At 42.3% G+C, this 253,443-nt stretch overlaps 5 protein-coding genes across 13 annotated transcripts; 3 read left to right on the forward strand and 2 right to left on the reverse strand.

Annotated features, from left to right (window-relative positions):
• Positions 1-26,729: 26,729 nt before the first annotated feature.
• On the forward strand, positions 26,730-105,875 carry ADARB1 (adenosine deaminase RNA specific B1). 4 transcript variants are annotated; one of them, XM_067469899.1, is made up of 11 exons: positions 26,731-26,914; positions 50,497-50,533; positions 52,506-52,580; positions 63,559-64,533; positions 75,622-75,736; positions 76,912-77,080; positions 85,656-85,804; positions 87,663-87,831; positions 99,515-99,696; positions 102,432-102,610; positions 105,501-105,875. In XM_067469899.1, exons 4-11 carry the CDS (start codon positions 63,640-63,642, stop codon positions 105,675-105,677), a joined length of 2,034 nt encoding a protein of 677 aa, XP_067326000.1. In that variant the 5' UTR covers positions 26,731-26,914; positions 50,497-50,533; positions 52,506-52,580; positions 63,559-63,639; the 3' UTR covers positions 105,678-105,875. The 4 variants fall into 4 exon arrangements, with proteins under 4 accessions (XP_067325994.1, XP_067326000.1, XP_067325989.1 ...); XM_067469888.1 differs by having other exon boundaries at positions 63,605-64,533; XM_067469884.1 differs by lacking the exon at positions 26,731-26,914 and adding an exon at positions 27,492-27,533 and having other exon boundaries at positions 63,605-64,533.
• Positions 105,876-113,122: 7,247 nt separating this feature from the next.
• Positions 113,123-134,646, reverse strand: POFUT2 (protein O-fucosyltransferase 2). Of its 2 annotated transcripts, none has more exons than XM_060767052.2 (9): positions 134,456-134,646; positions 130,737-130,987; positions 129,698-129,842; positions 128,326-128,433; positions 126,911-126,977; positions 121,848-121,973; positions 119,946-120,126; positions 116,466-116,589; positions 113,123-113,946 (listed from the first exon to the last, which is right to left on the reverse strand). In XM_060767052.2, the coding sequence occupies exons 1-9, from the start codon at positions 134,611-134,613 to the stop codon at positions 113,793-113,795; spliced, it is 1,314 nt and encodes a 437-aa protein (XP_060623035.2). In that variant the 5' UTR covers positions 134,614-134,646; the 3' UTR covers positions 113,123-113,792. The 2 variants fall into 2 exon arrangements, with proteins under 2 accessions (XP_060623035.2, XP_067326003.1); XM_067469902.1 differs by lacking the exon at positions 134,456-134,646 and adding an exon at positions 132,869-132,938.
• A 5,337-nt stretch (positions 134,647-139,983) lies between these two features.
• YBEY (ybeY metalloendoribonuclease) lies at positions 139,984-149,841 on the reverse strand. 2 transcript variants are annotated; one of them, XM_060783608.2, is made up of 5 exons: positions 149,734-149,841; positions 147,106-147,345; positions 145,047-145,178; positions 141,751-141,819; positions 139,984-141,558 (listed from the first exon to the last, which is right to left on the reverse strand). In XM_060783608.2, the coding sequence occupies exons 2-5, from the start codon at positions 147,313-147,315 to the stop codon at positions 141,472-141,474; spliced, it is 498 nt and encodes a 165-aa protein (XP_060639591.2). In that variant the 5' UTR covers positions 147,316-147,345; positions 149,734-149,841; the 3' UTR covers positions 139,984-141,471. The 2 variants fall into 2 exon arrangements, with proteins under 2 accessions (XP_060639591.2, XP_060639583.2); XM_060783600.2 differs by having other exon boundaries at positions 147,106-147,420; positions 149,734-149,840.
• Positions 149,842-149,846: 5 nt separating this feature from the next.
• Positions 149,847-195,392, forward strand: MCM3AP (minichromosome maintenance complex component 3 associated protein). The gene is made up of 29 exons (XM_060783579.2): positions 149,847-149,961; positions 150,944-152,195; positions 152,719-152,942; positions 153,309-153,387; positions 154,464-154,611; positions 155,548-155,744; positions 158,053-158,192; positions 158,787-158,984; positions 162,091-162,359; positions 162,854-163,016; positions 164,552-164,712; positions 167,435-167,676; positions 168,074-168,237; positions 169,415-169,515; positions 171,567-171,698; positions 172,537-172,650; positions 176,623-176,775; positions 177,365-177,562; positions 181,087-181,155; positions 182,608-182,742; positions 183,663-183,816; positions 185,598-185,856; positions 186,232-186,329; positions 188,294-188,684; positions 189,765-190,019; positions 190,784-190,913; positions 192,149-192,352; positions 193,291-193,441; positions 194,915-195,392. Exons 2-29 carry the CDS (start codon positions 151,013-151,015, stop codon positions 195,056-195,058), a joined length of 5,856 nt encoding a protein of 1,951 aa, XP_060639562.2. The 5' UTR covers positions 149,847-149,961; positions 150,944-151,012; the 3' UTR covers positions 195,059-195,392.
• Positions 195,393-200,962: 5,570 nt separating this feature from the next.
• LSS (lanosterol synthase) lies at positions 200,963-242,091 on the forward strand. 4 transcript variants are annotated; one of them, XM_067469907.1, is made up of 23 exons: positions 200,963-201,110; positions 206,048-206,219; positions 211,411-211,549; positions 213,635-213,743; positions 214,763-214,837; positions 215,682-215,803; positions 217,172-217,268; positions 219,611-219,746; positions 220,404-220,512; positions 222,256-222,374; positions 224,643-224,740; positions 225,277-225,304; positions 226,856-226,912; positions 227,731-227,802; positions 228,430-228,480; positions 229,653-229,802; positions 231,275-231,371; positions 232,908-233,013; positions 233,340-233,405; positions 234,016-234,096; positions 235,933-236,103; positions 238,002-238,080; positions 241,290-242,091. In XM_067469907.1, the coding sequence occupies exons 1-23, from the start codon at positions 201,100-201,102 to the stop codon at positions 241,500-241,502; spliced, it is 2,358 nt and encodes a 785-aa protein (XP_067326008.1). In that variant the 5' UTR covers positions 200,963-201,099; the 3' UTR covers positions 241,503-242,091. The 4 variants fall into 4 exon arrangements, with proteins under 4 accessions (XP_067326008.1, XP_067326016.1, XP_067326006.1 ...); XM_067469905.1 differs by having other exon boundaries at positions 201,102-201,154; XM_067469915.1 differs by lacking the exon at positions 206,048-206,219.
• The last annotated feature ends 11,352 nt before the right edge of the window (positions 242,092-253,443 follow it).

Genomic DNA, 253,443 nt, shown 5'->3' on the forward strand with positions numbered 1-253,443 from the left:
TTTTTCTTCCATGAGATTGGGGTGGGGGAGCCCAACATCCCCAGAGTGGTGTCCCTTTAAGATCAGTGTCTGTGCTCTATTCCAAAGCAGCAGGATTGGAGGAGAAATCCCAGTATCCCCAAAGTATTTTCCCAAGGTTTTCTTTTCTTTTTTAATGGAGTGCATGGCAACTGCACTTTCTTGTGTGATAAATCTGAAAATGGATGAATTCAGGAGAAAAGGCAGAAAAGAATGTGTGATAAGGAATGACAAACAGAATAATGTACTTAGTAGCGCTACAGGAAATGGAAGGAAAAAGGAAAAGGGGCCGACCAAGGGCAAGATGGATGAACTGACCTTGAAGGAGATGGGCGTGGTGACAGTCGACAGGGAGCTCTGGCGTGGGCTGGTCCATGAGGTCACAAAGAGTCAGAACGACTGAACGAATGAACAACAAAGAGATACATGACTAGATGCCATGGTTATATGATGCTCCCCCCCCCCACACACACACACAAACATGAGATAATGTCCTTAGTCTTAACTACATTTCTGTGTAGTTATAATGAGTTCAGTAAACTATGAAATCCTCAGTCTAGCTCTTCCTACGCCATAAAATCAAAAGCTATTTGAAAAAAAGATAAGTCACTTTTTCTCACTCTCAGCTCTCTTGTTCATGCTGATATGCTGATACTCTGAACTACTCTACAAGAATTTTATTTCAGGACTGCTAAAGTAACCAAACCCCTGCATAGAAGATGTACAGGAAGGGTAAGGAGGACTGTTTTACCTGTGGTTAGCTGACAATCAGCATCACAGGGTTAGAGTAGATAGATTTCAAGGTCAGTTTTCAAAATGAAAAACTCAGTGGAAATAATAAAGAATGCAAGCACCCACCCAACTTTTGATGGGCAAAACATTGCATTCAACTTACTTTGTGGCTACTAATTTATTAAGTAATAAATGAAGGGTGACAAACAAAATCTGAGGAAGGCATTGAAGATAACTGATAACTTATCTGGGACAACCTCTTGCTATTTATTTTCTAAAACTGCAGGAAATGACGGTTTTTGTCCTGTTTCCCTGGGAAAATCCCCTAACGTTCCCTGTTTGTGTTTCTCTGAATGTTTCTATTTCTATCTCTATGTTGGGAAAATACAAAGGGACAAGGTTAGCAGACAGACAATGTCTGAAGTGCTCAGTGGCCTAAGAAGAACAACAACACAGATGGCATGCATAGCTGTCTCCACGGCTGAATGTCGGGTGTTGGTAAAATGGATTAGACTTTGGTAAAACAATAACATGGGGAGATACTCTGAACATCTTCTGTTTTAATAAGATGCAGCTAGCGAAGGAAGATAGATGCTTTTGAACTGTGGAGGAAAGTTCTGAGAGTGCCTTGGACTGCCAGAAGATCCAACCAGTCCATCCTCAAGGAAATAAAGCCTGACTGCTCATTGGAGGGAAAGATAGTATAGGCCAAGATGAAGTACTTTGGCCACATCATGAGGAGACAGGAAAGCTTAGAGAAGACAATGATGCTGGGAGGAAATGGAAGGAAAAAGGAAGAGGGGCCAACCAAGGGCAAGATGGATGGATGGCATCCTTGAAGTTACTGGATTGGCCTTGAAGGAGCTGCGGGTGGTGACGGTTGACAGGTCCTCTGGCGTGGACTGGTCCATGAGGTCACGAAGAGTTGGAAACGACTGAATAAATGAACAACAACAAAAGGCCAGCAGTTCTCAAACTGCCCTTGGGGCTCCGTGAGAGGTGCTCAGGGGCTCCACAGGCACCCCACCTCCTCTGGGGTTTCTGTTGTTGTTATTATTACAAAAGCTGGACATCTGTTGGGGGTGCTTTGATTGTGTGTTTCCTGCCTGGCAGACTGGGAGTCGGACTGGATGGCCCTGGGGGTGTTCCACTGAAATATTGTTACGTTTATGTTGGTTAAAAGTGTTCTTCATTTCAAATACTGTAAAAAAATTGCACTGTGTGAATTCGTTCACACACACACTCTCCATCCATCTGCCACTGGCCTGGCCCATGCCTAATATATATGCATTATATATAATATATAACACAATATATGAACATTTATTGGGGCTCCACGAAAAACTTTGGCTTCAAAAAGGGCTCCATGGCTGAAAAAGTTTGAGAACCCCTGATCTAGACTGTAGAATCAATGCAGTTTGACACGACAATGCTATGGAATCTAAAACTACGAGCCATGTGACAGGGCTTTTCTGTTCCCAATACTTTACGGAGAGGGGGGAAAGTGCCCCAACATGCAGGATACCTAAGCCGGATTCCAATGGCATATCAGTCATGACTATCCTGCTGGCTCATCATGGCTGCTGAACAATAAGACTAGTGGAAAAATTAATACAGCAAGACAATCCTACTCTGAAATTAATACCATTCATGGAGAATTCTTTCAGATGACACAGCATGTGCTCCTTAGAACAATAATCACAGAGTTTAAGGATAATAAGAAACCTAAGAATATTCCTTCAGTCTTTCCTTACAATAACGAAGGGGGTGGCTTTGTACCATCTGCCATGGTGGTGGAATGAAGCCACCCAGAGAGAAATAGATGATTTCTGCTTCCCTAAATGATATCTCAAATAAGCATACATTTGCTGAGTCTGGGCAGCCCCCAAACTGGAAGACCAAGGTTCAACAGAAGAGCAGAGTGAAGGCAAAACAATTCAGCCATCTAAGTGAATTAGAGTAGGGCTTCTTAAAACTTCTCTACTTGCAACCCCTTTCCTCCAGATAAATGTTTATGTGACCCAAGGTATAAAGGTATTTAAAATAAGTATAAAATCAAACATTTACTGATAATAAATCCGCATTTACAAGGCTTGCTAAAAATTGTTGCCATAACACACATATATTAAAAATAATCCTGCCTGTTCAAGGCCATTAAAAATTTAAAAGGATGGGCCAAGATTTGTACAAGCCCAAAAATTCTGGGGGGGGGGGGGGGATTTAATGCAATGCTATGGCAGGCAACAATAATATTAGGTCTGTGGCTGTCCATTCCAAGGCCAATTAGAGGAATGAATCTGGGTAACTGGTAGGAAGAGTAAGGCCGTATTAGACTATATGTGGGGCTGGGTTAGAGCTGGTCATTTTCAAAGGCTTGTTGAAACCACCAGGTCTTCAAGCTGTTATGAAAGGAGGGGAGGGAAGGGTGTTCCAGATACGGGGGGGGGGGGGGGCACCACTGAGAAGGCCCTCTCTCTCGTCCCCACCAACCGCGCTTAAGACGGTAGTGGGACCGAGAGGAGGGCCTCCCCAGAAGATTTTAGAGCTCGCGCCGATTCATAGAAGGAGATGTGATCGCAGAGATAGGTGGGGCCCGAAACGTTGTTACTAACAGATTTGTGCAAATGAGTGGTGTTCCAAAGCCTTTTAATGTTGCCATTTTGGTGACCCCAAGATTGAGTTAAGGAGACCCCATTTGGGGTTGGAACCTACAATTTAAGAAGCAGTGAACTAGAGGAAGGAAACTGGAGGGGGGAAATGGATGATGTAAGCAGATAATTCCATCCTCACATCTTCCATTCCACACATTTTATTGCGAGAGTCAGGTATGTTTCATGCATACTTTTGCAAATCATCTATCAGATGAAAGTAAAGTATATAAATATTTAAATAAAAACTGTAATAATGTTCAGCCGTTCTAATACTAACACTTGCTGTTTGCAAAGACATGTGACAAACCTGAAGCAAAATTGTTTTGATGGAGTCAGAAGTGTAGTAAGTCATCTAACGTTTTCTCTATTCAGACTAACATATCCTGCCTAACAGATACTTTTTCTGTTCACAGATCCACTTACAAGTGACTGGCAAATGTCAGGTCTAGTGCATAGTCACTTCATGGGTTCAGGGCTTTCCAGTCTCTTTGCATTGCCTCCATGGAATAGCAAGAGTCATTTCATATTTCCATTTATTTCTGTTCGATGAGCAAAGAGATCACAGACAGATGACAAAGGAAATGACAGATTTACTGAGCTCTGTGGTCTATCTCTTCCATTACTCATTAGCAACCATACATCTTGGAGTCCGCAGCTTGGGATGTGAATTGCCATGCGGCTAACATGTCACCAGAGTGAAAGGCACATCTTGAAATGCATCAACTGGGGAATACACCGAGTCTTTGAATGATGCTTCTTGAGCTAACACAGTATGCAACATATTATTTCAAAGCAAAGAACTGCAAAATATCTTTTATGTCGGAGGACATGAGATTATAAAAACAGTCTGCATCAACTGAGAAATCCTGGAAAATTAAACAAAAACATACAGCAACTCATTGCAAGCTGCAGACCTGCCACTATGTTGTCAACCCGGAAATAAAACATGCAAAATACTCCAAAATTGTCCACATGAGAGAGTAACGCTTTTGCCTTCTGGAAGTTCAATGTATATAAACTGCATATGTACATTGATCCAATGTTAATATGAAATATAAATTGATTTTGTGTTTACAGTTCCATTTCCAAGAGATCTTGCTATGTATAAGCAAGTATTCTAAAATCCAGGGGGAAAAATCCAAAATACAGTATACCTCTGTTTCTAAGTATTTTGGATAAGGGATGCTCAACGTGTAGATACTGATAGTATTTTTGAATGTCATTAAATTTACATTTACTAACCTACATACTTCATACTGATTATCGGGTGTTATATTTTATTTTTAGAACACATTTTATAGATTTTACATTAATATCTCCAAAATGGAATTAATAGGGAAGCCTCTTTTTTGGAACAGTTTTTTTTTTGTTGTTGTGTCAGGAGCAATTTGAGAAACTGCAAGTCGCTTCTGGTGTGAGAGAATTGGCTGTCTGCAAGGACCAGGGGATGCCCAGATGTTTTGATGTTTTGTCATCCTTGTGGGAGGCTTCTCTCATGTCCCCATATGAGGAGCTGGAGCTGATAGAAGGCGCTCTCCCCGGATTCGAACCTGCAACCTGTCGGTCTTCCGTCCTGCTGACACAGGGGTTTAACAGTGTGGTGATGGATAAAAAAAAAACCCAATGTCTTATAGAGTCTGAGTGGAGAGAGAGTGGTATCAAGTAAGAAATCATCTTCTATAATCGCTAGAAGTCTAGACTCTAGTATCTTAAGCTTTTAGTATAAATTGTTCAACCGACCATAAAGAATGAAAGCTAGCTGTTATTTTGAAAGAGGATGTAATCAGTGATTCACAGCAGACTGATGGACATGCACTCACATATCAATATACAAGAAGAGCTTGAAGATAATGCAATATTCCTGCTTCTTGGCAGGGGTTTGGACTGGAAGGCCCATGAGGTCTCTTCCAACTTTTTGATTCTATGATTCTATAACTAGATATAGCCAAGAGTATCTAAATGTATTATCTTTACATAAGAGAGATTATATTTACATAAGAGAATTCTGACCATTGGTGTCAGAATTCTGGAACAGTATTTATCTATATTACAATATCTGTTTCTAATATTTGCATCTAGCCCTATGTTGACCCAGGCGTGATATAGTGGTTTAAACATTGGACTACAACTCTGGAGAAAAGGGTTTGAAGCCCTGCTCAGCCATATATTCCATGGACAAGTAATACATTCTTGGCCTCAGAAAACCTTGTGACAGTGTTATTGAAACCAGGACCTCAAAATTATGAACCCCATAGTCCACTGCTCTATAGGGATGAATTACGGTGCCCACATGGAGCTCACTCATAGTTTTCAGAGTTATTTTCATTAAATCCCCTGGAATGTCACACATACCAGAGTTCTCAGGAGATGGCAAAGAGAAGGCTGAGAGGAGACATGATGACCATGTATAAATATGTGAGGGGCAGTCATAGGGAGGAAGGAGTAGGCTTGCTTTCTGCTGCCTTGGAGACTAGGGCACAATGGAACAAACTATAGGAAAGGAGATTTCACCCGAACATTAGAAAGAACTTCCTAAGTGTGAGAGCTGTTCAGCAGTGGAACTCTCTGCCCCGGAGTTTGATGGAGGCTTTTAAGCGAAGGCTGGATGGCCATCTGTCGGGGGTGCTTTGAATGCGATTTTCCTGCTTCTTGGCTGGGGGTTGGACTGGATAGCCCATGAGGTCTCTTCCAACTCTATGATTCTATGAGTCTAATATAATCATAGAATCATAGAGTTGGAAGAGACCTCACAATCCCCTCACAATACCCTGGGGAGACATATGGGACACACAATAGACTTACACAAGAGCCGCTGGGTCTTTTCCTCTTTTCCCCAATATGAGCTGGTTAAATGTTTCATCATTTCTGTCACCAAACCACCTGGGAATCCCACTAAAATAGCCAACACCCTGAGCACCTGTTGTGAACCTGACTGGCATCCACTGTATTAACTGGAGCTGGGATATCAAAACCCATTTCAGCCCATTATCTCCTGCACCACCGCATTCCTTCTTGCTTGTGCCCTTCTCCTGGGCAGATCGATAAATGGACACGAACTTCAAAATAATCCAATGACAGTTTATGAAAGTTTCCCACCATGGTCGAGACTAACCAGTGACGTTGTTGAATGGAGTCCCAGACCAACCAGGGAGTGGATCTTAGCTGGCCAAATTTTGAATCAATCAGAAGCCAGCACAGTAGTCTTGAATAGCTGTCAAAGACTATAAATAAATCTGTATGTTCGTGGTTGTGGTATATCAGTTCTTCTTCTTCTGTTTGGGGATTGAATGCATTATTCCCATTTGAAGATAGGTAGAAGATAGGTAAAGGTAAAGGTAAATAAGTCCAGTAATGTCTGACTCTGGGGTGTGGTGCTCATCTCCATTTCTAAGCCGAAGAGCCAGCATTGTCTGTAGACACCTCCAAGGTCATGTGGCCGGCATGACTGCATGGAGCGCCGTTACCTTCCTGCCGGAGCGGTACCTATTAATCTACTCACATTTGCATGTTTTCGAACTGCTAGGTTGGCAGAAGCTAGGGCTGACAGCGGAAGCTCACGCCGCTCCCCGGAATCGAACCTGTGACCTTTTGATCAACAAGCTCAGCAGCTCAGTGCTTTAACCCACTGCGCCACTGGGGGCTCCTAGGTAGAAGATACAGAATAGAAATTATCTTAATGAACTTGGTGCTCAACAGTTTAGCTTTCACTAGTCTTGACAATAGTGCTGGTGTCCTCTTAGCTTATTGTGCTGAGAACATCCTGCTGAGACCACTTTGAAAGGACCACTTCAGGTCTTCAGGTCCTCCTTGATAACCACAGCTATTTCTCAAGTACAATTGGCTTCATACATGCTGCTGGCCACAGCATAGATGGGGCAAATGGCATGTGAGAAGATCATAGAATCATAGAAAAATAGAATTGTAGTAGACCACTTTACTTCCTTAGGTGATTACTCGTAGTCCGAGGATGATGGTCCTCCAAGTTCAATGTTCTGGCAGTGGATCCGTAGGTGACTGTGGAGCCCTATTCTTGATCTGCATCGTCTCCCGCAGTGAGGGCGTCGGTTTCCAGGTGGAAGGTGGTCCCGGTCAGGGTTGGATTGATGCGCCTTCCTCTTGGCACATTTCTCTCTTTTACCCTCCATTCATGCCTCTTCAAATTCTACAGCACTGCTGGTCACAGCTGACCTCCAAGTGGAGCACTCAAGGGCCAGGGCTTCCCAGTTCTCAGCGTCTATGCCAGAGTTTATAAGGTTGGTTTTGAGCGCATCTTTAAATCTCTTTTCCTGCCCACCAACATTCCATTTTCCATTCTTGAGTCCAGAGTAGAGGAACTGCTTTGGGAGACTGTGGAACGGGCATCTGGACATGGCCAGTCGAGGTTGATGGCGGAGGACCATCGCTTCAATGCTGGTGGTCTTTGCTTCTTCCAGCAAGCTGACATTTGTCCGCTTGTCTTGCAGGATTTTTCGGAGGCAGCGCTGATAGAATCGTTCCAGGAGTTGCATGTGACATCTGTAGACAGTCCACGTCTCACAGGTGTATAGCAGAGTTGGAAGGACAATATCTTTATAAACAAGCACCTTAGTATCCCTATGGATGTCCCGGTTCTCAAACACTCTCTGCTTCATTTGGAAAAATGCTGCACTCGCAGAGCTCAGGCGGTATTGAATTTCAGTGTCAGTGTTGACTTTTGACTATTCCATCGAGGGGGAATAGACCACATGGGCCATCTAATCCAACGTCCTGCCAGGCAGGAAAAGCACAATCGAAGTACCACTGGCAGATGACAATCCTCCATGCCCAGATCACCAACATCTCTCACATTTTTCTATGCTGGGTGGGGTTAAGACCTCTGGTGACTCATAGCATCTGCAGGGTTGTGATTAAGATGGTCTGTTAAGGGGATGGATCACAGTGATTTCCTATGCCTTTTGCCTTGGGAGGTGTTCCTGTTGAAGTCCTGCCTGAATAGTGAAATGGCAAGGGACCTGGATATGATCACCTTTCCCACAGAGATTTATTTCATTTCATTTCATTTCATTTCATTTCATTTCTACCCTGCCCTTCTCCCCACAAAGGGGACTCAGGGTGGCCTCACATAAGCATCAATGATGCTATCAACATATACAATAAAAATTTCAATTAAAACCGTAAAACTCAATTTAAAACATTAGATTGAGATGAGTCAAGTAAACCCACACTGGGTGACTAGGAAGGTGCTAGTCATTAAACAAAAGCCCATGGGATGTTCTGCTCTATGTTAGCAGTGATCTGCTGGGTCATTCACTGGAGCTATATTAGATTGTCAAAAACCTCTTATGCTTTGCCTTATACGAAGATAACACAGACCAGTTGACTGCCTGCAGTGAAGAAACTGCATGACACTTTGAAGGCAAACTTGCTTATGTCCATTCCTGCAAAAGCTGATTAAACAATGGATCACCACGCTGCTGTTGCAGTTGACGTTGTTCTGTTTCGAAATGGACTTGTCATCTGACTTGGAGTGCTGTTGTTTGAGAAATGCATGCCAAGTGGCCTTGCGCCATCTAACTAGTTGAGGAGTTCATTGGATTCTGGCCATGTGTGGAAATAAGTCCAATTGATTTAATGTGTTTAGAATCAGAGAGCCCCCCGGGTGTATTTAAAAGTACAGTAAGGACACATAGCAACTAAACAGCATTATTTATCACCCAACAAATATACTCACACCGACAAGGAATTATTTATTTTGATGGAATCATATCCCATAGTAACTCTAGGATAAGGAGCATTAAATAAACACTTGCCATTCCACATCTACAAGCTATCTAGATATCTAGAGGAACTTCCTATCATGATCACAATCTTACCCATCATTAAATACACAGTTTTTAAACATATGGCAATCAAAGTTATTCAATTCTGGGATACTTTTGAAAACTGACTGCACAGAGATATGACTAGAAGATCATTCAACTTTAGGACTAAACTCTTATCTTTTATCAGCTGGCATATAATTAACTTGTCCGCTGCGATGCCTATATTTCAAATGTTGGAAGTACTGTTTGGATTAAAGTAAGTTAAAGTCTTGTGTTTTCAGGTCTAATACTATTTGATCAGAAACAAACCTGATTATTCGACAGAAATTGAAAATAAATCTCATTCCATTTAATATGTTTTTGAGATTTGTCGGATATTGTTTCAGAAAACAAACAGACAAAGAATTGTCTGCCATTTAGTCAATTATTCTGCCTTTGCAAAAGGGTATTGAAATGATGAAAACATCACCCTATGAATATTATGTTCTTATTAAGGCTGAACAACGTAACAAAAGATGCTTCCTCTTCTAAATTTTCCAATAATAATAATCCTCCAATAAAATCTCCTGATATTGGAATATATGTGGCAGTTTTCACCACCTCCAAACACTCTCTTCCAAACATATTCTTTCAATGAAAAACATTTGGGAGAAATGTGATTTCCCTCTCACTTGAGTCGAGTGATGGTAGTGATAGGGAGATCATTTTTCTGACTTCATGATTTTCATGTCAGTGGACTTGGAGGGGAAGGGGGGGGGCTCTTTGGCCTATTTATGGCAGTGCCACCCTCATGTCCCCTTCTTTGGAATTTGTCGAAAGCAGGTTGGCGATGTTATCAGTTCTAGGAGCTCATGGCTTGTGTGATATTTTTGATTTTTGATATTGCTGTTTTTAAATTGTTTTAAATTGTTTTTAAATTGTGTTAGATTTTAGCCATTCTTGTAAGCCACTCCGAGCCCCAGGGGAGTGGCGGCATATAAATTTGAATAATAAATAAATAAATAAATAAATAAATAAATTTCTTCTCATTTCAGTTTAAAGTACCTAGAATCACAGAGTTGGAAGAGACCACAAAAATCATCCACTTATTAAGTTATTCATGAATGAATAACTTAATAATCAAAACACCCCTGTCAAATGGCCATCCAGTCTCTGCTTAAAAACCTCCAAAGAAGTTGACTCCACCTTGCTCAGAGGAGGCAGCATATTCCACTGTTGAACAGTTGAAGGTCTTCTTAATGTTTATTTATTTACAGTATTTATATTCCACCCTTTTCATTCCGCAAGGGACTCAGGGTGGATTACAATGTACACATATATGGCAAACATTCAATGCCAAAGACACACAACACATATAGACAGACAGTCAGAGGCTGATTAACTTTTCTGGCCACCAGGGGAGCTGTTGCTTTCATCATCCATCTGCGACACTGATGGATTACTTCCACATTCCCGCATGCTTTGCTGGAGTCTTTTTTTATGGCCTCGTAAATGAGTTAAATTAGCCTCCCCACACATATGTGGTACTGAATTTTCCTACTTGACAGATGCAACTGTCTTTCGGGTTGCAAAGGTCGACAACAAGCTACATAATTGGTCGGAAGCTCACTCCGACCCGGGCTGGCTTCAAATTCATGACCTTTGGTCAGAAGTGATCTTAATGCAGCTGACAGACAGCTGCGCCACAGTCCCATGTTTTGTTGTTTATTTGCTCAGTTGCTTTCAACTCTTTGTGACCTCATGGACTAGCCCACGCCAGAGCTCCCTGTCGGCTGTGGCCACCTCCAGCTCCTTCAAGGTCAAGCCAGTCTCTTCAAGGATAGGTAGTCTGCGTTATAGAAAATCCCCTAGAACACGCAAATAGATGGATTTACAAGAGATTGAGGGCTTTGGGGAAGTGGCAGGTTTCAAAATAAATAAAAACAAAACACAAATTATCACTAAAAATATCAACACGGAAGGAAAAAAAGATTACAAGACACAATAGGAATTAAAATAGTCCCAAAGACAAAATATTTAGGAATAATAATATCATCCAACAATTCACATCTATTGAAAAACAGTTATGAAAAAAATGGTCAGAAATAAGGAAGAAATTAAAATCATGGGCATACCTGAATCTCTCCTTGCTTGGCAGGATAGCTGCAGTTAAAATGAATATCCTACCGGATATTCTCTTTTTTTCCAGACCTTGCCGATATTAAGATCTAAAACCCTCATACATAACTGGCAAAAAGACGTATTCAAATTTATCTGGCAGGGTAGAAAACATAGAATAACCTTAAAGAATCTAACAGACGATAAAAAAACAAGGGAGGCTTGGGCCTCCCAGACTTCCAGTTGTGTTACGTAGCTTCTGCTTTGTGTTGGGTAAGAGACTGGACAATACTGAGCAAAAGGAAGATATTGCCACTAGAAGGCTTCGATCTAGTGCAGGGATGGCACAACTATCTATGGAGGGGGAAAGCGGAAAGAGAGAAAAAAAATTAAGAACCACCTGACAAGAGCAGCCCTTCTACAAATTTGGAATAGATACAAAGAAAGAATATATCAAAAGACCCCATTATGGTTCTCCCCAAATGAGGCCTACCACATGAAGGAATTACCCAGAGAGAGAAGTGGTTAACATATACCCAACTTCTGGAAATTAATACACATAGGGTAACACTCAAATCTCAAGAGAAATTAAAACAGATCGACCCGTCAATCTCGTGGTTCCAATACCGACAGATAAAAGAAAACTTTAAGATAGATAACACAATAGGATTTGAGACAAGAAACACATTTTGGGACAGGATAGCAAAAACAGACAAAAAAATAAAAAATAAATTATATCAGCAACTTTTAATATGGTCTACAAAAAACCGAACAAGTTAAGGAAGATATGATAAAATGGTCGAAGGGCATGGGTAGACAATGTCAGAGTGGGAAGAAATCTGGATTAGAAAGTTAAAATACTCATACGCATCAGAGCTCAAGGAGAACTGGTACAAAATATTTTATAGGTGGTACCTGACTCCTGAGATAATATCAAAGATTAATAAAGGAAAAATAAAATATGATTGCTGGAAGTGCGGAAAACACGAAGGCAACTTTTTCCACATGTGGTGGAAGTGTAAAAAAGTAAATAATTTCTGGTACCAAATATATGAAAAGATTGATCTAATCCTTAATATCAAATTTGAACTAAAACCTGAATCAATGCTATTAGGGATCACAGACTTTGTTACAGACAAAACTCAGAAAAAATTTCTTTTATTTATAACAGCTGCAAGAATTATTCTGGCCAGAGTATGGAGGACTAGTGAAATACCCACAGTGGATATTAAAAACAATGGATATTATGAACATGGACATGCTTACACATAGAATCTCACAATACTATATAAAACCTCCTAGAACAAATTGGAAAAGTTTCTTGGAATTCATTAAGAAAGAGTACAAAGAAATTTATATTAAAAATTTCTGAATGAATTTTGAAGGACAATCACCATGAAGCCAGCGACTCAAATACTCGAAGCAAAAAAGGACAATTAGGATAACCTCCCTAACCTGGAAGATACTGGAAGTTCTGCACATATCCTTTTTTATTTGTTTGTTTGCTTGGTTGTTTGCTTTATTTTGTGTCTTTTGCTCACTTTTCTTCACCTACTTTACTATATGACATTGTTCCCACCCTTTCTATGTACCCAAGGGGGTATCTAGCATTTTCCTTTTCTTTCTTTTAGCTCCAATCTCAAGGAGCAATATATTCTAAATAAAAATAACTTTTTTTTAAAAAAAAAAAAGGATACCATCCATCCATCTTGCCCTTGGTCACCCCCTCTTCCTTCTATTTCCCCCAGCATAATTCTCTTCTCCAAAGTTTCCTGTCTTCTCATGATGTGGCCAAAGCACTTCATTTTTGCCTTTAATATCTTTCCCTCCAGTGAGCAGACAGGCTTTATTTCCTGGAGAATTGACTGGTTTGATCCCTCTCAGAATTTTCCTCCAGCACCACAGTTGAAAAGCATGTGTCTTCCTTTGCTCAGCCTTCCTTATGAATGTTTCCTACTGTTTAAGTTGATTCTTTTCACAGTTTGAATCCATTGTTTTATATGATGTTCTATACATGGTGAAATTGTTTGTCTCTATTCAGCAAAATAATGTCAGGTATATGTATGAAGAGTGATTGACAGGTGTGAGTCATCCAACTAGAGTACCTTCTCCTGCACTGGAGGGCATTGGGGGGGAGGGGGGAGCTAATAGAGAGGAGAAGAAAAGTCCTGTTGAAAATGCAGAGGGAGTGTGACTGTGATTGGGTTTGCCAATAACTATCCAAATATCTCAGGGAGTGATTTAAAGTGTGGAAGTACCACAACACTGTTGCCGCTGCCACCATCCCCCAAACCTGAGACTTAAAGGCATCAATGTAAAATTTAAAAACATAAGAATGATGGGTTGTGCCAAATATATATCTAGCATCACAGTCTGATTGCCTCTGCTGACATCTGTACAGCACTCCCCTCTGCAACAGCTTTATTTTTGAGATATTTGTTTAGGAGGTATGTTTCTGCCAAGCACGAATATGAATACGTGTCTTCTCCCACACATTGCTTCTGCCAAAAGCAAGGGTTTTGATTGTATAAATGTTGGATAGCTTTGTTTCTGGACCTGATCTGATGCCATTAATGGTAACACGATACACAGATGAAAACAAAATGTTCACCTGTTTAATTTCTCTGTGGCAAATACTGTTTAAACACACAAACAAAAAAAGTGAGCAACTTCAACCCAGTTTTTTTATTTTAAAAAACCTATATTTAGAGCTTATTTTTCAGTTTGTTTTCAGTATCCAATGAGAATAGTTTAATACACATGAATTTTCAATGTTACCAGAATACAAATTTAAGGTAAAAATGTGACAAAATTGCAAACAATAAATGTTTTATGAACTTTTGTTTAAAATTTTAAGTCAAAAGGGTGACACCTTGGAATCAAGTTCCTTCAAATTATTATTATTATTATTATTATTATTATTATTATTATTATTAACTTTATTTGTACCCCGCTAACATCTCCCGTAGGACTCTGTGCGGCTTACAAAGGCCAAGACCCTCAATAAAACAACAACATAACAAATACAACAATAAACTCATAAAGCAAACCAATAAACATTAAAGCAATAACAGAAAAACATTAAAAACAATACATCATGACACATTTAAAAACTAAGGGCCGGGCCAAATGTAATGAATAAAATTAAAAGTGCTGGACATGACAGGTGAAATGTAAGGATCTTAGGGTAGGTGCGATGTGCAGACAATCTTAAATCTCTAATAAAGTCCGTTTGGGACATGATACTTGGAGTTTCCTATTCTGGAAAGGCACACTGGAACAGCCAGGTCTTCAAGCTCTTCCTAAAGACTGCCACCGTTGGGACTTGTCTGATGTCCTTGGGGAGAGAGTTCCCAAACCGTTTAGGGTTTTGTAGGTGAGCACCTGCACCTTGAATTGGGACCGGAAAATGAACGGCAGCCAATGGAGCTCCTTAAACAGGAGGGTTGACCTCTCTCTGTAAGGAGCACCAGTTAACAACCTGGCCGCCGCCCGTTGGACCAGTTGAAATTTCCGAGCCATTTTCAAGGGCAGCCTCACGTAGAGCGCATTACAGTAGTCCAATCTAGAGGTGATCAAGGCATGGACCACCCCGGCCAGATCAGTCTTTACGAGGTACGGTCGCAGTTGGCGCACGAGTCTCAATTGTGCAAAAGCCCTCCCGGCCACCGCCGACGCCTGAGCCTCAAGTATAAGTTATGAGGACTCCCAAACTGCGGACCTGTGACTTCAGGGGGAGTGTAACCCCGTCCAACACAGGTTGCCACCCTAAATTCTCTTAATAAGGTCTATTCTGCGTGAAAACAACAAAGTCTTTCCACATTAGAGTTCTGGGTTGTGGCCTTTATAGCTGGCAACAGTTTTGAGGATAAAATTAAACACTAACATGTTTATTAATCTTTATTTATTCCAAGGAAAGAAGCAGGAAAGAAGTCCCCCAAACAGGATTTTAAAAACCCTGAAGGAAATGGCAAAAATGTGAAAAGGAAATCCTTTTGTTCTGTGACTTTTTGTCCAAGTGGAAGGCTGCAATATATTGTTTTGGAACACAGATGGACTGCAATGTGCAACCGTTCAGCAATTTCAAGATTGTTTTGAAGCTCCTGAACTATTATTGTGTGTGTGGGATTATTACATAACTAGTATCTTACCAAAATTTTATTTATTTATTTATTTCGGGTACTTTTACCCTGCCCTTCTCTACCCCCGAAGGAGGACTCAGGGCGGCTTACAGAAAAGGCACAATTTGATGCCTATACAAATTACACATAATATACAAAACCATAGTTAAAAATAGTTATCACAGTTAACACAATCAACAAGTACATAACACATCATATAAAAAACTACTCTCGTGATCAGCATTTTGTCTTTCAGAGTTCCATAGATGTAATCCATTAATCATTTCCTAATCATCATCAAAGTTCTTTCCTTATCTGCCCGCTTGTCCGAATGCCTGGTCCCAGATCCATGTCTTTAGTTTTTTCCTGAAGGAAAGGAGCGATGTTGCAGATCTAATTTCCCCAGGGAGTGAATTCCATAGGTGGGGGGCCACCACCGAGAAGGCCCTGCTCCTCGTCACCACCAATCTCACTTCTGATAGAGGCGGGGTTGAGAGCAGGGCCTCCCCAGAAGATCTTAGACCTGTGGGACGTAGAGGGAGATCCGTTCGGACAGATACACTGGGCCGGAACCGTATAGGGTTTTGTAGGTCAAAACCAGCACTTTGAATTGTGCTCGGAACTGGATCGGCAGCCAGTGGAGCTGACACAACAGGGAGGGTGGTATGCTCCCTGTATGACGCCCCGGTGAGCAGTCTGGCTGCCTCTCGCTGGACTAGTTGGAGTTTCCGAGCAGTCTTCAAAGGCAATCCCACGTAGAGTGCGTTGCAGTAGTCTAATTGGGATGTAACAAGAGCGTGGACCACCGTGGCTAGATCCGACTTCCCAAGGTACGGGCGCAGCTGGCGCACAAGTTTTAATTGTGCAAAAGCTTTCCCGGCCACCGCCGAGACCTGGGCTTCCAGGCTCAGCGATGAGTCTAGCCTCCTCTTCTCTTGCTTCATCGCTGCCAGCTCCTCAGTAAACCAAGAGGCTGGTTTAGCTCGGCTACTCGAGAGGGGGCGTTCCGGAGCGATTGTATCAATAGCCCTGGTCATCTCACTGTTCCAGTGGGAGACCAGAACATCGACAGGATCGCTAGCCAAGGAGGTGGGAGAATCCCTAAGAGCCATCAGGAAGCCATTTGGATCCATAAGTCTCCTGGGGCGGACCATTCTAATGGGTCCACCACCCCTGCGGAGGTTAGGAGGTGCCGTTAGTCTAAACCTGATCAGGTGGTGATCGGTCCATGGCAACGGCGCGATGGTCAGCTCCTCCACCCCATCCCTGAGAAAATACCAAATCCAATGTGTGCCCGGCACTATGGGTGGGACCAGATATTAGTTGGGACAGGCCCATGGTTGCCTCGGCATGGACATTGAAATCTCCCAGGACTAAAAGCCGTTGGGAGCTCAACGCCATGTCCGTCTCGGACACTCCTGCTAGCTCAGGGAGGGAGACTGTAGTGCAGCGGGGTGGTCGGTACACTAACAGAATCCCTATCCTGTCCCGGTCACCTATCCTAAAGCCGGCACATTCAAATGAAGATGACTGTGGGATGGGATGCCTGATCAGGGGGATTAAATCCTTATAGACCACTGCGACTCCGCCTCCCCGCCCTCCAAGTCTTGGTTGGTGCTGCACAGAGTAACCTGGTGGACAAAGTTGAGTGAGATTAACCCCTCCCCCTTCGTCCAGCCAGGTCTCTGTTATACAAAATAAAAGGAAAGTCATAGTCTAGTGGCTACTGAACTGGCACCCTGTTCAAAAACACATTTCACTGAAAATGCATCCTGCTGCTTGGCAAGCAGAAAGAAAAATAAACCATAATTGTGAGTTGTTGATCTGGTCAAAACAAAATTGTTGAAATGTTGGCTACTTAGGGGTGATTGTTTTTCCAAACACCAGAAGAACTTATTTCAACAGCTGTAACAAAGCACTTAGGAAAATGAAGTATGGTAGATGTATTACATGCTCTTGTGAAACACAGTTCCATTTATAACCAAGCGCATTGGAAGTTGACCATAGAATTACACTGGAGGCTTAGGCCCTACTGACACTGCCATCTAATGTAGTTTCAAACTGCATTTTATGGTCAGTATAGACTCATACAAAGCAATTTAACTACATTGAACTGCATTAAATGAGTCTACACTGGCCATATAATGATATTTCAAACTGCATACTAAAGCAATGTAGATGGGGACAGTTTCTAGGCACATTCAAAGTCCCTCCAGAATGATTCTGTGGTATGGTTCCACCGGAAGTCCAAGTTATCATTCTTTCCAGATAAGAAAAATAGGGTTTGATAATACCCAAAGGGTCTTGGAATGGATTCTTCAAGTAATACACAGGCTTTCTGCATTGTCAACATAAAAAGGCACTAATCACAGATGAAAGCATATCAGTTTGCTTCAAATAACGAGATAATAAAACATACATTATTTACTTTATTTGTATACTGCCTTTCTCAGCCTGCAGGCAACTCAAGGCAACTCAACAGGGTAAAATTCAATGCATACAATATCATAAATACAATTAAAACTTTACATATAATAAAAATTAAACAGAATCAATAAAATATAAATCCATAGTGTCTCCTTGTTAAAAATGTTGTCCGGTCTCATTGTCTAGTCGTTCTTTTGTCTTATGTCAATTACTCTGCATTTGTAAACACTTGCTCAAAAAGCCATGTCTTGACTTTTTTCAGGAATGTTAAAAGGGAGGTGGCTGATCTAATATCTATAGGGAGGGCCTTCCATAGCCGAGGGGCCACCATTGAGAAGGCCCTGTCACTCGTCTCCGCCAAACGTACCTGTGATGAAGGTGGTAACGAGAGCAGCCCCCCCTCCCCGATGATCTTAAGGTCATAAGGGGAGATGTGTTCAGATAGGTCAGTTGTACCAGAACCATTTAGGGATTTATAGGCTAAAGCCAGCACTTTGAATTGTGCCCGGTAGCAAACTGATAACTAATGAAATTGGCATAACAGAAAAGTTGTATGCTCCCTGAGTGCAGCTCCTCTTAGCAATCTGGCTGCCATTCATTGGACATTTGAAGTTTCCGGACAGTCTTCAAAGGCAACTACATGTAGAGCACATTGCAGTAGTCTATACGGGATATAACCAGAGCATGGACTACCGTGGCCAGATCAGACTTCCCAAGGTATAGGGGCAGCTGGCGCACAAGTTTTAACTGTGCAAATGGTCTCCTGCTCACCGCCAAAACCTGGGGTTCCAGGCTAAGCGATGAGTCGAGGATCACACCCAGGCTGCATAACACATGCAAATTATGGCAAGTTCTTTTTAATCACAATCTGCATGTTTCTTTTAAAAAATAAAATAAAGTTATTAGCTTTGATTGGCATTTATCCTATGATTTATTACCCAAATGTGTTGTTGTCTTAAACATGAATAAAAATACGTATGCTCACCTAGGATATAATTTTTAAAAATGCCTATAGTCTGTACTTTCAATATTCTGTGCTGTGTAACTAGTGAAGCATGGGTTAAAGGATTGGCATATGAAACAAAAAGGTGCTAGAATTATGTATTTCAGAGAATTATTGATTGTATTTATGTTTTCTTTTATGCAGCGGAGCAGTTGCAGCAATTCCTAGACGACACAGCCGGACTAGATCCCTTCCAGTCCAGCTTCCGTGTGGGGCATGGGACAGAGACTGTGCTGGTCTCCATCACGGATCACCTTCGATGCCAGCTTGACCAGGGCGGGTCAGCGCTGCTTGTGCTATTGGATCTCACAGCAGCATTTGACACAGTCGACCACAATCTCTTGACCCACCGCCTTGCTGTTGCTGGACTCAGGGGGACAGCTTTAAACTGGCTGTCCTCCTTTCTTCACAACCGTGGACAGCGAGTGGAGAGGGGAGGCGTGGTCTCTGAGAGGTCCCCTCTATCTTGTGGGGTTCCTCAGGGGGCCATTCTCTCCCCTCTGTTGTTTAACATCTATATGCGACCACTTGCTCAGCTGGTTCGAGGTTTTGGGCTTGAGTGTTACCAGTATGCCGATGACACTCAGCTGGTGCTGAAGATGGAAGGCCGACCGGACTCTGTACCCGATTGTTTCCATCAGTGCCTCGAGGCCGTGACTGGATGGCTGCGTGCCAGCAGGTTGAGGGTGAATCCAGCAAAGACGGAGATCCTATGGCTGGGTGGACCAGGCAGTGGGGACATCCATCTGCCCACCCTGGATGGCGAGGCGTTACGCCCGTCATCATTGGTAAAGAGTCTGGGAGTCCTTTTGGACCCTCTGCTGACAATGGAGGCCCAGGTCTCCGCCGTGAGCAGAACCACCTTCTTTCACCTGCGGCAGGCTAGACGGCTGGCCCCCTACCTGTCCAGGGACGACCTAGCTACGGTGATCCAGGCTACGGTCATCTCAAGACTGGACTACTGTAACGCCCTCTACATTGGCCTCCCTCTGTCGGTGATTCGGAAGCTCAAGTTGGTACAAAACGCAGCTGCTCGGCTTCTTGCGGGAATTCCGATGAGATGCCACATAACACCAATCTTACTACAGCTGCATTGGTTACCAATTGAGCACCGGATCACTTTCAAAGTGATGGTACTCACCTTTAAGGCCTTGCATGGTCTGGGGCCAATGTATCTGAGGGATCGTCTCACCCCCTACCAACCCCAGAGATCCCTCCGTTCTGAGGACCAAGATCTATTGGAGATCCCCAGTGTCAAGACCTTGTGTCTAGCAGCAACCAGACGCAGAGCCTTCACAGCAGTGGCGCCATCAGTCTGGAATGCTCTGCCACCTGAGGCTCGTGCCCTGCGGGACTTACCAGCTTTCCGCAGGGCATGTAAGACATACCTGTTCCGACAGGCTTTTAATGTTTGATATTGTTGTTTTTAAATTGTTTTAAATTGTTAAAATCTAACTTTGTTAGATTTTAGCTATTCTTGTAAGCCGCTCCAAGCCCCAGGGGAGTGGCGGCATATAAGTTTAAATAATAAATAAATAAATAAATAAATAAAATGTATAAATGTGGTGTCATAGCAGATGGGCTTTATTTCCTGGAGTATGGACTGGTTTGATCTTCTTGCGGTCCAAGGCATTTTCAGAATTTTCCTCCAGCACCTACACTACCTCATGGAATAACACTATGTAACATGATTTTTGTTCCTGGGTCCTGTCATTTCCTAATTGGTTCTATCATAAAAACATAGAAAACGTTTATTAAACTGTAAAAACTTTGTTTTTGTGGGAGATCCAGCATATTGTGCTAGTTTTTGAATGACTATCTCACAGAATCTCAACCAATCCAACATAGTTTGTTTCAGCCAGACCGCAAAGACAAGACAAGATTGTGAATGAAAGAGTTCAGGGTGCAATCATGAACACGTGAAATAAATGCTTATGTAATCATTTATTTAATTCCCATAGTTGGTACATTTTATTGGTGTTCTAAAAACCTGAAATACAACTTATTCAACATGATGTTAATTTAGCCTTTATCCTATATATTTTAATGACCGAGTTTTATCTGTGTTTTAACTGTGTTGTAGCCCACCTTGAGTCATGAGGAGAAGCAGACAACAAATAACATTGTTATTATTATTTTACTGTATAACATAATATATAACATTATATAGTATATTTGTTGTTGTTGCTGGGGTAATTTGTTTTCTCGAACACACCTGTGTAGGACTGTACTGCAAACTCATCCTAGCCATATATTCAATAATTCCAGTTGACTATTAATATTTACACAGAAATAACTGAAGATTCATCATGGAAGAGCTTCTTAAACATGATTTTCTACATTAATGGGTAAAGACAATGATCTGGATTTTGAAACTATAGTATCAGAATCATGACATTTTGATACTACCGATACCACAAATGAGGTTTTTTTTGTGGTTAAAAACATTCAGAAGTGGGTGTACCAGTGCACGGTTCCACCAAGAGTTAGCATGGTGCCAGTGCCATTGTATATGAGAGATCTGTCATCAGTGAGGTTACTCTATGAAGCTTTCAGGCTAATAAGCTACGTTGAACTGACGCTTTCCCTTAGTTTGCAAGAAGCCTAAATACCTTTCAACGTGAAAACATTATGCTCTCATCAACATGAAAGCACTGCAATGACCTTGGCCCGAGCTGGCTTCTCGTCTGCCGGCCAGAGAACCGCTGTGTTGTTGACTCTCCACTGTCTGTGGGAGCCTCAGAAAAAGACCTAGAAGCAGGCCCAGAGATCTGAGGCACAGAAAAAGAGCCAAGAATCTAAATTCCATCATCATCAGGGAACATCTCAGCCACAACAATTAGTTTGGCCCATTGAGTCTGGTTTCTCAGCAAAAGTCTGTCTGATGTGGAAGGTCTCCTCCTGCTGCTGATGCAGAATTGCTCCCATCCCCTAGTGTCTTGCCTCATAAGAACATGTCATGGTGGGGCCCTTTTTATTGTTGTTGTTGTGTGCATGCAGTCCCATCACTGCTGCAAGGTAGTATTTGTGGTGTAATAAAACCGTAAGAGGGGGGTTGTCTACTCCCTGTAGCCAGACCCAATTAGCAACATGGCTGCAGCTCTCAGGACCAGCTAAGTAAAGTTTTCATGCATTCTTCAGAAGCAGCCCCACGTAGTGCACATTATAGTAATCCAGACAGGACGTAACTATGGCATGGATCACCGTGACCAGATCTGGCTTCTCAAGGAATGGACGCAGTTGGCACACAAGTTTTAATTGTACAAAGGCCCTCCTAGGAACCGCGCATACCTGGGCCTCCAGGTTCAATGCCGAGTCCAGGATGATGCCCAAACTGCAAACTTCTATCTTCAAGGGGAGTGTAACTCCATCCGGCACAGGCTGGATCTCTAATCCCTGATCTGCCTTCTGACTGACCAGGAGCAGCTCTGTTTTGTCTGGGTTAGGTGTCAATTTGTTCCTTTTACCATATAAGCCAAGGAAAGAATTTGAAGTGTTGGCATTGTAATAAAGAAAAAGGTACTTATTCACATATGTGGTGGGAGTGTTCTGAAATAAAAAAATTCTGGCAAATGATACAAGGAAAAATTCAGGAGATATTCTAGATAAAAATTCAAATTAATAATGATTTGCTACTATGGGGAGTGTTGGATCATCTGAGTATAAAAACCAATTGCCAGGAGTTATTTAAGGTAACAGTAAGAGCAGCCCATGCTGTGATTGCTAGAGGACGGAAAGACAAATCGAAATGGATGTTAAGTAATTGAAATGATTATATGTATGATCAAGTGCTAATAGACATTACGGGAATTATGACTAAGCAAGCACCAAGAATGGACAAAGCAAAGGTCATTACAAATAGATGGAAGGTCTACTTCAACTGGGTGAAAAATGGAGGAGCAAACGATCACATCAAAGAAAAAAAATACAAAGACTCTATCAGTGGCTGGATCTGCAAGATTAGTAGAAATATACTGTGGTTGAAGAGGGAGGGGTGGGTGGGAAAAATATAATCTACACCAGTGTAAATTAGCATAATGTCTTTAATATTTGTTGAATTACTCAGGATTTATAAGTGTAACACTTGGAATTTGGCTTATTGATTTGTGTTTATAACATAATAAAATATGTTTTTTAAAGTGTCAATTTGTTTGCCCTCATCCAGCCCTTTACTGATGGCAGGCATGGGTTTAGGGTCAGGACAGCTTCCTTGACCTTAGATAGAAAGGAGTAGTAGAGTTGGATGTCATCTGCATGTAGGTTGCACCGTACTCCAAAACTCCGATCTCTCTCAACGGAGAGCATGGGAAACAAAACGGAACTCTGAGGAACTCCACAGTTTAATGGCCAGGGGTTCAAACAGGTCCATAGGTGACTGTGGAGCCCTATTCTTGACCTGCATGTTCTCCCGCAGTGAGGGCATCGGTTTCCAGGTGGCAGGCAGTCCCGATCAGGGTTGGCTTGATTCGCCTTCCTCTTGGCAACAATATCTATTAAACGAATGGGCCTGTAATTACTGGGATCCTAAGGGGCTTTGGCGGAGGGGGGAGGGAGGTGTGGAGAGTGTGTTGGCCGTTTGGCCAAGTGCGCGCACTGGGGACTTTGCGCCATTGCGCATGCTCAGTTGTTTTGTCCTTTTGTGAGTGTGTTGTTGTGTTGTTTTTTATTTTGATTCGATTTGTTTGTACCTTGTGGGTTGAGGTATGTGCATGGGAATTTTGGTTAATTTTCGTTGGGGGGTTTTTGAGTTTTGCTGTCCCGTTGGATGCCCCTTACAGATTTATATATATAGATTAATAAACATTTAACCTACTGATGCTTCAATTAATATAATTTTATTGGTATCTATTTTTATTTTGAAATTTACCAGTAGCGGCTGCATTTCCCACCTTCGGCTTATACTTGAGTCAATTAGTTTTCCCAGTTTTTTGTAGTAAAATTAGGTGCCTTGGCTTATATTTGGGTCGGCTTATACTCGAGTATATAGGGTACTTTCCCCCCAAAATTGTCAGGAACCGGTTTCCAGGCCTTCAGTTTTGGCGCTGAAAACCAGGGTCCTGACGTAGAGCACTGATAAGGACACTGCAGCTGGTGACCTCGGGGGAAGGCAGTTGGTATTTGGTGGGAGAGTTGCGCGGGATTTACATTTGGCAGGAAGAGTGTTTTCAAATGTGGGGGTGGGTACAAAGGAGATGACCAGCGGCTGCTGGTCAATCTTGGCTTTCGTTATGTCTGAGCATCCTGCAGTAAAGTTTCTAATTGATTACAGATCGGAGTCCTGTGTCGTTATTGCAGACGGCTGCTGTGAGCTGACACAAAATTACTTACATATTTACATTGCCACCACATATGTATAAATGTCCCAGACTGAGGGTCCTCCTCCCCCCTGAAGTCACAGGTCCGCAGTTTGGGGGTCCTCCTGGACACTTACGTTTGAGGGTCAGGCGTCAGTGGTGGCAGGAGGGCCTTTGCACAACTAAGACTCGTGCGCCAACTGCGACCGTACCTAGGGAAGGCGGATCTATAGCCAAGGTGGTCCACGCCTTAGTCACCTCTTGACTGGATTACTGCAATGCACTTTACATGGGGCTGCCCTTGAAAACGGCCCAGAAATTCCAGATGATCCAATGGGCGGTAGCCAGGTTGTTAACTGGGGCTCTTTACAGGGAGCGGTCATCCCTCCTGTTCAAGGAGCTCCACTGGCTGCCATTCATCTACCGGACCCAATTCAAGGTGCAGGTTCTTACCTACAAAACCCTGAACGGTTTGGGACCCACCTACCTGCGTGACCGCATCTCTGTATACGAACCCACGCAATCCCTCTGATCATCCAGGGAGGCCCTGCTCTCAATCCCACCAGCCTTGCAGGTGCGATTGGTGGGGACGAGAGAGAGGGCCTTTTCGGTGGTGGCCCTTCGACTCTGGAACTCACTCCCTAAAGACATCAGACAGGCCCCAACTCTGGCAGTCTTCAGGAGGAGCCTGAAGACGTGGCTGTTCCACTGCGCCTTCCCGGAATAATGATCTCATAGCACTTTGTCCTCCAAAGCACTTTACATTTCTTTAGGTCTGCTCGTATGCCCGTCCACAAACACCACTATCACCTTTTCGTTCATGTCCCAGCATCACTTCCAATTTTAATTTTACATTTGGCCTTCCCACTGTTTTTAATTGTGTGTTGTCTTATTGATAATGTTGTATATTTTATTGTCTATGTTTTTTTTATTTTTTTTATTTTAATTACTTGTGTTCATCACTATGATACTTCACCTTGTTGACGGGAAGCTTCCCACCGGAGTGGAAATCATCTATCGTACAGATGGCAGGCTGTTTAACCACAGCAGACTGAAAGCCAAAACCAAGGCTACAACATCTGTTATAGAACTCCAGTATGCTGATGACAATGTCGTCTGTGCGCATTCAGAAGAAGATCTACAAGCCACTCTAAACACCTTCGCAGAAGCATACGAGAAGCTCGGCCTGTCACTGAACATTGAGAAAACCAAAGTGCTGTTCCAGCAGTCACCAGCCAGCCCCTCCCCAATGCCAGAGATACAGCTTAATGATGTAACATTAGAAAATGTTGACCATTTCCGCTACCTTGGCAGCCACCTCTCCACCAAAGTCCCAAAGTCAACATCGACACCGAAATAAACATCGCCTGAGCTCTGCGAGTGCAGCATTTTTCCGAATGAAGCAGAGAGTGTTTGAGGACTGGGACATCCGTAGGGATACCAAGGTGCTTGTCTATAAAGCTATTGTCCTCCCAACCCTGCTATATGCCTGTGAGACGTGGACTGTCTACAGACGTCACATGCAACTCCTGGAACGATTCCATCAGCGCTGCCTCCGGAAAATCCTGCAAATATCTTGGGAAGACAAGCGGACAAACTTCAGTGTGCTGGAAGAAGCAAAGACCACCAGCATTGAAGCGATGGTCCTCCGCCATCAACTCCGCTGGACCGGCCACGTTGTCCGGATGCCTGACCAGCGTCTCCCAAAGCAGTTGCTCTACTCTGAACTCAAGAACGGAAAACGGAATATTGGAGGACAGGAAAAGAGATTTAAAGATGGGCTCAAAGCCAACCTTAAAAACTCTGGCATAGACACTGAGAACTGGGAAGCCCTGGCCCTTGACCGCTCCAGCTGGAGGTCAGCTGTGACCAGCAGTGCTGCAGAATTCAAGGAGGCACGAGTGGAGGGTGAAAGAGAGAAACGTGCCAGGAGGAAGGCGCATCAAGCCAACCCTGACCGGGACCGCCTTCCACCTGGAAACCAATGCCTTCACTGTGGGAGAAGATGCAGGTCAAGAATAGCCACCTACAAACCCACAAAAATAGTCATCAAGGAAGACCATCTTACTCTTCCAACAAGGGATCGCCTAAGTAAGTAAGTTGTTGTTGTTTTATTGCTTGTATTGTATTTGGGCTCGGCCTCATGTAAGCCGCACCGAGTCCCCTGGGGAAATGGTAGCGGGGTACTGTTATTATTATTATTATTATTTATCTACAGCAGGTATGGGCAAACTTGTGCCCTTGCTCCAGATGTTTTGGACTTCAACTCCCATAATTCCTAACAGCAGGCTCAGGCCCCTTCCATTTCTCTCTCGGCCGGAAAGGGCCTGAGGCTGCTGTTAGGAATGATGGGAGTTGAAGTCCAAAACACTTAGTGGGAGGAGGGCCCAAGTGTGCCCATGCCTGTTGTAGATGCAACCAGTGGAGAGTCCACGAGAGCAGAAAAACCCGAACTGGAAGAAGGGAAGAGAGGCCGCAGAGAGAGAGAAGAGAAGCCGATCCCTCCTCCGCGCATGCGCGCCGCGTGTCTCCCCTTCAGTCTCTGGCTCCTCCCCTTCCTTGGCCTCCTCCCCGCTCCCTCCCTCCCTCCCTCCTCCGCTGCCAAACCAATCAATCCGGGCAGCGAGAGCGGAGCGGCGCCACTTGGAGCTCCGGCAAGAGAGAGCGAGAGAGCCAAGGACGAGGGAGGGATTGAGGGAGGCTGGCCCGAAGCAGCAGCAGCAGGAGCCGCGGCGGCAGAGGTGCCTCGCCGGGGAAGGCGCTGCGCGAGGTAGGAGAGCCCCCTCCCTCCTTCTCTCCCTCCCCTCAGCCCCTTCCTCTCCTCTCAGGCGACAGGTGCAGGCGGAGCGGGAAGCGCAGCCCCCTCCTCTCCCCCCCTCCTCCCTCTGCTGCTGTCCAAGGTCTGCTCCTATTCCCCCCCCCCCGCAATGCCGTTGGTAGAGGCCACGTCCCTCCGCTCATGACAGCCCCGCCGAGGCTGAAGCGCTAGGGTGGAGGGTGCCTCCACTCTCGGGCGGGAGGGGGGGAGGGAGAGGGGTGCTGGATAAAGAGGCGCGAGGGCTGCGCCAAGGACCCGGATGTCCTCAGGGGTCTGTCAAGACACGGGGTGCCGGGGCCGCCTCGCAGAGCTCAGGGAGGGAGAGAGGGAGGCGCGCCTGGGCTGCAGCGCTCCCCCTCCCCCTTCTGCCGCCTGCGAGGTGGTACAGCCCACTCTGGCGCTCCGGGCTCCGGCTCTGCCAGCCAGGCCTCCTCCCGCCGGAGGAAGAAGGGACGCCCTTCCCGGGAAGGGGGGAGGCTCTCCCCGCACCCCTCGCCCCCTTCCCTCGGGCACTCTCTGGTTTGACACCGTTTCACAGACTTTCATGCCTGTGATACAGAAGGATGCCCCAGTGAGTTCATTTGAGGCTTCCTTTCAGCAGCTAGGATGGCAACCCCAAGCAAGCAGGCAGGCAGGCAAGCAAGAGAGAGAAGTGGAGTGCATGTAAATATCAATATAACAACAACAACAATTCTTGTGTAATTTATATTGTTATATTTATATCCTGCTTTTCTTGCATCACCATCATCAACATTATGATTATATTTAGACACTACTTTTCTTGCATCACCATCAATTATTATTATTATTGTAAATATCATATTTATAACCTACTTTATCATTAGGTTCTTGTGGGTTTTTTCGGGCTATAGGGCCATGTTATTATTATTATTATTATTATTTGCTTTATTTCTATACCGCATTTTTCAGCCCTTAACAGGCGACTCAGTGCGATTTACATGGTACAATTATCAAACAGTGTCAGTGCAATTAAAACAAAACAACGCAACAAACAGGATCAACAGCATCAATCCACAACAGTTAACAATCAACAAGACAGATCAACAAAACAGACAGGATGCTTGCCATAGATGCAGGTGAAACGTCAGGAGAAATGCCTCTAGAACATGGCCCTATAGCCCGAAAAAAACCCACAAGAACCTAGTGATTCCAGCCATGAAAGCCTTCGACAATACTTTATTATTATTATTCATACCCTGCTTTTCTTGCATCATCATCCCCAACATTATTATTATTATAAATATTATATTTATACCCTGCTTTTCTTGCATTACCATCAATAATAATAATTATAATTATATATATTATATTTATACCCAGCTTTTCTTGCATCACCATCAATAATAATAATAATTATAATAACTATAAATATTATATTTATATCCTACTTTTGCATCACTATCAATATTAATATTATTATTATTCATACCCTGCTTTTCTTGCATCACCATCATCAACATAATAATAATTATATTATACCTGGCTTTTCTTGCATCACCATCATCAGCATTGTTGTTGTTGTTCTTATATTTATACCTTGCTTTTTATGCATCATGATCATCAACATTATTGTTATTATTATAAATATCATATTTAAATCCTACTTTTGCATCGCTATCAACTTTGTTATTATGATAAAAATTATATTCATACCTTGCTTTTCTTGCATCACCATCATCAACATAATAATAATAATAATAATACCCTGCACTGAGTCGCCTACGGGCTGAGAGAGTGCGGTATACAAATAAAGTAAATAAATAAATAAGTAAATTTTTACATTACCATTGTCAACATTATTATTATTATTATTATTATTATTATTATTATTGTATTTATACCAGGGGTCCTCAAACTTTTTAAACAGAGGGCCAGGTCACAGTCCCTCAAGCTGCTGGAGGGCCAGATTATAATTTGAAAAAAAAGAGTAAATTCCTATGCACACTGCACATATTTTATTTGTAGTGCAAAAAACACTTAAAACAATACAATAATTAAAAAAATGAAAAATTGTAACAAATATAATTTTATTAGTATTTCAGTGAGAAGTATGGGCCTCCTTTTGGGTGATGAGATAGGGTTGTTGTTGTTTTTGTTGTTGTTGTGTGCTTTCAAGTAGTTTCAGACTTAGGTTGACCCTGAGCGAGGGCCGGGTAAATTACCTTGGAGGGCCGTATTTGCCCCCGGGCCTGATTTATACCTTGCTTTTCATTCACCACCATCATCATTATTTTTATTATTACTATTATTATTATATGTATACTCTGCTTTTCTTGCATCACCATCAATTATTATTATTATAAATATTATATTTATATTCTGCTTTTGTTGCATCACTAACACATTATTATTATTGTTGTTGTTGTTGTTGTTATTATTATTATTATTATGTGTACCCTGCTTTTCTTGCATCACCATCATCAACACTATTCTTATATTTCTAGCTTGCCTTTCTCCCTTCATGAAGATGCAGAGCAGCTCACAACATTTAAAAAAACCAATGCAATTTATAATCTACCACATATAGAAATTCAGATAAAATTAAACCTGTGAGTCATTTCAAATCGCCTAAGTATTAAACATAATTAAAACACTATACCAGAGCTTTCCAGACATTCCATGTTGGTTGCTCACCTTTTTAGACAATCATCATTTCCCCTACATGGTAATTCAGTTTTACTAGCAAACTGGAGGTTAACCCAACCCCATATGAGATATATAGATACATACATAAATTATAACAATGTCTCATGAAAAACTTCCAGTGATATATATATATGATTTATTGCTTAGCCTCAGAGAATTTTTGTTAACATTTTTGTGACACACGCACTGCATCGATATATTAACACACAGTTCAGAAAGCTTTGCTGTAGCGACTCAGAGCAGCTCACAATATTAAAAAATAGTGCAGTTTAAAACCTACGATGTATAAACATTCCAATGAAATTAAGCACATGTTACTTGAAATCACCTAAACACTTAGAAACTGTTAATTTAAATACTATACAGTACCACCCCCTTGTTCTTCCACACTTTCTCCTTTACAGCCCTACCTGCACCCCACTTCCCTCAGTGCTGGCTATTTTTCCCTCCTGAGTTGCCAACTGAGGATAGCGCTTCATGTATCACAAAAGTGTGCATCATAATGCATTTGTTAGTCTTTAAGATGTAGGTTCAACGTCCTTTGCTTTCCAATGGTTCAGTGTACACAAACATTGTTTTATGCCCCTAACAAGACACAGACACGCATGCTATGTTTATGTTTGTAACACATACATTTATTCTGTGCCTAGACTTGGGTCCCATTGCAAATGTTAAAAACCTGAAAAAAATCCAAAATCTGAAAAAAAAAATCCAAAGATCCTGCTGGTTCCAAGCCTTTTGGATCAAAGATACTCAACCTACCATAATGCTCTGCTTTTACTACAGTAGAGTAAAGCCAATCAGGAGAATGTTTTGCTCTTAAAGCCCACTGTAGGCCGAAAAGGAAATTAAGTGTGAATCATATCCCTGGGCAAACCCTGCAGTCGGAGAAAATTGTTGACAGTTTATTTTAGCGTCTTTATGTCTCTTCCAATTGCACACAGATCTCTCTTTTTACACATACAGGTTCACTTCTTCAAAAGTAATACTTAAAAACTAATTTTAAGATGGGTTTACCATTTAATGTCTTGATAGAGGCCCAATTACTTTTTATTTACTTAGCAAATAGCAGCATGTTTGCAGTATGGATTATAAAAAAGTGTAACAGTTGGTCAGATTAAACCTACTAAATCAGATACAGAAGAGATCAAAAAAAGGTTTGGATTGCTTTTATGTTGTTTTGGATTCTAAATGATTTGACTTTCATGGATTCAGACAAAAACTCATTGGTTCCTTACCAGAAGTGCCAGTTTCCGGCTCATAGAAGTGGCAGTCTTTTGCTTTAAGAGTAAGAGAATTGCATACAGAATTTGCTGCCATCCCTTTTTTTAAAACTCTCGTTGAACACATGTAAAATGAATGGCAGATCATTTTCTAGAGAGAGATCATTCACAATAGTATTATTTGAGGGTCTTATAAATGTAAACAAGACCATCTCTCACAAATCTTCCTGGAATATGAGTTTTTAAACGAATCTATCTCATATCCCTTCACTCCCAAGAACCTAGGTTGTTGAGTACATGAGATGCATATTATCTTTACATCTGCAGTCTTACTCTTTAACATTAATGGAGGCAATATAACTTATCCTCTCTTTGGCATAGTAGATTTAAGTCTCTGCTTAGATGGTTTCAATGAAGCTGAAGTTTCAAAGTAGCTGAAGATAACCATTACCTTCACTAACATATCATCCAGAATGGCACAGTGTTCAGATTTACTAAGTGGAAATCTATTTTTGCAACCTTGGCAAAAGAAAAATGTTAATGAGACTATGAGATTGAACATTTTATTCAGGCAATCTGTTTAGGTAAAAGTGGGATCTCCTTCTTTCCAATAATCTTCTTGCTTTTAGCTTGCATACAAATTTAAATACTCTTAATTTTAGTGGATAAAATTATCGATATCTTACGGATCTTATTTCTAGTGTTGTATCGCTGTATTTAATTTTCATTACATATGACAAGCCATCTCTGAGAAGCAAGTACTTGCCTGAAGTCATTTCAAATATATATTTTCTTCATTCATGCTTTACGTTGTTTTTAATTACATGATATTTTAATATTAATAGTAAAACGTTTCACAGATAATAATTCATTGGTTTGGTCCAGACTTAGGGTGCATCTCCACCATTAAATTAATGCAGTTTGACACCACTTTAACTAACATGGCTCAGTGCTATAGAATCCTGGAATCTGTAGTTTGGTGAGGCAACAGCACTCTGTGGCAGAGAAAGCTAAAGATCTTGTAAAACTACAACTTACAGGGCTCCATAGCATTGAGCCATGGCAGTTATAGTGGTGACAAGCTGCATTAATTCTACAGTGTAAGTGCATCTTAAAATTTAAGTATGGTAACCTTATTAGTTTCATTCTCTGTTCTGAGCATGAAGATCTGATTTCATGGTTTACTTCTACATTTACTGAAGCATTTACCATATTTACTGAATATTGTAAGCTGCTTTGAGCTGCACTTATGAGGAAAAGTTGGATAAAAATAAAACAAGTCAATGAATGTGGCACAAGTGGCCTATTCACATAAAAGATATGCAACAAGTACAAGAAGGGGAAGGGGGGAATGCAAATTGCAGTAAATAGTTTGCACCAACTGGCCTGGTAGATGAACAGGTTGTATTCACACAATTGTTTACATAGGTTATATAATGTATTGTTACTGTCAAACTGTGTAACATGGTCATTATTATTGTATTTATTTATATCCTGCTTTATTTCTCCTGTAGGAGACTCAAAGTGGCTTAACATAAAAGCATCAGCATAAAATTTGAAATATAAAAATATGCAAATATTAAAACAGGATTAAATATAAACAGTATTTAAAAATTCCCAGTTAAAACCATTAAAATATTTAAAATTAAAAACTGCAGCACCCTCCAAATTGCTCTTAAATGCCTTCATCTTTAAAAGCCTGTCTGAATTAAAAGGTCTTAACTTGCCACTGGAAGGACAGTAGGGTGGGGGCCATTCTGACTTCCCTTAGAAGTCAAGAGTTGAGGGGCAGCTGTCAAGAAGTCCCGCTCTCTCATTCCCACCAACTGAGCTTGAGCTCATCATCATCATCATTTTATTACTTATTAAACGCCCTCCATCCAAGATGCTCTAGGCGATTTACAAGCTAAATTGTAAATAATAAAATACATACATACAGATATCGATAAAATCTTCATGGACGTGGAACTGAGAGAAGGGCTTCTCCTGAAGATCTCAGGGCCTGAGAAGGTTCATACAAGGGGATGTTGCCTTTCTTCCAATGATGAGCTAGTCCATGGCTCTTCTCTTTCTCATTTGTCCTTGCTCTGTGAAGTAGATCAAAGTAAAGTAACTTTGATCAAGGTCATCCAGTGTGACAAAGTTGTTTGAATGTAGGACTTGAACTTGAAAAATCTAACTTCTAGTTCCCATTGAGTTGTGAAATGCAGGCCTCATTTACCCTGCAGTTAATCCAGATAAGATGGAGGTACTCCTGGTCTTGCATAAGGTTGATCTGTGAATAGGGTTGAGTTGGACGGGGTTACACTCCCCCTGAAACCCCAGGTTCACAGTTTGGGGGTGGTTGTGGATTCCGCCTTAAACATGGAAGCCCAGGTAGCGGTGGTGACTAGGACTGCCTTTGCTCAATTAAAACTTGTGTGCTAACTGCACCATACCTGGAGAAATCTGACTTGGCCACGGTGGTACATGCACTGGTTACATCCCGTTTGGACTACTGTAATGCACTCTATGTAGGACTGCCCTTGAAAAGTGTCCAGAAACTCCAATTTGTCCAGAGAACAGCAACCAGGTTATTTATCGAAGCAGATTCCAGGAAACACACCACTCCCCTGTTGAAACAGCTCCGGCTTCCGATTGGCTTCCCAGCCCAATTCAAGATGCTGGTTTTAACCTATAAAGCCCTGCACAGCCTTGGGCCAGGTTACTTGAGATACTGTGTTCTCCGTTACAGACCATTAAGGTCTAGTAAGGAGGCTCTCCTCTCCACACAGTACAGGACCAACATGTATTTAAAAGCCACCAGAGAAGGCACATTCTCAGGTAGGCTCTGAAGCTATGGAACTCACTGCCAGAGGAAATTAGATCGGCTCCCACATTGATGTCTTTTAGGAAAGGTGGGAAGACCTTCCTTTTTGAAGCAGCTTTGAACTGCATGGGACACTTTAGAGTGTTTTTAACTTTCATTGTTTTAATGTGGAATATCTGGGGTTTTTTTTGAGCCCCCAGTGGCGCAGTGCTGAGCTGCTAAGCTTGTTGACCAAAAAGTTGCAGATTCGATTCTGGGGAGCAGCGTGAGCTTCCACTGTCAGCCCTAGCTTCTGCCAACCTAGCAGTTTGAAAACATGCAAATGTGAGTAGATCAATAGGTACCGCTCCGGCGGGAAGGTAACAGCGCTCCATGCAGTCATGCTGGCCACATGACCTTGGAGGTGTCTATGGACAACGCCGGCTCTTCGGCTTAGAAATGGAGATGAGCACTACACCCCAGAGTCAGACATGACTGGACTTCACCTATCTGTTTACCTATCTGTTTTAGTTGATGATTTATGTTCTATGTATGTTTTTAAAATGATATGAGCCGCCTTTGGAGAAAGGTGGCACAGAACTCTCCGAAATAAATAAGCTATCAGAAAGTATTGTTCTGCTTTCACATTAAGGCCATTTCAATAGTAAATTACATTTCTAAAAAGAATGTTTTTATTGTTACCACTACTTTATTGACAGGACTTTCTGTGTCTAGAAGCTATCACAGATCCCGATTGCCAAGTCTCTGGGACAGACTTCTGCTATCTTGAAGGAACAGGATAGCAGTGGATAATGAAGGCTATAATAATTAAGATAACATTTTCTTAGTGCTTCTTGGTTTAAGCTTATAACATCCTTATCAAATCCTTTACCAGGCAGAATAGGACACTTTCATCATTCAACTGGGAAGAAAGAATGCTTACTCTAAATTGTAAACAGTATTGAATGTTTCTCCTGCCACTACTTACTTTTATGGAGATGTTATTGACAGAATACCAGTAAAGCATCTTTAGTCATAGTTAAATTATCAAATGAGCTTACAAAGGCAAATGAATTACATTAAATCTTGGAGCACGTTTAGTAGTGAGAAAGTTTCATTTTGTGGAAGTTACTTCTGATAAAAATGAGTGGGATTGCCAGGTAAGATTGCAGTACTGCTTACACTTTAAGAGTTAGTGTCTTTGGGCTTATTCGGATTTAATTTCTAATAACCATTGGATTTAGCTGCATGCGTTTCTGAGTTTAATAGCCTGTTTTGTTATTATGTACTGTTAATCTGTACTTTTGGTGACCCTAAGTCTTTGAAACTCAGTATCTGAAATTGGGGTTTGGTTATTGTTGTTACTGCTTGGATGACCTAGTTTATGTAATGCAGAAAATGAAAGGGCATGTGTTCGCTAAAGTGTTGGCTTTAGACGTCTTAAAGCATTACCTAGCACCTCTTTCAGAGATGCCATATTTTTCAGCGCAAATCAATAGGCAGAGAATGAATTTCCACAATTTTGGGGTAGGCAAAGCTTTACTGAAGAAGGAAATAACTGTACTAATATTTTGAGCTGTAATATTTCTCATTCCCCTTGATGGGAAATGTTGGCATTATACACTCAGCTGGGATGGTGGCATAGATATTTCTGTTGTTTATTGCATCTGGAATCCAGGGGAAGAATATTTGTGGGTATTCTGGAAAGACAACTGCTTGCAATATACTCTTGAGTCTGTACAATACCTTCACAATTCTCCCTTGTGTGCTTCAAGTGTGCCTAGTTTTTTGAAGAGAAAAAGTGCCAGTGTGTGTATATACTTGACATCACATATCTGGGTTATCAGAGATTCATGATTTATAGTGAACATGCAGATTTTGTCTATCTCCTATGATCTGCCATGGTGTGAATGTGGAATGAGGAGGAGTTGATAAGACAATGCGTTTTGACATCAGTGAGTGATTTATTTTCCTCTCTTTTTGTAGTATTGTAGTAATGCAGTATTTTATGGGATGTCCATAAGCATTGTTAATTTGGCTGCAACTGCAATTGGCATTGGTTGCAGCTGACACTTGCAGAGCTTCAACTGGCATAAAAATGGCATATAAATGAACAGAAGTTTGTACCCTAATGATCAGATCTACATCACATTATACATTATTCTGTGATGTTGACTGTAAACATAAGTATGGAGCTGAGGCAGGGTTGCAATTGTCCCAGTACAGCCCACTCTATCATCTTGCCTAAGAATGGAAGGTTAGAGAGAGGACGATAATTGGCAATGGTCATGGGATCCAAGCTAGGCTTCTTTATCAAGGGACGAACCCTTGCCTCTTTTAGGTTGTCCAGGAAGACCCCCTGTTCAAGAGAGCCATTGATTATATTACTCAACGGATCGAGTAGACCTTCCAGGCAGCTCTTAACCAGCCAAGAGGGGCATGGATCAAGGGAACAGGTGGTTGGTTTTGCAGCAGCCAGGATTCCGGCGACATCTTCCCTGTCAAGCGGAGTAAATCGGTCAAAGATAGGCCCACTAAGCAGCCACAAAGTCTCGAGCTCACTCAAGGTATCGACTGTAGGGGGCAGTTCCTGCCGAAGCATGGTGATTTTATCAGTGAAAAATTTCTGGAATGCCACTGCTGTAAGAGCCGTGGTTGCTGGGTTCTGGACTAAGGGAGCCGGACTGATCAAAGCACGAACAATTTTGAATACCGCAAATGCTTACTTTGCGTAATGGGTTGAGCCGTCCCTGCCAATAGGTTACATGTGTCTACCTTTTTTAAACAATATTTTTCTTGTTTCAACTTTACACGCTCTTGCTTACACTTAGTTTCCATAGGTCATATTTATATACATTTTATTTCCATGTAACATTGCCTTTATCTGCACCCTCTCCTTTTATACATCCTTCTCTTTAAAAAAAATTGCTGCTAGATCTCTAAAAGTACACTCATTGGGGGGGGGGGGGGGGGAGGAAGGGCATTTTCAGCTCAAAATTATTTCAAAGACTAGTATGATGCTTATTAATAGGTATGGTAGTTACTGCATTTTGTGTTCCAGGCATTTCTGAACCAATTTCAATAGGGGACCACAACAATCCAGCAGCGGAGCTCTGAAGTAATGTGCTACACGTAGCAACTTTACTTGCAATATATTGCATTTTGAGGATGATGAGGATGTAATAATGTTGTTTTTACAAAACATGGTGGTAACAAGACCCAATATTTTGATGAATTTAGCCTATTTCATTTATGACAGTGTGCCACTGACTTGCAAATGACACATTGCTAATATAAAGTATATTGATTCTGTAGGGCATTGTGTATTAATTTTAGCAGATGGATAGATTGATTTATAGTCCTGGCTCCAAACTTTCGATCAGTGCGGAAACTTGCCAGATACATTAATCAATTTTGGTTGGTAATTTAAAGTTTTCAATTTATACTATGTTGGTTTTGGATGGTCTTGAAAGTAGACCTTGAATAATTAATGGATATTTTGATAATGCACAACTAAATATAGCATTTCTCTTGCACTTTTTATTATTATTGGATAGCTCTATCAGTAAATTATTAAAAAGGAAGTTAGTCCAGAATGTTTTGAAATGTTGCATGAGGGATCTCTTAAAACAATGGTTCCTGGCCTATGGTCCTCCAAGTGTTTTGGACTTCAGCTTCCTGAATTCCTGACAGTTGGCCCTTCTGCCAGTGAGGGTTAGAGGGCTCCAGGGAGAGATGGCAGACTTTATAGGCTTATATGAAATCATTTATGTATTAAACGTTTCATGGTAACTAGCATGGGTTAGTTAAGTACCATTTTAAGATGCTTCTGGACCTACATGGAATTGTTCTTAGGCCTCTTCTACACTGCCATATAATGCATATTATCAAGGCAGATAATCCACAGTTGGAAGCAGATAAGCTGGATTTTACATGGCATTGTAGAAGGGGCCTAAGAGACCATCTACACACATGCACACACACATGCAATTGCTGGAAATGATCATCCAAAATTTTCAGATGTGTTGTTGTGCGGTTTTATCACCTCATCCATTGTTTTTCCATAAGGCGTGAAGCTCTGCCTAAACCTTCACTGCCACCAAACATGAAGACTTCCATAAATCTCATGGTACACTCCCAGGAATGAGAGCTTTCCTTTGCCCCACCTCCGCCATCAATGTAAGTATCCCCTCCTGTCCTATTGCTCTGGCTACCAACTATGAGAATTCCCTCAAAGTACTGTGTGAGCTGTTGTGCAACTTATAGCCCTACTGGGCATGACCCGTTTGTATTTACTGATTCAGACAACTTGTCTGAATCCAAGTTTCTAATGTGTAGCATTCCCAGATGCCAACATCATATACAAAAAAACAACCACAAACAAACCAGAAATTGAACATGAAAAGAGATTGATTATATTCTTTTATGTATTTAGAACACAGCTCACACACTTTTACACACTGCACTCCCAGCTAATTCAAACTCTTAAACACCACTAATAATTCCTAAACCTGACAAACACTAAAAACACTTATCTTTATTTCACTCACTCCTTTCTTCTTTCCCACTAACATTTTTGACTGACCATAGCAATTGTCACCCCAGTTGTCTGTCATCAAACTAATTCAGATCCCATTAGACATTTCACCCATCACAACTCTTCGCTTTCCATCCCTTCCCTCCTAAGAGCTCCTTATCTTATTGCCTCACATAAACAATACATATAAATCCCAATTATCATAAATTAAATAACATTTTAAATCCCAAGATATCATAGTTGGCACCAACAGACAAGTTATGTGCAGCAGTATTCATGCCCCCCCCCCTTTTATTCAGGAAATCTTAGGGATCACTTCCTCCAGCATCATTTTGCTATTCAGATCTGAGAGAAAGCAGGATTTGGGTAATTTTGTTCCTCCCTTGAAATACCATGAATCCTGACATGAATGTGTTATTTTTGGTTTCTCTTCCAGGAAAGATGTGCTGATACCACATCATTTTATATGGTGTTTCTGGCAGAGATCAGAGTTATGCGGGAACAAATGTTCTTTCCTAGATAACAAGGATAAGTACTTCAGAATATTCTTAGAATCATTCACAACTCTGATCAGAAATGTTATCGGAGCATAGTTTAGCATAGATGGTTTGTTTAAGATTTGTTCCTTAGAAGAAAAAGAAATCCTGCAATGCTCAGATCTGCAGCAAATGCTACATGCTGCTGGCTGCATCCTAGAGGCCAGACAGGCATGATGATTAGCCACTGTAGGAATAGCCGTTGGCATCCACGCATTTCTTTGAAAATTGTACTGATGGTAACAGCAATCAATTAATTGCTCTGCTGATGCCCATAACAAGCAGTGGAATTACAATTTAGAGGGGAAGGCATTCTTAAAGCTTCCTAGCAGATGTATCTGGAAAAATGAGTGTGGTTTTAGATATGTAAACATTTGGCACAGTTTGAAATAGCATGATGTGTGAGGATCTTTACTGATTTCTGGACAAGGTTAGGTTATTTAAATTTGCTGTCTCGTGGGTGATATGCATCCGTCTGTTGCTTTAATCTGAATGTTTTACTTGTGTCAGTCTTCATCCTAAAACAATTGGGAAGCATTACATATTTTTTCTTCAAAAACTTTTTATCTTCAAGATAGAAGAATCAGCTGATATAATGCTGAGGCAATGGAGTTTTGGGGTGATGTTTTCTAGAATTACTCCCTGAACACTCTTCTCATGCCTCCTTCATGTAGTAGGGGAAGGTGCTCCTGACATGATCATAGATTCATAGAATCATAGAGTTGGAAGAGACCTCATCGGCCACCCAGTCCAACCCCCTGCCAAGAAGCAGGAATATTGCATTCAAAGCACCCCTGACAGATGGCCATTTAGCCTCTGTTTAAAAGCTTCCAAAGAAGGAGCCTCCACCATACTCCGGGGCAGGGAGTTCCACTGCTGAACACCTCTCACAGTCAGGAAGTTCTTCCTAATGTTCAGATGGAATCTCTTTCTTGTACTTTGAAGCCGTTGTTCTGCATCCCAGTCTCCAGCAGAAAACAAGCTTGCTCCCTCCTCCCAAATATCACAATGTTGAACCCAGTGTGATATTTGCCTCTTCTGTATATATGATATAATAGTATATTTGCCTGTTTTCAGGCATGTTGCCATGGGCGGGGGGGCTTGAGGGGCTTTACACTCCTCCCCCCGAAATTCTCATGGTGGTCTGCGAGAAGGCCTTACTGGTACAATATTTAAACTGTTATGTTTATTCATGTTATTATCTGATCACCATGCTCAATATATCCCATATGCATGGGGGTATTGGGGTAACGATACAAAAGGTTTGGTAGGGTAGACCCTTTTTCACTCGGACTCACACTCCCCCCCCCCCCCCAAATCAAAATCCTGGCTACGGGCCTGCCTGTTTTGATTAACTTTTGCATATTTAGAATAGTTCAGAATTACTGATTTTAAGTAATTCTTTGTATGTGTAATGTAGTGTTACCATAGCATGGGATCATGGCAATAAACCTAGTGGAGCCTTGATGGTGAAATTTATCATGTTTCTACCTTATCTATATATATAAATCTAAAAGTGGCGTCGAACGGGACAGCAAAACTCAACCCCCCCCCCCCCAACGAAAATTAACCAAAATTCCCATGTACCTACCACAACCCACAAGGTACAAACAAATCGAATCAAAGTAAAAAACAACACAACAACACACAAAATGACAAAACAACTGAGCATGCGCAGTGGCACCCAGCCGCAACTTCCCTGGCACGCGCACATGGCCTACCGGCCAACGCTCCCTCCGTGCAAGCCACGCCCCCATCTTCCTGCCGCGCCGCTTCCTGCCCTGTCAAAACCATCCCTCCTCCCCCTCCTTCATCTAACTCAGCCTTCCTTCGCCTCCCACCCCTTCCCTCCCTCACTCAATCCTCCTCCTCCCACCCCCCTCCGGTAAGACACGCCCCCTTCCTTCCCCGCGGCGGGCCCAATCAAGGAAGAGGAAAAACATCGAAGGAAGGAAGGAAACAGAGAAGGAAACATGGAAGCAAAGAGTGAAGGAAAGAAGGAAAGATGTAGAGAAGGAAGAAAAGAGAGAAAGAGGAAATGAAGAGGGATGGAAAGAAATGGGTAGAGAAAGAAGGAAGGATATAAGGAAAGAAAAGGAAGGAGGAGCTAAGGAAGAAGAGAATGAAAGAGAAAGAGGGGGGAAGGAAGGACAGAAAAAAGGAAGAATGGAAACAAAAACCAAAGGAAGGAAGACAGGAAAGAGGCAGAGAAGGAAGAAACAGAAAGGGAAGGAAAAGAAAAAAGGAAGAAGGAAAGAGGAAGAGAAGGAAGGAAGGAGAGAAGGAAAGAAGAAAAGGGAATGAGGGAAAGAAGGAGAGAAAGAGGGAGGTAAGGTGGGCCACAGCAGCGCGTGGCAGGGAAAGGGGAGGTAGTAGGACTCCCAAGACCCAACATAAAGCACGAGAAGGGTTTGGTAAGCAATGGGAAGGAAGAAAGGAAGGAGGGAAGGCAGGAAAGAAAGAGGTACCGAAGGAAGGAAGAAGAGAAAGTAGAAAGGAAAGAAAAATAAAAGGAAGGAAGGGCAGGAAAGAGGTAAAGAAGGAAGGAGAAAAGGAAATAAAAAATGAAAGAAGGAAGGAAACATGGAGGGAAGAAAGGAGGCAAAGGAAGAAAGGGGGAGGGAATGAAGGAAAGAGAGAAGGATGAAACCAAGGAGCGAAAGAAGGAAAGAAAGAAAGAAAGAAAGAAAGAAAGAAAGAAAGAAAGAGGTAGAGAAGGAAGAAAGGAGAGAAAGGGGGAGAAAAAGGGGGAAGGAATAGGTAGGTACCTCTCTTTCATAATACTCCAGATATCTACCTCTACTTTGAAAAGATTTACTATAGGCCACAGCAACGCGTGGCAGGGTACCACTAGTTGTACATATGTGTTTAATTCTCTCCTCTGCCATCTCCCCTCTTGACTTTTTACCATAATATACAGATTTTTCTGTATCCAAATAATAATAATAATAATAATAATAATAATAATAATAATAAGCATTTCTTATAATCTGTTGCCTCCAGAAGGTCAGCTGCAGAATATAGATCCTGGAAGGAAGCAAGGGACTTCCTGGCAGTGGTCATCACTGCCTTTTTTCTTTGCCCTGTAAAAACAGGAAGAAAAACATCAGCCATATAATAAGCTTTTACATTCACACTTAGTAAGATATAAATATACAGTGGAAGTGTGCACGGAAAGTTGTTGATATGTGGAAACTTCATTTGGAGCTTCTAATGCAACAAGAAGAGAGGATTTTGTTTTCACAAGGGATTGCAGTTTTCATGTTGCTTTACAATTCAAACACAGAACCTTTTTTCCTACCCATTTTTTCCTAAACCATTGGTTTAAATAGGATATGAGGCTTTTGTTGTTGTGTTTAATGGCTTTGGGACAGGGCTACAGTCCTGAGCTGGGAGTAGTGAGAAAAGGCAAACTCTGCAGCACAGGCTTCTTTTTCCTGGGAGGGAGCTGTTGGAATGAGCAAATAGTATAGGATTGTGTGGTAATTTGGCATAGAAAGGAAGACTTCAGGGATATGGCATTTCATATTACACAGCTACAGTGCTATGATCCCACTGTAACCAATGTGATTCCAGCCTGGGATTTGCAGTTTGAAGCGATGGTTTAGAATTCTCAGCCAGAGAAGAGTTCTAGTGCTCCTGACAAAACTACAAACTCATAAAAGACAGCCATGGTGTTTCAAGTGGAATCATGGTGCTATAATTGTGTAGTATAAAAGAGCCCCTGGGGTGATTTATTCCATTATCGTGTAGGGCAATGGTTCCCAACCTTTTTTTGACCAGGGATCATTTGACCAGGGACCACTCTCCAACATTAGTACCATAGAATCATAGAGTTGGAAGAGACCTCATGGGCCATCCCCCTGCCAAGAAGCAAAATCAGGTTTTGGCCTACTTTAGATTCGTTTTGGTTATTTGGGGTGCTGATTCAGAAGATTGCATTGGCTAGATCACATCAGTTCTAGTTTCTGATACAGAACATATGCCATCGAGTAGTTGTCATTTGCTCGCCCACAGAAAACCATATTTAATAATCTAGAGCTGATGTAGTAGTAACAATCTTTCATGCTTAGTCAGCCTCTCCCCTCCCGACATCCCTGTTGCTTCGGCACTATAAGGGGTTTTTGCAAGACCACTTGCTCTCGTTGCTGTGTGGTTTTGCGGCAACTGTGTAATAATTGTGAGGCTGTGGACCATATTTTCATTCTTGTGGACCACTGGTGGTTCATGGACCACAGGTTGGGAACCACTGCTGTAGGGTGAATGCTATGTTTTCTTTTTGTGTGAAGAGAACAAGAACCACATGGAAGTCGCTAACTATCTTGGAAGAGGTGGTGATGGGACTTGAGGCATGTCTCTGAATCCTTCAATTGATCAGAGGGTATATGCTTTTAGATGAGAGGAAGCAAACACAACCTCTAATATCAGAAAGAGGAGGTTTCCAAGGAAGAGAAAGAAACAAAGAGCAAAGGTAGGAGAGTGGAAGAAAGTGACACAGGACAAGAAGAGGATAAGGAATCATGTTGACTCATATAAATGTGGGGTAGGAGTTTCGCTACCAACCCAAGAAGAGCAGATGCATTATCGAGATTAAGACTCCCTGTGATAGAATTAAAGACACAACATAGTACCATTTCTAGACTACCGATGGTCATCAGATCAGCTGACTACTTATGCTTAATGGTGCCAATCCACCTGGAACAAACAGTTTAGCCAGGAGAAGTACTGAGTGAATCCTTGAAGAATATGAGGCTCTCAGTAGCAGAATGATGGAAATGGCAACAGAACCTTTCACCACTGAAAGTCAAGGTACTGATTAGAAAAACAGAAATACTCAAATTGCAGTGCTGCTTAGGCAGCTGGTGACATGAGGAAATGGTTTGTGCAGGTGCAACATCACCTATGGTAACATTATGAAGGACTCTTTGCTGGTTATTAGGTATTCTGCATGAATCTCAAGAAGAATGTTTTTGGCAGGAGCCTTACAAACCTGATGAAGAGGGATTTTCAACTAATTCTTGAAAGATTACAAAAACCCAGACCTAGCCCAGACCTAGCTGTTGAACTATTTTTGTCTAAATAGCCGAAGGGTACAAGATGTTACCTGATCATGGAAGTTAAGTAGGGCTAAGTTTGATGTTACTACTCAGATAGAGAACTGGCAAGGAACTCCTGGTGCTCTTAGACATCAGAGAATAATGACAGACAAGGTCTGAATGTTCCTTACCTAAGAAAATCCTGTGAAATTCATTGGATTGCTGTAAATTGACAGGCAACTTCAAGGCACTCCTAGGGTTGAAGGGCACTCCTATTGAACCAAGTATCTTCAGCCCTCCATGCATGTGGGTTTGAATTTTGCAGATTTGATATAATAATAATAATAATAATAACAACAACAATAATACTTTATTTATGCCCTGTATTTTATTGCACAAAGGTGCAATACAATACACAAAATAAATTACAACAATATATAAAATCAATAAGATTTTATATTTAATATCTCCCTATGAATGTTCTTTCTATAAATCTCTAGGTCTTTAAGTGTGACTCGATGGCAGAAGTTGACTTTAGAGTTATGCTGAAGGATCTGAGAATCCTAAAGAGGCATTCGCTCTGGTAAAAAAAAATCTTTTTTTTTTTACTTCAACAGGGTCTTGAGCACTCAACACAAGTGAATGTGGAGGGCTGACTTTATTCTGACAAGAAAATATAACATGAAGGAGGAAGGCAGTAGTGGAACTGGATGGAGTCCAGTGATTTGTAAATAAATGCAGTGGGAAACCAGGAAGATGCAACACCTATTTGCCTGTATCAGTATACTAACACATACATAAAACTACAGTGGTATGTAGGTATGGAGAGGAGGGGAGAGTTGCAGTGTGTGTACTCGCGCATGTAGAATTTACTTCCTGGACATCTCCGAAGTGGCCATCCTCATTCTAGCGCTGTCATCAGGTCCCTCTGTTACTGAGAAAAAGCAAAAGCTGCAGATTGTTTGATGCCTATCTTAAGAAACAATCCCCGTTTTTCAGGGATTAAAATATATAATGCTATTTAGATCTAATTGGAATATATAGCACTCAGAAGAGGAAGTATTGTTTACCCCAGTGGGCTCCATGGAAGGGCAGCAGTTGAACCAAACACATCATCGGCAGATGGAGCAATATGTAAGGCCTAAAGGGTAGATACTTTGCATTATCATTCTTCTAGAACCTTCATTTGGAAAGGATTGGAGACTTGGGTGTTTTGGTTGTTACTTACTGTCACAGGCTCAGAAGCCTGTTATTTAGACAGAAGGGTGAGGTGTATATATTTAAAACAAACATAAATGCAAAACCCAGTCTCTTGTGGTGGCTTCTGTTCTTCAAAAGCTGTGTTCGTGAGTGTGTATATTAGTATTTTAAAAACCCTATACAGAATATGTTAGGCAGGTCTGTTTTTTTTACTTTTATTTGCAAGAAATGGTTTATCAATTTTTAAAATAAACATACCTGTATATAAGTAGCTTTCATTTTTGGTTCTGTTTGAATGAGAAGCCACAAGCCATGATTTATCCAAATAAACCAGGCTCAGAAACTATAGGTTGGTTAGATTTGTGCTGTTTTAGACAAAATAACCAATACCATTTAATTGAGTATTCCTTTTCATGGATTTTCCAGATAAGAAGCAGTTTTATTTCTCAAGAATAGTATTTTTTCCTGCATTCAGTGTATGTTTTTGCTCTTGTAGTTCAGCTTTTCAGGGTGCAGCTATTTGTATTCTGCTTGCTTTTTGTCTTATAAGTTATTCTAATATGTCACCTGTTTTGCCTGTACTCTTGTCTTGGAAGCTTTTGATGCGGAGTCTCAACTGCTCCAAATGCAGCCATCTCCACCCTGTTCGCTGCTCTGTGGTCTCATTTACTTTTCCTGAAGCTTTTGTTAGTTGTTTTTTTAAAATCAAACTTGCTTCCTGTAGAATCTGTTCTTTTAATAGGAGCCATTATACTGAATAATAGATGTGTTCTGTCCAAGGAAGCCTGCTCTCTAGTGAGTAAATACGCTACTGTAGGCAACAGGCAGATTTATATTGATTAGCATTCCCCATAGAGATTGACAATGGTAATGTAGGCTACAGAGATATTTAAATTGATCAGATTTTAGTACAGTAATTGTTTTTTTAAAGAACTAAAAACCTTGAAATGATTGTCACAGTTGTCTCTCTAGTGTCTACATCATGTTTCACATGTCTTGGTCTCACAGCATTGGAGCTATTATGCATGAAAGTCACTCACATATGCATCACTCTATCCATTTTCTTATTATATACAAGCTATGACTCAAAAGAGAAAAAGGAAGGATTTTTTGCATGCCAAACTGCTTAGTTGAATGGAAGTAACAGCATATTGAAGATCTGCACTCAAGGGAATTTTCTAATATCAAAATATTTCGTGTCTAAGGCTTGAGTTTTAGTGTGGGTGAGGAAGAATAAATGTTCATGCTCCATTTTAGGCAGCAAAATAAGAAGAGGTGGCCATCTTTGGTAAGGACCATCAGGTACCACCTGAAATTGCAGTGGGGGCCAGTTGTATAGTTATCAAACTGTTCTTATATTTAAACCTATCCCACCTTTTCTTCAGTTCAGGACTCAAATTGGCTTACAGTTGGCCTTCTGAATCCACAGATTCTGTATCAATGGAGCCAACTATTCATGACTTGAACATATTTTTAGCACTGTATAAGATGGGACTTGGACAACTTCAGACTTTGGTATTTACAAGGGGTGGTGGAACCAAGTTGCAGAGGGACTGTGCATCAAATTAAACATATTATTAAAAACCCACAAGATACGTACGTTAAAATGAGATCAAACAATTAAAAAGATTAAACTATATATTATTAAGCATGTACACATTTACGAGTACAACAATTAGCAAGTTACAGTACATTAATTTGGTGGGATGTGTCAATCATCAAATTGTTGTGTAAGCAGAAAGGTCTTTACATTTCTGTGAAAAGAAAGTAGCTTCTCTGGGGCTGGATCTATGCTGTCATTTTTGTTGTTGTTCATTCGTTCAGTCTCTTTGTGACCTCATGGACCAGCCCACACCAGAGCTCCCTGTCAGCCGTCACCACCCCATCTCCTTCAAGGTCAAGCCAGTCACTTCAAGGATACTATCCATCCATCTTGCCCTTGGTCGGCCCCTCTTCCTTTTTCCTTCCATTTCCCCCAGCATCATAAGCTTTCCTGTCTTCTCATGATGTGGCCAAAATACTTCATCTTTGCCTCTAATATCCTTCCCTCCAATGGGCAGTCAGGCTTTATTTCCTGAAGTATGGACTGGTTGGACCTTCTCATGGTTCAAGGCATTCTCATAACTTTCCTCCAACATCACAGTTCAAAAGCATTTTATCTTCTTTCGCTCAACCTTCCCAATGGTCCAGCTCTCACATCCATAGGTTACTACGGGGAATACCATTGCTTTAACTATGTGGATCTTTGTTGCCATTTTGATGTCTCTACTCTTCACTATTTTATTGAGCTTGGTCATTGCTCTCCTCCCAAGAAGTAAGCGTCTCCTGATTTCCTGGCTGCAGTCTGCATCTGCAGTAATTTTTGCACCTAGAAATGCAAAGTCTGTCACAGCCTCCACGTTTTCTCCCTCTGTTTGCCAGTTATCAATCAGTCTGGTTGCCATAATCTTGTTTTTTTTTTTTTAATGTTAAACTGCAACCCAGCTTTTGCACTTTCTTCTCTCACCTTCATTAGAAGGCTCCTCAGCTCCTCCTCACTTTCAGCCATCAAAGTGTCATATAATCCAGTTTCTGAATCCAGATTATCTTTGAACTCGATTATATGAGTCTACACTGCCGTGTAATCCAGTTCAAAGTAGATAATCTGAATTTAGAAACTTGATTATATGGCAGTGTCGATGGGGCTTGAGAGGGGACTCCGGATCCTGGGGGCCAGTAAGATGCTGCTCTCCTCGGTCCCTACCAAATTTGAGGTTGATGGGACAAAGAGAAGAACTTAGCACTTAATCACCTGTTCCATTTAATATTGAGGGAAAAATTGATTCAATGCAACTATTTTACTAAAGGATATATTTGAGACTGTTGATACAGACAACTTCCTGCATTTAGGGCTTGTAAATTCATAACTACAAAAATCTTTTTCAAAAACACTTTTTTGCCTAAGTTTTCTAGATAGCTTTCTGGGGGCCCTCAGGTGAAAATTTTCATCATATTTTGGTCTCACCATGGGCATGTTTAGGCCCAAGAGAGTCCTTGTTTGAAATAGGAAGCAAACAGAAAGTAACTTTTTCTCAGTTCTTGCTTGTTTTTTTTTTCTTTAAAGAATAAAGGCCTACCCTTGACCTATAATGAACCAGGAAGTCCCCAAAACATGATGAAAATGCCCTGGAGCAGGTGGTCCTCTAAGATCTCCTGCCGCTAGTGCAGCCCTCTACCCTTCTAAGTTGGCCATGCCTGCTGTAAAGAATAAAAGGAATTTCATATTTACAGCCTGTATAACTCAATAGATTGCAAGACAACAGCTCATCACACACAGAGACACAGGAGAAAAATAAATATTGGGTAGCGAGCTTTCAGTGAAAGTATTTTTGTGTGTGTATGTGCATACAGGCTCCTGCTTTTTTGCTTGTGTGGTTGATTTTATAACCTTGGCGTAACGATCTTAAAGCATTGTTTGGGTCTGAATTATGGACAAAGCCCCTTTTATGGTAAACAAATCCCTGCCACGTGTGTAGCTGGCCAAAGATCTGAATTCCCAAGGAGGCACGAGGAAGGGTCTGGCTCCTGCCCTGTCGAATGTATGTCCAACTTCACAATTTTATTCAAGAAGCTGCAGTCTGTTTAAAGCAAAAATGAGACAGAGGAAGATACGTGTGGAAACTATGGTGCTGTTGCTGTGCCAATTCAGAATTGATCTCTGCCTTGTGGTTGTAGGTGTATTAGGGAGCGCAAGCAATGACACCCAGCATGCTGTGCTTTCTTATGTAGACCTCTATATTTAGGAAGTGGGCAGAAAGTGGGTGTTTCTACTCATCACAGCTGGGAAGATGAACAAAGGCAGAACAGGGTAGGCGACCAGGGCAAGGAGAAAAAAAGACAACTAGAGATGAGATCATTCTGGGGGAAAGTAAAACAAAATGTCTCCCAAGGCTTTTTCTTCTTCTTATCTATATTAAACGACATTGCTGCCTTCTTACTATCATAATAGCTGTAGTATATGCAGTAGCCCCTCCACATACACAGATTCTGTGTCGACAGCTTGAATTAATATACATAGATAGATGTGTGTGTGAATCATAGAGTCATAGAGTTGGAAGAGACTTTGTGGGCCATCCAGTCCAACCCCATGCCAAGAAGCAGGAAAATCGCATTCAAAGCACGCCCAACAGATGGTCTTCCAACCTCCGCTTAAAAGCCTTCAAAGAAGGAGCCTCCACCACACTCTGGCGGAACAGTTCTCACATACACACTTACATATGCATACACATGCAGAGAGAAAATAAAATGCAATTCTTGATTTTGCTATTTTATATACCTTTTTATAACACCACTAGCTGTCCCCTGCCACACGTTGCTGTGGCCCAGTCTGTTGATCTGGAAAATAAAATAATGAGAAAGTGTTAGTTTCTAATATATGTAATTTCTTTATGCTTGTGGGTAAACAGTATTTCTTGCTGTTTCTTTATCAGTGTTGATGTGGAGAGTATCTGGCCCACCCTGGAACATGCAACATATCATTGTCCTTCTTTAAGGGTCCCTTTCAAATCTATGATACTATATCTCTGTGTGTGTGAATAATATCTATCTATCTATCTATATCTATCTATGGCTGGATGGCTCTTTGTCAGGTGGACTTTGATTACATTTTCTTGCCCTGATGAAGGGAGTTGGATTGGATGGCCTTAAGTATTTTCTGTTGGTCATGGGAGTTCTGTGTGGGAAGTTTGCCCCAATTCTATCATTTGTGGGGTTCAGAATGCTCTTTGATTGTAGGTGAACTGTGAATCCCAGTGACTACAACTCCCAAATGACAAAATCATAAATTTTTGAGTGATGATCACTCCTTGTGTTGTGAGACGTTTTGTTGCCAAATTTGGTGTGATTTCGTTCATTGGTTCTTTTGTATTGAAGATACTCGTTATGCACAGAGCATATATAGATAGATAGATGGATGGATGGATGGATGGATGGATGGATAGATAGATAGATAGATAGATAGAGATATAGATGGTATATAATGAGGCTTGAACATTTATTTTCCCCAGAACCAAACCCGTTGATTGCCAAGGGCCTGCTGTACTTTTCAAACTTAAATTATAGACCCAGCCTAATAGTTAAAGTGCCACTAATTCATAGATTTTTGGTATTAAGTATATTGCTTTTCATTATTCTATATGTAGTGTAGTTCAGTTCTGTTGAACTGAACAGGAAGCTATGGCAAAATAATTCTATACACTGTAAAAGAAATTAGAAAGCAGGTGAAAACATGCAATCTGGTTAATCAATCTGTGAATTTGTTCCATTTTATTTCCGGGAATTCATGAAATAAGAGTGTTCTTAGTGGGTTAGAATTAAGGTACTCATTGTAATTTCACTTATCTGTATTCCTTAATTAGTGAGATTTTTACGAGAAGAGCAGTGCCATCTTGTGGACAAAAAAGATATACTGGACCCCTGGAACAAATTAACAAATTTGATTTTGTTCTTTTGTTTGCTCATTTTTACAATATTCTTCTTGTATTCTAAAAGTATTCAATTTCTTCATAGGTTACAAGATTTGTATGGGCATTTAGACTCAGAGAAGGTAAGCAATTATTATGTGTGTTCAGTACTATTCTTCTGCAAAGGAAGCTTTAAGAAAGGAAACTCACAACAGAGTTCTCTTGTAAGAGAGGCTTTCTTTTGGCCTGAGAGAGTTCATTTTATAAGATTTGTTTGATTCAATATTAGATTTTAATTCTCCCTGGCATGAACCAGCCTTTACCTCAACATGGAAGTTAAGCAATTCGATTTTCCAACTTTAATTGTAAAACTAGGAATTGAAATAGATAAAAATATGCTTTTTTCCCCCTTTTTCTGCTCTAGTTAGGAAGATAAAACATCAGCATATATTAGCTTTCATCCCCTGTGCTTGTCTTTACCCTTTGTGCCACCTTTGTTGGACCAGGGAAAGAAAATCTGTGTACTTAATTGTTACACAAAACAGATTGGACATTTGTAGCACATAATTCACAGAGAACAAGTCCTTCAGTATAGATGCCATGCTACATTTTCTCGTGACCTTCACTTATCTGTTCTGTGCAAGCTTTTTACAAGTAGACCAGACAACAAATCATAGAAAAAATGTCCCGAATAATCAATTGGATATGTGTTGGTTTATTTTTGCAAAAATGTCTAGTAGCCAGTCCTATCAAACATATATGTGAACATATATTGTCTAACTCTGGGTATTTGTGTATTATGGAATATCCTTGATTCTGCACTCACAAATATTCTTGTGGATATGGGTTGCTCTTACACTCTGCACTATATCATTGCTCTTATTGAGGACAGAGCAATGCACTTTAGACATGAAGGACTTCTAGAAGAAAATCTCTGTGTATCTGTGGGGTAAATGTAGAAAGTTGGACAGTGGACTGGTGCTTGATGTAGTTGACTGAAATAATTAATCAAGTGGGGAAATGAAGAGCAGTCCTCCTGCCCTCTGCTTATCTTTCTGTACCAATTTTGACTGGGCAACTTAGGAGGTGAAAAATATACTTGTCGTTGTTTTATGGATGTATTTGGGGGCTCGGCCTCTTGTAAGCTGCACTGAATCCTGCGGGAGATGGTAGCGGGGTATAAATAAAGGATTATTATTATTATTATTATTATTATTATTATTATGCTGTGGTGGGAGCTTTTAAGAACAGCAGAGTGGATTAAACCATTGGGCCTGGCCCCCATGCTGGCAATTCAATCACATGGGATTGAACGACTCACTTCCCTTTTTAGTCCAGGGATTGTAAACAAGATCACTGCTTTGTGGCAATGCTGAAAGGCATTCTTTCTGGTCCCAACTTAAGGGGTTGGTTTTAACTTTTAAAATCCTAACTGGCTTGTGATATGACTTACAGAATCATAGAATAACGTATTAGAGTTGGAAGAGACCATATGGGCCATCTGGTCCAAACATGCAGGAAAAGCACAATTTTAAATTGTAAGTCGCTCGGAGCACCTTGGTGGAAAGCGACTAATTAAGAAATAAAGTGATGATGATGATGATATTATGCCCTACAGATGCTCATTCAGCCTCTGTTTAAAAGCCTCCAAGGAAGGAGCTGTTTGTCTTCAGGAAAGGCTCCCTTTCCTGAAGGGGGAAAGCCCCGAGAGAAAGGGTTTTCTCCTGTGTCATTCTTGGTCTGTAAAACGCATTCTCCTCAAATGTGTGTGTAATGTGTGAGAACAAAAACACAACTTCTTTTTTTACTTTTCATTGTATATTGTAGACTTTTTTGGAGGATGAAAAATGTATGAAATTTATTTTGTACAAAATCATTTTTATTCTGCAGAATGTTTGCAGAGAAGTTTCTAAATGTGATAAGCCTTTGAAAAATGCACAGACCACTTGTAATCTTGCTTGGAGGAGAGGGGGAAATTATTTGCATTACTGAGAATAAAATAACCTCAGACTTGCTCTCCTCTCTCTTCCTGCTCTGTTCTGTTTTAAAGAAAATGTGTGCCTAAATAATTTCTGTTCCAATATTTTTAACTATTTCACTTTATTTCACTTTCAGAAACAAACCGCTTACAGGACTCTAGACACCTGAAGAACTGTTTCACAATGGACATAGATGATGAAGAGAACATGAGTAAGATGTGTATATTATGTGGTGCTAAAAATAATTTCCATTGCTTCAGAGTATCAGTGCCTAGCCCAATAATCATTTACTTCATGCCAGAGTAAAATCATTAGTGTTTCCTTGCTTTTGTTGTTTAAAATGTGATATCTTAAAACAGTATGAAAATGTTTTAAAAGTTAAACCTGTTTTAGTACTTTACATAGGTACCTGGGTATTAATGCTTATTTCTAGATAGTCATCCATAGGATTGCAATATTTGCTTTGTTTACAGTTCTGTAATTTAATATTTATAGTTGTGATTTTACAAATTTTCTTCAACCCTGCTGCCATTGGTTTTCTTCTTGCTCTCTTATTTATCTTTTTTAATTTCAAGTAAATACTGGTTGTAGAATCTTTTAATCTGAGTCTAATTTATGATCATGAAGTGGAATTTCGTACAATATGACCCCAAGGATAGGTTCCAAGACCTTCCTATAAATCCCGGAAGCTATAGATAATAGTGAACCTTGTGTTTTGAGTGTACTTGAGCCAGAAACAAACCATAAAACTGTTCTGGAGAACGTAGAAACCCGCCACTCACTTCTAGGGGTGTGTGTTTTGGTTTTGGAACAAGAATAAGCGAAGAAATGGAGAAGGGGGCCATAATGTACTACTATTCTTTTAGTGGGATTTGGCTGGTCTCACCAAACTTTGAACTGAATAGTTGTCATTTTACCACAGTTGTTACCATTCTATTTATTTTAACTTTTATTTTGTTCATTTTAATTACTTGCAGTACCAAGGTGGTGTTTATAAACACTAACTGCATGTAAAGAAAGCGAAAGGGAACCCATTCCATTAGAATATGTGAGCTCCTAGGATGCACATATTATGTTGGGGCCATGCTGACAGTTTCTTGAAATTGTTCTTGTGCTATAATAAACATTACACCAAAGCAGGACCAAAAGGCAGATAACAGTGGCTAACACACATTTTGGTGCTTCAAACATTAGCCCTGTTTCTGGATATATTTGAGCAGCTGATTCCAAAAGAGGTGCTAGTTTCCCCTTATCAGCTTTAGTTTTTGAGAACAGAACATATGCCATAGACCAGTCTTCACCGGTTCACCCATTAAAAAAAATCTGATAACCATATCTAAGAAACTAGAGTTAATGTGGTCTGCCCAATGTAATTTTCAGAATCAGTGCCCCAAATAACTCCTGGAACAGTCCCTATAAATCAAAATACTAAGGAGACAAATCTATTCTTGTGTAAAAAGTTGCTTCACTCATGTAGGGATACCTGAAACACACATTCATATGGAAAGTTCCCTTCTAAAATCTGAAAAATCCCTGGATGTTTTATCCTTTCTGAGCCAATTTCTAGAATTTTTTAAACCCTGCCATCCCCTCGGGTGTTGGTCGCTTCAAGTCGCTCCTGACACTATAAAATAAAACAAAAACGCATTGGTGATGAATGTACACCCATTTCCTTTCTCATCTGTATCTGAGAAAATTATTTTTAAAATTCTTCCAAAGTGTGCAGATCTTGTGTTGTTGAAGGCTTTTAAAGCCAAAATCACTGGGTTGCTGTGAATTTTTTTGGGCTGTAGTGCCATGTTCCAGTAGCAGTCTCTCCTGATGTTTCTCCTACATCTATGCCAGGCATCTTAGAGGTTTGTTCAGAGGACAGAGCTGTGAACAACCCTCTGAGGATGCCTACCATAGATGCAGGTGAAACTTCAGGAAAGAATGATCTTGGAACATGACCATACAGCCCAAAAAAACCTCACAGCAACCCTGTGCTATGAGCAGCATACAGCAGTGTGGCATACTTTAGCATGCCATGCCATCTTCAATCCTCTGGAAAATAAATTGTCTGTCTGTATTCTTTGCAGCTTATTGCCTCACGTTTGCTCAGTGATATATTTGTCCAGGATCCAAAGAAACATTCAACATGCTACAATAAATCTTAAACACTCCCTTTGTAATTTAGGAAGTTTCAAAATGAGTTTGCAATAATGTATGAAATCCAGCTGTTCAGATCAAAACAACAAGAGTAGCCAAACTCTTGGATGTGTCAGAAATACTTCTTTGTATCCTGGCCATTGCATTACACATTTTAAAAAAAAATAAAGTAGTTAGTAGTTGTATGTTTGTTTTATGTGATAGAAGCTAGGTTCTCTCTCTGTGTGTGTATTTATAATACTCTCGAGATGCTGAATTAAAACATTAAAAAAACAGAAAAACAGCATCAAAATCCAAGCAAAACTTATTCTACACCACACTCCTTTAATAGATCTTTATCCCATTTGCCTGATGTCAGTAGCAGAATACCGGGGCTTATTGAAGGGAAGGCTTCAGTCCAGGCATGGGCAAACTTTAGCTTTTCAGGTGTTTTATCCTTCAACTCCCACAATTCCTAACAGCCTACTGGCTGTTAGGAATTGTGGGAGTTGAAGTCCAAAACACCTGAAGGGCCAAAGTTTACCCATTTTGGGTAGTATAAGAATATCAGTGTACACTTTTGATGACTAAGCAATACAGCTGACAGCATGATGGTACCATTTGCATTTATATGAACAACAGTATCCCAAAATACTTTTGCCAATTTATTTGTACTTCCAAGAGTTTATTTTACCATAATTAAGCTGTGAATGTCTTTGTTGATATTAGTAATGTGTATCATTTAATTGCTTGCTCTTCGTGTATGTTAATGCCAAAAATGAAACATGCTGTTTAACAATTGGCCTTTTCTTTTTCTTTTCTTTCTTTTTATTTTATTTTTATTTTTTTGGCTATGCCAATTCGTAAATTATTGGGTCAGAAAAATATTTTAACTGGGATTTAATAAAGTTCACATATCAACAAAGGTACCTGCTTTTTCTTTTTAAATAATGTGTTATTGTTATTTTTTTTAATGGAGGTTTATAATAGCGCTGCTCTTAATCACTACTTTTGGCAAAAAGTGTCACAAGAATTGCCAGTATTTCAAAAGTTCCTAAGTTTCTTCTTCCAGCCCTATTTTCATATTTCTCCTGAGCTGTGACCAGTGAAATGCAATACGTTGACAACCACTTGGCTTCTATTTAAGGCCCAAGCAATGACTCATCGTGAAAGAGGAAATATTCTTGATGGAATAGACCAAAACAAGCACCTTTGCAGAGCTTGAAAACATTACCATTTGTGTTGGCATTTCAGTGATCTAGCACTTAAAATTCAGATCACTGAACAGATGACAGGCACTACATATAAATGAAGTGATCAAGGACATAGAATTGTTTCTTTTGGAAAGATTACTCCTGACCTTAACATATAAGAAGAAATTAATAAAGGAGCCGTTCTAAACATATAATGCTTAATTTTGCATTTTTAGAGATAATGCTTATGCTTAAGCATAAAAAGTCACAACATTTACAAGACTGGATGATGGAAGTTTTATTTTTCTTAATTTCTTTCAAAGGCTTTCCTTTGCCTCTATGTTTGAGCATCTGAAAGATGTAATGGGCTGTATTCTTTGGATTTTAGTAAAGAGTTCTTATTACTCTGATTGTTTTTTGTGGCAGTGGTAACCTCCATGCAAGCATAGATCTAAAACTAAAAGTCAGCATCCAGAGTTCTCCTGGCAGAATGTCAAAACCCAGCGGATTCAGAATTGGGTGTCCCCCTCCTCTATGACACAGCTCCCCTTGCACCCCAACACTAATTCTGTGGGACTGAGAAGCACCAAGCAGTCTTGGGAATGGCACAGAAGGCTGAAGAAGGAATGGGAAGAAGCATCCAAAGCATCTCCCAGTGGACCATTATATTCAGCCTTTACATTTCTCTTCTAAATACAGTGACCCAAATCCTAGACCATTTTAGACTAAATCTATATCTTGTTGGTAGATAGCTGTTCCTCTGAAACAAGTGTTGCCAGTTCAGTGTTACATAGATTGGTCAACTTGTGTGCAAATTATCAGTTTTCAAACATTTTAACTTCTTACAAACATGCCAATGCAAAATGGCTTCCTTATACCTTGCTCTGTTAGAAGGAGCCCCCGGTGGTGCAGTGGGTTAAACCCCTGTGCCAGCAGGACTGAAGACGACAGGTTGCAGGTTCGAATCCAGGGAGAGGCGGATGAGCTCACTCTATCAGCTCCAGCTCCTCATGCGGGGACATGAGAGAAGCCTCCCACAAGGATGAAAAAACATCAAATCATCCGGGCGTCCCCTGGGCAACGTCCTTGCAGACGGCCAATTCTCTCACACCAGAAGCGACTTGCAATTTCTCAAGTCGCTCCTGACACGACAAAAAAAACCCCCAAAAAACCTTGCTCTGTTAAAGAACAATTATAGGGACAAGATCTGATTCTCCATTATACTGGGCTGTAATTAAATTAAGTGCTCAATTATATGGTTATGCCCTTTCATTTCAGATTCTTCCCAGTTATGAGGAGAAATCCTATATTCTCAGTTCAAGTGCCCTCACTGTGAATTGGCTTTGTTTTCTCAGGTTACCAGATATGACTGGTCACATATTGTTGTGGTATCACATAATTCTTGATTTGTTTGCATTGCCCAGGGAAGTAGGATACATATGAGGCAAGAGTGGTGTAAATAGAAGCAGTAGAAAAGGGAAATAACTGCTGTAAATAGCAGCGTCTATGGAAATGAATGAGAAAAAGCTTTTAATTTAATTCCAGCCAACTACTGATTTACAGTAAACTTCGCTTCAGGAAAATGTTTGTTGCCCCCCTCCCCCTTTCCTGTATTTTAATCTCTTAGTACCCAGAGTCGGACACGACTGGACTTAATGTCAGGGGAAAACCGTTGCCTTTACCTTTACTACCTTAGAAATATTTTAAGATCTTCTCATCCATGTTCATGCTAATTATAGCTTCTTATGCTCTGTCCCCTTGCCATTTGGAAGTGCTCAGGGGTTTGTGTGTTATAAGAAAAACTTGAGGATGAACCAGAGAATTATTTTTCCAACAGCTGCCATATTACCTTAGAAACATATAATTTTGTCCTGAATTCTAAAATTTAATTGGCTTCCAAATTGTAGTTTTCAGTAGAGGTTGTCCAGTCCTTGCTTTAATTCATGCTTAAACTTCACTACTATGGTTGAACTGTGTATACTTAACATCTTAGACATTTGGTAATATGTATTGCTTTTATTTTATTTTATTTGCAGCTATTGTACAAATACATATTTTCGTCATTTTAACCTGTGTGTTTCTACCCAGTCTCTTCTAATTTTCTGTTCTTTTGAGCACCGAAAGGAGTAACCTATCAAGCTTTTGCTGGAGGATGTTATAAATGAAAATTTAATTACTGTTCCATCAACTTTGTCAACTGGGTGAAGTGGTGTGTGCATGCTTCTAATTGCTGAGTTTAAGATAAATGGAAAACACACTAATCTAAAACAGGAAATTTTGAATTCCAGTCAGATCTCCTTAAATGTTTTAAATATATTCCATGCTTCTGAACAATTCTAATTTGGAAATTTTGGTTGTGCCAAATAGAACTGTATTTTTCTTTTTTTTTTCTTTTTCTTTTTGCTTCATAAGCAACAGCGTGTTTAGCATATTTAAAGACATTCTTGGTATTTGTACCAAAACGTTTAGAAGCTGTATTGCTGCATTACTGTTAAGGCTTCAGTGCTCAAACATACAGTTTTATATTGAATGTTTTGTGTTAATATGTCTTCTAAAGCCTCTAGTTTATTGGTAGATTATTTGAATCTTTTGAAGGTAAAGAAGAATTGGAAGGTTACTTGTGTGACTTTATTTGTTGAGGTAGTATATGATATGTTTAGTGCAAGATTGTGGAATAGCCTGGATCTCTAGCTTTTGTCAGGCTGGATCTCTAGCCAGCAATGAGGGCTGATGTCATCTTCAGCGGAGAGAGAGATACCTTCATCAGCCCTGATTCAGTATCCCCACATAACCAATCAAAACTGTCCTTCTGGAGCAGTTGCCTTGCTCATGCTTGGTCCTTTCTACAGGGGCAGTTGACGTTAGATGGCCCTGTGAGGTGGGAAGTGACACTTCAGGTGGACCAAGGACAGAAAGCTTGATGATGCGGCATCTTCCACCAGACCTAGTTCCTGATTTTGAAGGGTTGCTGAGCAGTCAATCTATCCTCAGAGCCTCCCTTCCAGTGCCAGCCAAGTCTCATCAGCAGTGGGGCTGCTGTGCTTAACAGTCTACTCCAGTGATTCCCAAAGTGGGCGTTACCGCCCCCTGGTGGGCACTGGAGTTATCCGGGGAGGGGGTCGTAATGGCCACAGGTACATTTGGGGGCGATGAATAACTGTAAGGGGGCGGTGAAAGCATAAAAGAAAGAAGAGAAGATTTCGAAAAATTGATTTCCAGGGGGTAGGCCAAATAAGTTTGGGAACCACTGGTCTATTCCTTATGCTCTTGGGCTTCTCTGTCCTGTGTTTTGGTGGTGAGCTGAGAAACTATTTGGTTTCTGGTAAACAGGAGTGGAAGCCTGATGACCAGAAAAAGGTAATCAGTGTTGGGGGTCGGGATGGTATTAAATATTGGGATGCCAGGCAAAGGAAGGCATTAGCTTTGGTGGGGACTGGTAGATGATGTCAGGCTTAGAAATGTCATAGTGCTAGATACTGACACATGGTTGTTTCTTCCCTCCTACCCTCTCTTCCCTATCCAGGTATGCCTAACAGGGAGTGTTCTTGTCCTCAAAAAGTACACCAAATGTTTTGATCTAGTTTGAGAGAAGAATTGAAAAGTTTCTCAGTTTTATATAGATTGAAAGTATTCAAGTGACTTAGCTAATCCACGGTTACAACTTTTTCCAGAATCCTCAGTCTTTCCACATGAAAACTGTACTTGCCCACTCCCTTAGCTCCAAGTTCTCTGTTTACTCACCATCACAAACTCCTATTTTCTTAGAGGTGCTTCTAGAAGACAGATCCAGTTAGTCAAAAGGTGCAGTTCATTCTTTCTTTCCTTCTTTATGATTTTTTTCTGGTAAGGTAAAGATGGACAAATTGCTGGCAACAAGTAGGAAGGTTCCACCTAGGTGACATGTAAGACTGCACAATTGAGGACAGCGGGATTGCCCTGTAGGAACTGTGTCTGGAAGCTACTCTTGCTTTGCACTCTTAGCGCTGCTTCTTCTCTTTAGATGGACAACCACTTTTTGTTTTTGTAGTTTTATTATATGTAAGTTTATAAACAACATTCCAACACTACAATGTTTGGAGTATATATGCATATAAGGTCATGCAGACCTCTTCCAGGAAGAAGACAGCTTAGTTGTTGCTCCTTTTCTTTCCTCATTCTGGAGTTTCTCTTCTTTGCTGTCCCAAAGGAAAGATACATGACAGGATTGAGAAGTCCACTTGAAAATGACTTCTATCCCTGCAGTCACTTGGCATCTTTACCAATCCATCTGGGGTGGGCAGGGATGTCAGTTTTGTACAGCTTTCCAATCTCAGTGTTCTGCTGCTTGACAAAGATCTCCCTTGGTATGAAGATCCTTCATGGCTCTGAATGTAGCAGAGTTCCTTTCAAGAATGTTTTCCTTGCACCAAGCCTTAAAATCCTTAAACATCTGGGAGTGCCAGCTGTTCCTCAGATATATCCCTTCACCCCATCACTTGCCTTTCACTTCCGTTCCTGGCTCTCTGTTTACATCTGTTGGCCATCTGTCTTAAATGTTGAATCCATTTATGCCATTGCGTATTAGAACCTTTCTATGTTTTTCCTTTTAAATGATTTTAGTGGTCAAATATTTCGTTTGCTAAAGTATTGACACTGTTGTCTTAATCATTTCCTAATGAAAGGAGTGTGGTGTTCTTTACCACAGTGTAATGATGCATGGATCAGCATGCATTTGTGCACTTATTTGTAAATGTTGAAAGGATTTTTCTTTTGGAAAAGCTATCTCATCATTGGAAGGACAGCTGAAAGTGAAAATGAGGCTATGTCGAAATAGATCTACTCACAGCTCAGCTGACCCAAAATGATTTTCACTAACCATTTCTTTACTATTTCCCAGCAAATAGGCTATTCTTCTTAGTGGCTTCATTCACTGTGTCCAACTCCCTATTATTTTTGTGTTTTGACATTATTAAAACAATTCTAGCCATTAGTAATATTAATAGGAACTACAATTTTGGAAATAAGTATTGGTCTGTAGGAATTCTTTTTTCTTTTTGCAGGCGGATTATCTTCTGTATCATTTATCTAGATGCTATTTTACTTCCACTATGTTGTAGCAACTCCAGTGTGTTTATCTCATTATAACATATAGAATAAAAGAACTATCCTAGAATAGTGATTCTGTTTCCATTTATGTTGTCGTGAATATATAATGAGCATTGCTACAGTTTAGTGTGTTTCATTAGTCTTACTACACCATGTGTTCTTCCCATAATACCATGCCCGATCAGAGGTGAAACAATAGAGGTACTATCTATCTGTACACATAATAAAAGTGAAAAATGTGTATGTGGCGGAGGTGTCCACTTACACAGACAGCCACCAGCCAACACAAACAGGCTATAGTTCCAAGTGCTGAGAAGCCTCCAAAGGCACTCCCTCAACTGACATTGCAGGTTATAGTGATTGCCATGAACATGTCCGCCCCAAACACTACGACCCACCACCCAAGGAATGCTTTCATTCAGGGAGAATTACATAGAAGATTTGACGTGTTTCCTCCACCACAGGCAGGCACCCCAAGGTTCCTTGTGTGGAATTTGCATGACTCTGCCCACTGCCTCTCCCTTAACCCTTTCCTACCCTTTTCTATGGCACATGGCAAACACAGGAGAATTTATCAGCAACTGAACAGACTAGAGGTGTTTGGGGGACTGATTCAACAGGATGGAAGTTGTAGTTCACCCTCCATCAAGACCCCCTTCAAAAAAGGACCTGGACTGTCTTTGGCATATGGGAGTTGTAGTTCACCTTTACCCAGAGAGCACTAAACCCAGCCCATGACAGATCTGGACCAAACTTGGCACACACACCCAACATGGCCAACTGCATACTGGCTTGGTTTGGGGAGGATTGATCCATGATTCTGGGAATTGTAGTTCACCCGCATCCTTATGCATTTTTGAATGGGAGCATTCAGAAAAAGTCAAATCAAAAACTGGCATTTTTCTAATAAATAGTGTTACTAATTAACTAAATGATATTACCTAACACCCCAAAACAAACAATGCCTTTTTCAAATAACCCGGGCACTGCCGGGTACTCAAGCTAGTAACTCTATATTTTACATATATTCTAACACACTGAAGCAATTGGGTTGCAATGAGTGGGCCAAAGGAATCAGGTCTTTGTGAACCCACAGAGCTCCAGGCCAACTGTCAGCAAAATACCATCTTTTTGCTAGGAATAGTGCCCAGTGATATGAATTACACATACATATTCAGTTTTTTCCTCTAGCAGTTTTTCAGAGAGCCTGAGACAACTCCTGGATTTTCCCGCAAAGTCTTCTCTGTTATTGGGGGAAGATGGTCTGCTACCCTGCCTTCTCTCTCAGTTTGGTATCTTCAGCATCCATAGATAGATGCTGAATGTCACAGTATAGAAAGAGATTTGTTTTAAGTCCAATAGATGACTATAGTTGAAGGACATGGGGAATTTGTTAGACTGTTTGATGTTTGGGAACATAAAAATAATATAGCAACTGAAAATTCAAAACTTTATATTTTAAAGACATAAAGACAGTCCCCAAGTTTTGAATAAAATAAGTTCTGTAGGTTTGTTCTGAAGTTGAATTTGTATGTAAGTTGGAACAGGTACTTTTAAAAGTGTAACTCCAGCCATTATTTTTTTAAAAAAGCTTTGGATAGCATAGGGAAGGGTGAGCACTCACTCCTCTGGTATTTTGTTTGATTGTTTTGTTTTTGTTTTTGGTTGTTTTTTTGACTGTCTGTGCCCCTGTTCAGAAGATTTCATCTCATTTTCTGTCTTTGTGTTAATTGGATTTTGACAAAAAAAATTGCTTGTTGTGGAAACAAGGAGAGGTGAGAAAGCTTCAATGGAGACACCTTTCCCCCATGATAACTCTTCCAGGAGTTAATTTCCCTTCCCAGGGGCAGATTTCTCTCACTTCCTGTTGTCTCACCTCCGTTCTTAACTATGAGGAACTGCCTGTATATTTAGAAAACCCTCACACATTAAATAGAGGTATATATGACTGGTCGCTGCTGCTTAATAAGAAAAAATTGGGGTGGTATTCAAATGAATGTGCCTTGCATATTCATCAAATGCATGAAAAGTCGATTTGGACTTGCTGGTTGTTTCCTCTCAACCAAATATCAGAGCACACTTTACTCCCTCCTTCACAATTAGTGTGCAGAGCAAGAATTAACCAGCGACTCCACTTGAATGGAATAGTCATTGTATACTCCTGGCACATGTCACAATCATCTGGCACTTACAAGCTAAAGCCAAGTGCCCATGTGTAGTGATTCTGATGGCAGTGGCTGGTCAACGTAGAAGGCATGCCTAGCATGCATGGTCATTCTTCCACTTATGTATAAAGTGATCATGAGTTTATTCTAGGAAATAACACTAGAATGGTTAATGCTAGTTCAAACTCCATTTTCATGATGGTTGTTGAAGTTAATGGGCAGATCTTTGAAGGAACAAATACTCCTCCTTGAATACATACGAGTATGTGCCTGGTACAGAAGTAGACCTATGAGGCTGTCATCTGGATTCAGGTGCTTGAGGGTAATCAAATATTAAATGAATAAAATGGGAGGTTGCACTGTTTTCTCATACTTTTTGGTTAATTTTCATTTCAGAATGATGGAGATAATGTAGTATATTAATTCAGCTGTTCCTGAGTGCTAAATTATAATCACATCTAAGTATCAAGTATTATCTAAATACTTCATCAATGTGTCTTTTTGGGATGTATGATCTATAATTAGTAACATATTGAATACAGATCTAAAAATGTAAGCACACATCACTTAACCAGTTGCAAAGATAGATAAAGGAATCTGTAAATTTTACATTTACAAGGTCCTGCAACGAAGGCATTGTAAGTTACTCTTTCTGGGCACCACAGGTTCAGGCAGCACTGATGTTAAAGAGAACCGCAACATGGACAACATTTCATCTAAAGATGGGAGTGTGCAAGGTATCGGGGAGGGAAATCAGCTCTCCAATGGTGGTGGCTCTGGCAGCAGGAAGCGACCTTTGGAAGAGGGGAACAATGGCCACTCCAAGTTCCGCCCAAAGAAGAGGAAGAAAACACCTGGCCCCGTCCTGCCCAAGAACGCCCTGATGCAACTGAATGAGATCAAGCCTGGATTGCAGTACAAGCTGATTTCCCAGACAGGGCCAGTTCACGCTCCTATTTTTGTGATGGCAGTCGAAGTGAACGGGCAGGCATTTGAAGGCTCTGGCCCTACAAAGAAGAAAGCGAAGCTCCATGCTGCGGAGAAGGCTCTGAGGTCCTTTGTTCAGTTCCCAAATGCCTCTGAAGCACACCTAGCAATGGGGAGAACTCTTTCCGTTAATACAGACTTCACCTCTGACCAGGCAGATTTCCCAGACACGCTCTTCAATGGCTTTGAAAACCCAGCTCACCCAGATCATTCCTTTTATTTGGATTCCAATGGAGATGGTTCCTTTAGCTCCACTTCCGATTATGGCTTATCATCTGCTGGGGTTAGTAGCCTTAGTCAGTCCTCTCTCCCTGCCCCATCACCGTACCCATCAACGAGCGGAAAGAACCCAGTCATGATACTGAATGAACTCCGGCCGGGGCTGAAGTATGACTTTCTTTCAGAAAGCGGAGAAAGCCACGCTAAGAATTTTGTGATGGCTGTGTCAGTGGATGGACACACATTTGAAGGGTCTGGAAGAAACAAAAAACTTGCCAAGGCCCGGGCAGCTCAGTCAGCGCTGGCATCCTTGTTTAACATGCAACTGGATCAAACTCCTTCTCACCAGCCTATTCCTAGTGAAGGATTGCAGTTACACCTACCACAGGTGAGAAAATAGAACCATTTATCTTTACCGTGTTATATTTTCACTGTGTGTGTGTTTTTAGTTAATCATACTATATGGATAGTTTTTGTTTTAATTGTTTTTTTTTAGCAAATTTCTGTCAAAGCTAAAGCTTTCATCTGCCATATATACTCATGCATAATTCAACCTTATGTATAAATTGATGTCAGGTTTGAGAACCTGTATAAATCAAAAGTCATTCTGCAGAGAGGGGGAAAGTTCACACAGCTTTAGGGGGCATACTGTCTCTGGCTGCCATTGTCAATATTTTTCTGCCCAGATATTCAAAAAGTCAAAGAGATGTAGGGAGTAGGTGCTTCTTTTAGATTCTTCTGGGACAGACTAAAATCTCTCCTTTGAACATTGCTCGGGAAGAGAAATCTTTCTTTCTTTCTTTCTTTCTTTCTTTCAATAGCAGTTGAGGTACATTGGTTACACTGACCCATTGGTAAATTGACCCAGGATTTTTGGGTCAATTATTTGGCATTTTTAAAAATTATACATGAGTACTCATACACTCATATAGTACTTCACATACTCCCAATTCTTTTAATTACATTAGTGATATAGAAAACCTGTTGTAAGTGCAGTTTATAACTTTGAGAAAATAGAAAATGATGTGATTGAACCAAAGTAGAGTCTGATTAGTGGGTTTCGGGAGGTAAGGGGGAAAGTTTTTTTAGAGAGGGCTGAAAGAACTGTGTCAGTGAGTTGGTTAATATGGCTATGAACAAACTTTCTATATAGAAGAATACAATTGTTTTATAATGAACATAAACCCAAGTCGTACAGATTTTCCTGGTCCATGGTATTTTGGGTTAACTTGATCCTAACTGTAATTCTTTTTGTGTATCTCTCTGGCAAACTTCCTAAGGCTGGTGAAAGCTGACACAGCTATTATGACTTAAGACTATAATTCACTTTTCAGATTAACTGCATAAATGATAAATGGTGCCAACAGGAATGACTGCCATACAATGAGCTGGAAGCATTATATAAACTTTATTGTTCACTTAATCAGTTGTATTTTAATCCTTCACCCCAAATACAGATCACCAGGTCTTAAAATAAATAATCCAACATATTGCAACCACTCATTTTGTACTGTACACATCTGTAACCATTACAATTACTTTTATCCTTTCAAGAAAATTTATATAGTATGTTCCAGACAGATCATAGGTGGTTGGCATTCAGAAAGTTGATGCTTTTCTGAGATTCCCTTTGCCTGAAAACTGAATTGTGATCATATTACAGCATCCACAGCAAGTATTACTATGCAATATGCAATAACTGATAAACTCAGGCATGGGCAAACTTCGGCCCTTCAGGTATTTTGGACTTCAACTCCCACAGTTCCAAACATCCAGTAAGCTGGCTGGAATTTCTGGGAGTTGGAGCCCAAAATACCTATAGGGCTAAAGTTTGCCCATGCCTGGCTTAAATGTTCAGGTCATTTAGTAGAAGTACCCCTTCTGAGACATGAAATTAAGCTCCAAACAATTCTTAGAAATATACATCTTTTTCAGCATTGTAGATTCCTGTAATTTTTCTACCCAACAATTTCCATTATTCAAGTGCATTTACAGAGAATGTGATTTTCCTAAAAGCCAGTATCTATCCATTAATATCTTTCAGACTGTTAAGATTATGTCACGTCTGAACTTGTGTGAACTTTTATACATGCTAAAAGAAGTGAAATTAAAGGACTTTGACTTTATATCATATATGTAATTCCAGGACATATCATATTTCATTGGCCAATAGCCACCATTGCATAACCCTTTTTGGGGGTCCTAATTTTGGCATAATAGTCACACCTCCTGTCTGTGTGCCTGCCCCTTGGGGCTACTGGGCTTCCCAGACATGAGGGGCAGACATGTGTGTGCTACTAGCTGACGGAGGCCTCGCAGCTCTCTTCAGCAGGTAGCTTAGAGAGGTCTCATAGCTCTCCCCGGCAGGTGTGTGCACTGAAAACAATTTTCCTCATGTAATAGTCGCACCCCCCAAAAAGGGGGAAAGTGTTCTTCATTCTTAGTGAAGAGCAAACATCCAAAGATAGCTCAGGAAATTACTTCCTATTAAACATCAAAATAGCCCCTGGAAAACAAATTATTTTGTACAGCACTATACACTGAATTATACTAGGATTGTATACTAGGTTGGACATCACTTATCTAATACTCTGAAATCAAAAATACTCCAATTTTTTTAAAATCCAGAAAATGAGATAGAAATATCTTTGCTTTTTGATGGTTCAGTGTCTTAAAACTTTGTTTCAAGCAGAAAATTAAAACTGTTGTATAGATCTCAACCTTTTATAGGCTAAAATATTTCATTTAGGTAGATTTTAAAGCAGAAAGCTTTAAAATGGGTCAAGGTCTGTATAAGGTTTTAATGGTTTTATTCTTTAATGGTTTTAGGTGATTTTAACTTATTTGTTTTGACAATTCTACGTTTAATTCTGTTTTAATATTTATATGTTACAAGCATTAAGTTACATTGTTTTTAATGTTGTGAAAAGCTTTGTGTCTTGTTTAAGAGAGGAAACTAGGGTGTGATGATGATGATGATTATGTATGACATGAAAATGTGTTTAGAATTGGGTCCCATTTCCAAAATTTCTCATGATGTGTATACATGCAGATAGAAGTATTTCAAAATCTGAAATCAAAACACTTCTGGTCCCAAGCATTTTGGATAAGGGAAACTCAGCCTCTACTTATGAATACTGTAGAGGTGATTGTGTTGAAACCATTCATCATGCTGCAATCTAAACATTCTTAAAAGTCATTTACAGTTGCGATTATGGAAAACACTTATCAATTTCTTCAGATGTGTACATTTTTCATAATTTTTCAAAACCCCTTACCTGGAATTCCAAAATCCAAATACTCCAAAATTGTTCAAATTGATAACTCAGAGAGTGACACCTTTGCTTTCTGATGGTTCAATACACATAAACTATTTCATACACAAAATTATTAGAGATATAGTGTATAAAATTGGCCACAGTGGGTTAAACCGCTAAGCTGCAGATCTTGCTGACCCCAAGATCAATGGTTTTAATCTGTGGGATGGGATGTGCTCCCATTGTTAGTCCCAGCTTCTGCCAACCTAGCAGTTCAAAAACATGCAAATGTGAGTAGATCAATAGGTACCACTTAGGCGGGAAGGTAATGGTGCTCCATGCAGTCATGCTGGTCACATGACCTAGGAGGCGTCTATGGACAATGCCGGCTCTTTGGCTTAGAAATAAAGATGAGCACCACCCTCCAGAGTCAGACTCGACTAGACTTAATGTCAAGGGGAAACCTTTACTTCTACTAGTCTTTTTAAAAAGAACGTAAGAGAATGTTTTTTTCCCTGAATAAGATGACAAATCCAGCAAGATCTTTCCAGGACAGACAGCAACCAGACAGAGAAAGAGGTGTTTGATATGTTGGTGATACATTAAAGATATAAGAAATCTCCCCCACCTAATCCAGCAGCTAGTAGTGATCAGAGGCCTCTAAAACCAGTTATTCCTTCATACTTTCATATCTTTAAGGTTATCCCCTACCCTCTCTAGTTTTCAGTGTCAGGGCTTCTTTAATGTTTTCCACTCATGACCTCTTTCTGCCCAATAAATTTTTATGTGACCCCGGGTATATAGGGATAAAAAAATGGAAAATGGTATTCATAACCATTTGAAGATCACATCCTTTTGGAAAAGCATGACCTTTCAGAGAAGAGCCAAAAACCCTTTTGAGTAGAAACTTCTCTTGTAGTATACAACCAGATATAATTATGCTAGGCAATTTGGCTTGAGTTGTTAAACTGATAACCCATTTTCTCTGATCTGTTAGGAAACAAGAGGTTTTGCCATTGCACAAAATAGCAAGGCTTCAGAAGTGCTTTTCAATGTCCAAAAATATATCTACACTCCCATAAAATAACTTGTTTTATATCATACACTCAAGAGACAAAATTGAAGTAGACTGGTTTACTCACAACTTCATGCGTTTAGCATACACAGGCACATAGCTTATTAATCAAGTTATAGATATGTTTGAGATAGTTTCTGTGAGCAGATGGCACAGGCGTATCTCTTACAATCAACAGCAGGCAAGTGTCAATCTGAGCAGTCCCAAAGTCTAATAGAGTCTGAAGTCTAAAATGGAGTCTGAGGTCTGAGCAGTCTCAGAAAAGATCATGTCGTCTGCAGCCCCTCCCAGAATTTCTCAAGAAACAGAGAGCAAAGGAAAGAAAGCTACATTCCAGAACAATAAGTAAGCAACAGGATTATATACAAACAAATTACTAGAGGAGGCTTGAAGAAGATTGTAATTTCAACAAAATAAGTATACAAATCAAACATTTACTGATAATAAATCTTCATTTGTAAAGCTTGCTAAGAAGGCTGATTTTCCTTTTTGAGGAGTACAACTGAAGCATCTTCTGCAGAGTCCATTGTAAACACCATATGCTGTTGCTAACAGAGTTATGTAAATGGGTGGTGTTCAGAAGTCTTTTACTCTTGCCAAATTTGGGGTGTGGACCACAGTTTAAGAAGCAGTGCTCTCCATCATTGGCCAACACTGCCGTTTATGGTAACAGAGGGGCTTTTTTTTAGATTTCCAAGAAGTGTGACAAGGTTGCACAGATCACTTCACTTCACTTTATTTCTTAATTAGTCACTCTCCGAGCAACTTACAATCTGCAAGCGACTTACAATCTAAAATAGCATTTACACAATATAAAAACATTCAACATAAAAACATTCAACAGTGACTATTTGGCAAATTAGATCTGATTACTTAAATGCACAACCAAACAGCCACGTCTTGAGTGCCTTTACAAAAGGTCGCAACTCCGACATTGCTCTAATGTATGGAGGCAATCAGTTCCATAGAATTGGAGCATAGGTCGAAAAAGCTCTACGCCTTGTAGCTTCCAGGTGTACCTCCCTAGGGCCCGGTATATATAGGAGATTTTCCTGGGTGGATCGAGATGACCATTGATGGAGAAAAGGAATGAGGCGGTCCCTAAGATATAAAGGTCCTTAGCCATTTTGAACTCTAAATGTCAGGATCAGTATCTTGTAAGAGATCCGATGTTCTATTGGTAGCCAATGCAGTTGTTGCAGAATCAGTGTAATATGGGATCTTATAGATGATCCCGCTAGCAGTCTGGCCACTGCATTTTGGACCATCCGAATCTTCTGGGTTGTTGACTTCGGAAGGCCGGCATATAAGGCGTTGCAATAGTCCAACCTCATGGTGACTGTTGCGTGGATTACCGTTGCCAATGCTTCTACCGAAAGGTAGGATGCCAATTTCCTTGCCTGGCAAAGATGAAAAAAGGCCTGCTTACTTATGGCAGTGATCTGGGCCTCCATCGTCAGCGATGAGTCCAACACAACCCCAAGGCTTTTAACAATGGAAGACGGAACCAGAGCTTCCCCATCGAAATCAGGCAGAGACTGGATTAATTCTGGCGGCTGTCCAGGCCAGAGTGTCTCAGTTTTTGCAGGATTCACTTTTAGTCTGCTTGCTCGCAGCCAACTCATCACTGCTTCCAAACACAGCCTAAAGTTCTCAGGAATCGCAGTTGTCCCAGGTTCGAGACGCAAGAGTATCTGGGTATCATCTGCATACTGGTAGCACTCTATGCCAAAGCTCCGCACCAGTCGTCCAGCTAGTGGTCGGACGTAGATGTTAAATAACAGGGGCGAGAGGATAGCACCCTGGGGAACTCCACAGCAAAGGCAGGACCTCTCAGAGCTTTGGCCTGACCACTCCACCCTCTTTCTCCGGTCCCCAGATTATGCGTACATTGTAGCAAATATGTAAAATGATGTCAAATTGCAGTCAGGCATGGTGTAGAAATACAAATTATCTCCCTTTCTACACTGTCTTTATGCCCCAGGGTCTGATCCCAGATTATCTGTTTATTCCAGTTTATATGATAGTGGAGACTCATATAATCCAGTTCAAAGGAGATAACCTGGGATCAGATCTTGGGATATAAGGCTAGTGTAGAAGGGGCCAACACAGAATTATGGAATCATTGAGTTGGAAGAGACTTCATGGACCATGCAATCAAATCCCCTGCCAAAAAGCAGGAAAATTGCATTCAAAGAACCCTGGGAGAGTTAGCCATCCAGCCTCTGTTTTAAAGCCTCCAAAGAAGGAGCCTGCATCACATGGAGTTAATTCAAGGTACAGTAGTTACCGCAGCCTTTCTTGTGATTCTTGAAATTCAGGAGCTCTTCATAATCCCCCAACCTTTCCGCACACTCCATCTTCCTCCCCCAAGTCTACAGAATGAAATGGGGCCTTTCATCTCTTTTACCTTGCAGCGAATTCAGGATTCGGATATATCCCATCTGGGCAGATAATCTGGGATCAGAAACTGGATTATGTGGCAGTGTAGAAGGGACCTTAGACTGAATATACACTGGAAGGCCATAGGTTGTGAGGGCCTGGGCTCGATGGTCCTTGTGATCTCTTTCAACTCTACGATTCTATGAAGAGCTAATCTGCTTTCTCCAAAGGAATGGCAACAGCTGCTCCTTTCCCCCAGCTGTGTAATTGCAGCTGGATGGAGCCAGAAGCCTCATGCCTTTGACGTAGGTCCTGCTAAAGAACATCATGCAGCCAATAACAGCAGAGGCCCAGCAAATGTATTCTGGGCATTTACATGTTGTCAGTAATAATGCTGGGGCTTGGATGTTGACGGCAATCTGCCATATACTTAGTTGAGAGTGAATCTCATTGAATTTAGTGAGGTTTTCCTTCTGCCTCACATCTTAAGATGTACAGAACTCTCTTCCTATTTTTGTTTGCAAAACAGCAAGTCAGCCTTATAAAACAGCTTTTTAAAACACCCAGCTCTCTAGATCCAGAGTAAAATCTGTTAACAGGCTGATGAGTATTAAGAACAGGCTTTTTAATAAGGCAAGCTGACCCCTTTGTAATTCCCTTCCCAGTGAAGTACATTGATTCTCCTCCTCATAGACTTCCCCTCACTTCCTAATAATCTTTGATTTATTGAGTGCTATTATTGAGTGCTATTATTGTAATGTAATTCTTTTATTTGGTGCTAAAATTGTATTGTATTGTCGAAGGCTTTCATGGCCGGAATCACAGGGTTGTTGTAGGGTTTTTTGGGCTATATGGCCATGTTCTAGAGGCATTCTCTCCTGACGTTTCACCTGCATCTATGGCAAGCATAGATTGCGTCTATTGGAATTTTTATTTTATTTTATTTTTAATTTATTATTACTATTATTATTATTGTTTTATTTTAATGTCATTTTGATAATGTTGTTGTTGTCTGATGTATATGCTTTGATTTTATTGCTGTATTTTGTTGTCCGGGCTTGGCCCCATGTAACCTGCTCCAAGTCCCCATTGGGGAGATGGTCGTGGGGTTAGAAATAAAGTTTATTATTATTATTATTATTATTATTATTATTATTATTATTAAGCATCCTCAGAGGTAGTGAGGTCTGTTGGAACTAGGAAAATGGGTTTATATATCTGTGGAATGACCAGGGTGGGACAAAGGACTCTTGTCTGCTGGAGCTAGGTGTGAATGTTTCAACTGACCACCTTGATTAGCATTTGATGGCCTGGCAGTGCCTGGGGCAATCTTTTGTTGAGAGGTGATTATATGTCCCAGATTGTTTCCTCTCTGTTGTTTTGCTGTTGTAATTTTAGAGTTTTTTTTAATACTGGGAGCCAGATTTTGTTCATTTTCATGGTTTCCTCCTTTCTGCTGAAATTGTCCACATACTTGTGGATTTCGATGGCTTCTCTGTGTAGTCTGACAGGGTGGTTGTGAGAGTCTTTGATTTATTGAGTGCTATTATTGAGTGCTATTATTGTAATGTAATTCTTTTATTTGGTGCTAAAATAGCATTTCTGTGTTCTCAAATAAAATGCTGCGTCCAGGTTGGTTCAAGTTGCTATGGCTGACTTCTCTGGTTGAAGTAGTCTGCAGTGCCTTGCTTTGTGGAGTCCAAAGGGCTTTGCGGAGCAGTTTGAGTTTATTATTATTATTATTATTATTATTATTATTATTATACTACATTTATACCCCGCCCTTCTCACCCCAGTGGGGGACTCAGGGTGGCTTACAATCCATGGCATACAATGCCGCATTACACATATAATAATAAACATAACATATGAATTTGAACAATTAACATATCAATTTAAACATACAATAATAAAACATGAGATAATAATTTGAATATAAATACAACAACAAGCTTAGAAGTAATTCAAACAGAAGTACAATAAAAAGCTTAAAACTAAACATACAATAATTCAAATATAAATACAAAGGAGCATAAAAGGAAACACTGAATCCCAACCAAAGTGGGCTGATGGAAAAGGTGGTTTTAACATCTGACTGAAAGGTGGTTTTAACATATCTGTCACTTATCAGCTCCCCTGTTTATTGAGATTATTTTAATTTTTTATTTTTGCTTATTTCTACTCCTCACTAGAATGGATCCATAGAAAAGGGGGGGGGGGGAAATAAACGTACTCTGACAGTTGATTCAGTAAGTCTGTCCTAGGGCACATCTACACTGACCATATAATCTGGTTTCAGGCTGGCTTCAAAATGCAGTAGTTACAAAAAGTGTGACATCAAAGCACGCTGCAACACAAAACAAGGCCAATAAAGCACATCAAGCAAAGGTGGGGGAAAGCCCAAGTTGAACCCGTTAATGCACTTCAGAGAGCAGCAGATCTAAACTAAATCACATGGAGAAAACGGCTCTGCAGAACGCAAGCACTTTATGGACACCTGCCTGCACTGAAGCACATTTTCAAGTTAAAAAGGATCAGGAGGGTAATTGATCTCTCCCCCCCCCCCCCCCCTCCGGGACATGTAATTGATTATCTCTACGGCTAACTATCACTTCCCTCCTTTTTCATGCCTCATATGCCTCCAGAGTGCTAATGTGGAAAGAGAAAAAAACCTCCACATTCTGATGCTGCAAATACTGCAGATTCTGGACCCAGTTTGAGGCCATCTTCCATGGTTAATGTATAGGAGCCCCCGGTGGCGCAGTGGGTTAAACCCCTGTGCTGGCAGGACTCAAGATCGACAGGTTGCAGGTTCGAATCCGGGGAGAGGTGGATGAGCTCCCTCTATCAGCTCCAGCTCCCTATGCGGGGACATGAGAGAAGCCTCCCACAAGGAAGATAAAACATCAAATCATCTGGGCGTTCCCTGGGCAACGTCGTTGCAGACAGCCAATTCTCTCACACCAGAAGCGACTTGCAATTTCTCAGGTCGCTCCTGACACGACAAAAAAAAAAGGTTAATGTAATCACCTTCCTATCCTCAAAACAGTCCCAGACATATCAGAGTAATCATCCCCACAGGGGAACTGATTTCTCTCAAACCAACCAAAGTGGTCAGTGTAGATAGGTGTGTGTGCAATTTGATTTTATCTACACAGTGAAGACATCTGCCCTTGCGCTATGCTACTCTGCTGCTGAGTATGCATGCCCAGTGTGGAACACATCTCACCACACTAAAACAGTAGATGTGGCTCTTAATGAGACATGCCGCATTATCACAGGGTGTCTGCGCCCCACACCACTGGAGAAATTACACTGCTTAGCCGGTATTGCACCACCTGACATCCACTGGGAAGTAGCAGCCAATAGTGAAAGGACCAAGGCAGAGACATCTCCAGCTCATCCCCTGTTTGGGTATCAGCCAGCACATCAACGACTTAAATCAAGACATAGTTTTCTTAGATCTACAGAGACACTCGCTGGAACACCCCAGCAAGCGAGAGTCCAAAAGTGGCAGGCCCAAACCCAGCCCCTCAATTCATGGGTGATACCAGATGAGAGACTCCCCCCTGGGCACTCAGAAGACTGGGAGACTTGGAAGGCGCTGAACAGACTGCACTCTGGCACCACGAGATGCAGAGCCAATCTTAAGAAATGGGGCTACAGGGTGGAATCCTCGGATGCGAGTGCGGAGAAGAACAAACCATTGACCACCTGCTGCAATGCACCCTGAGCCCTGCCACATGCACAATGGAGGACCTTCTTGCGGCAACACCAGAGGCACTCCAAGTGGCCAGATACTGGTCAAAGAACATTTAACCAACTACCAAATTTGCAAAATCTGTGTGTTTTTTTTTCTTTTTCTTTTTAATCTGTGTGTTTGTTTTGCTCTGTTAGAATTGTAATACAATGGTTGCTGATGACACGATACATAAATCTACCTAAGCATTTGCAGTTCCTCAACATTGGACATTCTCTACAACAGGGCTTTCCAAACATGTCATGTTGGTGACACATCTTTTTAGACATGCATCATTTTGTGTAACTGGAAACCGGAGATTAAACCAACCACTTATAATAAATACAACACAAATTGTAATAATGTAATTTAGGAGGACACAACATATCTCATGAAAACCCTTCATTTATATTTTTAAAATATATGATTGATTGCTTATTTCGCATAGTTTCAGAGGTTTCTCATTATGTTCGCTCAACACATCTGCACATTGCACCTGACATACTAACATTGAGTTTGGAAATCTCTGTTCATTTATCTTCATTCTGTCTCAGCCATTAATAAAAGGATCTTGGACTGACCTCTGTGGAACACTACTTTTTGCTACCCTCTAGTCCGAAATCAGTTAAATGTTTACCCTTTGATTTTGCTTTTCAGTTCAATGATGTTCGTTCTCCATAGTAATATCTTTTCATCGGATCTTTGTCATAAAGAACCTAATTAAAAATTGAATGTTATGTGAGTTGCTGACATTTCAGATAGTTGGTTCCATGCTGGGTACTAAGTTCTGCCACAAAAACAAAGGTGATATGACAGAAGCCCTAAAGCATGGGGCTTCACACTGTTTAACATTCTAAATTAGTGGAGCTTAAAGACAGTAGTATTGATTAGTTGTGGCAGGTGCATTATACTGGTTTAAAAACTCATTATCAATTTTTAAAGAGGTAGTTTCAAAGCTAAATCTTTATGCTCAATACTGAAAGGTCTGTTCAAACATTCAATGTATTTTTGTGTTTTTTGCAGGTTTTAGCCGATGCTGTTGCACGCTTGGTGGTAGATAAATTCAGCAGTTTGACGGATAACTTTACATCACCCCATGCTCGTAGAAAAGTATTAGCTGGAGTTGTCATGACAACAGGTAAAAACCAATGTTCACCCATGCTGACATGGTGTGTTGTTGCTTGTAAGTATGTGAAATATCCTTTAATGTGTAGTTTACCTTTGTTTAATATAGTCTGGATCTACACTTCCATATTATCCAGTTTCTGAATCCAGATTATCTGCTTTGAAACTGGATTATATGGCAGTGTAGTTGGGGGCATAGTGAAATACCTATATATAATTAACAACTGTATTGTCGAAAGCTCTGAGGATGTTTGCCACAGAGGCAGGCGAAACGTCAGGAGAGAATGCTTCTAGAACATGGCCATACAACCTGAAAAACCTACAACAACCCACTAATTAACAACTGTTTTCCCCCTTAGATTTATTTATTGGTTTGTTTATTTGTCACCCTGCCTTTCTTTCAATATGGGATCCAAGGCACCTTACAACATAAAATCAAAACATAAATTTAACATGTCCAAAGAATGAAAAATTCTATTAATATATTTAAAGCCTTATTGCCAAGCTCAGTTAAAAATTGAAGACCTGTTGAAATAAAAATATATTTGCCTGCCAGTGAAAAGAGATGAAAGAGAAGAGCCAATCTCGCATCCCATGAGAAGGAATGAGTAGTCTCTAAAAATCTCTCCTCTCTCCAGATCATTTGGGATCACAACCAATACTTTAAATTACATAATAATAATAATAATAATAATACTTTATTTCTACCCCGCCACCATCTCCCCGATGGGGACTCGGAGCGGCTTACATGGGGCCAAGCCCGGACAACATAATACAGCAATCATCATCATCATCATCATCATCATCATCATCATCATCATCTTTAATTACTTATTAATCACCCTTCCATCCGAGAATGCTCTAGGCCATTTACAGCTAAATTGTAAAAGATAAAATACATATATACAGAAATTAAAAATTAACAGAGATCGAATGCTCTAATAAAAAGCCAGGTCTTAAGTGCTAGAGTAAAAGGCCCTAAGTCACACAATAAAATCAAAGTATATACAACAGGCAACAACAACATTATCAAAATGACATTAATAATAATAATAATAATAATAATAATAATAATAATAAAATTATGCATAAAATGTACTGAAATCATGACATAACATTTGTATTTCAGGAAGTCAGTCCTCTGGAAAAAATCTTTATTGGCTTTTTGTCCTGAAATTTATTTTCTAGGCACTGATGTGAAAGATGCTCAGGTTATAAGTGTTTCTACAGGAACCAAATGTATAAACGGAGAATATATGAGTGATCGTGGCCTTGCGCTGAATGATTGCCATGCAGAAATTATAGCTCGGAGATGCCTACTTAAATTTCTCTACACACAACTTGAACTGCTCTTAAGGTATGCTTTCTCAAACCCAGGTGTTTTGCACAGAAGCAAGGTCCATCGACCACAGTTGTCTTTAGAATCACAGGTTAGTGACTTGACAATAGGGTGCTCTGCTGATGCAGCAAACCAAAATGTGAGTTCCATGCTACTGGCATAATTCCCTTGCCGTCGCACTTTGATTTGGCACCTGAAAGGGTAGAAAAAAGTAACTGTGTTAGAGCTTTTTCTTATCTTTTTTGAATTGAAATGTTTATTTGTAAACACATTTACATACTGCCTTTGAGCATCTCCTCCGTAAGTGCCCTCAAAGTGCTGCTTTACAGCAATAACACAAAATACAAGAAAGAAAAATGAAACCATTGAAACAAACAAAAGATAGCAGAATTAACAAACAAATTAAACCCATTGAAAAACTGGCAATATTGTCATATATATATTGTCTTCACGGCTCACAGAAGAAAAAAAAGTTGGTACTTTTACAAAGGCTGTCACTGGATTCACGTACATTGGGGTAATCTTCCATTATTTTCCTAGGGTTCATAGTATGGGACAAGTCTGTTTACCTAAAATTGAGTGGACTACTAGAAGCATATGATTGAAGTGCATGTTAGAACCAAAGCTTGAGAAAGGTGTTTTATTTTGTTTTGAGGACCCTTTCTGCCAGAATGGTACTGGTAATAAAAAGGAAACTTACCAAGTTTAATTTTAAATTCATATATAGAGACCAAAAATCTTGAGTGGAGTGGATGGAGAGCTAGATTTTGTTTAAAAAAATTGGCCAGAGGGTGGGCATCCAAAGGCCATATTATAGGAGTGGCATTTCGAACTATTAGAATGGGGAATGCCTCCATATAGAAGCTGGAAAACAGGAGGTGTGACCATTTGGAAAACCCAAAAGAGCTGGAGCCAGATCTTTGAGAGATCGGCCCCAAGTCCTGAGGTTCTCTGCTCCTTATTTAAGCCTGCATGTTTACCTAAAAATGCACTTCTATTTCCTTTCATGAGGTTCCCACATGAAACCCACCAATAGGGCAAGGGGTTCAATTCCTCTACTGGGCTGGGGGAGACATAAAAATAATAGTTTTGTTCAAACTGGAAACACTAGTTGAGACCTTCCTAAATCTTGAAGGTAAAAATATTTGCATCCTTAATAATCTTTGTGATGCCCCCAAAATAGAAGGAACAACCAGTGAAGACATGTACATGCAAGATTGAGTCATGGGATATATAAAATGGTTTTATTACTCTAGGTAGCCCAATGTGTTTTGGACAAAAGAATATTGTTTATTCATCTTTGATGGTTGCTTTAAAAAGAGAAAAGGAATGGGGACAATAAATATTAGCTACATAAATTATAGACCAAAGAAATACAAAAATGTTAATGCATTTCTGATTGTAAATAAATTGCACATAAAAGGCTATTGTTAACCAATAATACATTGAGCCAGATAGAACTTTGTAAATTTTCGACAGTGTATTTGAAAATCAACTTGTTGGAATTTTAAAAATGTCTTCCCAAAGGTTATGTTAGAGTAGGTGGCAAGGCATCATACTTTTGCTTTTTCCCCCTGTCCTGTGTGTGTTAAGGTTGACCTAATAATAAGAACATGCCCTGCTCCATATTTTCAATACAACTTACATCAGTGTAATTGACACTAAATCCCACAGTATCAATACTTCCAAATGTGTTGCCTCCACAAAATGATTTTAAAAGCCCAATGAAGCATTTAAGTTTAAAATCACCTTGTAAAAAACCTGCCTGGTTTCAGCCTTTATTCTCTGAAATCTTAGGTCACCAGGCATTGAATTCCAGTGCTCCCACTCCACTTGTAAATGGTTTTTGATCAAACAGATGCTTGTGCTAATGTTAGAGAAAGGAAGGTGATTTCCTCCTGTTCACTCTGTTGTTTTTTTTAATTTAATGGCAGTTAGTACCCACTGTGTCTTGTGAAGCAAGAAATGTAGGGCAGAACTACAGACCTAAAGTAGGTACAGCCACAAACTGAGGCATACAGGTTCATGGCAAAGGCACCATGGAAAGTTGAAAGCAGAAGTGTAAGTGTGTATGTGTTTGTGTCTTTGCTCTTCCCCCATATTATGTCATTATAGAAATAATTGGAGCCCAAACAATGTGAAAGTAATCCTTTGAAATCACTGTTGTATACTTCACAAAAGAACTACTTAGGCACCTCAGGCTGTATCCGCACTGCTGAATTATAGCAGTTTAACACCTTAACCGCTATGGCTCAATGCTATTGGATTTCCAAGGCATATAGTTTTATGATATATATACCCTTCTCTGTTAGAGAACACAATTAATTACCATGTCGCTGAAAGCTGGAAATAGTGTACAGTATGCAGTTGAAATATCTAGCCTCCACCATTCACCTACTGAAGGAGTCACTTGTATTTGTGCAACTATTGATGCTTATTTCCAGATAGCACTCCCTGTACTCCCCAGGTGCTACATCTAATGGGAAGCCTGGCGTCGCAATCCATCTCTTTTCTCTCCCCAGAGAAAGGAGCAAGTTCCATTTTCAGCAGACTGAAATACAGCCAGGCTTCAGTTGCTTATGTCTGCTGAGAAAGCAACAGATGTCTTTTTCAGTGGACAGAAATATATGCAGACTTCAATTGCTTCTGTCTGCTGTGAAAGGAGTCTGTCTCCTTCCTCTTGAAGAGAAGTAATGGACATCCAGCTGCCAAAAAAGGAGTACATCTCCTTTCGTGATGGAGAGAAGTGACTGAAGCCTGATATGACAGTAATTCCTTTCTTGCTCAATTATTTACCAAGGAAATGACCAAGTTCACAATAAGTTAATGCTTGGGCCCCAGCAGGAAGAGTCCTTCCCTCCCTTCATTTTCCATTGCTGTGGCCTCTGAGGAAGAAAAGGACAGAGAAGCAGAGATCTACCATGTCCCTTTTCCCAGCAGCTAGTGATATTCCTATTATCATGGTTCTGGCCTCTTTGGAAAAAGAGGTTTAATCCCCTCTGCCCATGGCTGTCACTTTTCCTGGATGTCCTGCGTTGTTATGATTGTAAGCTGGAGGGCAAGGAATTGCCAAATTAACCATTTATAAGCCTTTCTGAGAGTCTTTTTCAGCTGAAGGTGTATGCATACTTCAAATAAATAAATAGTTTCAAAGGCAATTAAAAACATGGAGAAAAGATGCAGCATCAATTTTATTTATTTATTTGCGACATTTATATGCCGCCCTTCTCACCCCAAAGGGGACTCAGAGTGGCTTACAAGATATATATATATATATATATATACACAACACACACACACACATACACACACATATACATATACATTCATACACACACACATATATAGACACACACACACACTATATATATATATATATATATAATTATTAGCATAGTACAATATCAGTATTATATATTACTATATTGTACTAAACCATTATATTGTAATATTGTTAGTAATATTACATGTAATATAAAATATATAATTACAATATTGTATTATTATTAGTATTATATTGTATTACATTATAATATTATATCTATGTATTATATGTATATATATTATATTATATTATTAGTAAAGCACAGGGGACAAGATGGAACTGTCTTCTGCCCCCCCCCCCCCCCCTTCATTCTGGTCAGAGCAGATGATTAAGGTGGTAACTTTTGATTTGTTTTCTAAAGAGTACACACATTGTAAGATTACCTTTTTTAAGAAAAAAAAGCGGATTTGCTTTGGGCATCAATTATTTAAATCCAATTTACTAGTAAAAATATGGATTCTCCTAACTAATGCTGGACATGTAAAACCCACATATCATGACGTACAGGCAGACTACCCCATGAGTTGCCATTCCTGGAAGTCTTTGAGGGGAACCTCCCATGATATAACACATGCAGCTAACTTGGTGTGCATCTACACATACCACTTAATCTGGGATCTTCCAGAGCAGTAATACTCTCAGCAGGCCCCCAGGGCTGGCTGCACTTCCCAAATCTGTCCTGCAGCAATGGCAGGGCAGTCTGGACCATCCAGTATTATCATAGAGCTTTGGGGGAGCTCCTGGCCATCATTGGGCACCTTTGCTGACATTGCCAAAGGCACCCACACAACCATGTAGAAGGAGAGGGGCAATCCTCCCTCTTTTTCTCTAGTTGAACAGGTATCATTGCAGATGTCAACAAAGGCGCCCAATGATGGCAACGAGATCTCAGCTCTCCAGGGCCACCTGTTACATCAATGGGAGGATGCCATGAGCCTGATCCTTCCTCTTTTCCATGCAGCTCCAAAGTGTGGGGCTGATTTGGAGTTTTACCAAAACTCTGGAGAATCCCTTGACTTCTTGTACTGTGAGATAAGACGGGGTTTACCCGGTTTTCCTTGCATTACAGACAAGAAGTCTCCAGCTTTTGTCTAGATGTCCAGGTTTGCTTTCTGGTGTAGAGAACAGGGATTAATGTAGAGAAGTCCTCACTTAGCATTAAGATTATTAATTCCTTTCAAAGACAAAATGGAACAAGTTTCTATGCTGCTATAGAAATAAATAGTATCAGTACTAATACGAGTACTAATACAGCCTAATTGTGTGACTGTCAATTTGAGTGTGTGCATGTGTGCCATTGTCTTTCTCACTCATTCTTTACAACTGCGGCTACCTTCATGTCCTGAAAATCTATTCTAAAGAATTGCAGAATCTTTCAGAATAGCTTGGACTGAGTTGCTGGGAGTGAGGTGGGGGCACTGTAGAAGGAGAGGGCTTTGAAAGAAAATAGTTTCCCTTTTTTTACATTAGCAGAGGCATCTGCTGAATCATAGTCCAGCAGCACTGGATTCTACTATTGCTTTTTAAGGTACCACACAAACATTTACAGTTTTTGCTACAGGAGATATAATAGTACCTTCCTTCTGAAAACAATCTGAAGCATGTCATCCCTTTCTCTTAGAAAGTTATTGCCCACTAAATTTGGGGCGAGTGCCCTTCATAGGAATCAGAATTCAGATCTGATCGTTCCTTGGTATTATTGCTTATAATTCTAAACTTTCTGTTTTTAAGCTATCTTACCTAAACATCTATATTATCTAAAATATCTAATGATATTGTTTTTAAGATTACTTTTAATATGATTAAACTATGTAAGATGATCTTTATTCCTGGGTTATAAATGTAATTTCCGAATTGGTTCGATCATAAAAACATGGAGAAAGTTTATTAAATTGAAAAAAAAAACCCTTTGTTTTCTCTGGACATCCTGGAGTACATTTTACTAAAGTTTTTCAATGAATATCTCAGTCTCAACCAATTCAACATAGTTTGTGGCAGCCACAAAAATGAAGTTTCTGGAGTATAACAACTATTTTCAAAGTAAGTACTGCACATTAAACAACAATAACACCTTCAAACCAAGAACAGATTTTTTAAAAAAATTGTTACATAGTGTTATCTGTTGTAAGATAAACCTGTCATATCAAGAAACAGTTCCAAGGTTTATTGAGTATCCTAGAAAATGTTTTTGTTCTGATATTGATACCTCCAGAGGATTTTGGATTATGTTTGGAAAGCCAAAGTGTTTTCTGTACCTTTCAAACAACCATGGTAGTACATTATCTGTAGTCAAAAATAGGAAGCTGATTTACCATTTAATTGATTTGTTAGGACTATACATTTCATATTGCTTCCAGATGAAAATTTAGAAAGCTATCATGTCGGCAGACAGACTTTGTATTTCTAGGCGCAAAGATTACTACAGATGCAGACTGTAGCCAGGAAATCAGAAGACACTTACTTCTTGGGAGGAGAGCAATGTCCAGTCTCGATAAAATAGTAAAGAGTAGAGACATCAGACTAGCAACAAAGATCCACCTAGTCAAAGCCATGGTATTCCCTGTAGTAACCTACGGATGTGAGAGCTGGACCTTAGGGAAGGCTGAGCGAAGGAAGATAGATGCTTTTGAGCTGTGGTGTTGGAGGAAAGTTCTGAGAGTGCCTTGGACTGCAAGAAGATCCAACCAGTCCATCCTCCAGGAAATAAAGCCCGGCTGCTCATTGGAGGAAAGGATACTAGAGACAAAGTTGAAGTACTTTGGCCACATCATGAGGAGACAGCAAAGCCTAGAGAAGACAATTATGCTGGGGAAAGTGGAAGGCAAAAGGAAGAGGGGCCGACCAAGGGCAAGATGGATGGATGGCATCCTTGAAGTGACTGGACTGACCTTGAAGGAGCTGGGGGTGGTGATGGCCGACAGGGAGCTCTGGCGTGGGCTGGTCCATGAGGTCACGAAGAGTCGGAGACGACTGAACGAATGAACAACAACAACAACATCATGTCGGAACCCAGACGCCTTTAAAGAGCCAGACACAGGGATAAACTATAAACAAAATTTATTAAGGCAACAAAAAGGACTCAGGGACACTTACTTCAGTGTTCCTGGTCAAAACTGAAAGTCTCTAGCAAATTCCAAGGTAAAAACTCAATTTAGCAAATAATCCGGATTAAACCGGCATATAATCCAGGATAAACAAAAGTTTGAGCAGAATGCTCCAAAATCACAGAGTTCAAAGAATGCAAACAAACAAGGCGTGGAAAAGCAATGCCGTCGTCCAAATGCAGTCCAAAGTCGAAGTAAGTCCAGTGGAAGATGTTAAAGTCCAAAAAGCGTCGTCGTCCAAGCAATCCAAAGTCAAGAAGAGGGGAAGTCAGCACTTACAAGATTCCAAGCCAGTTGATACACAGAGAAGGCAGCAACCTGTAGTTCCAGGACCCAACAAGAGAAACGGCAGCGACAAAGACCCAGGCTCAAATCCAACACTTTGCCTTCTGCAAAGTTTCATTACTCCAGTGCCTACATTTATCTTACAAGTCATTATCTGTTGATGAACTGTCCTCCAGTCTTTCCTCATCACTGTCAGATGCTTTAGCCTCTACAGCTGAGCGCCAACACCCATCCCGCCAACTTTTCCATGTCTTATCAAGACTTTGTTGTTGTTCGTTCATTCAGTCGTCTCCGACTCTTCGTGACCTCATGGACCAGCCCACGCCAGAGCTCCCTGTCAGCCCCCAGCTCCTTCAAGGTCAGTCCAGTCACTTCAAGGATGCCATCCATTCATCTTGCCCTTGGTTGGCCCCTCTTCCTTTTACCTTCCACTTTCCCCAGCATAATTGTCTTCTCTAGGCTTTGCTGTCTCCTCATGATGTGGCCAAAGTACTTCAACTTTGTCTCTAGTATCCTTCCCTCCAATGAGCAGTCGGGCTTTATTTCCTGGAGGATGGACTGGTTGGATCTTCTCGCAGTCCAAGGCACTCTCAGAACTTATCAAGACTTAGGTCTCCCCATGTATCACCAGATTGCCAATCCCCAGAAAACCCTTCAAAGGTATCACTGGACATAGGTTGTGTACACATATCTCTGACTTCTTGCACATGAGTCCAGTCCAACCCATCATCCTCCTCGTCACTACTCCCAGACCCATTACTTCCTGTAAAGCCCATAAAATCCTCTTCTTCAGTAGGAGCAGTAAGTATGTCATGAATCCGTTTCCTCTGATACTCCTCGTCTGACTCTTGCTCGCAAGTAGTCCTTTTTGCACCTCTACTCCCATCTCCCTCCTCCATTTCACTTTCCGAAAAACCCTCAAAAGAATATTTGTCTGTAGGTGACATGAATATTTCCCTAATTCTCTTTCTTTGTTGCTCCTCGTCCAAACTCTGGGCACCTCTCTTCCCTCCTCTACTACTCCTATTATCAGTTATAGCGTTACCAGGAGACTATACTACAACATATCATGAGTTAATAATATTGTGATAGTAGACATAGTTTGTTAGCAGTGAACAATTTCAGATAGTTCCCACATGCATCAAATTTTAAATAAGGAGCTTCATTTTCTAGTAAATAAGTAAGTAAAACTTTATTTCTATCCCGCCCTATCTCCCCATGGGGGCTCAGGGCAGTTCACGACATAAAAGACAACCATTCAATGCCTTAAAATACAAGAATAGACTAAACTATTCCAAACAAGTAAAATAGAACATTCAGCAATAAATCAAATCACAAGAGGACAATAATAACATGTTGCAGTGTTAAAACAGGGATTAAAACCATATTCAAATTCCATTCCTTAATTCATAAAGCTGGATCTTTAAACCTTCCTGACATATTCTACATTTTACTGAATCTGAAAATGTCTTTAGATTGTGTGGGTTTTTTAAAGTGAGCATTTGAGATTGTGAGATTGTACGTTCTTCTATTGAAAATGTAAATGTCATTACATTGCTGTCTTATACTATTTTGTGTATTCATTTAACTCCCGTCTCTTTTCTTTTCTTTTTTGGCTTTTTTGTGTGTGAGGGGAGTCTTCTTTGCCTGTACTGTATATAGAATTACCTTTTTTAAAAAGACTCTGCAGGGGAAAAATGCAGTTATGTGGAGGACGGAATTATCATTAAGCCTCTAAATTCAATATATCTTTTAATTTATTGTAGCAGGCATACTATTGTGGCCCAGCATCTAAATCCGCTCAAACGAATTGTTGGTTATGTGGGGTTTTATTCTTTTCAAAAGAGCTCACTCTCAAATATTTCTCTCTTTGTTCCAGTAATAAGGAAGAGCAACAAAAATCTATTTTTATCAGGTCAGAACAAGGTGGTTTTAAATTGAAAGAAAATGTCCAGTTTCATCTCTACATCAGCACCTCTCCTTGTGGCGATGCTCGGATTTTTTCACCCCACGAAGCAGCCCAAGAAGGTAAGAGCCAATGTCCTTGCCAGTAAAGATGTTTGAGATATAAAAACAACACTGGCCACTTCAGTAGTTCATACAAATCTCATTTTTCTTTTCTTAAAAAACATTTAAATTCCATCATGAGAGTTTGAGAGTTTCTCAAACTGTGCTCCTCAGATGTTATGGATGTCAGCTCCCACAATGCCTAACAGCTGTTAACGTAAAGTTTCCTCTGACATTAAATCCAGTCATGTCTGACTCTGGGGGGTGGCGCACGTCTCCATTTCTAAGCTGTAGAGCCAGTGTTGTCCGTCGATGCCTCCAAGGTCGTGGCTGGAATGACTGTATGGAACGCCATTACTTTCCCACCGGAGCAGTACCTATTGATTTACCGCTGGAACTCTCTGCCCCGGAGTGTGGTGGAGGCTCCTTCTTTGGAAGCTTTTAAACAGAGGCTGGATGGCCATCTGTCAGGGATCTCTTCCAACTCTATGATTCTACTCATATTTGTATGTTTTCAAAGTGCTAGGTTGGCAGAAGCTGGAGCTAACAGCGAGAGCTCACCCCGCTCCCCGGATTTGAACCGTTGACCTTTTGGACAGCAAGTTCAGCAGCTCAGTGGTTTAACCCACTGTGCCACCAGGGGGCAACAGCTGGTAAACTGTCTAGGATTTCTGGGAACTGAAGTCCAAAACATTCAGGTGGAGCACAGTTCGAGAAACACTGCTTTAGAAAAAGATAGATACCATTTGCGGCCATTTCATACATGATAAAAACTATGTAGAAACAAATGTATTGTGCTTATGCAGATCATAATCTGTGGCAATGTTGTGTTGTACACTAGGTACATGCAATTTCTACCTTACTGCTCCATCTTTGCTTGTAAGCTGCTTTCGAAAATTTTAAAGTGCAGAGTTGGTCCCTTACAGGAATTATGGAATGCATGAAGAAAATGTTAGTGAAGAAAGTCTTGATTGTGAATTTGCATGGATGAGATGTTTATAACATTTCTTAATGTACATCCCTACTCTTAGTATATATCCCTGATTTCTCAATGCCTCTGAACTTAGTATTGTTTCTGCTGCCTTTGTTTGCCTTAGAATAATAGAATCCTAGAGTTGGAAGAGACCTCACGGACCATCCAGTCCAACCCCCTGCCAAGAAGCAGGAATATTGCATTAAAAGCACCCCTGACAGATGGCCATCCAGCCTCTGCTTAAAAGCTTCCAAAGTAGGAGCCTCCACCACACTCCGGGGCAGAGAGTTCCACTGCTGAACTGCTCTCACAGTCAGGGAGTTCTTCCTAATGTTCAGGTGGAATTTCCTTTCTTGTAGTTTGAAGCCATTGTTCCGTGTCCTAGTCTCCAGGGAAGCAGAAAACAAGCTTGCTCCCTCCTCCCTATGACTTCCTCTCACATATTTATACATGGCTATCATATCTCCTCTCAGCCTTCTCTTCTTCAAGCTAAACATGCCCAGCTCCTTAAAGCACTCCTCATAGGGCTTGTTCTCCAGACTCTTGATCATTTTAGTCACCCTCCTCTGGGCACATTCCAGCTTGTCAAGATCTCTCTTCAATTGTGGTGCCCAGAATTGGACACAATATTCCAGGTGTGGTCTAACCAAGGTAGAATAGAGCATGGGGAGCATGGCTTCCCTGCATCTAGACACTATGCTCCTATTGATGCAGGCCAAAAATCCCATTGGCTTTTTTTGCCGCCACATGACATTGTTGGCTCATGTTTAACTTGCTGCCTTCTTTGTCTTCAGTGAGTAGCAGAAAAGAGTACTAAACTTTCTTAGAAAGCACAGTTAACCGCATTAACATGAGTAGTCACTTTCTGTTTTATGATCAGTTATGTTGGCCCCTTCTGTCACTTAGATCAGGGAGACAGACATCCAAACCGGAAGGCAAGGGGGCAGCTACGGACGAAAATTGAATCTGGGGAAGGAACCATCCCTGTCCGATCTACCACAACTATCCAGACTTGGGATGGAGTACTGCAGGGAGAGAGACTGCTCACTATGTCATGCAGCGATAAGATAGCCCGGTAAGCTTTTTCTGTTCTGCTGAACTGACAGCTTTTGCACATGGCTGGATCCTACATGATTCAGCAATACAATTCATGGTGTTTGTACTGAGTTCTGTTGAAAGTTTTATCCTGGGAAGTTGATTGACTACATGTTTGTTTATTTGGCTGTGTTTTCCCTTTTTATAAAATTTTCAATTGTACATATTTTAATTAGGAAAACTGAGGGGTTTTTTAAAAAACAAACACTGAGTATCCATTTATAGTCCTAATGTCCACAACAGGAAATACAACTAATGTGAAATCTGCATGCAAACACATTGTCCACCACTGCATCCCACTTGTTTCATCTCATGTCAAATCCAATCTCTATGCTGCTTTCTCAATTTGGAAGTGTTTACAGAGACATTCTTGGTTTTGAGGTTCACTCCCGGAAGGGAGAAACTAAAACAATGCTCCCTTTGTAAGATGTAAAATATGTTTTTAATTCCCCTCCATGTGTAGTTGAGCTATATCCTGACACTGATATGGGCTAGGTTGGCATTGTTACCATCCTTAGCACTTAGTATGCATGATATAGTTGACAAAATATTTTTATTTCAGGATGAAAGTGCAAAACAATCACCAAACTATCTATTATTTCTTGGCTGCATTAATATTCACTCCCCTGAGCAAATGTTTGATAGAAGCACCTTTGGCAGCAATTACACTACAAGTTGTGTTGGCTAAGCCTCTATCAGCTTTGCACATCTGGACCCTACCATTTTTGTCCATTTCTCTTGACAAATCTTCAAGACACTTGTCATGAATGACTTTGAAGCATAGGTTTTTTTAATTGCAATTTCCAGTGTGAGAGGGTATATCAGATTACAGAAAAACATTTAGACAAAAAATGACATTGGACATACAGACATACAGATTCTTATGCAACTACATTGGATTTACGATTACATTGGTTAACAAACAAACAAAGGGGACCTCACTACCTCTGAGGATGCTTGCCATAGATGCAGGCGGAACGTCAGGAGAAATGCCTCTAGAACATGGCCCTATAGCCCGAAAAAACCTACAAGAACCTAGTGATTCCAGCCATGAAAGCCTTCGACAAAACAAAGGGGAGTTACATTTTCACTCAACATTCACACACATGTACACACATTCATCCACATGCACCCAAATATTAACATATCCTTTTCTTCATCCTTGGAGAAGCACCTCTTAGGCCAGACCCTGCTTTCCTGCAGCCTGCCAATACACAGTTCCATAATTTCCATAATGCCATAACTTCAAAACGCTGAAATGCACAATGCCAAGGACCAGATCCCTGTTTTCCATACAGCCTGATTCCCTGCACAAAATCCAAGATTTCAAAAGCACACTTCTTCCTCTTCCCTTGAGAAAGAAGCCCCAAAGTGACCAGACTGCTCCCGTGGAAACAGGGGCGGCTCAACACATTACGCAAAGTAAGCATTTGCAGTATAGTTGATTTTGCCCAGGGGCGCTCTTGAGGCACTCTTGGGGGGAAATAGACCTTGACATAGGCAAGTTATAGTTACTGGGATGTGTAAGCTCACAGCAGCCGCTCCCAGAAATGACACAGGACGCCAATCCGTGATCAGACAGGAAACTTTTACTACTGGATGCATATACACAATGAAAGCCAGGATTGGCACACAGACGCAAGTCAACCCTTATATACCCTCCCCCACATTCGAATCCCCTCTTCCCGCCTGACAAAGATCCCGCGCAATATTCCCCGCCAAACCACCAACGGCCCCTCCCAAGGCCACCAGCTGCAATTCCTTATCAGTTCTCCATGTCAGGAATCCGGTTTTTTGCGCCAACATCCAAGGCCAGGAAACCGAGTCCTGACATAACGTCCCCCTCCACCTCTTCTTCTTCCTGGAAGGGAAGCATACGTCACCATTATGTCCCTTCTTTGTCTAGCGGGCCTTGGTATTTCTTTAGCAAACTACAATGGAATGTTGGGTGTACCTTCCCCAATGCCTTAGGGAGTTTCAAAGTATATGTCACTTCGTTTATTTTGCTAGAAATTCTGAAGGGGCCAATATATTTGGGAGACAATTTCCGAGAGGGGGTATTTAGCTTGAGGTTTTTTGTGCTCAGCCACACTAAATCCCCCTCCTCCAACCTATCACCCTCCCTCCTCTTCCGATCTGCAAATAGTTTATATTTTCGTTGGGCCTCTCGTAGTGATTTTGCCACCTCCTCCCAGTTCGCCTTCATTTTGTCCGGCCATCCCTCCTTCCTCCCCAGCTCTTCCCCCCAACTCGGCAGTTTGGATAAAGGGGTTACTTCCATGCCGTACACTATTTCAAAGGGGGACTTCCCTGTGGATGCGTGACAGGCTCCATTATACGCAATTTCTGCAAACGGGAGTAAATCGGCCCAATCGGTTTGGCATTGGTTGGTGTATGTCCTTAGGAACAGCCCCAAGGTCTGTTGCGTGCGTTCGACCCCCCCATTGGTCATGGGATGGAACGCTGAACTCAGGGTCCTTTCCACCCCCATCAACTGCATGAATTCTTCCCAGAACCGGGCCGTAAATTGCACCCCTCGGTCACTAATCACCTGGTCTGGACAACCATGTAACCGATAGATGTGTTTGATAAATAGCTCAGCCAATTTCTCTGCAGATGGTAATTTAGGCAGCGCTATGAAATGCGCTTGCTTTGAGAACAGATCCATTACCGTCCATATGTAATGTTGACCTCGGCTAATTGGGAGTTCGCCCACAAAGTCCATAGCAATTACCCTCCACGGTTGTGATGGTTCTGCCACCTTTTGCAATAACCCCGTTGGTTTTTGTGGGGTTGCCTTACTTTGTGCACACGCATTGCACCGAGATACATACATTTTGGTGTCATTCCTCATCCCTGGCCACCAACACTGACGTGCCAACATTTTCAGGGTTTTCGTTACTCCCCAGTGTCCCGCTCCCTTACTGCCGTGGCATCTGATCATCATTTTTTCCCTCAGGTTGCCTGGGATATATAACTTTCTATGTACAAATCCCAACCCATCCTTCCATTCCACCTTTTCCTTATTTCTTTCCAGCCACTCATCCTCCCTGCATGCCTGTCTTATCTCCTCCTCCCATCCTCCGTCTTTGCTCTCAACCCCCACCAGCCTCTGGCTGCGTTCCGTTTGCGCTCGTGTTTGCACTGCCATGCCCCACTGCTGTTCTGAGAATACGCTCCCCTTCGGGCTTCGCCCCCTCCCTTCATCCTCCGGCATTCTCGACAACGTGTCTGCAACCACATTTTGTTTCCCCTTTTGGAAACGCAGCTTAAAATCAAATCTACTGAAATACTGAGCCCATCTTATTTGCTTTGCTGACAATTGCCTGGGTGAGGTGAGGTATTGTAAGTTTTTATGGTCGGTCCACACTTCAAAGGGGATGCCGCTTCCCTCTAATAGGTGCCTCCACGTTTCTAGAGCCCTCACCACTGACAGAGCCTCCTTCTCCCACACCGGCCAGTTCCGTTCGGTTTCGCTGAACTTTTTTGAGATGAACCCGCAGGGTTTCAACCTCCCTTCTGGATCCCTTTGCATCAGAGCCGCCCCGTAAGCCCAATCTGATGCATCACAATGGATTATGAATGGTTTGGTCAAATCGGGGTGGATTAACACTGGTTCCTCAGTGAACCTGCGTTTCAGTTCTTCAAAAGCTTTTTGGCACTCTGCTGACCAATTTAGCTTCGCTCCCGGGGACCGCACTTTCACCGTTTCCCCCTTTCCCTTCGTTTTGAGCAGTTCAGTTAAGGGCAATGTTATCTGCGCAAAGTCCTCTATGAACCCCCGGTAGAAATTTGCAAATCCGAGGAATGATTGCAACTGTTTGCGCGTTTGGGGAGGGCTCCACCCCCTGACATCCTCCACCTTTGCCGGATCCATTGCTATCCCTCCCTTGGATATCCGGTACCCCAGGAAGTCTATCTGTTCCTTATTGAACTCACATTTTGATAGCTTTGCAAACAATTTTGCCTCCCTCAATTTCTGGAGCACCTCTCTCACCAATTTGACATGAGATCGTCTATCCCGTGTAAACACAATTACATCATCTACTAAACAAAACACCCCGCGATACAATAATGGGTGTAGCACCTCATTAATCATTTGCATAAATGCTGATCCAGAGCCTTTGAGTCCAAACGGACAAATTAAATATTCAAAATGGCCGAGCGCACAGGCAAACGCCGTTTTCCATCTGTCCTCAGGCCTTATGCGCAACTTGTGATAGGCCTCGATCAAGTCAATTTTCGTGAACACCCTTGCTTCTGATAACCTCGACAGCAAGTCCTTGGTTAGTGGCATGGGGTAGTTGTTGGTGGTGCTCACTGCATTCAGCCCCCTATAGTCCACGCACAGTCTCAATGAACCGTCCTTTTTGTGCCTAAACAGCACTGGGGCTCCCAAGGGTGACTCGGATGGCCTTATGAACCCTCGGGCCAAGTTTTTTTCAATATATTTTCTCAGTTCCTCCATCTCCTTGACCGACATGGGGTACAATTTACTCCTAGGCAACTTGGCATCCTCATTGAGTTCAATCTTTACTTCGACCCTCCTAGGAGGGGGAAGCTGGTCCGCCTCCTTTTCGTCAAACACATCCTCAAAGTCTTTGTACTCAGGGGGAATTTCCTGCACCCCACCCGCCGTGTTTTCTTCCCCCTTGCAACATTTTCCCCTTTCTTCGCTCTGGAATGTTATGCTGCCTTCCCTCCAATTGATCTGTGGGTTGGCTTCCTTTAACCATGGCATCCCCAGTATTACATTGTAAGTGGCCATAGGGGATACTACAAAGGTTATGCTGCCTTCCCAGCTCCCCACTTTACATCTCACTTCTCCTACTTCAAATCGCGCCGGGGCCCCAGCCGCCACTGACCCATCTAGCTGCGAGAATGCTATGGGGCTCTGCAAGGGGGTTTTCTCACATTTCAGTTCGTCTGCTAACTCTGGGGCCATAATGTTTCTTGAGCAGCCGCAATCCATGAGGGCTTTGCAGCTGGCCCACTTCCCCTCCCCTTCTAGCCTGATCGGGAATACTAGCATTCCTGGGCTGTGACTCACCAGATCTCCCACTGGGGCCCTAGAAGGGGGGCTTTCCTCCGCTCTCTTCCCTGCAGCCGGTTTGAACTTTGGGAAATGGGATTCTCCCCCTTTCCTTTGTCGGCATTCGGCAGCCCGATGGCCCAGGCGACCGCATACATAACAGCCGCCCCTCTGCTCCTTGGGCCCTCCGGTTGGGGCTTTCCCGACCGTGCCTCTCTCTGTCCTCCGACTCTCCTCCTTTGCTCTCGTCTGCTGCGGCGCCGCTCCTTGATGCCTCTTGACCTGGGCCAAGGTCGTCTCGATGCGGCCGGCCAGCTCAATCCATCCGCCTATCTCCTCCGGGTCGTCACGATGAAGCGCCCAGGTCAAGATTTCCTTCCGCAGGCCCTCTTTGAAGATCTGGACTTTGGTGGTGTTGGACCACTCTGGGACCTTCTCCGCCCTCAACCGGAATTCCTCCACGTACTCGGATACGGAACGATGTCCTTGGGTTATCGTCTGCAGCTTTTCCCTCGCCCGGACCCTCTCGAGCGGATCCCTGAAGCGCGCCTCCATCGCAGCCAGGAATCGCCTTGTAGATCCCAAACATGGGTCGTGCCTGGCGTGGAGCTGGACGTACCACTCCGCTGCTCCCCCTCTCAGTGCTGCGCCCACTGCTCGCACCCTGCTTGCCTCTGACCCGAAGGTAAGGGCGTTATCTTCTAGATATCCCCTCACCATAGTCAGGAAGTATGCGAGGTTCCCGGCTTCTCCTCCGAACTCGATCCTCAGCTCCTCCCTCCTAGGTTGGTATGGAAGGGGCTGCCTCTCCCGGTTCTCCGCTCGCGGTGGCCCTCCCTGGAGCCCTCTCTGCTCCGGGGGCAATTCCTGACGCCCTGTGCCGCGCCCGGCTCCGGCCGGGGGCACCAGGAACGTCTGCTGGGACGCCAGTCCCCGGGGTCGTTCCTCCTCCTCATCGCTCTCCGCCGTAGCCCTCCAACTTGTCTGCGCTTTAGGACGTGCCCCGGGTCCCCGGTCACTCCTCTCCCCCGCGCTCCACATCGATTCCCCTCGGGGTGGTGGTTCCTCTAACAGGGGGGCCAGCCTCTCCATCACTTTTGACATCATCGCGAGGGTGGTCTGCATTGATGCCATCTTTTCCTCCAGGAAATCCAACCTCTGCGGGGAGGAAAACTCTAGCCCGCTGCTTTCTCTCGTTGCTGCCCCTGCCCCCTTCACTCGCCTCTGTGTGACTCCGTTGGGCTGGGCGTACGCAGTCGACGAAGCCAAGGCATTCACTCTCTCCAGCTCCTCTTCCGCATTCTCGAAAGGGGATGCTGGCTCTCCCCCTTCCGTTGGATCTTCCTCCTGTTGCATAGGGATGCCTCACCACAGCCGTGGGATGGCACCGAGCAATCCTGGCTTAATGTAAGCTCACAGCAGCCGCTCCCAGAAATGACACAGGACGCCAATCCGTGATCAGACAGGAAACTTTTACTACTGGATGCATATACACAATGAAAGCCAGGATTGGCACACAGACGCAAGTCAACCCTTATATACCCTCCCCCACATTCGAATCCCCTCTTCCCGCCTGACAAAGATCCTGCGCAATATTCCCCGCCAAACCACCAACGGCCCCTCCCAAGGCCACCAGCTGCAATTCCTTATCAGTTCTCCATGTCAGGAATCCGGTTTTTTGCGCCAACATCCAAGGCCAGGAAACCGAGTCCTGACAGGGATGTATAGTTCACCTACAATCAAAGAGCATTCTGAACTCCACCAATGATGGAATTGAACCAAATATGGCACACAGAACTCCCACGACGAACAGAAAATATATATCAGTGATTGGTTGGGGGGGGGGGGGAGGTGCCAAAATACTGTTTGCTTACTGTTGAAAATTACCTAGGGCCGCCTCTGCGTGCAAATCTGCCACTCTCCATAGGCACGCTATCTCTTTCCTTCCCATGGAGCAGAGCATAGCGGGTGAGCCAGACTCCTCAGGTCGGTCACAATTTGAGCATTATAGGAATATAAGACTATAGGAATATTCTGCTTGTGTAGTCCAAAAGTTGTAAATTAATGATAGACATCTTCCATCCTGGATCCATCTCCGTTTCCTGACCAGGTGTTGATCTTCTTGATTGGTGTTGACCTTATGTTGACTTCCTTCTTAACATAAGGAATGTTGCAAACATTTCTGTTATCACTGTCCCAATTCTTATCAGAGTTTACTCTTCAGATCTTATTAGCAGGTTTTAATCACATGCCAGAAAGCAGCTGTTAGTCATTGCAGGTCTTAATATTATACTGGTGTTTCCAACATTTTTAACTCCAACCACACATCCTTCCATTCTTCCATTCATTCCCACACATCATATTAAATTCATATTTGTCAATTCTGCACATTGAATTTCTTGTGACGCACTCAGGATCATTCAAGACATTCAGGCATGGTTTTTAAAATCATTTGGGGTTTTCTTTAGCTGAGGGTTTAGGGTAGAGGTGTCAAACTTGTGCCCTCTAGATGGACCACAGTTTCTCCAGTGGTCAGTAATTTGGGAGTTGAAGTCTAAAATGCCTGGAGGGCCACAAGTGTGATACCACTGGTTAAGGGTCATCCTGCTGGAAAGTAAACCACCATGTCTCTTGCAGACCGAAACAGCGTCTCCTTCAGAATTGCCTTGCATTTGGCTCCATCCATCTTGCTCACAGTCCAGACCACTGTCCCAGAGACCTTCCACACAGCCATATAACCCAGAATATCAAGGCGGAAAATCCCACAATATATGCTTTGAACTGGCTTATCTGAGTCCACACTGCCATATATTCCAGTTCAAAGCAAAAAATGTGGGATTTTATTCAGCTGTGTGGAAGGGGCCCCAGTCACTGCTAAGAATAAGCATCCCCATGCTGCCACCACAGTGCTTCATTGTGGGGATGATGTTCTCAAGGCAGTGATTTCTTATGCATTTGCACCCCATGTAACATATGGTAGTAAGGTCAAATCAAGTCTTTTTGCAGTTACTGGGTATATTAAGAGACTGGTGATCAACTGAATGTTTGAAAGAATTTTTAAAAGGCAGGTAAGTATGACAATTAGTCAGAGTGGGAATTTGGCAAATTTGAGATGTTGCAAGAGTTAGTCATAGATAGACATTAGTTAGATTCAGGGTCAGAGGCCCCTTCTATACTGCCCTATATCCCAGGATCTGGTCCCAGGTTATCTGCTTTAATCTGGATTATTTGAGTCTCCAATGCTAGATAATCTGGGATATTTATTTATTTTATTTATCGTGTCAGGAGCAGATTAAACAGTTCTGTTGCATTTTTTAAACAAACAAACAAACAGACAGACAGACAGACAGACAAAACACAAAGTTTGCAAGCTTGGTAGTTGATTAAATGTCCTTTGACCAGTATCTGGCCAGTTGGAGTGCCTCTGGTGTTGCCGCAAGGAGGTCCTCCATTGTGCATGCAGCAGGGCTCAGGTTGCATTGCAGCAGGTGGTCTGTAGTTTGCTCTTCTCCACACTCACATGTTGTGGATTCCACTTTGTAGCCCCATTTCTTAAGATTGGCTCTGCATCTCGTGGTGCCAGAGCGCAGTCTGTTCAGCACCTTCCAAGTTGCCCAGTTTTCTGTGTGCCCAGGGGGGAGTCTCTCATTTGGTATCAACCATTGATTGAGGTTTTGGCTTTGAGCCTGCCACTTTTGGACTCTTGCTTGCTGAAGTGTTCCACCGAGTGTCTCTGTAGATCTTAGAAAACTATTTCTTGATTTAAGTCTTTGACGTGCTGGCTGATATCCAAACAGGGGATGAGCTGGAGATGTCACTGCCTTGGTCCTTTCACTATTGGCTGCTACTTCCTGGTGGATGTCAAGTGGTGCAATACCAGCTAAACAGTGTAATTTCTCCAGTGGTGTAGGGCGCAGACACCCCATGATAATGCGGCATGTCTCATTAAGAGCCATATCCACTGTTTTAGCGTGGTGAGATGTGTTTCACACAGGGCATGCGTACTCAGCAGCAGAGTAGCATAGCGCAAGGGCAGATGTCTTCACAGTGTCTGGTTGTGATCCCCAGGTTGTGTCAGTCAGCTTTCGTATGATATTATTTCTAGTGCCCACCTTTTGCTTGATATTCAGGCAGTGCTTCTTGTAGGTCAGAGCACAGTCCAAAGTGACTCCAAGGTATTTGGGTGTGCTGCAATGCTCCAGTGGGATTCCTTCCCAGGTAATCCTCAGAGCTCGGGATACTTGTCTGTTCTTAAGGTGAAAAGCACATGTCTGTGTTTTAGATGGGTTAGGGATCAGCTGCTTTTCCCTGTAATAGGCAGTAAGAGCACCTAGAGCTTCGGAGAGCTTCTGTTCAACCATCTCAAAGCTCCCTGCTTGAGCAGTAATGGCACGATCATCAGCATAGATGAAACTCTCTGTCCCTTCCGGCAGTGGCTGGTCATTTGTGTAAATGTTGAACATGGATGGAGCAAGCACGCTCCCCTGAGGCAGGCCGTTCTTCTGTTTCCGCCATCTGCTTCTCTGGACCTGGAACTCAACAAAAAAGCTCCTGTTTTGTAGCAGGTTTCCTATGAGGTGGGTGAGATGGTAGTCCTTTGTGATATTATACATTTTTCTCAGGAGGAGGCGGTGGTTCACAGTATCATAAGTCACTGACAGGTCTATGAAGACAGCTCCTGTGATCTGCTGCCTTTCAAAGCCATCTTCTATGTGCTGAGTCAGGTTCAACACTTGTGACGTGCAGCTTTTGCCTTTCCTGAAGCCAGCTTGCTGTGGAATCAGACATGGGTCTATTTTTTCCATAATTCTATGCAAAGTAAGTCTCTCCAGGACTTTGTAGAGGTGACACAACAGGGAGATTGGTCTATAGCTTTTTGGATCATTACGATCTTTGCCTGGCTTCAAGATGGCGATGACTCTTGCTTTCCTCCAGATTTTGGGGATCTGACAGGATGCAGTGCAGTTGTTCATCAGCTCCAGCAGCCAGTGCCTTGCTTTTGGGACAAAGTTCTTGGGATAAGAAGATAATAATAGAATCATAGAATAATAGAGTTGGAAGAGATCACTTAGGCCATTTAGTCCAACCCCCTGCCAATGCAAGAAAAGCACAATCAAAGCATCCCTGACAGATGACAATCCAGTCTCTGTTTCAAAGCTTCCAAGAAAGGAGCTTGCACCACACTCTGAGGCAAAGAGTTCCTCTGCTGAACATCTCTTACAATCAGGAAATTCATCTTAATGGAATGTCCTTTTCTGTAATTTTAACCCATTCCTCCGAGTCCTAGTTTCCAGGACAGTAGAAAACTAGCCTGCTCCCTCTTCCTTGTGACAGCCTTTCACAGATTTACCTCCTCCCAACCTTCTCTTCTGCAAGCTAAATATGCCATGCTATTCTGAACAGAACTGTTGTGACATGCAGTCCAACAACCGAAGTACTGTGCCTGTGTTAAACATGTTCACTGAATTGGAGTTGAAGGGAAGAGGCAGCCAGGGCAGCTGTTTCAGGATGGGTGTAAAATTGACTCCATCTGTCCATTGTCCATTGTTTGTGTTCAGTTAATTTATGTATTGTGTTGATGCTATGTAATTTTATTTTTATTTGCACCTTGAGTTATTTTTAAGCACCTTGAGTACTTTTGTGAACCGCCCCGAGACCCTTTGGGGAGATGGGGCGGAGTACAAATAATGTTTTATTTTTATTATTATATATTATTATTATCTGTTTCACTTTGATAACATTTCAGTCAATTTCGTTTTCCAATTATTTTAATCTGATTTAATGCATTATTTATTATACATGGATTTTAGCTCAGCTAGTTGCTTTTATGCTGCTTTGTTTTTGTTTTTGTTTTATCTTCGTCAATTGCTTCTGTGCTGCTTTTAAAAATTCTGTTTGTCTTTCATGCTGTTGTTTTAAATAGCTTTTATTGTCATGCTGATTCCTTGTAATCCGGTCTGGAAACTTGTTGAAGGGAAGGATAAAAAAAATCTCTATACCACACTCTATACCACACTATAGAAATGAATATATCAGATCTCAGATTCATCGGCCCGTCCTGGGATTCACATATTTTTGGGACTGTTATATAGTGCTGCAGATGAACCTTGATGCTTTCTGATTATATTTCCCATTATATTGTCAATTGTGCTGTCAGCCTTTCTTTAGAGATAAAGGAAGCAAATAGGGTACACTGAAATGAATTTGAAATTCTGGATTTCTTGATGATTTGATCCATGCTTTCTGAAGTCAGTTCTGACCTTCCGTCCTTGACCCCTAACAAACCAACATATTATTGTATTGTCGAAGGCTTTCACGGCCGGAATCACTGGGTTGTTGTAGGTTTTTTTGGGCTATATGGCCATGTTCTAGAGGCATTCTCTCCTGACGTTTCGCCTGCATCTGGTCACCTCACAACCTCTGAGGATGCTTGCCATAGATGCAGGCGAAACGTCAGGAGAGAATGTCTCTAGAACATGGCCATATAGCCCGAAAAAACCTACAACAACCCAACATATTATTATTAAGATTGGTTAGACAGAGATGCTCTACTCTCTTATATAATTTCATCTTTTTGCTTTTTGCTGGTAGACATTCTGTACCTAATTCCCTTGAATTTGTTTTACTTTAGGTGGAATGTACTTGGTATTCAAGGAGCATTACTTAGCCTTTTTGTGGAGCCAATTTACTTCTCTAGCATTATCTTGGGGAGCTTATACCATGGAGACCACCTATCCAGAGCAGTGTATCAGCGGATAGCAGAGATAGAAGATTTACCACCTCTCTATGTGCTTAATAGACCTTTACTCAGTGGTAAGTTTACAATGAAAGATAAACTGAATTTTTGCTGGTATGTTTTTTTACAGTACTGCAGATTGATAGGCTGACATCGGGGTAAACAGGGTAAAATAATTGTCTGAGTAGGGCACATGACATGTTTAATGTTTTAATTTGCACATTATCTAATCGTTTTTAATTGTTTATAGTTCAGGTTTTGTATTTCTTTTCACTTGCATTGTTTTAATATGTTGTTACCCACCTTGAGGAGCCCCCGGTGGTGCAGTGGGTTAAACCCCTGTGCTGGCAGGACTGAAGACCGACAGGTCATAGGTTCGAATCCGGGGTGAGGTGGATGAGCTCCCTCTATCAAGCTCCAGCTCCTCATGCGGGGACATGAGAGAAGCCTCCCACAAGGATGATAAAACATCAAAACATCCAGGCGTCCCCTGGGCAACGTCCTTGCAGACGGCCAATTCTCTCACACCAGAAGCAACTTGCAGTTTCTCAAGTCGCTCCTGACACGACAAAAAAAAAAAACAAAAAATAAACAAAACCACCTTGAGTCTCTTTCTTGCAGAAAAAAATATTTATTTATTTGAAACATATCTATTCCACCCTTCTCACCCCAAAGGGGACTCAGGGCGGAGCACAACATATAAATGGCAAGCATTCCATGCCAGGACATAAAATAACTATAAATATGCACAAACAGTTACATCTACTTTAAAATCAATTGTTTAAAACCATCTCAAAACATCATGCTGGCTCTGGTCAGCGGAGTGGGTTTCCTATTATTGCCCTATTGCACTGTCCCAAAAGCTTGGTCCCACAGCCAGGTCTTTACCATTTTTCTGAAGGACAGGAGGGAGGGGGCTGATCTAATCTTGCCAGGGAGGGAGTTCCATAACCAAAGGGCAATCACTGAGAAGGTCCTCTCTCTTGTCCCTGCCAAACACGCCTGTGACAATAGAGGGACTGAGAGCAGGGCCTCCCCAGTCTTCGCGGTGGTTTGTAAGGGGAGATGCATTCGGACAGGTAAATTGAGCCATGGCTGTTTAGGGCTTTATAGGCCAAAGCCACCAAATGCAGGTATCTATCCATCTATCTATCTATCTATCTATCTATCTATCTATCTATCTATAAATGCTCTGTGCATAATGAGTACCTTAAAAACGAAAGAACAAATGAACGAAATCACACCAAATTTGGCAACAAAATGTCTCACCATCACTCAAAAATTTATGATTTTGTCATTTGGGAGTTGTAGTTGCTGGGATTTATAGTTCACCTATAATCAAAGAGCATTCTGAACTCCACCAACGATGGAATTGAACCAAACTTGGCACACAGGATTCCCCTGGCCAACTGAAAACACTAGAAGGGTTTGGTGGGCATTGACCTTGCGTTTTGGAGTTGTAGTTCACCTACATTTAGAGAGCACTGTGAACTCAAACAATGATGGATCTGGATCTGGACCAAACTTGGAAGGAATACTCAATATGCCCAAATATAAACACAGATTGAGTTTGGGGGAAATAGACCTTAACATTTGGGAGTTGTAGTTACTGGGATTACCTACAATCAAAGAGCATTCTGAACCAATGATAGAATTGGGCCAAACTTCCCACACAGAACACTCATGACCAACAGAAAATACTGTGTTTTCTGGTGGTCTTTGGTGAGCCTTCTGACACCCCCTCACAAACCCCCCAGGGGTCCCAAACCTCAGGTTGAGAAATGCTGCCTTAAGGCCATCCAGTCCAACTCCCTTCACCCGAGCAAGAAAAAATAAAGCCCTCTTGGCAAAGAGCCATCCAGCCATAGATATAGATAAATATATATGATGCACACACACATATGTTTATGACAGATATAATACCATAGATTTGTAAGGGACCCCTAAAGAAGGACAATTATATGTTGCATGTTCCAGAGTAGGCAAACAATACAAAAATGCTTTGTTTGTTTTGAGTGACATCATAACTCAAAATCCACTGGAGGAATTGCCACTAAATTTGGCCACAAGTCACCTACTAACCCAAGGAATTGTAGTTCACCTCCATCCAGAGAACACTGTGGACTCAAACAATGATGGATCTGGACCAAACTTGACAGGAATACTCAATATGCCCAAATGTGAACACAGATGGAGTTTGGGGGAAATAGACCTTGACATTTGGGAATTGTAGTTCCTAGAATGTATCGTTCACTTACAATCAAAGAGCATTCTGAACCCCACCAACGATGTAATTGGGCCAAACATCCCACACTGAAACCCCATGACCAACAGAAAATTCTGTGTTTTCTGGTGGTCTTTGGTGACTCCTCTGACACCTCCCGGTTACCCCTTCCCCAGGGTCTTGACTTCCCAGGTTGAGAAATGCTGCCTTTAGGCCATACAGTCCATCTCCATTCACCAGGGCAAGAAAACATAATCAAACCCCTCCTGACAAAGGGCCATCCAGCCATTCACACACACACATATATGTATGTGACAGATGCAGTATCAAAGATTTGAAAGGGACCCCTGAAGAAGGACAATGATATGTTGCATGTTCCAGAGTAGGCAAACCAGACACTCTCCACATCAACACTGGCAAAGAAACAGCAATAAATACTGTTTACCCACAAGCATAAAGACATTACATATATTAGAAACCAACACTTTCTCATTACTTTATTTTCCAGATCTCCAGACTGGGCCACAGCAACGCGTGGCAGGGGACCGCTTGTCAATGAATAAAATAGTAATAATTTATTTCTTTCAGGTATCAGCAATGCTGAAGCCCGCCAACCAGGTAAAGCACCAAATTTCAGTGTGAACTGGACAGTAGGAGATGCTGGCCTTGAAGTTATTAATGCCACAACTGGCAAAGATGAGATGGGTCGTGCATCTCGTCTTTGTAAACAAGCTCTGTATAATCGCTGGATGCGCATCTATGGAAAGGTATGTCTTGAGAAGTGGATGGACTAGCACTGTAATCACCAGATATAACCACTGGGGCTTTTGGGCCTAGCGTTTGTTGGCAAACAATTTTCTCCAGAGTAAAAGGTGTAAGGATTTCAAAATTCAAGTAAAACTAGATAGAGTGATAGAATGGTACAGTGAAAAATACTGAAATTTGACACCACTTTAATTGCCATGACTCAAACTTTTTAAGCCAACTGTTGGAGGGGCAGACTATAGTTTGAAAAAACGTGAACAAATCCCTATGCACACTGCACATATTTTACTTGTAGTGCAAAAAAAAAAAAACCATGAAAGAACAATGCAATATTTAAAATGAAGAATGGTTCTAACCAACATAAACTTAGCAGTATTTCAGTGGGAGGTGTGGGCCTGCTTTTGGCTGATGTGTCAAGTTAATTAGTATTGTTGTTGTTGTTGTGTGCCTTCAAGTCGTTCCAGACTTAGGGCAACCCTAAGTCTAAAGTTTAGGGTGGAGGGTTGGATAAATGTCCTTGGAGGGGTGCATCTATCCCACGTGCCTTAGGTTGGGGTCCCCTGTGCTGGAATTTAAGAGATGCTTTGTTGGTGTTTAAGTCCAGGTAAATTCTGTATATGTTTTCATATATTTTTCCAGGCCTCAAAGCATTACACTATGTAACAAAATTTGGAAAAAAAATCTGTTCCTGATTTGAAAATATTATTTCCTGTTTAATTGTGCGGTGCGTACTTTAAAGTCACTGTTATACTCCAGAAACTTTGTTTTTGTGGCTGCCACAAACTATGTTGAATTGGTTGAGACTCTAGAAGATAGTCATCTTTTTGCGTCAGGAGCGACTTGAGAAAACTGCAAGTTGCTTCTGGTGTGATAGAATTGGCTGTCTGCAAGGACGTTGCCCAGGGGATGCCAGGATGTTTGATATTTTACCATTCTTGTGGGAGGCTTCTCTCATGTCCCCGCATGGGAAGCTGGAGCTGACAGAGGGAGCTCAATCTACTCTCCCAGGATTAAATCACTGACCTATCGGTCAGCAGTCCTGCAGCACAACGGTTTAACCCATTGCACCACTGGGGGCTCCAAGCTAGTCATTGAAAAACTATAGCAAAACATGCTGCAGGATGTCCTGCAAAAACAAAGTTTTTTGCTGTTCAATAAATCTTTTCCATGTTTTTATTATACGATGGGCATTCATTAAAGATTTCCCCAGACTCACTTCTATTTATCACAGGACGCTGAAACTGCACATGTGTAGTGATATAAGTCTCTATAGGTTACATGCCAATTTACAACTCAGAGCTGATAACGGTCTTGATTGTACAGGTGCTGAAGTGGTATGAGGTTTGATAATGGCCCCAGTGGAATAGCCCCAGTCATTAAGTTCCTTTACTTGAAAGGTTGTACATCAAAGGAGATGTTCAATGAGATGAAAAAGGTTTATGGTGATGATTCCCCATCATATGATGTAGTCAAGAACTGGTATTGTCAGTTCAATTGTGGTCGGACTTTAGTGCAAACAGCTCCAATTTGAGGGTAACCCCACTCTGCTATTGATGAACACACTATCCAGCAAGTGAAAATCACCATTTTGGAAAATCACGTAACCATTCGCCACCTAGCCCAAAATGTCAAGATTACTGTGGGGTCTGTGGAAAAAAAAATCCAAGACCATCTTCACCTGCATAAGGTACCCACTTGCTTGGTCCCTCGGCTACTCACATCTTTCCAGAAGCAAGAACGAGTCAAATGTTCTCAGGCTATTGACAATGTGCCATGGAAACCAGGAGGACTTTTTCAACAGACGGACCACACAGGATGAAAGCTAGGTCCATCACTATGATCCTGAGACTAAAGTCCAGTCAAAGCAATGGAAGCAGCATGACTCACTGCCTCTAAAGAAGGCACGGGCTTAATTCTCAGCAGGCAAGGTAATGCTCACAGTATTCTAGGACCAGCATGGAGTAGTATTGATGGATTTCAAGAAAGGATACCATGATCACTGGGGCACACTGTGCTTCACTGTTTCGGAAATTGTGGGAGGTCATCAAAACCAAGAGACATGTCATGCTCACCAAAGGTGTCAGTCTTCTGCAAGACAATGCACCAGTTCACAACTCACCTGTTGCCCAAATGGAAGCATGCTCCTGTGGCTTTGAAATTCTACCGCATCCCCCATATTCACCCGACCTCACACCATTGGATTTCCACCTCTTTCCGACAATAAAGTTAATTTTGAAGGGCAAGCGTTTTTCAGATGATGACACTCTGATTTCAGAAGTCACAATGTAGCTTTTGGAGCAACCTGTCGACTTCTAGAAGCGAGGTGCTTACAGTTGCTTTAACGGGAGAAGTGTGTGTCCCTAGTTGGCACCTAAGCAGAGAAAGACTAATAACTGTGCCAAGTTTCATTGTTTTCAGTCCACAGAAAGTGGGTCAGGGGAAATCTTTAATTACTGCCCCTTGTAAAACCAATTAGGAAATGACCCAGGAACAAAAATCGTGTTACATAGTGTTATAGTTTAATTTTAGAAACACAAATGGTAAGTGACGGAATGGGAAATGTGGGTTTGGATTGCTTTGGGCAAGTGATGAGATACAGTAAATAAGAATAAAAGAACTCCTTGTTTTTTTCTTGGCAATACTTTTATAGCTGGATAGTGTCATAAATCATCACAAGTTTGCCATAGATATTAATTGTATTTACTGTTTTGGTTTATTGCTTTTTTGTTTTTATTGATGTGTTGTTGGGCTTGGCCTCATGTAAGCCACTCCAAGTCCCTTGGGGAAATGGTGGCGGGGTATAAATAAAGTATTATTATTATTATTATTATTATTATTATTATAGATAACAAAGACTGTCTCTTTTTTCCTGCTTTCTCCCCTCCCCCCCAGCTTTCCTCCAACCTTCGTTCGAAAGTCAGCAAGCCAAACATATATCATGAGACGAAGCAAGTAGCTGCGGAATATCAAACTGCCAAAGAATGTTTGTTCAAAGCATTTTTGAAGGCGGGTCTTGGCGCCTGGGTGGAGAAGCCCATTGAACAGGATCAGTTTTCACTCACAGTCTGATCTCTGGATTGCATTTCACCTGGACCAGGGACTGTGGTGGAAACTACAATGGAAACTACATCAGCACTTCACTTGTACCATTATAACAGCAGCTTTTAAACCTTTTTTGTGGTTTGAGGACTAACTTGTGACCAAGTTTTGTTTTGTTTGTTTTACAGAAGTATTAAAATTGATGGGAATCTGATGACATAAAAATGAGTTTGGACTCAAAAATGAGTTTGGACGAGTTGATTACCTTCTCAAGAACTTTAGTCTGCAGGGAAAATCACAGTGCAACTCTCTTCAAGTAATTCATCTGAAGAGTTTACAAATTATTTTACCTATATTGTTGACGGGTGCATGATTAATGTGAATCACATAGGATGTTACACTAAAGTTTGACTATGTGGTTTGAATTTATGTTCTTTTAGAGCCTAAAAGACAGCTAATTTATGTGCTGCTTTTAGATTTTTATTTTTTAAATGGATTAAACGTATAGGAAAGATACAGAATAGAAAAATGAGACTGGAGTTTGACTAGCTAGTTTTCCCTGCTTCCCTGATCTTTCAAAACAGCTGCTGAAAACTTTGTGTCTTTGATGTATGTATTTATTAATCTGTGATCCAATTTTTAACATGCCACTTTTTATTCTATTTTAAAGTACCTGTCTTCTCTCCCCACTTGCACATATTGTGTAGTTATTTTTTACCATTGTAAACTGGAAACAAAAATATTTGTAATCGAACACATTTTAGACTTCAGTGTACAAAAACCTTTAGATATAGATGTGTTTCACAGGAACTCATTGGAGTACAACAGTAATGTTACCAGTGATGTGGCAATTTCAAACATTTGTTCGTTTGTGAGGAAATCTGCTGTCTTGCCAAAAAGCAACCTAGATCCAAACATCCCAACTGCTAAGGGTTATTCCATGGACAAAGCAGGTTTTAAAGTGAGAGCTCTTCTGAGCCTTAACATATTTTCAGCCAAACTGTCGTGTCCATCTGAAAAGCTATTGCCCGAGACACGCATTTAAAACGATATGAAGTCTTATTCTGAAGTTCAGTTTTCTTTTATCTTCTAGTAACAGGAGTCAATTACTAGAAGATCCTCATGTTGGTTTGCATTATCCTTGCTCCACAAGCATGTACAGGTCTGGATCTCTCAGGGACATCGGTTTTGGCTGAGGGAGTTAGTAACCCTAGTGAGTAGCGTTAAGCCCACATCTCTGTTGGTCATACCCCTGAGCGCCCTCTGTGTGTGTTGCACAGACCACTGCACATTAGGGCTCCCACTAATGTGCAGTGTGCATAGTCCTGTAACTAGGTAATCTACAAAGCCAGTAGTCACATGTAGCTCTCCTGTCCACTGCCAATGTTTCAGAAAGTATTATCTTCTTCTTATTGTTCTGCCTGGTATGGGGATGAGGGTGACCATGGAATCAGATGGGCAAGCTCAATACCTCAGCTTCTGTATCAAGCCCCACCGATTAGACATAAACATGAAATCCTCTTAGGAAATTACTTCCGCAGTTAATTAATCTCATTTTAAATGAAAGAGGGAATTCTTAGCAATCATGATAGAAATTTGGGCCTGATCTTCTCGATTCCATTCCACAAAGCATGCCGTGTAGGTTTAGCAAATTCTGCTCACCTGCTTGGAGCTAAATGATGCTTACATGTTTTGCTAAACCAGTGACGGGAAGTCAAGTTGTAATACTAGATGTATATCACATGTATATTGGCCTCTGCTTGATGTGATGTCCATCTCGAAGATATCACACCAGCTAAAAGTATTTAAATTATCTGTGTGGCTATGTATAGTAGATAGAAAAGGTAGCTAGCTCCTCACTTTTGAGTATTGTCCAGATACTACTGCCTACATAGTGTTGTGGTGATAGATGCACAAACTATACAAGGTTATATGCATGTCCAAGAAAGTTCTATACTGTAATTGGTTTATATCTTTGTTTTAAAGGAGAGAAAACTATGTTCGTTTTTTTTAATTGACTAAGAGGCATGATAGCAATAACTTAATACAGATGTTGATAGAATAAATCAAGAGTTTTATTATGTGAAAGCTCATCATGTATATGGCATCTTTAAATATTAATGAACAAATTCAAACTATTAAAATATATGCGAAACAAGAAACACACCCAAAGTTGGCCACTTAAATGCAGCTTATTCACTGCAGCTTATTCCAGCATAGAGGATCAATGGCAAATCATGGCCACTCTAAGATGAAATAGGTAGTTGCTAAGACTGACTATTAGAAGGAAACTCTTTGGTCCCTAAGTATGGCTTGGGCATTGGGTCCCATGGCTCATGAGCTGGAGGGTGAAATGAGGACAAAGGCCAAATGTGTTTGGTAGGTCTGAGAACAGAGCTTGATCTACTGATTCTTGTTATAAGATATATAGCTTTCAGTGGTGGGGGGACGGGCGGGATGGGATAGCTCCAGTACAAAACTAATAGGATTGTTTTGTCCTTTGCTCTGGTGTTCACAAGTGCAAAAGCAACACAAAAGAATAACTGGGCTAGTATTTTCTCCTCCTAATTATTGACAACCCTCATTTTGAACCTTCCTATGATTCTTACTGTGGTGATTTCGATAGGCAAAAGTCACTGAAGTATGACGCACAGTATATGGTAAATTCCTTGAAACATATAGCTTGAAAAGAACATGTTACATATTTTTAAGACTGCCCAGCTTAGGTAACTGGGCTGAATCATATTCTAGTGTAATGTGAAACAGCAGGACCAAGTCGTGGGCTCAATACCCTTTCTCCTGATCATGGGTCCAAGAGAGCATAGCATCTGCTTCTCTTTTGATCTAGCCAGGGACAGACCATTTGTGGCCCTCCAAATGTTGTTGGACTGTCCTGTCCCATCAGATTAGCCAACAGTGAGGGAAGATGACATTGCAATTCATTATATAGGAGCCCCCGGTGGCGTAGTGCCGGTAGGACTGAAAACTGACAGGTCGCAGGTTCGAATCCGGGGAGAGCGTGGATGAGCTCCCTCTATCAGCTCCAGCTCCCCATGCGGGGACATGAGAGAAGCCTCCCACAAAGATGATAAAACATCAAAACATCCAGGCGTCCCCTGGGCAACATCCTTGCAGTTTCTCTCACACCAGAAGCGACTTGCAGTTTCTCAAGTCACTCCTGACACGACAAAAAAAAGGTTCATGACATTTGGAGAGCCAGCTTTTGCCTTGGTTTATTATTACTATATCTCAAGTTGATTCTGGTTAAAGTTTGTTTTGTTTAAATAAGCCCCAATCAAATTGGTTTATGATCTTGGCTTGATAGGAAATCATAGTTTACACTAGCCAGTTTCTTTAGTCTAGACACAGCAATAAATCTTCAGTGTCTAGTTTCTTTTAGAAAAGACATTTTTAAAGAAGCATCTTCCCCAAAGCTATGTTTATTGACTCTCACTAACAATTTGGTGTTACAACTTAAGAGTCTCTTTCCTTTGCCCTCAAAAATATTCAGCATTTCATTCCCTTTAGTCCACTTGCCACATTTGTACCTCTCAGCCCTGCACTGTCAAAAGCAATAAAACCATGACATGGCAAATTGACACTTAATGGATGCAGAGTGCATTTGGGTTAATGTCATGGCTATGTAACAGTATACTTTCCTATGTAGATCAAAGCATGACAGTTCTTGATAGAAAAAGAAATCCACGCTAGCAACAAACATCTTTCATAATATTATTCCTGTGTTCCATGCCAATCATTAAATGATTTAGGCTCATTTTATTTTGAGACATTTTCTTGTTTTGCATGCCAATACTTCTAGCTTGGATAATGTGTGGCTGATATATGCTGCAGTACAGTTCATATGAATGGTGTGAGCAAAATATTAATTTGCTATATGGTCCATTGCCTCCAGTAGGATTGAGAATGATGTGCCTGTATTTGTATAGAGGGGAGTCAGCATGGTGTAGTACTATGAGGGTTGCACTAGGACCAGGGATCGAAACCTGGATCGACCAGGCAGTGCCCTGAATGATCTTGGGCACACCCACTCTCTCAACCACAGAGGAAGGTACTAGGAAAGCTCCTCTGGCTAAATCTCTGGCTAAATCTCCCCAAGAAAACCCCATAAGAGGTTGCCTTGAGGTTGATATAAGTCCGAGTTAACCTGAAGGCATATAAACAACAAACTCGTACTGAACTGTCCTTGCAAATAGGTTCATACCTAAGCCAAATGCCTTTGTGAGTTGGCTGAATGACTTCATAACTCTGCTTACTTTCTGTTTTAAATTCCTCTATGACTGGGAGGTAAATAAGTCACAGTATCACTGCAAGGTGCTTTTCGATCACAGACAGAAGGGCACCGAATCCTTTTGCTTCTCTGCCTCTAAAATCCCAGCTCTTTTCCTCTAACAGTGAAACTGAATGACTGGAAATACCTCGTTTATGGTGTTGCTTCAGAAGTGCAGTGGGAGTTTATTTCTAGTTTGTGTGAGAAGTCCTCTAAGCTTTGGAAAACCTGTCTTCTCTCAAAGGAAGCTCTTTTTATGTCTTTGCAGATTAAGCACAAACTTTTGTTTGTTAAAACAAAAATCTCCTGATACTGTTCTAGAAGAAAGAAAGAAATGTGGTCGAAATCCAAATGTTTCAATGAAGTGGGTCCACCAATAAAATGGACGCAACTATCCTTGGAGCCCGGGTATTGTTTTAAATGTAAAAGGTATTCTAAAAGATTTTTCAAAGCAGGTGGGGTATACAATTATGGTATTGCAGCGAGGCACTCAGTTGGAAAAGGATTTTTGTAACGTCACTTTTCCATGCATTATTTCAGCTTTTATAGTGACCAGGTGCAAAGATTACTTCAAATCCAGACTGCAACCAGGAAATCAGGAGACATCTACTTCTTGGGAGGAGAGCAATGTCCAATCTCAATAAAATAGTGAAGAGTAGAGACATCACACTGGCAACCAAGATCCGCATAGTTAAAGCAATGGTATTTGTGAGGAAGTGTAGGATTACTGCCACCACTTTGTGAACGTTTGTAAAGAAGCCACCACTTTGTGAGGGTTTATTACCTTAGCGTAGCTTTTGGCTAATAATATTGATTTGGTCTTTCTTCTGTGTAGCGTGACTTAACTTGGAAAGAAATTGTCTCAGAGGCAAGGCTTTAGGAAAAGAACAGTAACAAGTTTATTGAAATGTAGAGGAAACGTGATGGATTCAATGTTTCTCTTCTCTTAGAGGTATAGATCTTCAAAAGTTACATTTATAACTTTGATTAAACAACTCTGGAAAGGACTCTTCCTTCCACTAAACAGATTTCAATTATTTTTCTTCAAACAGGGGTTCTTTCTTTAATAGATTACTTCAGTTACAAATTAATCTTTCTTTATATTGTCTCTGTTACAATTAGAGACTCTCATTAGGTTTCTCTCACCCTTTCTCTCAACACTAACTATTAATATAAATAAGCCCACTCGACTTATTTAAACTACTCAGGCTAAAAGCCCAAACTTCCCTGATTCTTACTAAGTAGAATCAGTCTTTTCCCTGTAGTTTTTAAACTACAGATCCCTTCTGGTACTCTCTACCCAACAGAACAGCCTCTCCTACAGTTCACAGACAGTAGACAATTTCCCTGATTTCCCTCCTAGATAATCAGTCTTCTCCTGTAGCTCTCCGACTACAGACTAACCGTTTAAAATGGCTGCCCTGCCAAGTGGCAGTTGGCTCCGCCCCTGTTTCCATGGTAACCCAGCTCAACAGGCTGAGCTGGCTGCCATCTTCCTTGGTTATGCAACACTATATACTTACCATTACTAACCCTTTAAACATCTGTCTATACTTATACATAACATCTATAATTACACATAACTGCAAGTTAAAAATTTACACTTCACTACAGTATTCCCCATAGTCACCTACGGATGTGAGAGCTGGACCTTAGGGAAGGCTGAGCGAAGGAAGATCGATGCTTTTGAACTGTGGTGCTGGAGGAAAGTTCTGAGAGTGCCTTGGACTGCGAGAAGATCCAACCAGTACAGGAAATAAAGCCCGACTGCTCACTGGAGGGAAGGATAGTAGAGACAAAGTTGAAGTACTTTGGCCACATGAGGAGACAGGAAAGTTTAGATAAGACAATTATGCTGGGGAAAATGGAAGGAAAAAGGAAGAGGGCCTGACCAAGGGCAAGATAGATGGATGGCATCCTTGAAGTGACTGGCTTGACTCTGAAGGAGCTGGGGGAGGTGACGGCCGACAGGGAGCTCTGGTGTGGGCTGGTCCATGAGGTCACAAAGAGTCGGAAACGACAACAAATGAACAAGAAGTGACCAGGAGTCATCCAGCTTGGCCATCTCTAGTGAAGTGAAGCGGTAACCCCACAACTTCAGAATCACTCTGTTCCTCTCTCGTATTGCATGAACTTAAGATGTTTGCAATAATGCTGACATGGAAAATTCTTCCCTGGTATTCCCACCCTACTCCAGTCCACTGGGGGGGGGGGGGACCTAAAACAGAAAAGCCTCTTTCACCTTAGGCATAAAAGCCCTTTAGGCACTAAAACTTGCTGTCTTCTCTCATTTGAATCTTCAAACCAAATGCTCTCTTCACACAAAAAATATTTTCAACTGCTCTTCATAGGTTGCGCTACCTGACTACACCCCAACCTGATTTCTGTCATTGGCACATGATCCAATTTCTTAAGCTCTTCCTTGCTATCCAAAATTGGACAGTACTCCAGGAACAGCACCATTGAAGAACAAAGGGTATTCTGTAACACACATTCAAATGAACTGACAGGCCACTTTATGGGGAGGAGCACACCACATTTTTGTTCCTTTATTTTCTAATAAAAAACAATCACATAACAAAAAAGTACATAGGAGGTGGCTTAAGCTCGTTTTCCCATTATTTAGAAAGCCCTAATAGCTAGAGGAGAGGGACTGAGATGGTGTGTGATGGACTTATTTATCTGTGTTTCTGCCATAGTGTTTGCAGAGTTTGAGTCTCTTTCTCATTCTCTCATTCAGTTTTATATATACTAGTGTTTTCTTTTCCTTCCCTTTTTCCTTCTTCCCTTCCCCCCTTCCCTTCTTTTCTTCCTTTCCTTTCCATTTCTCCCTTCTCCAGCTCTGAAAGGGCCTCACAATGTCTCCATGGCAATATGGCACTCTTTGGGGCTCTTTCCTTCCTTCCTCCTTACATGTCACCTTTCTTTCCCAGTGACATCACAGAGGGCCACACTGTCTGGCAACAGCAGATCCAGTAACATCATAAAAGGCCATAAGATTGACACCTTGCCCAGGAACGAGAGATTCGAAACTGGGCAATAACTGGAGGGAACCGAACAATCTAAGTCTGGTTTCTTCAGCAGAGGAGAGACCACCGCCTCTTTTATGGATATATTCTTGGGAAACTACTGGCCGAGAAATAGATATAGGCTTATAAAAGTATATGTTGAACTAGGAAACTAGCAATTTAAAAAAGGGAATCATTTTATTCATAATCAACTGGTAAATCTATTTTTGGTTACAGCAGACAACTCTAGGTAACAAAAATAAACAAAGCAGATATTTAATAAGGAACGAAAAAGACGATGCAAGTAAGCAGAGTAGTACACAGCTTTCCTATACAACCATTTTGGCTAGGAAAGCTACCTATGGTGGATCTGTTACTCAAGGGATCCCTGTGTAGTCACACTCTAAATTATTATCAATGCTTATTCAGAAAAAAATAATAGAAGGCCTTTGTGAAGAACCAGAAACTTTGTAAACAAGACCTTACAAAATTAGGGTTACATCTTTAAAAAATATCCCTGTAAATATACAAAATAAACTACAATCAGAGTAAAGGCTATTTTGATCTGAAGAATATAATACAAGCTGGTATTATATTATCTGAAAACATGGTAGCTGTTGAAATTATGAACTAATCACATTCAAAGAGAGACCATTGGTATTTTCATAGAAAACCTGCCAGTAGTGCTAAATATACTGAATCAACTGTGTATGAATGAAGAAGAGATCCACTACCATTTGTTTGTGCTTAGCAGGAAAAATGAAAGACAAACCAGCACTAAAAACACTCCCATGATTGTTTAATTGCTTTGGTGAGCCCACAGATTGTAGTCCCACAGACTGAGATAGTTTAATATACAATTTTCCAATGAGTCGGCTGTTCACACGTTTTCTCTTCATCGCCACAAAATCTGTTGTAAGTTGTTTTTGGGTCAAAACCAAGAATCTCCCTTTCCTCGTGAATGCGGAAGGAAAATGTTGAGACTGAGGTGCCTATAAAATACCTGAGAATACAGAAACACGTAAGTGAAGATGGGAACAAACATCTGATAAGAAAACACTCAACGTTTCACACCAGCTCCAACTTTTTCTCAGATGGACTGTATATTGGAGGCGTCGTCACAGCATGGAGAGAGAACGGACAGGACGGCCCTTGGGTCCAGTGTGTGTTTCTGAAGCAACTAAGCAACATGGCTTACTTACGATTAGGGTAGTACTACCCTAACAGGTCATTTCGGAGTCCCAAATTGGTGGGATGGCAGAGCAGAACAACCCCAATGGGGACAGCTGGTCTCTGTTTTAAGAATCCTGAATTGTGAAATAACCCTTTTTATGGAGCTACCGAGTTCATTTAATTAAAATAAATACCTCAAACCAACAAAATGAACAGAACAAAACAAAAAACAAGCCCTCGCACAATAGTATTGCCCTGCAGTTGAGCTTCCCCATGATCTGCCCTGCTGTAAGATCCCATCACACTCTTTAGCAGCATACACCAAACCCAAGGACTATTTGGTTTGGGGTTTTTTCTGAACCATGAGGGTGTCTCTCATCCATAGCCCAGTCCAGCCCAAACTCCTCATAGCCCTTGTCACTCTCTGAGAGTGACTGTCATCTTTAAGGCAGTAAAAATAATTTAGCAAGGGTGTGAGAAATTTAGGTATCTGTCAGATATAATAATAATAATAATAATAATAATAATAATAATAATAATAATGCTTTATTTGTACCCCTCTACCATCTCCCAAAGGACTCGGTGCGGCTTGCATGAGGCCGAGCTCAAATACAACAGTAAAAACAATAACAACATCAACAAAATAACTCAAAAAACAGAGCAATAACATTAACAACACACAATGATGCAATTAAAAACAATGGCAGGGCCAAATGTAATTATTAAAATTAAAAAGTGCTAGGCGTGACCAGGAGGAGTGTTTGGAGGGGGATGGGCATGCAGATATCCTTGATCTCTGATAAAAGTGCATTGGGACATAATGCTAGGAGTTTCCTTATTCTGGGAAGGCACACTGGAACAACCATGTTTTCAAGCTCCTCCTAAAGATTGCTAGCGACGGGGCCTGCCTGATGTCCTTGGGGAGAGAGTTCCAGAGTCGAGGGGCCACCACCGAGAAAGCCCTATCCCTCGTCCCCACCAATCGCGCTTGCGATGCAGGTGGGATCGTGAGCAGGACCTCTCCAGATGAACGAAGAGATCGTGTGGGTTCGTAAACAGAGATGCGGTCACGCAGTTAGGCGGGTCCCAAACCATTTAGGGCTTTGTAGGTAAGCACCTGCACCTTGAATTGGGACTGGAAAATGAATGGCAGCCAGTGGAGCTCCTTAAACAGGAGGGTTGACCTCTCCCTGTAAGGAGCCCCCGTTAACAACCTGGCCACCACGCGTTGGACCAATTGAAATTTCCGGGCCGTTTTCAAGGGCAGCCCCACGTAGAGTGCATTACAGTAGTCCAATTTGGAGGTGACTAAGGCATGGACCACCCTGACCAGATCCGCCTTCACGAGGTACGGTCGCAGTTGGCTATTACTATACTATAGTGATTTGAAAGGCCCATCTAATGTAGGAACCAGATCTGAATCTCTCATACCTGGTTCCTGTATCTACCCTGCAGAATTATAGCAGCTTAACACTGCTTGGGATTTGTAGTAGTTCTCTGACAGGGAAGGCTGAATAACTCTCAATGCTACAAATTCCATACTTCCATAGCATTGAGCCATGGCAGTTAAAGTGGCATCTGCTAGAATTCTGCAATATAGTAAAACTCTCTTCCACAATATAGTGAAAGCCTCTCATGACATAAACATATGTACCATGTGCTCAAAGGAAGTAAGTCAAAGGAAGGTTGGAGGTCAAAAATTAGGGATGTTGATATGACCCAAGGATAAGTCTAAGGGGATGGCATCAGCACCACCTTAAGAGGCCAACTACCTCTGTTGTCATTTTCTCATTAAGGAAGGATAGAAATAGTGCCACAGTGGAGAATAGGGGGTCGGTGCTGCATTTAGGTTCTTCCAAGATGAACTAAGGTCTCATATTTTGCCACTCAGAGAAGGAGGTGGTTCCTTTTTAAATTAGTGAAGTACTTACATTCATTAACTCTTACATTGACCCACAGATAAGTCAATCCAGGTTTTTTGAGGCTGATTTTTGACCAAAGGTTCTAGTCAGGGAATAACTAGTCCCAAAAGTTAACTGTGTGTCCAGTAATCTTCTTCCCCAAATCTACAATTTGGTGATGGATCTGTGCATTGTATATTTTTACCCTGTTTCCTCTTCCGCTCCTTCGCCCATATTGTGCTTCAGTAGTTATATTTATATTCTTAATGTACCAAACATACCAAGTTTGTATGAAAATGTGACTTCTATTTTCTGTGCTGGTCAATGACCGAAATGATTTGAGACTTATACATGAGTATGTAAAATAACTTTGATCTTCAGGAGATCAACATATAGATATACCTGGAGACTGTTCTAGCATAAATCTAACAAAAAGCAGCATAGTTACCTGGCATGTGCACATATCCATTGGTCAATAACAGCAATTCCTCCATCTTTATACTGTTCTACCTCCTCCCAAGTGGGTTCAAACCTCACCATTTGTGGAAGCAATCTCTTCAGCTCTTCAGTTTCTGAAAAGGAACGCCAATTCAATGGTTTCATCAGCTAAGGGCTTGTTTGTTTATTTTTATTTATGTGTACATGCCTTCCGGTCACCTGTTGACTTATGACAACCCCATGAATTTCACAGGGTTTTGTTAGGTAAAATATAACTGACAGCACCTGGTATTCACCTGCATTCTCCCATCCAAGTACTAACCAGAGATAGACCCAGCTAGGATCTGGGGCCTTTAAGGGATGATGATGATTATTGTGTTTATTTATATCCTGCTTTTTCACTCCATAAAGGAGACTCAGAGTGGCTTACATTAAAAGCATTTCAGTAGCATTTAAAATCTACAATTATATAGAATCATAGAGTTGGAAAAGACCTCATGGGCAATCCAGTCCAACCCCCTGCCAAGAAGCAAAAATATTGCATTCAAAGCACCCCAACAGATGGCCATCTAGCCTCTGTTTAAAAACCTCCAAAGAAAGACCCTCCACCACACTCCGGAGCAGAGAGTTCCACTGCTGAACGGCTCTCACAGTCAGGAAGTTCTTCCTCATGTTCAGATGGAATCTCCTTTCTTGTAGTTTGAAGCCATTGTTCCGCGTCCTAGTCTCCAAGGAAGCAGAAAACAAGCTTGCTCCCTCCTCCCTGTGGCTTCCTCACACATATTTATACATGGCTATCAGATCTCCTCTCAGCCTTCTCTTCTGAAGGCTAAACATGCCCAGCTTCTTAAGCCGCTCCTCATAGGGCTTGTTCTCCAGACCCTTGGTCATTTTAGTCGCCCTCCTCTGGACACATTCCAGCTTGTCAACTTCTATCTTCAATTGTGGTGCCCAGAATTGGACACAATATTCCAGGTGTGATCTAACCAAGGCAGAATAGAGCATGGGGAGCATGACTTCCCTAGATCTAGACACTATGCTCCTCTTGATGCAGGCCAAAATCCCATTGGCTTTTTTTGCCGTCACATCACATTGTTGGCTCATGTTTAACTTGCTGTCCACGAGGACCCCAAGATCTTTTTCACACGTACTGCTCTCGAGCCATGCGTCTTCCATTCTGTATCTTTGCATTTCGTTTTTCCTGCCAAAGTGGAGTATCTTGCATACAAGAGAGGAGATTCCATCTGAACATTAGGAAGAACTTCCTGACTGTGAGAGCCATTCAGCAGTGGCTCTCTTCCCCGGAGTGTGGTGGAGACTCCTTCTTCGGAAGCTTTTAAGCAGAGGCTGGATGGCCATCTGTCAGGGGTGATTTGAATGCAATATTCCTGCTTCTTGGCAGGGGGTTGGACTGGATGGCCCATGAGGTCTCTTCCAACTTTTTGATTCTATGATTCTATGATTTGCCTCTGTTGAACTTCATTTTGTTAATTTTGGCCCATTTCTCTAATCTGTCAAGATCGTTTTGAATCCTGCTCCTGTCCTCTGGAGTATTGGCTATCCCTCCCCATTTGGTGTCATCTGCAAACTTGATGATCCTGCCTTCTAACCCTTCGTCTAAGTCATTAATTAAGATGTTGAACAGGACCAGGCCCAGGACGGAGCCCAGCTTGTGGCACTCCGCTGGTCACTTCTTTCCAGGATGAAGAGGAAGCATATAAACATTAACACAGAATTAAAGGTCATTGGCATTTTAAAAACCAGTTAAAATCAATACATACATATTCAAAACTAAAAATCACAACAACCCCTGAAAATGTTTTCTTTAAAAGCCTGTCTGAATAAAAAAGTTGGCTGAACAATTTCTTAGTCATTTGAGCTTTTTTTTAAGAGAGGAAAGAATGAGAAAAAGAAAAAAAGGGAGGGAGGGAGGGAGGGAGAAAAGGGCAAAAGATGCTATCTTTTGAAGACTATAGAACTGAGCATTTACTCAGTTCACATATTTGTTTACCATGTAGTGAAAGCATGGGATCAGGAAAAGAAAATTTGCACAGGCAACTGATGAAACTTTAAGAGTTAAACTGAGAGGCCAGCATCCAATTTAAAGTCAAAAGAGTGAGAAAACCTACCAACGGGTTTAAAAGGGATTGTGCATTGTTGGAGGAAGATCAAGACGGATAGCCAAACTGCAGTATGAGCACTTCCAGTATCCCAGCGTACCTTGCATGCCAGTCACTGGCTAATTTGATCTTGGAAGGATGGATGGGAATTCTGACCAGGCTTTGGGTCTGGTTCCCAGGTGAGCGACTGTGGTGCTGGGTAAACTGAAGGATCCACTCTCATGAGGAATTACTGTATATGCCTATCAGCACTCTAGTAATAGAATCCAAGGCTTCTCAGTTCTTTAGTACATCAAGTCCACTATGGAATACTAGTCTAGATCTTCATGAGTTTCCTCTTAATATGTCAGTGATGGGCAACCATGACAATAGCTAATATTTGTCCCCACAACCCTGCAAGCAGGATACATTACTTCGCTGTTAGTTCTGACTTCTAGTTTGAGACGACTCTGCAGAGTATGGAGAGAGACTTGAACAAATTTGCTGATTTTGAAGGCATTTGAGAGCAACAACAAAAATTTGGGGCAGATTTGGAGAATGTTCCAAATATCAAAGGTGGCTTCATGAATTCTAGGCCATAAGTATATGTATACATAGACAGGGAGTCCCCGAGTTACAAACATCTGACTTACAAAGGAGTCTTAGTTAAGAACAGGGGTGAGACAACAGGAAGTAAGAGAAATCGAACCCTCAAAAGGGAAATTCTCTCCTGGAAGAATTATGATGGGGAAACGATGTCTCCACTGAAGCTTTCTCGCTAATCTTTGTCTCCACAACAAGCCAATTTTTTCAAAATCCAATGATCACAGACATGAAATCTTCTGAACAAGGGCACTGACAGCGAAACAAACACTACAGGAGTGTTAACCCTTCCCTATGCTATCCAAAGCAAAAGTATATACATATCTGGCTGGAGTTGCACTTTATTGTATTAACTCAATGTTTTAATTATTTATAATTACTGTTGTGCATTTTATTGTGTTTAATTGTAGGCATCGAATGTGTGCCGGCTAGAAGCCGCCCTGAGTACCCCCCTAGGGGGTTGAGAAGGGCGGGGTAAAATACCCGAAATAAATAAATAAATGTATAATGTACCAGTTCCAAATTACAAACAAATTCAACTTCAGAACAAACCTACAGAACATACATATACCTATAAATATCCATGGCCACGCAATAAGCAGTCTGCACAATCACTTCCTCCACTGTTCTCTGGGAAAGCAGCAAAAATGGGGAAGTTACTCTGCAGTGAAAGGGAACTTAAATATATCCTACAATTTTCTACTTGGCATAATGGGAAAAATATTTTTGGGGGAGGGGGGGATGCAAAGTAATAAACTGATCAGTAAAAAAAAAAAAAGAATACATACCCTCCACAATGGCATCAGTGGCTACAAAAACTCTCTCAAGTTTATGTAACTTTAAAAGGCTGTGGATTTTCTTAACAGCTCCCTGGATGCTAGGTACATCACTTCTGTGACCCCAGATGAAGTCTTTCCGCCTGAGGTGAACTGCAAGATATGGGCCACCTATGGCCGTGCCCAGCTTTACCTAGCACAGAAGAACAGGCTGAAACTGAAATAAAATGGCATGGATTCAGTGGAAAAATAGCAAGCTCAAGTTCTCGATTTGCAATTCTCAACGTAAATTGTCAAATAGCACATTTAAAAGAATTTTAATTGAATTGAGTACTCATCAACAGTTTTAATTAGGCAAAATTAAGATAATTTGGTTTACAGAGGTTTAAAACGGGGGACTGTGTGCAATATACTTTCCTACAAGGATAGCCTCTTTTAGGACAATGTACTCATAACATCGGCCAGATGATATGAGTACATAACACAGGCACCTACTTTATTGTACATACACTGAAGCTTATGTAGAGATTACACACAAAGGAGCAGCCATGTTAAAGAAATACACATAGAAATAAAAGAGACTTCAATTTGCTTATAATGCTCAAGTCCCAGGAACATTTATGGGAAGATACAGGCTACTGCATCTACTATTGGGTTGTCATTCACATCTTTGTGATTTATGAGTACAAAGGCCAGTGCTTTTCCCTTTGATGCTGTGCATTTCTGACAAAAATACATTACAACTGCTTCTTGTGCCACGTGAATAAAAGACACATAGTATAAAAGGATCCGACTAGCACACTACAATGTTTCCATGAAATGTGCATTCATATAATATAGAATCATAGAGTTGGAAGAGATCACAGGGGATATTAAGTCCAATCCTTCCCATGCAGGAAAAGCACAATCAAAGCATCCCAACAGATGGCCATCCAGCCTCTGTTTAAAAGCCTCCATCACACTCTGAGGCAGTGAGCTCTTAAGGTCAGGAAGTTCTTTCTAATGTTCAGGTAGAACAGGGGTCCTCAAACTTTTTAAACAGAGGGCCAGGTCACAATCCCACAAACTGTTGGAGGGCCGGATTTTAATTTGAAAAAAACAAACAAACCATGAATGAATTTCTATGTACACTGCACATATCTTATTTGTAGTGAAATATAAACACTTAAAAACAATACAATAATTAATATGAAGAAAAATTTTAACAAATATAAACTTATTAGTATTTCAGTGGGAAGTGCTTTTGGCTGATTAGATAGGATTTTTGTTGTTGTGGCTTTCAAGTCATTTCAGATTTAGGTTGACCCTGAGCGAGGGCCAGGTAAATGACCTTGGAGGGCTGTATCTGGCCCCTGGGCCTTAGTTTGAGGACCCCTGAGGTAGAAGCTCCTTTCCTGTCATTTGAATCCATTGCTCCATTGAGTCCTAGTCTCTTGAACAGCAGAAAACAAGCCTGCTCCCTATTCCACAGGACATCCTTTCACATATTTAGACATGACTATCATGTCTCCTCTTTCAACCTTCTCTTCTGCAGGTTAAACATACCCATTTGTTTTAGCCGCTCCTCATAGGGATTCATGGTTTCCAGGCCTTTGATCTTTTTAGTCACCCTCCTCTGGACACCTTCCAGCTTAGAGTCAATAGCCCTCTTCCATTGTGATGCCCATAACTGGACAGTGTTATTCCCAGTGAAGTCTGACCAAAGCAGAATAGAGGAGCACCATTACTCCCCTTGATCTAGACCAGGCATGGGTAAATATTGGCCCTCCGGGTGTTTTGGACTTCAACTCCTACAATTCCTAACAGCCTACCAGCTATTAGGAATTATGGGAGTTGAAGTCCAAAACACCTGGAGGGCCGATGCTTGCCCGTGCCTGATCTAGACACTATACCAGGTCTGTGGCATTATTTTACCTTCATTTTTGTCCAGTCCTCAATATACTGTGTCCCATCCTTCTCATCAGTAGAGTTTAAGTACTGGCCTCTAAACAGGTCCCCCACCACACGAAGATGCTTAGCAAACACCATACTTCTCCGAGTCTATTACAAAAAGAAGAAAGATACCAAGAACTACATTAGACTCGTTTCAACATCATTATAGGAATACGTAAATCTACAGAACTCAATAGCAATGGCAATACCAATGGAATGTTATAAGACTGATATTTAAGAGAAAATAGGGTTCAACTGAGAATGACAAAAAGATCATAGAATTTTACCATATTTCATTATGTTTGCATTAAGACAAACATATTAAGAGGCTGTAAATAAGTCAAACAAACCATTACCCTCAATGTTGCTAAAGATATGAGCTGCACCTGTGATTCCTCCCTCCACTGAGATCTCAGGACGACTACCAAAGTACATTTTATAGGATAAGGTATGGGACTAATTAGAATTCCCAACAATTACTGGAGGAAAAGAATTTTCAATCCTCCCATAACTATAAATGGAGGGTCTTTGAGAATCAGAAGACTAAAAGCAGGGTGGGGAGGGATGGGAGAAGGGGCAGCTTTGGATGGAGATGGGTCAATTTTACGGACTATAAATTTGGACTGGCTAGACTAATACATGGGAGCCCCTGGTGGTGCAGTGGGTTAAAGCACTGAGCTGCTGAGCTTGTTGATCGAAAGGTCGCAGGTTCGATTCCGGGGAGCGGTGTGAGCTTCCGCTGTCAGCCCTAGCTTCTGCCAACCTAGCAGTTCGAAAACATGCAAATGTGAGTAGATCAATAGGTACCGCTCCGGCGGGAAGGTAACGGCGTTCCATGCAGTCATGCCGGCCACATGACCTTGGAGGTGTCTACGGACAACGCTGGCTATTCGGCTTAGAAATGGAGATGAGCACCACACCCCAGAGTCAGACATGACTGGACTTAATGTCAGGGGACTACCTTTACCTTTACCTTAGACTAATACATAGATAGTTTTGGAGATTGTGGGAAAGCTAAGGTAGTTATTATTTATGCAAAAGATATACCTGCAGTGGAGGTGGGCCTTTATGAGCATCTGTCATGATCAGACTATGTCTTTAGCAGAGATCTTCAAAAGCATTCAACATATTGACATATTAGGAATTTTAAATAACCACAACTATTTAGCAGGTTGTTGTAGGTTTTTTCGGGCTATATGGCCATGTTCTAGAGGCATTCTCTCCTGACGTTTCACCTGCATCTGTGGCAAGCATCCTCAGAGGTTGTGAGGTCTGTTGGAACTAGGAAAGTGGGATTGTATATCTGTGGAATGACTAGGGTGGGACAAAGAACTCTTGTCTGTTGGAGCTAGGTGTGTATGTTTCAACTGACCACCTTGATTAGCATTTGATGGCTTGGAAGTACCTGGGGCAATCTTTTGTTGAGAGGTGATTAGATGTCCTTGATTGCTTCCTCTCCGTTGTTGTGCTGTTGCAATTTTAGTTTTTTAATACTGGTAGCCAGATTTTGTTCATTTTCAAAGTTTCCTCCTTTCTGTTGAAATTGTCCACATGCTTGTGGATTTCGATGGCTTCTCTGTGTAGTCTGACATGGTGGTTATTAGAGTGGTCCAGCATTTCTGTGTTCTCAAATAAAATGCTGTGTCCAGGTTGGTTCATCAGGTGCTCTGATATGGCTGACTTCTCTGGTTGAAGTAGTCTGCAGTGCCTTTCATGTTCCTTGATTTGTGTTTGGGCAATGCTGCGTTTGGTGGTCCCTATGTAGACTTGTCCACAGCTGCATGGTACATGGTAGACTCCTGCAGAAGTGAGAGGATCCCTCTTGTCCTTTGCTGAACCTAGCATTTGTTGGATTTTCTTGGTGGGTCTGTAGATAGTTTGTATGTTGTGTTTCCTAATCAGCTGCACGCTACTTTTGTCAGCTAATAGTCTTTAGCCCGAAAAAACCTACAACAATCCAGTGATTCTGGCCATGGAAAGCCTTCGACAATACACTACCATTTATTTCAGGCGAAGGAAATTCCAATCTAAAGTCTACATCTTTCTGGGGTGACTTGGGAAAGCTGAATTTGTGTGGGTTACTCCTTAAAGTGATCCCTGAAGGAAAGGTGAGGACAGGGAAAGCCTCAACTCGCTGTTCTGCTCATGGAATGCTTCTCTGAACACCACTCACCTGAAAATATTCCTGTGAATTGAACAAAAGGATCAAGCCAGTAAGCCTGATTACTGTATTTACTTGAATCTAATGCTAATCTTGTTTGGTTAAGTTATCTTGCCAAAATTAGGGTACACATTACATTTGCATAATAGGGTTATTTTAATGCTAAAGCAAAAAGGGGAAGCTGCTTCAGGACCACCTGGAGCTTCTATTTGATGGATGTCATCGGTAATTTAATTGTCATAGCTCAATGTTATGTAACCCTGGAATTTGTAGTTTGATGAGGCATCTGCACTCTTTGGCAGAGAAAGTTCAAGGCCTTGTAAAACTACAGCCCCCGTGATTCCACTGAAGTGAACCACTGCAGTTAAAGTGGACTCGTTCTACAGTATAGATGCACCCAAGGTTTCTTTTCCATTGCTGAAAGCTTTGGTATTCTGACAAAACTATTTTTAAAGACTTCTAAGCAGGGCATACTAAAAACATGGATATGGGACCAGGCCTTTGGGTAATCTGGCAGACAGACAAAGGACAATGACTAGAATTGATAGAATTTGACAATGTGGAATGAATTTATGGATTCTGAGCTGGCTAACGGTGAACATTAGATTGGTTTTATGGATTGTTTTAATTGTTTTATAATTGCTTTTGATACAAGTTTTATTTCATTGTTGTTGTTGGCATCGAATTGTGCCTTTTGTAAGCCGTCCTGAGTCCCCCCTCGGGGGTTGAGAAGGGCGGGGTAGAAATGTGCGAAATAAATAAATAAATATTACAAAGAGTGCATCTTTTGCAGCTGCACACTACTTTTGTCAGCTAATACTCTTTTTTTGTTTCAGGGCTTTGAAAATTGAGTTGTTTATTTGATTTGATGGTGCATTAATCTCATATAAATATACAGGTAGCTATGAGGAAATGAGAAGATCCCTTTGATCAGTGATTCTCAACCTGTGGGTCCCCAGATGTTTTGGCCTTCAACTCCCAGAAATCTTAACAGCTGGGAAACTGGCTGGGATTACTGGGAATTGCAGGCCAAAACACCTGCGGACCCACAGGTTGAGAACCACTGCCTTAGATAAATTGAAGCATTGTTAAAATTGCTTTCTAGAGAGACAAAACAGGGTTTAGACACACCAGTATTTATAGGTTTTGGGTATGGGTATTATTTTGGGCAAGAATAATGGCAGTGCAGATGGGACCCAAAGTGTATTGTAACAAGATAAAAAGAAACCAGTAGCACAGTGCTTTGTTAGTGTCAATTGTGTGTTGGGTCAAGTGATTTGCATTAGACTGTATTTTTCTTAGACTTAAATAATCAATGTTCTGATATAAAGTACCTACTGCAGTAAAAGCAGTTTTGTGATTGGAGAAAAGCTGCAAGTAAAGTTAGTTTTGCTTAATTTATTTTGTGAATATACTCAGCAATAGAATTAACACTGTATCAGAATTGGCGTGATCCTTTTAATATTCTGGGATTGCAGACAACCAGATGTGGTAAAGGCTGCAAATGTGAAACCTGGTGGCAATGGCTGGATGATTCCACACAAAGCAGCCACTCAGAAAATGTATTATAAGGGAATCCCTTTATTTATTTATTTATTTATTTGCTATACTGCCCCTCTCAGCCCGAAGGCCACTCAAGGCAGTTTACATTTCGCACCAGTGTCCCACAAGATAAAATACCATCAAAAACAATTACATATAGTATAAACCATATAAAAACAATAGCAATAAACAATTAAAGTCATAAAATACAATTCTCAGCATCTCATCATTAAAATCATTTTCCATTGATCGTCCTGTTGTTCCATGAGTCTCAATTAATCAGTTATACTGCGTCTGCAAATGCCTGCTTGAAAATCATCATCATCATCATATTTAATTACTTATTAATCGCCCTCCATCCGAGATGCTTTAGTCCATTTACATTGCAGAAATTATACTGGATAAAACACATACATACAAATATTAAAATTAACATGGGTCAAATGCTTTAGTAGAAAGCCAAGTCTTAAGTGCTGGGATAAAATGCCCTAAGTCACACATGGCTCTCAAATAGGGAGGCAAGGAATTCCATAAGGCAGGGGCAGAAATAGAGAAGGCCCTGCGTCTGGTGCTTTCCAAGTGCACTTCCCTAGGACCCGGCACATAGAGCAAATCGAGTTGGGATGGTCGTGGCGACCTCCGATGATGGTAGAAGGAGAGACGGTCCCTAAGATACAATGGACCCTGGCCATATAAAGTTTTAAAGGTCAGGACCAACATCTTATACAAACAGCCAGGTCTTAACTCTTTCAAAATATCAGGAGGGAGGGGTCCGATCTAATGTCCCTAGGGAGGGCATTCCATAGCCAGGGGGCCACTGCTGAGAAGGCCCTGTCTCTCGTTCCCGTCAATCGGATCGGTGAAGAAGGCGAGACCGAGAGCAGGGCCTCTCCAGACAATCTTAAACACCTAGATTATGAGAACGGATCTGATTTCAACTGAGGCGTTATGTTATGTCTGTTTTGTTGATCTGTCTTGTTGATTGTTAACTGTTGTGGATTGATGCTGTTGATCCTGTTGTTGCGTTGTTATGTTTTAATTGCACTGACACTGTTTGATAATTGTACCATGTAAACCGCATTGAGTCGCCTGTTAAGGGCTGAAAAATGCGGTATAGAAATAAAGCAAATAAATAAATAAATAATAGATTATTCATAGGAAGAGATGCATTCAGACAGGTAAATACTTTATTCCAGTATTTATATAATAAACATTTTGTTTGGGAGTTCAGCAAGATAAAAAGAATGGAATGATATAAAATACAGGGGGTTATAAAGCCGTTAGCCTTGAGGAAAGTTTTTCCAAGTGATAAATTCTTATCAGATCAGTATAAAATACTTACATTCCAGTAGTCCTTCCCTCCATAGTGGTCATGCAGAAGATTTTCAGCTCTGTCTAGCATCACTGACCTACAAAAATGGATGAAACAGCCATTGAGTGCAATACTGCTGCTGACTGATAAAACCGAGTCTACACTGCCAAGCAGTTTTGAATTAGTTATATGAATTACAGTAACCTGGGACTCCCTCCCGAATATCAGGGCCCTACGTTTGCAAGACTCAAGCGGGGCTGTTAATAACAGGATCTCTCAGATGTCTTTAGTTCAGATAATCATTGTAAGCCAAAGCTGACAATGGAAAACAACAGAAACAACAACAGTGTGGGTGTAGATATTTGCGATAGTGGAGGACTGGCAAAGTAGTGCCTCCATGGTTTCTGTTGACTGACAGAGATTACAATCCTCACTTTTCTAAGGACCTGGGAGTGATGAAATTAATGGGAAAATGAATCCAGCAACTAGGGGTGTATGAAGGTAAGCAGTGAGACTGAGGCCCCTTCTACACTGTCATGTAATTCAGATTATCAAGGCAGATAATCCACATAATCTGCTTTAAACTGGATTATATAAGTCCACGCTGCCAGATAAGCCCGTTCAAAGCAAGATAATCTGGATGCTATATGGCAGTGTGGAAGGGGCCTAACTGAACTGATCACAAGTTTAATTATGCTACTAATTCTATTAGTATTCTAGGTGGGTGATGATGGCAAGAATTCTGACCCTTTCAGCCAACACTGCATCAGTATAATGTTGCTCAGTGGGATAGTTATGAGTAGTGAAGGTGGTCTCTTAACATTTGAAGAAGATAGGACTTTGATGCTCTGCTTTGCTTAATTTGTGTAACACTTTACTCTCAAACCCACATATAGACCCTGCTCTGCGATCAACATGACTTAGTAACATCTACAACTGCAACATATTGCCTAAAATAGTTTGAAATTTTCTGTTGTTCCGAATGCAGTAGCTAGGTTATTTCCAGGATCTACATCAGGGAACATATTATACCAGTGTTGTGCAAGCTATCTCAGTTTGAAATTCATTATGGTTCTGGTTCAAGGTGCTGTGATAAGTCGTAACTGGTTTGGGGGCAGCCTATTTGAAGAACCATGTTCCGTTGTCTGCCTTTTACTGTTCTCATCAGACACTTCGCAATAAAAAGACTGGGACAAAAGCAGGATCTACAGTGACACCAAGTGATCTCCCCCAGCCCCAACTGTGCCCATATCCTTTTCTGTGGTATTTTTCAATGTTTCTGTGGTAACATTTCAAACTGAGGGCACACAAATGCTCATACCAAAACACTTCAAATTATTTGTGAATCTCTAAGTGTATTTGAATAAGGGACTTGTTTTCTTCTTTTTAAAATAAATTTAAAAGGAATTTTGCTAACATCTGCTATAAAACGGAACATATCTTACCTAGCCGAGATGTTCAAAAGCAGTGGTGCTATGACAGAGGCAGAGCCCTGGACAGATAAACAGGTCACATTAAGGCCTCGGGTTTCTTCATAACCCCAGAACCATCCCCTACAAATTTAGATGAAGAGATTGAAATATTATCATATGTAAGCAGCTACTAATAAAAATACTGAACACCCATTTTCAAAATTTAAAAAATCCCATATGATTTCTTAGTATAAAAAGATTTTTTTAATTTGACTTTCAACAATAACACTATAACAAAATTTGGAAAAAAATCTGTTCCTGGTTTGAAAGTGTTATTTCCTGTTTAATTGTGTGGTATTTACTGGAGTATAACAACTTTATTTATTTGCTATACTCCAGAAACTTCATTTTCATGGCTTCCACAAACTACTGTATATTGAATTGGTTGAGGCACTATAACAGTGGTTCTCAGCCTGTCGGTCCTCAGGTGTTTTGGCCTACAACTCCCAGAAATTGCACCCAGTTTACCAGCTGTTAGGATTTCTGGGAGTTGAAGGCCAAAATATCTGGGGACCCACAGGGTGAGAACCACTGCTATATGAGATATGTAATGGTTCTCAACCTGGGGTCCCCAGATGTTTTTGGTCTACAATTCCCAGAAATCCCAGCCAGTTTACCAGCTGTTAGGATTTCTGGGAGTTGAAGGCCAAAAACATCTGAGGATCCCAGGTTGAGAACCACTGAACTAAAGCAAAATGTGCTGCAGGATATCCCGCAAAAACAAAGGTTTTGCAGTTTAATAAACTTTTCCCATGTTTTTATGATACAACCAATTAGGAAATGACATTTATAACTCAGGGACAAATATTACATAGTGTAATTTGATTTTCAACATGACAATAGTTTAACATGACAGTAGGATGATGTGACCAACAGTTCATTTAAATATAATGAATTAAACAATTCACTGGGAAGAAGGTCTAAGCTAAGATGAACCACTAAACAGAGTAGTTAACACTTTCTTTTCCTCAACTACAGACCACTATAAATTTGTTAGGTAGATCACAAATTTGTTAACATCACATGGCTTACACAACTATCTAGCAAATATTAACACAATAAAATCATTTTAACTTTATCAAGAAGTTTGCAAACAGAATGCAAACAAAATGGAAACCAATATAAGCAGCAATAAGATAGAAAAGGTGAAACTGAACAAAATAATGCAACAGAAAAAAAACAGAGAGCTTAAATAACTCAAAATGCTGTTCCTTCAATAAAAAATAGCCAAGTAAGGAAAAGTAGCTGTCTACAACAAACCCAAACTCTCAGAGAATGAGCCTACAGAAAAAGATGCTTTTGGCTCAGTTCTGAATACAACTGCTGCACTATTGTAGAAGATTACCTGTAGTATTTCTGTTTGTCCATTGAATACATGAGTTGGTCAATGCATGGTCTTTCATTTATTTTCTCTTCCCAAGTCCCCTCTTTCCATCCTTCAGCATAGTTTTGCAGAACATACACCTGGTCGATAAAGGGCCCACCAGCCTCTGAATAACAAAGAAACAAATATCTGGCATGACTATATGTATTTCGTTTTAAAAACTAGATATGAAAGAGTCCTACAGTATAGCCAATTGTAGCCAATTTCACAATGTATATCCAGAAACTAACAGGGAAGTTACTAGAATGGGGGAGTTTTCTGATTGTGGTTGCTGAATTTTCAGAAACAGAAAAATATTATGAAATGGAGTCAGAGAAGAACTGTACACTATAGGAAAAGTAGAAGAAAACTATATTTTAATGCTACGTGTGCAGTAACCAAGATATTTGGCCTTTGAGTTTGATATGAACTGTGCCTTTCAGCAAGGTAATCTCACAGATATATGTATATGTATTTAAAAGATCATGGTGATTGTGAGAAATTTAACCAATTTTAATTGCAATTGTTTTTCAAAAGGTATGCATATTACCAAAATAACTACATTTAGCAGAAAGCACATTGAAAAGGTGTGAGGTGAAATGACTTCAAGACTGCTCAGGTTTTGGAAAATTCTCTATCGATTCCAAAAATACTCATCGGGTTGTCTATACATTCCAGAAAAACAGCTATTCCTATTCTTCTCTGAAACACCTGCAGTTGTAAATGTTATTCCTGTTAGTTCACCAAACTGAAAATCTCAGATGTACTGTACATTCTAAAAATAAATATTATATTAAAATATAATAAATAATAATAAACCTTTATTTATACCCCGCTAACATCTCCCGAAGGACTCGGTGCAGCTTACAAGAGGCCGAGGCCCAACACGTCAATAAAACAACAGCATTACAAATACAACAATAAATAAAACTCATAAAACAAGTAATAAACACTAAAACAATAGCAATAAACATTAGACAATAACACCATGACATCCTTCAATTTTTCTAGGATATTTTACCTGAAATAAACTCTTCATATTCAATGACGGGTATGTTTTCATTGAGGCTTGGAACATCAAAAAACTCAAACCAAGGAATCCGGACTTGATGGATGTCAGGACTCTGCCAGTGATACAGCCGTCCCCAAGGAGGCAAAACCAATACCCATGCTTCACTTTTCAACAAAGTCTTTATAAGAGAGGCCATGCGTATATAGACATCTCTACGAAGGTTAAAACCTTCAGGTGGGTTCACATCATATAAAAGATACCTAGTATAACAAAACAAATAGTATCACTTGCAAATCTATTCAGACATTTAAGCCAAGGTTCTCAATCACTTTTGAGACAGCCAAAACCAGTATTTTGTAACAAATGAGGACAATTTCCAGAGAGAATTTTAGATTAGTTATTACAGGATTACAGTTAGCTCTGTTGTAGAGCAAAGTATTCCATCCATCAATTATGACATGTTGCTTCAGTAGGCGCCTATTAACTGATCATTTGATGTCTATACCCAAGATTAAGGCACATTTTGGTTACAAGTTGGCCATCTCTGTATGTGTATATTTATATTTTTACTCGGACTAAATGTATACTGTATGTTGTGTTTATATTGTCTGTTTTGATAAGGCCAATTGGCTGATCGATAAAATGGTTTCAACCATTTAATGCAATTTCAAAACCAGTTTTGAAGAAAGTCGTTTTGCTGTGCAGCTTGATGACATAGGAACTCCTGGAACCAGCTTGAGGCCCAGATGGCAATGAGACAAACCACAGAGCACTGATACACATTAAGAGCTTTCTTTTTTGAGGTTTTGTGGTTGTTTATTGTACGGCTGCCGCTGTTTGAAGCTAGATTTGAACTGTATTAAATGATCAATGTAGATAGGCCCAAGAACAGAATCTAAAATCAAGTCTAAATAATATATTATATTGTATATACATATAATATTTATAATATTATAATGTAATGCAATATAATAATAATATATTATAATTATATATTTATATTACATGTAATATTACTAATAACATTACGATATAGTAGTATGGTGCAATAATAATAATAATAATAATAATAATAATAATATACTTTATTTATAACCCACTACCATCTCCCCAAAGGGGACTCGGTGCGGCTAACATGAGGCCAAGCCCAAAATAATACAACATAATAAACACACAATAATAAAATACATCATAAAAAATATAAAATAACAAAATCAACAATATAAAACAGCATACTAAAACCAGACACAGAGGGCAGGCCAAATGTGTGAGGTAACATGTTAAAAAAGTTAAAAGCCTGGGTGAGATAGGGATAAAAGTGCATTTGTAGGAAAGGAGCCCAATAGAGAGGAACCATGGGATTTAGCCATTTGGGGGGGGGGGGGGGGGGAAGAGATGTTTTATACTGAGGGCAGCTGTAGACTAAGACAACCAGATGGGTTGAATGGTCATTCTCCAAAAGCACAACGGAAGAGCCAGGTTTTTAGGTCTTTCTTAAAACCAACTAGGGTGGGGGCTTGCCTGATCTCCTTAGGCAGCGAATTCCAAAAGCAGGGGGCCACAGCGGAAAAGGCCCTCTCCCTTGTTCCCAAAAGACGAGTCTGTGATAGAGGAAGGGGAGAGAGAAGTGGATCGAAGAGCTCGTGCAGGTTTGTGGTAGGAGATGCGGTCATGCAGGTAGGTGGGTCCCAAACCGTTCAGGGCTTTGTAGGTAATAACCTGCACCTTGAATTGGGACCAGAAAATGAACAGAAGCCAATGGAGCTCCTTAAACAGGAGGGTTGACCGCTCTTTGTACTTCGCCCCGGGTTAGAAGTCTGGCTGCCGAGCGTTGGACTAATTGAAGTTTCCGGGCCATCTTCAAGGGCAGCACCATATAGAGTGCATTGCAATAGTCCAGTCTAGAGGTAACTAAGGCGTGGACCACCATGGTCAAGTCAGGCTTCGTGAGGTATGGTCGCAGCTGGCGCACGGGTTTTTAATTGTGCAAAGGCCCTCCCGGCCACCGCCGACACCTGCGCATCAAGTGTCAGCGCTGAGTCCAGGAGGACCCCCAAGCTGCGGACCTGCACCTTCAGGGAGAGTGCGACCCCGTCCAGCACAGGTTGCCACCCAATACCCGGGTCAGGCATTCAACTGACCTGGAGGACCTCTGTCTTGTCGGGATTGATCTTCAGCTTGTTTGCCCTCATCCAGGTTGACACAACAGCCAGGCAATATAGCTACGTTTAATGCTGATATTGTACTATGCTAATAATATAATATATTGTATGTAATATATACCTTGTAAGCCACTGAGTCCCCTTCGGGGTGAGAAGAGTGGCATATAAATGCCGTAAATAAATAAATAAATAAATAAATAAATCTAGCTGATATGCAGGTCTATACGCTAATATAAGCATTTCACTGCTTTTCCTTTTTTCTGTCTGAGTCCATGGGCAAGAATCATGCTGCCCTGGATTGGAACTTTGAATGTCTGTTCTTGTTTTTATTGTATTTTAAAGTTAATTGTATTGTTTTAATCTACTGCTGTAAACTGCTCCGAGCCAAATTGGGAGTAGTGGTATACAAGCCAAATAAATAAATAAATAAATAAAAATAGCTCTAGCCAACACAGGCATCCAAAAGACTTCCCATGATAGAGACAGGTCCCAATAACGGCTACTTCCACATCTTCAACAGCAGAGTGGGCACTGTGCCCTTGGGACCCCCACAAGTATCTTGGACAAGACTCCAATGAACTTAGCCTACAAGAGCCTCTTGAATCACAAGACCATTACATTGCATTATGCCCTTCACCTGCAGCAGCTTTTTTTCTTTTTTGGAAATTTAAAGCACACAATCTCTTTAGTATTACAACAACTCTTTGAGTTAATTCTAATTCTAGTCAGTGTTGTATTTCACCGTTGAGGGAAAGGGCAACAGCAACACAACTCATATATTGAAGAGGGTAAAATGAAGGATGCCTTTCCCTACATCTCCTAAATTCATCACCTCTCATTTGAAGTTAAGCAATGTCAATCCCGGTTAGTACTTGGCTGGGATGCAGCTGATCAATAGGCCAGGACTTTTAAAACTTTCTCCAATTGCAGCCCCTTTCTGCCTGAGGAGTTTTTACATGAGCCTTGAAGTGACGGGCTTGACTCTGAAGGAGCTGGGGGTGGTGACGGCCGACAGGGAGCTCTGGCAAGGGCTAGTCCATGAGTTTACAAAGAGTCAGGATGCGACTGAACAAATGAACAACAACATCATTCCTAGACAAGAGGGCCTGAAGAGAGAAGAGAGGAAAAGAGAGGGGGGGGGGGCTTCCTCTTCCAGGAAGGCCCCATATTCCAGGATTTGATCCCAATTATTCTGCTCTAAACTGGATTATATGAGTCTGCACTGCCAGTTAATGTAGGATAAACAGAAAACCTGGGATCAGATCCTGGTATGATATAGGGCGGCCATGGGCAAACTTGGGCCCTCCAGGTGTTTTGGACTTCAACTCCCACAATTCATAACAGCCTACCGGCTGTTAGGAATTGTGGGAGTTGAAGTCCAAAACACCTGGAGGGCCTGCTATAGGGCCCAGAGAGAAGAGGAGGAAGGAAGCGAGAGAGCCTGCGTTCAATCCGTGGCCTGCTGTAGCAGGCGCTCCTTCCCTCCCTTGATTGTCATTAAGCCTCTTGAGGCGGGCCCAGGGCCAGCCGAGGGAAGGAGGCCCGGGCCCCCGCTTTCCTCCTCACCGTCGGAGAGGCGCCACGGCGGCGGCTGGGAGAGAGGAGGCGCCCCGGTCCGCCTGGAAGGCCTGGGAGGGGGCCGGCTGGGCCAAGGAGAGTCCCAGCAGCAGGGAGGCCAGGAGCAGCCAGGGCCCGAGCAGGGCGCCTCGCCTCGCCTCCGCCATCTGCGGCCTCGCTCGGAGGGGAGGGGGAAGGGGCGGGGCCTGCAGGAAGGAAGGAAGGCCCCTCCAGAAGACAGCCATTCATTGCGTAGTTCAGGGTGAGAGGACTCGCCGGTGGGGGGCTGGGCTGCAAGTCCCAGCAGGGCAATCCACCAAGGCAGCGTTTCTCAACCTGGGGGTCGGGGCCCTTGGGGGGGGGGGGGGGGCTGGGGGCGTTCGCCAGGGGCTGTCAGAGGCGTCGCCAAAGACTATCAGAAACATACAGTATTTTCTCTTGGTCATGGGGGTTCTGTGTGGGAAGTTTGTCCCTATGCTGTCGTTGGTGGGGTTCAGAATGCTCTTTGATTGTAGGTGAACCAGGCATGTAGCCGGAAGCCCCCCGAGCCCCCCCCCCCCCGAAATTCTCATGGTGGTTCGCAAAAAGGCCTTACTGGTGCATTACTTAAACTGTTATGTTTATTCATATCATGATCTGATCACCATACTCAATATATCCCATATGCATGGGGGTATTGGGGTAATGATAGGGTAGACCCTCTTTCACTCAGACTCAGCCCCCCCCCGAAACTCAGCCCCCCCGAAACTCAGCCCCCCCGAAACCCCCCCGAAAAAAATCCCCCCCCCCCAATGAAATCCTGGCTATGGGCCTGAGGTGAACTATAAATCCCAGCAACTACAACTCCCAAATGTCAAGATTCTATTTTCCCCATATTGAGGATTCGTGCCAAATTTGGTCCATATTCATCAGCATTCAAGTCCACAGTGCTCTCTGGATCATAGAATCATAGAATCAAAGAGTTGGAAGAGACCTCATGGGCCATCCAGTCCAACCCCCTGCCAAGAAGCAGGAATATTGCATTCAAATCACCCCTGACAAACGGCCATCCAGCCTCTGCTTAAAAGCTTCCAAAGAAGGAGCCTCCACCACACTCCGGGGCAGAGAGTTCCACTGCTGAACGGCTCTCACAGTCAGGAAGTTCTTCCTAATGTTCAGATGGAATCTCCTCTCTTGTAGTTTGAAGCCATTGTTCCGCGTCCTAGTCTCCAAGGAAGCAGAAAACAAGCTTGCTCCCTCCTCCCTGTGGCTTCCTCTCACATATTTATACATGGCTATCATATCTCCTCTCAGCCTTCTCTTCTTCAGGCTAAACATGCCCAGTTCCCTAAGCCGCTCCTCATAGGGCCTGTTCTCCAGACCCTTGATCATTTTAGTCGCCCTCCTCTGGACACATTCCAGCTTGTCAATATCTCTCTTGAATTGTGGTGCCCAGAATTGGACACAATATTCCAGGTGTGGTCTAACCAAAGCAGAATAGAGGGGTAGCATTACTTCCTTAGATCTAGACACTATGCTCCTATTGATGCAGGCCAAAATCCCATTGGCTTTTTTTGCCGCCACATCACATTGTTGGCTCATGTTTAACTTGTTGTCCACGAGGACTCCAAGATCTTTTTCACACGTACTGCTCTTGAGCCAGGCGTCACCCATTCTGTATCTTTGCATTTCATTTTTTCTGCCAAAGTGGAGTATCTTGCATTTGTCACTGTTGAACTTCATTTTGTTAGTTTTGGCCCATCTCTCTAATCTGTCAAGATCGTTTTGAATTCTGCTCCTGTCCTCTGGACTATTGGCTATCCCTCCCAATTTGGTGTCGTCTGCAAACTTGATGATCATGCCTTCTAGCCCTTCATCTAAGTCATTAATAAAGATGTTGAACAGGACCGGGCCCAGGACAGAACCCTGCTTGTGGCACTCCACTTGTCACTTCTTTCCAAGATGAAGAGGAAGCATTAGTGAGCACTCTCTGTGTTCGTCCACTTAACCAATTACAGATCCACCTCACCGTAGTTTTGCCTAGCCCACATTGGACTAGATATAGGTGAACTACAACTCCAACACTCAAGGTCAATGCCCACCAAACCCTTCCAGTATTTTCTGTTGGTCATGGGAGTTCTGTGTGCCAAGATTGGTTCAATTCCATCATGGGTGGAGTTCAGAATTAAAGGTAGATAAATTGCTAAACGCAAGAGAAAAAGCAAGTAAAGGAACAGTGGCAAAAATATACAGTTAAATGGAGTTTATGATTAGAGCAATATGTAACAAATGGAATGAGGTTAAATCATTAATGACATAAGAAATAGAGGAAATAATCAGGAACATGAGACTAGGACACGGAACAATGGCTTCAAGCTGCAAGAAAGGAGATTCCATCTGAACTTGAGGAAGAACTTCCTGATTGTGAGAGCCGTTTAGCAGTGGAACTCTCTGCCCCGGAGTGTGGTGGAGGCTCCTTCTTTGGAAGCTTTTAAACAGAGGCTGGATGGCCATCTGTTAGGATGAGGAAATGGCAGTTGGTCAGTGAAGGAGCCATGACAGAGTAGGGAACTGAGGAAGGAGGGAGTGAACGAACGCAGGGTGACGGCAAAGGGCACTGCGGCCATATCTCCTTTCCTCCTGGAATGGCCGTTTCTGTGGAACAACATTCAAGTGGGGTGGCCGTCTTTGATTCGTGCTTGAAGGACCGTTGCAGGACTGCCACCATCTCACACACCAACACAGCAGGAGAAACTTCGGAAAGAAGTCCAAGACATGAGGAAAAGCTCAATAATATGCAGGAAGTGATTCAACAGCTAACATACATGTGGGAAGACCAGCTAATATTAATGTTCACAACTTTGGGGTGGAGGAGGAGAGCCTGGAAGAACTCCGGATAAGCCCTTGTGACCTGGTGGACTGAAAGAAATCTGACATCTCAATATCACAGGACCACGTTGGGACAAATGGCAGAGATGCAAATCCATTTAGCTCCTCATCTACTAAAAGATTGTCAGATTTGCAAGATTGACAAAGAAAAATCTACTGACCTCTGGCTAAAAATCCAACACTTGACTCACAGGAGGGGAAGTGTTTGAGATCTACCAGGACTTGGAGCCTGACCTGTTGCAGAAGAAAATGGAGTGAAAGTCAATGACAAGAGCACTTAGAGAAGCAGGATCTGGATACAGATGGAGCTTATCCTTGTAGATTGTGGGATGGAGCAGGGACGGGGCTCCATCTTCAGAGCCACGGAATCACACCAGGTCACCCAGCATGCTCCCGCAGTGTCCTGGGATGGCTGAAACTGCGTTCCTTTGAACCGTGGATACAGAAACTGTTGATACGGACAATAAAAGTATTGGGACACCCATTAGGGTCACTGTGCCCACATATCAGGGATATTTAATCCCACCATCAACCATCATTTCATCTATTTTTCTAAGACCTGCCACCCCCTCCTCAACCATTGGACAGAGGGAAATTTGCATCCAAGGCAGGCGGCACTCTCCCATTGACATCATCCGGGCTTGACCAACTACAGCCAAGCCAGGTTCAGCTGGGGATGGTGGGAATTTTGAACCTGAAAAGTGTATAAAAGTGCATGTTTTACTGTGTTATGTATCTCAGCTTATTTTGAGGGCAGATTACCGCAAGATGGCATCATTTTCAGCTGAAAATCACCTCTGAGGATGCTTGCCATAGATGCAGGCGAAACGTCAGGAGAAATGCCTCTAGAACATGGCCATATAGCCCGAAAAAACCCACAAGAACTGAGTGATTCCAGCCATGAAAGCCTTCGACAATACATTGAAAATAAATACCTCGGTGGCTTCTGCTTCAACTTGGTGAGATTTATTCTGGAATATTGGCTTCTTTTCTCACCAGGCTAAACCCACAACGGCTTGGATCTCACGATCCACTGCCATTCTAAATTGCTCGGCAACAGCAAGAATCCCCCGGCCTCCCTCCCAATCCTCCTGGGCTTCGGGGCGGAGTCAGCAGAGGGACCACTTGCCCAAAGCACAGCCTGCATCTCTCCTATACTTTCCAATGCACATGCTATACTCATGCAGTTTGTTTGGTGGATGTTGAAAGAGGGCAGGAAGGATGTTTGGGATTGGATGGAAACTCAGTCTGCTCATCTTCTTTGGAATCAAAAGCTCTCCTGGGCTGAATAGATTACCCACCAACTAGAAAAGGAACTCAAAACATTCAAATATTGCAACATTCACATTCAACAGATGAGCTTTTTCTCCCCTTCTGGACATTCCACAGATATATAAATCCCTCTTGCCCAGTTTACAACAGACCTCACAACCTCTGAAGATGCTTGCAACAGATATGGACGAAATGTCGGGAGAGAATGCTTCTGGAACATGGTCATACAGCTCGGAAACCTCAGAGCAACCCGAAAATATTTATGTTTATAAATGCTTTTAGCAATTGAGGAAGGTACTGGGAATCGACACTGTACTTTTTATTTAACTGCATTTTCAATCACAATCTTGTAAAAATTATACAATTTCTGATCTAAAAATCTATTCCACAGACTATAGGCAGCCCTCCACTTTCACCAAGGGCATAGGATCACCAAAAAAGTGGGAAAATAATGAATATAAATACGTTTTGTTTATTACCTGAGATAACACCCCTAGTAACCTCCAAGTCCTCCAACATAACTGTATGGATAATTTCTGTTAGAAGCATTAGAGAATCTAGAGATTCTTAGAAAGATGTTCTCTAGGGATCCGTAGGTCCTCTAGCTTTATTCTGAGTTAAATATTTGGCAAATCCGCAAAAATCAACCTATAAACATGAAGGGTCAACTTTATTCAGGGAAGAAATTTTCATTTGCACATGAACAAAAATCGGTTTTATCTGTTGTGGGGTAGTCTCATCTAGAGGAACTCTGGATCTTTTAAAACTGACATTGATTTTACAAGTTGCCAGCTGTAAAATCATGCTCTTTAGCATGGATTATTCCATTTGTGTGTTCCTGTGACAGACATTCAGCTCCCAAGAATAGCAAATTAGGAAGTCACCATACCGTAAAAGACCACACTGGGATTTCTTAAATAAAATATCTGCTTGATTCAATGTATTTTTACAGAAGATGTGAATGAAGTTTTTAACAACATTATTTTGACAACAGACTTTTGCTTAAAGCAGTGAAAATTATGGATTTTAATACAATCCATTGATAAATTGAGGGCATGGGGAGGTGAAAGCAATGCCACCACCTTAGGAGAGCCGTTTCCTCTGCCGTTTTCCCACTCAGTGATTCAAAAAGGCCAGAAGCAGTGCAGTGGTTGAGAGCAGAGCAAGTCACTACTTCCTTCAGGTCCTCCCAGGACAGACTAAGATCTTTCCTTTCACAACTCAACTCAGAGTTAATCCTTTTTGGATTACCAAGTAATTACATTGGCCCATCAACACACTGACCCTGGTTTTTGACACAGATTTTTGAGTAAAAATTTATAGGTATATACAGTAGTAAGATTCATTTAGTGATGAAGGAAAATGCTGTCTACGCTTATAAAAATGACCAAAGAATCTTTGAAAAAAGGAGATAAATATTTTATTGAAATGTATTGCACATACGTAAAATTCTTGGATTGATTTATAGTCTCATACCACAAAGGGAGTGAATGCTCAGGTGAACTGAGTAAAGACAATAGTCTTAATATAAAAATGGTTCAATTAGTGTATTTAAACAAAACAGAATATATACACACACACACACACACCACACACACACTAGCCGCCCCCTGCCACGCGTTGCTGTGGCCCAGTCTGGTGATCTGGAAAATAAAGTAATTTGAAAGTGTTGGTTTCTAATGTATGTAATTTCTTTCTGCTTCTGGGTAAACAGTTTTTCTTGCTGTTTCTTCTTGCTGTCAGTGTTGATGTAGAAATTGTCTGGTTTGCCTACTCTGGAACATGCAACACATAATTGTCCTTCTTTAGGAGTCCTTTTCAAATCTATGATAATATCTCTCTCTGTGTGAATCATATATATTGATATATAACTATGGCTGGATGGCTCTTTGTCAGGAGGGTTTTGATTACCTTTTCTTGCCCTGGTGAAGGGAGTTGGACTGGATGGCCTTAAGTATTTTCTGTTGGTCATGGGTGTTCTGTGTGGGAAGTTTGCCCCAATTCTGTCGTTGGTGGGGGTCAGAATGCACTTTGATTGTAGGTGAACTATAAATCCCAGTAACTACAACTCCCAAATATCAAGGTCTATTTGCCCCAAACTCCATTTGTGTGCATATTTGGGCATATTGAGTGTTCGTGCCGCGTTTGGTCCAGATCCATCCTTGTTTGATTCCACAGTGCTCTCTGGATGTAGGTGAACTACAACTTCAAAACTCAAGGTCAGTGCCAACCAAACGCTTCCAGTATTTTCTATTGGTCATGGGAGTTCTGTGTGCCAAGATTGGTTCAATTCCATCATTAGTGGAGTTCAGAATGCTCTTTGGTTGTAGGTGAACTATAAATCCCAGCAACTACAACTCTCAAATGAGAGTTAGGCTGGCACCATCTCTCATGGCATTCCGAAAAAAGTTGAAGACCTGGATGTTTGTGCAGGCGTTCAAGTAATCTAGTGCAATATTGGTAATTGAACATAGGAATGGAACAATGGACGACAAACTTGGACTACGCTTTGATGGTGAGACGATTGGGTTGGTTATTGTAATAATTGTTTAGTGTAATTGCTTGTTGTTTATTAAGTGGATAATGTGTTAAGTGGTTAATTGTTATATGTGCATTGAATTATTGCTGTTTTTATTGGGTGTAAACCGCTGTGAGTCGCCTTCGGGCTGAGAACAGCGGTATATAAGCAAAGTAAATAAATAAATGACAAAATCTTTTTTTTTTTTTGAGTGAAGGACATACATTGGGTTGTTAGGTATCTTGTGTCTAAATTTGGTGTCAATTCATTCAGTGGTTTTTGAGTTCAGTTAATCCCACAAACGAACATTACATTTTTTATCTCTCTCTCTCTCTTTTATTTGTGGGTCAATTTACAGATATATCAACTAGAAGTGGTTTTTTGTCAGCGGCTGGAAGTTTATATCTGACAACCTGCTTAACTCCTGGAGAATTTGTGCTTCCTTTTTATACATCTGAAATAAAAAAAGAGAACAGTGAATGTATATATTTCCTTTCAAACAGGATAACTACATTTGATCTTACAAGCTTGAATCTGTCAATGATACTGCATATATAGGATAAAAAACACCAGGGTAAATTCGTTTGGTCATGTATAGCTTCAAACCACAATACATTCCTGTTCTTAGTTCAAGGAGAATACCTACCTCTTCCCAGTCGGCTTTTGTGCTGTGCTTATACCCAAGCAAATGGCACAAGCCATGAGCAACTGTCACCTGCATAAAGAGGAAAAACATAGTGCTTCATATAATGTTAAGAGATTGGAAGAACACAATATTAGAGAGATCTGAGTTTGCAGTAAATTGTTGCAAAATTGAAAACAGCTATAAAGGACAATCTAATTTATCATCATTGTCATCACTGTTTATATAGCATCATCAGTGCATGTGGCCTTTTACATTAATAGCGTACGATTAATTGGATACCTTCAAACATACAATCTAAAATATTTGCACAATTATCTTCATTGATTCATCAGTTTTTGAAGCAGACACTGTAGTTCAATAGCCAACTATGCCTAGCATAATTATTGTGATCCATGCTGCAGAATACCAACATGCACTAGTGTAAATAGGAGCCTCCAGTGGCACAATGGGTTAAACCCTTGTGCTGGCAGGACTGCTGACCAAAAGGTCAGAGGTTTGAATCCGGGGAGCAGGGTGCGCTCCTGTCTGTCAGCTTCAGCTTCTCATATGGGGACATGAGAGAAGCCTCCCAAAGGATGGTAAAACATCAGGGCGTCCTCTGGCCAATGTCCTTGCAGACAGCCAATCTCATACTAGAAATGACTTGCAGTTTCTCAAGTCCTGGCACAAAAATGTGTAAATGCAGTATGCCACTTAGGCCCCATCTTCACCGCCATTTAATGCAGTTTTGGAATGCAGTTTAACTTCATTGAACTGGATTGTATTGGTCTACGCTGCCATATAATGCAGTTCAATGTAGTTAACCTGCATTCTGAAATAGTATTGTCGAAGGCTTTCATGGCTGGAATCACTGGGTTGTTGTAGGTTTTTTCGGGCTATGTTCTAGAGGCATTCTCTCCTGACGTTTCGCCTGCAACTATGGCAAGCATCCTCAGAGGTAGTGAGGTCTGTTGAAACTAGGAAAAGGGGTTTATATATTTGTGGAATATAATATATATCTCCACCACACCTTGTCTGCTGGAGCTAGGTGTGAATGTTTCAACTGACGGCCTGGCTGTTGTTTGGCCTGGCTGTTGTTTGGTGTGGCTTGTTAGTGCCCGGGGCAATCTTTTGTTGAGAGGTGATTAGATGTCCCATATTGTTTCCTCTCTGTTGTTTTTCTGTTGTAATTTTAAGAGTTTTTTTCAATACTGGTAGCCAGATTTTCTTCATTTTCATGGTTTCCTCCCTTCTGTTGAAATTGTCCACATGCTTGTGGATTTCAATGGTTTCTCTGTGTAGTCTGACATGGTGGTTTTTAGAGTGGTCCAGCATTTCTGTGTTCTCAAATAATATGCTGACTTCTCTGGTTGAAGTAGTCTGCAGTGCCTTTCATGTTCCTTGATTCGTGTTTGGGCAATGCTGCGTTTGGTGGTCCCTATGTAGACTTGTCCACAGCTGCATGGTATACAGTAGACTCCTGCAGAAGTGAGAGGATCCCTCTTGTCCTTTGCTGAACCTAGAATTTGTTGGATTTTCTTGGTGGGTATCTACAGACCCACCAAGAAAATCCAACAAATAAAGATTGCCCCAGGCACTAACAAGCCACACCAAACACCAAACACCAGCCAGGGCCATCAAATGCTAATCATGGCGGTCAGTTGAAACATTCACACCTAGCTCCAGCAGACAAGAGTCCTTTGTCCCCCCCTGGTCATTCCACAGATATATAAACCCTTTTCCCTAGTTCCAACAGACCTCACTACCTCTGAAGATGCTTGCCATAGATGCAGGCGAAAGGTCAGGAGAGAATGCCTCTAGAACATGGCCATATAGCCCGAAAAAACTTACGACAACCCATTCTGAAATTGCATTATATGCCAGTGTAGGTGCAATGATTTTCAGCTCCTCCACCCCTTGGCAGTCTCTGTGGCACCATGATCTTGCTCTGGAGGCTCTGTCAGCCCCTTAGAGAAGATTCTAAGCAACATGGGGTGGACCACAGGATGGATCAGAGATCAACTTGCTCCTGTTTCCAGGAGCATGTTGCTCCCAGAAATGTACAGATGGATAGTGCAGCATGTCAAATTATTGTGCAATGCATGAAGAGCTTTTAGAAGCAAAACCTCTTTTACTTGGTTATCAAGATCCTGAACTGACAAAATCTCTCCACATCTAATGCTTAGAAGTAAAAACAAACAAACAAAAAACCCCAAATAATGAGTAAAAACTATTTTTCAAAACAAATAGAGAAGCCAGAAAAAGTTTGTAAGCAAAGTCAACAAAGTTTTATGTTGATACAGTACAACATAAGAAAAAGCAAGACCTCTGTGACCAAGAGAATGCTGTTATTATATAGCTTTCTTTCTGGAAACTTTTCCAAAGCCCCTCAGAAACTGAAGTAATACTGTGTTTCCTCGAAAATAAGACATACCCATAAAAGAAACTGTAGCAGGATTTCTAAGCATTAGCGCAATATAAGCCATACCCCAAAAATAAGACAGAGTGATACAAGCTGAGGCATAGAGGGAGACATAGAAAATGACATGCAAGAACTTTCCGCAGCGGTGGCGGAGGCAAGTTCGGGCTACCCTCCCTTTGAATTCCTGCCTCTTCCTCCTCCTCCTCCTTTTTCTCCTTCTACTTCTGTTCTTTCTTCCCTTCGGTTCAGGTCAGGCAAAGCCAGGCTTCCTCCACGAATGAGTGAGAGTGTCACCAGATCTAAATGGGACACAGTGATGGAATTCACAATCGAATTGCTCCCAACAGAAAACCTCCAGAGAAGGCGGTTCCATCACAATACGAAGCACTGCATTCCATGGCTGAACAGCAAGAAGTTCCTTGTCAGGTTCAAGTGGGATCTCTTCTTATGGCCAGGAAGTTCTTCCTAATGTTCAATGGAATCTCCTCTCCTGAGATTTGAACTCATGACTCATTTGAGTCCTAGTTTCCAGGGCAGCACTGCTTCCCTTCAGACCACACCCTGGGAAGTCTCAATGAAGAGAAGAGCAGGATGCTCTCCTTTAGGTATTGTGTCTCCTCAAGGGGAAGAAGTAAAACTGCCATTTTACTGAGCACTGTATTTGAATAAATTCAGATTGTTGTACCATAATTACTTAATATAAATAAGACATCCCCTGAAAATAAGCCATAGTGTGTCTTCTTGAGGAAAAATAAATATAAGGCAGTGTCTTATTTTTGCAGAAACACGGCATTAATATTTTACATGTTGACTGTGATTTCAGAACTCTTTCTCTTTTTTTATGGGGACACTAGCTCAATTAGAAAAATGACTGAAATAGAAACCACATACTTACTGTAAGAATATTGTAATAATCTTCATTGTATTGTACACATTGTTGATAAATATATTCGACTCCTAGAAAAATGTCTCCCAAATTGTATTCATCTTGAGCAAAATGTTGTGGCAGTTCTCCTGCTTTCAGATTCTGTGAAAGGAACAGAACACAAAAATGATGCAGAATTTCTCACCTGTATCTCTTTAGATTAACAACTGAGGGTTATTTGCTGTCTTTCAACTAATCTGTATCTGTATCTTTCCCCTTGCTTGTCTGGGCTGACAACTCATGAACCTTGGTGAAGTCCAGGCAGAGTTAACATCAACAGTCTCCTTATGCACTCTTAAATCCTGGAATACCATGATAGATAGAAGGAATATGACAGAATGAGCAACCACTCTGTTAAGTCTTTAGGCTGGTTCGCTATATATAAATATATATTTTAAAACACACAGATGTCACAATGTTTAAGATGTTAGATTCTGTATACAATAGATTCTGAGGCCCCTTCTACACGGTCATATAAAATCAGGATCATCTATTTTGAACTGGATTATATGACAGTATAGACTGATATTATCCAGGTCAAAGCAGATGTGAATTATCTGCTTTGATAATCTGGATTATATGGCATTGCTGAAGGGGCTTTAGTTAACTGCAACTCAAGCAACCAGAAAAAAATCCTGAAGTATACTTTACATTTAAAAACGGTTTTTGTAATACAGTTAAAAAGACCTATTTTTATAGTAACACTCAAGCAACCAGAAACTACATTTATCCAGCATCTCCCAATCCAGGACAATGTATATGCCTAGATATTATAGTGATTAAAAGGTAGGACCAAATCACATAATCATACAGGAATTATTCTCTTATTTGCGTGGGTATATGCCAGTGATGTAAAGTATTTTGAGTGCTGGACTATTATTCTGGATTCCATGGAAACCCACTGAATTATTTTAGGCAAATCACAACTTTTCAGCCTCAGAAGAAGGCAAAAGCAAATCTGAACAAATCCTGGCCAAAAAAAAGTACTAAATTGGAAATGATTTGCCTTTGAAGGTACCCGACAACAACTTAAATTGGCTGTCAGTGGTTCTCAACCTGTGGGTCCTCAGGTGTTTTGGCCTACAACTCCCAGAAATCCCAGTTTATCAGCTGTTAGGATTTCTGGAAGTTGAAGGCCAAAACATCTGGGGACCCACAGGTTGAGAACCAGTGATTTATGGCAACTCTAAAAATTTCATAGGGTTTTCTTGGCAAGGAACACACTGTGGTGCTTTACCACAGCTTTCCTCTGAAATACAGCCTACAGTCCTGGTTTTCATGATAGTCTGCCATCCAGACATTAGCTAGAGATGACCCTGCTTAGTTTCCAATTTCAGACAGGATCTGGTGCCTGGTATTTAAGCCTTCTAATTACCTTATTTTATCTTTGTAGCCTTCTGTGTCCATCAGAAATGAGGATATTTTCCTCTCTTTACATCTTTTGCAATTTTAAACAGGCAAGGTTATAGAGTGAGGAACAATCCTCTTCCTCTTTTTATGTGGGTTCTTAAATTGTAACAACCATTGTCTTTCTATCAGAGATTCTCAATGTTTTCATGTGCCGGGTGGGAAAAATGTGGCCCAAACAGAGCCATCCAAGGCCATTTGTTAGCCATTCCCTTACATCCCAGTGTGTGCGGAGAATGTTTGTCATACCATTTTCTGAATTCATGTAAGACTGGGGATGTCCCCCTTTAAAATCAGAAGTGAATTATACTTTATAGTTTAAAAAATTATTTAACCTCAAACAGAGAGAGATGCAACAACATGGTGACATTATTCTCTGTACACCAGGAGGGTGCATTGTTCTGTTTTGCTTTTTTAAATAAAAGATTTTAACATTAAAATAAAATTGGGAATTGGAGCATGTGGCAAGGGATGCAGCTCTCTGTGGTCCAGTAGAGGATTTGGCCCCTCATCTTACAATTGTCATAACCACATATCATTACAAACCTAGCATCCTATTTTTGCTCCCAGGATTAAACTACTGTTTATATATAAAAAAAGAGTAAATAAGAAAAAAAGTTACCTCATGAAAAGGAAAAGATAAGACATCGGTAGGGATGTTCTTCTGCCTGTAATGTCTATTGAGCTGCTGTATGTGCCTGTTACTAACACAGATAACCCCGAGATCAAACCGCTGCACACCCAAAATGCAACGCAGTCGTTCTATATTCTTGCGAAGTGGCACTCTCCGGATGGGGACGGCTCTCTGCAGGTTACGTATGATCAGGCTCATCTCATTAATAAGGGAAGATGCTACACCAGTCTACAAGATTGACTTTTCCCAAAATGATCACCATCAGACACTACTGACATCTACCACAACCTAGAACAGCAAAGTCTGTAATAAAAAAAAATAATTTGTAGCAGCCACAAAAATGAAGTTTCCAGAGCATAACAACTACTTTCAAATTAGGTACCACACACTTAAACAGGAAATAACACTTTCAAACCAGGAACAGAATGTTTGTTTTCAAATTTGGTTACATAGTGTTATTGCACTCTGATCCCCTTTCATTTGCCATGGCTGCAACCTGAGGAACCCCTCTGGGTGTTGTAGTTGTTATCTAGGAGCCCTTCCAAACCGGCCCTATATCCCACAGTTTTTCTCTTTGTCCCAGATTATCTGGCATTGTGGACACATATAATCTAGTTTAAAGCAGAAAACTTGAGACCAGATCCCAGCACAGGCAAAATCAACCCCTCCTACCTCCGAAGAAGTGTGCTACCAACTTCATTTTCTGTTAGGTCCCTTCCAGACAGCTGTATAAAATCCACACTGAACTGGATTCTATGGCAGTGTGGACTCAAATAACCCAGTTCAAATTAGATACTGTGCCTTCATATTCTGAGGGCCCTTCCACACAGAGGGCTGTGTGGAAGGCCCCCCAGAATACTAGGCAGATAATCCACAGTATTTGCTTTGAACTGGATTATCGGAGTCCACACCACCATATAACCCAGTTCAACAGCTGTGTGGAAGGGGCCCTAGAAAAGACACTACAAATTTGTTGTTGTTCATTTGTTCAGTCGTTTCCAACTCTTTGTGACTTCATGGACCAGTCCACACCAGAGCTCCCTATTGATCGTCACCATCCCCAGCTCCTTCAAGGTCAATCCAGTCACTTCAAGGATACCATCCATCCATCTTGCCCTTGGAGGGATGTTCAGAGGCTTCTTTTTTCCTTCAATTTCCCCCAGCATCAGGCCCATAGCCAGGATTTTGATTCTGAGTTTGATTCAGGGGCGGGGCCGGGGGGGGGGGCTGAGTCTGAGTGAAAGAGGGTCTACCCTAGCAAACTTTTTGTTTTGTTACCCCAATACCCCCATGCATATGGGATATATTGAGCATGGTGATCAGATCATGATATGAATAAACATAACAGTTTAAATAATGTACCAGTAAGGCCTTCTCATGGGCTACCATGGGAATTTCGGGGGGGGGGGGGGAGGCTGAAGCCCCTCAAGCCCCCCCCCCCCCCCCCCCCCGGCTACATGCCTGCCCAGCATCATACTCTTCTCTAAGCTTTCCTGTCTCCTCATGAGTACTTCATCTTTGCCTCTACTATCCTTCCCTCGTGAGCAGTCGGGGTTTATTTCCTGAAGTATGGACTGGTTGGATCTTCTGGTGGTCCAAGGCACTCTCAGAACTTTCCTCCAGCACCACAGTATATATGGAGACTTTTTGGTCACCCTGTGGACAAAGTGACACCTTCTTTCCTTTCAGCAATGCCTTGTTGCTACTCTGTGCTGAAGTGGCTGTCTCACTTTGCCTAATGGCAGGCCTAGACCTGGCTGCTAACCTAATTAATAACCTAAAGGAGGCAATTTAATAAGTATGTGTTATACTCTCATTTGAAAGTCAGCATAGTGTAATCTGAGCATTGAATCACTACTTCATTGTTGTTCATTCGTTCAGTTGTTTCCGACTCTTCGCGACTTCATGAACCAGTCCACACCAGAGCTCCCTGTTGGTCGTCACCACCCCCAGCTCCTTCAAGGTCAGTCCAGTCACTTCAAGGATGCCATCCATCCATCTTGCCCTTGTTTGGCCCCTCTTCCTTTTTCCTTCCATTTTCCCCAGCATCATTGTTTTCTCTAGGCTTTGCTGTCTCCTCATGATGTGGCCAAAGTACTTCAGCTTTGTCTCTACTATTCTTCCCTCCAGTGAGCAGCCGGGCTTTATTTCCTGGAGGATGGACTGGTTGGATCTTCTCGCAGTCCAAGGCACTCTCAGAACTTTCCTCCAACACCACAGCTCAAAAGCATCTATCTTCCTTCGCTCAGCCTTCCCTAAGGTCCAGCTCTCACATCCGTAGGTGACTACGGGGAATACCATTGCTACAAATACGTGTGGCTTCACCGTTGGGCTACGACTCTGGAGGCCAGGACTCAAATCCCTGCTCTGCCATGGAAACCCACTGGGTGACCCCGGCCAAGGGTGCATCTACACTGCAGAATTAATGCAGTTCGACTCCACGTTTAATTGCTATGGCTCAATGCTATGGAATCCTGGGGTTTGTAATTTAGTGAGGAAGCAGCAGCGAAACGCCTTGTAAAACTTCAACTGTAAAGCCTTAGTAGGCTTCATTCACTCGCACATACTCTTTGCTCCAAATGCTTAGAAGGGGCCATAAAAAAAAAACCCTCTCACCAGGAAGGAAAACAGTCGCCTGCCCGTGCTTTCCTCGAGTTATTCTTTTGCGCATGCGCTCTTAGGCGCGCCACCGCTCGGCTCACAGGCCGGGGAGCGGAGAGCGAGTGATGTCACTTCCTGTTAGAGCGCTTGTGCGGCGCGGGAGCCTACTTCCGGCTCGGCTGTTTGTTTGTGTCCGGAAGGGCCTTCCAGGGCTGAAGTGGAGCGTTGAGCGCTGCCTCCCAGGTAATGGCCCCTCGTTTAAGGATTAGGTGATGTCTCAGGCCTAGAGCCCATAGCTTGAGCCCTGGGAGTTCAAGCGGTGCCAGACTGCGTTAATTCTATAGTGTATATTCACCCTCAAATGATGGAGGGTGCGCAACAAGGGGCCCTTCCACACAGCACAATTGATATTCTGCTTGATATCCCAGAATATCAAGGCAGAAAATCCCACATTATTTGAGCGTGGACTCAGATAATCCAGCTCATAGCAGATATTGTGGGATTTTCTGCCTTGATATTTTGGGATAGAGGGCTGTGTGGAAGGGCCCTGAGTGTCCCTTCATAATTGAAAAAGTTGTTTGACATAGAGAAAGGGATACAAGTTTCTGTGTGGAAGGGATTTTTTGGTGTGCGGAAGGCCAACGTCTTCCCCTTTTAAAAATCACTGGCATTATTATTATTATTATTATATTTATTCATACCCCCCTTTTCTCTCCACAAGGAGACTTAAAACTGATTACATTAAAAACATTTCAGTAACTCTGTTTTAACCTTCACCCTCAATTTCTGTGATGTGTAGTTTTACCTTGGCACTTTAACAATGGTATTTTTAACTAGCGGCCCCCTGCCACACGTTGCTGTGGCCCAGTCTGGTGATCTGGAAAATAAAGTAATGAGAAAGTGTTGGTTTCTAATATATGTAATGTCTTTATGTAACGTGGGTAAACAGTATCTGATCACGTTTTCTTGTCCCGGTGAAGGGAGTTGAACTGGATGGCCTTAAGTATTTTCTATTGGTCATAAGGGTTCTTTGTGGGAAGTTTGCCCCAGTTCTATCATTTGTGGGGTTCAGAATGCTCTTTGATTGCAGGTGCACTATAAATCCCAGTAACTACAACTCCCAAATGTCAAGGTCTATTTCACCCAAGCTGTGTTCCTAGTTTTTATTTATATTTTATTAAGCAGATTTTTTTCTTTTCTAAACAAAACTACTTTTATTTTGCAGATCCACCATACAATGGTTCATAGATAAAAGTAGTCAAATCTTTGACGTAGAGGCTATTGAGCTGTGAAAATGAACCCAAATACTCCTTTCAGTGGACAGCAACCTGGAGGTTTCCAACTGCCACCTCAGCCTGCAACTGGAATGTTTCCTGCTCAGCCATCATTCCAGTTTGGTCAACCACCTATTTTTGGGAAAAACACAGGTAGTGGAGTATTGCTGAAGAATCCTGGATTTACTCACCTACCTGATTTTACAGTAACAACAGGAGTTCGTAGTTCTTTGGGTTTGGGGCAGACTCCTGGATTTGCACAGTCTTATACTGCTGCACAGACCACGTCCTTTGCGACTTCTGCCCCAACTTACTCTTCTGTTCCTAGCAAGCAAACATTCAGTTTTAAACCACCTACAGCTCTTGGGCCTTCTCACACTCCTCCTAACTTTGGAGCTACATCTACAGAAACTTCGGGCAGTGGTTTTGTGGGCCCAGATTTCAGCTTCAAAACCCCGGAGAATGCAATATTCAAACCTATTTTTGGAACTGGTTCAGGACAAGAAAAATTGGCAAACACAGGAAACCAACCTTCTTTCACATTTTCCTCTCCAAGTACTAGTGGATCTGGAAGACTAGCTCCCTTTGCCATCTCTCAAGCAGGCAGCAGCGCAGCCAGTACAAGCTATAGTTTTTCAAAACCACTAAGCAGCAATACTTCAGCATCTTCATTCGGTGTTGCTTTACCAAGCAAGACTACAGAGGATGACAAAAAAAGACCTGCAGTATTCTTTGCAAGCCCTAGTAGTAGTTTTACCTCCTTTTCAAACTCCTCTACTGGGTCTCTAGTGGATCCTTTTCAAATGAATAAATCAGCCAAGCTGCAGCATGAAGAAATTGTTGCACCAAGTGAGCCACATTCTCTCTTTGGAAAGGGAACAAAGCGGAAAGAAGAGCAAGAACCTTTTCCAAGACGACATGAATATGATGGTGTGGATGAGCCAGAACTTCTATCAAAAAGTGACCATTCTCCCAATAAGCGACCTGTCAGGCTGAATCGACCTATACGAGGTTTGTTTGACAGAACATTGCTAGATGTATTGAAAAGCAATAAGAAAGAGTCAAAAATGGAGAAAGTTCCTGCAGAATCTGGAGAAATGGAGCAAGCAGGTGCAGTTGGGGAAAGCCAGACTGGTTTCGCCATGGCTAGAGCAGTAGTAGCAACACCAAGAAAGGAAGAAAGTAAGGTCAAATTCAAGGAGGGTAAGTATTTATTTATTTATTTGTTATTCGAACTTATATGCCGCCACTCCCCTGGGGCTCGGAGCAGCTTACAAGAATGGCTAAAATCTAACACAATTTAAAAACAATTTAAAACAATTTAAAAACAATAATATCACAAATCAAAGGCCTGTCGAAACAGGTATGTCTTACATGCCCTGCGGAAAGCTAATAAGTCCCGCAAGGCACGGACTTCAGGTGGCAGAGTATTCCAGAGTGATGGTGCCACTGCTGTAAAGGCTCTACGTCTGGTTGCTGCCAGACGCAAGGTCTTGACATTGGGAATTTCCAATAGATCTTGGTCCTAAGAACGGAGGGATCTCGGGGGTTGGTAGGGGGTGAGGCGGTATCGGCTTGAAGCCTTTTGTTAAAATGGAAAATGAAAATATTGCAATCCGTTTGAATGGTACATTTCCGTATAGTAAATATTATTTTACATTTTACTTCTGAAACATGCCTATATTTTATTTTACAATTTGAATATCTTTGTGTGTAATTCTTTCAGGTACTGCTAGCCCAAATCCTTTGCGTAGAAATCGGAACAGTGGAAGTACAGAGAGCCTTGGAGGACTGCCTCCAAATGAACTGATAACCTTCCAGTGCAAAAATATTCCTGACTTTCTAAATGACAGAACCGTTCTTGAGAAACACTTCAAGAAGTTTATTGATGTCCAACGTGTCCGTACCATCCGAAATAAAAAGCTGGCTATTGTATACTGCTATGATCATGTGAGTTTTAAAATATTAATGGTAGAATAATATGCTATGTTGAGATTTATTTGATATTCTTATAAATACCCTTTATTTCTTGAAATGACTCAATTTAAACCTGTAAAATTGAAAGTGGTGTTAGTTGGGCAATTTTGGCTGTTCTAGCTTGCAGTTAGACATACCCTGTTTGAAATCATTGGGACCTCAGTGCTCATAACTTTGCCCCATCTAGTTCAAATCTATCTTCAAACTGCAACAGCTAGACAACAAACTCCCACAAAACAGATGAAAGATGTGTTGTTTGGCCATTGTTTAGTGTCCTTTGTATAATATTTTATATGCAAATCTGATCCTAACTGACATTTCCATGGCATTTTCCCCAAGGCATCTGCTCTTTTAGCCAGAAAGAAGGCAAAAGACCTACACAAAGACATAGTGACATTTTGGCATAAGAAAAAAACAAGTAAGTTGTTATCTGTTTTCTTAAAGAAAAACACCTAGAAAAATGATTGTTAGGCACGAGATTTGTATGTTTCCGAAAAAGAACTAATTTTTGCCAGATCTTCAGAGAAAATGCATTCACTACATAGGACAAAGTGTATTTTGAATAAGCTAGGCTTCCTTTGCATTGGCACAAATAATTGTTTGTACACACACATATACACCTTTTTCCCCACTACAGCCATTTTGCTTTAACCAAAATTTGATATATTAACTGAACTCAATGAGTGAAATGTAAACAAATAAGCTTCAAACTGGTTTACATGGCTGGCTTTTGGGAAGCATCCATTGTTCCTTGTTTGTGTGATGCCATTTAATCACTGTTGCAAAGCACATCTGGTATAAGCAGGGGGCTTGTATATATCAACATATGCCCTCACCCCCCCCCCCCAAATGCACTCCATATTTTGGTGTTCTCAGGAGCTGGGGGAGAGAGTGTTTCCCTTGCTGCCCAGCTGATGATGAAAAGTGTTTGAGGTTGACCAGCTTTGGGGAGATCACACAGGAAGTAGGCATGTGTTTGCTACTTGTGTTTTCCTGAATCAAGGTAATTTACATGCAGTCCCTGAGTTACAGAAATATGACTCCTAGTTATGACTCCTAGTTACAAATGGGGGCAAGAGAAGAGGAGAATTATCATGGCAAAGGGGTGTCTCCACTGAAGCCTTATCAACAAGCCTTGTTTCCAAGACATATTTAATTGTCACAAAGAGAGAAGGAAATCTTTTGAACAGGGGCACAGACAGCAAAGACATCACCTTTCCCTGTCCTATCCAAACCTTCATAGATAGATAGATAGATAGATAGATAGATAGATAGATAGATAGATAGATATGACTGGAGTTACACTTAAACAGTGTACCTGTTCTGACTTGCTACAAACTCAGCTTAAGAACAAATCTATAGAATATACTTTGTCTGTAACCTGAGGACAGTCTGTATATCGACAACTTATACATTTACAGAAATAGATAGCATCTGTAATATAGTAAAAAGTAAGTTCTGTGGCATGTTTTTGATGTCATTAAATTTATACAGGTCCTAATAAGAAAGATTATCCCTCCACGGAAGAGACGGCAAATGAAAGCAGTGGGAGACGTAGCAGTGACCAGTTGAGTCATCAGGTTTCTATCCGTGGCAAAGCCTTGCTCCGTTCTGCTGGTAGCGGAAACCTGTCAACTAAGAGGTCTGTGACAGAATGAATTTTTAAAATGAATGTGATGGAATGCATCTAGAGTGATGTATATATTCAGTATTCTCATATTCATTTACTGTATTGTTATAAGTGTCTTAGTTTAACTTACTAAATATAGTGTAATCAAGTCTTATCAAGCCTTGTTGTTGTTTGGTTTGGTACCACTGTGCGACTCTGAAAGAAGGGCTAGCATAGCACATCATGTGGTTTCTGCCCAGTATTTTTAAACAGTGGAACAATTATGTTATTCTTCCAATCGATTTGTTTGGACATTTATGAATTTTGCCTACATCTTTATTTTAAACTACAGAATGCAATGAAATAATCAGAGTATGTTACATCTACAAATATTGGAGTATTATACATAATTCACATTATAATTGCAAACAGTTGAGCCAGAAGACCTGTTTTATCATTGTAAAAAATCCTCTGAATGGGGTGGCATATAATTAGGATTATTTTGCAAGGCTTTTTTAAAAGCTTATCTTTGCTGCTAGATATGAAAAGTGTGCATGGACTTTTGGTGTGTGCGTGTTTGTGGGGGGGGGGGTATCATCAGTTATCATTAGTGTTAGCCTATTTTATGTGTGGCCCATGGAAGCCAAAGGCTGGACACCCTTCCTCTAAAATATCCTTTGGAGAATGAAGATACCTCCCTCTCCATATTTGTTTAAAGGAGTCATTAAAATGAGGTAAAATTTAGAATAGTTAATGATTACTGTACTTACTGAATTCATCACACTCACAGCACCCATGTGGGGCTGGTATATCGTATACCAGAACTATGTGCCCTTCCCTTACTCTCCATAAGATGTATCTGTGCATAGAGGTGCTGAGCATGCCAAGCCAGAGGTGTGTCTCCCGTTTCCTAGCAGCCTGTTCATCTTCAGTCAAGGAATTCTTTGAAACACCTCTTCTTGTTTACAGTTCTCCAGTTAAGAAACCTGGCCTTAAAAAGGCTCTGCAATTTGAGGCGTATGCCTTTGATTCTATACCTGAAGTACACAGCTCTGAGAATGTGGAGGTATCTCCAGCGTCCTCCAGCAGCCTTATCGGCATGGTGGCAGAGACCTCTGAAGATAAATACCGCCTTCTAGACCAGAGAGATAAAATCATGCGGCAAGGTAGGAGTCTTTAATCTACTTGAGAAAAAAAAGATATTTGGAAAAGTGTATGGGACTTATCCCTCCTACCCTGTCTGGCCAAACAACTATTGGTTCAGAAAATGATAAGGAGAACTTCTCATACTGAATTGGTATATTTTCTTGCATCCTCTCCCCTCCCCTGAATCCTATAATCTCCTGGAAAATTATCATGTTTATTTGACTGAAAAAGATGCACATGTTAATTATGCGCTGTATTAGCATCCAAAGCATTTCCAATAATGAACTGAAATTGAAGGAAAGATATAGTTTACATGAAATTAGTTACAGTACTCTTGTCAAATGCCTGTCTGTCCTTTGTATAAATACTACTGTACTAGGAGAATCTTCTGTTTTGCTACGGAACTGCTTTTACTGTTTCTCTCAGACCTGGCTATTCCGATGTGCCTTTCCGGATTAGGATAACCTCAGCACTATGTCCCAGAAGCACTTTATTAGAGTTTAAGACTCTCTGCACATTGTACTTGCCCAGAAATCCAACATACCACCTGCCACACCCAGCACTTTTTAACCTGTACCCATCACTGGCCCGGCCCTGGTTTTATTATGTCATGATGTAATGTTTTGTTATTGCTTATGTTTTTAATTTGCTTTGAATTGTATTGTTATTGTTTTGTCGTTGTTGTGTTGAGGCCTTGGCCTTTGTAAGCCGCATCGAGTCCTTCAGGAGCTGCTAGCGGGGTACAAATAAAGTTTTATAATAATAATAATAATAATAATAATAATAATAATAATAATGAAACCTGCCTCTCTCAGATAAAACCTGCCCCCTATGAGGAGTGGCTTAAAGAGCTGGGCATGTTTAGCCTGAAGAAGAGGAGATATGATAGCCATGTATAAATATGTGAGAGGAAGTCACAGGGAGGAGGGAGCAAGCTTGTTCTCTGCTTCCCTGGAGACTAGGACACGGAACAATGGCTTCAAACTACAAGAGAGGAGATTCCATCTGAACATGAGGAAGAACTTCCTGACTGTGAGAGCCATTCAGCAGTGGAACTCTCTGCCCTGGAGTGTGGTGGAGGCTCCTTCTTTGGAAGCTTTTAAACAGAGGCTGGATGGCCATCTGTTGGGGTGCTTTGAATGCAATATTCCTGCTTCTTGGCAGGGGGTTGGACTGGATGGCCCATGAGGTCTCTTCCAACTCTATGATCCTTGCAAACCCTCTCCTTTCCCTCTTCCAGCTCTCTTGTTCTGTAATCACATCTGTCTTTAATTAATTTTTCTTCAGACCAAAACATACACAATTCTTTTGACTTCCCTCTTCCCTCTCTGGATGGTGCTGAGTTAGTAAGAATCCTCCTTAAAATGTGACGTATTTAAAATGTGTCCTGAGTAATACAAAAAGATGCAACTTTTTTCTTTCCTAATATAGGCATATTACTATTGTTACTGTGCCACTAGATTCCATTACGGTTTTTTTAGCTGGTGCATTACATCATTTGGCTTGTATTTATGTTCAGAGCTTCTAAAATACCTAAATTGTTTTAATGTGCTGCTTTTAAGCCAAGTCTCCTCTATCATACACTTCTGCTTTATCCCCTACATCAGGGGTCCTCAAACTAAGGCCTGGGGGCCAGATACGGCCCTCCAAGGTCATTTACCCGGCCCTCGCTCAGGGTCAACCTAAGTCTGAAATGACTTGAAAGCATACAGCAACAACACCAATCCTATCTCATCAGCCAAAAGCAGGCCCACACTTCCCATTGAAATACTAATACGTTTATATTTGTTAACATTGTTCTTCATTTTAATTATTGTATTTGTTTTTTGCACTACAAATAGGATATGTGCAGTGTGCATAGGAATTCATTCATGGTTTGTTTGTTTTTTCAAATTATAATTTGGCCCTCCCAACAGTTTGAGGGACTGTGACCTGGCCCTCTGTTTAAAAAGTTTGAGGACCCTACATACAATCAAAATTATGATTATCACTTCTGAATTTCATCTTCCTGTTGTGATACAGTATGCAATTCCCTCTGATTCCTTTCAAATGTTGATCTTGTCTTCTCTGGTGCTGTTTATCCTTCGTGACCTTCTGTTATCTTAACATTTCTGCCCTTAAACTTCAGAAATGTTGAACAGCACAAGGTCTGGGACTTGCAGCATTGCATTTGAGACCTTCCTCCAGGGAGATGCTGAGCCTTTATCAGCAGTCTCTGAATACATGCTGTTATTTTTGGTGTGGATCCGTATAGCAATATTAGCGACCAAATGCTCACATTCTTTACTCCCCCATTTAATCCTTGATTTCTCTTAATTTTTTTTATAGCCCGAGTAAAACAAATAGACCTTGGGAAAGCGAAAACCTTTGTTGGCACATGTCCAGACATGTGTCCAGAGAAAGAGCGTTATATGAGAGAAACAAGGAACCAGCTTAGTTTCTTTGAAGTGATTCCAGGAACTGACAAGGTACTTGAGAACATTTTCTGTGCCTGTGACCTAGAAACTAACAGAATCATGTTTTCAGAACACTTTTGTGACTTATTTGTATTTGGGTCCAATTTGCTCTTGAAGTGAGTGTCAGGCAATTATTTGGAACAGCTAGGTTGAATCGTCATGGTGGGAAGGTGTTCAATGGAGTTAAGGGCTGGTGTTTTTGGCAGAACATGAAAGGATAGCCAGAGTGGCACCAGAAGGAGTGGGGCTTTTTAAGTAGCAGTGACAAACTCCTGAATAATCTAATCAGAAATGTGTGGGTGTTTTGGGGGAGCAGCCGTCATGTTCTTGCACATAATGACATATCCTGGTTCCAGCAAGGAAAGTGTGTTCAGACTATTGTTTTAGACTGTAATTTGTTGGCCACAAACAAACCTAATGATTGGGTGTCTGAAATAAACCACAGTTAAGTTCAGTAATTGAATATTTCATCTGAACACATGCGACTTCTCATTGAAGATTGAGAGGTCCAAAGACTAATCTTATTCACTGATTTGCTTTGCAGCAAACATAGCTGAGGGTGGCAGAAATAGTTGTACTGAAGAGTTTGCTCACTTCTTATTTCAGGTTGATCATGCTGCAGCAGTAAAGGAATACAGCAGGTCCTCAGCAGACCAGGAGGAGCCTTTGCCACATGAACTGAGGCCTTCTGAGGTGTTGAGTATGACCATGGATTACTTAGTAACTCAAATCATGGACAAAGGAGAAGGAAACTATCGGGAATGGTATGATTTTGTGTGGAACAGAACCCGTGGCATAAGAAAGGTAACTACTCAGGGGCAAAATCTTTCCTGTGATACAGTCGAAAAAGTAATTATTAATAAGTTTTATCCAAAGGCGATAGAAACTGGGAAAAAATATCCCCTCCCCCAAAGGGTGCGATTACATTACAGCAATATTTTTTTGGAGCACTTGTGGTTATTTTTTTACCTCTTAGCAATGCGTTCTAGACACATATTTTAAAAACTAAAATGATTTGTAGGCATATATATTTTCATTAATTTGATGGTTTATAAATATTAGTCACTCTTTATTTTTGTATTGCCCAGAAATTTGGGAATTAGCACCTTTTATTTGGAAATGGAAAGGACAAGATCTTCCCAAGGTGCCATAGGAGACAGCTAGTTGGAGGACACACATTATTTTTGCATTTGTGATAGTATTTTTAAGTCCCGTGGGGAGTTTAATAAATAGAAGCAGCCTGAGGAAATCATGTGAAGCTATACTAGTGGCTAGAAGCTGCTGTTTCTAGATGTCCTAGTCATCTGCAATCCAGATCAGCAATTGGGTCACACAGTCTACAGAAAACCTACGCACATGGATAGATATCTACACAAAACTCCAACCATTACCCATGTAAAAAAAGAAGCACAATTAAAGCCCTGGCAGACTATGCAAAAAGAATCTGCGAACCCCACCTCCTCCAGGACCAGTGGTTCTCAACCTGTGGGTCCCCAGGTTTTTGGCCTACAACTCCCAGAAATCCCAGCTAGTTTACCTGTTAAGATTTATGGGAGTTGAAGGCCAAAACATCTGGGGACCCACAAGATTGAGAACCACTATCCAAGACGAGCTGAACCACCTAAACTGGGCTTTACAGGCTAATGGATATTCCACCACAGACATCAGAAAAGCTGCAAGACTGAGAACAAGCCACAAGAGTTAAGACAAAGATCCACCCAGAGGAAAAGTGTTCTTACCATACATTAAGGGAACAACTGGAAGCTGATGAGGAAACACAACCCACAAACTATCTACAGACCCACTAAGAAAATCCAACAAATGCTTCGTTCAGCAAAGGACAAGAGGGATCCTCTCACCTCTGGAGTCTACCTTATACCATGCAGCTGTCTACATAGGGACCACCAAGCGCAGCGTTGCCCAAACACGAAACAAGAAACCTAAAAGGCGCTGCAGACTGCTTCAACCAGAGAAGTCAGCCATAACAGAGCACCTGATGAACCAACCTGGACACAGCATATTATTTGAGAACACAGAAATGGTGGACCACTCTAACTACTACCATGTCAGTCTACACAGAGAAGCCATTGAACTTCACAAATGTGGACAATTTCAACAGAAAGGAGGAAACCTTGAAAATGAACAAAATCTGGCTACCAGTATTAAAAAACTCTAAAATTATAACAGTAAATAAAGAACACTCAAACACAGAGGAACCCCATACAAGAAACAATCAGGGACAGCTAATCACCTCTCAACAAAGGATTCCCCCAGGCAGTAAGAAGGCAACCTTGAAAACTGCTAGGCCATCAAATGCTAATCAAGGTGGCCAATTGAGACATTCACACCAGACATGAGTTCTTTCTCCCACCATGGACATTCCACAGATATATAAAACCCATTTTCCCTCAGACCTCACAACCTCTGAGGATGCCTGCCATAGGACATGGTCCTACAGTCCGGAAAACATACAACAACCTTGAATCACAGAACCCTACAGTTGAAAAAGATCACAAGGGCCATCCAGTCCAACCCTATTCTGCTATTCAGGAATTACAATGTACACTGTGAGATGGTCTTCAGTAATGAACTGCTTCTGTCTCTCGCTCTCATTTTTGTCATTTCCTGCTTCTGGTATTGGAGGCTGAAGTATAAAATATCTAATCTGCTCTCATCACCTCAGCATGGTAGTTCACATTTTGCCTGTGTATCCCCAGTCCTAATATCTTCACAATTTTTCTAGTAAATGCCTAGTTCTTCAAAAACATTTCTCCAATCTCATACAGAACTTCTAATGTCTTCTATGAACCGTCGCAAGCTCTAAGATCTTCTGGGGAGGCCCTCCTCTCGGTCCCACTACCGTCTCAAGCACGGTCGGTGGGGACGAGAGAGAGGGCCTTCTCAGTGGTTCCCCCCCCCCCCCCCCCGTCTCTGGAACACCCTTCCAAGGGAAATAAGACAGGCCCCATCCCTCCCCTCCTTTTTAAGAGCTTGAAGACCTGGGAGTTTCAACAAGCCTTTGAAAATTACCAGTTCTAACTCAGCCCCACACATTGTCGAATACGGCCTTATTTTTCCTACCAGTTACCCAGATTCTTTCGTCTAATTGGCCCTGGAATGGACAGCCACAGACTTGTACCTAATATTATTGTTGCCTGCCATAGCATTGCACTTAATTCCTGAGCCCCCTAGAATTTTTGGGCTTGCTCAAATCTTGGCACAGCTCTTTTAAATTTTTAATTGCCTTGAACAGGCAGGATTACTTTTAATATATGTGTGTTATGGCGACAATTTTTATGCTTATATTTTGTTAATCTTATGGTGATGTTGTTTTTACTCTGTGTTTTATGATGTTCCTTGGGAACCGCTCTGAGTCCCCTCGGGGAGATGGAGCGGTATATAAATAAAGATTATTATTATTATTATTATTATTATTATTATTATTATTATTGGTCTCTTACTCATGTGTTTCTATGTCATGTGTAACACTTGTTCTCCTTGGGCACTAACTTCCTTTATGCTTCCTGTGGTAATGTATGGATCATTTTTATCTTCACTCTTTAACTGTTTAGATTCAGTAAGTGCCTACACTGTAGATATAATGCAATCAACATCACTTTAACTGCCATGGCTTAATACTCATGGACTCGTGGGAGTTGCAGTTTTGCAAGGTCTTTATCTGTCTTTGCCAAAAAGTGCCAATAGCTCACCAAACTACAACTTTCATGATCCCACCGAGCCAAGGCTGTGACAAGTCATTGTTTCTGTGTTAAGCTGCATTTGAGTTGACAATGTCTTGTCTTTGAGATTTGTAGAATGAGAGGAATCTGTAAAAGAAGTCATTTGAAACATGTAAGTGGAGTCAGAGGATACTTTGTTACTTCCATTTTGCACTTATATATTTGTTCAGGATATAACCCAGCAACATCTCTGCTGTCCTCTGACAGTTTCCTTGATTGAGAAATGTACCCGTTTTCATATCCACTGTTCTCATCACTTATGCGAAGAGCCTATGTCGTCTTTTGATGCAAAGATCAACAATGAAAACATGACCAAATGTCTTCAAAGCCTGAAGGAAATGTACCAGGACCTTGCCAATAAGGGCATTTACTGCAAGAGTGAAGCAGAATTCAGAGGGTATAATGTCCTCCTGAACCTCAACAATGGGGATATTCTAAGGTGAATCTTTAAATGGTTACAGCATTGAGCGGCTCCCCTCTATTGCCAGCAGTTACAAGATTTGAACAACAGTTTAAATTACACTCTTCTTCTTTCATAGCAGATTTTCATTCACTGATACTTCCATAGAAGCAGAATTAAAAGAGAATAAAAGCCCAATTAGCCTAATCGTTTACCTAAAACAGATCCCATTTTAATATCTGCATGAATGACCTTTCTAATCCTCTCTCTTTGGAATCAAAAACACATTTGTCTTTCTTATAATGTACTCAGGGAATTAAACTGACAATTTTGTCATTGCCTGATTCCTCCTGTTCTTGGGTGAATTAAACTAGTGAATATTAAAAAAAATAATTTGCTTCATCCAGATAGTGGAAGTCCTAGAATTTAAATGGATGACTGTTCATGTGGATTTACTGCTGTATTTTGTGCATATGTATTGCACAACATGGTTTCTATTGGAAGTGAATTCGTTCCTTTTTTTGTCTCAACAGAGAAGTGCAACAGTTTCGTCCTGAAGTCCGCAACTCTGCTGAAGTTAGATTTGCGGTTCAAACCTTTGCTGCGTTAAATAGCAATAATTTCGTCAGGTTTTTCAAACTTGTCCAGAAAGCATCTTACCTGAATGCTTGCTTGTTGCATTGCTACTTCAGTCAGGTAAGAAGTAACACTTCTGAATTGCTTCCAAAGAAGAAAAAAAAATCCTTAATTGCTTAAGATATTTTAGGCATGTTTTGGCATTCAGTTCCTTCCAAGAATCAGATTCTTATGAAGAGGAGCAGTTGGCCATCATGTGTTTGCTTAGCAGACTTCCATCCATTGGAAGTCAGAAGTCTGCATAGCAGGAAAGGGGCGGAGGAACTCATTTCGGAAAACCCAAGCATTCAGCACATCTGAGAGAAAAAACTGAAAATTATGCATAGATGGTATCCACTCAAACTACATAGAATTAATAATGGAATCTCTAAACTATGTTGGGGAATGTATGGAGAAAGAAGGGATTCTCGAAGGCTTTCATGGACGGAATCACTGGATTGTTGTAGGTTTTTTCAGGCTATATGGCCATGTTCTAGAGGCATTCCCTCCTGACGTTTTGCCTGCATCTATGGCAAGCATCCTCAAAATAGTGAGGTCTGTTGGAACTGGGAAAAAGGGTTTATATATCTGTGGAATGACCAGGTTGAGACAAAGGACTCTTGCCTGTTGGAGCTAGGTGTGAATGTTTCAACTGACTACCTTGATTGCATTTGATGGCCTCATAGTGCCTGGGGCAATCTTTCTCCTCTAATCATTTCTCAAAAAAAGATTGCCCCAGGCACTGCCAGGCCATCAAATGCTAACCAAGGTGGTCAGTTGATGCAGGTGAAACGTCAGGAGAGAATGCCTCTAGAACATGGCCATATAGCCCGAAAAACTTACAACAACCCAAGAAGGAATTCGACTCACATGTGGCTAATGTGCTGGAATGAAGTTCTGTCATGGATAAGCCAAATAGTGGAGGACATTGTCCTTTTCAGGGGTGCTCTAGTAATTACTTTTATGTACAAAAGTGAGAACAAGGATTTAGTAGATACAAATCTTACATGCTCATGGTATGTCCCACCAGACTTAAACTAGTCAGAAACTGAAAAAAGCTAGATTATTTATTAATACAGAATTAGTTAAACAGGATATGGGTGGTATTACTTTTAGAAAAGTTAACCTATGAATTAAGATTAGCAAAAGGAGAAATGAAAGAAGATCTATGAAACTTTTCACAGTAATTAAGGATGGAAGATGTATTGCATCCATGTTCACTACCCTTCTCGAGGACACCCAGGAACTTCTACATCCCTATGCAATATTGTTGTTGCAGTAATTTCATTGTATTCCAGATAATGGCTCTCAATCTGTAATTCATAAACAATGGAAGATAAAGCAACTTGAACATGTCTTTATTAATTTAATAAAATAGGCATTCCCTTCTCCTCACCTTCTGTATGAGCTCTCTAAACTCTACAATCCCTTCTGGATTTTCCCCTAATTTTATGGAAGAGATTTCGCAGGCTTCTGGGTCAGAGGTGAGGAAATTTTGCCAGTAAGGTCTGATTCTGTTGTGCCTGATGCCAGGAGCTGAATTGTGTTTTTTTTTAAAGAAAACGTTAAGCAACATAATTTTAAAAAGTAATAGAAATTCTTCAAATGTTTTTCAGATTCGCAGAGATGCTCTAAAGTCTCTCAATGTGGCTTATACCGTGAGCACTCAGAGAGCTACTATTTTCCCACTGGATAATGTGGTCCGCATGTTACTGTTCAGGCATTTTGAAGATGCAATTGATTTCATAAGTTATTATGGCTTGAGTGTGTCTGATGGGTAAGTGTTGGCTGGTGCCCTTCCCAGAGACTAGAAAAACAAATTTGCCAGTTTTATTTTTTTATTTATTCATATTAAATACATTATACAAATCACACACAACTAACAATAACACAGAACAATAAATCAATTAAACAATTAATCATAGCTTTTTATACATGTAATCTCTATTTGCACCCACTACCCATGGAATATTTATTCATCTTTAATATTAATAATTTTTATATTCACCTCTTCTGCAAAATGCTAATGTATATTGATTTGGGTTTGTTCCTTTTTCTTTGACAAATTTGCCCCCTATTGCCTCAAAATCATTTATTTTTGTTACTCCCCTTTTACAAAAGTCAGTGTATCATTTACTGCAATATTCCATACCTCTTTGTACCAGTCATCAATTTTGTATCATCAAATTTGTCAGGATTTAAAGTGGCAGTCAGCAATTTAGGTCAACTCCATCCATGTTTTTTAAAAAAAATCTAGGCTTTTCCCGTTTACTAAATAATAATTCAACTGAAAGTAAAGTCTAGACCAGGGATCCTCAAACTTTTTAAACAGAGGGCCAGGTCACAATCCCTCAAACCGTTGGAGGGCCGGATTATAATTTGAAAAAAGCATGAATGAATTCCTATGCACACTGCACTTATTTGTAGTGCAAAAAACACTTAAAAACAATACAATAATTAAAATGAAGAATGATTTTAACAAATATAGACTTATTAGTATTTCAGTGGGAAGTGTGGGACTGCTTTGGCTGATGAGATAGGATTGTTATTGTTGTGTGCTTTCAAGTCGTTTCAGACTTAGGTTGACCCTGAGCGAGGGCCGGGTAAATGACCTTGGAGGGCTGTATCTGGCCCTCGGGCTTAGTTTGAGGACCCCGGTCTAGACCAAAGTTTTCCAAAAATTGCATGTTAGTGGCACACTTTTTAGATATGCATAATTTAGGAAACAGTAATTCATTGTTTTTAGCATAACTGAGGTTAAACCAACTCCTTATAAGAGACTAGCACATACATAAATTGTAATAACTCAAATAACATGAAAAACTTCTATTTATATTTGAAAATATATTTATATGGTTTATTGTTTACTTCAGATAGACTCAAGAGATTTCTAGTTACGTTCATGTGGTGCACCTTTGCACTTCAGCCAGCACATTAATGTGATGTGACACACAGTTTGGAAAGCTCTGATTTGGACAATGAAGGTAGTAATGACTGACTTCTGGAATGCCCAGTGACTTGCTTCGATATATATACTAGTAGAAATCTCAGTTGTGATACTACTCTTCACCTAGCTTTGAGAAACACCAAGGTTCGCACGCCCCTCTCTCCTTCCCAAAATCTTTAGAAACCACCTACCAGCAGCACAAGCAACCAAACTGGGGCTGAACATATTTAATGACCACAGTAATATATTGACTGGTTAAAAGGAAAAAAATTAAAAACAGAAGAGAAGGGAAGGGAAGGGAATGAATGGTAGATTTAGAATCCTGAGTAGAACCCCCCCCCCTACATTTTGTTTCATCTGATGAGTTGTAGTTTTGTTTCAGTCCTTGATACATTTATCAAGGACTGAAACAAAACTACAACTCATCAGATGAAACAAAATGTAGGGGGGGTTCTACTCAGGATTCTAAATCTACCATTCGTTCCCTTCCCTTCCCTTCTCTTCTGTTTTTAATTTTTTTCACTGTTATCATTTGTATTTTTAGCTATCTGGTACTCTTGGCTACAGATACTGTAGCTAGTGCAAAGACCAGAGATTATATTTGTTCGTTTGTGGGCATAGGTCATAGTTACGCCATAAGGTTTGTTTTCACTTGCTATATAGAGTTGTTTTCCAGGCTTTGGCAAACTTATCTTTTTCTCAGCTTAAATAGTCTATATGCAGAACATTCCATTTTCATTGCTCCATTAGTAGAGAAGTACACTGATTTAACACTAAACAAATATTAGGAATACATTACTAGATTTCATTATTTACAGTACAATCCTTTGTTGCAAGGGGTTGCTGACCGAGATCCAGTAGACTTGTAACACAACATAAATATATGGCAGCATAATTACGCCCTGGTGGCGCAGTGGGTGTCCCTGTGCTGGCAGGACTGAAGACCGACAGGTTGCAGGTTCGAATCCAGGGAGAGCTCCCTCTGTCAGCTCCACCTCCTCATATGGGGACATGAGAAAAGCTTCCCACAAGGATGGTAAAACATAAAAACATCCGGGCATCCCCTGGGCAACGTCCTTGGGGACAGCCAATTCTCTCACACCAGAAGCTACTTGCAGTTTCTGACACACACACAAAAAATACACTGGATCCACATATTAAATAATGGACTTAACACCTTGAGCTCAGGTTTTACAAAGGTCTATCAGCTATGCACCTACTAATTTAAATACGATGGAGGGTTTTGTATAATCGTGGAGCATTTATCTGCAGTAGGCATCACATTTATACAACCTGAGAAAGTACAACTTCTTGCCCTAACAAAATTCAGGTTATGGTGTTTTATAATGCTCACTTAATATTAAATTGGTGTGCATCTTAACTTGGTTTTCCTTCTAGCTCCCTAAAACAGCTTCCAAATAGAGAAAAGGATATAATAACTTTACAATATTGCTGTTGCCCATTGCAGTTGCATTTTCTGGACCCATATTCATAAACACCTGTGGTACATTTTATTTAAGGTCAAGATTTATTTTGTTTCTTGTTTTTACAGTTTTGTCGAGTTGAATCGGTCTGCATTTTTGGAGCCAGAAAGCTTGCCCAAGCCAAAGAAATCAGTGTTTGTTGGGCAGAAGCTGACTGTGTCGATTGGGGAAATAGTCAATGGAGGGCCTCTACAACCCATAATTCGCCATGTCCCTGTGTGTAGCTTTAATGCACAGAACAGATACACAGGGGAGAATGCTGGAGTTGATCCAACCACCAGTAATCAGAAGGTCAATGTGGATGTTACAGGTGAGCCTGAACCTAAAAATACAGAGGGTAGTGTATGGACCTGTGATTATGGAACAAAGAAAAATCCACTCAGGTATGCCAATATATCTTCCATGCAGGTATGTAGTAGTTATAATCTTAAAATAGTGTCTTCCATGGGGTGCTTGAATTTTCAGACATTGGCAATTATCCTGTCACACAGGAAATAGATTTTTTCGACACATTATTGGAACATAGGTTAGACAGAATAGATGTCAAGAATTTGGATCTTGGTTCTGTATATAATGTGGAGAAGAGTAAATAATTTGTGGCAAATCCTCAATCTCAGGGGCCCCACAAATTCACAAACAGACCCCACAAACACAAACAGAGGGCCAGAGTGGGAGTGGATATTTTACCACTTGATTTTTTCTTACAGAACCAAGAGTGGAAGTTAGTACTATGGACTCTGAAGTGGTTCATGCTCTGCCTTCATCTTTACTCCCACCAGCACCATTGCCTTCCACTATGGGATCTTCCTTTCAGCCTCTTACACAGCCTTTACCTCCACCACCAAAACCTCAGCCTGTTTACAGTGATATGGTAAGGACTGTCAGGAAATAGGGACTGTTCCTGTATTAGCTGTTGACTAATCCTCAGACAACAATTCTTTGGCCCCATCTACACTGCCTCTTCTAATTGCTTCTGGAGTGAGAGAATTGGCCGTCTACGAAGACGTTGCCCAGGGGATGCCCGGATGTCTTGCAATCCTGCGAGGAGGCTTCTCTCATGTCCCAACTACCAAGCTTGCAAACTCCGTTTTGTCTGTTTGTTAAAAAATTGTTAAAAATGTAATACAATTGCCTGGTTGCTATTGTCATGATAAATAAAAATAAATAAATCTACACTGCCATATAATGCAGTTTAAAACTGGAGTGAGAGAATCAGCCGTGTACGAAGATGTTGCCCAGAGGACGCCCGGATGTAGACTCATATAGTGAAGTTCAGTGTAGTTAAACAGTGTTATAGGGGTCCAGCCTGACCATATAATGCAGTTTCAAACTGCATTATATGGCACTGTAGATGCAGTCTTTGTTCCAACTGAAGATGTTTCCTTGTAATGTCTGAAATCTTTAAAAGAGGAATGCGATACAGGTAGTAAAGTGTCATTAAAATTGGTATATTGATACTGAGGCCAAGATAAAAAGATCCAGTATTGGCTGGTAATGAAACAATACAGTTAACCTGTCTTGAAAGAAAAAATGATGGTTTGGGTTTAAAAAAAAAGAGGTGAAGATCAATAATATAAAACTAAGGGCACTCGCCTGTGGAAATTGTTTGCTGTCTAGTAATGATAGGATGCTTTGGATAAATGCATTGCTAGAGAGTTGGACGTGATAACCTATAGAGTCCCTTCCTACTCTGATACTTAGCTGGCTGACCCATTATGTTATAATCGGGATAGAGAACTAAAAGCATTCATCATCCAAACACACACACACACACAGAATTCATATATGGATCTTTGAATAATTTTCAGCTACTAAATGAATGATTCTGATGAATGACTTGAAACAAGTGATCTTTACTCTCCTTCAAGCTCTATAGATACGATAAAATGTCCTGTTGCTGTAGATTGTGGAGCAATTCCTTTTCATCCACATTTTTGAATTTTTTCATAGAGTATGATTTTCCTTGCTTTTCCAAGTGCTAGAAAACATAAGTGGAAATTATACAGAGTGTCGAGTGCTTCTTCCCAGTGTTCTCTTTTTTCCCCTAGGACATTGCGGAGGTGGTTGAAGATCTTGTGCATGAAGTCTTGGAGGCGGAATCCAGAGAGATCAGCAATGCAGGAGCAGCCTATGTCAAGTCAGCAATAGGGTAGAGACACTGTTACTCCACTCACTATTTTCAAATTGCATTCCAGAAGTGATTTGTGCTATTTGTGTGTCAATTCTCTTTTGAAGAAATTATCTTTATACTGTAATAATACATAGGTAAAAGCAAACCCTCACATTGGACAGTTATTCTGGTTTATAGGGAAACTGCTATGTGATGTTATACATCTGATTTTTCTCTTTCTCTGACATTGCTTGTTCCATAATTAATTTATCTGGTTTTTGGGTCTTTATTTTACAATGTCTATATACTCTTCAATTTTCTTTCTAGGTGCTTCATTTGCTGTATACAGATCCTGATAGAATTCCTGAAAAATTAGTATTTTATCCTCCATTCTCATGCACTGTTTTCGATCCTTATCTTTAATCATAGTTATCAATTTCTTTTGTTTCCTAGTGTGTGCTGCATTAGCTAATAACTTAGAGTTTCTATTACTGTACTCAAAATACTCTCTGTTTAAATAAATGTAATGCTTTTTGGGAAAACATATTCAAAGAAATAAGAGCAATAATAAAAATTGAGATTGAGATTGAGATTACACCAAAATTAGCATTATTACTTATACATGATAATATAATTCCCTTACAAGAGGAGAAAGAATTGGTTTCTAATTTGATAACAGCAGATAAATTGTTAATAGCAAAAAACTGGAAAGAAATTCAGTTAGAAGAATGGTATAGGGAAATTTCGAATATGGCGATTAATGATAAGCTAACTTGCAATGTTAAAATTAAAAAGGGAATATGTAAACAAACAGACTTTTGGAAAATATGGAGAAAATTCATTGAGTATGTGCTTAATGAGGGAAAGGGGTATAAGCCAGCGAGAGAAACAATGATATTTTGGAATGGTGAAACAACATGAGTTGGTTGGTCCTGGTAAAGGGGGCACAAACTAAGGGTGAGGGGAAGAGGGGGAAAATATACATCTGATTTTTGTGTGTGCCATTCTTCTCCTTGGTTTTATGACCAAACTTTTAATATGACCAATTAACTTCCTCTTCCTAACCATTTAAACAGAGGCTGGATGCCATCTGTCGGAGGTGCTTTGAATGCATTTTTCCTGCTTCTTGGCAGGGGTTTTGACTGGAGGGTCCACAAAGTCTCTTTCAACTCTATGATTTCAGTGTTGTCTGGAGCTTCCCCAAAAAGTCAATTTGAACTGTGAGGAAAATAATTGTCCTGTTACCTTAGGCAAATTCAAGGATACCATTTGCTTTCCTGGTCTCTGGGCAAGAGAGTTGTAGTGAAGTTTTATGCTTGTAATCTGTATATTTCTCCAGTAGTGGGAACTGTGCTTTGTTTACTGTGAACTAATTAAATAATAACTCTGACAATTAGGCCAATTGTTTAGTACACTTGTGTGTTTGATACAGTGAGCTATTTTCATTCACTGGGATGAGGGGCACAAGACTCCCACAAAACTGAAAAACTGAATTGAACATTATTTTGAATTATTTAGAGAACACTTATCTGGGAATTTCTAGGTTCCTCAACACAATTCTGTGGTCAATTTTAGCTGGAAGCTGACTATATATTTGTGTTAGAGGACCCAAAGATTCCTAGAGGGATGTTGTCCCTTTCTCATCCTTCAACATGACTCCTTGATCAGCTGAGAGAATATTTTAATCCGATCTGTAAAAGTGAAACCCACAAATGTGGATGACTGATTGTAATCGTATTTAATGTAATGTGGTGGGGTAGAGCTCTAATTTTGATTTTACAGATATCAGTACGGGCGAAGGAGTTAATAAGCAGACTTTTACTACACATTGCTAAAAATCTATGATTTTCTTCTTTGTTTATTGGGTTATGCTGTATTTTTATGTGTTACATCAAATTGATGTGTTGTTAATTGTTTATTTCATTTTATGTATTCTTGTCTATTGCAGCTTATTGTATTATTTATATTGTAAGCCGCCCTGAGTCTCTTGGGGAGAGGGGAAGGAATAGAAATAAATCTTTATGATGATGATGATGATTATATGCCTACCCATCAGCAAAAACCCATTTATGATTTCCATCCTTTGTCAGAATTTCCAATGTTGCTACAGATGAACTCATGTCAGAGGTTATGCTGGAGATGTCGAGTGAAACTGCATCTATTGTATTAAATGCAGAAAGAGAGAGATTTGAAGATGAAAAGCGTCAGGCTGAAGAAGAAAGGTAAGTTTTCTTTGGTATCTATAGTGAGTCAGGAGAGCAGAAATTCTTGCTTTGGCTGAGACACACGTATAGTGGAAGAATTCAGATGAACCCTCTTGCACTGAGTACATGTGCAGGGCAAATGGTGGTCTAGCTGCATCAGCTGCATATCTCACCAGCTACGTATTTTATTTATTAATTTATTTATATTTATTATTATTAATTTTTATTTGTGTCCCACTTTTCTCTAAAAAAGAGACTCAAGGAGGCTTATAATAGAATCAGTACAATACAATTGAATATCATAAAATATACAAACATTAAAATAGAATTAAATATTAACAGTATTAAAATAAACAGTTTAAAGTCAAGTCTCAAAATTGATAATTGGCTGGTGTCTGAAGTGGTTTCCCACGGGTATATTAGTATGCAAGTATAGCCCTTTCACACTTGAAGAATGTGGCTTCTCGTTATGCTGAGGATGGGATTCACCCTCCATTGTAGTTTGAGGGTTGTCTGGATCCATATGTCAGATGTATTTGACTGGAAAGCACCATAGTTCAATGCTAGAATGTGTATTTTGTGTGTAAAAGAGTCAAGATGAAGTTCCTTGGTCTTTTGAGGGGCTGGGAAATATTTCTTTATGAAACTTAGGAGACCTATTGCACATTAGTGAACTGAGCTAGTTGGATCAAAAGGTAGCTCAGTATCATTTCATAAGTGATCACTTGTGGCCCAGTATGATTGTAAAGCATTTTGTATTCCATTACCATTTATTTTACATGGAATTTGAATTTATTTCATACAAGAAATACTGTTGCTTGGTAAACCACAGTGTATCTATCTTTTCTCTTTCTAGGCAGAGGCAGGAAAAGGAACGGTTCATAAAAACATTGAGTGAGTCAATGGGTACGACCTTGACTGACGATGTCATAAAAGAAATGATGCAGGAGATTTCAACTATGGAGTTAAAGTAGGTATTCTCTGACTGCTGGGCAGGAGTTATGTACTTACTTAGGCGATCCCTCATTGGACGAGTAGGATAGTCTTCCATGATCAATATTCTGGTGGGTCCGTAGGTGGCTGTGGAGCCCTATTCTTGACTTGCATCTTCTCCCACAGTGAGGGCAGTGAGTTTCCAGGTGGAAGGCGGTCTCGGTCGGGGTTGGTTTGACGTGCCTTCCTCCTGGCACGTGTCTCTCTTTCACCCTCTATTCGTGCCTCTTCAAATTCTGCAGCACTGCTGGTCACAGCTAACCACCAGCTGGTGCGCTCAAGAGCCAGGGCTTCCCAGTTCTCAGTGTCTATGCCACAGTTTTTAAGGTTGGCTTTGAGCCCATCTTTGAATCTCTTTTCCTGCCCACCAGTTTTCCATTCTTGAGTTCGGAGTAGAGCAAATGCTTTGGGAGACAGTGATCAGGCATCCAGACGTGGTTGGTCCAGCGGAGTTGATGGCGGAGGACCATCGCTTGAATGCTGGCGGTCTTTGCTTCTTCCAGCATGCTGATGTTTGTCCGCCTGTCTTCCCAAGAGATTTGCAGGATTTTTCGGAGGCAGCGCTGATGGAATCGTTCCAGGAGTTGCATGTGATGTCTGTAGACAGTCCACGTTTCGCAGACATATAGCAGGGTTGGGAGGGCAATTGCTTTATAAACAAGCACCTTGGAAAAGGAACGGTTCATAAAAACATTGAGTGAGTCAATGGGTCGGATGTCCCAGTCCTCAAGCACTCTCTGCTTCATTCGGAAAAATGCTGCAGTCGCAGAGCTCAGGCGGTGTTGTATTTCGTTGTTGATGTTGACTTTGGTGGAGAGGTGGCTGCCAAGGTAGCGGAAATGGTCAACATTTTCTAATGTTACACCATTAAGCTGTATCTCTGGCATTGGGGAGGGGATGGCTGGTGACTGCTGGAACAGCACTTTGGTTTTCTCGATGTTCAGTGACAGGCCAAGCTTCGTGTATGCTTCTGCGAAGGTGTTTAGAGTGGCTTGTAGATCTTCTTCTGAATGCGCACAGATGACATTGTCATCAGTATACTGGAGTTCTATAACAGATGTTGTTGTAACCTTGATTTTGGCTTTCAGTCTGCTGAGGTTGAATAGCTTGCCATCTGTCCGATAGATGATTTCCACTCCGGTGGGAAGCTTCCCGTCAACAAGGTGAAGTATCATAGCGATGAAGATGGAGAATAAAGTTGGGGCAATAACACATCCCTGTTTGACACCCGATTCAACCTTAAATGGGTCACTTTGGGAGCCATTGCTGTCCAAGACTGTTGCCATCATGTCATCATGGAGGAGCCACAGAATGTTTACAAATTTGTTAGGGCACCTGGTTTTTTGGAGGATGGTCCAGAGGGCGCTGCGATTCACTGTGTCAAGTGCCTTTGCAAGGTCAATGAATGCCATGTACAGAGTTTGATTTTGTTCCCTGCATTTTTCTTGGAGCTGTCGTGCAGGGAAGATAATGTCCACAGTTCCTCTGGAGGGGCGGAAGCCGTTCTGGGATTCTGGGAGGGTGTCTTCTGAGAGGGGTAGAAGGCAGTTTGCAAGGATTCTTGCGAGGATTTTCCCAGCTGAGGTTAGAAGGGAGATACCTCGGTAGTTTCCGCAGTCTGTTCTTTCCCCTTTTTTTTTGAAGAGGGTGATGATGGTGGCATCCTTGAAATCTGCTGGGATTTTCTCGGTCACCCACACTTTTTCTATGAGCTGGTGGAGTTGTTGTGTCAGCTCAGGTCCTCCTTTTTTAAAGATTTCAGCAGGGATCCCATCAGGCCCACTGGCTTTGTTATTTTTTTGTTGGCTGATGGCATTGCTGACTTCTTCCAAGCTAGGCAGTGTTGCAAGCTCATTCCTGGTTTGTTGCGGGATTTGTGAGAGAACCTCTTCAGCTACCTTGGAGCTGCGGTTCAATTGAGTTTTGGTCCTAGATTGAGTTTTGGTCCTAGATGGTCCTTGAGTGCTGTTTGGAGAAGGGCTCGTTTGGAGGGCTCCTGAAGGGCTTGAGTGTTCATTTTGTTCCTTGTCTTTCTTCTTTGGAGTCTGCGCTTGGGTGATCTTGATAGCCATCGTGGATCGGATTAGCCTGTGGTCTGTCCAGCAGTCGTCAGCATCTGTCATGGCTCTTGTGAGGAGCACGTCACAGTGGTCTCTGGCACATGTGATTACATAGTCTAAGAGGTGCCAATGATTTTACTGGGGGTGCTTCCATGATGTCTTGAGCTTGTTTTTCTGGCGGAAGAGCGTGTTGGTGATGACAAGGTGGTGTTCTGCACATTTGGTGAGAAGCAGGATGCCATTCGAGTTGCTGTTTCCAACCCCATCTTTTCTTATGGTCCCTGGCCACAGGTCGAAGTCTCGCCCAACTCTTGCATTAAAGTCTGCCAGGAGGATGATTTTGTCCTCCTTAGGTATCCCCGATTGATGGTGTCCAGCTGACAGTAAAAAATTTCCTTGATGTCTTCATCAGCATCTAGTGTTGGCGCATAGGCACTTATGATGATTGCCTGTTGGTTTTTGGCAAGATCAGTTCGAAGGTTGAGAGTCATTCGTTGATGCCAGTGGGTCCTTCGGTCAAATGTTTCACCAGATCATTTCTGATAGTAAAGCCAACTCCGTGCATTCTTTGGTCTTCTTCAGGCAGTCCCTTCCAGAAGAAGGTGTAGCCTCCTTTTTCTTCCTTCAGCTGTCCCTCTCCGGGTCTCCCAAAGGGCTGCTATGTCAATGTTAAAACGTCCCAGCTCCCTTGCAATGATGGCGGTTCTGCGTTCGGGGCGTTCACCGTCAGTGTTGTCCATCAGTGTCCGTATGTTCCATGTACCGAAGTTCATTTTTCTTTTTTGGCCGCAGGGTGGTGACCCCACTGGACGCGGCAGTCCAGTCAGGGATAAGAGAGGCAGACTATGTTTAGGGCACCTTTTCTAGCCCCCTCCCCATGTGGGGTGAGCAGAGTGCATCCTAAAAAGGGCTACTCAGTCGTGGATACAACTGCCGAACTACTCAACTGCCTTGGACCTTGAGGTAGAACGACTGAGTCCGTACCCACTGCCCATGTGCCAGTCTGTGACTAGGGGCTTCCAGATTTCACAGTCCTGCCCCCGTCGCCACTCGCTGATTGCCATGGGATTTTTCTTGGTTTGTTTTTATTTTCTTTGGCAGATGCTTGTGCATGAGTTTTTTTAGTGTGTGGAGGTCAGTGCACAACTGATCAACACACAGTTCACAGTGAGGTTCCACTGGTGGTATAGTTTAACGCAATGACCGTGGCTTCTCAGTCTGTTGCAGCCTTCTTCCGCCTTCACAGCCATTGTAACATGTATCATGTTATCCTCCGCCTGCTCCGCCATTGAGGTCTTTGGGTCTTCGGACTGTGCTTGGTCTGGAACCTCCCCCGCGGCCACTCCTGGGAGTGCACGACTCCAGCTGTTGTGCCTGCAGGTTCATTGGAACATGCAAACCCCCTCACCACGATAAGGTGACAGTCCATCGAGGGGGAGGAGTTATGTAGTGAATACAGTACAAAAGTGCGGAACAAAAAGCTTGGTTGCATAGGTAACCTTCTGCTCAATCAACAGCTGGTTAAACCCCAGAATGTGAGGCCAATAATTGGTCAGTTCTAGTGACTTTATGAACAGTTTTCTCTCAAATTAAATCAAAACATAACTTAGTTGCATGTCTTTATTTATTTTTTTTAAAAGAAAAATCTGATACTCCTCTGGATAGACAAAACGAGAACTCCTCTATGGTACATATCTAACCAGTATAGCCATGGCATTTTTAAAAAAGTTTTGAGTTGATTCTTAATGTTTCAAGGAAAATGATGGCAATTTGTTTGAGGGAAATCCAGATGTTTCCCGTTTTATTTTTTTCTTGTGAATGTTTGGTTTATCTCTGTGACTTTTCACTTTGGAAATGTGTGCTAATTCGACAGCGTAAATTTGCCCTAGGTGTGCTAGAGAGAAGGACCAGAAAGCACGCATTGCTCGGTGCTCCAAGGAAGTTTGTGCTGAAATAATGGGCACATTTCTGGAAGATGAGATCTTCCAGAGTGCTAAGGAAACCCTGCAGGAACTTCAGTGCTTCTGCAAATACTTGCAAAGGTAGGTTAAATTAAGCTTTCTCATAGCAGAGTGATAGAAAAAAAATAACCCTTGGATAACACTGCGTATCATGTTATAAAATGTCAGTTCCCAATTGGTTCTATCATAAAACATGGAAAACATTTGTTAAACTGCAAAAACTTTGTTTTTGTGGGAAATCCTGTAGCGCATTTTGCTATAGTTTTTCAATGATTTTTTTTTAAATTTTGTTACGTAGTATAATGTGTGAATTCCATTGTATTTCTAGCCTAAGACATTCAGGTTACTATACTTCCTGTTTCTATAATTCTTTCCTGAGAGGTAGGTTAAACTGAGAAATAACTAGGATTATTTATTTATTTATTACTATATTTGTATATCTCCTTTCTCAGTCCACAGGCGACTCAGGGCGGTTTAGATGTCAGGAAGATTAATGAACTAATGCAGTTGTTCTTCCCTGATAGAGCAGGAAATATAGAATTCTTGAACAGTGTTGATGATAATTCATTGTCAAGCCACAACCAGTAAATTCTAATTAAAATGTTTAGCTTCTCAAGCGATAATGCCTTTTAGCATTACATTTCTATGAAACATTTGCTTTCTTCTGAAGATGGCGGGACGCTGTTGTAGCTCGTAAGAAACTGAAGCGTCAGATGAGAGCATTCCCAGCAGCCCCATGTTACAGGGATCCAAAAGATGTGTTGAAAGCGCTGTCGCCCAGTGCAGAATGCCCAATTACCAGAGAGCACCTGGCTAAAAGGATTGTAAATTTGGGGCATGCAGGAAACCTTGGTACCTCCTATCTTCGGTAAGTGCATATTTGTAAGAGGTTACTCCACATAATGTAGACATTTGTAGATCAGGGCTCCTTAAACTTTTTCAAATTGTGACCCCTTTCCATCTGAGAAATGGTTACATAACCCAGGTAAATAAAATAGGTATACAAATCAAACATTTACTGATAATAATTCATAAAGATATTTATTTTAAAACAATTTGGAGGTTTCCTTTTAGCAGTCTCTCTCCTCTGTGCAAATAATTCAAAGAGAAATAAACACTCATAGTCAATGCCTTCATAGGCAGATATATCAGCACCAAGTTGAGGCATTGAAGAAGGCATGTGAAGCAAAAGTGGGACACCCAAGGCAGGAGACAAAATATGTGAAAGATGAGAAGAAGAAGCTGGTCTAGACACTAAACCTCCCTCACTGTGAGAAAGGCCCAACAGGACAGAGAGAAGGGAGAAAAGAAACCAACACACAGGGATGGGTGGGAAGCAAAGGGAAGATAAGAAGAGAGGGGAACATTCAGGGCTGGGAAGGGAAGAGCAAGGGAGAAGAGAAAGATGCAGGAGTGGAAAGTGAAGGAAAGAGAAGAAGGGAGGGAAACATGTAGGGCTATGAAGAGGTGTTGAATATCATGCAGGGTTGGGAAGAGAAGGGGGGAAGAGAAGGTTGAGAGGCACACACGCATGGAAAAGAAGGGTGGTTCTTCTCTCCACCCCCAACCCAGGCCTTAAGGCTGGGGTCCACACTGAAGGATCCCTTCCTCCTTCTTCTGATGACATAACAGGAGCTAACAAGGTTTTAGAGAGAGACTTGTTGGGATCAGAAGAGGACACTTCTTCCCCTTCCCTTTGTTGTGTAGATGGCAGTCCCTGCATTGCTTCAGATTTCAACTCTATTTCTCCTTCTCATGGCAACGTCTTCGTAGACGGCTGATTCTCTCAATCCAGAGGCGACCAGCATGCAAGCATGCAAGCAAAACAACCAACGGTCCTTTTCAGGACCAACAATGACAATAATCTCAATCAACATCGAAGGCATATCAGCTGCCAAAGAACAACTGCTCTATGAATTGTACCGAGATAAGAAATGCGATGTGCTGTGTGTCCAAGAAACACACAGGGATGAACAACAGAAATGGCCCAAAGTTCCAGGAATGGTCTTAGGTAGCGGAAAGACCCCATGCGCAGTATGGAAGCGCTGTCTTTGTCAAACCAGGCCTCCAAGTCAGCAGTGTCCACAACACTGAAGAAAACAATATCGAGGTTATAACAGTAGAGCTTAATAACATCACCATCACCTCTGTGTACAAGCCCCCAAATGAAGAGATCTAGAATTACGGAAAAAATAGACCCATGTCTGATCCCACAGCAAGCTGGCTTCAGACAAGGCAAAAGCTGTACATTGCAAGTGTTAAACCTGACTCAGCACATAGAAGATGGCTTTGAAAGGCAGCAGATCACAGGAGCTGTCTTCATAGACCTGTCAGCAGCCTATGATACTGTGAACCACCTCCTCGAGAAAAATGTATAATATCACAAAGGACTACCACCTCACCCGCCTCATAGGAAAGCTGCTGCAAAACAGGAGCTTTTTTGTTGAGTCCCGGGGCCAGAGAAGCAGATGGCGGAAACAGAAGAACGGCCTACCTCAGAGGAGTGTGCTTGCTCCATCCATGTTCAACATCTACACAAATGACCAGCCACTGCCAGAAGGGACAGAGAGTTTCATCTATGCTGATGATCGTGCCATTACTGCTCAAGCAGGGAGCTTTGAGATGGTAGAACAGAAGCTTTCCGAAGCTCTGGGTGCTCTTACTGCCTATTACAGGGAAAACCAGCTGATCCCCAACCCATCTAAAACACAGACATGTGCCTTTCATCTCAAGAACAGAGAAGCATCCTGAGCTCTGAAGATCACCTGGGAAGGAATCCCACTGGAGCATTGCAGCGCACCCAAATACCTGGGAGTCACTCTGGACTGTGCTCTTACCTACAAGAAGCATTGCCTGAACATCAAGCAAAAAGTGGGTGCTAGAAACAATATCATACGAAAGCTAACTGGCACAACCTGGGGATCACAATCAGACACTGTGAAGACATCTGCCCTTGCGCTGTGCTACTCTGCTGCTGAGTATGCATGCCCTGTGTGGAACACATCTCACCACACTAAAACAGTGGATGTGGCTCTGAATGAGGCATACCGCATTATCACGGGGTGTCTGCGCCCTACACCACTGGAGAAATTACACTGTCTAGCCGGTATCGCTAGACAGTGACATCCACCGGGAAGTGGCAGCCAATAGTGAAAGGACCAAGGCAGAGACATCTCCAGCTCATCCCCTGTTTGGGTATCAGCCAGCACGTCAACGACTTACATCCAGACATAGTTTTCTAAGATCTACAGAGACACTCGCTGGAATGCCTCAGCAAGCGAGAGTCCAAAAATGGCAGGCTCAAACCCAGAACCTCAACCAATGGCTGATACCAAATGAGAGACTCCCCCCTGGGCACACAGAGGACTGGGCGACTTGGAAGGCGCTGAACAGACTGCGCTCTGGCACCACGAGATGCAGAGCCAACCTTCAGAAATGGGGCTACAAAGTGGAATCCTCGACATGCGAGTGCGGAGAGGAGCAAACCACAGACCACCTGTTGCAATGCAACCTGAGCCCTGCCACTTGCACAATGGAGGACCTTCTTGCAGCAACACCAGAAGCACTCCAAGTGGCCAGATACTGGTCAAAGGACATTTAATCAACCACCAAACTCACAAATTTTGTATTTTCTCTGTTTGTTTGCTTTGTTCTGTTAGAAATGTAATATAATTGACTGGCTGCCCTGACACGAGAAATAAATAAATAAAATGGCTAAATCTAGTGGGAAATTATTTATGACTGGCTTAAATAATTAATTTTAGAGGCTATGCTCTAAGAATGGCTATGTCTGGATCCCATGCTCTTTTTTTCTTGCCCTTTGACTGTGGAGAACAATCACCAATACTTCTACTGCGCTAAATCACTGGTTGCCAACATTTGGTCCTCCAAGAGTTTTGGACTTCATCTCCCAGGATCCTTAACAGTTGGCCAAGCTGGCTGAGGTGTCTGGGAATTGAACCTCCAAACACATGGTTAGGAACCATTGCCTACATGAAACAATATGTGAGAGGAAAATTCTTTAAATCTGAGAATGCTCACTGTATAGCAGACTTTTAGGAAGACTATTTTTCATGAATATTTTCTCTGTGTAAAGTTTTTATTAATGGACATGTCCATTTCTAAGACCCCACTTACACTGCCATATGCACTTTCAGATTGGATTATATGGCAGTGTAGATGGGGCCTGATATATATAAGATTCAAGCATTTGCATCATCACTATTTAGCTATGTCATGTCTGGAGTTAGATAATTCTTCTCAGTGTTGTTTTTGATATTTTATTAATGGCTTGTAAAATACACTGCCAGTTCATCCACAGATTTCATAGATAAGAAATGAGCTGGGAAATGGACAATGGCCAAGGTACTGATGGTCTCTGTTTATTTATAGGCTTGGATGGCTCCGGAGCAATACAGTCCATCAAATGAAAGTACAGCATTTTTACCAGCAGTTGTTACGGTATGTTGGGATTTTGGTTTCGCTGCATCAACAGAAGTGCAGCTAACTCTAGGTTTGCTACCCATTTAGCATAATTGTGAAATGATAGATTCCTGTTATTTAATTAGATTTTTTTAGCTATCAAGCAAAGACTTGTCGAAATGCTCACACTGATTATATGTAGGACAAATAGTTGCAATAGTCCCAAGACTGGATTGAACGCTTCTGTAGAGTCCTTGCTCTGTTTAGAAACTGAGTGGTCTGTTAACTGATCTCAGCCTATTAGTTGTTGGGAACCATTTTACCTCTAATAAGGTTTTAGTTGTTTTAAATGATATTCTGTTTAAATTCATATTATGTGACTATGTCTGTTAGGGTTGTCAAGTTTTTTGGGGGTTTTTTTTGTCGTGTCAGGAGCGACCTGAGAAACTGCAAGTCGCTTCTGGTGTTAATCTCTATTTATTATGAAATGTACAGTAATTGCTATTCTATTTTCTTTGATGTGCATTGTTTTGATGTAATTTGTTATTATGTCTTTTCTGGCATTGAATGTTTGCCATATGTGCCCTGAGTTCTTTCAGGAAGATAGGACCGTCTACAAATATATTATTATTATTATTATTATTATTATTATTATTATTATATTTTACTGACACAAAAACACAGTATGTCACAGCAAACAAGATTTATATGCTGGATTTCGTATCACAGAATCACAAGTCGAACACTTCCCAAGCGTCTAAGACTGTGATGTATTTTTGAATTATTATTATTATTATTATTATTATTATTATTATTATTGAGAACTGAACCGGATGCAGCATCATTGAAGAGAAGGGAAACCTTTTCTAGTGCAAACCGCTAGGTTGGAAGTTTTAATAATCATGATCACAGTAGGAGCAGAGCAAAGTGTTAAATTTCCTATACTCCAATTTCAAGATCCTAGTACAGGCTCAATTCACTATAAATTTACTTTTAAAATGCAGTTTATGCAATTTTTAAGTGTGACTCTAGAGTTTTACACTTTTCAAGCAGAATTGCTTTGGGTCCTGTCCTAGAGGAAACACTGGATTTACATGAATAGATAAACAAATAAGTAACACTTAAAATCACATTTTGAACTCTTTCTCTTTTGTGTATGAAATAACTAGCAGAGGTTATAAAATCTTTTTCACTCCCCTAAGTTTTCCCCCTGAGTCTAGATAATGATTTTCTCCTCCTTTTCTTTCACTCCCTAATACAGTTAAATTTTCTTAATTTAAATCTGTCATCTCTATCTCTAGGGATTATGTTTTACAATCAAATATTGGGATGGGGAGCCAGTGGCCCTCCAGTTGTTAATAGATCACAACTGCCATCCTCTTATCCCTATTGGCCATGCTTGCTGGGACTGGTGAGAGCTGGAGTCCAGTAGCATCTCAAGGATTACAAGTCATCTTCCTTGACTTCAGATTATGTTTTCTTAATTTTAAGGGATACAGTGTGGACTCCACTGGATCTGCCATCCTTGGTTGCTGAAAACATTCCAGTGCAACAAGAAAAGGTCTTCTGGAAAGCACTTTTGGTGTTGCCAAGCTATGAGGAATATCCAGCTAAGGATCCCAGCAGGTATTTCTTGTATTCAAAGTATGTGTACGTATTTCTTGTATTCAAAGGTGTGGTGTTTGGCTGTATCATCTTCAGTGGTGGATATGATGGTTTTGCTCTGGTGGAATTGGTGCTTAATATATTGCAGCCTATTTTGTGCTAGCCATTTAAAAATGAGGAAAAGTTCCTCATCTGCCTGTTGTTTAAAACACATAAAACACGTCCTCATTCATTGACATCTTCATCTGAAAGGGATGTGCAGGAGTGGATTTGTCTATTAAGAATCAAGCCATTTCTATGTATATGTATCAGTATTCAAATAAAATAAAATAAAAATGACATTCCACTGAGAACTTGGAGATATATCTACTTTTTTCCATTGTTTTATTCCATTGGATGCTGTCTAGCATTTGTCTTTACAGTTTAATGCAGGGGTCCTCAAACTTTTTAAACAGAGGGCCAGGTCACAGTTCCTCAAACTGTTGGAGGGCCGGATTATAATTTGAAAAAAACATGAATGAATTCCTATGCTCACTGCGCATATCTTATTTGTAATGGAAAAAACACTTAAAACAATTCAATAATTAAAATTAATAACAATTTTAACAAATATAAACTTATTAGTATTTCAATGGGAAATCTGGGCCTGCGTTTGGCTGATGAGAGAGGGTTGTTGTTGTTGTTGTTGTTGTTGTTGTTGTGTGCTTTCAAATCGTTTCAGACTTAGGTTGACCCTGAGCGAGGGCTGGGTAAATGAGCTTGGAGAGCCGTATCCGGCCCCTGGGCCTTAGTTTGAGGACCCCTGGTTTAATGGTGCACACTAAGTTGCTTATCTATGTTTTTGTCCTTATAAAATTAAATACTTGAATTCTAGACATTGATATCTGATAAGTTTAATCTAGTGTTGCTCTACTGACCGTATTTCCTCCTTCTGTTCACAGAATTTTAGCAGATTGGTTGAAAGCTAAATTTGGAATCGATAAAAATTTGGAGGACACAACATCGGTGGAAAACGATGGAATTAAAACAATTGCACTACATACCTCTCTTTGTACTCAAAGGGATCGGGATATCTATGTCAGTGTGTGTATTAAGGTCTGTTGCTCATATTCAATTTTATGATAGTTGATGCCAATGTTTTGTTATTTGAAGGCATTCTAAATATGGGTTTGCTTTCTGCAAAAAGAAATGTTCAGAATGTAGCAGTCAGGTTGTGAAGTGAAGCTAGTGTCAATGAACAATTATCTCAAGTAATTCCAGTTTGTTTCTAGTTAGAATTTACAGTTCTGATAGTATTCTGCAAAGCCCTAACAAGCCTACAGCATCTGAAGGATGGATTGCCTTGTGTAAGACTTCATATTCCTGTTCTCAAAGCCTTCTGTGGTGATGTGGATAGTTACAAGGGACACATGGCTTTCTCAGCCATGGTGGCACTAAACTGGCTTTCACTAAACTGGTTTTCACTAAACTGATTTTTTGGTGGCATAGGTAGGAAGAAAAGTTAGGTTGAGGTCTGGTGCTGCTGGAATCCAGCTCAGTTTTTCCTCCTTCCATGCTCTGAACAAAGGTCTGCTGTTTAGAACCTCTCTTCATTCATTTAGATGCTTTCATTTACTTCCCTACCCTTAAGCAAACAAGTTTTTCAACTTGTTTGAGTTTCTCCATGATTTGTCTCTGTTTTAGGAAGAAATTATTTTCATTATCATTTCTATTAAAATATTACAAATACTTCTAATTATTGCTCTAGTAATCAGACTTTTGATTACTTCAGGGTTAATTTCTCTGACCCTGGAACCCAGGGTTTCATGTCATATATGTTGAAAGGGCAGTTCATAAGAAAAAACTAGCATGCAGCTATTAGTAACTTAAGAGAACATGTTCCATAAATAAGGACATTATAAATGAAAGTTTCTATTTGAGCCTGCTAGCCATGCTAGCCGATTAAAATCTCCATGCTTGGAGGCATTCTGTATGCTATTTGCTATAGTGAGATGGGTGCTAACTGTAGGAGAGAACTGTTGCCACAGGGCCATGCCAGGGAATCCTATATTCTACCACATAATAGTCATTCCCACCCCCACTTTCCCTTTTAAAGGGTTTTTTTTTCTATTATGTGGTGGCAAAGCCCCTTTGACGAAGCACTATGCAGGTGCTCTCTTTGAAGCGTTACCCGCCCATGCACCTACTCCCTCAAAAGGGCTTTTTTCCACCATGTAATAGTCCCATTAAGGGGACAGCCATGCAGGTGAGTGAAGCCTCACTCATTGAGTTGCACCCTTGACTCACTTGTCTGGGTGTGGGCGAATTACTATTATGTGAGGAAATGGGGAAAACCCATTTTAGGTGCAACTATCATATGGTGGCGACTATTATGCAATGAAATGTGATATATGACAGAAGCATGGACTGAATCCTGACTTCTTAAATGTTTTCTACTCATGGCCTCTTTTTGTCTGAGAAATTTTTACGACTACAGATATATAAGTATATAAAATCGATATAAAAACAAACATTTACTGATGATAAATCAGTATTTGAAAGGCTTGCTAAACAGGCCGATTTGTTTTTTGGTGGAGTACAGCTGAAGTATCTTCTGCAGGGTCCATTGTTCTTGTGGACTGTTAGCATGTTGTTGCTAACAGATTTGTGTAAATGGGTGGTGTTCACATGCCTTTTACTGTTGCCAACTTTTTTGACCCCCAATATGAGCTAAGGGGATTGACCCCATTTGAGTTTCAGGACTCACAGTTTAAGAAGCAGTGGAGTAGATGAAACTGGTCTAATCCAAAAACACTCCTTTTATTTGCCCCCCCCCCCCCCCCAGCCATTTTGCTTTCTCTGTATGGTGGAATATACTATTTGTTTTCTTCATGCAGACAACCCACGGGACACTCAGTACCTCCGAGGTTGAAGACCCAGGGATCCAGAAAAAGCTTCTTGGAACGAGTGGGCTTATTCTGTTGCTCTCTCCTCGAGTGAAAAGTGATGATGTGGCAGAGGAAGACATTTATTGGCTTTCAGCCTTACTTCAGCTGAAACGACTACTTCAAGCAAAACCTTACCAGCCAATAGTACCTCTGGTGGTTCTTGTCCCAAGTCGTGGAGATGAGGCTGCAGAGAAAGAAGTAGAGGAAGGTACAAGAGATTTCCTTACTTGAGAATTATTTCTTTCGTTAGAACAGTAGTCAAGACTGAAGTGTGGTGACAGTTGGTGCCATATGTAGTTGATAAATTTTTGAACTTAAGTCAGTATTATCTATTTGAATGTTTGTGTGATTGCCGTTTCTTCAGTCACAATCTGTTTTTGAGGGCCCTTCCACACTGCCTCATTATCTCAGGATCTGATCCCAGATTATCTGTTTACCCCACATTATCTGGTAGTGGGGACTCATATATTCCAGTTCAAAGCAGATAATCCGGGAGCAGATCCAGGGATAAAGAGCAGTGTAGAAGGGCCCTGAGGGAATAAAGGAGTATTATTACTAAACTGTACTACCTTTCCTTCTGAAGGGTTGATGCTGCCAGATTTGATTTCGGCTAACCTTATTTCAGGCTACAAGGTTGTTGAAATATCAGATTCTGTGAGTGACTTACAAGGCACCAGAAAGGTAAGAACGATCTCCACAGAGAGATATATGTTGTAAGCGGCATCTCACATACTGTATTAAGGGTTCTAAACTGTGAAGGCTCTCTTTAGTTGGACCAGAAGTCCATGCAGCTGTAGCAGGATGTAAGCACTTGTTTTGAAGATTTATAGTCCTCAAAGCAGTTTACAACAAATAGTCCTACAAATCAAGAAAATGTCCTAGACCATTATGAGAGGGCATGCTAACATCTTTCTTCAGCACAGCTGTGAGGAGAAGATTGGAAGCTGCAGACTCCATTTTAGATTATTGTCAGTTTAGCATGTTGTTCAAGTATGATTAAGCTATGATTAAGCTTGATTATGTTTAGGGAAAAAAGCAGCATAAACTGAAGTGTAGACTTGATTGCATTAATGATAGCTAACATTAACCGTTTTCCTAAGTTTGAATGACAGAGCAAGCAGCAATTTACCTAAAAAGGCTTTTGTCCCCAGAGTATATTCCCCACCTGTATGAAGGTCTATATTTATGACCCCGTTGCTTTACAAGTTTCTCCCCCACAAACAATCTGCTCCATCCCTATCTTATCCTGATTTTAGTATTTTTAGTATCTTAGTGTTTATCTTGCACATGTGGCCCGCTCATTGTTATGTTATGTTATTTTATTTTACGGTGTATGATTTTGCTTTATCGTCTTTGTTGTATGTATTTTACTGTGTTGTTATTGTGTTTTGGTTTTACTTTATTGTAATATACTGTTGGGCTTGGCTTCATATAAACCACTCCGAGTCCCCATTGGGGAGATCGTGGTGAGGTATTAAATAAAGTTTATTATTATTATTACTATTATTATTATTATTATTATTATTAAAAGGAAGCAAAACTTTGCATAGATACTTCAGAGGATAGGGAGCACATCTCATAAATACATTTCTCAGTAGCTGCACTTTCTCCTGTTTTAGTTCAAGATTGTGGAATGCACTCATGAGTTTTGAGTAATCTTGAATTTATTTTTCATGGGTAAAATGATACAACTCTACAATACTTTCTGATAACACTGATTGAACTGGTTGACACACATTTTGATGCCTCAAATGTTGGTCTTGTTTCTGGGTATTTTTGACCTTTTAATTGCAAAACTGGCACCAGTTTCCCCCTATGAGCTCTAGTTTTAGAGCTCCAGAACATAGCCTGCAAAAGAGAAGTTGGAGATGAGACATGATAACCATGCGTAAATATTTGAAAGGGAGCAGTCTTGTTTGCTACTGCCCTGGAGATTAGGACTCAATGGAGCAATGGATTAAAACAACAGTAAAAGGGATTCCACCTGAACATTGGGAAGGACTTCCTGACTGTGAGAGCTATGCCTTGGAGTCTGGTGGAGGCTCCTTTCTTGGAAGCTTTTAAACAACGTCTGAATGGCCATCTGGGGTGCTTTGATTGTGCTTTTCCAGCATGGCAAAAGGCGGCTAGAGTGGATGACCTATGCAGTCTCATCCAACTCTATCTGCTTGCCCATAGAAAACCATGATAATCAGGTCTAAGAAACTAAAACTGATGCAGTCTGTCTAATGCAATTTTCTGAATCAGCACCTCAAATAATCCTGGGAACAGGCCTAAAAACCAAGACATCAAGACTTTTTGTTGTTGTTCTTGAGCTGTGTTACTGAGAGAAATTTCAACCCGGCTTTTCTCTGGGTTCTAGGATTGAGATTGCTTGGGTTGGTAGATCACTTGTGTCAAAGAGTGGAAGAAGGGAACAGAGCTCCCAGCAGCTTTTGATATAATCAGTTGTGGCATTCCTTTGGACCACCTGACTAGATAGAGCATTGTGGGAGCAGTGAAGTGTTAACACAGAAATGAGTATGTTGTGGGGATACTTTGGCTGTAGATTCCTAGAGAAGCCTTGGAATCTCTTCCATCTCTATGGTTTGATGACTCTGTGTGCCTGTTAGTGAATTTATTCTTCTCCGTGTTGCTTTCTACAGCTCTCTGAAGCAGTGCAGTGGCTGGTTGCTCAGTACCCATGCTCCATCAACCTTTGCTGTCAGACGCTCAGGCAGTATGTGGAAGATGGACTGGACCTTCTGTTCAGTCAGCAGTTCTATCCAGACATGAAGGAAAGATACATAGCAGGCTTGTGTGCCCAGGACCCCAGTGCTATAATAGAGCTGTACAACAATGCAGTGCAGTTCTTAGCGGAGGTTGTCTCTTCAGAAGATCTCTGTGACTTCTCCTGGCCTGTGATTGAATTTGCAGAACCTGGGGGTAGCAAGCTGCTCCCACATCTCCAGTGGAACATGCCCAAACACTTGGCTTGGCTGAGAAAAGCTGTGCTGTCCTTCCAGATCCCCCACATGGATCTTCCTCCTTCAGGCGGTAAGGATTTCTAACCAGGTAGAACAGCATGTCCGAGAATATTATCTGGTGGGGCCTTAGGGACTATTCTGCTGAAACAAAGGGAACATTTTACCTCACTGAGTGCAAAGAATTGGATTGAAAATAAATCTCTCTCTTGGCCAAAATTCTTAAGTAATATCTTCCTGTCAGCGTTGCATGTACAGTGGAACCTTTATTTAAGATCATCCCAACTTAAGAGCGTTTTGCATACAGAACTGTCGCTCGCCCCAGTTTGCTTTGACATAAGAGCAGCATTTTGAGTTAAGAGTGAACTTCAGAGGGACATTCCATGTAAATGTACATTTATACATTATTTAATATTGATAAAGTAAATTTTCTTATTTAAAAACAAGTAGCAAAAAAATGGAGGGGTTTCAGGCCCCCCAAATTGATTAATAGTATTTCAGTGGGAAAATTCGCTTTGAGAAAAGAACATTTTGAGTTAAGAGTGTGATCATTGGAATTAAGTCGTAAGTCAAGAAAACATTGTATTTTGATGTGCCGCTTATGTTATCCACTCTAAAGGTTTCCTTGCACTTTTGCCATTTTTTATGTATGTGTGTCAGGAGCAATTTGAGAAATTGTAAACCTCTCTTTTAATCTCCATTGATCTATTTCTTTAATTAAATACTTTTGCCATCAAATGTTGAAGCCAGAAAATCTGGAGCTCCTAAGTTTTCTGAACTCAGTTTATCATTAATAAGCCTAACATCATATACTCCTTCATTTTTGAAATATTCCACATTTCCTTTCAGGACAAGTTGTAGTTTTGACACATTTTTAATTTTTTTCTGAAATTTTTTGTTGTTGTTGTACCTAACCACAGTTTGAGTTAATACTGTTGAATTAACTAATTGAATTAGCTAATGCTGTTCAAGAGATTTATCTCTACATATTCTGATTTTAGTCTAATTATGTGCATTTCAATTTTGTCATATGTCAATGTTTGGGAGGCGTTTTGGGTAATAGAAGAGCTAGTATGATATCATAGTCATCAGGGCTGCTATTCTCTCACATTTTGGTGTAATATATAGTCATTTTATCTCTCCCTCAAACCAGCTCCGTGGCACCTTGTTTGTGCTATGATCTTCCAATATGTATCCCAGACTGCTAGTTCTCCTCAGACTCAGGAAATTCTTCAGTCTCAAATGGAGAATTTGCTGAGCAGGACTTACCTCAAATGGGAAAAAAAGTCTGTACAGTCCAGTGACGATGGTCCTTCTGTGGAGGAGATTCCTTGGGACAGTATGCTGGCACTTTGCATTAACCATAAACTGAGAGACTGGAAACCCCCTTGCCTGCCAGTTGCACCAGGTAAAGCCAAGAACTTTGGGCACTTTCTCTACGTTGTCCTTTTTCCTTTATTATTCTCAGCCAGCAAATAATGGATTAGATCCTATTACTGATAGTGGCATCATATGTTTGAAGAAAGTATTTCTTGCTGGGCCCGTGGTGCCTCTGTTCTTTCACCTTGCCTTGCCCATGAAGGATCATATGCTCTGATCCCCCTTTTCTTTTGGCTACTTTTCTTCCCTTTTTTCCTCCCCTTCTTTTATTTTTTTAAAAAACTCCTTTACAATCTGTTTCTTAGGTCTGTCCCTCTAATCTAACTCAGTAGATCAAAGTGTGCATTTTCTGGCTTCCTAATCTCTTGGTCTTCCCGCTATAAAACATGACAGCACTCTCTACAAGGGCAATAGTCACATCTGTATTTTTTCAGTTTCCTCCTGGAGGAAATTTGCAAAGCATCAACTTTTTTTCTTCTACCTTCCCTCCTGCTCTTTACGCTAAGGCAATTCCCATTTATGAATGATTCCTTCTCCACTGGTTGAGAATGGCACATTTGAGAACTTATCATGAAGGTCAATTTTAGCCAAGAAGGAAGACACAAAAGCACTTTCTTGTTTGTGAGGATATTATTTTTCTCTTGTTCCATTGTCTAGGCTTGGGAATGAACTGAGCAAGTTCAGGAAATGTTTTCTTAAAAATAGTGTTTTTCCTGTACCAGATGATGTTAAAGATGGAAAATCCATGCTACTCCTGATTTGACTATAGTGGGTTGTTTTTGCCTCTTACAGAAGCAGTGAATGAAGATGGTCAGATACAAGTATATTTCTTTAAGGAACATTTGGAAAGATTCAGTTCTCCTTTTTCATGGGAAGAAGCAAGATTAAAAACACAGAAAATGAGCCAGCAAAGTCAGGGAAGGTGAGACTGTCTTGTTAAGAACTGTATGTCATGTGGATTTATAACTATCCCTCCCCTGCCACACGTTGCTGTGGCCCAGTCTGGTGATCTGGAAAATAAAGTAATGAGAAAGTTTTGATTTCTAATACATGTAATTTCTTTATGCTTGTGGGTAAACAGTATTTCTTGCTGTTTCTTTGTCAGTGTTGATGTGGAGATTGTCTGGTTTGCCTACTCTGGAACATGCAGCATATAATTGTCCTTCTTTAGGGGTCCCTTTCAAATCTATGATATTATGTGTGTGTGAATCATATATGTATCTATCTATATCTATGGCTGGATGGCTCTTTGTCAGGAGTGGTTTGATTATGTTTTCTTGCCCTGGTGAAGGGAGTTGGACTAGTTGGCCTTAAATATTTTCTGTTGGTCATGGGGGTCTGTGTGGGAAGTTTGCCCCAGTTCTGCCATTGGTGGTGTTAAGAATTGTAGGTGAACTATAAATCCCAGTAAATACAACTCCCAAATGTCAAGGTCTATTTTCCCCAAACTATTTCCCCCAAACTTCCATCTGTGTTCATATTTGGACATATGGAATATTAATGCCAAGTTTGGTCCAGATCCATCATTGTTTGAGTCCACAGTGCTCTCTGGTTGTAAGTGAACTACAACTCCCAAACTCAAGGTCAATGCCCATCAAACCCATCTAGTGTTTTCTGTTGATCATGGGAACCCTGTGTGCCACGTTTGGTTCAATTCCATCGTTAGTGGAGTACAGAATGCTCTTTGATTGTAGGTGAACTATAAATCCCAAGAACTACAACTCCCAAATGACAAAATCAATTTTTTGAGTGATGGTCACTCATTGGGTTGTTACCGTATTCTGTCCAAATTTGGTGTCAATTCCTCCAATGGGTTTTGAGTTATGTTAATCCCATAAACGAACATTACATTTTTATTTATATAGATTAGTATTTCAGTGGGAAGTGTGGGCCTGCTTTTGGCTGATGAGATAGGATTGTTGTTGTTGTGTGCTTTCAAGTCATTTCAGACTTAGGTTGACCCTGAGCGAGGGCCAGGTAAATGACCTTGGAGGGCCAGATTCAGCCCTTGGCATTAGTTTGAGGACCCTGTTCTAGAGGGATCTTTGTTCTGGTCCAAGATGACTACTCACATGTTACTGCCATAAATGCACTTGATAGTTCATGATTCCAACAAATAGCCAAAGTTGTTTTTCCTTGATGTTCATTTTTCTTTAGGTCCAAAATAAAGACATCCTTTTTTGCAAAGCTGCATTCACCGTCATTGTCTCCAGCTGAATGTTGGGCCAGCGAAGGAAAGACAAGGAATGCAGATCTGACTATTCCTAGTGGAGCAGACCTAACAGTGGCTGTTTCAGAAATAGATGCTCTTCCCGAGCGCCTTTCCATCAAGCTGCAGCAGGAGAAAGCAGAGAGCAGAAGGTACAGCTTCTGTTTTCCTTTCCTTCCTAAGATGTGTTTCCAAGAGTCTGTGTGAAGTAGTAAAAGTGATGGAGACCCACTTGGCAGGCCTGTGAGGACAGGACAAACAGGTAGAAAATTTTGGCAGCAACACAGTAAAAACGGTCATGCCTGGTGAGAGGTGCTGGGCAGAAAAAAAGCTGACAGGGTTGTTGTAGGTTTTTTCAGGCTATATGACCATGTTCTAGAGGCATTCTCTCCTGACATTTCGCCTGTATCTATGGCAAGCATCCTCAGAGGTAGTGAGGTCTCACTTCTTCTAAAGGACAGGAGAGAGGGGGCCGACCTGATCTCACCAGGAAGGGAGTTCCATAGCCGGGGAGCAATCACCGAGAAGGCCCTGTCTCTCATCCCCACCAATCACACCTGTGACAATAGTGGGAAGGAAAGCAGGGCCTCCCCGGAGGATCTTAATCTCCGTGATGGTTCATAGGGGGAGATGCGTTCGTACAGGTAATTTGGACCGGGGCCGTTTAGCCTGAAAAAACCTACAACAACCCAGTGATTCCAGTCATGAAAGCCTTCGACATTACAGAAAGCTGACAGCTGGTAGCAGGATAATGTAAAGAGAGCCCTTGAGCATGGAAAGACCATTCAAAAGTTAGTCATCCTTGCAGCCTTTTGTCCTGGTGCCTGAACAGATTGCGCCGATATAAGAGAAATCTGGAAGAACTAATATATCCTCTCAAAAGTGTTTTGCTAAAAGGAGAGGAGGAATTTAAAAGGAAGGAATTTCATACCTTCAGATAAAGGTCTTAGCAACAAGCTTTTCGGGTTTTTCCTCACATTTCCTACTAAAACTGCTGACTTATAAAATTGCGTCAGCAGAAAAAAACCAAAGAGAAATCTAACTGCAGCAGGAACTTTTGCAAATAATGTTTGCTTCTTCTTTGTTTTAGGTTTGAGGAGCAACTGCAGCAATTGCTAGTTGAAGACTCTGAGATATTTCAGGATTCCCCTTCTCTTCCTCTTTACCTTCCTGAAACCCTGGTGTGTGTGCCTCAAATAATTCATCCGCTGGCCAAAACATCAATGGCAAGAAGCCCAGAGGTAACATTTAAAAGAACAGAATAGAACTCTGTCAGGAGATGGGGGTGTGCTTGTAAGTTCCTGCTCTGTAGCTAAGGAGGGCAATGCTAAACTAGATAGAGCAAAAGAGGCCAACTCTGTGGATTTATCAAAAGTAATTTACCATTGGAGAAATTTCCTCCTCCTCCTCCTGGCTAGTTATAGGTAATCCTTGAATATCCCATATGTATTATATACATACCGTATATTCTGGCATATAAGACTACTTTTTAACCCAAGAAAATCTTTCAAAGATCAGGGGTTGTCTTATACGCGGGAGTCGTCTTATACGCTGGAGTAGCCTTATGCATGGGAGGTGTCTTATATGCGGGAATAGTCTTATATGCCGGGTGCTGAAACTTCCAATCCAGATTGGAGAATCTGTGGTTGCTGCATATTGGGGGGGGGGGGGGGGGGGGCTCAAAAATGGCAGTGGCCACATCCCTGCCGTTTGCAGCGACTGTATGAAAGCATTAAGGGCGACGCTGTACAAGTACGGTAGAAGAAAATCCATTCATCAGGATTCGTGGACTTAATGCGGTCCCGATGGTGAGGTGAAGGGGCGCCGGAAAGGTGTAAGTGAAGGGCGGAGCCAACTGCAGGCATCCGGGGTGCCTGGGGTATGGGAAAAAGAGAGAGTGGCTCTGGACCCCAGAAAAACACACCTCTTTTACCTGTCTGGCCTGCCCTTGTATCCTATTACGTACCTCCTCTTCTGCCTCTCAGATCTCGCTCCTGAAGACCGCAGTGAATCGGTGCAGGTGTGCATGTGCGAGATCTGAGAGGCAGAGAAGGAGGTACAGTAATAGGAAAATGACCATATTGAAATCAAATCTGATGCTTTAAAAAAATTTATTTGGTGTGTGTTGGAAGAGGGGTAGTCTTATACGGCGAGTATATCTCAAACTCTATATTTTAACTGGAAAAGTTGGGGGTCCTCTTATACGCCCAGTCGTCCTATATGCGGTATTTGTCGAGGAGGCCAACAATATCCAAATATGGCACAAAAATAAAAGCCAATGTGTGAAAAGTGCAGGGCTGTGCATGTACTCAGCATCACACTACTTCACTGCATTGAGCAGAAAACTTTGCACTTTGCCTTACATTCACATGTATGTAAACATGGTGAAAAGCCTTGGCTGCTTTATTTTCAGGGCTCCATTCAAGAAGTAGTTTCTGTTTGCATTTTAGTAGCCATGAGCAGTATTCCCTTTCAAGCTTTCCCAGCGAATAGAAAAAGGTCAGGGACTAAGTTTGGTGTGGCTGACTTATACAGTGATGTTGGAAAGGAAATTATGCATAAGGTCCACGGCCTTTTCATGTGGTAATATACAGAGTTCAGACATAATAGTGGAACCAGGCTTCCCTGGGTCTTGTCATGGAGTATACTCTGCTGCTTTTTTGTTTGCATTTCAACACGATTTTCTGATTTCATCTTTCTCTTTCTCACATCAGGCAGGAAAGAAAGAATTGCCTGATCCAGACACCTCTCTGTCTCACAGACTTCAATATTTGAAACAGCAGATAAGGGCCAACAAAGAAGAAGAAATGGCTTGTGAAATCCACCTGTCTACATTGTTAGATGTGACAAATATGTGATCCTGCTTAACCCAAACCTGTAAGAAAGTCCGCAATGTGTTCCAAAGAGAGATGAATCATCTGGATCGAAATTGATTTGAAAAGCAAGAAAGACTTCTGTGAAGTTTTCTGTGACTCCATTTGATAATCCTTTTTTTGCTAATATCTTATATTAACTGCTCCCTGGTGTTGAATTTTGTTCTATGATTTCCTGTCTGCACTTGCTTGGGAGTAAAGTCTATTGAACTCAGTAGTATTCCTTTCAATTGAGTCTGTAGAATTGTTTTTGTACTGAATTCTACAACTTTGAAAGAGTCTGTAGCTATAATTATGCAATAAAATTGGGGAAAAAGCTTGTTCCCTGTATTATCTCAGGGCATCGTATTTCCACATCAGTGTCTTGTGATCTTGGAGGAGATGTACTAACGAATCAGTAGATATGTAGCACTGTTACTCATAGCTCCCTGCCATATTTGAAGAAGTGAAGGGAGAAGAATTATGCAAAACTTTGATCCTGTATGTGAATGTAAGGGAAATGTCTTCCCTATGAATTGACTTCGACTTTTACAGAGTATTGGAAGGGACTCTATAACCAAGTATGAAGGGGAGTACAGTGGAGCCCTTTCATGAACAGTTTCAGATTGATTGATGTAAGGATTTTCATTGGAATCTAAGAAGAAATGAACTTCATGCATATGGAATATATTTCCTATTGCCATGTAGAAATATTCATGCATAAACCGCCTTGAGTCGCCTTCAGGCTGAGAAAGGCGGTATATAAATATGGTAAATAAATAAATACATATTTTGAATTGCAAATGGGGCAGGTGCCAGTCATGAGAGTAGGGATTTGAGTGACTTGTGCTTTCCTAACTTTCTTGTTTTATGAGCAGAGCTGACCTATCAAGGTGGTTGTGTTCAGCAGAAACAACTGGAAGTTAAAAAAAAAAGATTGAAACCTTCTTTTAATTCAAATTAAAAGGGATGACTAGCCCTGAAAGATAGATACTTGTACAGTGACGTTTATTTCAGTAATGGTTTTTTTTTAAAGTTATCAAGGTGGCAGTGATAATCATAAATGACCTCCTAACAGATGGCCAGCCTCAATTTGATGATGATGATGATGATGATGATGATGATGGAATCCTACGTATAGGAAGAGACCTCCAGGGGCTATCCAGTCCAGCCTCTTTTGGCAAATGGGAGAAGCACAATCTAACCACTCCTGACAGATGGCCAGCCTCAGCTTAATAATAATAATAATAATAATAATAATAATAATAATAATAATAATAATGGAATCCTAGGGTAGGAAGAGACCTCCAAGGGCCATCCAGCCCCTTCTGGCAAATGGGAAAAGCACAATCTAACCACTCCTAACAGGTGGCCAGCCTCAACTTGATGATGATGGAATCCTAGCTGTTGCCACCACAAGTTCCGCCATGAGACGATGGAGGAACTCTCTTACATGCACGTGCGCACCCCCCACAGCTGCATGCATGCGCTGTGATGGCTTCTCCTTTTATTAAGGATTTGTATATTTGGGTTTTTTTATTATTATTGTTGTTGGTCACACCTTGTATGGTGAGGAGTTTTGTTGCCAAATTTGGTGGGTATTGGCCCAGTGGTTCTTTTGTTTTTAAGGTACGACGACAGGAGCATTTATATATATATATATAGATTGGAAACATGTCCATTAAGCTGACAGTAATATGAAGAACAGTTTATAAGGGTGTGTGTGTGTGTTGCTAATGAGAAGGAAAATCTTGGTTATTCTATTATGGAAATCAATGGGTATGTTTCAGCTTAATTTTTAAATTAGCTATTTGGTAGCAAATAAAGGCTATTTGTGTGATAGCAAGTTCTCTGCAGGAAACAAAATAGGATATTTAATTCTTAGCCCAGACAGTGTTGCAAAACCCCTCTTCCATCTGCGTGGGTTGTGATGGTCACAGCCTTTGCCAGGAGCAAACAGGTTTTGCTTTTTTCCATGTGCACTGAATTTGAGACCTGCTCCCTCTCCCACAGATCAGGCACTTGATAATAAAAGGCGTGCTTCCTGTTAAACCACCAAGCTCAGCTAAAAGTATTTGTGTTAAATGCTGCGGGCTTCTTTGAAATGGATGGTTATTGTTAACACCCCTCAACCTCATCCCCATCTTCCCCTGACCACAAATTTACGCCATATCTTTTATCTCTAACCATATGCACAATTTCCTTAATTTCTGTACAATATTTACATTGGCTTCACCTCTTTTTATCCATTCTATATAGGTCTTCCGTTTATTTTCAGTTTCTTCTGATTTATCCTGTCTATCTTTCCCAATTATATATGCTATGATTTTGGATAGGACCTGGTCATAAATATAATTTTCTATAGTCCATTATTTATTTATTTTTGTCTTTCTACCCTAGCTTGTCCTGCTAGGATCATAATTTTGAACAGTACTTGTTCTTTGGTATTAATCATACTATTCCCTAATACTCCCAGTAACATCAATTCTATATTAATTTGTAGCGGTATTTTAAATAATTTCCCCATTTTTTTTCTATTTCCTCCCCCCCAAAAAGCTTTGACTTTTGAGCATTCCCACCACATATGGGCATACTATCCTTTACTTGTACTACAGTGCCAAGACATTGCGCTTATCTCTTTTATCATATACTAGCCATCCCCTGCTACGCGTTGCTGTGGCCCAGTTGGTGATCTGGAAAATAAAGTAACGAGAAAGCATTGGTTTGTAATATATGTAATTTCTTTATACTTGTGGGTAAACAGTATTTCTTGTTGTTTCTTTGTCAGTGTTGATGTGGAGTTTGTCTAGTTTGCCTACTCTGGAACATGCAACATATAATTGTCCTTCTTCAGGGGTCCCTTTCAAATCTATGATACTATATCTGTGTGTGTGTGCGAATCATATCTATCTATATCTATGGCTGGATGGCTCTTTGTCAGGAGGGCTTTGATTACGTTTTCTTGCCCTGGTGAAGGGAGTTGGACTGGATGGCCGTGAGTATTTTCTGTTGGTCATGGGGGTTCTGTGTGGGAAGTTTGCCCCGATTCTGTCGTTGGTGGGGTTCAGAACACTCTTTGATTGTAGGTGAACTATAAATCCCAGTAACTACAACTCCCAAATATCAAGGTCAAATTTCCCCAAATTCCATCTGTGTTCATATTTGGGCATATGGAATATTCATGCCAAGTTTGGTCTTGATCCATCATTGTTTGAGTCCACTGTAGTCTCTGGATGTAGGTGAACTACAACTCCCAAACTCAAGGTCAGTGCTCACCAAACCCTTCTAGTGTTTTCTATTGGTCATGGGAGTTCTGTATGCCCCGGTTGGTTCAATTCTACCATGCTATTTGATTGTAGGTGAACTATAAATCCCAGCAACTACAACTCCCAAATGACAAAATTACTTTATATTCTTTCAGTTTAATTTTCTTGATCCACCTTCACTAGGCTCTCTATTATTTGACTTATATGTGGTCCTTCTTTCTGTCTTTTAGTTTGTATTGTCCTTATCATATATTCACTCTCCTTGACCATCCCTTTGTATATTGGTCCTGCCCATCCTTTCTCTAATTTCTGCGTTTTTAAAAAAACCCACTCCCATCTTATTTTCTTCCTCTATTTTTCTGCGCCCATTCTCTCAGTGGAGCAAATTGCTAGGAAGGAGTGTCACTTTTGCTCTTACTGTCCAACTGAAGAATGCAAGCGGGCCCCTCTCTCTCTTTCTGTCTCGTGCCTCTGGCCAAACTGGAATCCTGCAAGTTACACATTCTCTCTGCAACCACAAGCCACCCATGAGTGACCCTCTTATGCCTTGAAAGGGTGGGGCATAGAGTTTCACAGGGTTCCCGCTAGTTGCCTCTCCAGTCATTCACAAGATGGCAACACCACTGAATAAGGCCTGATGGGATCCTCCCCATTTCTGGAGTTATTTTTAGATGCAGACTAAAACTCTGGAGATCAGAGTTTGAGTACTCTCTCTGAGCTTTAGATGAAGGTGATGACCTTCACAGGTCAAAAACGACATTAAGGCATACAACAACAATGGAAACGTATGCAATATTACCTATTATACAGGCAGTCCCTGAGTTACTGACATCCGACTTAAAATGACTCCTAGTTAAGAACGGGGGTGAGAGAAATCTATCCCACAGAAGGGAAATTCACTCCTGGAAGAGTTATCATGGGAAAAAGGTGTCTCTACTGAAATTTTGTATAACCAATCCCCGATTCTACAACAAGCCACATTTTTCAAAATCCAATCACAGGAACAGAAAGTGGGGTGAAATCTTCTGAACAGGGACACAGGCAGCAATACCAACATTAGAGGGGGGTTAACCCTTATGCTAACCAAAGTCTGTCTATATATATATACTAACCGTTGCTGTGGCCCACATGGGGGTTCTGTGTGGGTGGTTTGGCCCAATGCTATCGTTGGTGGGGTTCAGAATGCTCTGTGATTGTAGGCGAACTATAAATCCCAGCAACTACAACTCCCAAATGTCAAGATTCTATTTTCCCCAAACTCCACCAGTGTTCACATTTGGGCATATTGAGTATGCTTGTAGAGTTTGGTCCAGATCCATCATTGTTTTGTGTCCACAGTGATCTCTGGATGTAGGTTAACTACAACTCCAAAACCAAAGGACACTGCCCACCAAAACCTTTCACTATTTTCTGTTGGTCATGGGAGAACTGTGTGCCAAGTTTGGTTCAATTCCATCGGTGGGGTTCTTTGATTGTAGGTGAACTATAAATCCCAGCAACTACAGCTCCCACAGGACAAAATCAATACCCTCCCCCAATCCCACCAGTATTCAAATTTGGGTGATTGAGTATTTGTGCCAAATTTGGTCCAGTGACCTAGAATACATCCTGCATCTCATATTTACGTTACGATAGCAAAATGACAGTTATGAAGTAGCAATGGAACTAATTTTATGGTTGGGGGTCACCATAACATGAGGAAGCGTATTAAGGGGTTGTGGCATTAGGAAGGTTGAGAACCACTGCCCTAGTTCAACGCCCAAACCACCGTGCCAGGCAGTTGCAGCATTCCCATTCCAAACACAACCATCCTGGAGTTGTGGCGTCAAACAAAGAGAGGCTTATAGGTTCTTGTGGGTTTTTTCGGGCTATATGGCCATGTTCTAGAGGCATTCTCTCCTGACGTTTCGCCTGCATCTATGGCAAGCATCCTCAGAGGTAGTGAGGTCTGTAGGACAATGGGTTTATATATCTGTGTAATGACTGGGGTGGGGCCAAGACCTCTTCTCTGCTGGAGCTAGCTGTGGATGTTTCAACTGACCACCTTCATTAGCATTTGAAGGCCTGGCTGAGCCTGGGAGAATCTTTTGTTGAGAGGTGTTAAGCTGTGCTTGGTTGTTTCCTCTCTGCTGTTTTGCTGTTGTAATTTTTGAGTTTTTTAATACTGGTAGCCGGATTTTGTTCATTTTCATGGTTTCTTCCTTTCTGTTGAAATTGTCCATATGCTTATGGATTTCAATGGCTTCTCTGTGTAGTCTGACATGGTGGTGGTGAGAGTGGTCCAGCATTTCTGTGTTCTCAAATAATATGCTGAGTCCAGGCTGGTTCATCAGGTGCTCTGCTATGGCTGACTTCTCTGGTTGAAGTAGTCTGCAGTGCCTTTCATGTTCCTTGATTCGTGTTTGGCCAATGCTGCGTTTGGTGGTCCCTATGTAGGCTTTTTTTCTCCCTCATTTGTGAAACCCCAACAAAGGCCCCCAGATGCAATCCAGCCCATCGGGCCCCGCCCACCGCCTCATCGGAGACCTCTGTGATTGGTCGGCGCCTTGGTCGGCTTATATCAGTCCAGATGGCATGTTGCCTCGGAGGATCTTGGGTGTTGTAGTTTCTCTCTGGTAAACGTGAAATGCCGGCTGCCTGTAAAAGACTTCAACTCCTGGCATGCCGCTAGCGTGAGAGTGTACTGTGAGGCTCGGCTGCCGACGGCGCTCAGCCTGGACTCCAACCTGTTTGTGTGAGTTGGGATCGGCGCGAGCTGCGTTTCTGCCGGAGAGCAGCAGGATGGAGGGCACGTGAGTATGGCGCCTCTGAGCTGCTTGTCCTGCACATCTACACGGTAGAGTTAAGGCAGTTTCATAGAATCCTTGAGTTGGAAGAGACCTCATGGGCCATCCAGTCCAATCCCCTGCCAAGAAGCAGGAATATTGCATTCAAATCACCCCTGACAGATGGCCATCCAGCCTCTGTTTAAAAGCTTCCAAAGAAGGAACCTCCACCACACTCCGGGGCAGAGAGTTCCACTGCTGAACGGCTCTCACAGTCAGGAAGTTCTTCCTCATGTTCAGGTGGAATCTCCTTTCTTGTAGTTTGAAGCCATTCTTCCGTGTCCTAGTCTCCAGGGAAGCAGAAAACAAGCTTTCTCCCTATGACTTCCTCTCACATATTTGTACATGGGTTGTTGTAAGTTTTTTCGGACTATATGGCCATGTTCTAGAGGCATTTTCTTCTGATGTTTCGCCTGCATCTATGGCAAGCATCCGCAGAGATTGTGAGGTCTGTTGGAAGTAGGAAAATGGGTTTATATATCTGTGTTATGACCAGGGTGGGACAAAGGACTCTTGTCTGCTGGAGCTAGGTGTGAATGTTTCAACTGCCCACCTTGATTAGCATTTGATGGGATATAGCATTTGACGGCCTGGCTGTGCCTGGGGCAATCTTTTGTTGAGAGGTGATTAGATGTGCCTGATTTTTTTCCCCCTCTCTGTTGTTTTGCTGTTGTAATTTTAGAGTGTTTTTTAATACTGGTAGCCGGATTTTGTTCATTTTCATGGTTACTTCCTTTCTGTTGAAATTGTCCACATGCTTGTGGATTTCAATGGCCTCTCTGTGTAGTCTGACATGGTGGTTGTTGGAGTGGTCCAGCATTTCTGTGTTCTCAAATAAAATGTTGTGTCCAGGCTGGTTCATCAGGTGCTCTGCTATGGCCGGTTTCTCTGGTTGAAGTAGTCTGCAGTGCCTTTCATGTTCCTTGATTCGTATTTGGGCAATGCTGTGTTTGGTGGTCCCTATGTGGACCTGTCCACAGCTGCATGGTATACAGGATATCCAATCACCTCTCAACAAAAGATTGCCCCAGGCATTGCCAGGCCATTTGTTTTGGTCGTGTCAGGAGTGACTTCAGAAACTGCAAGTCGCTTCTGGTGTGAGAGAATTGTCTGTCTGCAAGGACGTTGCCCAGGGGACGCCCAGATGATTTGATGTTTTTATCATCCTTGTGGGAGGCTTCTCTCATGTCCCCACATGGGGAGCTGGAGTTGATAGAGAGAGCTCATCTGCCTCTCCCCGGATTTCAACCTGTGACCTGTTGTTCTGTCCTGTTCAGTCCTGCTGGCACAGGGGTTTAACCCACTGCGCCACCGTGGGCTCCACTGCCAGGCCATCAAATGCTATATCCCATCAAATGCTAATCAAGGTGGGCAGTTGAAACATTCACACTTAGCTCCAGCAGACAAGAGTTCTTTGTCCCACCCTGGTCATAACACAGATATATAAACCCATTTTCCTAGTTCCTACAGACCTCACTACCTATGAGGATGCTTGCCATAGATGCAGGCGAAACATCAGGAGAGAATTCCTCTAGAACATGACTATATAGCCCGAAAAAACCTACAACAACCAAGTTTATTTATGTATGACACTGTATAACATGATTTTTGTCTCTGGGTTATAAATACCATTTCCTAATGAGTTCTATCATAAAAAAACTAAACAAAGTTTATTCAACTGCCCAAACTTTGTTTCTGGGGGACCACCCGCAGCACATTTTGTTCTAGTTTTTCAGTGAATATCTCATGGGGCCTCAACCAATTCAACCTAGTTTGTGGCAGACACAAAACAAAGTTTCTGGAATATTTATTTATTTATTTACTATATTTATATACCGCCATTCTCAGCCCGAGGGCGACTCAGGGCGGTTTACAAGATGGCACAATTTGAAGCCCACAATAACATAAAATAGTTAAAAGATTTAACATAAAATCAGTAAATAATAGAATCCTAGAGTTGGAAGAGACCTCATGGGCCATCCAGTCCATCCCCCTGCCAAGAAGCAGGAATATTGCATTCAAAGCACCCCTGACAGATGACCACCCAGCCTCTGTTTAAAAGCTTCCACAGAAGGAGCCTCCACCACACTCCGGGGCAGAGAGTTCCACTGCTGAACAGCTCTCACAGTCAGGAAGTTCTTCCTCGTGTTCAAATGGAATCTCCTCTCTTGTAGTTTGAAGCCATTGTTTTGTGTCCTAGTCTCCAGGGAAGCAGAAAACAAGCTTGCTCCGTCCTCCCTGTGACTTCCTGCCACATATTTATACATGGTCTTCTCTTCTGAAGGTTAAACATGCCCAGCTCCTTAAGCCACTCCTCATAGGGCATTTTCTCAAGACCCTTAAAACCCATAAAACATAGATCGTCCGCATCTCGTTACCAAAATCATTATCCAATTGCACTGTCCAGTTGTTCCGAGATCAGGGGTTGTCTGCTACACTGCATTTGAGAAAGCCTGCTCAAAAAGCCAGGTTTCGACTTTTTTTGCAAAATCTTAAGAGAGTGGGGGCCGATCCAATGTCCCTAGGGAGGGCGTTCCACAGCCAAGGGGCCACCGCTGAGAAGGCCCTGTTTCTTGTCCCCGCCAACTGAATCTGTGAAGAAGGCGGGAGTAGAACAACTACTTTCAAAGTAATTAAACTTTGAACAATTAAACAGGAACAACACTGTCAAACCCGGAGCAGAATTTTCTACAGGTTGCAGCACATGGTTGGGTTAAGAGTATATGAACAGATCAAAACTATCAGCATGTGTCAAATCACTCCAGTTTGATGGGGAAATGGGGGAAATGAAGTTTATAGCAAAAGAATTTCCTCAGCATGGACTCCCCCCCCTCCCCCACCCAATTCCTAGAATTTCTTCAGAGGGAATTGGTGCCTTTTGGAAACATGCGCAGTAGTTTTCCAATTCATGACACACAGGTGATTCCTTCTTCATATTTGCATACAGATCTCCCTCCCAAGCTTTCTCCATCACCAGCTGTGTGCTCGGGCACAGCCCAGTATCCCAATGCCTTGCTTTATCATCATCTCAAACCACACCTTACGAGACTCTGTTATCTGATGTTTGTTAAAAGGTTTGGAGGAAATCGATTGCCAATATCATTCCACATTATCTTTCAGGTTCAGGCATGTCCTTTACTCCTGCTGTTGAGAAGAGGGTGACTCTCAGCCTGACATAGTTCCCTTCCCTTCCCATCTATTATTATTATTATTATTATTATTATTATTAGCTATACTTATATCCTGCTCTCTCTCACCCCGAGAGCAGTAGGCCTCTTCTGCACTGCCATATACAATCCAGGTTATTTATTTATTTATTTAGAACTTTTATATACCGGTCTTCTCACCTCCAACGAGGGACTCAGGCCGGTTTACAACAAGGGGGTTCATAAACAATAGTTTAAAAACATCACATCAATAATACACTAATATAAACACATTAAAGTACTATCATATAATTATACAAAGCCAAGTTGTTAGCATAAAAATCACTATTCATCCCCATCCGTCCATGTGGTCAAAAGCCATTGCCTCACTCATCAAATGCCAGATTCCAGAGCCAGGTTTTCACCAACTTTCTAAAGGTCAGGAGGGAAGGGACAGTTCTAATCTCCAATAGGAGAGAGTTCCAGAGCCAAGTGGCCACCACCGAGAAGGCCCTGTCCCTCGTCCCCATCAGACGCGATGGTGGACCCGAGAGCAGGGCCCCTCCAGAAGATCTTAACAACCTTGATGGTTCATAGGGGAGAATCCGTTCGGACAGGTAAACTGGGTCAGAGTCATTTAGGGCTTTATAGGTCAAGACCAGCACTTTGAATTGTGCTCGGAAGCTAATTGGCAGCCAGTGGAACTGGCGCAACAGAGGAGTAGTATGCTCCCTGTACCCCGCTCCTGTTAGTAATCTGGCTGCTGCTCGTTGGACTAACTGCAGGTTCTGGGCAGTCTTCGGAGGCAACCCCATGTAGAGAGCGTTGCAGTAGTCTAGATCAGGGGTCCCCAAACTATGGCCCGTGGGCCATATGCGACCCGCCGTGGTCATTTCTCCGGCCCACGCGGCCTGGCCTGGCCACGCCCACCCGGCGCCGCTCCGCCAATTTCGGACACCCTCTGCTCCGTCCGCTCTCCCTGTGTGGAAGGGAGAAGCCTCCCAGCTGCAGAGGACCCAGCTGGGAGGCTTCTCCCTTCCACACAGGGAGAGCGGCCGGAGCAGAGGGTGTCCCAAAGTGACGGAGCAGCGCCGGGTGGGCGTTCCCTGGCCAGGGTTCCCTGGCCACGCCCACCCGGCGCCACTCCGTCAATTGCGTCTATCCATCCATAATAATAATAATCATCATCATCATCTTTATTTATACCCCGCCACCATCTCCCCAATGGGAACTCAGAGCGGCTTACATGGGGCCAACATATTACAGCAATAAAATCAAAAACATAAACAGTGAACAACAACAACATCATCAGAATTACACCCCCCCCCCCAAAAAAAAACCCACACACACACGCATATGGCTGAAGTAACACAAAAACATACCTGTTCAAACTTACATACAAATTCAGCTGAAGAACAAACCTACAGAACCTGGCTTGTTTGTAATCTGGGGACTTCTTGTACAAGTGAATCCACAACTATGGAATATTTATCTTAGGAAAAAGCAAAGATTTCTCTCTGAGCATATCAGCTATGTTACTCATACAAAGATTCAGAAAAACAACAACACAATAGAACAGAAAAGGAAGAATCTGAGTTGCTTTTACAAGAAACACATGGTATTTGGTGCTTGCTGCAGTTTATATTGAAGCTGTTTCTTTGGGGCCCTTTTTTGATCTCTTCAGGTTGGGGTTTTTTTAAGCATTGTAAGATGAGTTCTGTTGTTTGGAGTTTATTTGTTTTCTGGATAACTCGTTAGATGTTTGCGGAGAAGAAGAGGCGGCCCATACAAAACAGAACCTGCCACAGACTTAACTCGCTGGCGCTTGAGTAATGAGGAGGGACGGCAGTGGTGGCGATACGTGGCGGATGGCGAGAATTGTGACCGGGAGCAAACTGGACTGGAGGCACACTCTATTGGACTGGACACTGTGAGTGGGCAGATACCCCCTGGGCTTTGGATTCTCAATGTGGGACTGGATGCAGAGATGTAGGCCCCTTCTACACTGTCATATAATCCAGATTATCAAACAGCTAATCCACATTATCTGCTTTGAACTGGATTATATGAGTCCAAACTGCCATATAATCCAGTTCAAAGCAGATAATCTGGATTTTATAATGCAGTGTGAAGTGGCCGAAGAGAGTGACCCATTACATAAAGAGGATCTGCTTTTGCTGAGCTCCAACCAAACCAGCTTCTCCATAGGAAGACATATGCATGGCAAAAGATTCCCAAGGTTATTCAGGTGTGCACACTCTGTTCATGTGGTGCTCTGGCAAGGTCTGTGATTAGAAAATTTGTCCCAAAATATATCCAGTGCTTACCAGTGTTGCTTCTGTTGAAGTCAAAAGAGCTATCATAGGAACTACCGTGTATTCTGGCGTATAAGACTACTTTTTAACCCAAGGAAATCTTCTCAAAAGTCAGGGGTCGTCTTATACGTGGGAGTAGTCTTATATGTGGGAATAGTCTTATACGCTGGAGTAGCCTTATGCATGGGAGTCGTCTTATATGCAGGAGTAGTCTTATACGCCGGGAGTCGTCTTATAGAGCAGGTGCTGAAACTTCTAATCGGATTGGAGAATCTGTGGTTGCTGCATATGGTGGGGGGAGCTCAAAAATGGCCGTGGCCGCATCCCTGCCGTATGCAGCAACTGTATGAATGCATTACAAGTATTACTGCTATATAAGTACGTTAGAAGAAAATCCATTCATCAAGATTCATGGACTTAATGTGGTCCCGATGGTGAGGCGAAGGGGCGCCTCACGGGGAAGGTGTAAGTGAACGGTGGAGCAAGTTGCAGGTGTCCAGGGCATCCGGGGTATAGAAAAAGATAGAGTGGCTCTGGGCCCAGCAAAACACACCTCTTTTACCTGTCTGGCCCGCCCTTGTATCCTATTACCGTACCTCCTCCTCTGCCTCTCAGATCTCGCTCCTGAAGACGGCAGTAAAGTGGTGCAGGTGCGCATGTGCGAGATCTGAGCGGCAGAGACGGAGGTACAGCAATAGGAAAATGAGCATATTGAAATCAAATCTGATACTTAAAAAAAATTATTTGGTGTGTGTTGAAAGAGGGGTAGTCTTATAGGCGAATATATCCCAAACTCTATATAAACTGGAAAAGTTGGGGGTCGTCTTATACGCCCAGTCGTCTTATATGCTGGAATATACGGGTAAGTATGCCCAGAGAGAGTCTCTTTCCTTGCTCAAGCAATGCCAACGCAATAAGGTCTGTCTTTCTGTGAAGAGGGACAGGACATTCTAAATGTGGCTGAGTCCACCAATTCTCTGTAGGCAGGAACATAGGAGACTTTCAGTCAAGACTCTGGGAAGGGAAAAAATTATCAATCTCAAGGAAAATCAAAGCGCTAAAAATGTGTGTAATACCAAAAATGTTGTATTTGTTTCAGACTCTGCTGGTTTCCCTGACCCCGGGGTCAAATAGCTCAGTGGGATAAGGAATTTACGAGAATGGGTATTTGGAGGAAAGCAAGCAAGAGTGACTCAGAAAATAGTGTATTCAAGAAGTGACCAACTGGGTTGGGGAGTCCCAAACCAACAAGCTCTTTGTCAGGAGGGCTTTGATTATGTTTTCTTGCCCTTGTGAAGAGAGTTGGACTGGATGGACTTAAGTATTTTCTATTGGTCATGGGGGTTCTGTGTGGGAAATTTGTGGGGTTCAGAATGCTCTTTGATTGTAGGTGCACTGTAAATCCCAGTAACTACAACTCCCAAATGTCAAGGTCTATTTCCTCCAAACTTCATCTGTGTTCATATTTGGGCATATGGAATATCTGTGCCAAGTTTGGTCCAGTTCCATCATTGTTTGAGTCCACTGTGGTCTCTGGATGTAGATGAACTACAACTCCCAAACTCAAGGTCAATGCCCACCAAACCCCTCTAGTCTTTTCTGTTGGTCATGGGAGTTCTGTGTGTCACCTTTGGTTCAATTCCATCATTGGTGGAGTTCAGAATGCTCTTTGACTGTAGGTGAACTATAAATCCCAAGAACTACAACTCCCAAATTACAAAACCAAAAATTGGTTAATATATGTCAAATATGTTGAAGAAGGGAAAGCTAATGATCAGATAAAGGAGAAAATGAACAGACTCCTGGACTGGCTGCACTTAAAAATGCTTTGTAAAGCTGGAGGGAGGGGAAAAGGGGGTAAAATGTAATGGTTTATAAAATGGAATCATAGAATCATAGAATCAAAGAGTTGGAAGAGACCTCATGGGCCATCCAGTCCAACCCCCTGCCAAGAAGCAGGAATATTGCATTCAAATCACCCCTGACAAATGGCCATCCAGCCTCTGCTTAAAAGCTTCCAAAGAAGGAGCCTCCACCACACTCCGGGGCAGAGAGTTCCACTGCTGAACGGCTCTCACAGTCAGGAAGTTCTTCCTAATGTTCAGATGGAATCTCCTCTCTTGTAGTTTGAAGCCATTGTTCCGCGTCCTAGTCTCCAAGGAAGCAGAAAACAAGCTTGCTCCCTCCTCCCTGTGGCTTCCTCTCACATATTTATACATGGCTATCATATCTCCTCTCAGCCTTCTCTTCTTCAGGCTCATAGGGCTTGTTCTCCAGACCCTTGATCATTTTAGTCACCCTCCTCTGGACACATTCCAGCATGTCAATATCTCTCTTGAATTGTGGTGCCCAGAATTGGACACAATATTCCAGATGTGGTCTATAATGGTATATAAAGTAAGTAGATTTCTATGTATTAGATCAGGGGTCCTCAAACTAAGGCCTGGGAGCTGAATATGGCCCTCCAAGGTAATTTATCTGACCCTCGCTCAGGGTCAACCTAAGTCTGAAACAACTTGAAAACACACAACTACTACTACTACAACAACAACAATGCTATCTCATCAGCCAAAAGCAGGCTCAGACTTCCCATTGAAATACTAATAAGCTTATATTTGTTAAAACTATTCATCATTTTAATTATTGTATTGTTTTTAAGTGTTCTTTGCACAACAACTATGATATGTGCAATGTGCATAGGAATTCATTCATGTATTTTTCAAATTATAATCCGGCCCTCCAACAGTTTGAGGGACTGTGGCCTGGCCCTCTGTTTAAAAAGTTTGAGGACCCCTGTATTAGATGGATACCATTGCAATAAAAAATGAAAAGAGGAACATAGGAACCTTGGAGGAATTTAAAGTTCAGATTTTTTAATGAGGAGAGGGACAGGCAGAAGCAGACTTGGAGAGAAAGCCTCCCACAAAATAGTGACTTAAGCAGAGAGATGGCGAAGTGCGTGAGTGGGGAGAGGAGGCAGGAATGATGACTGGCCTTGTAAGGAGGGTGACTCCTTGTAGATGTTCTGAAAGGCTTCCATGTTCTTGCCTATGGAGCGTGAACCAACTAAGGCCCCTTCTACGCCGCAATAGGAAATCCAGACTATCTGCTTTGAACTGGATTATATGGCAGTGTAGACTCCTATAATCCACTTCAAAGGAGATAACATGGTTTATCTGCTTTGATAACCTGGGTGATATGACAGTGTAGAAGGGTCCTAACATTTTTAGTATGTTCTGACCCCTCACAGGGAAATGTAGGAGTATCCAGCTCACAAAAGGCAAAGAGAGGAGTAACATATAGGGCAGCAAACGGGTTGCTGCCTTCTCCTCTCTTTGACAATGGAGGAAGCTTTTCACCTTAAGAACAGACAAGCATCCCGAGCTCTGAGGATTACCTGGGAAGGAATCCCACTGGAGCATTGCAGCACACCCAAATACCTGGGAGTCACTTTGGACCGTGCTCTGACCTACAAGAAGCACTGCCTGAACATCAAGCAAAAAGTGGGTGCTGGAAACAATATCATACGAAAGCTGACTGGCACAACCTGGGGATCACAACCAGGCACAGTGAAGACATCTGCCCTTGCGCTGTGCTATCTGCTGCTGAGTATGCATGCCCAGTGTGGAACACATCTCACCACACTAAAACAGTGGATGTGGCTCTGAATGAGACATGCCGCATTATTACGGGGTGTCTGCGCCCTACACCGCTGGAGAAATTACACTGTCTAGCCGGTATTGCACCACCTGACATCTGCCAGGAAGTGGCAGCCAATAGTGAAAGGACCAAGGCAGAGACATCTCCAGCTCATCCCCTGTTTGGGTATCGGCCAGCACGTCAACGACTTAAATCCAGACATAGTTTTCTAAGATCTACAGAGACACTCATTGGAACGCCTCAGCAAGCGAGAGTCCAAAAATGGCAGGCTCAAACCCAGAACCTCAACCAATGGCTGATACCAAATGAGAGACTCCCCCCTGGGCACACAGAGGACTGGGCAACTTGGAAGGCACTGAACAGACTGCGCTCTGGCACCACGAGATGCAGAGCCAACCTTCAGAAATGGAGCTACAAAGTGGAATCCTCGACATGCGAGTGTGGAAAGGAGCAAACCACAGAGCACCTGTTGCAATGTAACCTGAGCCCTGCTACATGCACAATGGAGGACCTTCTTGCAGCAACACCAGAAGCACTCCAAGTGGCCAGATACTGGTCAAAGGACATTTAATCAACTACCAAACTCACACATTTTGTATTTTCTCTGTTTGTTTGCTTTGTTCTGTTAGAAATGTAATATAATTGACTGGCTGCCCTGACACGAGAAATAAATCATGTTTCAATTTATTTTAGTTAATGATTACAGGAGTGTTAGCATAGTGGTTAGTGTCTATTTGTATGTGTATCTTTGTTTTTGTCTTTTATTGTTGATATGGTCAGTGGACTAATCAGTACACAGATCTATTGGTCTTAGTACAAGAGACTGACTGCTAAGGATCTGTCCTTGGAGTCAAAGTAGAACGTATTTTATTAGTAACAGTTTTCAGAAGGGATGTAGGATTTAAGAAAGAGAAGGAAGAAACGCAAAATGTAGACTATGGGTAATTTCTAGATCAATTCGTGATTTCTAATCTCTATAGTCTGAGGTTTTTAAATGCTGGGGTTCCTTAGGAGATCATCATGAGTTCCTCTGAAACAAACATAATAATGGAATTGAATGGTTTTCCTGTGTTTATTAAATAAAAATAAACACTAATTTATGTTTCAGAGTATATCTTTATCACTTTTCTTATTCATATCTTGCAGAGTAAGTTCTTCCCAGTCTTGCCCAAGGCACACACAGCTCTGGAGGCAGCGATAAATGGGGTGCAATTCTACTCAGGATTACAGACGGAGGATGGCCACTGGGCTGGGGACTATGGAGGACCTCTCTTTCTGTTGCCAGGTACGTTTACCAGAAAGACTCGGACAGTGTCTTTTCCTGCATGGCAGGGGGTTGGACTAGATATCCCATGTGGTTTTTTCCAACTCTATTATTTTATAATTCTATGAAAGCAGGGGCACCCAGAAGGGATAGAACTCAATTAGCAGTGGCTGCTTCAGCCTCTTTGTTCTGCCATTACCTGTTTGCCAGGTACCTGGGACAAATAGGCAAGCCATGGGACCTGAGATTGGGAGTTCCTGAAACTAGAAGGCATCTTGCTTTGAGGATCTCCAAAGCCTTATTAACTTCTCTGTAAAATGTTCTGTAATTGTAAATGTAAAATGTTCTGTAATTTATTATTATTTATTTATCTACAGTATTTATATACCGCCTTTCTCACCCCTGGGGGGACTTAAAGCGGTTTGAGTCCCTAGGGCAGTGGTTCTCAACCTTTCTAATGCCATGACCCCTAAATAAAGTTGTGGTGACCCCCAACCACATTTTCGTTGTTACTTCATAATGGTAATTTTGCTACTCTTATGAAGCATAATGGAAATATCTGATATGCATGATTCATTTTGATTATTAAAGATTGAACATAATTAAAGCATAGTGATTGATCACAAAAACAATGTTTGGGGAGTATGGACAGTGGATGATGGGATTTGCAGTACCTTCAACGGATTCAGCTCTGACTTCCACATACCACTGAGACACCCATAAATTAGAGTCTTGGAACAAACTTGGCACACAGAACCCCAATGACCAACAGAAAATACTGGAGCGGGCTGGGAGGATTGACAGTGATTTATGGAAGATGTAGTTCACCTCCATACAGAGAGTACTGTGAACCCAAATGACTGCATTTGGACCAAATTTGGCACAAATACTCGATATGCCCAAATTTGAACACTGGTGGAGTTTGGGGAAAACAGATCTTGACATTTGGAAGTTGCAGTTGCTGGGATGTATAGTTCCCCTGCCATCAAAGAGCATTGTGAACTCCAACAACAATGGAATTGAACCAAACTTGAATTCCCATTACCAACAGAAAATACTGGAGGGGTTTGGGGAAAATAGATGTTGGCAGTTGGGAGCTACTGGATGTATAGCTCCACTACCATCAAAGAGCATTCTGAACTCCAGCAAAAATGGAATTGAATCAAACACATCATATAAAACTCACATCACCAACAGAAAATACTGGAGACAACAAAGGATCTGGACCAAATTTGGCACACATACCTGATATGGCGATACTGCCTTACTGGAGAGCTTTGGGGTGTGCTGACCTTTCTTTCTGGGAGTTGTAGTTCTGAGGTCAGAAGGGCGCGGGCAGAAAAGGCTTCCCAAGCCGCAAGGCCTTGCGGGGGAAGCCCTCTGCTCACCCCCACGCCCTTCTGAGTTTGGAAGAGCATGGGAGTGGGCAGAAAAGGCTTCCCAAGCCGCAAGGCCGTGCGGGGGAAGCCCTCTGCCCATCCCCGCACCGAAATTACCTGTACGAACGCATCTCCCCCTATGAACCATTGCAGAGATTACGATCCTCCGGGGAGGCACTGCTTTCCATCCTGTCATTGTCACAGGCGCGATTGGTGGGGACGAGAGACAGGGCCTTCTCGGTGATTGCTCCCCGGCTATGGAACTCCTTTCCTGGTGAGATCAGGTCGGCCCCCTCCTTCCTGTGCTTTAGAAGGATGGTAAAAACTTGGCTGTGGGACCAAGCTTTCGGGACAGGGCAATGAAGCGACAATGGGAAAGATGACAGGGCCAATTGGATTTGATGCGGATGGCTAGGACGGTTTTAAATGGTGTTATTTTAAATGGTGGATTTTAATATTTAGATAAATGGTTTTTTAATGTTTATGTATTGTATCCAGGCATTGAATGTTTGCCGTGTATATGCTGTGCTCTGCTCTGAGTCCCTTTCGGGGTGAGAAGGGTGAAATATAAATGTTTTAAATAAATAAATAATGTCAAGAAGTGGTCTCAGCATAGATTGCTGCTTCCTCCCTTTTAATGTCAGTTCCCATTCATATTTCATTGTTTTTGTGACATGTTCCATCCTAGGCTACCTTTGTGAGTCCTTGCTGATCTTTTTTTGAACAGGGCTCCTCATCACCTGCCATGTTGCCAAGATCCCGCTGCCAGAGGAAAGCAAGAAGGAAATGGTTCGCTACTTGCGCTCAGTTCAGCTCCCAGATGGAGGATGGGGCCTGTGAGTACAATGAAAAAAAAACAAAAATCAAACAAAATTCAACAATGTTTTAGAAATGCAGTATGGACAAATTCAACAATGTTTTAGAAATGCAGTATGTAAACTAGATACTGGAGATGTGATGAGATAAGTGGATGCCTTTTGATTTCAACCTGGCAACATTGGGTACTCCTAATGCTTATGGAGTCAGTGTATGTTAGACACCATCTTAAATGCATTGGAAGAGTAGTTTGTCTTACTTTTACAAGGGATCTGGTGGCTGGGTCTTCCTAGGGGGGGGGGGGGGCGGGTAAAGAAGCTATATCCCCCCAGTAGCTTGGCCACATGAGCTTTTAGTCAGCCCTCCACGTTCACTGGGGTTAGGGTCACAGGACCTCTGCTTCAGTGGGAATACCCCAAAATAAAATTTAAAAACTTTAAAAAATCATTAATATATTTTTTTAGCAATTACTAGGTCTTCCGGTGCAATTTTGTGGTCAACTTCTGCAAGGATGATGGTGGGAGCCTACAATGGCTTAGAGAAGTGTTCTTTCTAGGAATCCCTAAGCCCCCCGGGGTAATTCTATGGGGGAAACTAGAGGTCCCAGAGATTCTTAGAGAGAACTTATTAATCAAATCAGCAAAAGTAAAACCTGTAAATGTGGAGGGCCAGCCATAGTGTTCTAGTTTGAGGGGGGGGAAATCAGCCACCACATTTTGGAAAGTAACTAGATGGTGAAAAAAACCCTCACATTTAAATGGAACCTATAGCTTAAGAAACAGGAGAGTCTGCTTTACTCTTGTTTGTGAAACAGAATGATTATTCTTAGGTCTGTATTAATAAACTAGCACTTCTGTGACACAATGACTTAAAACCTTTTTAAGTTTTATTTTCATGCTTAACTTCTTGGCCTGCTTTTTAATTTTGCTTCCATTTTTTATATTGCCTTGCTGGAAAGAAATTCAAGGTGACCCAAGGCATTTAGTGTTGTAGCGATGCAAATAGATCACTGGTATTTAATTTGGTTTTCTTCATGCAGGGAAGCACTCTTGCATAGCACCCAGAAATCATCTCTGAGTCGCCTGATGGCTGAAAAGAGCGGTATACAAGTGAAGTAAATAAATAAATCTCTAGCTGAGAGGTTGTCTATGACCCCTCCTACACTGCCATATAATCCAGATTATCAAATTAGATCATCCACATTATCTGCTTTGAACTGGATTATATGAATCTACACTGCCAAAGCAGATATTCTGGATGTTATATCGCTGCATCTATACAGTTAATCAGGGGAGATGTCATGAGTGGTTTGTGGCTTTTTGCATTCCAGCCCACAAGAACATACTTCAGACCTCTTGACACCCATGTTAGAAGCTTTTTTGCAGATAAAATCACTCAGATCTACTCCGTCCTGCAGGGTGTAATTGATACAGGTCCAGTGGATATAATTTTGGTGCCTGCTTTCCTGTGTCTTGGAAATGTTTCAATTTGTGCAGCCACAGGATGTAAATAGGATCCTTGTAGACTGCCATCTTCACTACTTCTACCACCTCCTTCTCCTCCTTTGCACTTTTCCACCAATTTGCTTCCAAAGTGGCACCCAGGGGATATTTTCAACACAGCCAATTAAAATTAATCATAATCATAGAATCATAGAATCAAAGAGTTGGAAGAGACCTCATGGGCCATCCAGTCCAACCCCCTGCCAAGAAGCAGGAATATTGCATTCAAATCACCCCTGACAGATGGCCATCCAGCCTCTGCTTAAAAGCTTCCAAAGAGGGAGCCTCCACCACACTCTTCTTGGCAGGGGGTTGGACTGGATGGCCCATGAGGTCTCTTCCAACTCTTTGATTCTATGATTCTATGATTCTACACAAGTGGGATGAGTGGCAAGGGAGAGAGCTGAATTTACTTGTGTGGGCATGTGTCTCTAATTCTTATTTGTTGTTTGATAGGCATATTGAAGACAAATCCACGGTGTTTTCTATTGCTCTCAACTACACTGCCATGAGAATTCTTGGGGTCAGTCCCGATGATCCAGATCTGGTGCGGGCTCGAAACAACCTCCATAGCAAAGGTGATTTACCATTTGGAAACCGGAAATGGAGGTGGATTTCCTTTTCTATCGACATCACTGGGAAAGGGCACTCTCTTCTCATTTACAGTAGCGATAACCTCTGGGAATGGTGTGGTACAGGTACCTGTCCTGTTCCAAAATGATGAAAGTGCTGAGAGCAATCACTTTGAATCATAACTGCAACTACAATTTTGACATCCCAGCTCATTTTCTGATCCTAACTGCTGAAATCATTAGTTGAACCAAACCTTGCTTCCCTCAAACATCCTATGCTTTTAGTTGATTAGAGTGGTTGTGAAAATCTGGAGGGCGGAAACTCCCAACAGATTAATTTCACTGTCCCAGTCCATGGTGAAAATATACCTTCATTTAAATGTTTTTCAAGAATGCAGCCACAACTTCAAGCATCTTAGGCCCCTTCCAGACTGCCATATAAAATCCAGGGTATCATCTTTGAACTGGATTATACGGCAGTGTAGACGCATATAATCCAGTTCAGAGCAAATAATGTGGATTATATGGCAGTGTAGAAGGGGCCTTGTTCATCATATAAACAAACTCAGGTGAAAAGAGGCTGCTTTTGTAGTCAAGACTAGCTGATAAAGAAAATGGAAAAGAGGATCTGATTCTGCAAAGCAGCAACTGGAAGTGCTTCCTTTGTTCTGTCTTTTTGAAAAGGAAGGAACCAAATTGAATGTTTTTTTTTGTATTCTATTATATCCATAAACTGTACATTTGCTTTTGTGTCTGTTTAAGTTGTGATATCTTTTGACTTGGAATCTGGAAGTAATAATTGTGCAGATCAGGTTCTCTTGAATAGTTGGGCTGTTGTAAGTTTTTTGGGCTATATGGCCGCGTTCCAGAAGCATTGTTATGTTGTATTGTCTGGTTTGTATTGTCTAGATTTATTGTACTCTGTCCTTTTTTGTTGCTGTTCACCGCCCCGAGTCGCCTTCGGGCTGAGAGGGGCGGTCAATAAATGCAAAAAATAAATAAATAAATAAATAATTCTCCTGAATATCTTGAAACATGCTTGGTGCCTAAATGTGTCTGGATTGCTTTCATGCATTTGCCTTTGCACTTTGACTGCAGAGTAGTTGCTGAAATCCTTTCCTTCCATCATGGCTAGAAACGTAGAGTTGGAAGTGGGACAGGGTATTCTGCCAATTCATTTGCACATCTGCCTGCCAATTGTGCCCTAGTAATAAGACAGAAAGAGAGTTATCAGTAATATTGCTGCCTATGTGAGCCACTCTGAGTCCCGTGCCCCCCCCCAGGGGTGAGAAGGGCGGGGTAAAAATGCTGTAAATAAATAAATATCCTGAAGAAGACAAATTTAGCAAAGTTCACATGTGTTTGGTTCCACAGGTGGTGCTGTGAAAATCCCTTCCTGGGGTAAATTTTGGTTGGCTGTCTTGAATGTCTACAGCTGGGAAGGAATGAACACTCTTTTTCCTGAGATGTGGTATGTAGAACTGGAGTACTTGTTTTAAAGCAGGAGTTGCATCCGTATCTTCTCACAGAAAGATGCCATTAAGTAGATTGGCTGCTATTTGTGTTAAGTCCTGGGTCCAGTTTCTGGCATGCCATCCATCATTGGGATTGGTCCTTATTGGTCCTTCTTTCACAAGAAGATTTCAAGAATGAAAAGGTCAATCTTAAAAAAAACATTAAAAAAGGTAAAGGTTGTCCCCTGACATTAAGTCCAGTCACGTCTGACTCTGGGGTGTGGTGCTCATCTCCATGTCTAAGCCGAAGAGCCAGTGTTGTCCATAGACTCCTCCAAGGTCATGTGGCCGGCATGACTGCATGGAGCGCTGTTACCTTCCCGCCGGAGCGGTATCTATTGATCTACTCACATTTGCATGTTTTCAAACTGCTAGGTTGGCAGAAGCTAGGGCTGACAACGGAAGCTCACACCGCTCCCTGGAATCAAACCTGCGCAAGTCCTCTAATATTTTGGCCCAAACAAGTAGAAATTGGATTCATAGTGGCATTTGTCATTCCCCAGCTTTATGCAGTATGTATTTATTATTATTTATTTAAAACATTTATATCCCGTCCTTCTCAACCCTCAAAGGGAGACTCAGGGCAGCTTACAATTGGCAATCATTAGATGCCGACAAAGAACAATTTCAGCACAGCAATTAACATAAACAAGTCAACAACAGTAAAAAAAAATACATTAAAATACATTAAAATACATTAAACATAACGGCCCTTAAAATAGTAAATGTTTTAGCCATTTGTTAGATCCAAGCCTGCACAACCTGTGGCCCTCCAGATAGTTTTGGCCTCCATCTCCCAGAAGCCCTTTCTCGCTTGTCAAATGGTCAGGAATTCTGGGAGGACCAGAAGTTGTGCAGATCTGCTATTTTACACTATTGTTATAAAGCCAAGACCTTGTTTCCAAACCACATAACCCAGCTGAGAGTCACCAACAGCAGAGAATAACACCAGGGAAGCCAATAGTCCGTTCCAAGATGCAAAGCCGATTCCAACAAAGTCTAGGGTCTAGGGTTAACTCAAAAATCTGAATGCCAGGGTCCACGGAGATAGTCCACAGTCCAGAAATCACCAACAGCTAAGGTTACATCTCCAAATGTTAAAGTTACTGCCAGCAACAAGGTGCCACTCTTGGGCAGCTTTTATGCTAGCTTTTTGGGTGATGCCTAATGGGAGCTCTGAAGGACCAAATAAGTTGAGACTTCTCCCGTTGCAAGTCCAGAAGAGCTGGAACAGCTCTTCCTTGACCTGCTCAGATTAACTTGCTGGTACTTGCTCTGCAAGCTGAGAAGTGGTAGCGTCCACCATAGGCACTTCTTCCAAACTCGGTTGAGGAAGCTGTTGGGCTCCAGCTCAAATGCTGGCCCTTCAAACAGCATCTCCTCACTCTCCCTCGCTATCAAAGCTATCCATGACAGCAACAGTTTTTAAAATTCTTTAGGGTACGGAGAGAGCAAGGGAAAGGTCTAGTTGCTATTCAAGTCTCTACCTGTTTTTCTTCATTCCATTGTATAGGCCAGAGTTTCTCAAACTCTTCTCCTCCATATGTTTTGGACAGTTTCTAACAGCTAGTAAGCTGTCTGGGATTTCTGGGAGCTGAAGTCCAAAACACCTGGAGGAGCACAGTTTGAGAAACACTAGAATAGCCCATTGTTGTCTATGGTGTCTCTCCTCAGCTTGTTAGAGATAGCATAGGGTGCATTCATTTTCAGCACCCAATTAATAGTCACCACCTACCTATCATCCTGTTTCTAGCGTTGAGATGACATAGAATCATAGAGTTGGAAGAGATCTCATGGGTCATCCAGTCCAACCCCATTCTGCAATGAAGCAGAAAAATCGCATTCAAAGCACCCCCTGACAGATGGCCATACAGCCTCTGCTTAAAAGCCTCCAAAGAAGGAGCCTCCATCACACTCTGGGGCAGAGAGTTCCACTGCTGAACAGCTCTCACAGTCAGGAAGTTCTTCCTCATGTTCAGATGGAATCTCCTTTCTTGTAGTTTGAAGCCATTGTTCTGTGTCCTAGTCTCCAGGGAAGCAGAAAACAAGCTTGCTCCATCCTCCCTATGACTTCCTCTCACATCTTGATACATGGCCATCATGTCTCAGCCTTCTCTTCTGCATGCTAAAAATGTCCAACTGTTTAAGCCACTCCTCATAGGGCTTGTTCTCCAGACCTTTTTATCATTTTGGTTGCCCTCCTCTGGACACATTCCAACCTGTCAACATCTTTCTCCCTGATCTCCAAGTCCCTTGATTCTGCTCCTGTCTCACAGCCTTCCTCTCTGGTTGTGGGTAGGTTGTTTCCTTCGTGGATGCCAGCACATCCTTCCACTCTGTGGTGCCACTGCCGCCAGGTTTACCTCCCCATGGCCTACTGTTACGGCAGACGCCTGATTGCAGAAGAAGATGAACTGATCCTGAGCCTCCGGCAGGTAATTTCCAAAGACTACTACTTCTTCCTCTTCTGCTCCTCTCATGGCTACAGAAAACAAGAAGTGGTAAAAATGATATCTAGCCCAGTCTGATTCTGCAGGAGTGGCAAAAATGTGCCCTGTGACCCCCAAAGTCTCTTTTGCAGAGACCCTCGCGTACCCCTCTGAACCCTAATTGTTTTAATTTTCCAAGTAATTGTTTTGTGTTTCTGGAAGTTTCCAGGTTTAGCATGCAACAGGTCACAACTTGCACACATAAAAACCCTCCAGAACTTCCTCCAAATGTGGGGAATAAATGTACAACTGGAAATTGATATCTTGGTAACTTTGTTTTTGATATTGTGGGGCGGCATGGAATAATTTTCATACATTTCTGGGTCAGTAGTGATGCTGAGAGCAAATATTTGGTCCTCGGGGTCATCAGTGTTAGCCTAAACCTGGCCTGCACAACACATGACCTTCAACTCTCAGAAGTCCTAGCCAGCTTATCCAATGATCAGGAATTCCAGAAGCTAAAAGTCCAAAATGCTTGGATAGCCACAGGTGGTGCAGGCCTGGCTTAGACGACAGGGAAAAGTGCTTGTAATTTTTTCTTCCCAGTGTTTGTTCCTGGTTCTAATTCTGTTATCTAAGTCCTTATGACTCTTGTCTTACCAGGAGCTCTATGTGCAAGACTATTCTACTATTGACTGGCCAGCACAAAAGAATAATGTTGCTCCAGGGGATATATATACCCCACATAGTTGGCTTCTTACAGTGACCTATGGTGAGTCCTGTTCTGCTGTTGCCTCCAACAAAATGTACTTCTTATTTGTTTTACATGTTTGCCCTTGCTTAAGACCTTGCCCCATTTTCTAATCAAACAAGTCTATTTGGACAAGCAAAGGGATATATCTTTCCTAAAGTACATTAAGGGTGCATCTGTACTGTAGAATTAATGCAGTTTGAAAGCACTTTAACTGCCACAGCTAAATGCTGTGGAATCCTGAGATTTATAGTTTGGTAAAATACTAGCACTGTTTGGCACAACATGCTAAATAACTTGTAAAACTACAACTCCTATGACTTGATTAATTCTACAGTATAGATGTACATGAAGAGTAGAATGTGACAAAAAACTTAGGTGGATGTTCTTTCTAGCCTTCTGCTGAGAGGCAATGCAGTTCTATATTAAGAGTTGATCATGTTGTTATAGGAGGGTATATAATGTGTAGCTCATGCTTACTTAAGCATCAGTCCCACTGTGAGGCTTGTTCCCAAGTAGCAGCTTGAGATTAATAGGCTTGATGAATAAAAAGCAAGGGGGTGTTTGACTACACAGCTATGAAGTGTCACAGTTTGCCTGCATTAGGTTTTGCTGTAATTGCCAGTGCCACACCAGTTTTTATGCTCTTTCTAAAGTTAGGATGATTCTTTGAGTGATCTTGGCTCTCCTGATCACATGAGTTGTGGCAGATGGAGAGGAGAAGCGAGGCCATTTCACCAGCCCCACTGGAAGATATTAACTGGTTTTTCCTCCCCACTTGCCTTCCTGTTGGGTCTTTCGGGAGTGTGAGCCTGCAGGCATGAACTTTGTTGTTTGTATTCAGTATACCTATGGATATATGAGCAAATGGAAAAAAGGAAATTAGCATAACTTTTTCTATATAGATCAGTGTTTCTCAACCTTCTTAATGCTGTGACCCCTTAAACAGTTCCTCATGTTGTGGTGACCCCCAACCATAAAATTATTTTTGTTGCAACTTCATAACTGTACTTTTGCTGTGGTTACAAATCATAATGTAAATATCTGATATGCGGGATGTATTTTCATTCACTAGATCAAATTTGGCACAAATACCCAATATGCCCAAATTTGAATACTGGTGGGGTTGGGGGGGGGGGGGTATTGGTTTTTTCATTTGGGAGTTTTAGTTGCTGGGATTTATAGTTAACCTACAATCAAAGAGCATTCTGAACTCCACCAACGATAGAATTGAACCAATCTTGACACACAGAACTCCCATGCCTTGAAAGGACTTGCTGCCGTGAGCCTCCTTCCAGCCTCACATGCTCTCCCTTGCCCGCAGATGTGCACCACACCGCCATGTGCCAAGCATGCCTGTTCTCCCTTTCCACCTTGGAGTCTCAGAAACAGCCCTCCCTTTGGCTTAGAAGCTGGCTGAGAGGCCAGCCAATCACAGTGGAGGAAGGCATTTTGGTAGGAGGATTCACCATCTGTTTCCAAAAAGGAAGAGAAGGACAGGTGAAGAGATCTTCAGCTTTCTCTGCCAAAGGAATTCCTAAGACCATCAGAAATATGTGTTTTCTGATGATCTTTGGTGACCCCTCTGAAACCCCCTCACAATCCCCCTCCAGGGGTCCCGACCCCCAGGTTGAGAAACGCTGATACAGATCCTAGATCCTAAACTGATTTCTTCGCAAGATGGCTGTGGCCCCATACCTGCCCTTGTTGACTTTGGACTGTTCAACAGACAAATTGATGACACTGACCTTGTTTTTATTACAGCAATACTGAATACCTATGAGAGATTCCACAGCACAAGTCTGAGACAGCACGCTATGGAAGTGCTGTACGACCACATCAAGGCTGACGATCGATTCACCAAGGCCATCAGTATTGGCCCAGTAGGTGGCATTCACCCTTTACTGAGAACTAAGTAGTTCTAGAACTGATCTTCTGCTGCAGATGTGGAAAATTTTGCCATGGCTGCTTGCAACTTTTAAGCCACAATGTATCATAGCCATAATTATTTAATATAACCATGAATTTCCATGTGGATGATCTAAATCTTCAGTGGATTTTCCCTTACATCAATGTGATTTGGGGATGTGTAAGCTGTGTTGCATACAGGCAATTGGGGGTGACTGTTAAGAATGTGGGCAGGAATATGTATGATAGCAAAAATGTGGCATGTAATTCTATAGCTGCTATAACAACACAGTGGGTGGTAGAGAGGATTTTAAATTAAATTCATATATAGGAAAACCTATATGTAAAACAATCCCAACGCTGCTCAGCCAAATTATAACGATACCACCTCCACTACAGACTAGCTCACCAAAATATGAAAGGAGTATGGTTGCTGAACCCACTGTCTATTTAAAAGTTAGGAACTGGGAACCACTGAAACTGAGAGACTTCAAATGCAAATTTTGTATTCTTCAAAAGATATCCTCTGCCATCATATTAATAATAAACAGACTGAGGTATTATTGAGAGGTTGTTCAGTAACACACTGTGTCACTATAGTTTTCTTAGAGGTTGCTTGAATAAGGCTTTGACCACAAAGGCATTCACACTGAGGCTGGTATAAGTTGATAAAAATAACAAGAATGTGTATTGAACAGACTTGAATTATTCAGGTATAAATGCTTAATGGTTTCAGTAAAAAAATACTGGCATAAAAAGCTTATGGTTGTGTTTGAGTAAAGATCTTAAAATCTTTTGGGTTACAAATCTTAAAAGTTCCACCACAGAAAATTACTTCAGGAAATGAATCTCTGATAGTAACTCCCCCCAAAATCCCCCTTAGGAATCTAAAAACCCTGAACTAGACTTCCTTAGGAAATGAACAGACCACTAACAGGGTGCTGCTCCACACAGTATTCTAGCTATCTTCAATAGCTGTTCTGAATACTACCCAAAAGACTGACCCAAATTTCTTCTTCAAAACCCAAACTACTTTCACTAACACCCACGCTTCTTCTCTCTACCCGTTCCAAATTCCAAACTGGAAAACTGGGACCTCAAACCTCAGTTTTAAAAGACACTTTTTCCTTCAGACCACTTAGGCTCCATCTTTCTAACCAATCCTAGCCTTCTGATTTTCCCTCCTAGACTTGAACACGCCCCCTCAAGGCAAATCTAACCTAAGCTGGCTTCTCCCTGTTTCTCTTTCCTAAAATGGATGCCGTGGCTTCGCCAGGCCCACTTCCTTAGGCTTTTGCCAGCTAGCTAAGGTAAGGGATTCATTACAGCCGCCTTTAGACAGATAATTACAGGAACAGTTTTGGCCAGTGGTGTTAAAGGTCCCAGATGGACTTATTTGGATCAGATTGCCCTTACTGTTGGAACTGTCCTCCCCTTTCACAGAATAAGCATCTTGCTCAGCAGCCATTAGCACTCTAATGCTAAAAGAAGCCAGTTGTGAGTGACATTTCCAGGGTTTGATTCAGCCGCAAGCCACAGTTCAAACCAGTAAGGATTCATAAGCCAGCAAAACCCCACCATAATCCCTTGATATCACATTGGGATTTGGTGGTGAGAAAAATGTAAATGGTTTGTGATGTGGTTCAGGTCTGAATGTCCTGAGAAGTCACATTTCAGCAAACTAAAGCCTGTCTTATCATTATCTGTAAGTGTGCCTTTCATTGTGGCATTTCTGTAATTCTGCAATGACTGATGAAATACAGAAGGTGCACATAGATGGACTCGGGAAGTTCTCTCCATGCAATGTTTGAAATCCTCAATAAGAAGGGGTCATGGTCAGTGATAGAGAATGTGATTTTCATTTAGAAAGTCCCAAATTCAATCCCTGGCATCTTTGATTTAAAAAATGACCTTAAAATCCTCTGCACAAGATTATGGAGATCTTTCTGCTTGTCAATGAAGACCATTCTGGCTCATTCAGGCAGCATGACTGATCACCTGAGTTTCAAGAGAAAAGGAATGAGCAGTCTTCTGACTGATAAAGTCTTCATACGTTAACATGGAAATACCTGGCATGTGGTTAGTACTAGCAGTCCAACCCTTGAATGTACAGATTTGCTCTCTTTCAAGGGTCCTTGTCTCTTGGAATTTGATGAGGGGTTTAAGCTTATGAAGTGGCACAGGTATTAGAAGCCTTTGTTGCCCTAGGAATCATAACTGTTGGCATTTCTGACCTCTTGTAGATTTCTAAAACAATCAATATGCTGGTTCGCTGGTACGTGGAAGGAGACAAGTCTCCTGCCTTCCAAGAACATGTGTCCAGAATCCCTGACTACCTCTGGTAAGGCTTTGTTGTAACGCAGAGTTGTAAGCATGGACAAAACATGGATTGCACCACCTCTCTCCCAAGAGTATCCTATCCTATTGGAGAGGATCTGTTTTGGTCAGAGCATGTGTGGAGGACGGCACTCCCTGGAATAGGAGAGTGTTAGCCTTTGGGGCAGTGTGTTCATACATGGGAAAGGACTTGTAAGATTTGTCCATTCATTCTTAATTTTTACATCTTCACTGTGTCCTTTCTCCAAGGTTTGAGCCCAGATAGACAGGTTGGGGTGCAAAACCAAATTCTGCAAATCTCCAGGCAAGAGTTTTAACTTGACTTTCTGACATCCCAGCCAGCCCCCTGCAGGTTGCTATGGAGGGGCATATCTCAAAGCCAAAGCAATCCGACAATTGCTTTGGGGGAACTCCTGTCTGGACCCATTACATTTTTGTACCCATCTTCACTGGAGCCACCTGAAACTTGGTGAAGTTAGCATTGTGCAGGGCTGTGTTCATTTGGTATGCAGTAATATCACTTTTTTCTTCTTCTTGTAGGCTGGGACTTGATGGCCTCAAAATGCAGGTAATGGTTCCTGGCACAAAGGGAACTTTTCTGTCATCCTCTTGTTAAGGCCCAAGCTAATATGGTCGTCTCTTTCACTCTGCTTTAAATCTTTTGTATGTGTCCAGCTGAACTACATTCATTTCAATTTGTAATCAGTCTTGAGTTCCAGTTTTGGGAAGGAGGCAGGCAGAGGGTGAATTAAGAAAGTGGTGGAAGCAGCTTTTCCAAAGTAATACTGGAAAAGCTGCTTCCATTATGGCAGGTGGGATTGAAGAAGGTATGAGTGGAGAGTAACATACAATAAAGCAGTTTGGTGATGGTTTATATCAGGGTGAGCACCTGTGGGTTACTGGGGACACATTAGTTGCTAAGGAGACCAGGGGCACTTGCTTGCACCCCCTCAGTCATCTCTAGGGGCGTAGGAGACTCTGCTGTCTGCTACACTATTGGATAGTAAAAAGGTCTCTTATATAGTAATTTTTTGCTGCTATTGTTCCAAAGAGTTGTAAATTACTGACAGGTTGTTTTGCAACTAAAATAGGCTAATTCCATCAGTTCCAGACAGATGTTAGCTTTCTTCTTAAGTAAGGAGCATTATGTTTGCTTCCTTAACTTAAATAATCTTCACCTTTGATGTAAACATGTTATTTTCAACTACAGAGTTCAACAGTTAATCATTGCCTTTGGCCATGTCAGCAGTTTAGTAGTTTTCCCTTCATCAGCCTTTTGCAGTTTGCCATAATGCCATGCTTCTTAGGATGGTGTGTCCAGCCTCTATAGGCCCCAATCGTACTCCAGTTATACAATTTCATTCAAACCACACATCATATTTATTACGCATTTTCACCATGTTTTGAGTTTCTCCCCTGGGTCTAAATTTGCCTTTGCTCCCACTCAATGTGCCTCCATGATTCTAGGGGACATTTTGGGGCATTCCACGGCAAAACATTTTTTAATCCCTGGGAGCCACAACATTGCCTTAGGTTCTGCATGAAATCCATACTTTGTTCATTTTTGGATTCTCTCCTCCAGATATACCCCAAAAGAAGCAGTTGGGTTATATGGGGGCTGCAGTACAGGTGGGCATTGCAACGGTGTCTGTATTGTTGACAGATAGAAACCCCAAAGTCCACTCCAAGAGTTTCACTGAATCTTTACTTAGAATGCTTCTGGTTATTAGAGTTAAGGTAATAGTTTTGGACTTTGTAGTAATATCCTAGCTGTGGAAGAATTTAGCAGCTTCTGGGGACTCATAGTTTTCAAGCTTCCCATTTTGTTCCTTTTGTACACAAGATCCCAAGGCATTGGAGAAAGTGGAAATTTCTCTGTACCATTGCTTTGCAAATTGTTGTAACATTATGATTTTTTCCCACTTGCTGAGTCCACATATCTGTAAGAGGCCAGCCCCATAATAACATTTCACATGTTTCCTAAGTGAGATTTTTTTTCCCTTGCCACTTGATATATTCATGGATGAGAGTGCAGGGGGAAGTGTGCTTTTCGCTCTCTGAAAGATCTGCAAACCAGCCAGAAAATTGGTGTTTCAAACTCTGCCTTTGTTTTCTCTAGGGCACCAATGGATCACAGCTTTGGGATACAGCATTTGCTGTCCAAGCCTTTTTGGAGGTAATCTTTTTTGCATTCAGGTTGTTCATGATGTACTGTATTAATAAATGCAGTACGACTTAAAAGAAAAATACTCTCTTTCCCTTCCATTTGGGCAATCAGACTTACCGTTTAGGGCAGGGGTCAGGAACCTTCGGCCCTCCAGGTGTGGTGGACTTCAGCTCCCACAATTCCTTGGGCCAAGGTAAGCCTTTGGGGCGAATGCCGAGCCTCAAGGAATTGTGGGAGTTGAAGTCCACCACACCTGGAGGGCCGAAGGTTCCCCATGCCTGGTTTAGGGAGTGCTTAGGGAGACTTCTGCTGCTTGTGGATGCAAGTCCATGTAAAGCAGCCAGACTTTTAGTTTAAACCCTCTGCAGTTGGTTAAAGTATCAATCTAAGCACTATTTGTCAAATGTAAGGGTCTGAATTAAATGCAATATTAATTGCATGAACACAGTTAATGTTTATATGTGTTTTAAATTTTGACTAGCACTCCTTTGTCTGCTTTTTAAGGGGTGTCTCTACTAGTGACCATAGCAGCATTCCTTGAAATTCAAATAACATTTCTGAGAAACAGATTTTGTCAGAAATAAAGAGGTACAGAGAGAGAGAGAGGACGAGCATGCAAGAAATGTTCCCCTATGGCTCTCTTTGGCATTTAAAAATGTATGTTAAAATTACATGCACACAGTTAACCAGAGGTTACAGTGACTTAAATGAACTTTATTCCAAAGCAAGTGTACATAAGATTTCAGAGGCTGCCTTGAGGTGATTTGCATGCATCAAAAATGTCACACTGAGTGAAATGCTCTAAACACGATTTCTGTTTTTCAAAGGCAGGTGCCCACAAGAAGCCTGAATTTAACTCTTGTCTTTTACATGCTCATGAGTTCTTCAGGATCACTCAGGTAAAGACCAGGTACACTCCCTAGTTAATTCCTTGTAATCCAGTTACAATGTCATATTATCCACATTTTAAACTATGCACATATTGATTTTGCAGAGGACATTCTTGATTTTCCAAATCTGAGCGACACCCATGCTTCTGTTATTCCTGGGAATACATTACATGCAAAAATATGTATTCCATCCCCTTTGAATTCATGTTTCTCGGGCCATTGATGGGGGAGTTTAATCCTGTCACTCTGTAGCCACATTGTTGACCTTTTATCATGTTCTCAATATCCTGCAATGCCCATTCCAGAAAAATTATCCTTTTTTACTTATATCAAAATTGACTGCCATGGGGCAGTAGATATGCACTTAAAAACCATTTTAGGCTAATGCTTTCACTCAAAATTGAATTAACAAATACAACAATGCTGACTGCAAACCGCCTTGAGTCGCCTTCGGGCTGAGAAAGGCGGTAAATAAATACGGCAAATAAATAAATAAACAATTATGGTAGAAAATCTTGCTATGGCGATTTGTTTTATGTGCCTGTTTTTTTTTACTGAGTAACTTTAAAACTAGTGCTGTTCTATTATAGGTTGTCCCTATCTGCCACATTTTAATATAGTTTGTCTCTCCTCTAGATTCCAGATAACCCTCCTGATTATGAGAAGTACTACCGTCAGATGAACAAGGTACCGTCATAACAAAGGGTGATACAAACCCTGCTGTCATATACCAGTTGTCAGCCCACCCTGAGAGGGGTCTGTTTAATCTTTCCCCCCAGCTTTCCTAAAGAGAAAAGGCATTTCAGATTTTCTTAGTAGCTAATTCAGCTGCCAAACTGCTTTGAAACTAGGATCATTTTCCCTGAGTTTCATCCCAAGCAGTCTTCCTACAACTGTCAGACATGCCCCAAATTCTTCAAATTATTTTGAATTCATTGTAGATGTTTTTTTTTACTGAATTACACTGAAATTAGTGTAATTACTAAAAAAAACCCCAACTGTGTGAATAAATGGTGTTATCCCAAATCTGTTGTTTTTTTACATTTCCTCCATACCCCACATGCTAGAAGAACAATGGCTATCATTTATTTATTTATTTATATCCCGCTTTTCTCCTGAATTGGGACTCAAAGCCGCAAACAACATATAAAAATTCAAGATATCACATTCAATGGAAATAAACAATCCCATCTCTTATCTAAAAAAATTATTAAAAACCCACATCAAGTATTAGTTAATATCTAAAAAACACAGTTATAACCTTCAGTAGATTAAAACCCCATCTAGTATTTAGGCCATAGTCAGGTCCATTGCTAGAGATCCAGTTCAGTTCAGATATTGCACGCAATAGGTCTACTGTTCACTCTCCTTCAGGGAAGGCCTGTTTCCAAAGGAAGGTTTTTACATGGTTCCTGAACAATAACAGGAAGGGCGCCATTATAACTTCTTTAGGAAGAGGGTTACTATACGACGAATCACAGCAGAAGGACATGGGAAGCAAAATGGAAGGGTCTCATTTACAGAATAAAGGGGAAAGATAAATATATGGTGTTAAATAAGACTATTCTTATTTAACACCATATATTTGTAATAACACAGAAAAAGTACTGAACTGTCAGGGGGGGGGAGTTGTGGTGGTGGTGGGATTGGGGAAAATACTGGTATTTTGAATGTTAATTTCAAAGATGGTCTGTTTCTATATATTATACAATAAAAACGCACGCACACACACAAAGAGAAGGGCAGAATAGAAATGCTTTAAATAAATAAATAAATAAAACAAGGCTAGAAGAATAAGAAAGTGTTTGATGGTCTTATTTTGCTCTTCCCCTTCCTTGCAATTTCGCAATAACTTCCAGGGTGGGTTTCCCTTCAGTACACGTGACTGTGGCTGGATTGTGGCTGACTGCACAGCAGAAGGAATGAAGTCAGTGATGCTCCTGCAAGAGAAATGCCCTTTCATCAAGGATCACATTCCACCCAGCCGCCTCTTTGACGCTGTGAATGTGGTAAGTGGGAGGAAATAGGGGCAGCACCCCTCTGTATTGTACGGAGTCCTGTTCTGACCGTCATTCCCACCTCAAGCAAGACTACAGTGTCAACTGCCATGGTCAACACCAGCAATCTTAGATTGGAGTATTTGCTCAGGGCAATAGTTGAGAACGTGGGTAGAATTGGTAAATTAAAATCAGGATGCAGTGTGACTGACATGGTCCTTTGAACTATCACCTTGCCTATGCATGCATCTCATACAAGACAGCCTTTTCTTCTGGGATGATGAACTACACCATTTTAAGAGGGATAAATAATAGAGGATCAAAATCCAAAACGACCTTAACAGATTAGAGAGCTCAGGCCAAGACTAGCAGAATGTATTTCAACAGGGAGAAATGTGGAATAGTATACTTGGGCAGAAAAATGAAGGGCACAGATATAGAATAGGTGACCCCTGGCTTGAAAGAGATCTAGGAGTCTGGGTAGACCACAAGCTGAAAATGAGTCAGTATTGTGATGTGGCAGCTAAGAAATGTCTAGATCAAGGGAGTTAATAGTACCCCCTTTTCTGCTTTTGTCAGACTTTACCTGCAATAACACTGTGTCCAGTTCTGGGCACTACAATTCAAGAAGAATATTGACAAACTGGAAGGTGTCCAGAGGAGGGTGACAAATATGGTAAAAAGTCTGGAGACCATGAATCCCTATGAGGAGCGTCATAAAGAGCTGGGCATGTTTAGCTTGAAAAAGAGAAAGCTCAGAGGGGACATGATAGCCATGTTCAAATGTGTGAAAGCATGTCACACATTTGAACATAGGGGGCAGCAATGGATTCCAATTGCAGTAAAAGAGATTCCCCCTGCACATTAGGAAGAACTTTCTGGTGGCTGTTCAGCAATGGAACCTGCTTCCTTGGAATGTAGAGGAGTCTCATTTTCTGGAAGTTTTTAAGCAAAGGGCGGATGGCTATCTGCTGAGAATGCTTTGATTTTGGATTCATGAATTCGAAGCCAGCCCGGGTCGGAGTGAGCTTCCGACCAATTGTGTAGCTTGTTGTCGACCTTTGTAATCCAAAAGACAGTTGCATTTGTCAAGTAGAAAAATTAGGTATCACCTATGTGTGGGGAGGCTAATTTAACTAATTTATGAGGCCATAAAAATATTCCAGCAAAGCACTCCAGCAAAGCATGCGGGGAATGCAGAAGTACTTCATTAGTGTCGCAGATGGACGATGAAAGCAACAGCTCCCCTGGCGGTCAGAAGAAGTTAAATAGCCTCTGACTGTCTGTCTATATGTGTTGTGTGTCTTTGGCATTGAATGTTTGCCATATATGTGTGCGGGGTGAGAAGGGCGGAATATAAATACTGTAAATAAATAAGTAAATAATAAATAAATTCCTGCATAGCAGGAGTTTGGACTGGATAGCCCTGGTAGTCTCTTCCAACTTTGTGATCCTATTATTCTCTCTTCTCTGTTGATTTTCAGTTGCTGAATATGCAAAATGCTGATGGTGGCTTTTCTACCTATGAAACAATGCGTGGAGGCTGGCTGCTGGAGCTACTGAATCCTTCTGAAGTCTTTGGTGAGAGGCATGCATTGTCTTCACTCCCCTTTGGGCCACAGGGGCAGCTGGAATTCCTTGGCCATTGGTACCAAGGGCTGGAGTTGAGGCTGACACTTTACTCACTTTGGCGAGTGCCTGCCTTTGTCTGCCACTGTCTCTTTAGATCAGGATCCCCTTCTCATAAAGCAGTTTTGTGTTCCTCCTTGTGGTCTCACCACATTTATATTGTGCTGTGGTAGAAAACAAAGAACATATATTTTTACTTAGAAGAAAAACAAGTTTGTGTTGTAAAATTAGATATCTCCTGCACATAAATGATCTTTCTGTCTTTGGGAATATGAATGTTACAAGTGTGCTGAAGATGATTGGAAATGATGTGGTACCTGACATAGTATGTCCTACACCAGTGAAGTTGAATAGTAGGCTTGTGCACAGATCCAATTTGGCCGGTTCCCTTCAGCTAATCTGGCTGGTCTGACTTGTTTGGCCAGCTGTAATGGCAAGGGCTCAGCCTCCATGTTTTCTTTGGCTACAACAGAGCAGTGGCTGCTGAAAACCGTCTGCCTTCAGTTACAAGTGGAGGGAGTACAAGAGGAAGGAAGCCGCTAGAAGGAAAACTGTGTGTGGGGAGGAAAGGCGCCACTCCAGGCCGTGCAAATCAAGAGAAAAGAGAGGGCTTTTTAAAGGAAGTCCAGAGTAGATAGCTAGGTCGATGGCTCTTCCTTCTCTGGGAAGTGGGGAAGCCTCCTTAAAATGCCTTGGAAATCTGTGTGCTACAGGGAGAGAGTTCTGTGTGTATCGTAGCACCTGCCTCCTCTAGAGTAGAAACAGCTTTCAGCATTTCCACAGCTTTCCACAGACAGAAGGGAAGGGATCACAGAAAGAGTGGTATCTTAACTCTGATGCTTTAAATCCAGGTCTTAATGAAGGATGTAAGGACAAACAATGCCTAAAAGGATGGGAAGGGGAGCCTAGGAAGTACCCCCCCCCCCCTGCAGTGAGCCAGATAGAAAATGCATCTTTTGGCTTCCTAGATCAAAAATGGATTTCTGTTCTCCCAAATTTTGGAGGCTCTAAAAAAATTGGATTGGGATGCGCACCAAAATCCTGGACACCAAAACGGATCACAGTTTACCCTTTTTTTATGGAACAGCTCTAAACTTTGGATCTCGACCCCAAATGGGGTCCCCTTCTTAGTTCAACCTTGGGGTCACGAAAAATTTGGCAAAGGAGAAGATTTCTGAACTCCATTCATTTATAGAAACTTATTAGCGAGAACATGCAGGGTTTACACTGGATGCTGCAGAAATTGCTTCAGCTATTCTCGACAAAAAGACAACCAGCCTGTTTTAGAAAGTATTGTAAATGCTGGTTTATTATTAGTAAATGTTTGGTTTTTTAATACTTGTTTAATATGCTTATGTATCTGGAGTCATTTAAAAAAATTCTTGGTTGGACAGGAGTCATGAATGGAAGAATGTTAAGAAGCTCTGGTCTGGAGAACTTCCATGTGTTGACTTCTGCCAATTGAAAACATTTTTCCACAATCCGCAGGTGATATTATGGTGGATTATACCTACGTAGAGTGTACATCAGCCGTAATGCAAGCGCTGAAGCATTTCCATGAGCGCTTCCCTGAACATAGGACATTGGAGATCAGGTAAGGCAAGCAGCAACAGAGAAAAAAGAGGACAAAGGATGATGATAGAAAAGCCATTTGTGGAGCCTTCATTTTGGAGTTAATTTGTGAAGTAAAAACCCCTCTAGAATATAAATGGTGCGGTTCAGTTGAACATCCCGCTTTTCTGTGCAGAAGGAGATAAGTGGGACTTTGCAGTCCTCCTGATGTGACCTGGGTCTACAAAAACATGTTAGTATCATTTAGTATAGGCTAGACAAAGCACTGCAAAAGACAAGAGAGAGAGTGACTAATCATGGATTGAAAAGCATAATTTTGTTTCTCTCCCCGGTCGCCCAATTTTTCAGAGAGGTGCTCCAAAAAGGCTTGCAGTTTTGTCGGAGATTGCAGAGAACTGATGGCTCCTGGGAAGGGTGAGTGTCTTCACAAAGCCAAGGGCAATTGTAGCAGCTTATGTGGCTCCCCGGTTTCTTTTTTTGTCTTCCATCTTAAATGGCAAAATGACTGGGGTTGTTAGCATTCTTTGAATCATTGTAAGCATTTTATCACTAGGTTTTGCTTCACGCACTTTGTTTTAATTCATGATGTGATAGTCACATTTGGGAGGAAGGAGGGGTATAACTACAGGGGAGGAAGGGAGAGGAAGTGCCAAGTCTGTTTACGGTACAATCCTTTGTACCCCAGGGAAGGCATGAAGCCAAAGGATATAAGCAGCAGCACATAAGAGATGGTGGGGAGCTCTGATGTAGATTTTCCCCCACCCGTCCTCATAGCATTCCCCTCTTTTGCATAGTAAGTTTTTAAAAGGCAAGGCAAGTAGAAGTATTTATAGGTGTCAGAATGAAAGTAAGACAGACATTGCACTTCCCTTTGATTATTTTGAAGTTATAAGAGTTGGTAATTTCATGTTCTGCCCTTTCATTTCAGTTCCTTTCAGGGCAGTGGGGAATTTATCGATGAAGTGCTCTTTTCTGACACATTTTTTTCTAAAAAAAATGATGGCCAATTTCTCTTCCCCATTAGGTCCTGGGGTGTGTGCTTCACCTATGGTATGTGGTTTGCATTGGAAGCTTTCGCTTGTATGGAGCACACCTACCATGATGGGTGAGTGAATACTTTTTACAAGTTTTATGACAAGGTCTTGATGATTAGGAGAAATGGTTTGGAATGAGAGAGGTCTTTCTCATAATTGATTTGATCTCTGGGATGAGCCCAGGCTCTTTATGCATGTGTGTGTGTGCATGTCTGCTTGCTTGCTCAAAATGGTTTTGTAGGTGAGCTGGATGTTACTCTGTTAGTTAAGACAGTAAAAAACCGTTGCTCAATCAATCAAATCTCAGGATTTTGGTTACTTGGTTGACTCCTGGCATCAAATAGGAAACAGAAGTAACCCTAGAATCATAGAATCAAAGAGTTGGAAGAGACCTCGTGGGCCATCCAGTCCAACCCCCTGCCAAGAAGCAGGAATATTGCATTCAAATCACCCCTGACAAATGGCCATCCAGCCTCTGTTTAAAAGCCTCCCTACTGGACCACAGGTTTTTAAACAGAGACAGAGTGGCTAACTGTCAGGAGTAATTTGATTGTATTTTCCTGCATGACGGAATGGGTTCAGACCGGATGGCCCTTAGTAGCTAATTCAGCTGCCAAACTGCTTTGAAACTAGGATAATTTTCCCTGTCTTTCATCCCAAGCAGTCTTCCTACAACTGTCAGACATGCCCCAAATTCTTCAAATTATTTTGAATTCATTGTAGATGTTGTTTTTAACTGAATTACACTGAAATTAGTGTAATTACTAAAAAAAACAACCCCCAACTGTGTGAATAAATGGCGTTATCTCAAATCTGTTGTTTTTTTACATTTCCTCCATACCCCACATGCTAGAAGAACAATGGCTATCATTTATTTATTTATTTATTTATTTATATCCCGCTTTTCTCCCGAATTGGGACTCAAAGCCGCAAACAACATATAAAAATCAAAGATATCACATTCAATGGAAATAAACAATCCCATCATAAGCATACTCTTATCTAAAAAAATTATTAAAAACCCACATCAATTATTTATTTATTTGCAGTATTTGTATACTTCTCAACCCCAGAGGGGACTCGGGGCAATTCACAGTGTTGGTAGCAATTCAATATCATCGATAAAAAAGTTATAAAACATCAAAATGGACCCTCCCCTGATAAAACATTAAACATTATTAAACACATCACATAAAATAATATTTTTGCTTTTGTCTTCTTCCAGCTCTATTACCATGTCTCAATGGTCCTCCCTGGCTTGTAGCTGTAAGCATGTCTATTGCTGCTGCTGTCCATTCACAGAGTCGCATCAAATATTAGGGAGAACTAGGCTATCACACATGGGAGGCGATCCTCTTGCAAGTGCCACTTTTGTGCACTTGAAGGCAGACAATGAACTATGTGTGCCTTGCACTTCGTAGGATGTATGATGCCCTGCTCCAGGCCTTCCTAGATTGGACTGTCTTTCCAAATTGTGCAGAGGGATAAAGTGCACCTCAGTTTAGCCAGAGCTTAGCCTTTTTAGCACAATAGGAGAAGTCATGGGGAGCAAGCTTGTTTTCTGCTGGCCTGGAGACTAGGATGTGGAACAGTGGCTTCAAACGACAGAAAAGAAAGGAGATTCCACCTGAACAAGAGGAAGAACTTCCTGACTCTGAGCTGTTCAGCAGAGGAACTCTCTGCCCCAGAGTGTGGTGGAGGCTCCTTCTTTGGAGGCTTTTAAGCAGAGGCTGGATGGTCATCTGTTGGAAGTGCTTTGAATGAGATTTCCCTGCTCTTTGTCAGGGGTTGGACTGGATGGCCCACAAGGTTTCTTCCAACTCTAGGATTCTGTGAATCAATATTCTGCTCCTACATGAAGAATTACATTTGTAGGGAAATATCCTGTTATATCTTTTCTTTTTCAGTGTGGCCTGCAAAGAAATATCCCGGGCTTGTGAATTCTTGATCTCCAAACAGATGGAAGATGGTGGTTGGGGCGAGGACTTTGAGTCTTGCGAACAGCGCATTTATGTTCAGAGTGCCACTTCCCAGATCCACAACACTTGCTGGGCTCTCTTGGGACTCATGGCTGTACGGTAAAAACTCCTGATTGGAAAACACGTTCTTCTCTCTGTCATCCTCCTTCCCACCAGTGGCCTCTGCATTGGTATAAATAGCAACCACTCTTTCTGAGATTTTTCATAGATGCTGCGGCCATCAAGCATTTGGCTGCCATTGCGACATGCAATGAGGAGAGTTATGAAGAGACTGGATGAAGTTCTTTTCTAACACTCCTGCATTCGGATTCAGCATTTGAATGTGGTTCATCCATCTAGAGGAATAATATCATCTCTGAGGCTGGAGCTGAGAAAGGTATCTTCCCCAAACCGGGCCAAAACTCACCAAAGGAATTTCAACAAGGAGAAATGTAAGATAATAGAAAAAAATGAAATGCACAGAAACAGGATGGGTGACAACTGGCTCAACAACACTACATGGAGTAATAGGTTCACGTTACAGGAAAATGATCAAGGGTCAGGAAGTTCTCCCTGAACTTCCTGACCATATGACTTCTGACCATATGAGCCGTTCAACAGTGGAACTCACTGTCTTGGAGTGTGGTGGAAGAGCCTTCTTTGAAGACTTTTAAATAGAGGCTGGATGGCCATCTGTCAGGGATGCTTTGATTGTGCTTTTCCTGCACAGCAGGGGATTGGGCTAGGTTGCCCAAACTAACAAAATGAAATTCAACATGGACAAATGCAAGATACTCCACTTAGGCAGAAAAAATGAAATGCAAAGATACAGAATGGGGGACGCCTGGCTTGAGAGAAGTACGTGTGAAAAAGATCTTGGAGTCCTCATGGACAACAAGTTAAACATGAGCCAACAATGTCATGGAGCGGCAAAAAAAAAAGCCAGTGGGATTTTGGCCTGCATCAATAGGAGTATAGTGTCTAGATCTAGGGAAGTCCTGCTTCTCATGCTCTATTCTGCCTTGGTTAGACCACACCTGGAATATTGTGTCCAATTCTGGGCACCACAATTCAAGAGAGATATTGACAAGCTGGAATGTGTCGAGAGGAAGGCGACTAAAATGATCAAGGGTCTGGAGAACAAGCCCTATGAGAAGCGGCTTAAAGAGATGGGCATGTTTAGCCTGAAGAAGAGCTGAGAGGAGATATGATAGCCATGTATAAATACGTGAGGGGAAGTCATAGGGTGGAGGGAGCAAGCTTGTTTTCTGCTTCCCTGGAGACTAGGACACCGAGCAATGGCTTCAAACTACAAGAAAGGAGATTCCATCTGAACATGAGGAAGAACTTCCTGACTGTGAGAGCTGTTCAGCAGTGGAACTCTCTGCCCCGGAGTGTGGTAGGGGCTCCTTCTTTGGAAGCTTTGAAACAGAGGCTGGATGGCCATCTGTCAGGGGTGCTTTGAATGCAATACTTCTGCTCCTTGGCAGGGGGTTGGATTGGATGGCCCATGATTCTATGATTCTATGATTCTTTTCCATCTCTATGATTCAAACCTAGAGAACTACCACAAATTAGTATTGTGTCCTCCAACTACAACTTTATGAGCGAGCATACATTGTTTGTGTGTTGTATGAGTTTCCATGGCTGAGTGGAGATTCATACCCTGGTCTCTAGAGTCATAGTTAAGCTACTACACTAAACTTACTCTCAAGTCCACAGTAGGTCCCCACTGATCATAGAGACACCCACTTCTATCATTCAGGGTGAGAAATGCGACGTCCAGTACTCAAAATTAGCTCCATTCAGGAAGGTTCTTAGCCACTGCCTTTGTTTTGCTGTAGAACATGGGACTGGCTCCTTAAGTCTTTGTGGCTGAAATCTGACATTCCTCTTTGGGATACTGCAGCACTTTGAGGAAGTTTTTCTAAAATTGGAAATTACCTGTCGTAGATTCTCTCCTTGAACCCACCTTAGAAATGCATTTCCAACAAAACATTTTTTTTTTTACTTTGTAGGTATCCTGATGTCAAAGTCTTGGAAAGGGGGATCAAAGTTTTGATTGATAAGCAGCTGCCAAACGGGGACTGGCCTCAGGTAAGATGTCTCCGTCTTCGGTGCATTATATACTGAATTAAAGGCATGAACAATGTTTTTGCAAGTATAAAATAACAGTTTTTACACTTCCATCATTCTGTCTGGCCCCATCTACACTACCATATAATGCATGTTCAGAATGCATTAACTGCATTGAACTGGATTATGAGTCTACACTGCCATACAATTTATCTATCTCTTCGATCATCTGGAAAGGCCCTGCTCACACTCCCACCTCCTTCGTAGGCGCGATTGGTGGGGATGAGGGAGAGGGCCTTCTCGGTGGTGGCCCCTTGACTCTGGAACTCACTTCCCAGGGAGATCAGACATGCCCCAACTCTGACAGTCTTTAGGAGGAGCCTGAAAACGTGGTTGTTCCAGTGTGCCTTCCCAGAATAAGGAAAACTCTCAGCAATATGCCCTCAAAATTCACTTTATCATTGACTTAAAACTGACTGCATTATCTCAATTCTCTCTGAAAATGTTCACGTCACGTCAGCATTATTTTAATTTTAATCTATTACATTTGGCCCGGCCATTGGTTTTTAACATGTTATATGTCATTGTTGATTGCTTATTGCTTATTTTTGTTTATGTGATTTATTTGAGTTGTATTGTATTGATTGTTTTTTTGATGTTTTGTTTATTGATGTATTGTGGGCTTGGCCTTATGTAAGCCGCACCGAGTCCCTTGGGGAGATGGTAGTGGGGTACAAATAAAGTTTTATTATTATTATATTATATTATATTATTTGTTAACTACATTTCTATACTGCTTTTCTCACCCCTGGGGGGACTCAAAGCGGTTTACAACATAATAAATGGCAAATTCAATGCCTCATATATAGATAAAAATATCACATATCTAAATTTATTTATTTATTTAAAACACTTATATTCCGCCCTTCTCACCCCGAAGGAGACTCAGAGCGGAGCACAACATATACATGGCAAACATTCAATTCCTGGGTACAATACATAAACATTAAAACACATTTATCTAAATATTAAAATACACCATTTAAAATAACACAATTTAAAACCGTCCTAGCCATCCGCATCAAATCCAATTGGCCCTGTCGTCTTTCCCATTGTCGCTTCATTGCCCTGTCCTGAAAGCTTGGTCACACAGCCAAGTTTTTACCATCCTTCTAAAGGACAGGAGGGAGGGGGCCGACCTGATCTCACAAGGAACGGAACTGGGGAGCAATCACCGAGAAGGCCCTGTCCCTCGTCCCCACCAATCGCGCCTGTGACAATGGCGGGACGGAAAGCAGGGCCTCCCCGGAGGATCTTAATCTCCGCGATGGTACATAGAGGGAGATGCATTTGGACAGGTAATATCAATAACATATAACTGCAGATAAAAACCATTAAAACATAAAAAACATCAAACAGACAGAAGCATGAAATATATTATTGCTGCAATTAACAATGTAGATCCTGTCTCTTCCTCTCCCCCCCCCCCCCAACTCTCTCTCCATAACGTTTCAGTCCTTCTTTTTATACCCTCCCTGCTCCCCCCACATCCCAACAGACACAAAGTTATTTAGGTACAGATTGAGTACAAAATGGGGAGGGTAAAAAAAAGTTTTGGGCCTTCTTGGGGGATGGTAAATGTGATATGAGGTCCTTGGGGCGGGTGGAAGGAGAGTCTTATCTGATGATGGTAGTAGGCTACTGATCAGTTTCGTAGAAGTCCAGAGGAACATAGATTTTATCAATTGAGGTGTCATAAGTCAGGTGTGAGCTCTCACTTGCCAGTAGACTGAGGATGGGGAAGGGCAACGAAGTGTAGCTGCCCCTTAGGAGAGTTGGTATGTAGGCTGCACCTTGCACTCTGGAGGAGCTGAAGTCCCCTGGCCTCCTTTTCAACTCCTCCTTGCTGGCTGTTGGAGGGAGGGGGCAGCAAGGTGTAACTGCTGCCGAGGAGGGTTGGTGTCACAGCAGTTTAACTCCATTCTGAAACTGCATTATATGGAAGGGTACATGGAGCCTGCATCACACATATCTGCCTAGCTTTTCTGCAATGAAAGACTACTTTGTTGCCTCCCCTGTCTCCTCCACTTGTCAACACCAGTAATAAAGAACTCTTGCTTAGTGAAATAATACTTCCTTCCCAGCTCTTAGAGAGATCAGAGTTTTTTCCCCAGTCTACACAATCAGAGCAGTTTGACATCATTTTGATTGCAATGGCAGCACGGTATGGACTCTTGGGATTTGTAGCCTCGTTTTGAACTCTCACAATAAATTACAAATCTCAGGATTCATCAGTGCCTGTTCAGGCTATCTCAAAGCACTATCAGTGTGCAGGACCCTGAGAAAGTTTTATTATTAAAATCCCCTCTGAACTTGCTAATGTCTTTCTTCAACATGAGAGATAAACACCGAGAGCAGAAAATAATCACTAATTCCTCTTCTATACTGTCATAAAATCCAGATTATCTGTTTTGAGCTGGATTATATGGCAGTGTAGACTCATATAATCCAGTTCAAAGCAGATAATGTGGATTATCTGATTTGATAATCTGAATTATATGGCAGTGTAGAAGGGATCTCAAAGTACAATCTTATCATTTATTTGTTTGTTTCAAACATTTTTACCCCACCCTTCTCAACCACTAGGGGTACACAGGGCGGCTTCCAATTGGCAACTATTTGATGCCGTATCATAAAATACAAAACAACAATTATAACAGTTAAAAAACATAAACATTAAGACATAAAAATTAAAACAGTATACTTACAGTCCATTGAGCTGTTACCAGTTTGGTGGCTATTTATTTAGCCATATGCTATTGAGTAGTCCACTTAACTGAACCAAATCCACTTCCAAGCCATAGTCAAACATTATCAATTGTCTTTTAACCTAATTGCCTGAAGGCCTGGTCCCACATCCACGTTTTAACCATCTTTCTAAAGGTAAGGAGGGACGATGACGACCTAATTATCATCAGATAATTATCTGTAAATCATTTCTTCACCTTTTCCAACAGTAGTGAAGATGTTCCTTTCAAATCACCTTATTCTAAAGAGGTATAAGCACACTGTTCTTTCAGGTTATTTCAGAGTATGAGGTGATTTATGTAGCTGATAGCCATCCGATAGCTCTCTTTATACAAAGACGCACCTCTGTGTGCTTTTTATACCTTTGCGCTCACTTGATGAGGAGGTAATGTTGGATTCTGTTCTGTTATTTTGCTTTACAGGAGAACATTTCTGGAGTATTCAACAAATCCTGTGCTATTAGCTACACTTCCTACCGCAACGTTTTCCCCATCTGGACCCTGGGACGCTTTTCTCATCTCCATTGCACCAGCCCTCTTGCTGGCAAACTCTCGAGTGAGGCCTTAAAGAATGGAGAGGGGTGCCTGGCCGGAGGAAAGGCAAATGAACAGCGTTTCACGTTTGTGTCTTCCTAAGCTGGGGCTTGTTATTACCACTGGCAAAGATATGTGAATGGCCCATCTCCCTGAGATTTTTTTCCTAATTTCTAAATGACATGACACCTAAAGGGTACCTCGAAGGCTCTATCTCACAGAATCAGCAAGGAGGGAGAAGAGAAGAGGAGGCTCTAGACATTTCCTTGTCATTGAGCATCCTCTTGTTCTTACTGTAGTCGCGCACAGCATACAAAGAGAATTTGATGCCTGGAAACATTCACACCTCAGCAGGCTTCCTTCTGCTTCTGGAGAATAAATGGGCCACTCTATCTTCCTTGGTGAGGCCAATTTGTTCTCCCAGATGAACTGACAGAGTTGGAGCTTTGTCCAGTCCCTCAACCACCAGATTCCACTAACAGGGTGTTACATGGGGCTGATGATCCCTAGAGTGCAACCTTAGAGTCCACACCTCTAATTTTGCTGTTGGATGGACACTGAACTCTACTCACGTGACACAGTATACAGATGATACTGAGTAGGCCTCATGCTGCCTGTCCAACATATGATGATTCTAATGTGTGATTATAACTTTACATCATTGATGTGAATAAAGAGAATTTTGTCATGGTTTCTGTAGCCTTCCTCAATAACCAAGCAACAGATTGGGGGGGGGGGGGGGAGGCATTTGTCACATAATAGTAAGGAGCATGCACTATGCTGTAAGATGTTGTTGTTCATTCGTTCAGTTGTTTCCGACTCTTCGTGACCTCAAGGACCAGCCCACGCCAGAGCTCCCTGTAGGCCGTCACCTCCCCCAGCTCCTTCAAAGTTAAGCCAGTCACTTCAAGAATACCATCCACCCACCTTGCCCTTGGTCGGCCCCTTTTCCTTTTTCCTTCCATTTTCCCCAGCATAATTGTCTTCTCTAAGCTTTCCTGTCTCCTCATGATGTGGCCAAAGTACTTCATCTTTGCCTCTACTATCCTTCCCTCCAGTGAGCAGTCGGCCTTTATTTCCTGAAGTATGGACTGGTTGGATCTTCTCACGGTCCAAGGCACTCTCAGAACTTTCCTCCAGCACCACAATTCAAAAGCATCTATCTTCCTTCGCTCAACCTTCCCTATGGTCCAGCTCTCACATCTGTAGGTGACTACGGGGAATACCATTACTTTAACCATGCGGATATTTGCTTCCTGTGTGATGTCTCTACTCTTCACTATTTTATTGAGCTTGGTCATTGCTCTCCTCCCAAGAAGTAAGCGTCTCCTGATTTCCTGGCCACAGTCTGCATCTGCAGTAATCTTTGCGCCTAGAAAATACAAAGTCTGTCACTGCCTCCACGTTTTCTCCCTGCTACAAGATATTTTACAGTAATTTGCATGAGACAAGCAATACAGGCTTTGGCTCACCTCTTGCTCTCCTGGCAAGTTCCTATTCAATCCAGTTTTCAGAAATTGATTCCAAGGGGCTCCTACTGATGCCTTATTTCGTTTTTTCATATTCTGTCTTTTAATGCATGTATAAAAGCTTCAATTTCATTGATGAATTGTTTTCTGTAATAACCTTTACATATTTGTACTAATGGTTTTGGATATTTTTAACCTGTTCTTCGAATAATAATAATAAATAATATTCTGTTAGTTGCCTTGAGTCCCAGTATTAGGGGGAAAGTGGGGATAAAAATTAATAACAGAGTATTGCTTTCCAGTAGTCGTACAACACAGTAGAATTAAAAGGGCAACACAGCATGAAACAGTAACAGTGCAAGTTCTCCTGTATAACTTAAAAGAGAAATCAGAACCTGATTCTATTTTTCTTCCAGCTTTTGGCGCAACTCTGGTTTCAAACACTATTCAAGCTTCTGGTGAATATGGTGCCTGTGCTCCCAAATCTGCTTGGAACCTGCCTTTCAGGTTGGATTTACACTGCCTTATATCCCAGGATCTGATACCAGATTATCTGATTTCAACTGGGTTATATGAGTTCACACTGTCAGATAATCAGGGATAAAAAGATAATCAGGGATCAGATCCCGGGATATAGGGCAGTGTAGATCCAGCCTTAATTACTAGATCACTGGGAAAGAAATCTGGCCAGTAGACCCCAAATTTCCTGTCCACAACATACTCCCTTCTCCATGCCTTTATTGCAACTGGTCACCTCTCAGGAGTGTGTTAGAGGAACCCTGCAGTGTCAGATTTAGGACCAAAGAGGCCCTGTGCTAGTTAAGTTATGAGGCCCCTTCCTTACTTGGGCCCTTGTAGGCCTACGCTGCCTGCTTTGTGGCACACTCCATAGACTGCCAACTCGATCATTATGTCTGAAATCTCTCCCAAACAGATTGCCTTCAAATTTAGAATTGCACCACATAAGCAAAATCCATTGTAAAAAAAATGGCACACCTAAGCACAATGGTAAATCTGGCACTGAGCCCCTGCTACACTTTTAGTCTTTCCTCCTCCTTCCAAGGAGTGATAGGTGTTGGGTGTATGTAATACTTTGTAGCTATGTTAGTTGGACACTTTGAGTCTCTTTTCCTCCCCAGACTAGTTCTCAGTGTAGAGGTATTATATAGTTCTCTTCCTTTCTGTGCCAGGATTCCTCTGGGGAAAAAAAAGACCTGAAAGAAACAGTGGTAGGGTTAAAACAGTGGTAGGGTTAAAAAATGGTAGGGTTAAAAATCCCCTTTTCGGCCTTTCGACTGACCAGGAGTCCCTCTGTCTTGTCCAGATTAAGTTTCAATCTGTTCGCCCTCATCCAGTCTGACACAGCGGCCAAGCACTGGTTCAGGACCTGCACATTCCACGCAGAAGAGTCCCCTCAGGGAGATACGGTGGCCTATACATAAATAATAGTAATTATTATTATTTTACTGACACAAAAACACAATTTGTCACAGCAAACGAGACACAGCAATCTATGCTGGATTTCGTATCACAAAATCACAAGTCGAATATTTCCTAAGCGTCTAGGATTGTGTGATGTATTTTCGAATGATGCATGCAGATCCTATTCTTATTATTATTTAGTGCAACCAGGACTCTCAGTACCAAAGTCAATTCCCTTTTGTATTAGCAGGACCAAATGACAAAATCTGATCTCCTGCAGCAGACAAAATGCTCCTTATTAATTTAGCTGCATTCCTGACAACAGCTGGAACAAAAATACGTGTTCCCACTGAGAAGACATTGTTATGAGCTACTAGGATTTGGAGATGGTTTGGTCTTGAGTTGGAAAGGAATATCTTTATACAAGATCTGCTCCTAGTGGAGCTCAAACATTGTGAGTTCTCTGTTTTAAATCAATGGATTTCAGTAAGGCCTTTGTCAAGGCCCCCATGACCTTCTGGCAAGGAAACTAGTCCAATGTGGGCTAGGCAAAACTATGGTGAGGTGGATCTGTAATTGGTTAAATGAATGAACCCAGAGGGTGCTCACCAATGCTTCCTCTTCATCCTGGAAAGAAGTGACGAGCGGAGTGCCACAAGCAAGGGCTCCGTCCTGGGCCCGGTCCTGGTCAACATCTTTATTAATGACTTAGACGAAAGGTTAGAAGGCATGATCATCAAGTTTGCAGATGACACCAAATTGGGAGGAATAGCCAATACTCCAGAGGACAGAAGCAGGATTCAATACGATCTTGACAGATGAGAGAGATGGGCCAAAACTAACAAAATGAAGTTCAACAGTAACAAATGAAAGATACTCCACTTAGGCAGAAAAAACGAAATGCAAAGATACAGAATGGGGGATGCCTGGCTCGAGAACAGTACGTGTGAAAAAGATCTTGGAGTCCTCATGGACAACAAGTTAAACATGAGCCAACAATGTGATGTGGCGGCAAAAAAAAGCCAATGGGATTTTGGCCGGCATCAATAGGAGCATAGTGTCTAGATCTAGGGAAGTCATGCTACCCTTCTATTCAGCTTTGGTTAGACCACACCTGGAATATTGTGTCCAATTCTGGGCACCACAATTCAAGAGAGATATTGACAAGCTGGAATGTGTCCAGAGGAGGGCGACTAAAATGATCAAGGGTCTGGAGAACAAGCCCTATGAGGAGCGGCTTAAGGAGCTGGGCATGTTTAGCCTGAAGAAGAGAAGGCTGAGGGGAGATATGATAGCCATGTATAAATATGTGAGAGGAAGCCACAGGGAGGAGGGAGCAAGCTTGTTTTCTGCTTCCCTGGAGACTAGGATGTGAAACAATGGCTTCAAACTACAAGAAAGGAGATTCCATCTGAACACGAGGAAGAACTTCCTGACTGTGAGAGCCGTTCAGCAGTGGAACTCTCTGCCCCGGAGTGTGGTGGAGGCTCCTTCTTTGGAAGCTTTTAGACAGAGGCTGGATGGCCATCTGTCAGGGGTGATTTGAATGCAGTATATTCCTGCTTCTTGGCAGGAGGTTGGACTAGATGGCCCATGAGGTCTCTTCCAACTCTTTATTCTATGATTCTTTGAATACACCTTGCCTGCATTTTTGGGACCTCCATTTGAATATTGCTGCTTTGTACAATAAAATACAAAATACACAAGTGTTTGCTTTTCCAGGCCCACTCCAAAGTATAAAATACGTTATGAAAACTTTTAAATCTTCACTTCAACACACAGATTTTAGTGATTATGAGCTGGTTGATTCTTTTTCAGGGTCTTTGAAAGTTGTTGCTGAAATGTATCGGATACTTTTGTATTTACTGCACTTCCTTTCCCTGCTCCATCTTGAGTTATTCTTCTAAACAAGCTAATCTAACCATGGAGTCATAAGTGTGCAGAGATACCTGAGGAGTGCACTTCATTCAAACTCTATGTTGACTCCCTGAAGAAAGGCTTATTAGGGTTGTTGTAAGTTTTTTACTAGATTTAGTAAACAGAGTCCCAGAAGAACTATGGACAGAAGTCCGCAACATTGTTCAGGAGACGGCAACAAAGTACGTTCCAAAGAAAAAGAAAACCAAGAAGGCAAAATGGTTGTCTGCTGAGACACTGGAAGTAGCCCAAGAAAGGAGGAAAGCAAAAGGAAACAGTGATAGTAAGGGGAGATATGCCCAGTTAAATGCGCAATTCCAGAGGTTAGCTAGAAGAGATAAGGAACTATTTTTAAATAAGCAATGCATGGAAGTGGAAGAAGACAACAGAATAGGAAGGACAAGAGACCTCTTCCAGAAAATTAGAAACATTGGAGGTAAATTTCAGGCAAAAATTGGTATGATAAGAAACAAAGATGGCAGGGACCTAACAGAAGCTGAAGAGACCAAGAGAAGGTGGCGAGACTATACAGAAGATCTGTATAGGAAGGATAATAATATTGAGGATAGTTATGATGGTGTGGTGAATGAATTAGAACCAGACATCCTGAGGAGTGAGGTTGAATGGGCCTTAAGAAGCATTGCTAACAACAAGGCAGCAGGAGACGACGGGATCCCAGCTGAACTGTTTAAAATCTTAAAAGATGATGCTGTCAAGGTGATGCATGCCATTTGCCAGCAAATATGGAAAACACAAGAATGGCCATCAGACTGGAAAAAATCAACTTATATCCCCATACCAAAAAAGGGAAATGCGAAGGACTGCTCCAACTTCCGTACAGTGGCCCTTATTTCTCATGCCAGTAAGGTAATGCTCAAGATCCTGCAAGGAAGACTCCAGCAATACATGGAGCAAGAGTTGCCAGATGTTCAAGCTGGGTTTAGAAAAGGCAGAGGAACCAGAGACCAGATTGCCAATATCCGCTGGATAATGGAGAAAGGCAGGGAGTTTCAGAAAAACATCTACTTCTGCTTCATTGACTCTTCTAAAGCCTTTGACTGTGTGGATCATAATAAATTGTGGCAAGTTCTTGGTGGGATGGGCATACCAAGCCACCTTGTCTCTCTCCTGAGGAATCTGTACAAGGACCAAGTAGCAACAGTAAGAACTGACCACGGAACAACAGACTGGTTCAAGATTGGGAAAGGCGTCCGGCAAGGCTGCATACTCTCACCCAACCTTTTTAACTTGTATGCAGAACACATCATGCTATGTGCGGGGCTGGATGAATGCAAAGCTGGGGTGAAAATTGCTGGAAGAAACATTAACAACCTCAGATATGCAGATGACACCACCCTGATGGCCGAAAGCGAGGAGGAGCTGAGGAGCCTTCTAATCAAGGTGAAAGAAGAAAGCGCAAAAGCTGGGTTGCAGCTAAATGTCAAAAAAACCAAGATTATGGCAACAAGAATGATTGACAACTGGAAAATAGAGGGAGAAACCGTGGAGGCTGTGACAGACTTTGTATTTCTAGGTGCAAAGATTACTGCAGACGCAGACTGTGGCCAGGAAATCAGCCATGGTATTCCCTGTAGTCACCTACGGATGTGAGAGCTGGACCTTAGGGAAGGCTGAGCGAAGGAAGATCGATGCTTTTGAGCTGTGGTGTTGGAGGAAAGTGCTGAGAGTGCCTTGGACTGCGAGAAGATCCAACCAGTCCATCCTCCAGGAAATGAAGCCCAACTGCTCATTGGAGGGAAGGATAGTAGAGACAAAGTTGAAGTACTTTGGCCACATCATGAGGAGACAGGAAAGCCTAGAGAAGACAATTATGTTGGGGAAAGTGGAAGGCAAAAGGAAGAGGGGCCGACCAAGGGCAAGATGGATGGATGGCATCCTTGAAGTGACTGGACTGACCTTGAGGGAGCTGGGGGTGGTAACGGCCGACAAGGAGCTCTGGCGTGGGCTGGTCTATGAGGTCACGAAGAGTCGGAGGCGACTGAACGAATGAACAACAACAAGTTTTTTCGGGCTGTATGGCTATGGTCTAGAGCAGCGGTTCTCAACCTGGGAGTCGCGAAGCCGCCTCGGTTGCCCCCCCCCCCCCCAAATGGCTGCCGGCTCCTGTGTGAGCCAAACAGCCGCGGCCATGGAGAAGGCCTTCCCCGCTCGCCTCCTGCGCCCGCCGCCTTCGGAGGACGCGAGGGGCGACTGGGAGGCCCCCTCCATGGCTGCAGCCATGAAAGGCCTTCCCCGCTCGCCTCCTGCGCCCTCCGCCTTCGGGGGACGCGAGAGGCGACTGGGAGGCCCCCTCCATGGCTGCAGCCATGACAGAGGCCTTCTCCGCTCGCCTCCTGCGCCCTCCGCCTTCGGGGGACGCGAGAGGCGACTGGGAGGCCCCCTCCATGGCTGAGGCCTCCGCTCGCCTCCTGCGCCCGCCGCCTTCGGGGGACGCCAGAGGCGACTGGGAGGCCCCCTCCATGGCTGAGGCCTTCTCCGCTCGCCTCCTGCGCCCGCCGCCTTCGGGGGACGCCAGAGGCGACTGGGAGGCCCCCTCCATGGCTGAGGCCTTCTCCGCTCGCCTCCTGCGCCCTCCGCCTTCGGGGGACGCCAGAGGCGACTGGGAGGCCCCCTCCATGGCTGAGGCCTTCTCCGCTCGCCTCCTGCGCCCGCCGCCTTCGGGGGACGCCAGAGGCGACTGGGAGGCCCCCTCCATGGCTGAGGCCTTCCCCGCTCGCCTCCTGCGCCCTCCGCCTTCGGGGGACGCGAGAGGCGACTGGGAGGCCCCCTCCATGGCCGAGGCCTTCCCCGCTCGCCTCCCGCGCCCGCCGCCTTCGGGGGACGCGAGAGGCGACCTGGAGGCCCCCTCCATGGCTGAGGCCTTCTCCGCTCGCCTCCTGCGCCCGCCGCCTTCGGGGGACGCCAGAGGCGACTGGGAGGCCCCCTCCATGGCTGAGGCCTTCTCCGCTCGCCTCCTGCGCCCGCCGCCTTCGGGGGACGCCAGAGGCGACTGGGAGGCCCCCTCCATGGCTGAGGCCTTCTCCGCTCGCCTCCTGCGCCCGCCGCCTTCGGGGGACGCGAGAGGCGACTGGGAGGCCCCCTCCATGGCCGAGGCCTTCCCCGCTCGCCTCCTGCGCCCGCCGCCTTCGGGGGACGCGAGAGGCGACTGGGAGGCCCCCTCCATGGCTGCAGCCATGAAAGAGGCCTTCTCCGCTCGCCTCCTGCGCCCGCCGCCTTCGGGGGACGCCAGAGGCGACTGGGAGGCCCCCTCCATGGCTGAGGCCTTCTCCGCTCGCCTCCTGCGCCCGCCGCCTTCGGGGGACGCCAGAGGCGACTGGGAGGCCCCCTCCATGGCTGAGGCCTTCTCCGCTCGCCTCCTGCGCCCGCCGCCTTCGGGGGATGCCAGAGGCGACTGGGAGGCCCCCTCCATGGCTGAGGCCTTCTCCGCTCGCCTCCTGCGCCCGCCGCCTTCGGGGGACGCCAGAGGCGACTGGGAGGCCCCCTCCATGGCTGAGGCCTTCTCCGCTCGCCTCCTGCACCCTCCGCCTTCGGGGGACGCGAGAGGCGACTGGGAGGCCCCCTCCATGGCTGAGGCCTTCTCCGCTCGCCTCCTGCGCCCGCCGCCTTCGGGGGACGCCAGAGGCGACTGGGAGGCCCCCTCCATGGCTGAGGCCTTCTCCGCTCGCCTCCTGCGCCCGCCGCCTTCGGGGGACGCCAGAGGCGACTGGGAGGCCCCCTCCATGGCTGAGGCCTTCTCCGCTCGCCTCCTGCACCCTCCGCCTTCGGGGGACGCGAGAGGCGACTGGGAGGCCCCCTCCATGGCTGAGGCCTTCTCCGCTCGCCTCCTGCGCCCGCCGCCTTCGGGGGACGCCAGAGGCGACTGGGAGGCCCCCTCCATGGCTGAGGCCTTCTCCGCTCGCCTCCTGCGCCCGCCGCCTTCGGGGGACGCCAGAGGCGACTGGGAGGCCCCCTCCATGGCTGAGGCCTTCTCCGCTCGCCTCCTGCGCCCGCCGCCTTCGGGGGACGCGAGAGGCGACTGGGAGGCCCCCTCCATGGCCGAGGCCTTCCCCGCTCGCCTCCTGCGCCCGCCGCCTTCGGGGGACGCGAGAGGCGACTGGGAGGCCCCCTCCATGGCTGCAGCCATGAAAGAGGCCTTCTCCGCTCGCCTCCTGCGCCCGCCGCCTTCGGGGGACGCCAGAGGCGACTGGGAGGCCCCCTCCATGGCTGAGGCCTTCTCCGCTCGCCTCCTGCGCCCGCCGCCTTCGGGGGACGCCAGAGGCGACTGGGAGGCCCCCTCCATGGCTGAGGCCTTCTCCGCTCGCCTCCTGCGCCCGCCGCCTTCGGGGGACGCCAGAGGCGACTGGGAGGCCCCCTCCATGGCTGAGGCCTTCTCCGCTCGCCTCCTGCGCCCGCCGCCTTCGGGGGACGCCAGAGGCGACTGGGAGGCCCCCTCCATGGCTGAGGCCTTCTCCGCTCGCCTCCTGCGCCCGCCGCCTTCGGGGGACGCCAGAGGCGACTGGGAGGCCCCCTCCATGGCTGAGGCCTTCTCCGCTCGCCTCCTGCACCCTCCGCCTTCGGGGGACGCGAGAGGCGACTGGGAGGCCCCCTCCATGGCTGAGGCCTTCTCCGCTCGCCTCCTGCGCCCGCCGCCTTCGGGGGACGCCAGAGGCGACTGGGAGGCCCCCTCCATGGCTGAGGCCTTCTCCGCTCGCCTCCTGCGCCCGCCGCCTTCGGGGGACGCCAGAGGCGACTGGGAGGCCCCCTCCATGGCTGAGGCCTTCTCCGCTCGCCTCCTGCACCCTCCGCCTTCGGGGGACGCGAGAGGCGACTGGGAGGCCCCCTCCATGGCTGAGGCCTTCTCCGCTCGCCTCCTGCGCCCGCCGCCTTCGGGGGACGCCAGAGGCGACTGGGAGGCCCCCTCCATGGCTGAGGCCTTCTCCGCTCGCCTCCTGCGCCCGCCGCCTTCGGGGGACGCGAGAGGCGACTGGGAGGCCCCCTCCATGGCTGAGGCCTTCTCCGCTCGCCTCCTGCGCCCTCCGCCTTCGGGGGACGCCAGAGGCGACTGGGAGGCCCCCTCCATGGCTGAGGCCTTCTCCGCTCGCCTCCTGCGCCCGCCGCCTTCGGGGGACGCCAGAGGCGACTGGGAGGCCCCCTCCATGGCTGAGGCCTTCTCCGCTCGCCTCCTGCGCCCGCCGCCTTCGGGGGACGCCAGAGGCGACTGGGAGGCCCCCTCCATGGCTGAGGCCTTCTCCGCTCGCCTCCTGCGCCCGCCGCCTTCGGGGGACGCCAGAGGCGACTGGGAGGCCCCCTCCATGGCTGAGGCCTTCCCCGCTCGCCTCCTGCGCCCTCCGCCTTCGGGGGACGCGAGAGGCGACTGGGAGGCCCCCTCCATGGCCGAGGCCTTCCCCGCTCGCCTCCCGCGCCCGCCGCCTTCGGGGGACGCGAGAGGCGACCTGGAGGCCCCCTCCATGGCTGAGGCCTTCTCCGCTCGCCTCCTGCGCCCGCCGCCTTCGGGGGACGCCAGAGGCGACTGGGAGGCCCCCTCCATGGCTGAGGCCTTCTCCGCTCGCCTCCTGCGCCCGCCGCCTTCGGGGGACGCCAGAGGCGACTGGGAGGCCCCCTCCATGGCTGAGGCCTTCTCCGCTCGCCTCCTGCGCCCGCCGCCTTCGGGGGACGCGAGAGGCGACTGGGAGGCCCCCTCCATGGCCGAGGCCTTCCCCGCTCGCCTCCTGCGCCCGCCGCCTTCGGGGGACGCGAGAGGCGACTGGGAGGCCCCCTCCATGGCTGCAGCCATGAAAGAGGCCTTCTCCGCTCGCCTCCTGCGCCCGCCGCCTTCGGGGGACGCCAGAGGCGACTGGGAGGCCCCCTCCATGGCTGAGGCCTTCTCCGCTCGCCTCCTGCGCCCGCCGCCTTCGGGGGACGCCAGAGGCGACTGGGAGGCCCCCTCCATGGCTGAGGCCTTCTCCGCTCGCCTCCTGCGCCCGCCGCCTTCGGGGGATGCCAGAGGCGACTGGGAGGCCCCCTCCATGGCTGAGGCCTTCTCCGCTCGCCTCCTGCGCCCGCCGCCTTCGGGGGACGCCAGAGGCGACTGGGAGGCCCCCTCCATGGCTGAGGCCTTCTCCGCTCGCCTCCTGCACCCTCCGCCTTCGGGGGACGCGAGAGGCGACTGGGAGGCCCCCTCCATGGCTGAGGCCTTCTCCGCTCGCCTCCTGCGCCCGCCGCCTTCGGGGGACGCCAGAGGCGACTGGGAGGCCCCCTCCATGGCTGAGGCCTTCTCCGCTCGCCTCCTGCGCCCGCCGCCTTCGGGGGACGCCAGAGGCGACTGGGAGGCCCCCTCCATGGCTGAGGCCTTCTCCGCTCGCCTCCTGCACCCTCCGCCTTCGGGGGACGCGAGAGGCGACTGGGAGGCCCCCTCCATGGCTGAGGCCTTCTCCGCTCGCCTCCTGCGCCCGCCGCCTTCGGGGGACGCCAGAGGCGACTGGGAGGCCCCCTCCATGGCTGAGGCCTTCTCCGCTCGCCTCCTGCGCCCGCCGCCTTCGGGGGACGCCAGAGGCGACTGGGAGGCCCCCTCCATGGCTGAGGCCTTCTCCGCTCGCCTCCTGCGCCCGCCGCCTTCGGGGGACGCGAGAGGCGACTGGGAGGCCCCCTCCATGGCCGAGGCCTTCCCCGCTCGCCTCCTGCGCCCGCCGCCTTCGGGGGACGCGAGAGGCGACTGGGAGGCCCCCTCCATGGCTGCAGCCATGAAAGAGGCCTTCTCCGCTCGCCTCCTGCGCCCGCCGCCTTCGGGGGACGCCAGAGGCGACTGGGAGGCCCCCTCCATGGCTGAGGCCTTCTCCGCTCGCCTCCTGCGCCCGCCGCCTTCGGGGGACGCCAGAGGCGACTGGGAGGCCCCCTCCATGGCTGAGGCCTTCTCCGCTCGCCTCCTGCGCCCGCCGCCTTCGGGGGACGCCAGAGGCGACTGGGAGGCCCCCTCCATGGCTGAGGCCTTCTCCGCTCGCCTCCTGCGCCCGCCGCCTTCGGGGGACGCCAGAGGCGACTGGGAGGCCCCCTCCATGGCTGAGGCCTTCTCCGCTCGCCTCCTGCGCCCGCCGCCTTCGGGGGACGCCAGAGGCGACTGGGAGGCCCCCTCCATGGCTGAGGCCTTCTCCGCTCGCCTCCTGCACCCTCCGCCTTCGGGGGACGCGAGAGGCGACTGGGAGGCCCCCTCCATGGCTGAGGCCTTCTCCGCTCGCCTC

This window comes from Anolis sagrei, chromosome 1 (assembly GCF_037176765.1).
Source record: "Anolis sagrei isolate rAnoSag1 chromosome 1, rAnoSag1.mat, whole genome shotgun sequence".
In the NCBI taxonomy this organism is placed as follows: Eukaryota; Metazoa; Chordata; class Lepidosauria; order Squamata; family Dactyloidae; genus Anolis; species Anolis sagrei.

Coding starts and splice junctions, on each gene's coding strand:
- LSS (XM_067469905.1), top strand. CDS start 201,117: ATGGCGCCTCTGAGCTGCTTGTCCTGCACATCTACACG. Junction 217,269..219,610: donor ACTCTTTTTCCTGAGATGTG/GTATGTAGAACT, acceptor GGTTGTGGGTAG/GTTGTTTCCTTCGTGGATGC. Junction 236,104..238,001: donor TTGGGACTCATGGCTGTACG/GTAAAAACTCCT, acceptor TTTACTTTGTAG/GTATCCTGATGTCAAAGTCT.
- MCM3AP (XM_060783579.2), top strand. CDS start 151,013: ATGAACCCAAATACTCCTTTCAGTGGACAGCAACCTGGAGGTTTCCAA. Junction 152,196..152,718: donor TAAGGTCAAATTCAAGGAGG/GTAAGTATTTAT, acceptor TAATTCTTTCAG/GTACTGCTAGCCCAAATCCT. Junction 168,238..169,414: donor AGCCTGTTTACAGTGATATG/GTAAGGACTGTC, acceptor TTTTTCCCCTAG/GACATTGCGGAGGTGGTTGA.
- YBEY (XM_060783608.2), bottom strand. CDS start 147,315: ATGAGCCTGATCATACGTAACCTGCAGAGAGCCGTCCCCATCCGGAGA. Junction 145,179..147,105: donor TATCTTTTCCTTTTCATGAG/GTAACTTTTTTT, acceptor TTCCTTTCACAG/AATCTGAAAGCAGGAGAACT. Junction 141,820..145,046: donor ATTATTACAATATTCTTACA/GTAAGTATGTGG, acceptor CTCTTTATGCAG/GTGACAGTTGCTCATGGCTT.
- ADARB1 (XM_067469884.1), top strand. CDS start 27,507: ATGCCTGTGATACAGAAGGATGCCCCA. Junction 75,737..76,911: donor TGGAGTTGTCATGACAACAG/GTAAAAACCAAT, acceptor TTTATTTTCTAG/GCACTGATGTGAAAGATGCT. Junction 85,805..87,662: donor CCACGAAGCAGCCCAAGAAG/GTAAGAGCCAAT, acceptor TCTGTCACTTAG/ATCAGGGAGACAGACATCCA.
- POFUT2 (XM_060767052.2), bottom strand. CDS start 134,613: ATGGCGGAGGCGAGGCGAGGCGCCCTGCTCGGGCCCTGGCTGCTCCTG. Junction 128,434..129,697: donor GACAAACAGAAATACTACAG/GTAATCTTCTAC, acceptor CTAAATTTGTAG/GGGATGGTTCTGGGGTTATG. Junction 126,978..128,325: donor CTTTTGAACATCTCGGCTAG/GTAAGATATGTT, acceptor CCATTTTTGTAG/GTCAGTGATGCTAGACAGAG.